The sequence below is a fragment of the Crotalus tigris genome, unplaced genomic scaffold (genome assembly GCF_016545835.1).
Source record: "Crotalus tigris isolate CLP2741 ecotype Arizona unplaced genomic scaffold, ASM1654583v1 scf7180000024432.2438137, whole genome shotgun sequence".
In the NCBI taxonomy this organism is placed as follows: Eukaryota; Metazoa; Chordata; class Lepidosauria; order Squamata; family Viperidae; genus Crotalus; species Crotalus tigris.
In genome coordinates, this window is record NW_024100599.1 from 19,565 (window position 1) to 255,348 (window position 235,784).

The following is a 235,784-nucleotide window of genomic DNA, read 5'->3' on the forward strand; positions in this document are numbered from 1 at the left end:
TGGATGACGGAGGAAATTCTTCATCTCATGGCTGAAAGAAGATCTTATAAAAATAAAAACAAAGAAAAATACAATGAATTGCAGAAAACAATTAGAAGAGAAATTCGACTGGCAAAAGAAAAGTGGTTTGCAAAGAGATGCAAGGAAATAGAAGAGACAGAACATATACATGATAATTTCAATTTACACAAAAAAGTAAAAGAAGCAGCAGGCCTCTACAAAAAGAAAACCAACAACTTAGTTGACAAAGAGGGGAAAATTATCTTAGATGGGGATGAAAAACTAAAAAGATGGAAGGAGTATATTGAAGAACTTTTTGAGGACACTAGGGATGATATAGATATGGGAAGTATAACAACTAGACCAAATATCACTAGGGAAGAGGTTGAACATGCAATAAAGATAGCAAAAACAAGAAAAGCCACAGGACCTGATAATATCCCAGTAGAAATTTTAAAATTGCTGGAAGACAATGGGAAGAATTTTTTACTGCAGCTCTTCAATCAGATTTATGAAACAGGAAAGATACCAAATGATTGGCTAAAATCAACCTTTGTGACAATCCCCCCAAAAATAAATGCAAAGAAGTGTACTGAATACAGAACAATAAGCTTAATGAGTCATGCCCTGAAAATATTCCTGAGAATAATTCACACAAGAATATACAACAACACTGAAGAGCGTCTAGGTAACACACAATTTGGTTTCAGAAACAATCTTGGTACACGAGATGTGCTGTTCAGCATTCAGGTTCTTGTACAGCATTGTAGAGATGTCAATCACAGTGTTTACATGTGCTTCATTGATTTCAAAAAAGCTTTTGATAAAATAAGACATAGCAAACTATTAGAAATCCTGAAACAAGAGGAACTAGATGACAAAGACATCCAAATAATAAAGAATCTGTATTGGCATCAGATAGCAAATGTGAGACTAGGCCAAAAATACTCAGCTGATGCAGAAATAAGAAGAGGGGTCGGACAGGGATGTATTCTGTCTCCACTGTTGTTCAATATCTACTCTGAGTCAATCTTCAATGAGACACTGGAGAACATCGATGCTGGCATCAAAGTAAATGGAGTTTGGATCAACAACTTAAGATATGCTGATGATACAATTCTGCTTGCCAGTAAGCATGAAGATCTTCAGCTCCTCATCAACAGAGTCACAGAAATATCTGAAAAATACGACTTGAAGCTTAACACCTCAAAAACCAAGATCATGGTCATCAGCAAACAACCTGTTAACTTACCACCAATAAATTCAGAAGGAATACCACTAGAAAAAGTTGAAAGGATCACACACCTCAGTTCTAATTTACATGAAAGCTGGGACATGACCACTGAAGTAAAGACAAGGATAGAGAAAGCTCGAACAGCATTCTTCAAAATGAAAAAGGTCTTCTGCAGTCACGACATAAGCCTAACACTGAAAATCAGGCTTGTCAGATGCTATATTTTTTCTATCCTGCTCAATGGAGTAGAGAGTTGGTCTCGACAGAAGGCCACCTGAAGAGAGTAGAAGCATTTGAAATATGGATTTACAGGCGGCTGTTACGTATAAGATAGGTTGACAAGATCAGAAATGAGGTGATAAGCCACCTGGAAAAGCCAAGGGAAATAATCAAAATAATTAAAAAATGAAAATTAGAATATTTCAGACATGTGATGCGACACCCAGAAAAATACGGCATATTCCATTTAATCCTCCAGGGAAAGATTGAAGGCAAAAGAGGTCCAGGCAGAAGAAGAACATCATGGCTTCAAAATCTAAGAGACTGGTTTGGACAAAACTCAGCAGCACTTTTTCGTGTGGCTGCTGATAAAAACAGGATCGCCAACATGATTGCCAACGTCCGATAACGAATATGGCACAAGAAGAAGAAGAATTATATTGAAAGCTCTACAGTATGATAATCGTCCTGCTGCTTTATACCTACCAATAATTAACTAACACTTTTACTATTGTAATTTCATTCCCCAAAGTAATTTTCTTATTTCTTCCATAGAGTGAGAATATGTACTTACCAGTATTCATATAACCAAAAGTTGGCCAGATGCCTTAGATACCATGTCTTTGGCTATCATTGAAAGGCAAGATTATTTAGTTGCTTTTAAAAATATTTTTAGAAATGTTGAACACCAGCCTGAAGATGATGAATGAGACTTCGTCGAAACGCCGCCAAGACACTTCCAATTTGACGCGAGAGAAAACCTGAACAACCAAAGACCTACATACAAACAACCGCGAAAACCTCAGAAAATATATATGCACCCTGTCGGCCCAAATATGGGAGAAAGAAATCTTCTTTCTTTTTCTTTTGCCTGTATCAGCTCAATCTAGAGCCATCCACAGGCAGCAGTCGCCAACTGCGACATCATTTACATATATATTTTTTTAGATTGCTAACAAAGAATAAAAGGACAACTGGAATAACTATTTCGAGCTTCTTAACTCTCTTCAGCCAGATATACCCTTCTGACAAAGAGAAAGAGAAGAGAAAGATTTCTCCCATATTTGGGCCGACAGGGTGCATTAATCGAATCTCAAAAGGGTATGCCTGGCTGAAGAGAGTTAAGAAGTTCGAAATAGCTATTCCAGTTCTCTTTTATTCTTTGTTAGCAATCTAAAAAAAATGTTTGTGTGTATGTATATATGTATGTGTATGTGTATGTGTGTATATATATATATATGTATATATGTGTGTGTGTATATATATATATATATATATATATATATATATATATATATATATATATATCAGATGAGCAACATGGTGACTGGCATATCTGCTAACACAAAACTACCATGCCTTTGCCAATTGCTGTCAGAATATTTATGAAATGGCATAAAGCATCTGGAATGTGGGAAGAGGTTTAATAGATAAATATTTTTGCCAAATTGGGTCCATACTTTATGCTTCTCGTCAATTCTGCATTTGTGAGATGCTTATTTATTTTATTATATCAATTTATATCACCACCCATTTAGCAGATGAGACTGTGGGTGGTTCACAGCACATTAAAAACAATTTTTAAAAAATCAACAAAAATCTACAATAGATGCCAAAAGTAAACCACATCCAGGTCTTCAATGCTTTGTGAAAGACTGGCAGGCTTGGGGATAATCTAATCTCAGGGAGCATGGTACTTCAGAGTTCAAGTGCTTTGTAGGTTTCAAAAGATGGCATTCTTTAACTAAGGGATGTGGAGAGAGGCTTTCCTGTTGGCTGAAACAACCTGGGAGCATGGGTTCCACAAATAATCTAGGGCCATGCCATGTAGAGCGCACTGCAGTAAGCCACACAGGTGCTCACTAAAGTGTGAATGATTTGCTGAAGAATTGCTTGAAGGTTTAGGATGAGTGAGAATGTAAAAGGAGAGAAAAGAATTTGGGTATGGTATCACCTGCTTATCCTTTCCCTGTTGCGTTTGTTGTCACAGACCCAAAAAATGATTCCTACTCATGACAAATATTGAAAATAACCATCTTTAACAAATTTCATTCAGTTCTTTTTAGAAGCAAAGCAAAATTACCACTGTTTTATTTATGCATTTATTATGTTTACTTTGTACTTGTTTACACTTAATCTTTAGAACTTTTTCTTTTATGAAATTCACTTAGGATCTACCTCCCCATAATTTAAACCCATTGTTTCATTTATTCTGGAACAAGAGAACAAGAGAAACAGATTTTGATTATCTTTTATACTGTCAGTGATTTAGAGAGTCTTCTATAATATCATCTGTTAGTAGATTTTTCTCAAGCTTTTAATTCTTTCAATCTATGTTCATAGGCTTTTGTGTCTAGTTTCATGATCATCCTTGTAGGCCTCCTCTGAATCTGATTTCTCTGAAAATGTGAATCCAGACTGGACCTAATGATCTGCAAGAACTGCAAAAAGTGAAATAAAATGGAAACGTTACTACCTGTGATTTCCAAATTATACTTGTGAAACATCCTAACTGCACTTGCTTTTCCAGCTACATTAGATTGTTGGGTAATATTCAAGTTATGAACAGCTACTGTTGTAAGTTCTTTTTTTATAATACCAAACCAGATATCCTTGATCCCATAGTTGTGCATTCAGTTTGTTTATTTTATGGGTGATGTTCTTGTCTTTGTTAAATTTATTAAATTTCATGCTGTTACTTTCAGCCTCCTTCTTTAAGCTTTAAGCATATAACAAATGTGGAAATGTGGACACCTTTCCAGTTCATTCAGTCCTTTTTAATATTCTAAAGCTATTAATACGGTCCCAAAAGATTATAGACTAGTTAAGCTAATTAGCCAGGTAAAGACAATTCTACATGTGAATAAACACCCTGACTCTTCTAATCTTTCAGGCTGTGATTGTTGTTCTGTCTACTTTTAACATCAGTAAGCTCCTCTAAGCAGCTGAACATTTTAAAATGAAGATAATTCATTCTTACAAAGCAGAGAAAGGCTATAAAAATATCAAAATGTTTACAACTAGCAAAAACTAGTTCAGGTTGAGAAACTTTGTTAAAAAATAGAAGTTACATGAAACTGTTGAAATCAATCAAAAACCTAGAAGTCAAAGTAACATTTTCTACTAGACTTAACTGAAAACTGAGTAAATCTGCAAAAGAGAACCCACAATCATTACGTATGACCTGCTGAAAAGTTTAGTTAATATTGATGTTATGTGCCCGGTATATTGTTGCTTATATAATAACAATCTATATGGGATAATTGTCAGATGAAAATATTTTCTCTGAACCCATCACAAAACTCTACAAAATTTGCAGAAATAAATCTTGATAAACCTTGAAATGTTTTGTAACAAAGTGCTCTGGGCTGATAGAACATTTTAATTTTTCATCTTAACAACACAACATATATTTATTAGAAAATGAGTGAAACATTTGAAGAAAAGAACATCTTGTCAACTACTTGGGCTGGGCAGAGACTGTATGTGTTTGCTTTGGAGTTTTAGGGCAGCCTGTTGCACAGAAAATACTGTGCAGTCTTTTGTGAAAAAGAATGGATTCAATTCATATCTAAGAAGCTAATTAATATACCTCGGTCAGTGAAACATTTGAACCTAAAAAGAGACCTTACATTTCAGAAGGAAAAGATCCTTATAAGATTCTATGTATCTTGTAAGTAACTATGAAGTACTTATAAGAAAGAAAGATGGGGATTATCTTTGCACTCTCCAAACTCAAATATTATTACAATTCTGTCAGGAGACCACAAAAGATACAAGGAGTGCTAAGAATATTTCTGGGTTAGAAGAGTTCTGCAAATAGTGAGAGTGAAAAAAAATCTTAACGCTAATTCTATGTCATATATCAATTTTTGTTACTTAGGGATTTATTAAATCATGCAACTAGACCAAGGGTGCCTAAACTTTTGCATGATTGACATTCAGAAGAAATGTGCAACATACCATGTTCAGTGCAAAACAGCTTGCAAATTATTTGAAGTGTCCAGTTTTGTTGCCCCAGGAAGCATAATTTCTTAGCTAACTGATTTTGTATTATGTTCACATATGCATTTTCATGCTTATAGTAGGTCTGTTAGCCTCTGTCTATTTCAAGTTAATTTTTAAAATGCCTCCCCCCCAAAAAAAAACAGGAGGAAAAAATTGGCCCCTCGCCTTTGGCAATATCATTGCGTCACTAAGTTGACTCTTGCAGGCTTTTTTAAAAAGATGCTTTTTAAAAAAGCAAACAAATCCACAACCCTAAACATAGTCTCTGGCATAATATCAGATTCCTTGACTGACATTCTTGAAATCAAATATTTACATTTTTCATTAACCTGATTCCTGATGGCCAGAAAATACTTTTCTGCAATTTTATACCAAAACTGATTCCCATAATAGAGGTCAGTGGATGAGTTCAGGGTCCAGCTGTTTTTGGAACTTTTACAAATCAGTAAAATGCCCTTTGAAAAGACTTTGGATTCAGTGCAGAGAAAAACTACACATTCTCTCTATGTAGTATAGGACAGAGTTTAGCTGTACTTATGAAATGCTATAGGGCTAAATTATTAAATTATACATTTGTAAATGCTGCATTTATGGACAGTTGACTAACATGTATTGTTAGCTCACCTTTAAAAAGCATTTTTTCCTTGTTATGTGTGTATTTATTGTAAGACATTATATAAACAAAATACAAGACAGAAAGTCCTGAAGACTTAGATCTTGGAAGTTACCCATAGTGCAACATCTTGATAAGTAGAGGATGACAGGTTGTTCCAGAATAGCTTTAAAATCAATGGAAAGGAGGTACAGTATCCATCCATCACTACAAAAAAAGAAGAATTAACTGAGTTAATTAAGAAATAATTAGTTCAGTATTAATTGAGGTAAATATGCTTGTAGAAAATGGAAGTTAGTTCCATATCTGACACTACAGAGACTGTTAATAATGCTAATTAAACAGAAATGATACCTCTGCTGACTGCTGCTTTTTTATGTGAGAGAAAATGAGTTGTTGAAATCTGTATAGTGTTAATGTTTTATTCTGACCTTAAATATCCGTAGTACCTCTTCAGATGGTTATATCTAATACCTGACTTATTTCAGATTGTTGTTCACCAGCATGGTCTGCTGGTTTTTAGACTTTTAATCTATGTTTACTGTTGGGCTTGTACAAAAATTATGAATCTGCTATTAGAATATATAAAAATACAGAAATCGCTTACATCTTGATTATTAATCAACCTTTTCTCAATCTATAAGTGATTTAGCCATTATCTTCTTATATTTATTTTTAATTGTAGGTATTACCAATTCATTTCATAATAGCTCATTTGAATGCCCACTCCTTGTCTTAGGTGAAGTGGAGACAAGGTGCTTTCCAATTAGCCATTATCTAGAAAATATTAAAGAATACAGAGTTTGCATTGTCTAAAACAGACCAAATCTGACTTTTGCTATTACTATGAAAATTATTGTTATATCATAAATGGATATGCCTATTGCAATTTTAAAGTATTTAAAGTATGATTTAGAAATTTTGATGTTTTGTGTTGGTAGTAAAGATTCAAGGAGAAATACAATATTTAGAACATTGAATATATACTGCTACACAAGAACACAATGGGTTAAAAAATGCAGTAATCCTCATTATTGAGCCAATAGGTATAAGATAGAAACTAGTGGTATGCTGATTTCTTTTCCTGCATCTTTCAAACTGGCTTCTAATCAACTCACATTTTATAACTAAATTTTCAACATACTGTTTCAGTTTGTGTTCTTTAAAAGTAGAAATGCATCAGAATTTGTTGTGTGAACAGGTAAGTCTCCTGTTATTTTGTATCAGTTGATGGCATGAAAACTATTTTAAAGCTTAATATAAGAACAATCAAATTGAAGTGGTATTCTATGCTAAATTAGAATCAGGAAGGAATGTTATTGAGAAAGTAGCTTTCCATTAAGAGTCTGAGATTCAAAATGACAAAAGTACAGGGACAGAGAACAAAATACCAATGTTTGGAATTGCTTTTTCAAAGAACACAAATGCCACAATGCCACTAGCTTAAAAACCATGAGTGAAGTCAAAGTTATTAATATACAGTAGTTTGATGAAGACCTTTTTGGAAAGATCAGGAATAGTTGCACTTCAAAAAATCAAAGGAACAATGACCTCTTAATGAAAAGAATGTTAGAGATAAGCTGATCAGCTCCTTATCAAGTTGACAATTATAGTCATGTTGTCAACTGGATGTTAACATTATCCAAGTATGATGTTCACTGGTATTTATACTTTAACTAGAATGACTGAAGTCATTTACTGCCTATTTTTGAAACTGATTATATATTGTAATGCCACAATGAAAAACCTTTAATATCAAGATTAGAATGAAGCTTCTTGAATCATAATCAGCCTTTATGAAGAGTTTTAATGAATAAGCTGTGAATATTTTTAAAATGTTTATTTCCTTTTACCCACCATCTCCTCATTCCTGTGAAGTCTGAGTAAGCTACTTATTAATCATGTGATACTTCCAAACTGACTCCATTTCTATTAAGCCTTTGTACTTTGATTTAAAATGTTGGTTAATATTTTCCAGAAAAATACTTCCTAGGGGTCTTACAAATCTGAAGTGAATCAATTCTTGGGTGCTTAAATGTAATTAAACTACCTTATAATTAATTTGCAAATAAGTGAAAAGGCCCAACAATGTTAATCCAAAGCAGCTTTTAATTTTCTGTTACCCAACTTCTAAATCAATGGAAGCAGTCAGCTATAAAGCTAAACCATGATTTAGTAATACATGTGTTAACCTCCACAACATAGTTGCATTTAAGGGCACTCTCATATATACATACCGTATACATAATGCCACATGACATAAAAACATGCAAGGCACATCTCCATATCTACATACATTTTATGAATGAAAGAAAACCTTGCAAGTCAAGCATACCACTGCTCCATTTGCCATAATTAGTCAAACATATTCCCATGCTTGTATTCTATTAAATACAGAAGCCAAATCAATTTTTTTCCAACCATTTAACTTTTGGTAATAACTACATCTAGTAAAGTACAAGATTATAATTCAGACTTTTCTTCAGGAACTTCAATTTATGCCATCTTTCCCCAAAAGATATCCTCCAAACATACTTTTCTTTACTTAAGGAATTTATAAGCCACTTCACTCACTGAAGAAACACTAGATAATGTGTCATACATGATAACATTAAAACAAAGCAAACAAAAATAAACAAGAGAAAAATAAGAATATTAAACTACTATGTACAGAGAAAAAAGCACTGTAAAGTGCCAAAGAATTAAACATCTACTCTGCCATGTGAACCTCAGCGGGAATAGTGTTTTAAAGGGGGGAGGTGGCCGAATAAAAGACATGTCTCCAAGATTCTATAAGATTACATTATTTTATCAATGGGAGTTGGTGCAGGTCAACTTTACTAGATCTGAGAAGACAAGAGACACAATTGGAGAAAAATGGTCCTGCAGATATCCAGGCTCTGAACCATGAAGGTAGAGTAAATTGCCCTGCTGATTGGATGATAGCAGATGTCACTCAACATGTTAAGGAGACAGAAACCTAAGGGAAATTGGTGTATATCACAGCATGATTGAAGCAAAGGATTAGGATTTTTCCCCCTTACTGAATGTGAATAAAATCCATTTACTATATCTATTTTTCTAAAATTTATTGGTGAAAATATATGAGGATTCTGCAGCAAATCTCTTACCTACATGATCTCTCCCAATATGTTGGAGAGGCTATTTTTGCATTCTTGAGTGTTATTTGGCAAATGCTCTGGCCATTGCAAAGACTGTGCACCAATATCTCAGATGTGGTACCCAAGGTCCCATTTTTGTTTGCAACTATTGTGTATGACTATATAAATGAAGTTGCCTGTAGCATCTTTTCAGCCCTTTTAGATAAGAAAAGAATTCCTTTCGGTTGACAGCTCTTCCATAAATGGATTAGCTATTCCTACTAAACGGCACATGTAATGAACCAACTGGATCAGTGCTGTTTCCAACACTTTGGATATTTGGTTCCTCTCAAGAATAATTATAGCAACCCTATATCTAGAAAGGGTAGTTTTATTTCTTGTAATTATTATACTTCACTAAGATTTAATCTTCTGGCATTTGCAGCTAACTTTCTCTCTCTCTCTCTCTCTCTCTCTCTCTCTCTCTCTCTCTCACACACACACACACACACACATGCCCTTTGTTTTTTCTTCTTTAAAAATATGAAGCTAAAATTATTTTTATGTTAATCTCAAAAAACCCAAGTGGATGAAAACATAGGGTTTCATGCCCCTCCTGTTGATGCTGAAAAATACTGCAGATTTCATTTGAGTAGAATTGAATGGTTCTGCTGACATAAGAATGTAGCAACTGGAAGCCATCATCTGGAATAGCACATAATGAGTGGGAAAATGTAACTGTCTGGAGACAAGCTGTGAAGAATGTCTGCCCTTCTTGTCCTCAAAGAAAGAGTAATATCATTGCTGACAACATTAGACCAAGAAATCAGCTTGCATCTACGCTTGTGCAATCATTAAAAAGTAGCCTATGGGTCCCAGCAAACAAATTTGAACTGAGCTGAACAGTACTGGATTGTGAAGTTCTGCCAGATGCAGGAGGCTGGTTTGGCTATTTGTGGACTAACCAAGAGCAATTAGCAGGTAGCTCAAGCTTCACTAAAAATAAACACTGCAAGTCTTAAATGGCCCTTAGAGTTTTTCCTCTAAGCCCCATGACTTCCAGCAATCATCTCGATTAGCTAATTTGGGATATCAAGAAAAAGTACAAAAATTATTGTGTCTGGGATTTTTGCCTGAGATACCCTTGTTGGCTGTCCTTGGATAATATTTTTTAATTTGATTTGGGGAGGTGGGAGTCTCCATTAGGAGTTCTGCCTTAGAAAACATAGAACATAAATTCTCAGGGAATAAGAAGAGACTGGACAGCCATTTGTCTGAAATGGTATAGGGTTTCCTGTCTGAGCAGGGGGTTGGACTAGAAGACTTCCAAGGTCCCAACTCTATTATTGGGACACAGAGAGAAAAGCGGTTGAGATAATCAGATGGAGCAGAACGATTACAAGGAATCCAAGTTTTCTATTTCCCATAACCCCCAAAAGACTGTAGGTTCACCTATCATATAAGTCATAGTGTATTTTCTTTGGTTTGGGGTTAGAGCATTTTATAGCCTCTGTATTTTGTAGATCACGATCTATAGCTTAATGCAATATTTGAACCCTGAATGTAGTTTATCCAATAACCTATGGTTAAGCAACCGTGGTTTAGTATATTGTTGTTTATGATACTATTAGTTTTCATGTTAATATTCTATGAAAAAAATAAATGTATGATTGTTTCATCTATATTGGGAAGTGATGGAAGTCTATGAAATTATTTTGGTTTGTTTATCTTCTGGTTGATTTTAGAATTAAAGTATGTAAATATATGAGAGTCAAAGAGAAACAGAAATGTCAAATACAGTAGCTCAAGCTCCTACAGACATCAGGCATTTGAGATGGCCTGGCTGGGATCCTTATACAGTGCAGATTTCTTTCCTTCTGTTCTACGAAATGGGGGAACAAAGTTTTATTGTGATTGGAAATCCCTTATAGACTTTTTAAATGAAATGGAAAAAAATGAATTTATGATTTATGGTTTTCATGATTAGACAGGATAAATTGCACAAGAGTAATGTAGAGTAAGGATAAATTTATAATTGTGCCTATAACTGATGTAAAAAAGATATAGCAGGAAGATGCTTTTTTATATCCTTTTTCCTTTTTTTCTTTTTTGCACTTTTAGCTTTCTCTGATTTCTTTCTTTTTTTTCTTTTTCTTACTTAATAATATTTTTTATTTTTATTTTAAAAATATTTAATAAAAACATTATTTAAAAAACAGGTGGGGAGCAAAATAAAACTGACAGCTGATAAGGTTTGCAGTATATCAAGAATTGTAACTACTGCTTATGGTAAATTAATGCCAAAAAGTGATTTATCAAAAAAAAATTTTTAAATACGACAGAGTAAAAAAATCTAGTATGATAAATCATTTTAAGAATTGTTGGAATTCTATATATACTTATCTGATGCAAATATTAAAGTATAATCTATTTCTAATACACTTATATAACTATTACATTTTTTTAACGTACTGTACTTTGTATACTTGTCCATACAAAGTGTATTTCTAAAGGCAATCCACTCATAGGTGACAAGTATACTCAAGTCTTCAATTAAATTGGGTCATACATTTGCTTGGTGGGTCCTCAGAAGCATGCTTTGTATGGCATGGCCTCTGTCTTCTGGAACAGCCTCCCACTGAGATATGAGTGGTCCCATTACTCCTGGCCTTCTACAAGACTGTCACTTTTATTTGTTTACTGCCCAGATTGATTCAGTAAATACTCAATAAATACATTAAAAATGTTTAAAAATATAATACTTCTAAGAAATTTATGGAACAAAGTTTTTCCTACCATCAAAAGAAATCTCTAATTTCCCATTATTCAAGTATTTTGCTCCCACATACAAGTCTCTAAAAAGACTCTGCAAGATGTCAGCATTAGACTTTTTCCTTCCATAAACTTCTTGGAAACAATAATCCTTTGCATGTTGTCTCTGGAGTAAAATCTGTTGAACATAATTTAACTTGCTTCTGAGTAAAAGTCAATATAATTGCTATGCATTTTAATCTAGCCTTTGTGTTTTGGATGGTACACCAACCATTGAAATGAGGAATAGTTTCATTTTCTAAAACTGGATATTAACATTCTGTTTGGAAACAGTCAAAATATTCTTTAAAAATGAGGAAGAAAATGAAAAGATTCCAGCTTTAAACAGAAAACATGTCAAAAAATATGAATGAATTTCTCTTTGGAATCATGGCATACAGGCTCTAACCAGTTTGAATCCTTTCTTAGAACAACGTGGTGATTTTGCAGCTGACTCAAAAGTTGCCTGCAATATATTCAAGTAGCAATTTCTACAATTTATTACTGACATGTAATTACTTAGCATTGCTTACAAATACCACTCACTGCAATTAATTTAGAAACTACAGTATGCAGAAAATGTCTATGGAGTCATCCAGTCATCCAGGTGATGCTTGTCTCAAAGGTGCTTTTTCAAAAGACAATTGGACTCTCTTTTTTCTTGAAGATATTTCATATCTCACCCAAGAAGCTTCATCAATTCTGATTGGATGGTGGGGGGGATGGAAGGATTAGTTCTGATTAATCCTATGCAGAAAGAGTGCATCAGATCCTTGTTTCCATCTCAGTATTTTCTACCACTGTTAATTAGAATGATTGTATAAAATTATGGCGCCATTGGACAACACTCTTCCCTCCATATTGGGATGCATGTATCATAAAAGACAAATTACTATTTATTATTGAAGGAGTGCATAAAAGAGCAGCAAAGATGATAAGGGGTCTAGAGGCTAAATCATGATGAACAATTAAGGGAACGGGGTATGTTTAGACCAGGGGTCTTCAAACTTGGCTTTTTTATGACTTGGACTTCAACTCCCAGAATTCCTCAGCTGGCTGAAGAATTCTGGGAGTTAAAATCCACAAGTCAAAAGGGCCAAGTTTGACGACCCCTGGTTTAGACTAACAAAGAGAAGGACTAAGGGTGATATGATAGCAGTCTTCCAGCTATCATAAGAGAAAAAGGGTCAACTATTCTCCAAAGCACCTGAGGATAGGACAAGAAATAACAGGTGGAAGATCATTAAAGAGAGATTCAACCTAGAATTAAGGAGAAATTTCCCGACAGTGACAATGATTAATCAGTAGAACACCTTGCCTCCATTAAGTTATGGGTGCTCCATTACTGGAGGTTTTTAAAAAGAGATTGGATAGCTATTTGTCTGAAATAGTACTGGATCTCCTGCCATGGGTCAGGGGTTGAACTAGAAGACCCCCAAGGTCCTATTATTCTACGTTACTATGTATACTAAGCAATATGTATACGAATTAAGGGCTTCAACTTGGACTGGTAATGCAAACTCAAAATCCCATTGGGTCAATTTTGGTCTGGGCCTTATCTCTCAGTTCAATCTATCTCTCACAGAGTTGTTGTGAAAATTAAACTAGGGGAGCTTCTATGCACACTATCTTAACAACCCAGAGAAAACATGGGGTATAAATGCATATAAATAAATATTTATTTCATGAAATTGAGAGGTATTCGCAATTAGATTTGTTCTCCATTTTATCTTTACTAATGTTATGTGAAGTAGATTACACTTGCCCATAAATTACAGGACAGCACACTATATTTTCATGGCTAAAGTTCCAGTCCAAAATTGTCTCTTAAACAATGCAAAGTCTCTATTTTTCTATATGGTTTCTGAACATAATGATATCACATCATCATGTTCTTGTTATCTACCATAGCTTCTAACCATGTGATACATTTGTTCACTTATGACATCATAAAAGATGAAGAGTCAACGAAGTCTTCAAGTCTTGCTTGTCTTTTGCTCTTTAAACAAAATACAATGGAAAATATATATCTCTTTTGTTTGAGAAGACTATAATATTTATTTTATTTAAAAGCATCTATTTCCTAAAGATGGAAGGCTACAGAAACATTAGTGATGGAGGAACAGAACATAGCACAGAAGTGTTGTTTGAGCAGGGTCTGTAAGATTATCTGGGACACTACACATCCTCTTCACAACCTGTTTTCCTTGTTACCTTCTGGGAGGAGGCTTCGTGGTATCCATAGCAGGACATCCAGATTCAGCCATAGTTTCATCCCATACAGCATTAACCTTGTGAACTCTCAAGCTTCCTCCTTCCGTTATATATTCAAGATGGACAGTATTTAATATTTATTTGCTATGTATATGTAGGGATGTGGGTCTATACATATGTTGTTCATAGTATGTTTAGGTGTGTGTCATGTATGTGTTTCACTTTGAGAGCGGGCAACTAAATTTCATTTTTGAAGTGTGCTGTTGTGCCCACAGTAAAAAAATGACAATAAAGGTTATCATCTTATCTTATCTTATCTCTTATCAACAGATTGTGAAGATGGCTGAGTTTGCAGAAATGGCTAAACTGACGTTTGATTAAGAAGGGAATTACAACTACTTTTACAAAAGACTGGAAACCCTTAATGAACTTTCTGCTAAAAATAGATAAAATGAACTGATAATTTCTGGATTTAAAAGATTTGTCTATGGGAAGAAAGGAACCATGATATATGCCAGGGTTTTTCAACCTTTTCACCCATTGTACCACTTTTAGGATATGGCAAAATCTGAGTACCACCAGTCGCCCAGCAAGGTGTCAAAAACTTGATGACACCCCCCCCCAAAAAGAAAAAAGTGATGAAGTACAGGTAGTCCTCGACTTACAACAGTTTGCTTAATGACTGTTCGAAGTTACAATGGCACTGAAAAATGTGCCCCCCAAGCCACAGCCAAGCAAGACACCTGCCTGCCCACCCGGCAGCGCTCTTCCTCCTGTCCGAGGTTTTCATTGTTGTGAGCATTTCTGTTGAGGATTGGCAGCAGGGGTGGGGTGGAGAGTGTTTGGTTTTTATTCCCCCCCGTCTGCTGGGTGGTTGCAGCAGGTTTTGGTCACTTCACATGACCCTGGGACACTGTGACCGTCATAAATATGAATCAGTTGCCAAGCTTCTTAATGTAAATCACAAGACCCTGGAGATGCTGCAACATTCCAGCTGATCAACGCTTCTTCTGGGCTCAGAAGCGCCAGGATCAGCACCAAGCTCCAGCTGGAGCTTGGCACTGATCCTGGCGCATCCATTGAGCCCTGACAGTCCCGAAGAAGCGCTGATCCCAGCACTTCCACTGAGCCCTGACAGCCCTGCAGCTCCAGCCATCTCTCGCTCAAGCTTGGGCGGTGCTGCCACCAGTTCAACTCATTCCCCTCCCCCACTACTTTTCTAGGATGTTCGCATACCACCTGCCATGTGCCAATGTATCACAGGTGGTACCCATACCACTGGTTGAAAAGCCTTGATATATGCAATATAGGAGGGAGCAGATAGTAATTGCTGTGTGTAATTAATGCACAGAAGATTGAAAGTCAGTTCTTTAGATATTATTTTCCTTTTTATCCTTCCTTTTTTATTTTATTCTTTTACAATTTCTTTTTATATTTCTTCCTTTATAATTCTGTGGTTCTTTTAAACTTTATAAAATATTTTTAATAAAAAATAAAAGCATTTATTTCCAGCTGTTCATTTATAGCTCACAATAGCTTATTTTTACCCAGAAACTTAAAAAGATGAATTCATCTGCAGTCAACCTCAATTTTGACCCTGCTTGTTTTTATTTAGCACAATGGGATTGTGCTATTTGCAGTCAGTATCTACATTATAAAAATGTTTGACATCACAACAGAGAACATTTGCATTTTTGTCTAATCAGCAACAAATCTAACTTAAAACTTGCAAAACACCAAGACCTTCTCCATTTCACTTTTCAAATTACATAAGATAATAGAACCACTACTATCGATATTAAAGGGTTAGCTACAAGGGCTGCACAATTTTGCTCTGCATAGCTGAATGCAGACTTTCGGTACTCTAATACAGTGCTTCTCAACCTCAGCAACTTTCAGAGGCTGGCTAGAGAATCTTGGGAGTTGAAGTTCATACATCTTTAAGTTGAGTCAAGTCAGAAACACTGCTCCACTATGCTCTATAAATGTCCACATTTCTCAGATTTCCTACAAATATCTCCACTTTGCCTCAACATTTTGGCAGTGTTAGAGGTTGCTATAAATTTTAGTGGAAGAACCTGGATTCCTACATTATACAGAAGTATTTGTTCCAACCAAGGTTTCTTGAATTGTATGCAGTGGTTGTGTTCTCATATACCACTAAACCATGAACTATGTTTTATGAATTACAGTGTATGTAAGTGTAAGTCCTCAACTTACAACAGTTTATTTAGTGACCATTCAAAGTTACAGTATCATTGAGAAAAGTGATTTATAACCATTTTTCAGTTACAACTGTTGCAGCATCCCCATAGTCATGTGATCACAATTCAGATGCTTGACAACAGACTTATACTTATGATGGTTGCAGTATCCCAGAGTCATGTATTCACCTTTTCTGACAAGCAAAGTCAATGGCGAAGCCACATTCACTTAACAAACATGTTACTAACTTAACTGTAGTGATTCACTTAACTGTGGCAAAAAAGTCGTAAAATGGAGCAAAACGCACGTTAACAAATGTCTCTTAGCAACAAAAATTCTGGGCTCAATTGAGGCAATGTACAATGATGTATTCTATACTAACTATGATGTCATTTGATATTGGCTTTGTCTAATGTGTGTTGCTGTGCCAGTCTCATTTGGAAATTAGTGCCATTTTGGACTATGTCTATTATCTGTGATGACCTATTAAAACCTTGCTAGGAAACACTGGTGGCATTTAAAAGTATAATTTATTCTGATATATAGAACTAGTTATTGCAGAAAGAAAAAAAGTTTTCTTGCTCTATTCTCTTTAGGCTAGAAAAGTTAGTATTAATCTCCTGAATTAACAAAGCCTTGTTATTAGTGATACTAATATTTCAGTTATAGCAAGTACCCTTTTATCTTCCCCTGCCAGCATGATTAGAATCAGGGATGGGAGTTGTAGTACTGCACCTACAGGGCCCCATTCAGATTCCCTATTAATGCATACAGGTGCACTTCGTTATAAATAATCAGAATGGCTTTCTAAACATTTTTCAAGCCACAGACCAGTTTTAGAGGAGAAAGGAAAGAAGAAAGGTAAAAGGAAAAGAGATAATTCTATTGGTTTACACTGACTTTCTCTAACGGTGTGTCGTGCAGGCGAGACTATTGCCCGACTGCCCTGCTTTAGAGCAAGCGAGACCAACCGCGCGCCGCAGAAAGGTCTGTGCGCGTCCTCCCCGCGTAACAATGAAGTCCAGCCGCATTTTACCTTCGACGTTGACTGGAGCGGAGGGAGACAAGCTGCACATGATCAACCATGCTTGGGAGAGCTGTCCGTTGGTTGTTGCCATGACTACAGAAAACTCACGGAACCCAATGAGCTGTCTACAGGAGAGCTGAAAGGACCAGCCATTTTGCTGGGGGTTGGGGGGCGGGGGGTGTAAGGAGACAGTAGCATGTTATGCTGGGTTTACCGCGGAGTAAACAACCACAAAAAGGGGGTGTATGTGACTTATTGTGAGGAAGCCGAAGAAACAAGTTATCCGCGCCTCCTTAGTAGAGCACGGAATGTCTCCAAGCTGCCATTTTGACAAGCGGGCTCCCGCTCACCGGGAGACAGGGTGGAATGCAGCGTGATCCGCTCTACGTCTCTCGGGCACTTCGCGTTTTGCAGGCTGGGGCGCGCGCTTGGAGGCGCATCTTGGAGGCAAACGGGGAGGGGGAGACGGCGAGGCTCTTCCCCGCAATGTTATCTCGAGCGGTCTCCCGCTGCCCTGCAAGCGTAAAGTGGTGACCCCAAAGAAGGGTGTTGCCCTCCCTTCCTGCCTAGGGCGACTGCTCGTCGAGGAGCAGCCGCACCAGCGGCAGAGAGCGAGCGAGCAGGTGTGCGATTCGCGGCGGGCTCTGCCTTGCAGGCTTGGGGGGCGGGGAGCCACTCAGGTTGGTGTGCACTTCCTATTAACAGATTGCTGGGTTGGGAGCATCTGGCTGAGGATTTAGTCAAAGAAAGCCTGCTGCTGTTCAAGCGCGTCTGAACCGCTCTGGGAGCAAGGTAAGCTTTTGTTTGGGTGCACGGACTGCTTGCCGCGGAAGAGCTCCTAGGTGGTGCTCGGGAGAAGTTTTTTTTTTTTTTTTTTTTTTTAACCCTTTCATATCGATTTTCCATTCAGTTGCAGGGCAATTTTCTTCCCAGACGCTCAGCATGGGAATGCCCGTTTTCCATCTATTGTAAGCTAGGAAATGCTTTCTCAATCGGCTGTCGCCCGTTACATGTATCCTTCGTGTAGTCGGCGGCTTCTTCTTACAAATGTTCTCTCTACTTCGGGGGGGGGGGAAAGGGAGTCAATATTTCGAGGTTTAGAGAGAACGTTCGACTATCAAAATCTGTCACCGAATCTCTGCCTCCTTCCTTACTGACATTTTGCGCAGCTTTGAGGTTGTTATAAGTGGATTGAAGGCACACACAACCCTCCTTTACTATTGCTCCGGTGTTGTATTGTTATCATAAGTAGGTCATAAGGGAAAGCAGTGTTTGCACTAGTTTTCTGGACGAAGTGGCCCACTGCTTTGTTTGATTAGTTTCTGATGCTTGTGCTGTTAAGAGGTGTGTAAGTGGGAGAAGTCTTCACACCTTTCCAGAGGACACCCACGTACCAAATTCATCTCTAGATGCCTAATGCAGCACTTGTGTGCCTCAGTTTGGAGTTGGATTGAAAGAAAGGAAGCCACAATGCCACATAATAAATTCAGCCAAATAACATACAAACTGCTTTGAAACCTATCTCGGGTGGCAGTGTCTGTCAAGAGCAGGGAGGGACAAAGGAAATGAAACATAAGCATGAAATGCCTACAGAGCAGTCCAAAGGAAATGATTCTGACATATATCTAGTGTTATACCTCTTTAGGCTTCTAGTTCCTGAATGAATTGTTCCGTGAAATCATTCATAAAGCAGACTCCTAATAACAATAAACTCTTAACAGAGCAGAGATCAGTAAAGTGTACTTTAAAGAACAGGATAAAAATGTACCAAATGTATCATTTATTTGGCAAAATGTCATAATTTTGCGCTGCTTGGAAAGAAAATCTGGAATACATCCTCTGTTTTATTCTAGAGTCTCATATCATTTGCCTTAAAAACCATGGGTAATTTTAACCTTTATTAATAGATTAAACATTAAAAGCGGCTAAGCCTATGTCAGTTGGTAAATTAGTAATGAAGGGGCCTGATGTGCTTATGAATGAAGCAAGCTGTAAGGGTGTCAAAGTCCAAATGTTTTTCAAATTTTATAGTGTATTGAACCATTTCTTATGAATGTGTACTGAGGGATCATTGTACACAAAATTGGATATTTTCTTTAGGAATTCTTGCTTTCCAAGTTCTTATCAAATGCATCCTCTGCCTTTAATCCTATTAATTTCTTTCCAATTTCTGAATTAAACCATTCTCTTGTTATTTTTATTTGCTTCAAGGGGTCTGAGACTTGAAGTTTTTGCCTTATGTTCTATGATGTGAAATTCTTTTTTGTAGCACACTCAAGACTACATAATTTAATGTAGTCTTGAGACTTCTGCTAAAACAAGTACTATTTCACACACTGGTATCTATAAATGCAAAACCTCTACAGCAATCAGAATATGTGCTGTTTGTTCACATCAATATTTCTTTGTGTGTAATTGTAAACATGTTAAGAAGTGGTAGATTTATTTTTTAGGAAGAAGTAAAGCATGGAGCACTGTCTCCATTAACAAGTAATGATGAGGACAGTGTTTGCATGGAGATACATTGATGATTTTTTAAGTTATGCAATGGCCTCAAACAGAACTAATGTGTTTGAGTGTTAAGATTTTATCTACACAAAGAATAGGAAGCCTTGGGCTCCCCAGATATCTTTTCCAATCATCTTCACTAGTTACTAGGGACTATGTGCACTATTGTCCTTGACATATGGAGGATAATATCAGGTGTCTTCCTGATGGGTTGGGACTGGAGGCATTTAACAAGGACACAAGAATCTGCAACTTATGAAAAGGATTTTTTTATATAGAAAAATATTCCAATAACAACAATATATTAAAATCAAATCCTGTATAAAAGAAATTCAGGGCTCAATTTTTGAAGCACATTCTCCTACCCAAGCTGTGGAAAAGATTTGATGACACCTTCTTTTGAATGGGGCACCAAGTAATGTCCAGATCTGTTATAAGGATTTCTTCTGTGCAAGAACTAACTCTCAAAGGTATAAGATTGCTTTGTCCTATTATTCTACATTTGTGGATTCTTGGAGGACCATATTTTCTTCAGATATTAATTTATGCATTCATTTACATTCTGTTACTTTCTGGGGTCCACTTACCATCATTGTGACAGACCTCTTTGATATGTCAAATAACTTAGGGGAAGGTACATGATATAATTCTTCTTCATCCAAATTATCATGCAATTGTGACAGAGTTGAAGAGAATCGCTCTGTTCTTACAGCATTTTTAAAAATACAGATACCAATCATTGCTTTTGACATAAGCCTCCTTCAAAACAAAAGGAATGGGAACAAATTGTTCATGCAATCAGATCAGGGATCTGATAATTTGACTAACTGAAAAGCAGTACTGGAGCTTTTTTGCCACTATAGACTAACATATAGCTTTCTTGGATGCAACACAGTGCAGAGAAATGTGCTAGGGATTAAAGAGAGAAGGAATGATTCTGCTACCCTTACTTTATATTTTGTTTTACGCGTTAAGAAAAAAGATGATGATGCAGTCTGGCTTCTTCATGCAATGACCTTCCTAGTGATCAAATTATCTTGTGACCAGATGCTTCTAATTGCATGCAATCTTGCTCTATAGGTAGTCCTCAACTTATAATAGCTCATTTAGTGACCTTTCAACATTATAACCCAACAGAAAAAGTAACATGACTTTTTCACACTTAACAATCATTGCAGCAGCTCCCTGGCCACGTGATCAAAATTCAGACACTTGGCAACTGTCTCATATTTATGATGTTTACAGTGTCCTGGGATTGTGTGATCATCTTTAATGATAAGTAAAGTCAATGGGGAAGGCAGGTTCACTTAACAACCATATTACTAATTTAACAACTGCAATGATTCACTTAACAAATGTGTCAAGAAAAGTCATAAAATGGGGCAAAGGTCACTTAACAACTCTCACTTAGCAACAGAAATTTTGGGCTCAATTGTGGTCATAAGTTGAGGACAACCTGTATATCATTTCCATGGTCAGGCAATTTCCATTTCAAGGCAGTCGTTCTCTGAAATGGACCAACCATAAAGTAAAAACAAAACTAGTAGCTAGCCTTGATATGTGAGTCATTTTCTTTTATTTTTTTTAATCTGTAGCTCACTTGGAAGAAAATAATCCCAATTGGTTTATTGTTCTTTCACTTTGGACAGTTTTGGCCATGTTTGCTTCATCTTGGCTCCAACACAAGGGAAGAGTTACAAGGAGAGGAAAATGGAATTTGTCAGCAAACAAACAAAACAACTCCTGCATTTTAGACTGGAATCAGCAGAGTTAGGAACCAAAAGTATCCTATGTCCCTATTTTATATATTTATGTGTCAGGTTTCTATATAAATACATAAATACAAACTTCCAGATAAATACTGTCCCATCACATTTGTTGTTGTTGTTAATTGCGAAGTCATGTCCGACCCATTGCGATCTCATGGACAACGTTCCTCCAGGTCTTCCTGTCCTCTACCATCTTCTGGAGTCCATTTAAGTTCATACCTACTGCTTCAGTGACTCCATCCAGCCATCTCATTCTCTGTCGTCCCCTTCTTCTATTGCCCTCCATCTTTCCCAGCATTAGGCCCTTCTCCAGTGAGTTCTTCCTTCTCATCAGGTGGCCAAAGTATTTGAGTTTCAACTTCAGGATCTGGCCTTCTAAAGAGCAGTCGGGGTTGATCTCCTCTAGGACTGACCGGTTTGAACGCCTTGCAGTCCAAGGGACTCGCAGGAGTCTTCTCCAGCACCATAGTTCAAAGGCCTCAATTCTTTGGCGCTCAGCCTTTCTTATGGTCCAACTTTCACAGCCATACATTGCAACTGGGAAAACCATGGCCTGGACTATACGCACTTTTGTTGGCAGGGTGATGTCTCTGCTTTTTAATATACTGTCTAGATTTGCCATAGTTTTCCTCCCCAGGAGCAAGCGTCTTTTAATTTCTTGGCTGCAGTCCCCATCTGAGGTGTTCTTGGAGCCCAGAAAAATAAAATCTGTCACTACTTCCATTTCTTCCCCATCTATTTGCCAGGAATTGAGAAGGCCAGATGCCATGATTTTTGTTTTCTTAATGTTGAGTTTCAAGCCTACTTTTGCACTCTCCTTCTTCACCCGCATCAAGAGGCTCTTAGAGTGGTATCATCTGCATATCTTAGGTTGTTGATATTTCTCCCGGCAATCTTAATTCCAACTTTTGATTCATCTAACCCTGCCTTTCTCATGATGTGCTCTGCATATAAGTTAAATAGGTAGGGCGACAGTATACAGCCTTGCCGGACTCCTTTTCCAATTTTGAACCAATCAGTGGTTCCGTGTCCAGTTCTCACTGTTGCTTCTTGACCCGCATATAGGTTTCTCAATAGACAAATGAGATGGTCTGGTACTCCCATCTCTTTAAGAACTTGCCACAATTTGTTGTGATCCACACAATCAAAGGCTTTTGAATAGTCAATGAAGCAGAAGTAGATGTTTTTCTGGAACTCCCTAGCTTTCTCCATGATCCCATCACATTTAATGAGGCCTATCTCAAGAGCACAGTGGTTCTTGTGGTTAGGACCCTGGGTTGACAAACAACAAGCCTGTGTTTGAGACACAAATGTTACCATAGGATGGAGTGAACTCCCATTATTTGCTCCAGCTTCCTCTGGGGACATGAAAGAAGCTCCCATCAGGGCATCCCCAGGGAAAGGGGATGTCACTGGCTAATCCTTTTAGCCCAGAAGTGCCTCAACACTTCCAAAATGAGTACACGTGTGACAGCTATCTTCAGTATATATGTCATTATAGGGCCAAGGACTAGTAGATTGGACTTAAGTCTAGACATGAATAAGAAATGTTGGTCAACAGATTTTAGCACTTAGATTCTACCTTATATCTTAGAACCTCAAGGAATATATGACATTCACCACATCCATAAGTTGCTCAATACTCAGAACTGAGAGTTCTTGACCATTCATGCAGTAGTTAGATGTACTTGTGATAAAATGCACACTCCACCAGGAGTAACTTGTAGGAAACCATTTTTCTATGCCAGGTTTAACAACCATCTTCTACATCACTTGACTATGAGCCAGCAATGTGCAGCAGCAGCCAAAACAGCTAATACAGTCCTGGATTGTATAAACAGAGGCATAGAATCAAGATCACGCAAAGTATTAGTACCGCTTTACAAAACCCTAGTAAGACCACATCTCAAATACTGCAGCCAATTTTGGTCACTATATCACAAAAAAAAGATGTTGAGAGTTTGGAAAAAATTCAGAGAAGACCAACTAGGATGATTAAAGGCCTGGAGACTAAAACATACGAAGAATGGCTGCAGAACTTGAGTTTGGCTAGTCTAAAGAAAAGAAGAAATAGGGGAGACATGATAGCAGTTTTCCAGTATTTGAGAGGCTACCACCAAGAGGGGATCATGTTATTCACCAAAGCACCAGAGGGCAGGACAAGAAACAATCGTTGGAAACTGATCCAAGAGAGAAGCAACCTGGAATTATGGAGAAACTTCCTGACAGTGAGGACAATTAACCAGTGGAACACCTTGCCTCCAGAAATCGTGGGCGCTTCATCACTGGAGATTTTTAAGAAGAGGCTAGACAATCACTTGTCTGAGATGGGGGATGGACTAGAAGACCTCTAAGGTCCCTTCCAGCTCTATTCTATTCTACATGGCTTGGCAGAACCAGAGTAGATTATTAGATTACTTATATGTACACCTTGATAAGTTCCTTTTTAAAAATGATCATTTTTTTTTCATTTTTTCCATTGGAGTATGCATAGCACTAACACAGAATGACATGGCAATGATTACAGATAGTAGCTGGCAAAATTCTATAAAAAGGGAAATTGTGTAGCTTATAGCCATATAAACTGTTTGTCAATATTTTTGGTATTAATTGATACTAATTTATAGAAGGTTGTCTGAAATCTTAATTTGTCTTAGGACTGCATTATACTGGAATTAGTAAATCTCTTATCTGGATTCCCTTCCTTCAAATGATCAAAATGCAGACCCAGGGAGAGCTGGGCTAGATCTTTTCTATGTGGAGGAGTTTCTTTCCATGGAATCACATTGATTCATATAAATTTCCCATATCTCTATAGTCTGAAATCACACAAAGTTTCAACATAAACATCTAGACATTATTATTAATAATAGAATGTCAAAACAATATAAAATTAAAGCATAAGAGCCATAAAGGAAATGGTCAGATAACACATTCATGCATAGGCAAAAGCTCCAATAGATGATGTATCAGTGGAAAAGAGCATCTCATGGTAAGTGTTTGAGAAGATGCAAATCATTTGAGAGCCTAGTCTCCTGTTGACAGACATTTAGTGAAAAGGTTTAATCTAAGTAGGACATTTTCAGTAGTGGCATCAATCTTATTAAATGCCCTTTCCAAAAAGGCCCGTTTAGCCCCAATAATTTAGTTACAGGCAACAGGTTAAAAAACAAAGAAGGACAGAATGGGCAAATAATACATAAAATAATTTAAATAGTTAATAATAGCCAGCTGAAAAAAGCTACCAAAAATAATTATATCAGATTAGAAATTATTGAAACTTTGTTTGAATCAAGATCAATACTTGGTAACTAACTATATGTACATATCTATGTTGTTTTAGTAGCAAAAATACTGAAATGATAAGTCATTGTTTTCTGGGATTTGTCTACACCCCTCTCTCCATGTCTCAGCCTACATCTCTTAATACTCCATCCTAGTATTATAGGAAGACAGCCTATTATCTATGTTAGCCTATAGCAGTCAAAATAAGTCTGGTAGCAACTTTTCAAACTAATTATATTAAAAGACTGGACTGTTATGAGTTACCATTTATGCCTTTAATTTGTGAAAGTACTACCAGATTGCTTCTGATTTTTTGTATTTGATATTAATGCTATAAACTGTTGCGATAGCTAATATTAAGGGAAAAAGTAGCTTTTCCATTATTTCCCATTTTATAGCAATTAAGATTTTAATATATGTACCTAATCAAAAGCCTTAATAATTGTATGTGTGGCATCTAGGGGTAATGCTGTACATATTTGAGGTGAATACTTCCATTATTATTCAGAATCATTGTTTTCTTAGAATTATGAAAGGTATACAATTTGCTGTGCCGAAAACAAAAGAATTTTTTTTGATACATTCACATTCTGAAAAGATCCCAATGAAATTTGATTATAAAGCTTAAGTTAGTGGCTATATTTGGAGAATTCTGCACACACTGATTTTGTGAGTTTATCTTGGCGTCCATACTGATTATACATAATATATATATGCATTTAATATGTTTGAGTTAATAATATGCATGAGTTAGCCACACTAACTTACCTTGGCTGATTTGGAAAAAAAAGGCAGGGACGGTAAACTGGAAAGGTAAAAAAACATGCTAGAGAAGATTCATGGCAAAGCAAATCCATACTGTTGCCAAGAAAACTATGTGGATATTTCCAAGAAGATGAGCAGACTTCAAGGTCAAATCAAAGCAGACTTTACTTTTTTTTCTTCCTGTCAGTCATGTCCAATTCTTGGAGACTGCCTGGACAAGATTCTATCTTACCTTTATATAATTAACAAATGAAAGGGAAGATTTAAGAGTAAGATTGGAAACTCATATTTTGCTGAAACATGTACTCATGAAGAGAACCACATACTGGCACCTCAAACATTTGCTTCTCCATAAATAGAAAGGTTTTAAATATATTCTTCTAACTGCTATCACATCATGGGTCAAATACAAATGGCAAAGTTGTTTCACGCACCCTGTCCTTGCTTATCATTCATCGTTAACAATTTCTGTATAATGCTTATTGCTCAATAGATTATGGAAGCATATGTGATATGTGTGTGCAATCCACGTAGAACACCATTTGCTTTAACCAATATATTTTAATATTTTTGATCAAACAGAAGTCAACCTTAACTAGAAAAAAATATACAGCAGATAAATTATCTCTATATCTGCCTATATCTTTACAGATACAGGCAAACATACAAAGCAGAATTAAATGAATAGCATTTGTAAATATCTCCTTAAAGGATGTTGCATAATTATCTTGTATAATTTATGCTGGGAATTATCACATTATTCATACACTAATGTGATTTGTGGAATTAATAATCAAAACGTAGGCAGTTTCTGAGTTTCCATATGTAACTAGGTATCCATGCTACTTGTGTTAGATTAATACAGTCAAGTGGGGAGTGTCCTTAGTCACTGGAGAAATTTTGTCATGTTTAAAGAGTTACAGCTGCTGAACATGGACAATAGAAAATTGAAGACTGTTTTTAGGTGCATTTGGTAAGATGCTAAAGCTGTTAGTATATTTCATGTGCATAGTTCTATTGTTGCTGCTATAAATAAATTAAGCTCCTGTTGTTTTTTTTGTACAACTTAAGTCATCTTTGTTTCTATTTTATCTTCAATGTGAGAATAACTCTGTGACCCGAGATGCACATGCAACTTGTGTTCCAGTATGTACAACTTGTAAAAATACAAAAAAAAAAAATAAAATTGCTCCCTTGTTCTCACTAGCTTTTCATATGCATCTTTGTTGTCCAATAGGCTCAAGGATGTTATGTACAAATTAGAATTAATACTTTTTTTCTCATTGGTGTGATCACTTGTATACATCACTTGCATACCCGAAAGAGGTAAAACACAAACTGTAGCAGTATAATCATTCCAAAATTAAGTTCATACATAATTTAGAAAGTTAAAGTGGGTAACCCATAGAAAATATTCTTGAAATGTTAACAAAATAGAATAGGTATACCCTTACCTCTGCCCATTTTTCCATTACTGATGCCCTTACTGGGCATTTATTTTGTTCAAGTAGATATTGTAGAATGACTGTAGGAATCCTGTACACTTTTCAAAAAGAACAGTTAAGTGTGATGAACACTTCATCTGTAGCCAGATTCTGATCCTTACTACAAAGATAAAGATGGATGCCCATAAGTCATTTTTTTTAATTCCTGATGATGTAACCTTATTGTGGAGTGCTTTAGAAGATTTTTTTTAATCTTAGGAATCATTTTATAAATAAAGTATCCTGCAACTGGATTTGCCATGGTAATTTCTGCCCAATCTTTAAGCAAGCTAAGAAAAAGGCTTTAATGCCAATTACAGTTGCACAGACTAGCCTCTGATTCATAAAGAAGGCTGTTAGCTGATTTATGATTGGGCTTAAATACAATTCCCTGACTCAGAGACAGATAAGGTATTCTCAGTGCTATTAGCCCGAAAAGAACTTTCTATCAAAGCCTGCGCCTGCTTGAACAACACATGGTAGCATAAAATATGGTGTATATGTATACCATATCATGGGAGGAAGCCTAGAAAGTTAACTACTGTAAAATAAAATGGCATTTTTCTGACAGTAAAACTCAAATGTCTGGAAAGGTTTAGCTTAAAGTTTAACATCTGCTATATACACACTTGACAATGCTCTGAAGTCCGGTTACTGAGTGTTAAGAAATTTTCTGAAAAGTTCAGTGAATCCAATTGAAGAAATGATTGCATGTTAAAATGCTTCACACTTGGTGTCAGTAACTATAGTTATCTGCTATTATGTTTTTATATATTTCAAATCATTCAGCTACTACTGCCTTCCAATATTTAAATAGACATATGGACGACAGGAAAGTTATTTTCTTCATATTTCATCTGATTTTTAAAAATTCTATGAAATCATATTGCAAAGAATCTGAATCACAGATCCTAATAACAGCTGTAATCATCCTACCTTAGAGATTTCCCCAAATTTCAATGTTCATGTGCTGTAGGATATGTATGTGTTTAAATTAAGAATTGCTTGAAAATCCGGGAGTGATTTTTCCTCCCATTTGATTGGATTTTCTAGGTTAATGTACCTGATGCCATTTCCTGTTTGCTAGTGGGTGGAAGAACTTTGTCCTGGTAGAATGTTAACATTTCTGAAAAAAATAACATAAGCTGGAAAACTTCCTTATAGCACTCTAGAGTTGTTGGACTGCAGGTTTTATTGTTTAGGAAGATTGTAGTCTGAGCCCATATTAAAAGAAAAGAGCTAAACTAAACGAAAGACTACCTTTCCTATGTATGTTTATACAACCACTTGCTTATGATAACTGCTTGTGAATTTTCAGTAGGTAATATGCAGTTGTATGGACAGCTGCAGATCTCTTACTTTTAAGTCATTCAGCCAAAAACTTCCTAAAGAGATTTAGGAAGTTTGTATTCAAAACTGTTCATGTCCAGTATTATGTCTTCTTTTTGTTGTACCTGGTCACGCTTGAACCAGATGTCCTAGAGAAAGAGAATTCAAATGGACACCTTCCAATGACTGTAGTCCTCCATGACAATCAAAGCAAAATGGGGAAAATGAAGCTGCTATTCCTACTCCAGGAAGAATAAGAGATTTAATATTGCCCAGTGTCATTTCATGTGTATCCTTCATTTCATATTTCATTTCATATTTAATATTTTATGGCTATTCAAGTAGCAGTCATCTTCCTCCATCCAGTGTTAGTTCCCTAAAATTTAATTTAGTCTTGCTACTCAGTGGGAAGGACATGATTAATTAGTAGTCCCAAGCATCCTCTTGAGGTATGAACATTTTCCCATCTCTTCTCTCTCAAAAGAAGAAAAGGCATATATAATTTCAGTAAGTGTTTCAAGCTAACATACCCTGGATTACAATTATACTCAGAAGAAAACTTCTGGTAAACAAAATCCATCTGGTTTTGTTTTGCTTTTAAGAGCCAAAGTAGCATCTGACACATTAAATATTGTAGGTATTATTACAATATTTAATAATGAAAAGTAACTTCATCATTTAAATTTTTACCTGAAGCCCAAAGATATAATATCTGCAGTGGCCATTCTAGCAGATCAGTAGTTTTGTTAATTTTCCCTCTTGGGCTGAAAAGTGCTATATGTGAGTATTGAAACATACTCTCTAGTGAAGAAGCATTGAGTAAAATTATATTCAGAACAATTTATCATAGCAAGGTTGAAGTGATTCAGTAGCTTACTGAAAAACCTTTTGTGGTATTCCCATCCTTCATTTTATTCCCATCCTTCATTTTATTATATTAAGCTTCTTATTTTGACAATAGCATGGATCTATAGAATATTAGTGATGTTGCTAAAGTTTAGAAATAAATGATTCAGTTAATACCTACTTCAAAAATATGTTCAGATATTTGGCTGAAAGCTTCCGTACTAATTCTATAGGTTGCCACTTTAGCTAGAACAATAAAGCTGTGATTTTTTTTTCTCTTGCGACAAAATTGCATAAAATAATTATTTCTTGTTAAGAGAATGAAACCTGGCACATTTTATTGAGATAATTTCAGAGAAGTTGTGCAGAAAACCTGTTTATTTACATTTAAAAAATACCTTACTTTATGTATCTTGTGTTTTTGTATGTTTCTGTATTTAGTGAGCATTTTCCATGTTTGTGATATTCTAGGTAAAGTTTTGCTGAGAAGAATAAGTTCAGAGGTGAACATAGTGCAAGAACAGCCTTTATATTTTGGATTGGGGGCAATTTGCTGAATTCTGTATATGTGCTACGTGCCTATGCAGCTATTTCACTCACTCATTCACATACAACAAAATGAATGTAGTATATAATATATACTATATAATATATACTACACACGCACGCACACACACACAAACACACATATGCATGTATAATTACTGCAAACTCTAAAGCTTTTCCTGCTTAAAAGATGAAGAGAACATAGAAAAAAAAGAAAACATTTTGCTCTTTTTTGGTGAAAAGAATCTCCTTTTTCTCTGTGTTTCAGAATAGAGAAACTTAACTCAAAACGATGGGTTTACTTTAAGGTGCAAAGACACAAACTATTTTGGATCAAGCCTTATTTTGGCTAAATTATATACAACAAGCACAGATTAGCTATTCTCAGGCAAAGAAATGGACAGAGCTAAGATAACCTTTTTTAAATAAAGAATCAGATGAGTTCATTGTATTTTCTGTGTTTTATGACCAGTTGAATCCAGAACAAGGAAAGAAATAAAATTAAAACATCCAGTTTCCAAGTACAGTCAGCATCTATTTAGTTGTAGTAAACACAGGAAAAAAGAAAGAAGTAATCAAATTCACTGCTAATATACATAATTATATTAGTTGCAAACATTTCAGTTTCATTATCTCTTTTTACTTTATTGCTTGTTTCCTAAATTTCGCTTACTTTAATTGATTATTTAGCCTTATGAACAACTTGTTTATGTATGCTGCTGGCTGCCAGGAAAACCTAGAAATGCTGTGTCAGATATTTGCATCTTGATCCGAGAACAGTCAGGAGCTATAAAACACCATGGACCTATCTATGCAATTCTTTAAAATAGGGGAAACTTCCGATATATATCCTGATAAAAGAAGCAGTAGAGAAGTGCGTGATCAGCTTGTCTCTATCCTCATGTTAGCTTCAAGGACACACTTGTCTGGTGAAAGGAATCTTTTTATAGCAATCCTCGGATACAACTGAGAGGAGTATGTTGAAATGAGACAAAGTAAATGCCTTGCACTGTTCTCCTCTCACTATATTAGTTAAATAATTAGATGGTTTCAGTCTGACTGCTGGATAGCTCAGGTGGATATTTATAAACCAAAGTCTATTCCTGTTGTAAATCTGTCTTGGAAATGTTTGATCAGAGATTTAGCATTTCGGTATCCCATGGATGTCAGCACTTCAGTGGATAAGCTACAGCTCTAATTTCTTGGTAAAAATTTTATTCCACTTGGAATCTGCAGCATCCAAAAAATACTAGAGAAGGAAATCCTGATGAAAAATATAGCATTTTTCATCCTCAAATTAGGGAGATGCAACCAGGCTGGGATTGCTTCCCCCTTCTAACTTAAGATAACATTAGTTGCACTCAGAAAGCCATAAAGATTTGGCTCTTCCCTCAGACATTAAGCCACATACTTAGTTGAGAACAATATGTGATTTTAGTGATATATGTCGGCTATAAAGAACCTTAGTTATAGTATTATTGTTGTTAATAGTGGCTTTTGCCTTGTTTTCTATGGGCTTTATAAGTTTTCTCGTGTATTTTTATGTGAAATAGGTAAACATACACTTTCTAGATAAATAGAAAAGTAAATTAGAATCACATTGGAAAACTGCAAAAATCGATCTCAACAGTTTGGTGTGTATAGTTTTCAGAGGACAATAATATTGATAAACTACATATTGGGAACCACATGACAGTTAAGCAGTCAACTTTGCCACAATGCTTACACTGCTGGTGGAATAGAATATTCTCTTGCTGGATTACAGAATTTAAGAATTGTATTTGCACTTCTTCAAGCTGCTATAAGCTCTCCAGTTTCTAGAGATGTGAAAAATAGTACCAAAAATGTTGCAATTTCAACTTCTAACTTTGATTTGTGTTTATGTTGTCTTTCTGTTATCTGTCAGTCCCCTTTCAATTACTAGCCGATGCATGTAAAGATTTCTTAATTCCTGTTATTTTCATGGAAATTAATTAGCATGTAGCTAGGCCTTAAGGTGTTTATTAATTAATAGTGTGTATATGTCTCTTTGTCTGTCTGTATTAAAATACAATTTACTAAGCTCATTATTGTAGAACTGACATAAACCATCAATAATGGGGCCAGTAGATGGGCCTGTCCAACCCCTTTGTCATTTGATATTACAGTAATCAGATGACCATAAGTTAATACGGTCACTTAAAGAAGAAAAGTTCACATTATAATTTCCTTTTAGGTGACAACACATTTTGGTCCAGGGAATTATCTTCTTCCACTATCAATTGCTCAATATTGAGCAATATTTAAAGGAGCCCTACTCCAGGATAGAATAGCTTGGCCTAAACTCTGCCTGTTCAATGCTGGTGTTCATTCTTTCAACTTCCAATATAGAAAACTTGGATGAATTTTACATAGCCACCTAAAGAGAATCAGGCTATATTTGATATTTTGTAGTAAATAAGTCTTACTAAAGCCATTCAGGAAATGAATACACTTATCTTTTGATGGGCATAATTTATCACCTTTTAAAAAATTGGGATGATTGTTGTTAATCCTTGATCTTTGAGCTATATGCCCACTAATTAATGATAGCTTTTATTAAATTTATAGGAATGTTGTCATCACCAGTGTCAAGTGCCCAGGAAGTCAAGAGATTCAGGCAGTTCAAATGAGTATAAAGATTTATTACAAGAATCTGAACTACTAACAGTCGAGGGAAATTAATGGGAGTTAAGAATAGAAAGGAATTCAAGGTGGGCTGGACTTAGGTTTCTTGTGAGTGTGCAGGGGCTCATGACCGATGATGTGTTTGACCCCTCCCTGGTCATCTCCTACAACTGACAGCTCTTCCTGCCTTCAATTACCACTAAAGTTTTAATATCTAAAGTAGTTATTGAGAACATGATGAGAACTCCTATGTTATTTATTTGGGCAAAGGTTCACCCCCCTGTATATTATAATCTGAATAATTTCCCCATCATTTAGTGTAATATAACAAATTATACAATCTTATCCTTCAAAGATCTCCCACTATAGTTAGCTGGGGGTTTTGTCCTATGATGATGATATTTATAAACTGAAAAGAAGACAAAATTCCACAGGCAATTCTAAATTTAATGTTATAATCTGATTATTTCCCTGACCTTTGTATTTAATGATTTTATTCTACCATATTAAAACTGCCATTTTCTAGCAGATCATATTCATTTTAAAATAGTCTTTCAATTTCAATTCAATCTACTTTGCAATTTTTTAGGTGTTTCCCCCCTTTGAAAAACTGTTCCTTTCTATCTTATATTCAACATATTTGATTTTTTTTTCCTGCAGTATTTTTGAACTCACATTATTATCACATATAATTGAAGGTACTGTTGAGATTGTTTTTGATTGGTCTGAAGTTTTCCTGACTGTATACACTTCCTCATCTGAAAAAGCCCAGTGGGTTGAGTTCCTTCATAATAGCTTCCTAAAGGAAGTATAGGAAGTTGAGGGAGGGGGGAGGAAGGGAGATATGAATGCTCAGTAAAAGACAAAGCATTCATGTTATGCTTATCTTATACAGAATATATGCAAGAACATCCCACTCATTAGAATTCCATTGAAATGCACACTTCCTTTAAAATTAATTTCAGAAGAAAAGTTTCTTCCATCAAGCTGGTTGAACATTGGTAGAAGAAAGATGCAGAAAAATTTCTATCAACATTCCTTTTCAGATTTAGAAAAGAGATGGAAGAAGATTGAGGATCTTCAGTTTATTTCTGCCTATCTTTGGGTTCTCTATCAGAGGGTAAAAACAAAAAAACAAAAATCAAGATGATGATCATGTGATTAATGTCTTGCTCCCTTTTTATGGTCATCACAGATACCTATAAGAAGGGTGTGGGCTTCAATCACATGATTTTATCCATTTTAACTGTTACCCCCCTTCCCCTTATGAGCACCCCTAGTGATAAGATTGTCTTTTTCTTTTCGTTCCTACATCCAGCGGATTGAGTAGGAAAGCAGAGAAGCAGCATCACAGTTGTTTCTCTCAGCCCCCAGCTGTAGGTTGCTTTTAACTTCCAATAGGAATGACATGAGAAGAAAGCAGTATCCTGACTGGTGGAGGAATGACAACTCCGTTGGCTGTTGTGTATATGCCCAGTTGCTAAGGGAGGCTTGCAGCATTCCTGAGGAATGCATTTTGAATCGCCTTTTCAAATTAAGTCTGTCATTTCCCTGAGTGAACTGTGTGGAGATAATTGTCTATCCTCCAAAACATTCTTGTTTGGATTTGCTGTAAGTTCTAATACATAAAATGTCATTCGGAAGAAGTGAACCATTTTATATTTATTCTCTTGATGAGTCAAAGTCTTTCCTAATTTACCTTACATGAGGTTTCCAAATCTGGTCCATAAAATTGCTTCCAATATAGTTTATGTTAGTAAAAGTAGCTTGGTTGGATGATTACCTAAAAATCTATTTAAAATTAAAAATCTATGTAGTGTATTAGAAATTCATGACTACTTTTGAAACAGGATCATTGGATCTATTTGTAGATTTTTTTTTTATTGAAAATTTTTGAGTTTTACAAAACAAATCCCTTCCCCAAACCCCCCCGCCCTCCCATACCCTCCCCCATCTCCCCAAACCTCCCATACCCTCCCTCAACCTTCCCAGAGCTGAGTACAGGCTTAATTAAAATTTTTCGAAAAAAATAAAAAATAATAAAAAAAACTTAAAACACATATAAATCCTAAACAAATCTAAATACATTAAATTAAACAGATTATCTTCTCTAAAAGATAATAATTGCAAACATTAAACACACATTAAAATATACTCTAAACATTTTCTAGTATTATGCTTATATTATTATCCATCATTCTATATAGAATCCCCAAAACACAAATTTAAACATTACTTTCTTTAAATATCTATACCTACAATATAAGATCTAATCTCCCTCTTTCTTTACTCTAAAACACAAAAATAAGCATATAAACATTCATTATACCATTAAAACTGAATACTCTTTTAAATAGTTAAACTAAATGCTTAAATTTAAACTTCTTATCTAAAATTTTCATTCAATCTCCATAATCTTCTCTCCTATCAAATAAAAAAGAACTTAAAAAACATATAAATCCTAAACAAGTCTAAATACGTTTAATTAAACAAATTACCTTCTCTTAAAAATAATAATAATAATAGAAAGAGAAAAAGAAAAGAAGAAAAAAAACCAATCTTTAAACAAATTATAATATACTCTAAACCTTTTCATATCATACTTATATTATTATCCATCATTTTATAATATACTCTAAACCTTTTCATATCATACTTATATTGTTATCCCAAAACACATATTTAAACATTACTTGAAACATTAAAATTCCCTTATACCTATTTAAATCTTTACCAATAACAAATTCCTCCACAGTAAACACATTCCTTCTCTTATCCATAAACCTCTTATAGGTAGCTCCAAAAAATTTATGAATCTTACTTCTCCCGCAATCTCAATAGTCTTCTGAGTACTTAAACTAAGTACTTAAACTTAAACTTCTTATCTAAAATTTTCATTCGATCTCCATAATCTTCTCTCCAATAACCAGTTCCATCCACTATAAACACAATCCTTATCAGTCTCTCTTGTCCATAAACCTCGAAAGAAGTGCTTTAAAATCTGCCCTTTAAAATCTGCTCCAAAAAATTTGTAAATCCTGGTTCTCCCACAAACTCAGGAACCAATACTTGTGAAGCTTCCTTAACCTCCTTCTTCTGTTGGTCTTTTTCTTTACGTTTATATGTTGCACAAGTTTCACATTTTTTATTAATATAGGCTCTTCACACTGCAATTCTGCCCTTAAAGGTTGCTCCAAAAAGTTTATAAATCCTACTTCTCCCGCAGATTCAGAAACCAATACTTGTGAAACTTCCTTGAGCTTCTTCTGTTGATCCTTTTCTTTACAATTGTATGTTACACAGGTTGTCCTCTTCTCCTCCATCTCTACTTGTTGAGGCCCCTCAAACTGAGATTTCCCAATTTTCATAAGTGTAAGCACTTCAGACTGCAATTCTGCCTTTTTTTCTTCCAAAGCTTTAAACGTGGTAGGTGGCGATGAACATACCCCCAGGACCGAAGTATAAAAGTCTTTTGCTTTAGAAACAGTATTAAGACTATAACGTATCCCCAGGTAACCCACCACCATTCCAGTCGGAACATCCCATCTAAACAAAATTTGTCTCTTTTTAAGTTCGTCTGCTAAAAAAGCAAACTCTTTTCTTCTTCTTAAAATTTTAGATGGGATCTCCTTTAAAATTATAACATCTTGTGAAGCAATTTGAAACCTCTTCTTATAAAAAGCTTGTATAATTTCATTGCGTAGGGATCTTTTCCCAAAATAAATTACCACATCTCTTGGCAAATTCTTTTGCTCTGCCACCACAGAGTTAACTCTAAATGTCTGTTCAATTTCACTAAGTATTTCCTCTTTTTCTCTATTCAAAATCACAGCAAAGTCCTTTGCAACCATCTCTCTCAGATCTCCTTGCACAGACTCACCCAAACCTCTGATTCTTAAGGCATATTCCATTTGTTTATATTGAAGCATAAGAATCTCATCTTGAAAATTTTTCATCTCTTTTTCCATGCTTTCAAATTTTCCCTCCATCAATTCCACTTTTTCTACTACTTCTTCTACGCGAGAATTCAGCTTTTCAAGAACAGAGGCAACTCCTTTTAGAGCCAAAACTATCTCTTGCCTCAAAGTCTTATTGTTTTCCTCTAAAATCTCTTTCATTTCTCCCCTAATTTGAAGTATAACATCTCCCATCATATCTTGCAAATCCTTCACCATTGTTGACTGTGCCAAAGAAGAAGGTAAAGCTATTGATTTAGATTGTTGCGCTGATGATGACACCGAAGAAGAAGCCACCTTAGGAGCTGTAGGGATTACTGGACGCTTTGGAGCCATCTTAAAGAAAATCTTTGCTCCTTCTTAGAAATTGCAAAAATTAAGCAAAGGAAAAAAAGAAATTAACTCCATAAAATCAAAAAAAAAAAAATCCTTCAAGAGGAGATCATTATAATAAAAAAGGAGTTCAAAAAAAGAGAAGAGAAAAAGAAAAAAAATAATTAAATAGAAAAAATCCATTCCATTTTTTAAAAGTACAAAAAGTACAAAAAACAAAACAAAAAAGTTAAACAAAAATAATAATACTGACACTCCATTCCAATCATTAAAAAAAAAAAGGAAAAGGGAAAGGGAAAAAAGAAACACCAAAAAGCCTGCCGATCGCCATTCTATCTTCCCCCCCCCAAAAAAACACCGAAAGGCTTGCCGATCGCCATTTTACTTTCCCTTTCAACAAAGGGAAAAAAAATAAAAAGAGGGAATATAAAAGTGAAAATAAATCTTTAAACTTAAAATCCAAATAAAATCAAAGAAAGCAAAAACTAAATCCTCTACTCAGCTCTGTCCGCTTCTAAGAAAAACTCACCAGTTCACTTTAATCGCGGAGGTGGTTGCAGCGGCTTGTTTTGTCCCTAGGGACAAAAGCAGCTGGGAAGCGGAGACAGGGAGCACTCTTTTCACCCCCCAAAAAAAACTTTGGGGGTGCATAAGAGGCTCTACCACTATTCAGATAATCCTCTTCCCCCCCCTTTGCCCGGGAGGGGTTTTTGAACCGCTGAACAGCTGATGTCCGCTGTTCATAGCGATTCAAACACTTACCCAGGAGGACGGCTACAAAGTAGCCGCCATCGCGTGTGCAGATCCACCGGAAGCTTCCTATTTGTAGATGTTGAAACAGTTAATATCTTCCGGAGGTTTTAAGCTACCAGTCCTACAATTCCTAGGCAGCATGGGAATGCAGCCTTAGAATTCCAAATGTTGTAATCTAGGAAAATACCTAGTTGATGAACAGTGAATTATTGTGTTATGAACAATAAAAATAGTAGCACAGTCTAATAAATAGCAAAATTATGTTTGTGATCATTCAAGTAATAGCTTACTGGATGAAGATAGATTCATTAAAGCCAATGTTCTGTTTCCCTCAGCAGCCAGATAGCTTTCTAAGATTATCCTGAAGGAGATCCACCCTCAGTAATGAAAACTATAGGTTAATGAAAGTATTCAATACTAGTGAAGAGACAAATTGAGAGTTCAACTATTAACAATTGATGTATATCACATCAATAAGATCATTCTCTTTAATTCTAGCTAGAATTAAATTGAAAATGCTACAAAATGGAAGTTTTGGCCTCCCAGAATGGGTTTTATATTATCAAGCATCAGTGCTAACATGGGTAAAAGAATGGATAACTCTTAGAAATAAAAGATTGCTGTTCTTGGAGGGACATGACCTACAACTTGGTTGGCATGCTTTTTTATGGTATGGAAAAAATTAAATACATAAATACTGTACTTCCAAACCACTATATTAGAAATGCACTGTTATTAACATGGGGAAAAATAAAATGTAAGATCTATTTGAAAATTCCAGGATGGCTCTCAACAATGGAAGCATTTGTACACCCAAATCTAGTCAGTCTTGATAAAATATGGACATATAAAGATATTCTAAATTCTGAAGAAAACTTAAAATCTAGACAGATGGAAAATCGGCATCAATTTAACATGGTGGTCACATTTACAAATGCAAATGAGATATGAGAAAGATATTAAACAGTATGGATTTTATAAAGAGCAGACTATATTTTACCAGATATTACTAACTTCTGACAAAAAGTTAATTAAAAAATGTACAATTTCTTTTTTTTTATTGAAAATTTTTAAAATTTTACAAAACAAATCCCCTCCCCAACCCCCCCACCCTCCCATACCCTCCCCCAACTCCCCAAACCTCCCTAACCCTACCCTAGACCTCCCAGAGTTGGTTACAGGCTTATCCAAAATGTTTCAAAAAAAAAAAAAAAGGAAAAGAAGAAAAAAAAACTTAAAGCACCTATAAATCCTAAACAAATCTAAATACCTTAAGTTAAATAAATTATCTCTAAAAGATAATAGTAATTAAAATCATTAAACACATTATAATATACTCTAAACATCTTCTAATCATACTTATAATATTATCCATCATTCTATATAAGTTCCTTCCAAAACACAATTTTAAACACAACTTTCTTTGAACATCTATACCTACAATATAAAATCTAATATGAATCATTAGCAAATCTGAATACATTTAATTAAACTAATTATACTCTCTCCAAAACTTCAAGCATTACTTAAAACTTAAAATGTTGAAATAAACAAATTATACTCCCTCCAAAACACAAATTTAAACATTACTTAAAACATAAAATATTAAGAACCCCTTATACACATTTAATCAAATTTCATCTTGAAAATAATAATAATACTGATATTATTATCATTTTTATAAACTCCCTCCAAAACACAAATTTAAACATTAATTAAAACTTAAAAAATCCCTTATACACATTTAAGTCTTTAACAATAACTAAACATTTAAATCTTCACCAATAACAAATTCCATCCACAAGAAACACAATCTTTATCAGTCTCAATTGTCCATTTTCACTCCATCCGTTATCATATTATTATCAGTCTCAATTTTTAACACAATCTTTATCAGTCTCAGTTGTCCATTTTCACTCTCCATCCGTTATCATATTATTATTAGTCTCAGTTATCCATTTTCATTCTCAGTCTCCGTCTTTAAGCTTATCAAGCTCAAAAGGTATGCTCTAAGCTCTGCCTTTAAGGATGCTGAATCTCCCAACGACTCAGAAACCAATACACATGGGGATTCCTTAAACTCCTCATTCTGTTGGTTTTCTTTATATGTTGCGCAAGTTATCCTCCCCTTCCTCTCAGCTTGTTGAAACCCCTCAAGCTGAGATTTCCCATTTTCCATTTCAGACAGCAATTCCACCTTTAAAGATTGCTCCAAAGGCTTTGTAAATCTTGCTTCTCCCGCAGGTTCAAGAGCCACTAAATGTGAGGCTTCCTTAATCTTCTTCTGTTGTTGTTTTTCTTTGCAATTATGTGCTACACAAGTTATCTTTTGCTCCTCAATCTGAACGTGTTGAACCTCTCCAACAAATGTTCCCCAATTTTAGGGTCCAAGGATTCCCCAATTTTCATAAATATAGGCTCTTCAAACTGTAATTCTACATTCTTTTCTTCCAAGGCTTTAAACTTAATAGATGGCGATAAACATACCCCCAGGACCGAAGTATAAAAATCTTTTGCTTGAGCAACAGTGTTAAGTCTGTAACATATCCCCAGGTAGTTGACCACCATTCCAATCGGAACATCCCATCTAAACGAAATTCGTCTCATTTTAAGTTCATCTGCTAAGAAAACAAAGTCCTTTCTTCTTCTTAAGATTTTAGGTGGGATCTCCTTTAAGATTATGACGTCTTGTGAAGCAATTTGAAATCTCTTCTTATAGAAAGCTTGTATGATTTCATTGCGTAAAGATCTTTTTCCAAAATAAATTACCACATCTCTTGGCAAATTCTTTTGCACTGCGACCACGGAGTTGACTCTAAATAATTTTTCAATTTCACTAAATATTTCCTCCTTTCTTTTATTCAAAATCACGGCAAAGTCCTTTGCAACCATCTCTTTCAGATCTCCTTGCAAAGATTCTCCCAAGCCTCTTATTCTTAAGGCATATTCCATTTGACCATATTGAAGCATAAGAATCTCATTTTCCATTTCTTTTTCCATACTTTCAATTTTTCCCTCCATTAATTCCACTTTTTCAGCTACTTCTTCCACACGGGAATTCAACTTTTCAAGAACAGAAGCAACTCCTTTTAAAGCCAAAACTATATCTTGCCTCAAAGTCTTATTATTTTCCTCTAAAATCTTTTTCATTTCTGCCCTAATTTGAATTATAACATTTCCCATCATATCTTGCAAATCTATCACAGTTATTGGCTGGGCTACAGAGGAGGGTGGAACTATTGATTTAGAAGCTGTAGAGGTTCCTGGGCGCTTTGGAGCCATCTTAAAAAGAAACTTACTCCTTCTTAAAAATTACAAAAATTCCTTCAAAAAAAAGAAAAAGAAAAAAAAAGAAAAAATCAAGACTCTCTCAAAAGAAAAATCATTATGATAAAAAGAAAAAAGGGAGTTAAAAAAAAGGGAGTTAAAATATCCATTCCAATCATTAAAAAGAAGAGGAAAGAAAAAGGGGAGGAGAAACATCAAAAAACCTGCCTTTTAAAAGTCTTAAACACCAAAAGACCAGACTATTAAAAATACAAAAAAACAAAACTAAAAAGTTAAATAACAAAAATAATAATGCTTCTAAAATCCATCCAGTCATTAAAAGGGCAAAAAAAAAGAAAGAAACCGATCAGCGTTCTAACTTCCCAACAAAGCAAAAACAAAAAGAAACGGCAGTCTGCCGATCACCATTTTACTTTCCCTTTCAGCACAAAGTAAAAAGTAAAAGGAGAGAATATAAACATGAAAATAAATCTTTAAACTTAAAATGCATATAAAGTCAAAGAAAGCAAAAAAAAAATAAATCCTCTAATCAACTCTGTCCGCTTCTAAAAAAAACTCACCAGATCACTTTAAGCGCGGAGGTGTTTGCAACGGCTTGTTTTGTCCCTAGGGACAAAAGCAGCTGGGAAGCGGAGACAGTCTGAACTCCGTGGGAGCACTCTGTCACCCCCCCCCAAAAAAGGAAAGGGGGGTGCATAAGAGGCTCTACCACTATTCAGACAACCCTCTACCCACCCCCTTTGCCCAGGAGGGGGATTTTGAACCGCTGAACAGCTGATGTCTGCTGTTCATAGCGGTTCATTACACTTACCCAGGAGGACGGCTACAAAGTAGCCGCCATCGCCATGCAGATCCACCGGAAGTTCTATTTCTTATTAAATCTGAAAATGGAAGATGAACAGGTAAAAGAAACAGTGATAGTATTGGCAAAGAATTTTGGAAATAATATAGACTTAGAGAATTGGCAAAGTTTGTGGGAAAGAAACTATAAATTGACAATGTCAGCCTCTTATAAAGAAAATCTATACAAAATGTTCTACAGATGGCACTTGCCATCAACAAGGTTAGCAAAAATGTTTAAAAATATGTCAGAGAAATGTTGGAAATGTAAGCATAAACCAGGTTGTTGTTATTAATTGCGAAGTCGTGTCCGACCCATCGCGACCCCATGGACAACATTCCTCCAGGTCTTCCTGTCCTCTACCATCTTCTGGAGTCCATTTAAGTTCATACCTACTGCTTCAGTGACTCCATCCAGCCATCTCATTCTCTGTCATCCCCTTCTTCTATTGCCCTCAATCTTTCCCAGCATTAGGCCCTTCTCCAGTGAGTCCTTCCTTCTCATTAGGTGGCCAAAGTATTTGAGTATAAACCAGGTACTTATTATCATATGTTTATCATGGACATGTGTTAAAGCAAGGAAATATTGGACAAAAATTCACACTTGGTTAGAAAAAATGTTACAGAAACATATAAATTATAAACCTGATTTTTTTTTACTAGGTATAATGCCAGAAAAACTTGACAAGCAAAGTACATATTTGATTTTACATGTGATAACAGCAGCAAGAATTATATTTGCACAATACTGGAAGAATGAAGAAATACCACCAGAAGAAGAAATAATTAAAAAAATACTAGACTGTGCAGAAATGGATAGACTTACTTTAAGGTTGAAATAAAAAGAAGAAACAGAACATTTTCAAACTAGGGATCTATTTTATCAATGATTAGAGACAAGATTTAGGGATTAGGAATTTAATTTGTATTAGTGAATAAGATACTCAGACAACATGTTTTGTTGAATGATTACTATTGGATTATATTTTGTAATTCAATTTATTCTGGAATTCGTTTGTTTGTTTTTATTTCCCTTTCCTATTTTGTGATAGTGAATTGGTTACTTGACATTCTACTTATATTTACATCCCAGTAAATTTAATAAAAAGAATACGGAAACTAGACAACCAGTTCAAGAGAACTTTCAGTAACCTCATTAAAAAAGACCAAATTACCAAAGAGAACAATGGCAGATGAGAAGCAACGGACCCATCCTCCTATGCTTCTATGGATGTCCCAAAATACACAAGCCTGACATATTATAATGATACATCCATTTGTGTCATTATTGAGGACCCCTACCTACAACATTGCAAAAGAAATGACAAAAAAGTTTGTCACCTCACAAGAGGAAGCAAACACTCCATCAACTCCTTATTACAGCACTTTTAAACAATCAGAGATGTGACTATATATGAGGATGAAATTATCATCTCATTTGATGTCACAGCCCTTTCAATGTCCATAGATCCAGAATTAGCCAAAAAAAATCTATGACCATATTGCTCCATAGCACACCTAACAAAATTGAAATACCCAGGATTATGGATCTCATAAACATGCGCCCCCCTGCATGGCATGCATGCGCAGTGGTGCCCCCTGCGTGGCGCGCATGTGCGGCAGCACCCTCTTGTGCCGCCCCCTGCACGGCGCGCATGCGTGGTGCCGCCCCCTGCGCCGGCTGAGAAAAAAAATGGCGGATCGCGTTGTTTGGCGACCCCCGTGAAATGGTCGTTCGACCCCAAATGGGGTCACAACCCACAGGTTGAGAACCGCTGCTTTAGAAGCTTGTTGGCAGGTTTACCATCCTGCAATCTGGTTATCTTAAAATTTCCACCTGAAGAGGTTAGTATGGGCCCCTTGGTGTTTTGAGGCAGTTGAGAGCATTTCTGAGCCTATTTGGTAATACTGGCCTATATGAGAACCTTAGTTGACTTCCTTCTGGCTTTATGCCATTTACTAAAAATTTTACAACACAAGTTTTACTCTGCAGTGCTGCAATTGTTAACTTTATGGGCAGATTATTTTCTCTTTGATTGATTGACTGACTGATTGATTGACAATATTTATAATCTATCCCAATGTACAAGATATCTGAGTGACTAGCAAAGAAGCATAGTTGAACTATTACCTACTTCCTGACGCCTAGACTCAAGGCAGACATCAAGGGAAGCATTCTGGTTGTGCCCATCTGTCAACTGAAAAATGCAAATAGCCACACAGATACTCACAATATTGTTTCGGGGTTCCAAGCTACCTTTTTGTGTGTGAACTGCCCACTTAGTTTTCTGGTTTATCTCTCTCTGATCCTATAGGTAACCTTCAACTTACGACCATAATGGAGCCTGCCCATTACAGTCATAAGATGTGATAGTTGTAAAGCGGATCACCAAATGACTAGATCTCTTTTATGATCTTTTTTATGATGGTTGTTAATTGAACACTACAGTCATTAAATAAACCCATTGTCAGTATGGGCTGATTTTGCTGAAAAGTGGAAGTAAATGCTGGTTTTCAGCAAAAATGTCATAAAACATGATTGGGGCACACTGCAAACAGTGGTAATCAAGGCCAGTTGCCGAATGCCTGACATATGGTCACATGACCATGGGATGGCAGCCAACAGAACTTCAGAACCAGTCATAAGTACCTTTGTACTTAGGCTAAGTGATTGGTTGTGAGTTGAGGAGTACTTGTATTGCCAGTTCCTGATATTTCACCTCCTGAGGAAAAGTGATTTGAAAGGCAGTGTGCAGTTTCCACATATGTAGCATTTTTAAAAGTCAGGGTGAAAACTATATTGCATTTTAAAAAATGCACTATTATGTACCGCATCTCTTATAATAAGTAAGATTCTCTGTTATAGGTTAAACAAAAAGAAAAATACTGTAAATATTGAATTTTGTGAATATTTAGAGTTGTGTAAATAGTTCTGACTCTGTTTTGGAATTAATCAAAGGTTGCAATGTAATAAGAATCCAAAGATTACTTTCAATATTTCAGCAAAAGGATCTAATGTCCAGTCTCACTACTAAGATTGTAGACAGAATGAATTAGGTAATAGTAGTTATTGGTAACATAACTACTATTATAATAACTACTATTACTAACATAATGAGTGACTGGTGTTAACCAATTTACTTTTGAAATTATTTGCTTGTTTTCAATCCCTGATTTTCATAATATCTGTCCTGATTTAAGAGTTCTAAAGAATCAAACATTTGCACATTTCTTTTTCCTCTCATTGAGCCTAACAATATTACTACCCTGCATGGTTCTCCATGGTTTTCTTTTTCTGTCCATGTAAATAGTAGCATCAGTCTAGGCCACAGGTCAGCAACCTGCGGCTCCGGAGCCACATGTGGCTCTTTGAGCCTTCTCCTGCAACTCCCAGCCTCCTCTGCCATTTGCAGAGAAAGAGACAGAGACACAGAAAGGCACTTGCGCTTCCCTTCTCTCTCTCTCTCTCTCTCTCTCTCTCTCTCTCTCTCTCTCTCTCTCTCTCTCTGTGTGTGTGTGTGTTTGTAGGTATGTGTAAAAGAGAGTGGCCTCACCCTATTCTCCGACGAGTTGACAAGCTTATTGAGTGGGGCTCCTCCCTTTGCTGCATCTCTGCAGGAAGCAGGAAGGGGAGGAGAGAGCCAGCCGAATAAGAATCTGTGTCAGCTTGTTGGAGAATGGCTTGAAGCCAGCTTGCCAGGTGAGCAGAAGATTGCACAGAGGGAGAGGGAGAGGGGGAGAGAGAAAGAGGCAGAAAGAGGGAGAAAGAGAGAGAGGGAGAGAGACAAAGAGTAGGGGAGAGAGGAAAGAGAGAAAAAGAGGGAAAGAAAGAAAGGGAGGGGGGAGAGAAAAGGGAGAGGAGAGAGGGAGAAAGAAAGGGAGAGGGGAGAGAGGGAGAGAAAAGGGGGAGAGAGATGGATAGGAAAGAGAGAAAGAGACGGAAAGAGAAGGAGAGGAAAGAGAAAGGAAAGAGAGGGAGAGGAAAGAGAAAGAGAAAGGGGAAAGAAAGGGAGAGGAAAGAGAGAGAAAGGGAGAAAGAGAGAGGGAGAGAAAGATGGAGAGGGGAGAGAGGAAAGAGGGAAAGAAAGAGGGAGGGAGAAAAAGGGAGGTGAGAGGAAAGAGGGAGAGAAAGGGTGAGAGAGGGAGAGAGAAAAAGGGAGAGAGATGGAGAGGAAAGAGAAAGATGGAAAGAGGGAGAGAGAAAGGGAGAGAGAGGAAAGAGAAAGAGAGGAAAGAAAGAGGGAGAGAGAGGGGAAAGAAAGGGAAAGAGGAAAGAGAGAGAAAGAGATGGAAAGGAGAGAGAGGAAAGAGAGAAAGAGAGGAGAAAGAGGGAGAAGAGAGAGAAAGAGAGAGAACACATTACACAGTAGCCTCTATTTCTTTTTAATTAAACTCTTCAATCACGCTCCCCACCCCTTGCGTGCGCTCGCAAGTTTTGTGGCTCCCAATGTTTTCTCTGGGAAATGGGTCCAAGTGGTTCTTTGGGTGTTTAAGGTTGCAACAAAGGTTATTTAGAAAGGTGTGTATGAAGAATGTTTTAGTTTGATCTTTTACCAATATTTTATTTTTAATTAAAAATAATAAAATGCAACTATCTCCAGTTCCACAGAAGCATTTCCAAAATCTTTACTACAATCTGTATGTCCCTTTTGGATTGACTAAAATGTTACTGTTATATCTTCAGTTCTTTAGGCATTGAATGAGACAGAGTGTTGAAACAGCAAACAAGTTTATTAACTCAGAACAGAAACAGCCCTAAAGGCTGCTGCACAGCTATTTATACAGTTAGCCTCTAGGTGGCAACCAATAGGTTTAAAGTAACAGTTTCCTGCCCCAAACCTCATTATCAGCTTGGAGACAGCCAGTCTGGCTTTCAGTAACAGCAACTGTTAAACAATACAGCAATGTAGGTCAGACATTAAACAAATGATTTAAAACAGTTGTGGCCAATACATTGCAGTTACTTCCTTGATGCTTTGGAAATTTACATGTATGTGCAAAATTTCAGTCTTCCGTATTTAGCTTGTAACTAAAAGAAAAACCCTCTTATTCTAAGCTTATTAAATAAAACACTTTCTAGTAGTACAACAGTTTCATTTTGATTGAGATTGGAGATATAGTTTGACACGAAAGACCAGCAATTATTGTAATTTAGAAATGTAAAACTATGAATGCACAGAGATAAAAAAGATATCAATAATGCATTCAAGCTTTACATTTGCAGTTTTAAAGCTGGAATTCCTAGACAGAGGAAATGGGTTTTTTTTAAGTGAAATTTCAGCTTTATTTTGCATTGAATTGTCAGTACTACCAAATTATAGCCAAGTGTGAAATTGTTCCAAGTGATTATTCAAAGGGCTTTCTTTTCTTTTGTTATTTGAGTTTTTTCCTGTTAAAATTTATGACAAATAACCTATGCCCCACATGCTCTGAAACTAGAAGGCCCATTCTTGGGTTGTCTCATTTCATATCCAATAGAGGAAGAATTTCATTTGTAACTTTGCCATTAAAGAAATTTGTGGCAATTAATTGACTATACTTTGAAGTAACAATTTCTTAATAAAAGCAATCTCTTTATAAATCTTAAAATGTGATTCCTGGTTTCACCAGTGAAACAGTTGCAGACCATGGCCTCAATTATCTCCCACCCCCAAAACAGCTAGATCCACACGTCAGTTTTAAAAGCATGAATTCTATCTTATTTGCCTCTAAATATTGAGAAATAAGTATGCACATCAATATTTTTTTAAAAAATGGCATCTTTGAGGTGCAAAATAATGACAACAATTTAAAACAAAGAAATACCTGAAAATGTAGGACATTTTCTGTAGCTGAGCATTAGAACTGTTTAATTTCTGAAGTTCACAGTAAAGAGATTCTCACAGCTTCGGGAATTTGACACCTCAGGTGATTTCTTTCACAGTGTACTCTGCAGACACAGTACACTTTGTGATTCTAAATGCCTCATATATTCCTTGTCATTCTGCATCCATAATTTCTTCTTTATTTAGCCTACTCGAGTCACAAACAGTAGGAGATACTTATCTTACTATGATCCATCTTGCTGAATTGCCCTTAAGCCAGAATAAGCATTGTAAACCTGACATTTCCTCCAGATTTTTTGTATAACTAAGCCTTTGCCTCATTCATGATTCAGACAAGGTCAATTGTTCTTTGTTTCAAATATGTAAATATAGGCACAACATCGTATTGATGTGACTACTTTCAGTTTTGCTTCCTGTGCTCACCGTATATTTTACCTAGATCCTGAAGACACGGTCTTTTCTTTGTTTAATTGACGACTCTGATTGATTTATTGATACCCTGCTGTTTGTACAGGGGCTCAAGACTGCATATTCAGTGCTCTCTCCTCTTCAAGTAAGTTGGGCTAAAGAAGAATAACTGACCAAAAGCACATAATGAGCTTCTGTAGTTTAGTGGAAGATTAGAACTCCCAGTGTCAGTCCAGTACCTTAATCGCCACACTGGTTCTCCATTGATCTTTCTTTTTCATGGCAAATCAGTACTCCTTTGACTCTGAGAATCGGATACTCCCACATCATAGAAAATGAGATAATGGACCTATTCTTCAGATAGTATTGCAGATGGAGAGAGAGTTTGGTTTCAATGCTTTTCCTTAGCATCCCAGTATCTCCAAAATTGGAATGTCAGAGAACGATGTGGACAACAGTCTTTATGGGTGACATCTGCTTTTCTATGTGCGTGCTTTCTTGGCATAGGCATAGATTAGTTTATAACTCCCTGGAGATTTCGATAAACATGACTAGAATCTAAATCTTTATTGTAATTCTGCAGTGACAGATAGCTGACAGTCCCTGAGAAGATTGGATAGATGGTGCAGAATTTATGACATCCAGTCCTACTTCAAATTCTAGGCACTTTTTTGTGCCTCTCCTTATGAAGAGAAATTTCAGCCTTCCTCTTTTCACACCCAAAGATTCAACTGCTGAAAGAAGTCATATCACATGCTTACATTTTGTACATTCTGTCTCTCTCCTGCCCAGACAATTTCTTCCTGGTCAAATAACATTCATATGCCATTAATAGAGCTCTAACACATGAAATATTTATTTGTGTACGCTATTATCTATTGTCTGGGAAAATGTAGTTGAGAATTGAGTAGACTGCATTTGCAATGCTTGTAAAACTTCTTGTTCCTTCTCCACGAAATGGATCAAGTTACTTACAGTAGAACACCCCAGACCAATCATCTTGTATCTTTGTAAAGTCAAGTGAATGGATTAGAATCTGATCAATACATTATCAATCAGCTTTGTAAAGCTGTATTTAGGATAGTGTTTCTCAGTCTTGGCAACTTTAAGACATGTAGACTTGAACTGCCAGAATTTCCCAGCCAGCCACACATCTCAAAGTTCCCAAGGTTAAGAAACACTGATCTAGGATGAGGGTTGGTACCACAGTATAGAAGAAAATTGAACTTTCAAACCTATAAAAATACTATTCGTTATCTTCAAAGTATTTAAACTATAAATTTATCCTATCAATAACGCCTATCAGCCCCAGTCAAAAATTCTGATTGAAAAAAATTATTCTAGTTTACTCTGAATCATAGAATAGAGTTTGTGAGCTATTCTGTATTTGAATAATTGCTCAAAGCAATAATTAAATTTATAGCCCTACTGGATGTTCATTCATTCTCTGTAATGGGAAAAAATAGTTGCCCATATTCAGATTGTCCACTGTGTGATGTATGTACAGTATGTATCCTTGTCCAACTATATATAATCTGTATGCAATTATGAAATTAATGATTTGATACAATGTTTTCATATTACTTTATTAATATATCATTCCAGGGAGAAATATTATGGAGGTTTTGTTTAAAAATGAATGCTCACTATAGGGAGGGACTTGGGACAGGGATTGGTGACTTGGTACCGTCTAGGTACTTTTCATATGACTCTCATACATCTTGTCATTAGCCAAGTGTAGCCACAGTACATCTAAAATGTGCCAAACTGTCAAATACAAATTTATTCAAATTTGGATATGTCCTGATCCTATCCATTTGTAGTCTCCAAGTAATATTATGCATGCCTGATCCAGAAGGAAATAGAACAAGTATTTACTAGCAAGAATTGATGACTGGCCTGTTAATATAGTAAAGTTTATGGTCTAGCTTTTTGGTAGTTAAGGTTTATGGGTAATGCATTACAAAAGGCAAACCTCTGCACAGAACCAATGCAAAATGGAGAATGTATCAAATATATATGGACTTCTTGGGGCTGGATGATAAGCTAAGTAACATAAAAGTGCATGGCAGCCATGTTACCAGAAAGCTCTATTATCTTAAAGGCACTCCGTAGCTGTTTAATTTTTGGATCAAAAATAATAAGCCACAGATCTGTCAGTGCTGAAACAGTTTGAACTCATTGTTCCTCAGTATATAATAGAATATACACTGAATATCAGGTATAGTTTGCAATCTCTGGTTGCAAACTAGAAATCTGTGCAGCTCCATGTACAAAAGCAATCCATTGGTCATGCCCTTCTTCCTCCCCAAATGATTCAAAGTTAGGTTGGTTGCTACTTAAACAGAAGATATAAATAATAAGGCAGCTCCCTTGCCTATAATTATCCTTTTAATTCTAATTTTCCATGAAGGTGTTGATAAAGCTTTGATTTGTTGCATTTTTGCTCTTCCTTTCTGCTAAAAAAATAGACCTGTTTAGTGTTAAACAAAAGAATCAGTTAATCAGAATATAAACCTAAAACTTACTTGCTAGTTTTACTGGAATAAGCAATTATCTAAATTAGGTAGATATACTGACACTTAGTCATGCAGTATTCTACCAATTAAAACTAATATGATTGGCTTATAATTTTTAAGTTTCAAAACTACTGTAGTTTCCTGGTCAGTTCTGTCTGAAATTACATAAGCAGGCTTATACCAGTTTAGACTATCTGTCCATCTAGGCCATAATTACTGTTTTTTCCTTTCCATGACCTGTTGCCCAATCCTTTTTAACTGGGGACTTAACTAGGAGATAAAGTTAAGTCCTTCTATATACAAAAACTCTTGTGGTTCCTATTGATGCCCAATGTGAATGCAAAAGAAATTAAGCATGCTAATTTCCTTCCTTCCTTCTCATTTTAGTTATTTAGAACTATATTATTAAATTATTAATGGTTCCTCATTCTCCCATTTAGAGAAGAGAAATGCAAGGGGCATCCATAAATGGAATAGCGAGAGTGATGATTGAATGAATCTGAAGGTTGAGCTCTGACGCTTTTGTAATATCACAGTTTAATATGAAAGAGTCCTTCACACCTGCTTAATCACAATTTGCAGCTTGCTAAATGCAGCACTGGCTACGTTCAAAACTTTCCTCCCACAAAGTACATTGGCAAAAGCAAACAAAATTATGGCTCAGCAGTATTTATGAAACCGAGTGTATACCAATTAGTAGAATATTTTATAAATATTGCTTATATTTAATCAGAGACAATTGAAGAAATTGTTCCAGAGAATGTTCATTCTGTCTTACTTGAATAAAATATGAATTCTACGAAATCCATTAGTTGAGTATTTTTCTTAAAAAGAAACACTTTCCTATGTGAGATTTTATTGCTGAATTTTGTATTACTTCTTCCCTCTCATCTTGAAAATATCCTGGGTATCAAGCACCAAGGTATAGGATTAATTTATCCCTTTCAACAGGTTATAAAAAAATTGATAGGCCTGGAACCTGAGTGAAAGATTTAAAAATTGGTTTGTTTTGTGTGTGTATACTAATTTTCCAATCTAATGGGGAAAATCCTTTGAAGAATATTTCAAAATAAATATGAGTAATCTGGTGGTTTCTGGATGATGTAGGATTTCTTCTGAAAAATACAGTTAGGAAATCAAACAATACACAAACTTCTAGACATCCTGCAAAGTTCACTGACATGGGAAAGGGTTAATTCACAAATAATTACTTTTTCCTTCCTGATAGTAATGATCCCCTTAAAATGGAGATATTTTCTTAAATTTGGTCCTGCCAAGATCTCCACCTCTCAGTCATAGTTTTCCATCTGCAAAGATAGATTTTTCTTAAAAGTTTCTAAAATAGTGCTTTATTTATAGTGCTTCAGCAAACTATACAACATCAAAGGTTCAAACCCATAAAAATACAAAAACTCTTAATCTAAAGATTAAAAGTTTAAAACAAAAAAATTACGTGTTGAACATATTTTGAATGTGGTAAGTGCCTAAATATACCAAATATATAATAATTATGCCATTCTAAATTGAAGAGAGCTTGATTGTTTATCTTTTCTGGCAGTGAGTGAAAATGTAATTGGTTTCGGATTCCCTGTTAGTTAAATACTACAATGTCAACAGCCTCTGTCAGTAACATTCAGAAATAGTTGAGTGAATGATTTCAAAAATTTAATTGCAAACTGGAAATAAACTGGTGGCTTCCCTTTTAGGAAGTTAAGTTTGCTCCTGGACACTGATGCCAGAAGGATACAAAATAAATAAAGTAAGGGGAGAATGAACTCCTGTTCAGAGAAATTGGCTTGAGTCTATTAGAAACACAACATTTTCTGTGCTTGCCACATTGGTTACTGGGTCCAAGAAAAATGAAGGTGATTATGGTCTGGTTCTGGTGCAAACAGAAACTTTTTTGAATAGCCTGAAAATTGATTTTTCTCAACATTTCAAAAGTGGATGTGGAATCTGAGCAGCAGACCAAGTTCTCCTAAGTTTCCTGCCCATTTACTTTTCTGGTTTCTCTTACTGCGGACAAACCCGTTGAGTGCTGAAAATAGCTCAAATGCTTCTAGAACAGTAGCAGCAGCCAGCAGCTGAAATTCTTTCCTGCTCTTATCGCCTTCTCTTTTTCTCTTGATTGCAGGTTCTTGTTCTTCAGTTAAACTTAGACCTTTAGAGGAACTAAGCATTAAGAGAAGACTGGGTTAACAAGATCTGGATGTACAAGAACAAAAATATTGATATCTCCGACATTTCAAAAACAAGAAGACTCTTCTGACTGGTAATTCTCTACTTCTTTTGTGTGTATATCTTAAGGATTTGCAGTTCTGTTCTGCATTCTTAGCTGACGTTTCTAGATTATAAATTATCATTCTATAAGAACCTGCCACAAGAGCTATACTTACCTTCTTTCTTTCTTTTTTCTTTCTTTCTTTCTTTTTCATTCAATATCTCATATTCACATATTATATAAAAGTTTTGCAAGGTTGTTCAACTTTTGTTCAACTCTTAATTATTCAGAAAAAAGTTATCAAATGCTAACTATGTTCACAGTTAATTCTAAGAGAATGATATTTTAATCTCTTGAATTTTTATTTTCTGTCTGATTATTGCATTTGAAAAGATTTAAATGAGTCTAAAGTTGGCAGCAAATCATTTGCTCTTCAGAATTGGACATTTATTTGAGAAAATCTTCATTTTTACAGTGTGCTGATCAAATCAGAAAAAACCTACAGAAATAAAAAATAGAGTAGGTTTGTGGGTTTTGTTGTTGTTGTTTATGAGTCCACCATATGCTGATACAATACCTTTTAGGATTCATTTAAGTTTTTCAGTAACACACAGCCTGCCAACAGCCGCCTGTACGTCAGGGTTGTCGTACAAGAAAAGCTGCATCTCTTCCTGAGTACATGAACTAGTTTTGACTTGCTGCCTCCTTTAGCTTCCTTTTGTTTATTAACTCTATCCTTACCTCTATCCTTGGTTAAAATTCCTTTGTGTCATTTTTTCTTTGAATAACAATTTATATCAATATCGTCAGTATCCTTCCTTAAACTTGTTTTAATCACCCCTTTCTCTTCTTTCAGTTCTTTCTTCATTTAGCAGATGAAGGTTAATGATGAAGGTTGGTCTGACAGCTACTTAGGAATTTGGGTTGCTCTCTCAAAACATACAGTTGATGGCAGATTGGGAAAGGGTAGTATTTTATAGTCATCAGCCAAGAATAACAACAGCAATCAGTCACAGAATATCTGCTAGAATTAAGAGGACACAGAATTAGAATAAAAATAGAGAATGACTTGGAAGATTTTTTTAAAGAAGGGTTGCCACTAATACAATGCTCCACCCATATGTTCTGTTCTCTGGAACTCACCAGTTATACGGTTTCTTATATTTCACTGAGGCAGAGCAAATGTAAGGAGTAATTGGGGCAAACACAGAATAAAGCCAAAAGAACTACAACCTGAAATAAGAATTAGTCTGAATGTAGTTCTCCAAATAATTAATCTGAATGCAGTTCTCCAAATAAGAGTTCTCCAATTTGTCCATTGGGGAAGGTGAAGGCTGGCAAACATATCAATATGTAGTTATGGTATTAATGTTTTGTGAAAATAATACTTGAGTTGCAAGAATGATGTGCCAAAGAACATTTTCTGCACAGTAATTTTCCACTAGTTCAATATTTAAATGCCCTCACATAGCTTCCAAGAGCAAATTGCATACAAATAATTGCTTTCGTATTAGGAGCAAGTAAAGCCAAGTTGAAGTCTAGGATTAATTTTTGTAGCAAAGGGCTGCCTAGCAAATAAGGATCTTAACTGACAGGCTAACATAACTTGAATGGAAGGGATGTGAACACAGAGCTGCCGTTCTACTGAATGAAGGGGAAATCTCTGGAGAGGAATGGAATGCCTTTCTTTTAGCAGATATACCTCTGCATTCATAGAGAACAAACAGTAACATTCTGTGCAGATTTCCTCTTGGACAGTGTGTTCTTTGTTCACTCTCCAGTACTGGTGTCAAGTAAGTTATTGGGGGGGGGGGAATACTATTTGGATTTTTAAAAATTTACCTGACTCAGTCTTCAGGAACTGTGTAATGTTAAAGAAATATTAGCATTGCAGATATTAGTTAAATAAATCAGTAATTTTATGCAGACTTAGTAAGAGCAGTTGAACATAAGAGGTTTTTATTTCTTGAGAAAATGTATATAGGATTGATTGGTAAAAGAATATGAACTGGCACCCCGTAAATGGATAGTACCTCTGCCTGATTATTTTCCTGTTCTGCTCAGCATCCTACACCACCTTATAGAATCCCTTCCCAATTCTTTTTCTAACATTTTCAGATTGTACCAGTGTCACAGAGAAGATAACTTAAGCATCTTCATTTCTGTCAATTTGCTATATCTAAATCTGGACTCAACATATTCAGTCTCTTATTTTACAAAATAAGCATTAGACTGACTCTTTATTTGATTTCAATATGTTTAACTTAACATGAGTTAACACTTCAGGGAAGACAACAAAGGAGAGCATTAATTGCTTCCGCTGAGAAAACACTTTTAAGATGTTGTCTTCACTAGAAACAAAGAAATTATATTGAATAATTTTATATCAGAAAATAGGGTATATGTTTTCAAAATAGAGTTATGAAATGAAATGGAAAGTGAAAAGAATTGAGGGGAGGAGAGCAGAGGAATAATTAGGAAAACATTAAGTGTTTCTTTTTTTTATCCTGCTCCATACTAAAATCACCAATTCATCATTCAAAAAGCTGTTTTTCACATCTTTATTTTTAAAATAAAACAAATCTGCACTTTTATAGACATACATACATACATACATACATATATTTCTTAATGTTAAAGAATATGTTCAGCTTGTTTGCCTGACTATTGAAAACACAGACACTTTTATGCTTTCACAATGTACATATTCCTCTTTGATTTTGGGTGGTGGTGGTAGTGATCTGTCTGGCCAAAACATTGAAATATGCGGCAACGCTTTTTTCAAATTTCTCCACTTGACTAAAATAGGAGTCGTGCTATTTTCCTCCCAGTCAGATGATGAAACTTCCTGATACAGGAGCAGCTTGGTTGTATTTTAGGCAGTGGAGATAAAACATCAAATGTCAAATGGTTTTATTGGCAGGACTTGTTTACTCTTGGCTTCTTGTTTCTTTTTCTATATCATGTCATGCCCAAAGCTGTTTGCTTTTTGAGTATCAAAATAATCTTCACATGAAGGCATTCATCAAAGGAACTATAGGCAAGCATTAATTGAACTGAGGCTGAGTTGAGAGATATACATTTGAGAAATTTATCAAATTTGATATTGTTTACTTGTTATTTTTCTGATCATAAAGTCTTTCTGGATTCTTATTTGTGAAGACTATAGTGTGCATCTTTTTTCCTGTTTGTATATGATTTCGATGAAGTATGCATAGAGTGAATTTGTTTAATAATTTAGGCCAAGCATATTTCCCCTTCATCTTTACCAGAGTTACAAGCTATATACTATGGATATAAGGAAGAAAGAAAACTAGTAAATGGTTATTGTGTTAGATATACTACCATAGGCTGTTAATTTTCTCTTGTATTTAGTACTTCTATGAAATTTATTAAATAGGCACTTTCCAATATATTTCTAACCATTACAGTAATATACCATTTCTTAAGCTGTTCTCTCAAGATTTAGTAAAAATGCATTCCTCTCATAGATTAAGGACACAAAGAATTTAGAACAACCAATAATTTTCCGTGTTTCAGTCCAGTAAATAAAATCTGGATTTGCCATTATATTCTACATGTACCTGAACTAAATATTTCTGGAGAAAAATAGGATGTGTTGTAAATTAGCATTTATTATCAATAACCTGTTCGCTGTGATTAACAAATTTATCTGGTGGGGGAATTCACTTTTTTTCTAATCTCATCTAGTCAAGCACTAGTTGAAGTGTCCATAATGCAATTGTCCTTGGACAGGCTGATCCCATGGTGACATTCTGGGCTTGGGCATATGGTTAAGATCAGAGTAGTTCCACTCTTTACAAGTTACTGAAGCTGTGTTGAGCAATCATTACTATGCTGCTGGTTTTTTATATTTGTCTAGCCCTCGGCAGAACTTCTCTTCAGAGGATGTTGGAAAAGTTGTTGGTAGCCTGGTTCTTTCTTTTAAAATTCTGCTTGCCAAATTGTGAAAATAATAATAATGAATTTCAGCTCTAGCAACATGCCAAGATAATACAAATCTGTTTTCTTCTGGATCTCTGTTTAGGTGAACAACTAAATTAGGAGTGCAAAAATGTGGAGGATGAAGGACATCCTTAGATTTTCAGTGCTTTGTCAGAGATGAAGACAAAACAATTTATGGGTCATGGAGCTCTTTCTTATTATTATCTTTACTTTTAGACACCCAATCCACTCTTTCTTATATAAAGATTTAAGATACACCTTATCAAATTCTAGGGTAGCAAAACTGGACTGTATGCTTTTTGAACTGCATAAATGAAAGATCTTTTCAATCATCAGGATGTTTTCGCTTTGATCTCTGTAAGGTTGGCAATCTTTGATCAACTTTCAAGCTACAGTACAGTACAATTCTTTGAATTGCCTGATGTAAGCGCTGGAGTATTATGATACCACCAGAATGTGTAGGATTTAAATCATCACACTATTTGGAGCTGATGGAATTTTGAGAGCTTTTTTCATTTTTCCAGAGGCATTAAAACTCTGTTTCTCAGGTACAGACAGGAAATACTACTTTATTATAAGGCTATCTAAACTGAGTCTTGGAAGTCTGAAAGTACAAATCTCCTGTCAGTCTCTTCTCAGCATCTTGCTTTGCCCACTATCCAGCTTTGGGCTATATTGTCTCCTTTCTGACGGTTTCCTAGACAGCATCTCTTTGTCCCATCTCCTAAGGTCTTTCTCACGTACCATTATACCCCTTTTGCCCTGTAACTCCTTACCCTTGGCAAACCTTTCAGGAGGTTGGAGTTTTTAACAATTACAATTTTCTTCCTTTAAACCTCCACTTCTAAAATGCAAAAATGATTGGCCTCGACACCTTGGGGCTACTTCTTAATCAGCTAAATATATATTTCAAAAAGTACTGCTACATAGTTTGTGGAAATTTGGAATGAAACATTTTCATGTTTCACTACATGAAGTTGTCTCTAATACATATAAACATTATTCATTTGCCTCTTAAAGTCTGTGACTCTGGGTGGCATACAACAATAAAATAAAAATGGAATAAATACCATAGGAAACCAAAAGAAACATACAGAAGCAATGTATAATCAGCACATAATCAAGAATCTTGTGCAATTCAGTGTGATGGTTGTTACCTATAGAGTCCTACATGGCATAGGGCCTAGTTACTTGAGGAACTATCTGCCTCCCATAACATTTTCTTGGCCAATTCAATCCTGTAGTGGTAAAACAGAACATAGAATAATGGAAGGGACCTTAGAGGTCCTCTAGTCCAATCCCCTGCTTAAGAAGGAGACCCTATACCATTTCAGTCTCCTTTAGAAAGCCTCCAGGGATGGAGCATCCACAACTTCGGAAGGCAAGCTCTTCTACTGGTTGATTGCTGTGCTCCGGGTTCCTTTGATTAAACAATGTCCTCTCTCAGAAGCGCACATTCTCTGTAGCGTTGCTTGTCCTTTGGGACGAGATTCCCCCCAAGATCCAGAGAGCCCCCACTTTTCTGTTCTTTAAAAAAGCTTTGAAGACCTGGCTCTTCAACCAGGCCTTTAGCAGGGGACAGTGAGACTTCCATTGTACTTACCATCTTTTATCTTTATTTTTGTTATTTTCTATTGATTTCTTTGATTGTTGTGGCCAGTAAAGTCAGGGCCACCTGAACCCTTGTGGGGGAGAGTTCCCTGCCAAGGGCAGGTATAGCAAAAGAGTATTATTTCCTGAAAGGATAGTGACCATTTTCTCACTATAATAAAAGAACCCAGATAGTTGTAAATTCATGTAAGCATCTTGTTAAATTATTATCCCTAAATGTCTGCATAAAACAATAGAACATTACTTTACATTTCTATTAGAACTATCTATGTTTTTTGTAAAATAACTTAGATTATATCAGTTTCAAACCATTGTTCCTTGCAAAAGTGTCTATTTTGCAGGATATTCCTATCATAATATATATTTGGAAATGATACATTATATTATTTCATCTTTAATAGTGCTGGATCATGAGAACAGGAATGCTCAGTTAGCTGTTCAAAATGAACAAAGTACTTTGGCAAGCTAACTGTGATTTTAAGTATTTTCAACAAATGTATGTATTTTGTTCTAGCTTTGATGCAGATTCAAATCATTATATTTCAAAAAGGGCTACATGCCCTTTTCTATCTCATCATAGCATTACTTCCAAATTGTTTCTCTTGTATATTGATATAATAAATGTGATAATGCAAATCCATAGTTCTCATCATTTTTTTTATTGAAAAGTTTTATACAAGTTTTTAACAATATTCCCCCCTAGAATAACCCCCTCCCTCCCTCCCTCCCCCCCTCACTTCCCAGAGCTGGTTACAGGGTTACAAATAAACAAGCAAATTCTAAATAAACTTATCCAACTATACAAATAACAAAATCAATAATGTGTTTTAACTCGAATACAAAACAAATTTAAGCAAATTAAAAAAACAAACATAACAATATAAGCAATTCCAAATTAAAAACTAAAAATTATTCATAATCTAAATAATACTTTTTAATACCATATCAACTCTAATCATAATTTATCCATTAAATCCCATATTTACTCTACATGTAATTTATCCATCTTCTCCACACTGAGGTGTATATTTCTTTTAAACAACCATTCATCCATAATAAACACAAGATTTTCCCTCCAATATAACCCCACCAACAAACTTACATTCAATAAACTTGGCTCTTTGCTTCCCCCCCCCCATCCTTAAGTAAATTTATTAATACCCTTCTACTTAAAAATTTTTAGCAAATCATTCATTTTAATCACTAAAATTCTCATCAACAGAGATCATTAGAATTTAAATTCTTTTACACCTTTACCCATAATATCTCATAATTATTTTTATATACTTTAAATTAAAAAATTTATAATATATACTCCCAAATATTTAAACTTTTCCACTAAATCAACACCTTCTATTATTCTTTTCTTTACATCTACATACTACACAAGCAATTCACTATTCCTTTAAAACATACTAAATCAAACTACCAGCTAAACTAACATTTATTGTTCTTTTTCTTTACATCTACATATTACACAAATCATTTACTATTCCTTTAAAACATCTTCTATCTCAAAAAAATACTACAAAAGTTCATCATTTCCTTTTCTTTATTCCAACATCCGCCTTCTGCTCTTCTTTTTCTTTACGTCTATAGGGTGCACGAGTCATTCTCGGTTTCTTTAAAAAATCTTCTGTCACAAGAGACTGCTGCAGAGGTTCAGCCTGTATGTCTCCTATATCAACCGGCTGCTCTTCCAACTTTTCTTCTATTATCTCAAGTCGTGAAGATGATGGAGAGCCCACCTTCAAAACAGAGGTGTAAAAATCTTTCACCTTTGAAATTGTATTAAGCCTATAATATATCCCCGCATAATTCACCACTATTCCAGCCGGTATCTCCCATCTGAACCGGACCTGTTGTTTTTTGAGCTCATCAGCCAAAAAAGCAAAATCCTTTCTTTTTCTAAGAATTTTTGAAGGTATTTCTTTTAAAATTATAACATCTTTAGCTGCAATTTAAAATCTCTGCTTATAAAAAGCCTGTAAAATTTCATTACAAAGTGATGTTATTAAATAAATAACCATGTCTCATGGCAAATTCCTCTGCCTCGCAACCCTTGAATTAACCCTAAAAACTTTTTCCGTCTCTCAGTATTTCTTCAGGCTCAGCCCCCAAAATGAAAGCTATATCTTTTACTACCACTTGTCTCAAATCCTCTTGCATGTTTTCCTTCATTCCCCTTATTCTTAAAGCAAATTCCATGTCTTTATATTGTAACATAGTAATTTCATCTTGTATTATTTCCACCTTATTTTCTACTTTGTCAATTCGATCTTCCAGTTTCTTCCAGTTTTCCACAGCATCAACAATACGATCATCCAGATGTTCTATATGATCAACGAACTTTCGAAACGCAAACAGTATGTCCTCTCTCATTTCTCTGATTTTATTTTCAAAAAATTCCTCCATCTCTTCTTTAATCTGTCGTGCCATATTTCCCAAGGCATCCTGTAGATCTTTCAGTATACATACTGATGACAATGGAGAAAGTGGTGGTACCTTAAACTTAGCTTACTGAGCTGTCTGCATTACCGGGAAGATCGAGGCTTTAGAAACAACAGAAGCTCCAAGACGCTTTGAAGCCATTTTAGTTTTAAAAACCACTTATTAAAAAGTCTGCTAAAATCTTATAAAATCAACAAATACCAAAGAAAAAAGAAAAAAAGAAAGGGAGGAAAAAAGACAAAAGCCCCCTTAAAAGAAAAAAAGAAGATTCTTGCATTTTATATAAATACAAAATCTGTTACATTGTTCCAAATAGAAGTTCCGGTCCTTTCACTCAAAGAATCAACATCTCAGCGCCATTTTTCACCACTCTTAATTGAAAAAAAGGAGAAGATAAATTCTTTTCCAGAGTTAAAGTCTCAAAATAATCACCATTTTAATCTCTCCTGGTCAGCTCTGTCTGCTTTAAATTTTACTCACAAATCCATTTTAAGTGCAGATGTGGAAGCAGCGTCTAGCTTTGCCCTGAAGAAAAATCAAGGCAAAGGCATCCTGGAATGTGGAGAACACCTCAGACTCCTTGGGAGCTCTCAACCTCCAACCACCAAAAAAAAAAAAAAAAAAAACCTTTGGCGTCTCGGGGAGCTCTACCACTATCTGAGGAAAGCACACCTCCTCCCCTTCTCCTGGGGAGAGAAGTTCCGAGCCGCGAGACAACTGCATAGTTCTCATCATTGAATCATATACATAGTATGTATTTCATATCCTAGGGAAAAGATAGGATCTTCCAGAATAGACCAGTCTATTAGAAGGTGTTATATATTTAGAGTACATGTGCACACACGCAGGCACACACATACACAAAATTTGTGCTGGGCTTGTAAGTGCTAAATGAAATTACAAAAAGGATGTAGAGATGTAAATCTTTCACAATTTCTACGAATATCAACGATGAATTTAAAATAGCCTTAGTAGCTTCTGATCAAATGTGATTGGGCTTGGAAGCAAAGCTGGATTGGACCTAGTTTGTACATAGATGTGGGAGACCAGCCGTGGATACCAGGACAGTAGGAGAGCCAGAGAAATTGAAAAACATCACAGAAGGGAGCAACTGGCAAACTGTTCTGCTGCTAAGAGAACTGTTGAGTTGTATCTGTTTAGTCACCTGGACTTGACCATAATCTTTTCTTCCATCTTTTATAATACCCCAGATTCAAATAAAAACTGTACAAGTACCTTGACTCCATTATGATTACCTGCTATATGCTGTATCTTCTCTGTGAATTATTATCATTAAAATGTGTTTAATGAAATAGCTGTCTACATGGTCAATTTCTCTTCCAAATATATTATTTATTAAACAATTACAGGTTGTCTGGAAGGCATATAATTACTTATACAATAATAAAGCCTCTGGGAAGAATAACGAATTGGTAAACCTACTTCCCTTCTGGAGCAAAGCAAGAAATATGCTTCTTAAAAGAGAACATCACAATTAGAACGCCATTACCCCATTTACCATCACATTCTGTAGAGACTATTGCTTTAGATAACTTTAGGACAAGCAAAATTACAGGTAGTTCTCGAGTTATAACAGATCATTTAGTGACCGTTCAAAGTTAATGTCACTGAAAAAAGTGATTTATGCCCATTTTCACATTTGCGACCATTGCAGCATCCCCATGGTCACATGATCAACATTCAGATGCTTGACAACTGACTCATATTTATGACCGTTGCAGTGTCCGGGGATCATGTGATCAGCTTTTGCAATTTTCTGACAAAGGCAATGGGGAAACTAGTTTCACTTAACAACCCTGTTACTAATTTACCAACTTCAATGATTCCATTAACAACTGGGGCAAGAAAAGTCATAAAATGGACCAAAACTCACTTAACAAATGTTTCACTTAACAACAGAAATTTTGGGCTCAATTGTGGTCATAAGTTGAGGGCTACCTGTATTCACAATAAGATAGCTATTTTTGTAACACATACATTTTCACACATTTAACTTAATCTGTATTTGACATTTTAGCAGATTGGTAAACGCTCAGTTTAACAGGCCTTACTTTAACAGACTCCAAATTTAATGCACAAAAATCTGCTGAAAATGTTTATGCCAGCTGGGTTATCAGTTGCAGAAGCAGATGTGAAGGCAGGAAAACAAGTGAGGAGAGGAGATTGGGAAATTATCATTGGCTATACTGCCTTGAGACACTGGTGACATTGGCTGAGAAGAGAAAGAGAGGTGGAAGAGCCCTAGACAGAGTTAGAGCAGGCAAGCTGGTGGGATGTGTTGTGCTGCATATGTTGTGCTGCAATGTACACCACCTTCACTCTATATGTTGTTAAGATTCAGGTAAGCCTCAGTTTCATTTTTACAGACATTTCTTTCTCTCTTACTAGTCCATTACATTTACATACTATTTATCTAATAGACAGAAAAAAGTACAGTACTATTAAAAACTTTTCTTAATTCCTGGGAAAGAAACATACATCCAGTACCATTCAGAGCTTTACGTTTCAACAGACTACTCCTACACCCTTCATTTAATGAAAATACATATTCACCCCCTTTAACAAGTGTCACATGGGCAAGATGGAGGGAAAAATTCAAGAAATGCTTATAATATCTTACCTTATTGCTAGTTTTGCATAGTATCATAGAATCTGATCCCACAGATATCCAGCTACTGCATTACCTTTACCCAAGAACAATCACACATTCTGAAAATATGGTGGCAGCTAACTTGCTGCTTATGAACAGACACTACATTATAAATCAGGGCTTTTCAACCAGTGGTACGGGTACCACCTGTGGTACATTGGCACCTGGCGGGTGGTACGTGACCATCCTAGAAAAGTGGTAGCGGGGGAGGGGAATGAGCTGAACCAGTGGCAGCACCGCACAAGCCTGAGTGAGAGATGGCTGGAGCTGCAGGGCTGTCAGGGCTCAGCGGAAGCGCCAGGATCAGCACCAGGCTCCAGCTGGAGCTCTCACTGATCCTGGCACTTCCACTGACCTCAGAAGAAGCGCCGATCAGCTGGAATGTTGCAGCCTCTCCAGGGTCTTGTGATTTACATTCAGATGCTTGGCAACTGATTCATATTTATGACAGTCACAGTGTCCCAGGGTCATGTGAAGTGACCAAAACCTGCTGCAACCACCCAGCAGATGGGGGGGGGGAATAAAAACCAACCCCCTACCCCACCCCCGCTGCCAATCCTCAACAGAAATACTCACAATGAAAACCTCGGACAGGAGGAAGAGCCTGGGCGGACAAGGAGATGTCTTGCTCGGCTGTGACTTGGGGGGGGGGGCACTTTTTTCAGTGCCATTGTAACTTTGAACAGTCACTAAGCGAACTGTTGTAAGTCAAGGACTACCTGTACTTTTATCACTTTTTTTCCTTTTTTGGGGGGGGTCATGTTTTTGATACCTTGCTAGGCGACTGGTGGTACTTGGGTATTGCCATATCCTAAAAGTGGTACAGTGGGTGAAAAGGTTGAAAAGCTTGAGAAATATTTCTCAAGCTTGGCAATTTTAAGATGTATGAACTTCAACTGACAGAATTCCACATCCAGCATTGAGATTGAGAAACACAGCTCTAGAGCAACTGGTGACCATGGATATCTTGATTCAGCAGCAATACTACACTATCAGACTTGTTATTGAAGCTAAAATATTAACACGGATAGCTAAACTTCAAAGAAAAATCAGGTAGTCCTCAACTTATGACCAGAATTGGGACCAGAATTTCCTTTGCTAAGTGATGCAGTTCTTAAGTGAATCCTACCTGGATTGTGGAATAGGCACCATCTGCTATTTGAGATAATCTAATAAGAAACTTTCACGTTAAAAAAAACCTGTGCAGTTTATCATCAAATCATACCCCTGTATTCCGAGTTATCCAACATAAGCCTAAAGTATTATTATTACTATGCTGGATTTATTTTACTTGTAAAATGGAAACTTCCATAAATTCTACATAGAATAGAATAGAATAGAATAGAATAGAATAGAATAGAATAGAATAGAATAGAATAGAATACAATACAATACAATACAATACAATACAATACAATAACAGAGTTGGAAGGGACCTTGGAGGTCTTCTAGTCCAATCCCCTGCTTAGGCAGGAAACCCTATACCATTTCAGACAAATGGTTGTCCAATCTCTTCTTAAAAACTTCCAGTGTTGGAGCAGTCACAACTTCTGGAGGCAGGTTGTTCCACTGATTAATTTTTTTAACTATCAGGAAATTTCTCCTTAGTTCTAAGTTGCTTCTCTCTTTGATTAGTTTCCATCCGTTGCTTCTTGTCCTGCTTTCAGATGCTTTGGAAAATAGCTTGACTCCCTCTTCTTTGTGGCAAACCTTGAGATATTGGAATACTGCTATTATGTCACCCCTAGCCCTTCTTTTCATTAAACTAGATATACCCAATTCCAGCAACTGTTCCTTATATGTTTTAACCTCCAGTCCCCTGATCATTTTTGTTGCTCTTCTCTATACTCTTTCTAGAGTCTCAACATCTTTTTTACATCGTGGTGACCCAAACTCGATGCAGTATTCCAAGTGTTGCCTTACCAAGGCATTATAGTGTGGTATTAACACTTCACGTGATCTTGATTCTATCCCTCTGTTAATGCAGCCTAGCACTGTGTAGGCTTTTTTTGGGCAGCTACAGCACATTGCTGTCTCACATTTAAGTGAATGTCCACTAGGACTCCAGGATCCCTCTCACAGTTACTATTATTGAGTGAGGTACTGCCTATACCCATGGTGGTGAACCTATGGCACATGTGCCACAGGTGGTACGCAGAGCCCCCTCTGTGGGCACGCATGCCGTCGCCCCAATCCTAGGCCTTCAGCTGAGTTTTATAAAACCTTTTCGCTTTAGGCCTCCACCACCAATCAATTTCAACTTTTTCAGGAAAAAAAAAGATCTCGCAAAGTTGGAATTGATTGATTGAACTTTTTAGTCCCACCCAGTCTGCCGTTACCACCGAAGCCATGCCCACCCAATGGGCCATGCCCACCTGGCACCCAACAATACATAAGTGGGTTTTGGGTTGCAGTTTGGGCACTCGGTCTCTAAAAGGTTCGCCATCACTGGCCTATACTGCACCTGTGCACTTGGTTTTTCCTGCCTAAATACAGAAACTTACTTTTTTCAACATTGAATTTCATTTTATTAGATAATGCCCAATGTTCAAGTCAAAATCCTTCTGTATCTTAAGCCTATCTTCTGGAGTGTTGGCTATTCCTGCCAGCTTGGTGTCATCTGCAAATTTCCCATCTATCACCTCATCCAAATCATTGATGATGTTGAAAAGTACTGGGCCTAAAACAGAGCCTTGGAGTATCCCACTGCATACTTCCCTCAATGTATTACAGTTCCATTGAGGACTACATGTTGAGTGTGTTTGGTTAGTCAGTTACGAATCCATCTGGTGGTGATGCTGCCTAAACCACATTTTTCTATCTTATCTACTAGTAGGTTGTGATCTACTTTATCAAATACCTTATTGAAGTCCAAGTAAATGATATCCACAGCATTCCTCTGGTCCACTAATTTTGTCACCTGGTCAAAGAATGCAATAAGATTTGTCTGGCATGATCTGTTTTTGACAAACCCATGTTAGCTTTTGGTAATGACTTTGTTTGCCTCTAGGTGTTCACTGATTCAGTGCTTGATTATCTTTTCCAGAATATTCCCAGGTCTGTACTTTCATGGATGTATTTTTTTTTTCCTTTTTTGAAGATGGGAACTACATCAACTCTTTTCCAGTCCTCTAGTAGTTCCCCGATGCTCCAGGATCTTTGAAAGATATAGTTCAGAGATCATGTCTGCCAATTCCTTCAGAACCTTGGGGTGTAATTCTCTACTCCTGGTGGTTTGAACTCGTTTAGGGTGGACAGGTGCTCACTTATCATTTTCTTGTCTATTTTAACATGTGTTTCTAATCTGTTTTTTACAGTACTGTTTTTGATAGGGTGAACTGCTTTTTCCCTTTGTGTAAAGATGGATGCAAAAAATGAGTTAATTAGTTCTACTTTCTTCCTATTGCCTTTTTGCCACTTTCTCCCACTAATGGACCAATTGTTTCTTTGACTTTTTTCTTGTTTTTTACATGTTGAAAGAAGCTTTTTTTTGTTATTTTTCACTTTTGTTGCAAGCTTTAATTCATTTTGAGACTTCGCTTTCCTCACGTCATCTTTGCAGGTTTGGGATATTTGCTGATATTCTGCCTTAGTTATGTGCCCATCTTTCCACTTTTTATACTTGTCCTTTTTGTCTTTTAATTTATAAGAGAGTTCTTTATGCAACCATGCTGGTTTATTTTGAGAGCTGTTATTTTTCTTCTTCAGTGATATTGTGCTAGACTGGGCTTTTATAATCTCACTTTTCAAAATTTCCCAAGCTTCCTAGTTGTTTTCTCCTTGAGGACTGTCATCCATGGAATCCTTCCCAAGCTCTCTCTAAGTTTATTGAAATTAGCTCTCTTAACATAGTTTAACTATGTTCTGTTGCTTGTGCTTGCATAATGTTGAATTCTAATATTGCATGATCACTTCCCCCCAAAGTTTCTTCTCTGTTAATGAGAATTAAGTCCAATATGGCTGGTCCCCTAGTTCCCTTTTCTACTTTTGGGGAGACAAAGTTGTCTGCTAAATTTATCAGGAATCTGTTTGATCTTTCACTTGGTGCAGAGTTTGTCTCCCTGTTGATGTCAGCGTAGTTAAAGTCCCCCATTACTATTGTGGTGTGCTTCCTACATATCTTAATTAACTGAGTAGCAAAAAGTTCATCTATTTCCTCTGTTTGGTTGGGTTGGTATACACCTATGGCTATGTCATTCCCCCCCCCCGCCTTTTGTATTGACCCAAATGCATTCAAGACAGTTTTCATCATTGTTGTGCTCTATTTCTGTAGAGATGTAGTTAGTTCTTATATATAGTGCAAGTCCACCTCCTCTTTTATTTAGTCTGTTTCTTTTAAATAATTTAAATCCCTCTAGCTAAGCGGTTCTCAACCTGTGGGTCGTGACCCCATTTGGGGTCGAACGACCATTTCACGGGGTTCACCAAACAACACAGTCCGCCATTTTTCCCCCTTTTCCTTAGCTGTGCTACTCCCTTTTATTTTATTGGCTTTTGAAAGCCAATAGAATAGACTCTCTTGAATAGAGTCTAATTCTATTGGCTTTCAAAAGCCAATAGGAATTGTCCAGGCTGTCTCTGCCCTGCTGAGCCCGCCAAAAGTCCCATTCTGCAAACGGTGCTGCACGTTGTCTGCAGTGAAGACGAGCTGTCTGGAAGTTTCCACCCCTCCCTGCTGAGCAACTACTAAAAATGTAAGTAAAAGAGGGCCAGGGGTGGGAGGTGGGAGGCCGGCAGGCCCAGGGAGGGTTGCTGGCACGCGTGGTGGCCCAGCCGGTGGTCGGCCTGATCCGTCTCTGCCGCTTGACAGCTACGCCTCGGCCGGCACAGGGGGCGACACCACACATGCGCAGTGCTCCCGGGCAGGGAAAGTCCTCAACTTACGACCGGTTGAGTAGTCGTCGACTTATGACTGGTTGGGTAGTCCTCGACTTATGACCGGTTGGGGGTCGCAGCATTAAAAAGATTGAGAACCACTGCTCTAGCTGTATGTGCCATTTGTGGGTTTTATCCCACCAAAGTTCTGTAATGACAACAATATCATATCTACCTTCATTTACTTGAATTTCTAATTCACCCTGTTTATTGCTCATACTCTGTGTGTTGGTGTATAGATATTTGAGTCCTTTTTGACTGACCTTGTATTTACTTTCTACATAACCTGTGTGGTGCCTGAGTTCCCTTACTTCCTTACCACCTGTTTGATTAGTCTTGGTATGGTGCTCACTCTTATAAGCTTGATTTTGCTTGAAAGCAAGGTTGATATTCTTACCCGCACAAACATCTATTTACATGCATTGATAACCCTATTAGTTTTAGATTGCTGGGACAGAAATGTTCTATATCAATCAACTTACTGTCCCCATTTTTTAGTTTAAATATTTCTCCAGAAAGTCTGTGAAAGTAATGTTAAGTGTCTTTAATGGATGCAGACCATCTATTTTGTACAGTTTTTTGTTGGATCAGCTGCAGACATTGTGACTAATATAACCAAAGCCTTCTCCTTTATACCACTCCTTTAGCCACACATTGAACTCTGCTATATGCTTGCCTTTTCCATTTTGTTCTTTATATATTGGTAAAACCTCTAAAAAATTAAGCCTAAAGCCTATCCTACGAAGTGCCTGCCCCAAGCTCTGGAAATCATTCTGCACAGAATGTACAGCTTTTTGGGACAGATCATTCATGCCAAGATGTACAACAGCATCAATGTCACAGTCCTTGCTGGCATTATTGACTATCTTAAAAATACGCTTCTTGTCCCTGCTGGCAGTAGCACCTGGAAGACACCTGACCTCTTTCAAAACCTCCATATCCTTTCCTAAATGTACATCCCTTATAATTGACTCACCAACCAGAAAGTGGCCTGTCTTTTGGATGCCTTGTTCTTCTTGCATGACTGGTGTGTAATACCTGATTCATACTTTCCCCTATCCAAAGCAGGTTCTTTGTCTTGGACCACAATCTCCTGCTTATTTGAATTATCATCATCACAACTACCTTGACTTGCCACCTTACTATCCCTATTAAGGTCAGCAAGGGCATTGTATCTGTTATTCAGGGACACAGTGAAAGCTTTGTGTTTATGGTTCACAGCTCTCACCCTGCCAGATCCCATGGTTATCCATACTGCCCTTCTCCTGCAGGATCTTTGTGATAGAGGGGGTTATAGTCTGGCAGTTCAATAGAGAGAATGGCTGAGTTGGACACCCATGCAGCAGATTTTACATGTGACTGCTTTGTAGTGCAATTTAAAAAGAAAAAACCCAGTCCTCTCTGTTAGCTAGTGAAGATACTTGATAGAGGGCTGCTTTCCTTTAAAGCAGTCTTTTTTCCTAGTTTTTGTTGTTATCAGATAAAACATATGCACTTTTGACATTTTTTTTTCAAATTTCAAACAATCATTATATATATATTTCATATTCTATATTATCGTAATATTTAACCACGTTGATTATTTTAGTAAGACTATTTTGGTAGTTCCACTTCCTATCTAATGTATTAATTTATGAATACATTCAGTAGGACTTCTTTCAGTATTAATCTTTATAGAATTTCATGTCCAGCTCCACCAATCTTATGGTGAAATGCAATGTGAAGAATGCCCTTAGGTTGGGGTAACTTTCCTCTTCTATTTAGTAGTCTTTCATGCCTTTGTGGCATATCTCCCTGGCTGGTTTTCTGTTTGTTAACAACAGAGTTTTTAAAGGGATCTTATTGTCTTTTACGTCCCATCCTCTTGTGCTTTAAATTCAGATTTATAGTCTGCATTACTCATTTTCTGAGTTTGGAAGTACAGTAAACTCAAAAATATACATTGATTTCTATTCTATTTAATACTCCATTTTAAGAAGTACTTTTTTTCCTTTCTGAAATTAAATGAGATTATGCTAGGCTTTCCAATCCCATAGATGTTGATATTGCAATATAACCATTGTTTGTGACCTTCTGGAGAATGTGTACATTTCATACCAGTTCTGGGCTCTTATCAAGATTAACTCAAGGGTTAGCTCTACAGAATCATAGACTGAGAGAGAAAAAAGCATGTTCATTAAATCTAATTATCAAATATCTACTAATCTCAAATAGCTAAATCTAGTATGTTTGTAGAGCTGAGAACGTGTGAGGGTAATATGCTGAAGAAGAAACAAATGAAGCATCCTTGATTGAATAAATCTCTAAAGATATTGTTCTATTCTGTTGGAATATCTTTTTAGTTAAGCTGAAATTTTCTATATTTAGCTTGTTATTTCTCCCCCATTCTTTCACTTTAGAGCAGGGGTGTCAAACTCAATTTCATTGAGGGCTGCATTAGCATTGTGGTTGCCCTTGGGGGGCCAAGTGGGTGCAGCCTACTAGGTGGACGTGGCTGGGGTGGGTGTGGCCTACTGGGTGGGCGTGGCCATATTGACGTCGCTCAAGTCAGGGGTGCCTGTGAGGGCCTTGGCAGGACTGGCACAGATATGAGGATCTCCGGCAGAGGGGGATGGGACCAGGGCAAGTGCCAGAAAATGTTCCACTGTTGGAGCCTCACCGTCCCTCTCAGATCATGCAGGGGGACCTGGATGGTGGTGCAGGCTGCCCGGAGCCCTGGACAGCAGATGTCAAATGTCCAGCCCAGCCCTCGAGCTCTCACGGCACCTCACCCATCCCCACTTCCCCAAGGGAGCGCCCAGCTGCACTTACTTCCTTCTTAAGGCTGCTGCTGCTGTGCTCACTGTCCTTAGCCAGGTTGCTCATGGTGGGTGCAGAAGGGCAAAGTGAGTGGATCAGAGGGAGGCCCACTCCCTCTCCCTGTGAGGAAATACAGCTTTGTAAGCAAAGCATCCTTAGCAATAGGATGGGGGACCCCTAGGATAGGCCAGGAGGAGGGGGCAAGGGGATGGCGAAAGGGCAGCAGGGCAGAACTAAGACAGGACTTCTCTCAGACCCTCCCTCCCTCCCTCCCTTCCTCTCATTCCAGATAGATATGCGAAGTAGGCAAGGGCCATTTGATGGCCACTTCTGGGCAATGGTGCATTTCTTCATTCCTCACGAAGGGTGACACCTCACCAGTGCATGCCCAGAGGGCGGGGCTGACATGGTGGGGGCCGGTTCCTCACTGTTTTCAGGATGGCCTTGTGGACCTAAGACTGAATGCGTTCCAGAATGGATGGCCACCACAAAATTGTACATTGGCTCCCAGCCGGCCGGGGCTGGGGCAAGGCAGTGGGGGCCATTCCCTCGTTGTTTCCAGGATGGCTCCGTGGGCTACATGAAACCACTTCATGGGCCGGATTCACCCAGCGGGCCTTGTGTTTGACATTAGAGCAAAGTTTATTTGCAGAGTGATGAATGTTTTGGGTGCATGATTTTTTTCATACAAGATATATGAACATTAAAGAGAAGGAGGTTCTAGACTACAGAATTTCCTTCTTCAACAAGTAATTTTGTTTCACAAAATACTAATTAGCTTGATATCAATGGAAGAGTTAAATTGATTTGGAATCCTTTAAGACAGTGTTCTCCACTGAGGCCCCATTAAATATATAGATCATACCCAGCTTGCACTACAAAGATACTAAACTAGAAATGTTGCTCTAGGATTATTAATTTTCAGAAAAGATGATTTTGTCCAGCAACAGTACTTGAAATTAATTGTCATCAGAAATTAGTTTTGCAGAAAGGTGAGCAAAACATTTGCAATAATGAAAGGAGAAGTAAAGAATCCACGATAAAAAAAATCCTACAAATAATTTATTCTTGATTGGGATTCTCAGATAATATTTTCTACATATGCGCTAAGCTCTTCAAACATTACAGGCCAGTTAAGACTCAAGGACATGTTTAGTTCAAGTCCTTGTTGCATCTTATGAATTTCCCTTCAAATTGAGCAGAATAGTTTATTCCCATGTTGATGCAAGAAATGCATGAAAAATGTGGGTCAAGTTCTAAAATAGTAGTTAAGATAGTCAATTTTAAAAGCATTGGGAAAATTAATAAATGTGATCCCATTCCAGTGTATATATTACATGCATAATTACCCTAGCTCTTAGTCCACTCCAAATATAATGGATGCTTCCCCCAGCTATCAAGAGGTTATTCATCCCTATTTGGTCTCAGTGGGATGCAGTACAAATTAATAATCATCTTGAGTGCCCTTTTTGACCACATTTTTCTGACAACATGGTTACTACATTTTTTTTCTCACAGCATGGTTACTGTCTAATCATATTTTAATGTTATAGTATCTGAATATCTTCACTCTTGATTGTCATCAGTTTTATTGTCATCAATTATATTATCACCATCAATTAGTTGTTATAGATGCTGTCTAGGATTCTGTTCAATTGGAATGTTGTTTTAAAGTGAAAGCAAATATTGGAGGGAAAGGTCGGGATAATCCGTTTTTCCCTACCAATCTGTAGGTGCTGCAATATCCAGCCAGCATAGCTGAACCATTCTGGAAGGGACTCAGTTGGAAAGAGTTGTAGATATCTAAATACAGGAAGAACATATCATATCAACTTAAGGTCTTCCAGATATGAGAAACTAGGGGAGAGAAAAATATTGCTAGACAGCATGGATACTTTTTAAGGTATGTGCTGAATCACAAATTTATCTTTTGCTATACTCTTATGCATGGTGCCAGATCTACAGTATGTGACAATAGCTTTAATTATAAGCAAGCTGGTTTGCTCTTGGTTCAACTAGCATCAGGATCCACAAAAAGGAAGCACAATGTTATCTGAGGTGCCATGAGAAGTAGGATTTGCTTCCTGATCTAACTAGGCTCCAAATAGTGGAGATTTCAAAGGAATGGCAGACATCACATTTCTGATAATAATCCAAGAGTAATTTGATGCATGGAAGATTGTCACTAGTTTCTTTCTTTGGCTGGCTCTCTAGAAATATAAATCAGTTCTGACACCTGATGTAGTTTCTTCTAGGCCTAGCTGTGTGATACTGTGACTCATTTAACGATATTCAATAAAAAGCAGCTGGCAGCCAGAACTGAATGTTAAATATATAATCTGCAATCCAGACAAGATAGTATAGACAGATGAAAAAGAAACAAAATGTGTTTGATGTGCTTCCTGATAAAATAAAGAATATTGATCTCTTAGGCATGGCATTTTAAGATTGCGGTTTCAGATCAATATTATTGAGCATATAAAGCATTACCAGATCTAAAGAGGAGAAAAGAAGAGAATTAAGACTTGGTACTTAGCATCATGAACAAGTTTGCATGTAAAATTAGTCTCAAAGGGAGTTGACTTCCATGAATTATTATTTTCCCAGTAAAGTGGTACCTATTTATCTACTCACACGTGCATGCTTTTGAACTGCTAGATAGGCAAGAATTGGGGCAAGTAATGGGAGCTCACCCCATCACATGCACTCATGTCTCGCACCCACGTTGTCAGCTTTCCAGCTGACAAACTCAGCATCTTTAACTGCTGAGCCATCACACCCCTGCAATGTAGTTTTAATTTAATTTTATTTAATTATAATTTTATGTAATTTTTATTCTCATTTATTTTAATGGGGAAAAAGAAACCTATAATTCACATTCAGAATTTCAGGGTGCATTTGGCACCTTACTCCTGCAGCAGTCTACTTAAAACAGTGGTTCTCAACCTGTGGGTCAGGACCCCATTTGGGGTCGAACGACCATTTCACGGGGGTCGCCAAACAACCCCTTTTCCTTAGCTGTGCTATTCCCTTTTATTCTATTGGCTTTTGAAAGCCAATAGAATAGACTCTCTTGAATAGAGTCTAATTCTATTGACTTTCAAAAGCCAATAGGAATTGTCCAGGCTGTCTCTGCCCTGCTGAGCCCACCAAAAGTCCCATTCTGCAAACGGTGCTGCACCAGTTGAGTAGTCCTCGACTTACGGCCGGTTGAGTAGTCCTCGACTTATGACCAGTTGGGGGTCACGGCATTAAAAAGGTTGAGAACCACTGACTTAAAAGTTGATTATACCTCTCTGATTAATTTATTGGGATCATATGCTTCAAACCATTTGTCTATTGCGTTCATATCCAACAGTTCTCCTTATTTTAAAAAAAATAGTATAAAGGCTTTTTATCAATTATGAGGAAAGTGTGTTTTATGCTAATTTCTAGATTTTTTTTTTCTTGCATTCAGTCATGTCTAATTCTCAGCGATTGCCTGTAATTTTCTTGGCAAGGTTTTTCAGAAGTGAATTATTGTTGCCTCCTTCCTAGGGCTGAGTGAAAGTGGCTGACCCAGGGTAATCCAGTTTACCGAAAGCAAGACTAGAACTCACAGTCTCTCAGTTTCTAGCCTGATGACCTAACCACTATACCAAACTGGTTTTAATTTCTAGATAAAAATATTTAATCCTTACATTATCTTTTTAAAGGGAAGCTAGGGAAGAACCAGGATTTTCACAGGGAGATAAAAAAGTAGAGATGGCGGCCAATATTAACATGTTTTTAAAAAAGTTGAGGAATTGATTGCGGCTTCATTTTTTTAACACACACACACACACACACACACACACAGCCTCCACCAACACACGAACATACACACACTGTACAATACCCCACTGGGCTCAGCTGAAGTCAGCCATTTTTTGTTCTTCCTGTATTTGAACTGTGGCATTCTAGCTGGTTATTCTTATTAGGTGACTAACAGTGTCAGCCAATGTCATGTTTTTATGTCTAGTAATTTCAAATAATTATGAGGTGCAATTAAAAAGATATTGAGTTTCTTTTTTCCCACTTCATCACATTTTTTTTTCTTTTATGTTATTTTAGATTGTTAAGTGTGAGGAAAAGCACTCATTTTTATTTCTCATAAGATGTGTTATTCATTTTTAAAGCTGAAGAACAAGCTATAGAAGCTACAAATAAAACTCCTGCAAATATTGCCTACTTTTTCCAACTAGCGCTCTTTTCAGGACAATGAAACTGACTTCAGAACAAATCCATACAATACAGAACAATGGGTTTTTTGAAACTTTAGCAAAAATCTCATCCTGATAAATGCTTTGTACACTTTTACTATATTAAGGTACAACGGTGGGTAATGTACATTTAATCAACGTTATGTAACTTACTTGAGGGACACCATCATAGGACCACCGTACAAGCCATATTTTGGAATTTTATTCTCATGAAAACTGCAGGAGTTGCTGTAAATGATGGAGATAATCATTTTATTTATTGATGTAGCAACACAGAAGGCAATGGCTTTTCAAAAGCTTCTTTTTTGACTGCATTACTTTACAAATGTTTTGTATAATTTATGGAGCACATCATAGCCAGTGAGGTCTAGTTGTAGTTAGAGTTCAAATTCTCTATCAAATTTAAATTCTCATAGAATCAGGAAGTTGACTGTATGGTTAGTTGCTGTCTCTCATCCTAACTTAAAAATATAAAAAATAGGTATAAAACGGGGATGGTATTAATTGAGAAAATTGTGCATGCTGCCATGAGCTTCTGAACATGTAACAGTATGTGGGAACAACTGTTGTGTAAATGGTATCTCAACCCACAGAAAGAAAAGAGAAGCCATTCATCTCAGAAGAGACTCTCCCTAGTTTTCTGAAAAGTAAAGGTAAAGGAGGGGGAAATGCTTTCATATTTGCACAATTGTTACTGTAACATTACAGTTAATTTAGTGTTAGTATTCATGGTTTGTGCTTCTTGTTCAGACTACCTTGAAGAGCTGACAAGAGAGAATTGAGTATATAAGTGAAATGAATAAATTAATATGAAGAGCAAGGACAAATGAACAGCCTTCCCTAATAAAATGCATTGATATCTGGCTCCCAGGACATGTAGTTAGTGCCATAGAATTTGGATTCTGAACAGAGCAAATTCAAAATATCAACGCAGATAGCTGTAGCAACTTCACACAATAAAACTGTTTCCACACTGAGTTGGGGCAGCTGAAACTGAAAATAAATAAGGACTACAGTGTTAAATGATGTGAACAAACCCCATACAATTTCTAGTTGTACATTTTAACTGGATAGCTGTGTCTTTCCCAGGAGCTGCTAGTGAGCATGATTCATATGTTTTTGATACAGTTGGATAAATATATGTTTTCCTATTCCAATTATAGTTAATTTGTGATCTATATTACTATTAATCATAAATCCAAATTCAAAATAAAGCTCTTGTGCTTTGCGGAACAGTATCTTGCTTAATCTTGAAGAAATAATAAGAGATAGGAATCAAATTTCAATTGCTGAAGAAACTTCCCTTTTTTTCAAAGCAATAAAAAATCAAAAGCATTTTAAAATTATAGGGATAAAAATATTAGCCAGGGCAAGAAGTGTTTGTGTTTTTTCTCTGTGTTAGCTGATGAGGAATACAAACTTTTTAGATCACTAATTTCAACATTTATACTGAGAACGACATGCTATAAAATAGTAATAAAAACACATTTTTGAAATATCTAAGTAATGGTGACCGGATTTGAGTTATCTATTTCTTCATTTTGTATGATTTTTCAGAGCAATTTGTTATGCAATTTAGGCATTTCAGAGTATTTGCATCCTGCCCTGTCTCTTCTACAAAATAACTTGTAGAAATACCAATACAGTGGTAGAATGCAATCAATGCAAAGTGCAAATTGTTATTTAAAAGATATATTATTACAACTAAAATGTTAAAACAAATAATACTTGAAAGTTCTGATAAGCAAATATGTTTTGAACCTTCTACATTTGGAAAAGGAAGGTTTTCCATTAATTCAAGCATAACTTGTTCCATAACATGAGCTGAGCCTTGGAGAAAACAAACTAACCTTAGATTCCTGGTTGAGCTTCCAAAAAGCATTTAGTTCCAAGTATGGGGAGTTCTGGATCTTAGTTTTACAATTCTGTAAGGAGTCATGTATACCTTTATTGTGAGCAATCTAATTTATGCTCAGAAAATAGCTAGCAATTTGTGAAATTGTTTCAACATAAGGATTATGTTCCGGAGATACCACTTGTACAGCCATTTTATCAACTGAAACCAATTTCAAGGGCTATCTTATAAAGTGCACATTACAGTAATCTAACTGGAGATTTTCAATTTTGAGTTATTCAAAGCCACACTTCTTTTCTCCACTAGGGACAGAGTTTGAAGATTTAATATCAAAACTGGTAAAGGCCTTCTTGCCACTGATAGTATATGATGGTTCAGCACCAAAGCTGGATTCAAGAGGTCTGCAACACCAAGTTTCTTTATTCTTAAGGTTTCTTTCTGATTCTGAAGTAAGAAATAACTTAATATTGTCCACATTATTTCATGCTAAATAAATGTTCTCAGGGATCCAAAATATCAGAAAATGAGAAATATAATAATATCATCACCCTATTGACGACAATTACTGCCAAACCTATAAATGATCTTTCTTAGAATCATTTGACCATGATTGCTAAAAACAGATGGCACAATTTCCATTAAACAGAGAAATGAATGTGTATGTAAACCTCCACAATTTTATTACAGCTCATCTTGCCAGCTGACTATTTTGTCCTTGCTTGCATTAATATTTAACTCATTCGTCCTTGAATTAGTTTAGCAGCATTGATTCATAACAAATACATTACTACAAAACTAAAAATGCCTTGAAATGACTCCTTACTGAAAAATAATTATTTAAAAAGATTAGTTTGGTTGACATATTATAATAAACCATTTTAGTTTAATCCCATGGTTTGTTGAATAAACATTGTTGGCTAAGTTCATGGAATGTGCATCAACATAAACCACGGCTTGGCAGATTGCAATAGTCATGCAGCCCCCATGATCCAGTTGAGTGGTTCTTAGAAACTCTTTTGATCATGACTGCTAAAAACAGATGGCACAATTTTACATCATTTTATCTATTTATCTAATAGAGGAAAAAAACTATTTGTAAATTTTAATAGAGCCAGTTGAATGTAGTGATTACGGTACCAGGCTAGAGATTAGAGACTATGAGTTCTGTCTTAGTCCTGAAGCAAGGTGGGTGATCTTGAGCCAGTCACTCTCTCTCAGCCCTAGGAAGCAGGCACTGGTGCACCACTTCCAAAAAACCTTGACAAGAGAATTGTAGGAATTTGTTCAGGGAGCCAACAGGGTAAAAAACTGACTTGAAGGCACCCAAAATAAAACCAAACCCTTTAATCAGGATATATCATAGTTTTCAAAATTTATGAAAGAATCTTACCTGCTGTGAATTCATCCAATGTATAAACTCTGTTTTATAAATCACAGTTTTTATTCATACAATTACGTCAAAGCAAAACCTACAAATCATATTAGAACTGATTGTGAGATCTATATGCTGTAATATATAATAAAAACATTTTTAAAAATAACTACACTCTAGATTTTAGAAAAGCATACTTGGACCATTAAGCACCTTTAAGCCTAATATAACCATTAAGTTTTGGTGATATTAAAATCAGAGAATTCAATGTATATTTAGCAAGTCTGTTCAGATTATTCTGGATCCATTTCTCAAGCAGATGCTTGAAGCCTGAGCATAGATAGGCCACTTTCTGTTGCCAGTTGTCCAGGCAAACATTCTTCTGGATGAGCATCAGAGGCTGAAAAAAACCTTTGTATGAACTAAAGTTACTGCATCAAGTGGTAAAGTCATTTTAAGGAGCTAAGAAAAACTTAGCTTCCAAGTAAACTGCCTTGTGAATTATTTCCATATATTTCTTTGCAAAGTTGGGAAATGATAGTAAATAAACTGGACAGATAGGATCAAAGCAAAAAGCAGAATGTCCTCAAAGGAGCTATAAGTTGTTACTATGCACAGTCCAAATGGCATAGTTGTCAAGAATTTATATCAAGTTGTTGTTAGTTGCGAAGTCGTGTCCGACCCATCGCGACCCCCATGGACAACATTCCTCCAGGTCTTCCTGTCCTCTACTATCTTCTAGAGTCTATTTAAGTTCATACCTACTTCTTCAGTGACTCCATCCAGCCACCTCATTCTCTGTCGTCCCATTCTTCTATTGCCCTCAATCTTTCCCAGCATTAGGCTCTTCTCCAGTGAGTCCTTCCTTCTCATTAGGTGGCCAAAGTATTTGAGTTTCAACTTCAGGATCTGGCCTTCTAAAGAGCAGTCGGGGTTGATCTCTTCTAGGACTGACTGGTTTGAATGCCTTGCAGTCCAAGGGACTCACAGGAGTCTTCTTCAGCACCATAGTTTAAAGGCCTCAATTCTTTGACACTCAGCCTTTCTTATGGTCCAGATTTTACAGCCATACACTGCAACTGGGAAAACCATGGCCTAGCCACCTATTTCTTAACCTTTCCCTTTGAGACCAACAGCAATTCTTAGTGCTTTATTTGATTGGCCACACCTCAGATTTCTTTCTCTCTCTCATAGGGGATTTAACAAACAATAATGGTGTGGTGGATGACGGATAAATCTTAGCAGTGTATTGATTTATGCAACTCTGATGCTATCATACGAAATTGTTACAAATTGGAGAAATTTGGAATCATATCCAAATCCAAAGTAAACTGATGTAGCAATACTAAAGTATAGGAAGATGCTTCTGCTTTTCATGCTTTCTAAATTATTCTACCTTGTGAAATATTTTCCTACTTTGTAAATGAAAGAATGCATAATAATGACAACATAATGCTGAGATGTTCTTAGATAATACAGCAGTGCTCCGCAGAAACATACAGGTCTCTGTGTGACTAAAAGGGAAATAGAATCTTTAGCTGGGCTAAATATGGCTGTAATAAGAGACTCTTGAAGCTGTACAGTTTGAAAGAGAAAAAGTGTTCATTACTCACAGACTTAATCCATAAGAACAAACTACTACCATCTAACTCACATTTTATAAAAAAAAATGTGCAACTTAAAAGGAATGTTTAATAATAGGCATTTAACAAGTTTGATAGTATCTGTTTTCTCACTAGACCAACTGCCTGTGGAGCAATTGGAATTTATACTAATACCTCTAATTTAGATCCAAGTCTTCTGCCTGGCTCAGGACAATCTGGGACCATACAAGATTTAACTATAATTTGCTGACAAAGCCACAATGAGGTCGATTCATATTATATTTTACCAAAATCAAACACACTCTCTTCTGACTTAGCCCAATACATGATTCCACTGTTTTTTTATTTATGTCCTCGGTGCTAAATAAAAAAAAATGAAAGGATTATTTTGGGAGTTTTGTGCAAATAAATCTAAAATATATTTATAGCACCTAGACATGAAATATTTGTTCTAAATTCCAGGGAAGAGTATGGGAAATATTTCTTGTATGTATGAGATTTTATAAACCCTGCAAGTAGGATATCTTGTTAATTTAGCTTACTTGCCTTCATGATAAATCTAAGCCACAGGAGAAAAATATCATGAGAAACCACAAGGTTTATCTGACTCACAGGTATTTTTACTGATGATGAGGCCAAAAAGCAAATCTTTATTTCATCCATTTATCAAAGTGTTGCTATTTTTCCAAACGAAGTGCTAATGCAGACAGTCTATGATACTCAAGGATGTGCAAAGACAAAGTGGAAAATTGTGTAAAAATAAAGGGTTTGCAAAACAGTAATGTGGAAAACTAGTTTGTTCCAGTCTGATGTGAAATAGTTTAATAGTGTGTGCTAGATGTATGCTAAATTATTCATAGTCTTTGGCATATAATTTGGCTCGGCATCTATGAATGATTGAAAGATTGAATTAATTATTTGCGTGTACATAATCAGACAGTAGAGAAATAATCTAGGTGATGATGGTGGTGATGATGATGATGACGACAACAACACTAGTGATGTTCCCTAGTTTGGCAATGAAACATCTGCAAGAAAACCACCAAGATCATAGAAAATGAAGGACCCCCACAGTCTAGTTTTTTCTCTGTCTGCCATGATTTCCAACTTATTTTCTTTCTATGTACCCTGAGCTTTCTCAGTGAACATTAAAAATGTTTATGTTAATAAGATCTTCAATAATACTTCCTTAAGAATTGTACCTAGATGCCACCCTTTACAATAGTATCAAACCCAGCATGCATTTAATCTTGTCAAATGATGAAGGATTCTGAAGAATAAATTAAAGAGCAGTAGTGTGACTTCTTTTAATAATCTTGTTTTAATGCAAAGCCCAGGATAAAAAAATAATTATAATTATTCTTGAGAAGCTCTGGATAGAACCCAAAGAACATTTAGAACAAAATCATTTCAAAAAGTTACACAAAAGACATTATTTTGTTACTCAATAATATATCATGTATCAGAAGATCATCTATTTTTTACCATATGTAGTGACCAAATTAAAATATATTCCTTGGCATATTCAGCATGTTCATGATTACTCTTTTATGCAAGTAGCCTAAAATCAAAGCAGTACAATAGCAGTAGAATAATGTCTGATTGTTTTATCTAAAGGATTGAATCAAAAAATGACTAGTCACATAGTCTGTTGTTCTTGTTCTTATTGTGTCAGTATGATCAGAAGGTTCTCCGTGAGTGTTTACCATTTAGATTTATCAACACAGAAGATTTTGGCCATGATTTTTTTTTTCATTAGGACTGCTTTTGTGAAAAGTAGCTGTTGTTCTCTGAGAATTTAATATTAAACTTCTAATATGTTAGAAGTTTTTTAAAGGCTAAAATCTGGTGCTATTGGGACTAGAATTTTCTTTTTCTAGCAATGAAGAAACCGCTTGCAGCCATAGGAAAGACCTTCAGTGCTGCTGTTTTTCTAAAGCATAGCTTATTTAGGTTTACCATCTTAAGAGAATAAGTTATTGTTTCTATGAGTGTATGTGTGAACCTGTGCACACTCTTGTGTTCTTTTTATAACCTGTATTTAAAGAAACACCATATTGCCCAGTGTGAAATTCTACTTTAACTTGGCACAGTGAGAAATACTGAGTGAGATTAAAACAGCAAGGAAAAGAAAAGAATGTTCTTATGAAGAGAAATAAAGAATTCTTACTGAATGGCCTTTTGTTGTATTAATACAACTGTGCTTTTTAGGTCATACAGGGCTATTACTGTGTTTTTCCCACTGTGCCCTTACCCAGGTCCTGACAGAAGGAAAATAGAATATAGAGCATAGCATTTGATAATCTAGGTTATTTCCAACCTCATCCTGTCTAAGTAATTTAGAGATGGGCTGTAACATTTGAATGACCACTAGTTAGTAGCAAGGCGATATAGAAAATGCATAACTCTTTCTTGCCATTTAGTGGTCTTCTGGATTGTTGTAATACAGATGTGCTAATGTTTCTGCTGTATAATCATTATATACAGCAGAAAGATTAGCACATCTGTATTACAAAAATCCAGAAGACCACTAATGTTCATCTTTAGGTCAATTTCATCTTTATCCAGAAGACCACTGATGTTCATCTTTAGGTCAATTTCTCTATTTTCACAAAAGGCTACAAAAGATCTACCCTATCTTTTCCCACCTGATTGCCCTCCAATTTTCTTGGACTATCACTCTTGTCATTTCTGCTGGCTGTACTAGTGGCAGAATGGCTTAGCCTTATACACCAAGCCTACTGGTAGCATATGCAATGTTGAAACAATTATCCAGTACTTACTTGGGCAACATTCTTAAACTAACATGGAATTAATAATAAGGCTATCATTTAGCTCTACGGGTATATTTGAAATGATTTGCTCTGACTTTATTATGTCTCTTTCCTTTCATTAGGACTACCATATCTGAACTTGGAAAATACAGATGGCTACCTAAATGATAAGAAAATAACCCTAATGTTATAACTCTAGTTTGCTGCATGTTGCAACATAACTCTCACTTTTTAAAAGAGTGTTTACTTGGAGAAGCTTCATTTCATTTTTGACCATGTAAACAATTTTCTCCCAAGGCTTTTTATGATCAAGTGTAGTAGTAAGATTTTTCCTGAGGCAATATGCATAAATAAACTTTCTTACCAAATGATTTAAAATTTGCTTCTTAAAATGCCCATAGCGTTTACTTTTTAAATCTGAATTAAATGAAAGTTGGAGCTAAAATGAAACCTATAAGAATCTCTGTAGCAAATTTCAAGTAGCAAAAAGGAAAAGATGGCAAAGAATAATAGAATTCCTTAATGAATATATTAGAATTGTTTGTCAGGAATAGAGACAGAATGAAGGATAAAGCTCATTCATCTTTCCTACAAAATAAATATGGTGCTTAAGTCAGGTATTGTATCTGTAAAAGACATGGGCAGTTTCTAAATAAAAATAAATAAATAAACCACAAAACATCTTGCAACTCCTATGCATAGCTCATTTAGAGAAGTTGAAATGTAGGGGAAGTTGGAAACAGTGATGTAAATAAGTAGTATAATTCTTTTCATAAGACTCCTAAGGAGCTGAGATAGACAAAAGGTATATTCTGTTCACAAGATTCATTCTGACTTCAGGACGGTCACTAAAGGCAATACACTCTTCATTTTGAATAGCAAAAAATGCCAAAAGATAATGTTTTTAAATAATATTTTTAGCCGTTTTGATGGAGGTGAGTTTCTTTCTTTTTTTTTGTAGACACTGATATCTCAAACTACTTATCAGAGATAAAGCTCTGGATCCAGGGAAGTTCTACCAGGAGTGAGTTATAACATTCAAATTTGTTCTGGTTTTGGATGCTAGGAGGAAGAATTTTCTTTATTCGTATTTAAGTTTCAATAAAGACAGATTCCTGCTCACTTGTTATAGGATACGATCGTCCATCCTAGCACAGGCTACCATTGTATTCTTTTAAAAGTGAACATGATTAAGTACAAAGACAACTCCTTTTGTGGTCAGGATTTTGGGTTTCCACATTCCAGAGCATGGTCAAAAATGCAACTGATTTTCTATTTGCAGGATAAAAAGCTCTCTAGCAGAAAATAGGTAAGAGTTTTCATAATAGCCCTGCCTGAAAGTGTGGGGAGATAACACCAACTCTATTGAGCTATTTGAAATATTTGTGCACTTATCACATAGATAATTAATAGAGTTTTTATTCAAAGGCAATTCACACAAATTATCTCATTAAATTAAATCTACCTATCAAGACATTATACATTTAATCCATTCCACAAGGTATTATTGCATCCTGAGAGCAGGAGCAAATGGTTTGGTATGGAGATTAAGGTTCTGAACTAGAAAATGGGAGAGTGTGGACCCTTAGGCACAAAAGCCTTTTGGATGACTTTCAGCCAGTCACTTTCTGTAAGTTCTACCATCTCACAGGGTGAGGAAAGTAGGAAGGAGCATAATATATGCCCCCTTGAATTGTACAAAATAAAGGCAAGATATAAATCTAATGAATAAGCAGCCAGTTCTTTATTTCCATTTAGTAGACTGGATATGCAAGGCTAATCTGTTCCATTGAAGGAGGACATCATTAAGAAGGCTCACCCCCAGGATTCCTAAAGATGTCTTAGCTAGTTCTCTCTTCCTGATTGTACTGAGCAGGCAGATTCAATCCAGAGAAGGATCTTGAATTGCACTCTGAAACTAACTGGCAGCAGTGCGATTCCCAAAATAACAGTGTTACAGGGCAGGTTTCAAAATGCCCATAATTATAAAGTCTGCATTCTATACCAGCTGAAACTTCCAAATAGTTTTCAAGGATAACCCTACAAAGGGCAAATTGCAGTGATATAGTTTGGGGTGGTGATGGCATACGTGGCAAAATTTCCAGTCCTGAAATGGCTGAGTAATATACAAGATGTAACTGTGTGAAGGCTGTCCTGACCTGTCCTGGCAGTCTCTTCCAGCAAAAGAATAGTCAGAAGAACCTTCCAATTGTGATCCAACTGAGTCTGAAAAAAATATGTGTGCCAGTTATTAAATTATAATGAAAATGCAAGCCAATAGCCTGAAATTTGACACTTCACTTTTTATCATTTTATATAAGTCTCCCTTATATAAAGTCAGCATGTCAGTTTATCTATTTTCTTTTAAATATTAAATGCATACAAATAAGAAATTTTTTAATTTTTAAAACTTACTTTAAATGCTTTCCATTTATCTAAACTGTGGGTGATATTAATTTTGTGAATGATACAAGGTCTGCAGTATGCCACACTGGCTGAGATTCCAGTAATTGTCTTCTAGCACACGGATCCCCAACCCCCGGTCCATGGATCAGCAACAGCCGCGGCATACCAGCAACTGGGCCACGCAAACAAGTGAAGCCCCATCCGCTGGATGCAGGCAGTACATGAAACCATGCCCCCTCTGGTCTGCGGAAAAATCTTTCTCCACAGAACCAGTCCCTGGTGCCCAAAAGGTGGGGACCTCTGTTCTAGCAGATCTAGAGGTAAGGTTACCCAATCTGGAGTGAAGGAATCTGGGAAACTACTAGATGGCAAGAATGTAGAATTTGTTATACCTCTTTAATGCCATTTATTGGTTTGTTTATTTATTTATTTATTTAGCATATGGCATATCATACATGGATTTGCAATATATATGACCTCATCTAGTTTAATAAAACACAGTAAAATATAAATGTTAAAAAGATCTATATTCAAATACCGATGTAACCAGTGGTGGGATTCAAATATGTGAACAACTGGTTCTCTGGGGGGATACCATTCCCAGAAGTCCATTCAGGGCCTGGGCAACAAAAAATTAGCTACCGGTTCTGCGAAAGTGGTGCGAACTGGCTGAATCCTGTGCTGCCGATTTAAACTTGACCTTGTGTTTAGTATTGAAAATCAATTGGATTTTATTAGTTGCTGTTGTCATCAGTGGAATGGTATTTCTAATTAATGTGAGGGCTATTGAAGTTGCCTGCATAGATTGTTGGGTTTGGCTTGATTTTCAGCACATGTTGTTAGAGATGGTTTATACAGTAGATGTTCACTATTTTCACCTGGTTTGGAAACTACTTCATATATAGTGATCATTTAGTGATCGTCCATCTTGAATGCCAGAACTAGTAGCCCTAACTTGTCAGGATCAACATATGAAGCTTTTCAAGGCCTGCAACTAAACATGATCAATCATTCAAAGCTTGGCCCTCAGGCTGGTCTTAAATATCTAAGAACAGACATTAGTAATAAAACACCCATGCATTGTCAAAAAGTATATATTCTAAAACTGCTATAAACAGGATTAGTGAATATAATAAAACTGACAATGTACCAGCAGGATGTGTTTTGACTTATGATCTTTATAAAGTCATGAAACACTTGCATACGTTGATACTGAATTATGTATTCTTAAATAGTTATCTTTGAGAGCATCAGTGCTCTAATAATATGCAGCATTGTCCAGATGAGACTACATGCTTCAAGTGGAAATGAGTCCAGGAAACAGGCTGGATTGTAAATTTACGAGCTGCTTTGATACTGTCACATTTTAAACTGAGGACGAGTTTAAATTTTAGTCTTTTAAACCTCATACACATCTATAATATTTATATAACAAGATATATATAAATGAGACCTACTTTAGCTTGGCTAATGTTTATGGGAATGTATTAGGTTGAATTTCTTAGCTACACCTTTTAGACTTCTATATCTGTCTCTTATGGAAAAGTTAGTGTCTCAAGATTAGCAAAGTCTACTTGCTAACAAATTTTGATCTTCTCACATCTTTCCACGTTTTTATCGTGGTTCTTTTACAGTTTTGCAAAATATGTGATGTACTGAATATAGATTATACTATGGCCTACCAAAAGCTTGATAATCTGTTTTTGTTTTAGTCTCATTGAGCACAAAAATCTATGTGGATTTTTGAGCCCTTGCAGACAACAATAAATATTTAGCTTTTTTACTTTGTTGAGTCACGCATTGCATGTCTTGGAGCATAATCCCTAAATATATCCTCCATCATATTTTTGACAGATAGAGTACATTGTGGACTGAATAGCAAATGTAATTATGCACAGAACATGGTACCATACATGTATATATAAATTATACACATATTGTCTGCTTGATTATTCACTGGTTTAGAAAATTGACAAAACCAATTCTCATTGTTCCTTCTGTGTTCTCCTCTATTTTACTATAATAGTAGTCTTGTCAACATTTGTCTCCATGACCAAAAGATGACAAAATAGTGTTCATCTGAACCAAGCCAAATTCAACTGGAGTTTTATAAAACTGACTCACTATTAATTTTTCAAACAGCTAAATACATAGAGATAATGTATCAAATATTATTTGTTAGCTATTGTCAGATGAAACTTCATCTCAAATGAAAAATATATTTTGATTATCCTTCCTCTTTTTTTCTTCAGATATGACATGTTTTAAACCAAACAAACAACTTGTAAATAAACTAGATAAGTATCTTTATACTAGCCCTCTCTAATATCCAAGACACAATACTTAGTGGCTTCACACTGAGGGCCCAGTTACCCTTTGAGATTCTTTTTAAAAGTTGTTTGCTGAGAAATTGGGTGGATGATATCTCCAAATTTCTCCAGAGAAAAGGAAAAAAATCAGTTTCTCAGGGACAAAACTTAACTACTTAGTAATGATTAATACTCTGTTCCAAAGCCAATAGGGCAGATTCTCTTCTGTGTCTTTGCTTGTCATTTAATTGTAGCATGTAAACCATAAAAGGGGCAAACTCTTCAAAGGATTATTATAGAGTGAAAGAGGGGACATTCTCAGATGTACCTTGGTTTTGAAACTGAATTATTTTATTTATACATTCATTGAATGTTGATCTTGACCAACTCAAACTGAATGCCATTACCACCTTTGAAAGAATTCCTGAAACAGTTTCTGTTTTATAAAATTAAACAAGAATTGGTAAAGAAATTTCTCTGTTAATCACTACCTGAAGAAGCACAGTAACTTTTACATTACCTTTTACTCCAATTAGTCAGTATGTGTGAAGCCAAGTAGAAATAAGTCCAACTTAGAATGGAGAGTTGAAAAAGCCTATTAAGTATTGAGAGAAGAAAAACAAAAACAAAAGAAAAAATGCCAAAGGATCAAGAGAGAATAAAAATGAAAGACTAAAGACATATGAGGGGGTTAATATATACTTGACAATAAAAGAAAGATTAGGGAAGTCTTGAAGGCTGTAGCCAAACATTGGAACAGGTAGCGATACAGCATTGATTCAACTTCAAGCAGCAATAGTTACATAACCTTTATAGCTCATTGACTGGAATTTAACCCAAGAATTTTGCTAGCTATTAGTCCTTAATATATGTAGCTCATCATATATCCATCTGTGAACATAAGCAGATATTTTTAATCTAGTGCTGCAAAATCTACATAAAGCACTAGATTGGGGAAAATGCATTTAGAACAATACGATCTATTGTATTTTCTGTATTAAAATAAGACCCTTCCATAAACATTGCTAAGAGAGAGGAGGATAGTCAAAACTATGCCTTAAAATAATCAAGATATTCCTTATGAGTTAAAAACTTACCTTGACCTATTAGAGTCTTTTGGGAAAGTTAGCTAAATATATGGATTTTTAAAAAATATTTCAGGAACTACTTGGACATTTGATGTTTGGAACATATTCGCCTTTTTCTTGTAGTAAGTGAAATCACTCTAAAATATATTTATTTTTGTTATCCTTTTTTAGCCTCTTGTTTAATACTGTTAGGATTGCAATTCTCCACACATTATAAAAAAGATGGTTCCTTATTTTGAGAAATTCAAAACCTAGGATAGTTACAGTAGTGTGTTTCTCTTCTGAAACACAGACACTATACTGAATTTTGACAAGATTATTTTTAGCTAGATTTATCCCAGAAATTTCTGGCAAGCATAACTATTTAAATACTAAATATTTGGGCTGTATTTTTGTACTTTGAAGATATTGAGACTATGACTTTGATTTCAATAACACGTGTCTTATTTTAATAAGTAACCCAATACATACTGAGGCAAGATGCATCAGGAAGAACAGATTTTTCATAAGTTTTTAAAGAGGTAAAATGAACATACTTTTAATGCATATATTTATTTATGTATTTATTGAAAGTCATCAGTCACTGCTTTTATTTAAAAATTGTGAAGGACTTTATAGGTTAAAACAGCACCTTGGATTAAGGCCAGGAATGAACAGGGAGTTAGCAAATTGGCAAGATGTGTTCATATTGGCCAGTTCCATTTAGACTAAACACTACAGAATGAGAACACTATCTGAAGTTGATGAAACAAAACTCTGTAATCTGTAAGGAGAAAATAGCAGAAAAATGACAAAGGAGGCTGGCCAAGGATAAGAGAGGAAATGCTATATCCCACAGCTTGAAGTTTGAAACCTCCAAGAGACACGTCTCTGATCACATCCACTACTCATCATCTGACTTTGTTTCCAAGGTAATGGGTGGTGAGGATGTATCTATCTTAGGGCTGTTAGATGCTGCCAGAGTAGGAGAGCAACATGATACTGATACACTTAAGGATATCTCAAGACAACTTGACTCAGGGAATCAGATGAAGGCAATATCTTGGAGTCAAGGAAGAAAATTGGCATTGATAGATCATGACTGAATCATGGTTAACTGCACATAGGGATGTGGCCTTTGTCAATTTCCAGTAACCACACCTGAGGCACAGTGAAAAATATAAGATCATCTCTTACAAACTTATTAGTAGCAGACTTCTGAAAACATCACAAGACTGTTTTCAAAAGAGATGTGTCTTTTGCATGAGTCATCCAAATAAACACTATGAAACCAAATAGTTACTAAACATACTGCGCTAAGAGACGACTGACTGCTGTGGATGACTGTAAAGCATTTCAGGTTTCTCCTGCTGCTCTGCTTATCAAAGTGAAAACAAAAGATTCCCTCAGCTTCCTCCCTGCTTTTATTTTAGAAACACTACAGGAAAAAGTTTCTGAAATTTGAAATATTTTGCGAGAGAGACAGTAATAATGTAAATAAATGTGATAGTTTTCTTCTGATACCTAGATTTTGATGGGTGAGTAGTTAGGTGCTATATAGGTGTTGATGAGTGAGCTTAGTTAGGTGCTATATAAGGCATGGAGATATTTCTAATTTCACTATTTTCTTCTGTCTGTTTAGAAAAAGGCTTTTATAGATTCTTAGTTGACTTTTTTGCTTCATAAAAACACCAGTTATTTGATAGTTCATATTTCTAAGTCCTCATTTATAGCTACCTCCATGAATCGAATGTTTATTTGTCTGAATACAGCAAAATCGACTATACAAATTTATTTTAGTATAAGCAACACCTTAGGGTTTGTTTCAATCACAAGTCCAAAAGGTTGATGATGGAATTATCAAAATATAATGGTCAGTCTGCTTTTCCAGGTGGCTCTATTTATGTCTGCGCTGAATGCCTGTAATATAATAAAACATCACTTGTCCTGAAGTAGAGTAGTTTTTCCTCTCAGAGTAAGATTTATTACACCTTTATGAATGCAGTCTTTGGTTCAGAATCCTATGCTGAATTTATGAGAACAGACCACATTAAATATGCAATTTAGAACATACTGTATATTTACATGTTTTCACCATTGAAATATACGATACAGGTAGTTCTCTACTTATGAGGACAATTGCCCCAAATTTCCATTCTAAGCAAGACAGTTGTTAAGTGAATTTTATCTTATTTTACGATCTTTCTTGTCATAATTGTTAAGTTAGCAGCACAGTTGTTAAGTAAATCTGGCTTCCACGTTGACTTATTTGTCAAACAGGCCATTCTGAAGGTTCCAAATATTATTAAAACTGAACTCCTGAAAATAAGAGAAAGACAAATGTAGGCATTTCCCTCTCTCTCCCTACCACATATAAATTGAGAAGATTAAAGAATCACTTTTGAATCAATGAACGGAGCTCTTCCATGTCGCAATGTTTGACTGACTAAAGTTTTCATCTTCCAGGAGCCTTTGGACTATGATACAAATGTCCTGGCTCAGCCTTCTCTGGATACAAGATATAATCCTGACACAATCACAGCTGTTCTGTCGCCTCCCGTCTGCCTCCCTGTAATGTAATAGTATAATCTCTCCCCCGCTTTTTTATTTTAATGCTGACAGACTGCTATAAATCATAATTTACTCAAGCATATTAGCTGTAACTGTGGTGTGCTATCAATGCTTTATATGATTTATTTACAGATAGCAGTCATTTCCATTTACATATAACTTAACTTTTTTGAATTACTATCCCTATAAAGCTAGATTCACTTCTATTATTGCTGTCCTATTGTGCCATAAGGGGGAAAACATATAGTGTAGATGAAAAAAATGCTGATATCACAGAAAGGGGAATTGTACAAAAATGTCTTGGTGAGCTCCAGATCCAGATTCAAGACAGAGCAGGGGATCTATCAGCTACTTTTACTACATTTTAGTCATATATTTAGATAAGCTTAACATATTGATTTCAGTGGATTTTAAAAAGTATTATTATCCTCTGCCTGAAACCATTGAATGAAATCAAACATTGAATAAGGATTAATTGCACTTCCAGAGTTCCCAGATTGTATCCTTCTGATGTTTCGTCTCCCTTCTGCCCAAATGCAGATACAGATCCGTATTTTTTTTTAGATCATCTTTGCAATATATTACAATATGTTTAATATGAGAAAAATCCTGTATAACATGCCAACATGCAAAAGGATTCATCTTTTGGACTTAGTTTAGTGTAAACTTTCCCAGAGCTTTAACAGTAATACAATTCAGTTTTAAGGAAAAACAAATTTATCAAGAAACTTATGAACACTTCAAACAGAAAACATTTCAATCTAACCCCCCAAATCCCCTCACCCTCAAATTGAAGATCCAATTGTTATATGTGCATAAACATATATCTCACTTGAAAATAGTTCCACAGCAAAAGTATATTGAATACAACAAATCCAATATTTGACAGCTTATGGTAAAAATTTTGTTTCAATTATCATAAATCATTTTCAGTTTTGAATGCCAATTACACATAATAGTTTTTTCAAGAAAATCTACAGTCATCATTTTTATTTTCATGCTGCTATAGATCTGTTGAAATTAAGTGACATAATAGGATAGAATCCAATGTCAATTCAAGCCTTAAATTTTGGTTCAAATGAGTGAAATCTGGTTGTGCAAAATAATGCCCTTCTCCATTTTTTTTTTTTTTTTGTTAATTGCTTCTTCCATTGGCAGGAAGATGCCATTGGATTCAGCAGGCACACTAAAAACTAGGTGAAAGTTCTGGAAAACCTTATTTGCTAGAATAATTAGTAATAGCAAACAAAACATTTATTAAAATAATACTTTCATCTTGTAGATTTGATACAGTGCATCAGAAAGACTGTGTGTCTGATTTGCAGCTCTTCATATTTCATTTTAAAATGTTTTAGAGAAGGCAGAATTGCAAATATATAGCCTGTTTGCAACCCTTGAAAGCAGCAAGTGCCCTCCCAGGAATTTAAAATGGCAATTGCCATTCAAGGAAAAGATGTGGCTAATTTAAAGACAGGATAAATTCATGCTCTCATATTCCAAAACATCTTTTCTAAATTATTTCCAAAATGCTGTAGAATGATAAGTTACTATTTATTGGTTGCAGACTAGTTTTGTTAAGACATTGGCTGTGTTGTCTTTTTCCCTATCTTGCATTGAATTGTGAGCTGCCACTTGAATGATGTATTTAATTTCTTAGTTCCCTGCTTTTATTTTATTTTATTTTCACCATAGACTCCCAGTGTGTTAATTTGCTGTTTCTACTAGTGTGCAAAATTCTGGAGAGTTTACTGTCACAGTTCATGGTAGATCAGTTTATTCATCAAGACTATATCCCAGAATATTCTCCATTAAGAAGCCAAAGCAGATAATTTAGTAAATATTCATCCTGGCATTATTACTTTTTAGAAAAGAAGGCATTCTAATTATGCTGCAAAATATAAATGCTGTGGTAGCTGAAATCAAATGTTTCCATGTTGGTGATCGTAATCTGCCTTTAATAGATGAGTTCAGCTAAATGTGTAGAGTTGAGGAGTGAGCTAGCTTCAGATTGATTCTCTTTTGGCTAAGCATAGAACCTTTCAGGATAACTGCATTTAGAAACCACCATATTTCCTGATCCAGCACTTTTCATCTATTGTATAGAGGTTATTGACTGACTCGTGATACTTCACAAACTTCTAGAAAGTGTTTTTGCCTTTTCTTGTTTTTAAGTATTGAAGAACTTTTTAACTAGATAAACATACAAAGTATTTAAAATCAAAATCCAACATGACATTTGGCAAGGAAGTGCAAAGAGAAGAAAATGGCATTAATTTTGGAGCTGCACATAAAATGGAGGACAATAGAGCATATTTCTTACCAGGAAAAGAATCCATTCATAGGTAGATCTGTTCAGATTTTAAGCCTGGGACAGGCATTTCCTTGAAAGCATATAAGTTGGGTACCATTAGAGTAGGTTGAAGCAAGCAGACAACTGTGCTATAAGTAGGCTCTTTTTTCTTCTTGATCTTTCTTCTTGGGATCTTCTTTCTTCTGCTCCATTTTTTTGAAACATAAATCCTTTGCATTCTCCATTCTTTCCATGCATTGTTGTTGTTATTGTTGTTAATTGCGAAGTCGTGTCCGACCCATCGCGACCCCATGGACAACATTCCTCCAGGTCTTCCTGTCCTCTACCATCTTCTGGAGTCCATTTAAATTCACACCTACTGCTTCAGTGACTCCATCCAGCCATCTCATTCTCTGTCGTCCCCTTCTTCTATTGCCCTCAATCTTTCCCAGCATTAGGCTCTTCTCCAGTGAATCCTTCCTTCTCATTAGGTGGCCAAAGTACTTGAGTTTCAACTTCAGGATCTGGCCTTCTAAAGAGCAGTCGGGGTTGATCTCTTCTAGGACTGACCGGTTTGAACGCCTTGCAGTCCAAGGGACTCGCAGGAGTCTTCTCCAGCACCATAGTTCAAAGGCCTCAATTCTTTTGCGCTCAGCCTTTCTTATGGTCCAACTTTCACAGCCATACATTGCAACTGGGAAAACCATGGCCTGGACTATACGCACTTTTGTTGGCAGGGTGATGTCTCTGCTTTTTAGAATGCTGTCTAGATTTGCCATAGCTTTCCTCCCCAGGAGCAAGCGTCTTTTAATTTCTTGGCTGCAGTCCCCATCTGAGGTGATCTTGGAGCCCAGAAAAATAAAATCTGTCACTACCTCCATTTCTTCCCATCTATTTGCCAGGAATTGAGAGGGCCGGATGCCATGATTTTGGTTTTCTTAATGTTGAGTTTCAAGCCAACCTTTGCACTCTCCTTCTTCACCCGCATCAAGAGGCTCTTTAGTTCCTCTTCACTTTCTGCCATTAGAGTGGTATCATCTGCATATCTTAGGTTGTTGATATTTCTCCCGGCAATCTTAATTCCAACTTTTGATTCATCTAGCCCTGCCTTTCTCATGATGTGCTCTGCATATAAGTTAATTAGGCAGGGTGACAGTATACAGCCTTGCCGGACTCCTTTTCCAATTTTGAACCAATCAGTGGTTCCGTGTTCGGTTCTCACTGTTGCTTCTTGACCCGCATATAGGTTTCTCAAGAGACAAATTAGATGGTCTGGTACTCCCATCTCTTTAAGAACTTGCCACAATTTGTTGTGATCCACACAATCAAAGGCTTTTGCATAGTCAATGAAGCAGAAGTAGATGTTTTTCTGGAACTCCCTAGCTTTCTCCATGATCCAGCGTATGTTGGCAATTTGATCTCTAGTTCCTCTGCCTCTTCGAAATCCTGCCTGTACTTCTGGTAGTTCTCGATCCACCTACTGCTGGAGTCTAGCTTGTAGGATTTTAAGCATAACTTTACTAGCATGTGAAATGAGTGCAATGGTGCGATAGTTTGAACATTCTTTGGCATTGCCTTTCTTTGGAATTGGAATGTAAACTGATCTTTTCCAATCCTGTGGCCACTGTTGAGTTTTCCAAATTTGCTGGCAAATTGAGTGTAGCACTTTTACTGCATCTTCTTTTAAGATTTTGAATAGCTCAGCTGGAATACTGTCACCTCCACTAGATTTGTTGTTGCTCAGATTTTCTAAGGCCCATTTCACTTCACATTCTAGGATGTCTGGTTCGAGGTCAATGACCATCTCATTGTGGTTATCTGGGATGTTAAGCTCATTCTTGTATAGTTCTTCCATGCATTACACTTCCACAAAAGAATCAAGACAGCTGTTGCCAGTTACCTAAATGTATATTGTCCATTATAGGTACTAAGAACTTATTCCAGAACATGACTAGAAATAGCAGAGGTAGTGCCACAAAACTAGAGAAATAACCATAGAGAATGTCTAGGAAGTAGGACCATATATGAAAGTACTGTAGGTACCCAAATCAAAGGAAAAGCTGTACTTAATGTTGTGTCCATTATTCTACTCAAGAGGTTGGCAGCAAGATTTTTCTTCTGAGGCTGTCAGACTTCTTACCTACCAATCTGGAAACAGTCTAAAAAACAAGTCTCTCAAGTTCTGATTTGTGATATTAATTAGAAGGAAGATTTACCTTTAATGCAAGAATTCAGATATACTCTGCTTTCAAATAAGAATCTTACTGTATTTGTGGGCTATCAAGGCAGCAAAGTTCTGAGCCATTTTCTTTCACAAAGGAAACAAGGAAGACTGACTTTATCTGTATTGTTTTGGAAATTGTTACTAAGAGTTCTGATCAGCATGAGGAAAGTACTTTGACATAATTCTTAGGAAGTCAGATCTACTCAGAACAACTTGCTGACACTTAAGAAAACATTTACTGACAAGGGGTTTGTCCGATACACTTTCAGAAGGAACATCATTTTTGTGGGTTTGTGAGTTGTGGGGTATCTTAAGGATGGATTCTAGAAATACAGATTTCAAGCAGCTGGAAAAATTTTGTCCCTGTGTCCTTGACAGACACTAAGATATCAGAAAAAAGGTCTGCTGTATCCTAGAGTAGCTTGCTTCCTTGCAGGGATTTTGAAATTAATCCAAAAATGGCATGAAATTAGCCTGACAGCCATGTGTAAATTGGATAGTAACTATGTTAACTATAAAAGGAATCAAAGGATAAAATTATAATTTCCCAGGTAAAATGTAAGATTTGTCAGTGCTTCTAAGGGTAAGAAAACTCTACTCAGAACTTCTTCAAAAACATTGACATATTACTTGAATGTTTGCTTCCTTAAAAAAAATAATTCAGATGTTGTGAAATAACATATTAATCCATTGTTGCAGAAGAGGTCTAAATTTTTTATTTTATAGCCTCTTTCAGTGTTTTATGATAATTCTTGGAGTCAGTTCCTTTGTTTAAAACCTAATGTCTTGATAGATTTCAAATATTAAAGGTAAATAGTTGCCAAGAAGAACATATCCATCCTGAATCCATTCAGTACAAAGTAATATTAAAAATCCTGTTGATTACAATTCCACATTTTATGATTTAATTATAAAATATTAATTCTACCTCCTTTGTAATCCCATCAAATGCAAATACCATTTCTATCACTATTATGCTTATTTACTAGAAGAAGAATGAACTAGCTCTTGAGTATGTACAAGGAGACAAAACAGGAACTCTAAGAATTCTCAGAAAGGATAATGTTTATTATGTCCAAACTCCCATGTTACTTCCAGTTGAATTAGAACAATGTGTTCTATATGGAGCCAACTTAATAAGCATCCAAGTTTTTACATGTAACTATCTCCACTTTCATTCTTTGCTTTCTCATGATATATCTTAATGTCTCTCAGATCAGTACATAGAAGATTAGTCAATATATTATCTTCCAAAATTATATTTTTAAAAACATAAAACTGATGTCATATACCTTCTTTTGAAATTGTTTCCAACTTTTTTTTAATGTTAAGGATTTTTTTCTAACAGATTTAATTTTCTTTTAAAATAGAAGTTTAGGGAAAAAATATGTTTTTGCAACAAATTTAAGATGTTTCTGGATAACATTACCTGCATACTGAAAAAAACTTAGTTCTATAATTGAGGGGATTTATGTAGAACTTTTAGTGGAACAGTTGTTACTTAGTTGTTGAGCAAGATATTTCCTGATTCTGGGTTTTGTCTCGAGTTTTATCTTTCAGCTCTTTACACGTATAGAACTAAATTCAAATACTTTGAATAGTTCCATCAGAATAATTAGAACTTAATTTATTCCATCTTAGTTAATCATGACTGACTTAAATCCCATTGAATTAGTGGGACTTTTCTAAATCTGAGTTTGGATCCAATCCAATACTTTCTCATTATGAACATGTAATGTTTTCCCAGAATGATTAACTATTGTATAAAACCCAGTTCCAGTACATCTTCATTTACAATTCTTTGTAACTATTTTAAGAATTCCCTTTAGACTTAATATGCAGTATATTTCACAGAATACTTGAAACCATGTATTCCTGCAGCTGATTAAGGAAAACATTGGAAATACCTAAATAGCTGCACCATAACCTACAGCTTGGATAGGAAATTGTGGGCAGTATGTAGTGCCCAGCATCCAATTTGTGCCCCATTCTCCACACAGTGAAATTATACTGGTGAAAATGAATGGAAAAGAAACTATTTTCAACAACCCGGTTTTTATATTTTTGGTAAAATTAATAGCACAGGGGAGTTTCTAAAAAGCAAATTTCTTCCATTTTCCATATCCCCAATCATGAATGGAGAGTAGTAGTTCTTTGGGTGCTGAAAAAAGGATTAATTTGGGGCTGTTTTTGCATTTTGAGAGACAGTTAAAGGTAGGAATGAAGAGTGTTGCCTTCCCATTCTTAAACTTTTTTAGCACATGAACAAATGTCTTGCCATTGGCCTGTGATATCATTGTGGTGTCCTGTGATTGGCCAGGTCAGGTTTCTGCTCAAACACAGCCAACTTATAGCCACATCTTTCTCTGCATTTTTAGTTTGAAAAATATGAAGTATATGATCCATCTCTCCAACATAGGAAGTGATACTTGTATTTTGTTTTTTGTTTAAAATCTGTTCTGTCATGTAGACTCCATCCATTATAGAATGATCTATACGTTTGCTCGCTTCCATTCCCTGAGAAATCGGGAAAATCCACAGTAATTGACAATGGTGTTAACAAAAGGAGAAAGAAGAAAAAAGAAAGAATATAATTCATTTTATAGACTAGAACAGGGGTCTTCAAACTTGGCCCTTTTATGACTTGTGGACTTCAACTCCCAGAATTCCTCAGTCAGGCACGCTGGCTGAGGAATTCTGAGAGTTGAAGTCCACAAGTCATAAAAGGGCCAAGTTTGAAGACCCCTGGACTAGAAGCTAAGCTCTTTCATTGTTGGGCAGTTTTTTTAAAAACTGGCAATAGATACATGTATACTAGACACTTTACACTAATAAGCTATGAATAATCATTCCAAAATCACATCAGAAAAGAATATTGCATGTTATTGTTTATTATTTACAATATTATCTGGCAAGAAATAGTTGTTCCCAAACCAAAAAAGGAAATTTGAAAACATAGTAAACATATGGTAAATAAATAGTCAATGCCACAGAACAGTATTTCTAATTATGTTGTTAATTTGGGGATTGTTTTATTATTTATTTTTTATTATTTTATGTATTTATTTATTAAAATTATATGCTGTTCATCCCTGTATTCAAAGAGACTCTGGGCAGCTTATTCCGTTGGCTTGAATAATAGACTGAATAAAATCATTTCTACTTTAACTACTTTATCTTTAAAATCTTCAATAAAAACATTCTGTATATGTATGTAGTTGCATATTTTTTTCTAGTTCAATATTAACAATTCAATATATATATATTTCCATTTCTTATCTATGCAAGATATTGAATGGAACAAATGAGAAAAGTGCTCCGTTTTTTTTTTTTTTTTAGCTATTCAGCCAACCAGATTATCACTAATGTTTTGTTTCCCTGTTTCTCTAAGCTTTAAATACAGAATCTTGACTTAAAAACTCGAACTCAAAATGTGTATAAAATCCATATTTAATATTAATATGAATTAATAGCTCCATATTTCCAGATGGAATTTATAAAAACATGTGCATTTAAAATTTAAATGTAATTTTAAAATTATAAGACCAATTTTCATTTTTTTGAAAAACAAAATTACATGTTGATACAGAAACAAAATAAAATAGCTTTATGGATAAATTCATATGAAACCAATCCGAGCTAGAAATTAGTGGCTCAATTCGCAGTGGAATCTCTTTTTTCAACCACATTGGAAAGTCTGTCATTCTCAGAAAGCAGTGCAATTTGTTCTGTCAAGTAAGGGTTATTTCCGCCTTTGCTGTGGGTTGTTTTTTTTGTTTTTTTGGCAAACCAGTCCAACTTGTTTTTAAAAAAACAAAAACTCTTCTCAATGGAAGCAGTGCCTAAATGATTTGCCTATACTTGTGCAGTCCTGTTGAGCCTTCTTGTTGAATTCATTAAGAATTATGCATTCCCAGTGGGGTTTTTTTAGAATAGGCTTATAATTGATAAATATCAAGGTCCTGAAGTGGATGTCACCACCTCTTTCTACCTACAAGAGTTTGACTTTCATCATAATAGATTTAATTTAATTTTTTATTCAGTGTTCAAATCTGTAAAAATACAAAAATATTCAGCATCCAAAACGACACTTTTCTGTAACTTAAGAAAGCCAACTTCACTCAACCATGCACTAGTGCAGTCCACAATAGATTACTGCAATACTCTCTGTTTGCAGCTGCTTTAGAAGATAATCGGAAACTTCAGATAGTGCAGAATACGGCTGTCGATATCATGCTGGGAGTAAAGCAGCTGGGTTTTATGAGACTGTACTACATCAACTCGATTGATTATTGATGTATTTCTCAATTCACTAAATGTTCTTAGCACATAAAACCAGAGGTGGGATTCAGCCAGTTCGCACCACTTTGGCAGAACCGGTAGCTAATTTTTTGTTGCCCAGGGCCAGAATGGACTTCCGGAAGCATCCACACAGAGAACCAGTTGTTCACATACTTGAATCCCACCAATGCAAAACCTTAATCATTTTTGGATCATGGACTGCCCCAATGAAGGTGAGGAGAACCTTTGGATTTCTTTTGTTTGAGAACTTTGAAACTGGCTAGCAGCACAGCATGCTTGTACAATAACCTGCCATCCTGAATCTGCATTGTTTTATCTGATGAAGCTGTTAAGAAAACACTAAAATCTTTCCCTTAATTGTTTTTATGACTGTTTTATAACATTTAGCTATAAATGAAAGTCAGTCTAATGATGTTATATTTTAGATGCTGATATTTGTTGGGTTTATTAAAATTTCATCAAAATACATTTTATAGTATGTGATTTTATTGCTACTGTATAAGCCTTCCTAGGAGACTTTCTACCCTTTTGTTGTTGTTAATTGCGAAGTCGTGTCCGACCCATCGCGACCCCATGGACAACATTCCTCCAGCCTATTATATTTTAAATACAAGAAACAGTTTTTTTCAAAATCTTTGAAAATACTTATGAAACTACTCATTTCAAGTATACTCACACCTAATATTCATTTTCTATGGTTTGCATAATTTCACTGCAGATACTTCAAGGACATAAGTAACAGATGTGCAAGTATTTGAAAGTTTTGTGATAATCTGTAACTACACACCATATAATTCATGATTACCATTAAGATATTATAAGAAGGTTGAAGATTTTATGAACATCTGGTTTGGGAAGCCGTGATCAGTTCAAAATTACTATGAAAATCACTGCATCTACATGGAGGGAAGTGTGTAATGGGGTGCCCAGGGCTCTGTTCTGGGCCCAGTGCTCTTCAACATCTTCATCAACAATTTGGACGAGGGGATAGATGGGGAAATCATCAAATTTGCAGATGACACCAAGCTGGCAGAAATAGCCAACACTCCAGAAGATAGGCTTAAGATACAGAAGGATCTTAATAGACTTGAACATTGGATGCTATCTAACAAAATGAAATTCAGTGGTGAAAAAAAGTAAGGTTCTACATTTAGGCAAGAAAAACCAAATGCACAGGTATAATATAGATGGTACCTTGCTCAATAGTAGCAAATGTGAGAGGGATCTCGGAATCCTAGTGGACAATCACTTAAATATGAGCCAGCAGCGTGCTGCAGCTGCCAAAAAAGCCAACACAGTGCTAGGCCGCATTAACAGAGGATAGAATCAAGATCACATGAAGTGTTAATACCACTTTACAATGCCTTGGTAAGGCCACACTTGGAATACTGCATCCAGTGTTGGTCACCACGATGTAAAAAAGATATTGAGACTCTAGAAAGAGTGCAGAGAAGAGCAACAAAGATGATCAGGGTACTGGAGGCTAAAAATATAAGGAACGGTTGCTAGAATTGGATATGTCTAGTTTAATGAAGAGAAGGATGAGGGGTGACATGATAGCAGTCTTCCAATATCTCAGGGGCTGCCACAAAGAAGAGGGAGTCAAGCTCTTCTGCAAAGCACCTGAAGGCAGGACAAGAAACAACAGATGGAACCTTACCAAAGAGAAAAGCAACCTAAAACTAAGGAGAAATTTTCTGACAGTTAGAACAATTAATCAGTAGAACAACCTGCCTCCAGAAGCTTTGAATGTTCCAACACTGGAAGTTTTTAAGAAGAGACTGGACAGCCATTTGTCTGAAATGGTATAAGGTTTCCTGCCTGACCAAGAGGTTGGACTAGATGACCTCCAAGATCCCTTCCAACTTTATTATTATTATTAAATTCAAATACAATATTAAATACACAGATTTATTAATGAACAAATATGATTTCTACAAAAGATATTCATGGGGATAATCGGTAAATAAAAATATTTGTACCATTCATTTACCATACGTCAATCATCTCATTTCTATTTATACCATTTCCCCTGATGATGATATACATCTCATTTGAAATGGGGAGTCAGACTTGTTGCAGTTTCATGCAAAAGATGTCAGCTAATGCTACTATACACTAAGAAAAGATGAGTTCTTGAAAACAGCAAGAATCTGTATAACACTTGGGGCCTTGCTGTGCTGTAATCATATTTCAAAAGAATTTATGTGCAGCACACATATCTCTAAGTTAAAACTGTGAAGTGAAGTTGATTTGTACCAGTCTGTACCAAAAAAGGATCCACTTTGTAAACTTTAGCAACAATTAATAATTATAATGAAAATATTATATAAGCAATGGTACATTATGTGTGCTATTTGATTCAATAAACTCAGATAATGTCATCATATGGACCACAACATAAGGCAGGCATGTCAAACTTGTGACGTCACTTCACGTGGCGGGCCGGCAGTTTGACACCCCTGACATAAGGCATCTTCCACATTGTTAGTAATGTTCCAAATTAAGGTACAATTTTGAGTATGTAGCTACCATTTTCAAGGAGAACATAAGGAATCACTTTGAAGTACTTTATGTCACTGGAAATCAAAGGAATTATGCAATAAGGGTAAATAAATGATCAAGGATGAATATGAAAAGAGATTATCAGAGATCAAGAAACAGAAGAATATCTTGTCAGAACAACTGTGAAAATTAATAAGAGAAACTACAGGCAAGATTGATAAAGATCTTAAGAAGAAACTTAACAAAAAAAGTTCAGAGAGCTGTTAAAAGAGATAAGTAGTATTATAATAACATTTTTAAAGACATTTAAGAAAGAAAGTTTTTTAAAAGATCTGAATTCAGGATGTTCTAACCTCAAATTGGTATACAAAAGTAGTAATGCATAAATAGTAAATTATTCAAAGAAGGTCAAGCAAAGATTGAATCTATATGCAGAAACTGTTTACAATAGATATGTCAACATCCACAATATCCTTTAAGATATTGTTTGCTTATAAGAAGCTCTAATACTGAAAGATGAAGCTGGATCAGCACTCCAGTCATTTTCAAGTTAGAAGGGTGCAGAAATAGATAGGATGTCTCTATATAATAAGGCAAGCAACAAAAGAAGAATCAGTAATGGTTTTTATCAAGCCATCACAGCAAATCTAGAGAACAACACAATGGCCAATAAAGTGGAAAAGGTCAATCTATATTCTAATACCAAAGAAAAGAGATGTAACAGACTGTGCAAACAATTGTATAATATTCTTAATTTCCTAGGTTAACAAAGTAATATTTGAGATCAGCAGACTGATCAAACTTAAAACTATACTGTTTTTAGTTACCAAATGCTTGTTCAGTTTCATCTAAATTGCTAATTAATACGTTAACTACAAGAAAATGTTTGCAACATTGTCCATTATATATTTTTGTGAAGAAAATTACAGATTGTCCTTGTAAGATGTTTTGGATTGGCACTGGGAAGTCCCAAGTTCTACTTCCATCTCAGCCATGGATGTTTGGCATTAGTCCTGCATTCTCCAAACAATTTACCACAGAAGACTGTTTTTGTGAGACAAAAACCTAAGAATGAAAGTTCTCTTAAGTTTCTATATGACAGGCAGGGTATAAAGCAAACAGATATATACATATTTATAATCCTTCTGAGGTGGCAAAACTGCTAACAGTTCATCTAGCATTTTGGAGGAGTGTTGGAAGTTATCATTTAGCAACATCAGCAGTTCCCCAAGTTTCCTAATGCTATTTTAAGTATCTATCAATTTAAATTTAACAATTGCCAGCCATGTAAAGGAAAGCATTTATTCTAACTGCTTCTAATCATGTGAGATTTCACTGTCTGCCAAGTTTATTTTTTTTTTGTCATGTTTACTTTGGCTATTTATAGAGGGAGGAATAGCAGCTATTTTGCTTTATATAGTGACCAAGCTTGTAGGACTATATTAGGTATAAACTAGAAGCAATGTAAAAGATGAGTAAACACGGAGGAGAAACAAAGTCTCTAACAACTCAATAGTGGTCTTTTTTCCTTTGATAGAATAAACTTGCCAGCTTTGTCAAACCACCTGTTGGACTGATATAAAAATTGTTCATCAGGTAGCACTTACAAACATTTCAGGGCCCAGTTCACACAAATATCCAAGGACAAATTGCCCTGACATGTTATGCCATTCTAATAATAATGCATGAAACAGCTTGTCACTTTTACTTGCACATGGGGAAGGTTAATTCCATCTCTAGGGCAAAAATATATATGTAAACATTGCAGGCACACCATTGAGACCATAGTGTTACTGCTTTTAAATTATTTTGTGCGTTCTCACATAGCACATAAGGCTGCTTCACACTGATGTAAACTCCTCCTACAGAAGTTACTAAATGGGTGAATTGAAAGTAGATTCTGAGACTCTGAGAACAACACACAGCACAATATATACATAGTTTATTTGCTTACAGATTAGAGACAGGGGTTGACATGCTTGAATTTCATTTAAAACAGTATATTAGCTAGCCTGATTCTTATATCAGAGATGTGGTACTTCTATATACTGTGAGAGATGATTCTAAAGTGAAATTTGACTTGGGATCTGGGAATCTTTACAAGGAAGGAGATATAATAGTAAATTTTAACTTTTCAGAACTGTAATATTCCACCACTAAGCTGTCTAGAATGAAGTAGAATTCTGAGAATGTTGTGGTGGATAGTGACACACCCATGCAACGGTTTATATGTCTATAAAGTCAGAATTGGATCCTATCCCAGTGTCACTTTGCCAGCTAAGTGCTTCCTGTTTCTGTTGCTTGACAGTATTTGGAATAAACAACCCATCTTTTATTCTCATGAGCTTTCTCTTGGTAACCACTTGGCACATGTTAGCTTTGCAGGTTGAGTAGGGCATCAATATTTAATCACCAAGGTACCTAGTCCAAGCACTGTGGCATCTACCAGTTTGTCAGGTAACAAAACCAAAACATAGTACTGAGAATGACTTTTATGTTTAACACTGGAGCTATACAAAATTTGTATACAGTACACCATAGCAGCACTAGGGCTTTACAACATCCCCTGGAAGGGGGTATTAGACAATTAAAAGTCACTACAAAGCATTTTAATACATTGTAGGCTCAAAAGACTCCTTGCATGAATTTAATGCGGTAAATCAGAAGTGAATTACCTGCCAATTATTGGCCCCCAGAAGTCCTCCTGTTGTACCACTGAATATCAGTTCACTACCATTTTCAGATGAAAAATATTTAACAACTGTACTGTATCTCTAAAATAAAACCATAAACCAGCTTCTAGAAATATGACTTTTGATTTCCTTTATTTTAGAGTGTGTGCATACTGTAACTCATAATGAGTTCTGGGGTTACTTAATTGATGGCTTTGGGGTATGCCAGCCTCTTTTAAAAGATGCCCTGCTTTATTGTGCAGGAGAAGGAGCGGAAGAGGGCTGTCTGTTTTGGGCAATGAACACAAACATGGCAGTATGAACAAGTACTTTATATGAAGCAAACTTCATAAGAAAAGTTCTTATTCAACATTCACTTTCTTTTTATTTAATTTTGAAGCCATAAAAATTGCAGAGCTGTATAAACCTTAATTTATTGAGCAAACTGAGGGTATCAAAGTATCCTATTTATTATTACTTACTATCCTGCAAAAGGCTGCCTTTGTAACTATAAAAACATCCCGTAAAATGTACACATTAAACTGTCAGCTTGCATGCCTTCTTTGATGTCTTTGATTTGATACTTGAACCTGCTTTCATTTTCAGAAAAAAAATGTTTTTAATCTTAAATGGTATGTTTGAGGCACACCTTGAGCAAGGAGCAACAGTAGGGGAGATGGGAGAGAAATTAAGAGACAGGATTTGCCACTTTAGTACAGAAGGTCAGGGATCAAATTGTTATAGCAACTTTTGCTGGTCAGATGTTTTTACAACCAATTACAGTGTGCCTTTTATTGAAAAGAAAATAACAGTACCAAACCTTTTAAGGATGACTTTGTCATGCAGTGACTTGGGACATACTTGGTGACATAAACAGACTTTGGTGGTTTAGAACAAAATGGAAAGGAAATATTCTTTGCAGTGATCACTTGTACTTGCACTTCCATAAAATGTAAACCATGGTTCATTCTAGTGGAGCAGCACATTAACTTTAAGTCCAGAATAAGCATCTCCTTTGGTAGGGCTAGGATGGGGTGGCAGGCTTATTTCCAGCCTACCTTGGAATTATTGGTATATGGTATGCAATTGAATGAACTTTCATGTTTGATAACATTCAATGTCTCCCAGAATCTGCATTGAGTTTGAGGGAATTAAATCATGATGGGCTTTATAAAGTAATGGGGTAAATTAGAACATACATACATCCTACATTATTTTTGACCCTTCAAGATTTTATGTAGACTAAAATATCCGCAGTCCAATCTAATTATTTTAATTTGCCTTAGGAAATCATTTGCAAGCCATTATAAAATGGTTTGCTCCCAGATTCTTAGCTTAGCCTGATTTTTTGATGTTACATTCTAATATAAGCAAGTCATTTTCCCCAACTTTCTAGTTTATTTATTTATTTCTATTCGGTATATTTATTATACTGGGGTGTGAATATGACAACAAATTGAAGCTCTGAGGAAAAATCCTACTAATCTATTTCTGTGCAGAGTTTTGGCCTCAGAATATCTTTTTAAAGCTCAGTGTGTAGTCTAGCATAGTTGACTTTGCTTTCAAGTGCTACTGTTCCCAACTATAAGAACATTTGAAGATGCTGTCTTCTCTAGCAGCAAGCAAAGCTTTCTGGAATCTGCTGTTTTCAGGAATAATTTGTGGGCTATTTTGAGAACCAAAGCCAGTTTATTAAAACTGAACAAAACAACCTGGAGTCACTATAATCTGTGAATATCTACATAGAATTCTGAGGCACTAATTGCAAGATGGTTTTATTCAGAATGCCAAGAAGATAAGTCAACCCCTTTATCCCTGCAATTGTCCTTTAATTTATTATTCATCTTGTTGTGTTCAGTGCTTTCTGAAAAGGACCTTTTTCTCAGTGCGATTAGAGTGATTTGAATTTTTTTTAGGTTCATTTGTTTTATTTGGGTTGTCAGGATTTTAAAAAAAATAGATGATGTGATTTCCTTCCCCATCCCCCCCCAAATGGGTAACATAATGGAACATCAAGTGGTTGAAAGAATATTTAGGTGGTACATAAAACAGTATTTACCAAGTTACCATCACCATACAACTTGAATAGTGGCTGTAATCTTTATTAGAACATCCTTTCATAACTGCTTTTAGATATTTGATGGACAGTACTGCTATATTTGGAGAGCATCAACTTAGAACTGAACTAATTCTTTCAGCCATCTACCTTCTCTTCATCAGGCTTTATATAATTCCCTGTTTGGAATATATTTGGCAGAAAAAGATGTTACCACAGTAACATCTTTTTTTAAATAGAGAAGATTAAAGAATTTTAAGCCAACAAGGTGATATATTATTTTAATTGATATTACATAGTCTCTGGATTTTGTTTTTGTAATCTGATGCTTAATTGTATAACTTTTCATACAATAATGTATCTTGAAGTACCCAAGTAACCATAGCTTGAGATGAACTAGGGCATGCCTTACTTTTTTCTGAACTTAATTCCTACTCAAGGAAAGAGAACAAATCTTCACTAGCTATTTAACTGTCAGTAGCACTAGCTCATTTTTTCTTGCTTCTTTTCTGAATACAAAAACATGACCACAATAATATCAGCAATCAAAGGCAATCTTATCATAGTATGACTTTCTTTTTTAGTTGCTATTTCATGCTGTGTTTCCTGTTTATATATTTGTATGTGTTTTGAATGCCACAGAGCATCAAGTCCCTCAAATAAATACCACAGAACCTGAAACCTTTCCAGCTTCTTGGATTAATGTATTTATAATTTGCTTTCAGTGCATGTTAAATATCTGGCAGACTCCATCTGGGGTCTGATTCAGCATTCCTTGTTCTCAGAGATTTTAACTACATTGAAGTCATTGCTTCAGGAGCAGTTAATTCTCACAGTGTCAATAGGAAAACAGCTTTGTATTAACTAAATTCAGAATGGTGCATGAGTGCATGCAACAAAATACAGTATGCTTGTTATCTTGTAAAACTACCTACTGGCCCTATTTGCAAAAGAAAACCTCTGTGTTTCTACCTTCTGCACATTTACACACAATATTCTAAACTCATTACCACATTTAAAGAATCACTAATTTATAAAACCAAATGGGGTTCTAGCAACAAAAAACCAAGATCCAAATAATGGTTGGATGAGAAATGTGCAAAAATCAATTAAAAACCTCTGGAATGTATAAAAATAATTATGCCTATTATTCTTAAATTTCTTCATGAAAACCAAAAAAGGAAGTATAAAGCTTTACTGAAAAAGAAGAAAAGGAAAGTTCAACAGACATTCTGAAATCAGTTGATCCAGAAATCAAAATATCTACCAGAATCCAGAAGAGCCCTGTAGGCATTCATTAACTCAAAATAGTTCTTGAGTCTGATTCTAGAGAACCATTATGGGACAAATTGGAGACCCCATCCATTGATTGGCATCTGCTTGCACATATTATATTGTTGAGCAATAATATCCATACCCAAATAAAGTCAGCTTTCTGCTAGTTCTCAGAAAGTTTCACAGCTGTGCATTTTAGCTCCTAAAAACTCATAAATCCAGAACATTATTTGGGCCGGCAGACCTATTGTTTTAGTTTTATAGTCCGATGATATAGTAGTGATTATCATATCTTCACCTACACTGAGGAGGGCATTAAGATCAACTATCTCCTATTGCCCTGATAATGACATATTTATTAATTTCAAAAAATAAAAAATATGGTTTTCTCAAAATGATAAAAACATTAGCAGAAATGTTATTTAATAGGTTCAGTCCTTTAAATATCCTGGAGGCTACAGGCACTCAAAGGGTCCAAATTGAATCTTTGAAAGAAAATGTAAAAAAGACCGTAGCTGTCATCTTAAGATGGATGCACAGACAGAAAAACACTATGTCTATCACCCCAGCAATGCTTACTTTAAAAAGAATTTAAGTTTACTTAGGTTTGGGGATATGAATTTGGACATAGGCAATCCTAAACAGATTTCTGAGTGCTCTTTCCCCTCTCTAAGAAATGTATCCAGATAACAGTGCAGAACAAATGAAAAAAAAAATGGTATGGAATTAATCATCTGAAATTGTCCCCCAACTCCCATCACTGTGCCCTAAGTCTTTTTTTTTTCTTCTTTGTTTAGAGTGTTTGTTTCTATCAAATTCTTTTTTGTAATTTGGATGGCTTAATTTCTGTTAGAAAATAGGGAACAATATTGGTGTTGAGGTTTTTATGTAGCCAACAACCCCATCTCTCTGCAGCCTCCCTGCTGCTCATGCTTCTCTTTGAAAAAACCCAATGGGAGCAGTTCTCTTTATGTTAAATTGAAATGTGAGAAGTTAGGAAGGCTGGAGACCACAAAGAGATTGTATAAGAAAAGAACAGACACCTTCTAGCAGTCCTCAGCTACTCACTGCATCTAAAATAATTTCTTTTTTCCTCCTTAAAAAGTGAAAGAAATAATTTTTGAAGCATATATAATCTGGATGTCACTATTATTTTTTCCTGTCTGCCTACTTAAAATACTTTAGTGTATCTCATGTTCTATTCTATTGCATTGAGATAATGAACAGAGTGCCTTTATTTTCTCTAGGCAAACTGAAGATTTTGGTAGCAAATCTTCCAGAATCAAAATGAACACAGGTATGCATTTTCATGGTACAAAAAATAAGCATATTGTTTAATATAAGTTACGGCTGTTTTGAAGAACTTTACATACGGTTTTTGCTTTCTTATATTTGTGCATATGAAATTCTGATGTATATTTCTCAAGATATACTTATGTATAAATATATGCATTTATACATGCATATGTAAATAAGAATCTGCATTTCATTTCAATATATTTTCAGATATTTAGTAAAATATATTGGGGCAAAGAACATATCCATAACACATATCCATAACAAGATAGTTTTTTTTAATGGTGAGCCATTTACTTTTACAATAATTTAATTATTACTTACTTATTTTGTTTAAATTTATCTACTTGAGTATTTTACATTTATAGTGTGTGAAATAAATTATATACCGTATTTTCCAGCGTATAAGACAACTTTCTAAACCATGCAAATCTTCTCCGAAGTCAGGGGTCATTTTATACGCCGAGTTGTCTTATACGCCGGAAAATACGGTACGCCTTACATTATGGCATTTTGGAAAATTATATTTAAAACCTCTTGAGCAGCATGATGGCCTAGTGATGAAGACGTTCACCTCCCATTCAGAAGGTTGAGAGCTCAATCCTAGGCAGCAACAGATATTTCTTTCTCAGAATGTGATCTCCATGTAGGCATCAGGAAGGGCATCTGGCCAGTAAATGTTCAGCTCCATTCAGTCACCCAGACTCTGAATAAATATCTTGGCCATAACCCCCTCCCACAAAACATAGCCCCTTTTGCATTCCTCTGTATCACAGTCAGCAAGGAGAAGTAGAAAGAAAATCATAAATATGTAACCAAGAATATGAAAAGAAACATATGGGAGGAAGCAGTCCTTAAGAGTTAATGTTCTTTCTGCTGTTTTTGAGGCAGCCAAATGGGCACATCATTCTCTATTTTAAGAGTAGAAAGAGTTTGGAGTACTATAAAGGTGAAACCCAGAGATAGCTGATTACCCTAAAATGAATCTAAAGTTCTACTTTAGACCATAACTACACCATTTAGTTTTCTAAAAACATTAATTAGAGGTTCAGCTCCATTGAAATAAAATATAATCTGAATTTGAGAGGAAATTTAATAAATATTTTACTAGCAGGCCTTTAAGCAGCCACCTTAAAAAAACAGAGATCAAGTATTATCTATTTTAAAATCCTGTATCCACACATTACTCCAAAACCAATTAAGGATTAATCTGTATTATTGAAGGAACACAGCCATTCTGTTTGTAATAAAAATTAGTGGAAATCCTTTTGAATTCTATGACTAGTATTAAGTATATCCACGAAAGTCTCCTATCACAATTAAAGGGATACACCAATACTTAAGTTCGGCTGCATGCTGTCCATCTCTTAAACTGTCTTTAAACAAAATAAATGTTCCATTTCTCTCAGATTTCCACATTATATAGACGTACAAGCAATCCAATAATATTCAGATGATTTGGTTTCAGTGCAATTATTGATAAACATTGACCCAGCAGATGGAAATTGAAATCTAAAGCATCTAGATTTCAATATATGCCAACCTTTATTTGAGATATTGCTCCCGACTGGGGACTGCTGATTATGAGGCACCTGAGCAAGCCTATTACTATTCATTTAAAGCAGAATGAAACACTCACTTTTCCTATTGCCTGGGACAAAACGTATATAGTGTGTAAAATACAATGGTATGATCAAAGCAAGATTCATGCACCGTTTTCATATTCAGATTTCTCAAGTAAGTGAATCATTTTTCATGGATGGATTTTTTTTAATCATTGTGTTTTACGAACACTATTGGCATCAATAATTTGATTCTAAAATTATTTTTTATAAAAAAATAATTATCAACTATTAATGCATACTTGAGAAATACCGTATTTTCTGGTGTATAAGATGACTTTCTGAACCATGAAAATCTTCTCAAAAGTCGGGGGTCATCTTATACGCTCAGTCGTCTTATACGCCAGAAAATACGGTGATTCAAAAAGGTTTAATATAAATTATTCAGTTGCAGATCTAAACTCCTCAACCAATTTGCAAAAACTTGAGAATTTAACCTCCTTTTTCTGGATTCCAGAACAAAAATATTTTATTCATAAAGAACTGTCTGTAGCTGCAGCATTGCTTCTTCCATTCCATAGTAGAGCAAACCACTTGTAGGGATTTTAAAAGCTGATTTTAAAAATCCCTAAAATGCTACTTGCACATTGTTCAGCAGAGATAACACATATCCACAATCTATAAATAAACATTCTCTCACCAGAAGTAGAAAGAATTCTTGTCTTTAATTTTAATGAGTTTAAACACTTTAAATCCAAGTGCATTAATTTAAAATGGATTTAAGTGGCTGGGTAGACCAAGCTTTCCACTTATCCGGATTCCTTCTAAGAACATAACATTTCAAATAATTTATAAAGTGGGCAGACTGTTTATATGCAACCCTTTTTCTCACATAGATAATGAATGGTCCAAAGTTAATTTGCTTAAGTGGATCTTTAGTGTTCCTCCATAAATTGTTAGGCATGAATGTACAAGGATAATATTGTGATAAATGCATCTCAGTTTAAAATGATTTAATAATCCAACTGCTTTATAATAAATGAAAGACATAAATACAAACCCGGTTAAAAGCAACTACGGCCCTTGGAGAGTGCAAAAATATATGAGGTTTAACTTTGTTAATGTTAAATCATCATCATGCAGAGTTGTTACCATTCATCTTCTATGCTCTCAAAACACATCAAAATAAGTTAGCAGATTATATGCAACACTGAATAAACAGTTTGTTTTGAGAACAGTTCCTAAGCTTAGAATAGCATGTCCTAGACACTCGGCATTATTATCCCAAAGACCAGCTATTTTAGATAGGATCTTTATTCTTTCTTGGTTAATCAAAATCTTCTAGGCTTTCTTTGATTTTGAATGTTTGCCTGCCATCATATAAACATGTAATCAACCAAGCTGGATTTCCTTTAGATGCTGTAAGCATTCCCCTTGCAGTTGGCTTCTCCTTATTCACTATTAATGGCTGAGTAATGGCTGTTGTTTTGCCATGAAGTTGGTCTTGCCATTGAAGCACAAGCCCCAAATCTCCGGGTATTTGTAATATATTTCTTAATCATTGCAAATTAAATTCAGAATTTGTCCTCGCAATAAAACCACCAAGCATACAAAACATACAATCCACCTGTGTTAGATATCTTGGTTCACTTATTATGTTTCCACAAAAAAAAAAATGGACTATGCATGCAAAAGACCCTAGATCAAAATGTCAAATGGGTTTTTGAATGCCTATAATGCATATTGGTATGATGAAAGTTTTCTAACTGTACCATTTCTAGAATTATATTCTTCCCTAGTGGGCTAAGCCAACATGAAGGGAACACTGCCAATCCTGATTTTACAACTCACAAAGTTCCTTGTGATGAATGATACATTATTGCATTTCAGGCACATGGAATGAGTTTCCTGTTTATTTTTGTTCACCTAAAGCAGGGTAAATATACACAAGAATTGTTAGGCTTTTAAAAAATGTAATTAACTTGAAAATAAAAGAATCTTAATATACAGTATTATAGCAGTGATCTAGATTTGTTGGGCTACTCTGGCAGTTGAATTGTAGTTGTACAATTACAGCTTTCTTGTACAACTGCAGTCTTCAGGTACATCCTGAAGGACACCAGAATAAATCATACAATATCATATTGTGCAGTATGCCCTAAGATCCAAGTTGGCTGAGGATAATAATATTGCTAGGATTGGTCTGTTGCTTTGATTTACTTTCCTCCCTGGACTCTTCCTTGGCTCTTTTCTGTTATATTAAGTCATACAATTTGATTCAAGATGTGTTTAAGTGATCTTTGTTATGTTATCCTTCACTAATCATTCTTATTTGAAGGTTTCTATTATTTGCAACTTACCTTATACCAGCATCTGAATAAACAGCAGGCAGATTGACAACTATGCCTTTGTATGCCTGTTTAAACATAACATAATATCAAAACTGATCAACTGCTTCTTTAATTTTATTTTGGGAATAATAGTTCCCAAAAGGAGGAAGGGAAGGGAAGTTAAATTCAAGATTTAAAATAAGTTTGTAAATGCAAAATCTCCAAGATTCAAAAATCTTTCCATGCATAAATCCTCCAGTAAATTTTGACTGGGAAAATTTTTTCCCACAGTTTCTCCAATTACAGCCAGCACTTTCTGCCACATTTGTTTCTGTTAAGTAGTTCATAATCCTGGTGAGAAATTTCATTGCACTTTCTGAAGAAGAACTAAAGGGGCATTCTAGCACTATCACATACCCCACAAAGTACTGTAAATCAGGAATAGTTACAACCCTAGACACTTCAGAAGAACTTGCAGCAACCCAGAGTTGTGACTATTTCTCTCCATTTAGGCAAAGGCTGTAGTGTTTCTAAAATAAGCTGTGTTTTTGTTAAAATGAGAAAACCTAAACTTCTTTCCAAAAATCCAGGAAAAGAACCTTAAAAAGCTGCTGTACCCATTTTCATCTTTTCCCTTGTAATTCTTCTATGTACAAACACCAAGGCTGGCCCCCAACCACCAAAAGGCTACTCACTTTGAGATAAATAAATGTTAAATGGTTTCTTTTATCTTTTGCGTGGAGCAGAAAGATGGTTAGATAAAGGCAAAATGTTACCGTACTTGTCCATGCATTTCTGCCTTCAGTAAATATTTCAGGTTATCATTTTAATAATCTGAATCAATATTATATTTGTTTGGTTTTTTATATATTTATTTGTAATTTTTATTTTTTATGCCCATTTGTCACACAGTAATTCTGGGCAGCTAATAAGATATTCAGTGACGGCCACATACTGCTTTCTAGTTCTGCATTATGATTACTTCCTTATTTTGATGTGTCATTTTTAATCCTGCCTTTTAGTCTTTTTATTTTTGTGGTGAGTTAGGTACACCCAAGTGATTTTTCAAATACTGGAAAGCACATGCTAAATCTCTTTGGCTGGTGTATTCTTTGGAATGGCATTATTAATTAACAACAGCTTCCTCAACCTTTTGGTACGTATGTACAAGTATCTAGGGATGAACCACAAATTCTAACTGCATGGATTTATGTACACATTTACATATCCCAATAATCCTCACTTTGTACATTGCATGTGCTTGCGTTCTATGTCGTGGGCTTGTGCCTGTGTCCTTTTCTGCTTTCAGATAGTGGTGGGTGTGCTCGCAAACGTGCTGCCATGTCTGTCAAATTAACAGCGGTGAAGAGAGTTCAAAGTTCTCCAAACCTTTTGACCGCAGGTATTGCTGTTAACCATGGAATGCCGCACTTCAGTATCATTGTCTTTATACAATTGTGCATTAGAACTGAATATTAGAAATGGTAACCAAGATCCTCATAATAGTTACTGTGATGACCCTGTCATTTCATCACTGTTCAGTGTTTTTGTTCTAATTATTAGTACTAAGCAGCCTGCTATATATAATGGATATTCCAGTTGTTTAGATCAGGGATAGATTAGACTGATATTTTAGACTTAGCACCTACTAGCATATACAATGACAAAGAATTGTGACACTTGTATTGCAAATTTATGGAACATCAGACTATCACTGATCTAGAAAATGCAGAATAGAAATGAACCAGAAGCACAGATGTTTTAATGTAGTCCTAAACATAGTACTAGAGCTTGCATACATTCCAACCATTTATATGAAATATTAGCCTTTGAGCACATGAGAACAAGCATTATCCACACATCTAAACAATGAAAACAAATTCTGGGTTAACTTACTTTATTCAAAGATAGACTGTTATTTCAGAAAATAAATGCTAGCCAGAAATAAAAGCACAAATGTTCAGAATAAATGTGACATTTGATTATATTTAAATGAAAATTACATGTAATTAATACAGGTAATCCTTGTTCGGCAACCACAATTAGACTGGCAACTCAGTTGTTAAGCAAAGCAGTCACTAAGTGAAACCGCTACTGTGCTCACTCTTTTACTTTAGCTTCTTTACAGACCTTTGAAAATCGGAAATGCAAGAATTGATTGCAAAATTAATTTCTTTTATCACTGTCATAGCTGCAAATGGTCACTAATCAAGGCAGTCATTAAATAAGACTACCTATATTAAACAAAATGAACTGAATTCAGTTAATATCAATTATTCCATTGTAGAAAATGTTTCTTTATATTATTAAACATTCAATTCTACTACAACTTTGGGAAGGGCTGTAAGCTGCACACAGGCTATTTTGAGGGATCACCTGAGATGCTAAGGCCACAGGTTGCACATCTCTAATGTAGAGGCTTCCTTGAATGTTCAACAGAAGCCATTCCAGCAATGACACTTACTAATCATGCTGAACCATTGATTGAACTGTAATTCTGCTTAGCCCCAGGCACTTTAAGGAATTATGTGAGCAGAGCCTATAACTTCAGTGAGAGTCTTCCATTCAGGAAAAAAGAGAAATACTTACCCATGCCAGGATACAATATTGCCCATGACAATAGAAGAACAAGGGCATTGTAATTTTTAATAAATAAACTGGTTTAAGGACAACTGTACCCAATTAGTAACATGCCCCTCTCCCCAAATTTGTGTGCTGAAGCAAAATTCTGTCTTTATTTTTTTCTATTTTGTTCAGACAAAATGCACACTGTTTGTGATTCCTTATTGAAAAAGAGTAGAAGACAATAGGGCAAAACTAGGAAGTAGCTTTCAGGCTTCAACAATTTCACCTAGCTGAAAACAACGTAACATTTGTCATTTTCTCAGTGCCCTTTAGAACATTGGATTGAAACGTTTTCCCTCTGGCTGATAGAAATCATAAACTCGATTTCAGATATTAACAGCTTTTAGCAATTAAATTCAACCCTTAGCTAAATGTTTGTCACAAAACTGTCAACATAGAAAAATGAAATGTGAAAAATGAAAAAAAAATGTGATAACAAAATTGCAAAAGCCATATGTGAAGTCATTTTTTACAAACATTCAAAAACAATCCTAAATGCTTTTTAAAAAACAAATACATTTGATAGTAGCCCAGAGAATTTAATCAGATAAATTATATCAGATAAATTATATTAGAAGATTAATTGTAATTCTGAGTATAATTGAATAGAGCTATAGTTATTGAATTACTATTCTTGTAGTGCAGGGGTCCCCAAGCCCTGGTCCATGGAATGGTACCGGGCCCCGGCATGCCAGTAGCCGGGCCACCCAAACAAGCAAAGCCCTATCTTCAGGATGCAGTCAGCACACAAAACCATGCCCCCTCTGGTCTGTGGAAACACCTCTCTCCGTGGAACCGGTCCCTGCTGCCCAAAAGGTTGGGGACCTCTGTTGTAGTGTCTTAAACTTTGCATAGGCACCAGAAGGGAAGAGTAATTCCAATAAATCAGTGAGTGCTTTGTGGTTATTTTTTAACAGGACATTTGCAAAGACATTATAGCATTGAGAAAACACAGTGTTTTTAGTACATAAACATTATTGTTCAGCTACTTTAGAGGAGTTAATTTCCACTGCTATTTTGGCTTCTTTTAAATTGATTACTAAATAATCTGTAAAATGTTTTAATATGTCTTTTACATAATTATGGTGTTAATTTTAAAATTAATTAAACATACAGTTTTAAATGAAACATACAGTTTAAACAGAGAAAGATATTACAGATTAATGTGTTCTTGCCAAAATATTGTCAATGAAAATGGAAAGAGTTTCTAGATCAGCATTTATCAACTTCAGCAACTTTTTCGGTGTTTCTCAATCTCAGCAACTTTAAGATGTATGGACTTCAACTCCCAGAATTCTCTGACTGATAAGTTGCTGAGGTTTGATAAATATTGTTCTGGATCATTTATTCTTTGTTTTTCGTGAGTGTCCCCCAAAACATTGCTGAGTCTCATGTATTTAATTTTTTTAGTAATTTGTAATCTACCCAGAGAGTTTGGATCTTGAAATAGAAGTATAATAAATATTAGTGTAATTAGTGGTAATTTTTCAGATGTACATTAATATTACTATTCTGCCACCATGGAGGTAGTTAAACCTCAGTTGATGACCTAGTTTTGTATACGAACTGACAAGTGGATTAGGATATATATGAACCAAGTTGTTGAACTCATAAATGAAAGGAAGTTTGGGCTAAGCAAAAATCAAAATCATCAAAAGAAGTTATTCTGTACTGGTTATTTTCATGTACAACTCACTGAGTTCAGTGAAGATTGTTCCCAAAATAGACATTTAAAATTATAATATTTTAAAAAGTGTATGTTTGGTAAGTAAATTTCCCTGAATTTCAGAGACTAAAACAAGTTGTAAGAATCCTAATCTAACTCCCCATATATTAACTTCAGTATTTACTCTTTCTAGGACTTGATTCCCATTCACCAGACTCAGGTAATTTTTAAAAAATAAATTAACTATAATATTGCATGTATTTGTATAGGCATCCATAACAAAATGTCTGTCATGGCATTTCATTGACATGTCATGACTAACATACTTCTGCCAGGATATAAGTACAGAAGGCCAGGATTTGTGTTGTCACAATGCACAAGTTTCATTTTTGCCTCATTATAGAATTTGTACTGTTTGCTGTATGTATGTATGTGTGTGTGTGTGTGTGTGTGTGTGTGTGTATTATATATATATATATATATATATATATATATATATATATATATATATATATATATATATATATGAAATGAATAAAGCGCGTTCACCAGGAGAGTTTAAAGTTAAAATACTTTAATTAAAGTATTTTACTATATTAAAAGGTTGCCAAGCTTTCGTTGGGAAAACTCCCCAACATCTTCAGGGCTGAGAGACCGTTTCTAACAAGGTGATTCAAACGGGTTCCATAGACGTTTGTGCGTGGTTCCTAGACTGTGCTAGCATTCCCTGCTGAACAGCTGATAGGTGGGAGGGGGAATCGGAGTAAAGATTTCTTCCGTCGTTCTCTTGAGCACTTTTGTTCACATTTCCGTCGACCTCAGGGGGTATTGTTAAAGTTATGTTCCGCCCTCTCCCGGCAGTATTGGCTCTCGTTGCAGTGGGGGGGGTTTAGTTTGATGTCATTGTGTATCCTACCATGGAGGCGGGGCTTCATCGGCTGCAATTTAACATCTTTCCTCTGCTGCGTTTGAATCACCTTGTTAGAAACGGTCTCTCAGCCCTGAAGATGTTGGGGAGTTTTCCCAATGAAAGCTTGGCAACCTTTTAATATAGTAAAATACTTTAATTAAAGTATTTTAACTTTAAACTCTCCTGGTGAACGCGCTTTATTCATTCCATTTATAATTATGCCCGGGAGTCGCATTTTCACCATCATTATTGAATATATATATATATATATATATATATATATATATATATATATATATATATATATATATATATCCATCCAAATTTCTTTTTCTGACAAAGAATTAAAGAATTAAATTGGGAGACTAAGATGGCCATTTCGAGTTCATTCTGCTCTCTTCAGTTAGCCACACCCTTTATATATGGAATAAGCAAGACATACTTTTCATCTAATGTTGTTTTCTTATAAATCTTACTAAAGTTGGGAATGATCTTACTATGGACAAGAAACCTTTGAATGTGTGACCTAAAAGTACTCCATTTTATATTACTGAAACCTTTTCTTCTAATTCTAAGTGGCTTGCTTAGATCTAGTCGACTCATCAAGGAAGACTCCATATTTACACAACACATTGATCCACAACATTTGTGACCACATTTTAGCTAATGTATCAGGCCATAAAATTGGGTTCATTGAGTAAATGATTAGGTAAATTAATCCTGGCTCAAGATGTTATATGAATGCAGCCAGTAATTTCAACATGAAGTATAGAATAGTACAGAGTAACAGAGTTGGAAGGGTCCTTGTAGATCATCTAGTCCAGGGGGAGGCAACCTTGGCTGGCTCAGGAATTCTGGGAGTTGAAGTCCACGAGTCATAAAAGAGCCAAGTTTGCCTACCCCTGATCTAGTCCAACCCCCTGCCCAAGCAGGAATCCCTACACCATTCTGACACCATTTTGTTATTAGAAAATAGTATAAAGCAAAAAAAAGAATTGCATTGGTTTAGAACGTAACTGTTTTATTTTTAGCAAAAACTTTTGAAAAAATCCTTATAATTGAAGATACAGACTTTTAAATAAGCAACTGCAGGAGTTTTTAAAAAAAAACCATTGTCATAGACTTATTTAGATATTATATATATATATATATATATATATATATATATATATATATATATATATATATATATATATATATAGGGGGTTAGTGAGTTTTTTTAATGTATTACGGTTCTTGCCCTCTAGACTCTAGAGGAAGTTGTGCATTTACATTTGGGTCATCTCTGCTGTTATCTTCTCCAAGTCAGGACTGTGGCATTTTTAGAGGCATACTTTATTCTTATAACCCCACCCACCACAAAGGTAGATTTAAACGTAGCAATAGCACTTAGACTTATATATGGCTTCATAGTGCTTTACAGCCCTCTCTAAGCAGTTTACAAAGTCAGCATATTTCCCCCAAGAATTTGGGTCCTTGTTTTACCAACCTCGGGAGGATGGAAGGCTGGGTCAACCTTGAGCTGTTCAGAGTCAAATCTCTGGAGTGAGCAGTGAGTTAGCATGCAGTTACTGCATTCTAACCACTATGCCATTGCTGCTTTTAAATGTAGTGATGAAAGCTATCAAATAACTATTGCAAAAGATCCATTTATCTTGTTCCTCCTTCAGACAGTTACCAATAGAAAAATAGACCCTTTAGTCTTTGGGACTCCCATGATACCAAACTAACTAGTGCACACATTCTCCTATCTTCTTCTTAGGGATGCTGCTATAACTAGGTAATGTTTAAGACTATCCCCTCCTGATGAAGTCTTCCTCTGATCCCTAGTCCATAGTAGACACCATCAGACTTCAGAGATTTCTGATCCAGTGTGAAATTGGTGTTTTCCATCTTCTGTCCCAAGCCTGAGATGCATACAAACAGTATGTGGCAGTTTGATGTCAACTATGATGACAAGAAGAGCTGGGGAACTTGTTTTTACAAGCCATGATTTTTTTTTCTGGTGGGGAAGGTATGTCTGCATTACCCCAACCCCCTTGCTTTTTTGGCAGGGCATTTTTTTCAACAGGGCAAGGTCAGTGAGTTAACATTGAGCTACCATCACTAGAACCAGTCTTCAAAGCATCTTGCTCATCAACTTCACCCCACCCTGTGGATGATTTGAACCATCTGATTTATGGCAATGTAGAGCAGTGTTTCTCAACCTTGGCAACTTTAAGAAGGGTGGATTTCTCCTCCCAAAATTTCCCAGCCAGGCTCCAAGCCATCTGCCTGAAAGTTGCCAAGAAATACTGAAGCAGACTGATAGAGTCTCCAAGTTTCTATCAACCATCTCTCTGAATCAGATACTACAGGTACTCCATGTCAGGAGGGAGGCTGGTAATTTCCAGTAAAACAAGAAAATATAACCTCTCCTATTTTACTGGACTGCTCTCCCCTTAGCCCATTAGAGCTTTCATTGTATCACCATTGTAGATCAGCCATTGCAGGTGATTCACAGGAAGGGTACATTAGTTGAAATTGAAAGCTCCAACCGACCTTAGATCAGGTTCTCCTAGCTCAGGGGTCTTCAAACCTGGCTCTTTTATGACTTGTGGATATCAACTCCCAGAATTCCTCAGCCAGGCATGGTGGCTAAGGAATTCTGGGAGTTGAAGTCCACAAGTCATAAAAGGGCCAGGTTTGAAGACCCCTGTCCTACATGATTAAATCCACTGATCTAACTATCTGTCTTATTCCCATTCTCCATTAGAAAAAGTGATTAATTTTTCTGTTGGCAAGGATATTCAGCACCTTATCTTTTTTCCATAGTACATTCTTAAGAGAAAGTCCATTCACTGGCATTGTTAATGAGGTTGAACAGAGATGAGCTATGAATTTAGGCTGGCATACTTTGAAATGACTCATAGACTGGAGAACAACCCATTAAGCCAACTGTCTGAATATGCCCAAAGTGTAGAAACATTCCATTTCCCAGCTGCGAGCATTTGATTAGCAGTTATATTTAAGCACAAAAAGACTTTAGAAATGTCTCCATAAGGGAAAAAAAATCAAAAGGTTGTCATTTTTCCTGAACACCTATAATTTCTTTATTTTAGTGCATAGGATAGGTCTCTTGACATCTCTTTAATTGAGTCTTAATGATTTCCTCAATACCAGGTGATGGAACTTCAGGATTATAAATGGAACATGGATTTCCCACTTCTAAATAAAGGATTAGTTCTTTGTCAAATTATAAAATGAACTGGTGGAGATGCCACTGAGAAGGACTATTATGAAAAATCAGAGTTGGGCCATTCATAAGGAAGAGGGGGGTAAGGAAGGGCAAATAATGATACCTGTGTGATGACTTTATATTCATACTGTCATCTATGTCATTTTGTTTTATGGATGCTGCTTGACAAAACAGTCATTTGTCTCAGCTGAACTGTGGTGCCCAACATCACCTCCTCATTGTTCTTTATAATAAAATTTTGTCCTACGATGCTGATTCATATGTATTTATATCCTTTCATTTTTTACATTGGTGCCACTGCTTTTACCCAAAAAGATCTTTTTTTTCTTTAAAAAAATAGAACTGATTTCACCTGTTACATTATCAAAGGATTTCTGTATCAGAAATAAATTTACTTGGATTTCTTTCCACATAAAAGCTTGGAGATCATTTAACATTGGAAATAGAGAGACACTGAATGGAGACACTAGCAGCTCCTCTCTTGCAGCAAAGGGCTTTCGAAGTGTCCGGCCAAACCTACAAGAAAAGAAATCACCAACTCAGGTAAACAGGACGCTGTATACAGTCACACTTCCACTTTCAATGCTGTGTTTTCAAAAACGGGTTATTTCCTTTGGATGAATGTTTCCTGGATGCTATCCTAACCTTACTTATATTAGTCAGGCACACATACATCTGACATACATCTACATCTTGGCTATATGGACAAAAAGTATACTACTTATACACCGTTTGTTATTATCTCCTACTCTAAATTTGTTTCCTGGAGTAAAGCATCCAGCTATGAAATGTCCTTTGACTTAAAAATACTGGCATAGACCTCTTTTTCTAAATAAAATAAAATAAAATCCTGCTCCATCTTATCTGATCTGATGTTTTCAACATGCATTAAACTGCAAGCTCACCGTTCTTAGTCTTGAAAATGTGACACTTGTGCAACACCAGGTTAGGAGCAGTTGTTTTACTGAAATAATGTATGCTTCAAAAAAAGGAGCAGTTTGGAGTTTCTGGGCTCAACAATTCCAGGGAAATTCTGTCTCTGTACTCTCCTGCTCAGAAGTGGGCCACAGTTTGGACGTTCTCCTAGATATTAGAGGCATAATTGTTTAAGGAGGAAGTGGCAATTATAGCTAAGAAGACTTTTACACAAGTACAACTTGTTTGCCAATTGTGGTCTTTCCTATAAGACCCTACTTACAGTTAGTCATGTCCTAGTCATATCCCATTTAGATATTTGTTCTAACCCAAATCACTCTGGCAAGACAGATGTTAAGTAGAGTCCATTTATTGCACACTTAACATGGCGCCAAATGACCCACCAGTGGTGTCAGTGAAGCTCAGCCCCAGCCCTCAATTTTGACTCAGTCTAAATTCCCCGGTTCCAGGAACTAAGTCCTAGCTGATCCACGAGGCAAAGAGGGAAGTAATAATACCCACAAATACCAAGTCTGCAACACAAGTCCAGAGTTCCAGAAACCAAAGCAGAATCCAAGAGTTCGAAGTCAGAGAGCCAAGTCCAAAGTTCACAAGTGAAGTCCAAAGTTTGGCTAAGAAACACGATCCAAGATTCATAAAACAGTATTTACAAAAGCTGGGAAGGCGCACATTCAAAGCAAACGGGTTCCAGACAAACACATCTTACCCTAGCGTCTGGTTAAATTGGCCTTTGCCAATTTGTTGTTGTTCCTTGTGAGGAAGAATGGGCTGCTTCTTCATAAGCAGCCTTGCTGACCTCCTCACCTGCAGGTCAGGCAGGGGAGGCAGCTGTTCCTTGTCAGAGGTGGTCTGGAGTCTGTCATCTCTGCTGCCCTCTGCAGCTAATCCACTGCTGCAGGCGGCTCTCCGTCCAATCGGCTGCACCACCACCCCATTGCCAGACAGCCCGGGGATTGCCCCTGGACTCTCCACTTGTTCAGAAGGGATGATGCCATTCCTGACAGATGGTCCCAGTTCCAACTCCTCCTCCAAACCGGGATCCTGCATAGCCATGACACCATTCTAACACACTATTCATTGGGCTGCCCTTGAAAAACAACTAAAAACTTTAGCTGCTGCAGAATGCAGTGGCCTGAGTAGAAATAAATGTATCTCAATACATTCAAGTTACCCAGGTGCTTTACAAGCTACACTGATTACCAGCTGGCTTTCACCTATAATTCAAGGTGTAGTTATTATTCTTAAGGTCCTACATAATCTTCAGATCTGATATCTAAGGGACCATATTCTCCTATATTCCTCTGCTAAACCAGTCAGATCAAATAGGGACAATTCACGGCAGGTCCCGGGTTTGCAGAATTGTCACCTGAGAGGCCTCAAAGGTGGGCATTCTCACTGGCTCAATTCTTTCAGCTCTATCAAACTTTGCTTAGTAGAAATTCTACCTACTTTATTTTTCCAAAGTTTCAGGGAAAAAATGGCATACTTACCTCTTTCATCATGTACAGGAGATGGATGCTCTTTGACAGGAAGGAGGCTTGGAGGCTTATGGTATTTTTATTTGTTGGAAGTTATTTTTTATCTGTATTTGTATGTACTTGAAGTTTGGGAGATAGTTTATCTATTTGCATTGTTAGCTGCCTAAAGTGTGCAGGATGGGCAGCATACAAGAATTGTTAAGTAAATAAATTAATAATTTTGGGAGTTATGTGCATGCACACACATATGGATTTGCACCAGAATAGTTTATTTGCATGATCTATCCCATGCACGTGCATTTTTTCCTCTCTGCCTTAACAGTTCTGATAGCCAGTAGATTTGTTCTAAAAGTAAAATATTTTATACTCATGTTGTTACACAGAAAGAGTGTGTATTTGCAGTAAATTAAGTAAAAGCTACATTCAACTCAATGTTACATTTTTAAAGGTAGAGATGTAAAATGTCAATAAATATGTGCTAATTTTCCATCTAGCAAAATAAAATATTTTCTGGAAAGTTGTAGTTTGCAGCTTGATTCAAGAGCGCTGATTACTATGCCAGAGTTTATATTAGTGCCTAGATTTTGAAAGACAACTCTGTTTACTTTCCTGCTAATGTTTTGCTTTGTCTCTTTTTCCTGTAATATTCTTTTGTTGTGTGGATGCTTTTGGCAAATAAGGCACCCTCCCTACTCCCTAAGAAAAAAAGTTTTGGTAGATTTGGAATATCTAATCTAAAGAAGAGTGGAAGTAACTCCTGTTCTGTAACAACCAAACAAACTAAGCCATATCCTGATGGGAACTACTCTACTAACAAGGAGTTTCTTCAGAGGACAATTTATTCTAAAAAGTCTAACACAAAAATGTCTTGCACGCAAAAAAGCATGAAACCACTGGCCTCAGTTTCTAGCACAAAAACAATAGCTGGCATTAGAACTATTGTTCATCAAGGCCACAAACAGCCTCAGAAACGTAGAGTTTCTACCCTGAAATTAACTCAGGCACAAAATGCATCTAGTAGTGTTCCTTCTCATACACAGCAAATGCCTGAGTCTGGTGGTGCCTCAGCAGCTCCATGGAGGTCTGCCTCACCTGTCTGTAACCCCGTGCCTGAGATACACAAAGCATCTCTCTCCATTCAGATAGCTCCCATCCCTGAATGCCAACATCATCCATCTAGATTTTCTCCAGACCCTTCAAAGATGCCAGCAGAAAATATGCAACAAATGTCTGATGCTCCGGCTGCGCAATGCCATGTGGTATATTATCTTTATCTCTTTCTCTCTCTTTTTAATTTTAGCTCTTTCTTGTATCACCTAACTCCTTTCTCTTTAGCGTACTCACGTGATTCTGACAATGACCACAAATCCTGGGTAAAACTACCTGTCACAATAATGAAAGATCTGTATTATTATTATTATTATTATTATTATTATTATTATTATTATTATTATTATTATTATTATTTCCAAATACATTTCCAGCCCATCTTAGTCCAAAGAAAGAAGAGAGACAAAGAACATAAAATGTTTCAGTCCTAGAAAGAAAACATTTTCCTGCGTTTTAAATAGGCAAAGTTGTGATCAATAGAAAGGAGGCTGCATCAAAAAAACACATCATAAACTTTCTGATTATCACTAATTAACAGCAGTGCCCATGTTGAAAGGCAGTGCACAGAATCAAAAGAGACGTCTCTGGTATCCTAAGGCTACATGGAAAGTTCACCTATCCATTTCCCACACAGTTATTTGCATTTAAAAGTTGGGAGACACACCAATATGGCATTTTATTAAGAAGAAGGATTTTGTGCTGAATTAGAAAATCAATGACATTTTACAGAAATATTTGGTATAGGAGTATTTTGAACAGCACTTGTCCAAAATACTCCTATACCAAATATTTCTGTAAAATATTTGGTATAGGAGTATTTTGGACAAGTGCTGTTCAACAGCACTTGTCCTGTCTATGTCCTGGGTCTGTACTATTAAAAGGGACACTCTCACCTTTCCCCTTTTATTGCACTGAAGTGATAAAAGAGAGAAAGGGCAGGTACACATACATTTTTGACATTTCTCCATAAAGCTCTCAATTCTCTGAGAAAGGTTGCAAACTGAATAGTATTTTATGCATTGATTTTGAATGAATAGAAATTAACTGTTAATAGCACACAAGTGGGTTGGCTTACCAACTCAGAAAGCAACAGAGACAGAGAATTATAGATAAAATAAATCATAATGGTAAATTGGTATATCAGAAGGAGTTGATTAAGAAATCTTTTCTAGATTATTATCAAAAATTATATAAGAGTACTAAAATACAGGTCTCAGATATAGATAATTACTTAAATGAAACCAACTTCCCCAAATTAACAGAAGATCAGAAACAAGAAATTAATAGTCCAATTACTAGTGAGGAAATTGAGACAGTGATTAAAGAACTAAAATTAGGTAAAGCACCGGGTACGGATGGTTTGACATCTATTTATTATAAAACTTTGGTACAAGAGATGATTCAACCTTTAAGACAGCTTTTTAATAATATATTACAGGGTTTAGAGATCCCCCCGTCATGGGGCAGAGCCTTTATATCTTTAATTCCAAAAGAAGATCAAGATCTTACTCTACCAAAGAATTATAGACCTATATCTCTTTTAAATGTAGATTATAAGATTTTTGCAAAAATATTAGATTATACATAAGGATCAAACGGGTTTTATAACTGGAAGGTATATGAAGAATAATGTCAGACAAATTATTAACTTATTAGAATATCTAGATAAAAATAATCAAGTCTCTGCAGGATTGATATTTCTAGATGCTGAGAAAGCTTTTGACCAATTGAATTGGCAATTTATGTTAAGACTAATCGATAAATTGAACTTTGGAGAAAAAATTTCACAAGCTTGGTGCTATTTATCAAAAACAAACAGCACAACTTATAGTTAATGGGGGCTTGTCAGAGGTTTTTATAATAGAAAAGAGGACTAGACAGGGATGTCCATTGTCACCTTTGCTGTTTGTTTTAACTTTGGAAATATTGTTGATTAAAATTCGAGAATCACAGCAAATAAAAGGAATAGAAGTTAACAAAAAAGAATACAAACTAAGAGCTTTTGCAGATGATTTGGTGGTTACCCTGTCCCAACCTACTCACTCCGTAATAGAGTTATTACAATTGATATATCAATATGGACGGGTTTCAGGTTTTAAAATTAATAACAATAAGACTAAAATATTACCCAAAAATATGACTAATATGGATAAGCAGACTTTGGTTAATCTGACAGATTTTGAGGTTGTTGATAAGGTAAAATATCTGGGGGTTACTTTATCTGTCTCTAATGTAAAATTGTATAAAAATAATTATGAAAGGTTGTGGGTCAGGATACAAAGAGACTTGAAAAGTTGGGAGAAGTTGCAATTATCTCTTTTGGGAAGAATTGCGGCGATTAAAATGAATGTTTTGCCAAAGTTTCTTTTCTTATTTCAAATGATACCTATCTTAAAGAATGAGGTGAATTTAAATGAATGGCAGAAAGGTATCAATAAATTTATCTGTGCGGGGAAAAAACCAAGAGTAAAGCTTAAAATTATACAAGATATTCGTGAGAGAGGTGGACTCAAGGTACCGAATTTGAAATTGTATTATGATGCTGTGGCCTTAACATTAATTAGTGATTGGATTAATTTAACAAATGTAGAAATACTCCTCTTGGAGGGTTGGGATTTACTTTTTGGATGGCATGCCTATTTAATTTTTAATAAAAAAGTTGACCGGGTTTTTAAATCCCATATTATAAGGATTTCTCTACTTCGGGTTTGGAGGAAATATTACAGAAGTGATTCTAAAATACCATTATGGGCTATACCTTGGCATGCGATAGAGGGGATAAGGAGAGGAGTTAAGATGGATAGTGTTTCTTATGCACAATTGCTTAGATGGGATGGTAAAATTTGGAGTTAAAATCTTTGGAAGATTTAGCACAAGAAAATATTATATATTCATGGTTTCAGTACAGACAAATAGCGGACAGATGGAAGATAGATCGTAATGTGGGCTTGCTTAGAGAAGATGAAAATTTTGTTAAACAAGTAAAAGATCAAAGACGAACTCATATTAAGAGAATTTATGGGTTGCTAGTAGAATTGGACTCAGAACCAGAATTAATTAAAGAATGTATGATTAAATGGGCACAAAATTTTGGTGAACCAGTTCTACTAGATACCTGGGAAATCATCTGGGTGAGAAATGTTAAATTTACACAAGCCCAGAACTTAAGGGAGAATTTTTATAAAATGTTTTATAGATGGCACCTTGATCCACAAAAAATGTCTCGTATGTATCCTGACTTACAGCCCAAATGTTGGAGATGTGGTTGTTTGGATGCTACTTATTACCATATTTGGTGGTCGTGTAAAAATATAAAAGCCTTTTGGATTAAGATATGGTGGAATATTCAAAGAATTTTTAGAAAGAGGGTAAAATTTACCCCACAATTGTTTTTGCTAGGTATTGTTACCGATTGTGATACTAAGGAGGTTATATTGATGTTAAATTTAATTACAGCCGCAAGGTTGTTAGTAGGGCAATACTGGAAGAAGGAATCTTTGCCTACTTTGCAAGAGTGGTTTTTTAAAGTATCCTATCTGGCGGAAATGGCAAAGATTTCGGCTTTTTTAAAGGATCAATCGCAAGAGAAGTTTTTTGTGGTATGGGAAAAATGGATAGATTTTATACAACATAAGTTGGATATAAAAAATATTACTTAGTTTATCAATAATTTATACACAAATTTTAATATTTTATAGATTGTATTATTTTTTTTCTTTATATGTTTTATTATTATTTTACTTTCTTATATTTCTTTTCTTCTTTCTTTCTCTTTATTCTTTTTTTAGATATTTTTTTCTTTAATATTTATCTCTTTTTAATATATATATATTATTGTTAATTATTCTATTAGTAGTTTAAGTAATGTATTTAGACTTATCTATGGTTTATATATATATATATATATATATATTTAAGAATTCAAGAAAATTTAATTAAGCCTATATTCAGCTCTGGGAAAGTTGAGGGAGGGAGTGGGAGGGTTGGGGTGGGTTGGGAGGGTTGGGGTGGGTTGGGGAGGGTTGTTTTTTCTTATTTTGTAAAATTTTATAAATTTTCAATAAAAAAAAATAGCACACAAGTGGATGTGGGCGTATTTCGCTTAAGGCTGCTGCAGTAGTTAGGTCTTTGGCAGAGAAGCACAAGTTTTAAATAGTTCCTATTTATGCATCAAGAGGAAATACCAGTTATACCAATACAGTATAACTGACTAAAACCAGAATCATTTTATAGGTCCAATAACCAGAATCATTTTATAGTTGGCACCCTTCTTATTTTAAAATTGTTTTAACACTTTATGTTTAAAGTGTACTTAATCATGTCTGACTCTGAGATTTAGTATTTCTCAGAAGAATAATTCATGGCAAGATGGAAATAATACATAAAGCATTTTGATGAATGAAGGAGTTTAAGATTAACAGTTAATTAGTTATATGCCATTAAGTCAGATTCAGTGCCTGGTGACTACATGGACAAATGCTCACCATATTGACCTTCTTTCAAATTAACTTATAGCTGTTCCAAGAACATTCTGCTAATCTCTTTGATCCTGTTAATTTATGTCATCTGTTGACTTCTGTTATTCTTCTCTCAATCTTCCAGTCATAATATTTTTGAAATTTCTGCTTTCTAATTATCATATCAAGTGAGCAGTCAGTTTTTATTGGTTCAAGGCTGGTTGACTTAGTCTTCCTGAGGATCATGCTGCTCTTAGCAACTTACTTCAGAGTCATAATTCATTGGTTTCCATTTTCTTTCACCCATTCTTTCTTAAGTGTCCAGATTTCATATCTTTCAACTGGAAAGACCATTGCTGTAACTATTTTTTTATTGCAATTTAACTGTATTCCTCTTTCATGTCCTTGTCTAAGTTCCTTATTGCATTATTCCAGAAAATTAATCTCTACACTCTTAGCATGCTTTCTATTTTTATTCTTGAGCCCCCCCCCAATAAAACTATCTATTATGTTTTTCTTTAAGATTAAATTTACTGTTGTCTTCTTCATGTTTAGTATTAACCCAGATTTTTTACTTTCCATTTTCACCTTCAGAATTAAATCTCCTAAGTCTCCTTTATGTTCAGCTGACAAGGGTTCCCATCTCCCTAGGAGAGTCCATTTAGATCTCAGTCAAGCTGTTCAGGAAAGTGAAGGCAACAAAATTGATGTACCAACCCACAGAGAAATGTTTAAATGAGCAAGAAGGGATTAATCTAAGCAGAAAGTTAAATTGAACATTTTTCATTATGTTGCTCTATCTCTGGGAAATTGCTATGAATAAAATGCCATATTCAGTGGCTCACACAGTTAACCAAAAAAGCAAGTGAGTATATTTTTACTTATATTCCCTAGAGAATGTCATTCCACTGAAGAGCTACTTTTAGTGCTTTTCAAATGTTGCCCAGGTTTGCAAAGCTTTTCCTTTTTCTGAAAGTCCTTAGTAAGACACACACAAGACAACTTCCAGCGCCACTGGTAGCATGAAAAAAAAATCACTTTTGGGTCAGGCTTCTTTTTCTTGCATCACTTTTTCATTTCCATTCTACTGCATGAAGTGAAATAGGTTTTAAGTTTTATTATCCATAATGGACTAATGGGTACCAGAAAACCTAAGGAATTTGTAGGATTTATCAGAGTTTCATTTTATGCCAATTGCTGGAATCACTGGTGTGTATTTCTCCTCTTCAGTATACTATGAATCACCACTTTCCAATTTCCAAGGCATAAGATCAGCAGTTGTGTCACCAAATCAAGTATAATATTCATTAAGAACATCTCAATTTCTGTTCATTTTGTTGGGATGGGCACATGGCAATGTCTGATAAATTCAACACTATTTCAGTAAAATTAAATAAGTGCCCAAGATCATTCATCCATATGAGGGTTTGTCATTATTAAATTTTAAGTTTTTTGTGTGTGATATAATATATGTAATATTTGTACATCCTGCTTTGGTTCAAAGATCCCGAAGTAAAAATTATTGATAGATGTTGGCAGATAACTTCTTCATGGCAGGAATTAAAAAAAGACAGAACAGCAGAAAAAACTGTTTAATTGTACTTATATTCTTCATGTAAGGAGAAAATATAGGGCATGATGTATATCATATATGTAACATGGGAAACAAAGTTGGAAGTCCTATAAATTAAGGACAAAATAAATATGGAATGGTTTTAAATTTTTAATGGTTTTTAAAAACTGCATATTGTTTTATGAAAAGGACTGTCAATGCTGTAAACATTGGATGTTCCTGCTCTGACAACTGATGAAAATTGCAGCCATTTTCTCTTTTCTTTTAACATGCTTTTTCTGGTATTTAGAAACCAGGTACAGAAGGGGGCGGTTGGGATGAAAGCTCAAGTTCAGCTAGCCATAATAATAACACTGCTTTGTGGGAACCCAAGGACAAGCTGATAACGTTTTGGCGGGCTGAGGAGCTGGGGAGAAAGCCCACATTTTAGGCTAATTGGAGAATGTGATTTATGAGAGCTTATTGTGGGTGGGAATTGCACTTTGTTACTTTGTATCCGGGGGAAGGGAATTTAGTTCTTGGGTTCAGCTATGTAGTGCCAGTACTTTATTTCCTAAATAGAATGTTCTTTAAGGAAGAATTTTTGCCTTGAAGTTCTTTTGATGGGTTTCATCTATCGGAACCATGACATTAACCCAAAAACTGACCTTTCTACCTTAACCACTTGGGGTCCTGAGCTCCAGTCACCTTCCCTAAGTCGGGGGATAGACTGACAAAAACTCGGGGAAGATCTCAGCATAGAGAAGGAAGAAGCACCTGTAATCAGCACCCCGGCCATGGCTGCTGCCTAGCAGAGGGAGTGCAAACCAGCACACTGGCAGAGAAAGAAATGTTAGATGCCTTAAAGCAGGGGACAAGACTAAAGATGTGAGACCTGATCTGGTCAGGATCCTGCCCAGTTGAGACTCCAGCACCTCGAGGTAACCCTGCCGAAGGCAAGTTCTTCGAAAGCATCCAAAGCTGACTTGCAGGCAGGAGCCTCTCGAGGATCACGCTCCCCGGACTGTAGGGTAGCCCAAAAATTGGCTACCACTGAGGAGTCTGGAGAATGGAAGTACCTGTCTGCAGTCCATAGCCAATCGGTGGAGAAGTTGATGGAGAGATTCGAAGAGCTGGAGGTGAGGAGCGGGGAACAATTTTCTCACTCTTCACATGCCAGTGAACATGATGATAGTGGGGCTGACACCACTCTGAGCCTAAGAGAAGGCCCAACCCTGCCGATAGAGCACAGGCGGTTTCTCTGGCCTCAAAGCCACTAGCATTGACCTCCAGTCCTGCGAGAAAGGAGAGTCCTAGCCACCACTCTAAACATGGCAGTCTGAGTCGTCACTGCTCCTCTAAGACTCCAGAGCGCTGATCATGACACAAGAGCCCCAGCTACCGGAGAAGCCCAGGTCGGCATCGTTTGTCATGATCCCTCGACAGGCACTGCCACTGTGATAGTTCTAGGAGACAAGATTACGATGACAGCCCTGACAGACGGTCCCACTACCAAAGCCTGAGCCAACGCCAGGGCAGCTGAAGTCCAGATCATCACCGGTACCATGAGAGCCCCGACTCTCGCTACTATCAGTCACACAGCCCTGTACATCACCATCAGTGCCATCCAAGCCCGAGGTCTAAACAGGTAGGAGACCCAGATGTGAGCATTCAACAAGTTTTAGTACAACAGCTATGCAACCTGTCGTCCGGGCAGCAACAGGTCGGGGCGCCACAACTATTGGGAGCCCTGCGGCAATTGGGGATGCTTCCCGCCACCGGGAAGTCAGCAGCCGGTGGGAGCGCAGCAGCAGTGGGGGTGGCAAAGCCCCTGAATGTACAACAACCACTAGGGATCTGCAGCAATTGGGGATGCCACCACCACCATTGAGAGGTCAGCAGCTGTTGGAAGGTCAACAACCACTGGATATGCAGTCACAATGGAGGGCAGCAGCCCATGATGGCACCACCCCTTAGAGCAACTTTTGATGGCAATCCGAAGAAGCTGATCTTCTTCCTTAATCAAGTACATTCCCACATGATAGCAGGTCAGATAGAAAGGTGGCCTGAGCAGTCCCTAGTGCATCACTTCAAGGAGGGGCTAGATGATCACCTTTCCCAGGCCAGTGTCTATCAGGCTGTCCCTAATCAATTGCAGAAGTGGTATCAGGTGGCAATAAGGTTGGACATCGAGCTTACTCACTACAAGAAGCCACCACCTCCAGAAGCCGGGCCAAAACCAGAGCAAGCCAGGCAGCCTCCTCCCCGAAAATCCCCAGGCATCACGGCCACGGAATCCTCCAAGCCACCTGCCAGTCCACCAATGAAATGCTTCAGGTGTGGACAACAGAGACATAAAGCAGTGAGTTGCCCGATCCTGTACCCCCAATAAGGAAGCAGATTGGAGCCACCAGTGAGAAAGAAACCAACCCTGCAGCCGACGAAAGAAAAATTGAACTGGATCACACAAGAACCCATTGCCCAGGTCACGTCATCCACACAGGAGAGTGCCGAAGCCCAAGCTGGACCTGCCACCACTCTGCCCTCCTACGACAACAATGAAGAAGGAGCAAATGACCCGATGGTGAGTTGACACGTTCCACCTTTTTCTCTCGCTGCCAAACTCATAGTCCCTAAGATGGGTGAACAAGTGGATGTGAGAGTACTAGTGGACTTGGGATGCTCCCAGTGCATTATTAGCTTGCCACTTGTCCTAAAAATGGCCAAGGTTGCTCTCCAAGCCCATGAGATTTGAACAAGCTGATGGCTCTGCTATTTAATGGGAGGAACTTTAGTCACAAATTGACAGAACCGATACGCTTAGAAATAGGTGAACACTGGGAGTTCATTTGCTTCATGGTGGCTCCGAAGATGACTGAGGCTGTGATTCTAGGTCTAGCCTGGTTAGACAAATGGAAGCCTTTTATTTGGTGGGAAAAGGGGATGACAACTGTGAGATTACCTATAGGACCCAAATCCCCTCTTAATTCAGCCACATTACTGGAGAATCTAGGCCATCTACCAAGTTAGCAAAGATAGCTACCTTGCCACAACCAGGCGAGCCACTCATCACCAGCGAATACCGGGATCTAGTGGAGGTATTTAGTGAGAAAGAATGTAACATCCTGCTACCCCATCAGCCCAATGACTGCACCATTGAACTGTTACTGGGAGCTAAACTCCCACAGCCAAGGATATACACCATGACCCCCTTGAAATGGATGAATTGCAGCAATATGTGAACAAGAACCTAGCAAGAGGATTCAGGTGGGGGCTCCGGTGTTACTTAAAGAGAAAAAAGACAGGTCGCTTCAACTCTGCATAAACTATAAGGGGTTAAATGCTGTGAGCATAGAAAATAAGTACCTCCTCCCCCTCCTGAAGGACCTACTAACCCATCTAGCAAAGGGGAGCATCTTCACTAAATTGGATCTAAGAGAGGTATACTACCGAGTGAGAATAAGAAAAGGAGACAAATGGAAGATCGCTTTTAACTGTCCCATGGGTAGCTATCAGTTCAAAGTTATGCCATTTGGACTACAGGGGGCTCCAGCTGTCTTCATGCAGCTGATTAACCAGGTGCTACATGATCATTTGTACAAGGAGGTTTTGGTGTATCTTGATGATATCCTAATATACAGCATGAATATGGCTGACCACATGAAGCTAGTGCAAGAAGTGCTAAAGAAATTGTTGAATGCTAAACTATATGTTAAACTATCAAAGTGTGAATTCCATCAGACCTAACTGGATTATCTAGGCTACAGAATTTCCAGTGAGGGCATTGAAATGGATCCTGGTAAAATAAGAGCTGTAATCGAATGGCAACCCCCAAAGACTCGCAAACAGTTTCAAAGCTTTCTGGGGTTCACCAATTTTTACCGACAATTCATCCCCTTGTTTGCTGAAATTGTTTTACCCCTCATGGACTTGTTTAAAACCAGCAAAGATGGGGGAAAGCTACGACTGGGCTAGCTGCTGACATGGACTATGAATTGTCAAACTGCTTTCGAAAACCTGAAAAAAGACTATTTGCGGTCGAGCTGGTCCTAAAGCATCCCTACCCTGGGAAGCCCTTTGTGATTCAAGGTGATGCCAGTGACGTGGCCGTCGGAGATGTACTATTGCAAAAGAACCATGAGGGGGTCCTGCAGCCCTGTGCCTATACCTCGAAAAAGTTCACCAACTGCAAGAGAAGGTGGGCAGTGTGAGAGAAGGAAGCTTTTGTAATTCGTTGGGCTCTACTAAACTGGCAGCACTACCTAGAAGGAAGCAAGGTGCCTTTCGAAGTATGGACTGATCACAAAAACCTAGAGATACTGAAAACTCCCCGCAAGCTGTCCCCGAAGCAAGTACAGTGGGCACAATATTTTAACTGATTTAACTTCACCCCCGGGGGGGGGACTTTTTAGCTGACACTTTATCCAGATTGCCTCAATACAAGAGCCAGCATGAAGAGGTTAATGAAGCAATCATATCTACACTGCAAGCTTCTTCTCAATTAACGCCATAAAGAGCCCCATCTTCAAGAACCACAAACCCCGATGATCCTGGGGCAAGAAAATTAAAACAGGAATTCCTCAACGATCGATGGTTCAAGGACAATCAAACTTCTTTGACATGCAAGGATGGACTGGCTTACAAAGGGGGGAAGTTGTGTTTGCCCGAAACCCTCCGCCTCAATGCTCTCCAGCATGGTCATGATGTGAAACAAGCTGAACACTTTGGCTATTTAAAAACACTGCATCTGGTTCGTCGACAATTCTGGTGGCCGGGTTTGAAATGGGACATAGAGAAAAGAATTCCGGGAAAAACCCCTGGACTATTGCAACCGGTTGTAGACCCTTCCCAGCCATGGGAAGAAATTGCTATGGATTTTATAGTAGAGTTACCTGAAAGTAGAGGGAATACGGTGATTTGGACTGTGATAGATCTTTTTTCGAAGCAGGCTCATTACATCACCTGCAAAAGACTCCCGTCAGCCCAGAAATTAACCAAGATATTTCTTAAGCACATTTACAGGCTGCACGGCATGCCAAAGGGGATAATCTCAGACCGAGGGGTACAATTTATGGCCAAGTTCTGGAGGGGTTTCCTCGAGTTAATTGGCTCATCACAAGGACTGTCATCAGCTTTTCACCTGTCTATGAATGAGGTGGCTGAAAAAGTGAATTCAGTGGTAGAGCAGTACCTCAGATGCTATGTGGTTTATCAGCAAACGAACAGGACTGACTTCCTCCCTTTCACAGAGGTGGCTTACAATAACTCTGTTCACAGCAGCACCAGTTTTATGCCTTTTAGAGTTGCCACAGGAAAAAAATTCAACCCAATATCTGAATATCCTCAGGGATCTTCTGCTTCCCAAGTGGGTAAGGGGGTGGGAGGAGGTTTGGGACAAAATGAAAATTGCTCTGAAAAAGGCTTCTGAGACATATAAAAAACAGCAGATAAAAAGAGGGCTCTCCAAAGATCATTCCAGGTTGGGGGAAAAGTTTACTTATCCACAAAATATTTATGATTTAAGTTGCCTAATAAGAAGTTGGGACCGAAGTACCTAGATCCCTTCCCCATCATAAGAATCATTAACCCAGTCACGGTGGAGTTAAAAGCTTCCTAGACTCTTAGGGAAAGTCCACCCTGTATTCCATTGTAGTCTACTGAAATCTTTTCAGGGTTATACCTTACGACCGCCCCCTAAGAAGGCACCTGACCCTCTAGTGGTAGCTGGACAGACCCATTATGAAGTGAAGCATATTCTTGATTCTAGACTTTTAAAGGGATAGTTACAGTACTTAGTGCAGTGGAAAGGATATCCATTGTCTGAAGCCACATGGGTAAAATATAGTGATGTAAAAGCTGACAGGCTCATTAGTAAATTCTATGAAAAGCACCCTAATAAACCAAGGGGCAACCCCTAACCTATGATTTTGTTTGAATTGCGGGATTTATCCTTTTTGTAAAGGGGGCCGGATGTCAACACTGTAAACATTGGATGTTCCCGTCTGACAGCTAATGAAAATTTCAGCCATTTTCTCTTTTCTTTTAACATGCTTTTTCTGGTATTTAGAAATCAGGTGCAGAAGGGGGGGTGAAAGCTTGAGCTCAGTTGGCCATAATAATAACACTGCTTTGTGGGAACTCAAGGATGAGCTGATAACGTTTCAGCGGGCTGAAGAGCTGGGGAGAAAGCCCGGGTTTTAGGCTAATTGGAGAATGTGATTTATGACATCTTATTGTGGGTGGGAATTGCACTTTTTACTTTGTATCCAGGGGAAGGGAATTTATTTTTTGGGTTCAACGATACTTTGTTTCTTGAATAAAATGTTCTTTAAGGAAGAATTTTTGCCTTGAAGTTCTTTTGATGGGTTTCATCTATCGGAACCATGACAAGGACATTCTGTACAATTCATCATAAGAATATAATAATTATATATGTGTACAATATGAACATTGCTGGTTGAATACTGTGCTTATGTTAGTTTGGGTAACTATTGTAATGCTACAAACACAAGTTCCTAAAAAATCGCTATTACAAGGTTTTTACAATCAACTGAAGTAGTATTTAGCATACTAGACAGCATTGATGGGGTCCTGTGTGTCATCTTAGTGACAATGCAAAGTTCAAAAATATTTCCAAATGGCATTTCCCCTATGCTGCGTTCATGTGTGTGAGAGGGATGAGAGGGGAGGAAGAAGTAGAGAGGAAGTAGGATGGTTAGAGGAGAAGGGGAGGGGAAGAGAGTAGGAGGGGAGGAGAGAAAGAGGAGGGAAGTAGGGAAGGATTAGAGAGGGTGGACGCGGCCTGGGGCGAATGGGCAGGCGGTACCAATGGTTAGGAATTTATTTTAATTGTATTTTGTATGAATAAATGAAAAATAAAAAACTTTTTATTTAAAAAAAAATATTTCCAAACAATGTATCTCATCATATAGAAGGGCATTGCATTAACAAAAAGGAAATCCACTCTTAAGTAGCAGTGCATTATTTAATCAGCAGCTAAACGACTCATGAATTCTCTGACTAGTTGAAAAGGAGACAGATCACCCATAGCAAAACATATAGACAGCCATTAAAGATCACAAAGAGCTTTAGAAAGATACTTATCTGGTTAGCTACATGTAGGAAAGGGAATGTCATAATATAAAATGTCTTTGTGTCACAAAATTGCTATATTGTTTAAAGAAAGTCATTTAAGTATTGTCTATTACTAATAATAGCTTGGGATATTTCTGAGGATATGGAGGTTTCTTCTACAAAGATACTACATATGGAGCTATGACAAGCAATAGAGTTTTTATAATAACCATTTGTACGTTTATTTTCTGAATTCCTGAGTTGTATTGTTCATTGGCCCCTATGCAATTTTTAAATCCCATAATTAGTATGGAAGTCTGTGAGTTAGTTTTAAGGCTTATCATTGGTATTATTATTTAGATTTATGTGTGTAACATAGAGAGGATACCTCTTCGATCTTGGATGTACAATAAAGGAAGTATCATTCAGCTGATAAAATATTTCAGCTTCTGGGAAAAAAACATAATTAAGAATGCAAGATATCCAACAGTCACCACCCAAATTATTTATATAGGCAATTTTTCCATAACATCTCCGAACCATTATTGAAGTGATATAATGCCTGTCCTCGTTACTTTCATGAATTCTAATAAACCACATTTTTAGAAAATTGAGTTTAACCATTTACAAGGTATTTTTACCCATGTCTGTGTGTGTGTTAAAAGATGAATTTTGTGTGCTGTTTTATTCTATATATTAATTAACAAAAATCAGTTCACTTTTTTCATCTTAAATTCTTATTTGTGTCTTGTTCTTTTGAAGCAAGGCCAGCAATGTGGTGTCATTATTTACCTTGCACTCTGTTGAGTGTGAACTTTATATTAAAATTGGAGATTCATTGTCCACACCATCTGTAAACCATTTATATTGATATATTTAATTTCATTACTTATGAAAACAATCTGATAAATGTATTTCAGCATAGATATTTAGAGAAACAGCATTCTATGAACTGCCCAAATAGATTTTGCATGCTCTGAATTAGGTTTTGGATTTTGGTGTCTATAATTTCCCAAGCAGTAATTACAAAGTGCTATTTTTTTGATAGATAAGACTTATGAATTAAAATGACTGTTATCTTACCTTTTCATGCAAAGATAATTTTCTATGAATCGGACCCATATTGTAAGCTTCCAGGAGTCACTGAGAGTGAGTTGGGTGGCCATATAAATGTAAATAAATAAATAAACAAAAACAAACAAACAAAAACCTAACCAACCAACCAAACAAACAAACAAACAAATAAATAAATAAAAGATGCATTGCTAGGAAACAATTACAGGTTACATTTGCTATGTGTTACTATGGTCCAGCCAGACCATTTTTGCTGATCTCTTTCTAGCAGATATTGTATACTTTAAGAAGTAATAAACTTCATTAGGTTTGAACATTTTATTGGAGAAAGTTATTTGTATTTCCAGAGAGTAGGAATCTAAACTGAGCAAAGAAAGTTGAAGCCTCTCTTTATGACACTAATCAAAAGAAGCTTTTTTTGTAAGAATTAGAAACAGAGATCAACTAAAAGCCTACTAGCTACCTATATTCTTTTCAGGAGAAAATGTATACATTTGGGAAGTTAACAGGAAATTCCATGAAATTTACAGTCCCCCTATTCACAGAGAAGGTAGGAGATAAATTAGAAACACAAAAGGAATTCCTAACTCTTACAAATTATGTGAGACTTATTACTCCTTTGAAATCTTCTGAGAAGTCAATGGATAGTTTTATTCAAAACAATATAGCAGAGAGCTGTTACTGCTTAATTTCAATATATTTGATCAGCTTCACAGATGATGTAGTCCACAGCTCCAGTATAATATTTCTTGAAGGTCTTACAACCAAACATAAATCAGATCCTTCTATTCATAATTAAACTTATATTTGTTTCCCTCCATGAATTCATCAACATTCCACAAGATCAGATTACCATTCAAATCTGTTACCTGATTCCCCTTAATTTTCTTTACTTTCTTCCATTGATTCATGGTTTTTACCATTTATTCCTCTTGCATTCAAGTCTCCCTCGTCCATACGTTATGTTCATCCCCATACAGACCAATAGATGTTGACCTCTACTATTCATTTTGGTTTTCATCAGTCAAGATTTTTTTTCCAAATAACGTTTTAGTAAGATAGAGTTGATATAATTTAAGTTAATAGTCTTTGTTAAACCCATGCTTTGTGTAGCACTCTTCTAATAGTAAGGACAAGTCCTACCAAATGCTAGCTTTAATCTTAGCATGTACATGTCATCTTATACAAGCTGGGGCCTCTAATCTAGAGATCATCATGCAAACCAGCATTCTGTTACTTGCATCCCATGAACTAGCAGGTAAATGCAATGAACAAATCTAAATTCAGAATGTGTTCATAATTCCAAATTTTGCTTTCCTGCTATAATGCTTTAAGCCAGCTATGGCATCTGTATTCATCTAGAAGTTGCTGAGCTACAATTCCTATCCAGCCTAGCAATCATAGGTAGTGTAAGGGTTTTAGAATATGGGGAATTGTAATTAGTAATATTATAAGGTCATAGCTTTCCCATCTCTGGAATATGATATTAGTCTTCTTCTTTATTTCCTCTTTTACCATTTCAGGTATTGATAGAAGCTACATTTGTGCTAACACTAAATGATATATTTGCTGTACATTTACCAATACTCATATAAGAATATGTATTTGTTTATTTTATAAAATATTAAATATAAAAGCTTGTATTTCTTGAAACAATCTAACAGTTCCTAAATTTGGGGAATGTGTTATAACAGAAAATCAAGAGTACTTTCCTATTTATGTATGATTCATAGTATGTAAATAATAACTGAACATATTCTTGCTACTGGCATCTACCAAAGAATCTTCACCAACCACTTTATCTATTACTTTAGTACTGAATCTGAGAATAAAAAATTAATATCAAGGTGCCAGTTTGTTTATTCATTCCCAGTATATCTATTATTTGATTACATCATGTAAATTATAGGCCTTTATTATAATCATGGCTCAGATCATTAGGATTCTTCATCGCACCCTTCCAGTTTAATATTGGCTTCTAAAATTCTCTACACTTTTCTTAAACAAGATAGAGCACATATAAATAGCAGATACATAGTGCAGTACAATTATTTTGATGAGGCAAATATATGTATAGTAAGCCCTGTGATCATATATTAATTAAATATGGATAGATCCTCCCCAGCAATTTCTTCAGAGAAGAAGACAAAGTAAAAGATCTCTCATCCCTATTTTCCATCTCCTTCCCAAAGAATCATTTCCTTTAGAAAGATGGAATTTCTTCATGTAGAAAATAGATCCCTTTTCTAATAATTGTTTATTAGAGCAATTACTAATGACCATATTACTTTTACACAAATATTTTTCTCTTATGTACTTATATAGCTTTTTCTTTCATGTGTACTGTATTAATATTACATGCACATCTATCCAATATAAGTTGATTTTGAGTCAAGCCATGTAGACTTCAGCAGTCTTAGGCTCTTTCAAAAATTTGAGTTTAGCATGAAATTTAGGATTGGAGCTTTTGCTCTTGGAAATTTGTGTACTTCCAAGTGATTTATATTTTAATAATGGTGAAGATGTCTATGTGAAAACTTTCAGCTAGTAGAAACAGCTTGTTCCATGTTGTGTCCTTCCACATAGTCTAAATAAGCAGTAAACCCATTCCTCTTTGCTGATTACTTAATGGAAATATTACACGAGATGAAGGAGGAATGAAATCAGGGGATTTCATTTTGCCCCTGGTATTACAAGCAGCCTTTTTTTCTTGCTTCCACTGCCCTCATCCAGTTACTAAGATGGAATCTGAAGAGGAGAAACCTACATATGTACACATGCTTTTCTTTTTCTCTCTCTCATTTATCCAGATTCAAATGTCAGGAGAGCACAATCAATGGCACAATCTCATTTCTTCTTCATGGCATAAACTTCTATACATGAAAGGGATGAGTATCATGGTCCTTTTTGCCATTGAGTCTATAAAAATGGCATGTAATTTGTACACTCTTAATGTATAATCCAGTGCTTTCATACACTGAAACCATTGTACAGGAGTCCTTTAGGAACTGGGGCCTGTTTTGTTTATTTCTATTAAAAAGGAGGTGCAATTATGTGTTTTTTAAAAAGTCCTTCTAATTTTAGTGATAAATTAAGCTTAATCAAACTTAATTTAAATAAAACCTCAAACAATTTAAGCCTAGGAAATGAATATAAATGTTTATTCAGTACACTGTAGTTTCTGGCGTTGCTTCTGTTACTGCTTGACAAATTCACTTAGTATGATTTCCTTCTAAAATAAACTTTATTTTCTTTTCTACCTGATTTTTATTTTCAAAGCTTAGAAAAAGCCACACACAGAGTGTGTGTCTTTTTTTTTCTTTTTGTATACCCTTGAGCACAACTAAAGGAAAGCACTTTTTAAAATCAATTTTAGTAATATGTTTTCTTATGTTTTGATTGTTTGTTTTTTTCTCAAAATTCAGCTTGGAAACCAGAAAGTGACTGCCAATGTGATGGAGGTAAATGCTTCCCAGACACACAGACAAACATCAGCTGAAGCTGCACCGTTGCCTCCCTCACCACCACCACCACCTCCTCCTCCTCCTCCTCTTCCCAGGGTTCCGGTTCACCAACCCTCTCTCTCACCTGACAGTGGCACCCATGCAACGTCATTTCCTTTACCACCATCTGATGATTTCTGGCCGTCACCCATTTATAGAACCCCAGCCCTTTCACCGTTCTCCTATCCATACCCCTTCCTTGTACCTGACACTCTGCTCCACAAGACTGAAACTGACTCTATTGTGTCAGCCATGAGTGAGTTCTCCTCTCAGCCAATGAGTGAGTTCTCCGCTGCCATGCTAGATGAGCTACAAAGCTGTAACTATGATACTACTGACTGTTCTGAAACACCTTCCCCAACCTTGAGCCAGACGTCTGCTGCGTCTGATGGCACCACCTTAACCTCCACTGCTGCCAGCTCTCATGTAATTATCCTTCCTCTTTTCTCTTCCATTCTGTTCAACCATGCTGTCAAGGTGGAAAAGAAGCTAATTTTGGTCTGTCACCTCATTTAATTAATTGGTATGCAGGGGGTATCTTGAGCTGTAAAGATTTTGAGCTTTTTCCATGCAATAAGGAATACAGTGGGAGGAACATAATTCCAATATTTGAAAATGGTAATTTTTACAATATCAGTGAAATAAAAAACAGTTGTTTCTTTACCTCATCAATGAGAACTAGGAAGTTGCACTTTGTGTCTTGATTGAGGGCCTGCAAGGGGAAGGCCAGTGATGCAGTCCAAACTGGATGATGCTGAAGTGTTCAACAGGATTTTTTGTGTGTTGAGATTGAGGGAGGTGTGAAAGAGCAATAAGGCATTGTTTTGCCTTTAATGGAGAAAACCATTCTATTTGGAGGTAAGACTAAATGATTAAAGTTTAAGGCATCAATTTGGCCCCTCAAACTTCCAAATATCTCAGGGCAAAGAAAGACAAAAACAACAGTTTTGCCACTTTGTGGGCTCTGGGGAGTGCTAACTGTTGCAAAAGCTATTCAAATGCCTTTTTCTACCTGGTAAATGCATAAACTTACCTTGTGTCACTGGTGTGTTATCTAACTCCAATTTAAAGTTTGCAAAGATTAAATTTTGATTGTAACAGAAATGTGATGGAAGTTTAAAGCACAAACATTTTCAGTTTGTAATTTTATTGTCTTATAAATCTGAACTGATTAGGTTCCAAAATTAATCTGCTTGGAACCTGATTCAGAAAAATACTGCAATTACAGTTTTGAGTTGTGGGGATTAGTTTTCTATTGGTGGGAACTTCTGCCACATCCCACTCCTTCTGGATTCCTCATCCCAATCCAAAAACCTTGGTACCTTAGCTCCTCACTCTCTCCCACATCCAACTTTCTTCCTTACCAGATTAAGGTACAAAAATGACCAATTTGGCTTGCCTCCTCCTTCAGGGCATTAATGTTTGGAAGATTGGCTTTGGCTAGAAGGAGCAATAGGTGATGCAAGAAAGGGGAGGTGGGAATATCAATTGGGCCTCTTGCCAAGTGGGGTCTGCGTGGAATGAGCATGAGACGTTTGTCATTGCTGTCAACATTTGGGTGTCAGTTTTTTCACTGCAACACATCCTTGTTCCAATTGCTTCAACTATACTGAATAAATCTACTGGTTATAATTCTTCAGTCCCTCATATTAAAGAGGAATAGTGTTTAGAATATAAGCAAGACTACAGTATGATGCCAGTGTATATGCACAGAATCTTTAGGCAAGTTGCAAACCAATGAGAAAAAAGTAAGAAATCTGAATATGCCCCTACAATGTAATTTAAAATATTTGAAGAGCACACATGTAACACAACTTTGATAGTGATTATTTATAAACATTGACTGCATAAAATTGATTCTAAGTCAAATTTCGCCCCTAAACTAACATTGCCCTTTGTAAATGTGTGCTTGTGTGTGTGCATATATGTGTGTCAGAGAGAGAGAAAGAGACAGAGAGAAATAAAGTATAATTTTACATTTCAGTTTCTGCAGTGCATGTGAGTTTTTTATTATATATTTAAAAATAAAGGAAAACAACAGACTAAAACCCCAAATTTTACATAAAAGCAGAAAACCCTAAATGGGTGATAAACACATTTATCCTATCATCAAATTGAGAGAAAGAGGAGACATATATCCACTAAATGAGTAAATAAAATTTGTGCCCATGTTAAAACAATAATTTGAGCATAGGATTCATTTATTCCTATAACTTGCAGGCATTCTCTGTATTTTATAGATGACAGCTGTGTGGTTGGCATAAATTAGTGTCTACAAAGGAGTGTGTGCAGGGTAAAGTGAAAAAGTCAATATGCTGGTTTGATCAAAGCTGTGCCTGTTTTTTATATTGCAATGTGGCAAATAAATTTATAATAATAATACACAAAACAGAAAGATATTATGGCCAACATCCTATTTTTGATAATGACTTTTTTTATTCTACATAATAAAACAAATTATTACAAAATGACAGCAGTTTAAATTTTAAATGACCGGTCAAAAATTAAAGCAATATCAGCCAAAGACTATAACCTGATATGGATCCCTGAAAATGTTTAGATTAGCCCATGTTTGTAGAATAACATCCATCATTTACAAGAATAGTTGAGAGTAGAGGCAATTGCTTCCAGTGCAGTATATTTACATTGGAAAATGTAAATACTGTGTACATATTGTAATTTCTCCTTATCATGTGCCATAGTACTGTACAAGTTCAGTTCCATCCACATAGTTACAAGTATAGAGAAGAGCAAAATGTCACATCACTCAAAATACTCTTTCAGTTCTTCCTGTTTTTGAAAAGGATTTGTAGGCCCCAAGTTTACAATTTTTAAAAAACAAAATAGCAACCCATTAATGTTGAAAAAGTTGCAGCAGTGTAATCATAATAAATGGAAGCATATCCAACATGGTATTCTTTCAAAAGAAAATAGAAATATTGACAGAATTCAACAGGCAGTGTATAAATTCTTATAAAAATCTACATATTGCTCACTGATATCAATAATCACTGATTTTTGTTACTTGAAGGAAATTTGGTTATTTTTCTTGGGTATTTTGGGTTGGAGAATTTCAAGTGAATAATAGTAAGAGTCAGGTATAAGGGAAACAAAAATTAGATCTTCAGGAGAATGGAGAGAGCAATTTTGACTATCCTCTTCATTTTGTAAGCAGTTGTTCAAATGCTACTTTAACCGAGGCCTTTGTGAAACTTAATATAATACAGTAATTAAGATGTTGTATTAAAACTGAGAAGATCTAGGTTCAAGTCTGCTCTCAGCCACAGAAACTTACTAAGAAACCATGGGCTAGTTGGTCTCTCTCAGACCAGACTCTTGCACAATTCTTGCTCTAGGATAAAACAAAGAGAAATCTAATTCCTACGTAAGGTATCATGAGCTTTTGATAAAAAGTAAGTCTCCAAATATAACAAACTAATATCCTCATAATTCTAGGAATGATTATGGATTGTAGCTAAACACTGGAAAGCTGGCTACTGTTATGAATTTTACCATTCTTTCCTTCATCTTTTATATTGATGGTGAATTTCAGTCTTCCGTGGTTTACTGCATATGATTGGATATGATTTAGGGATTTTGTTTTTGTTTTTGTTTTGTTTCTTTCCTCTCAGGCTCAGATAACAGTGAATGGGAATTCTAACTTGGCAACCAGCCCAATGAGTTACTTTCAAAGACCTTTCTCCCCTTCTTTGGCGTACTCTCCACCAGTCTCATTCAGTTCAAGCTCCTCTCTCCTGCAACAGAGCAGGACAATGGGTGAGTTTGGCATGCAAATGACACCTTTCTTTAAATCCATAAGCATTGTTCACTGATTAATAGGAATATGTTGAATTATATCTGAAATCAACCACACAGAGTGCTTCCTAGTTCACTTTTCTCAAAATAGGTTCCAGCTCTTGCTGTTATTTTGCCATCACATATACTGATAATGGTAGCAGAAAAACCCCACACATTGCCACTTTTTTCTTAGCTTCCAAATGACTTGAGAATACTAGCCTTCTCAACATAACATTTGACAGCAGGTTTTTGTGGCAGCAAGCATATTTTGCTACAAAAATCGCTAGAAAGAAAATCTATCTAGATCAGTGATGGCGAACCTTTTAGAGATTGAGTGCCCAAACTGCAACCCAAAACCCACTTACACATTGTCGGTGCCAGGTGAGTGTGGCCCATTGGGCGGGTGTGGCCCATTGGGTGGGCGTGGCCCATTGGGTGGGAGTGGCTGCGGTGGGACTAAAAAGTTCAATCAATTCTAACTTTGTAAGACCTTTTTTTCCCCGCGAGAAGTTGACTGAACTTTTTTTTTTTTTGCACACGGCGGTGGAGGCCTAAAGCGAAAATGTTTTATAAAACCCAGCTGAAGGCCTAGGACTGGGGCGACGGCGCACGTGCCCACAGAGAGGGCTCTGAGTGCCGTCTCTAGCACCTATGCCATAGGTTTGCCACTACTGATCTAGATCATTTGGAACTAAGAATATGTAAGTTTGGTCAGTGAGAGTGGAAATATACTACTTGTGTGAAACTTTTAAATATATCATACTGTATTCATGCTATCACAGTGTAAATTAAGTTTGTATAAGTCCATATGAATTTATGACAACTGTTGTCCCAATAGTTGTTTTTTAATTGTTGAAATTAAATGTTTCAATGGGATTAAATATTTCTTCATAAAGCTGAACTTAAATCAAGTGCAGCTTATTGTAGATTGTTTAAGTAAAGCTACTGAGTCCATGCCACAAAATATTGTAATGTGAACTATGCATGTTTGCATTTCTAGCTATTTCATTATATTGAATCCTGTTCCATAAAGTTTTCTTTTAATATTCCCTGCATTAATTGCTATACCCCATCCCCAGACTCTGCCATGGCCTTTTTCCTCTTTTTAAAATCCTTTTTAAAAAATATTATTATTTGGACAATCTGTAAACTATTAGGTATTATCCAGTCCAACTTTCACCAAAAAATCGGGTTTATTCATAAACTTTTACGTTCCTTCATTTCTGGGAACATTTAAAAACAGCACAATTTACTCATATTTGGGGTCATTTATTTCTGCTAAATTAAAATGTTCTCTCCCCATCCCTAAGTCAGCAGAAAACCAAACAAGCATAAAATCTGGCAATTCCAATCTTGCTTACTGCCATTGCTCTCAGTCATTGTCACTTACCTCTCTTTTTTCCAAAGCAATTGGTGACAAAATTTACCTGATTTATATACCTTGATTCTCCCCTTCAATTTGAGTCAGAGAAGGGAGAAGTAAGGAACGCTTGCTTGTACTGTGGCTGCACAAACGAGAACAGGGCCAAAGAGAAATTCCCCCCCACCACCACCACCTCTTTTATGTCTCTCGGTCTCTTTCTGCTCCACCTGCTGCAGTTCATGCTGTCTTCCACTCAATTGTCAATTTTTATCTTCTAAATCAATATTCTACTGTACCTTGCTAAATCTTCGTGAAGTTTGATTTGAGAGCCTCATGCCTTTTGAATTTTTTTTGTATTTTTAATCTGCTCCTCCCTTTTATGCATTATAATTTAGAGCTTTAATATGGCAACTTTTGAATATACATAGTTAGAGATATATGTCAAAATATGGAACAGATTTAATGGAAGTTTTCTAAATAACCTTCCTATTATGGACAGGTTTTCTGAGGGTTTGTTTGTTTATGGGGGGTTTTCTACAGTTACGGTAAAACAAAGGATAAAATTCTCCCCTCAGCTTCCGAAAATGTCTTTTCTATCTTTCTGCAGATTATATTTACATTTTAAAAAGCCTATACTGTAGATTAATTGAACTTATACACTTGATGTTATGTCTGGTTATGCCTTAAGCTCTTATGATGAAGACAGACAATTTTTGCCATTCTTGGACTATAGAAACACACTCCTTTTTTTTCCTCTCTAAATTTAGTATTATGCATATTTGGAGAAAAGCCCAGATATCTAGATATTTATGCATGCTTAATCTAAATCGCCTTACCATATATGCTCCTAGCTATCTTATTTATAGATGGCAAATTTTAATAAAAGATCTGATGTCAGATATTAATAGCCTTTCTATTAATTTAATAGTTCGACTATAAACATTAATTAAAAATTACATACATAGGTTGGGTTTTCTTTAGAACTATGATCGAGGTTGCCATACATCAATAAGACACTCAGATTTCAAAAATTGTATAAGAGTAGTACAATTAAATCTGAACATTAACAATATACTACCATGGCTGTTTCTGTGCTGATTGGTCTTAATCATTCTCATCTGTAAAATGAGAATGTTGACATATTGCCTTTGATTAAATCTCTTCTGCAATTTTGAAAATTTTCTGTGAAAATATCTGACTTAACTCAGATTTAATTTTGTATTTTAAAAAATTAGCAAAAGGGAAAGAGAAGGGGGAATTATTTTTTCTTACTTTACTCCCTCCCTCTGTGAGGGAGATGTGTAATTTCAATAATGTAATAAGTAATTAAATAAATAAATTTAAACTATTTGCAACAACCCTTACAGCAACTGCTCTGCCTGTTGAAGTTTCTGTTGAAAGTAATGTGTCTTTATTAGGACTTTATAATTATAAAATGTCTTCTCCTTCCTATTTTTCAAACTTCCACTTGTCCAGAATTTATGCTAGTTTAATCATTATGGTTTGTAAACAATGATTTATGTATTATAACTCAGCCTCGTTCAGAGTTTTATGATAAAATAAACCAGTGGTATTATGAACGTAAGGTTACCAGTTTTAGGCTGCAACAATCTGTTTGGCCACAAGGTAGTCTCACAAATTATCTCTTTGTTGCTACCTGACATTTGCAGCCCAAATCATCTGCTCTGATTTACAGAAGCCTTCCAGCATCTGAAGCGAAAGACTGGAGAGCTAAGATTTGCTGTGTTCTACTTCTGTTTTCCATCTAGTAGTACAAAGAAGATCATCTATGTGTATCTGTTGCCATGTGCCATGAATATGCAGGCAAAGCAGGGTAGTGCTACAGTTGTACAACCATATGTTATCTTTGTAGAATCTGCAGAGACATATCTACAGCATGTACACTCTACTGGTGGCGGTGACAGCAGCAGCAGCACAACCACCACCACCATACCGATCTGTAGGACTTCAGAGGAAGAAAAGAAAGTCACAGTCATTAAAGCACCACATTATGCAGGAATTGGGCCAGTTGATGAATCAGGAATTCCAACGGCAATTAGAACGGTAGGAAATGTGTGTGTGTGTTTTTGTGTGTGTGCACTTCATACAATGAATGTCTTGTTGATGATGGCTTTTTCACATTCTTCCTGGCTTTATATAACATGAAATAAAATATGCACAAACAGAGTCACTGTGGGGAAAGAGACAGGTACCTGAAAAGCTCTGCTTTAATTTATTTGTCATCTCCACTACACCATTGTTAGAAAAAAATTGTTTGCTCCATCTTTTCAATCTTCTTTAAAATTTGTTCAAAGTTTGGCATTTGCTGCCACTTTTATCAAGATGCCCTTGCATATCCTATCATTCCTTGCATTTATGAGTGAACAGAAATAAAATGGATGAAAGAATGTAAACACCCTCCTATTAAACAGTCTCTGACTTAGCTGTAGTACTGGGAAGCACTGAACGGAACTGGGCTCTTTCCTTTGCTGACACAGAACGAAGCGGAGAGGAAAGTACATTTTCAGGTCAATGTTGAATGCTTGCCACTAGTTAGTGCTTGAGTGCTTTTAGGATGCCACAGTGAAGTGTTTTGTTTTCAGTTAGGCTGAAGCATTTTTTCCACACTGCTGCTCCAGCAACCCTTTCCGTCTGGGACAGGCGGCAGCAGTAGCTTCTGCAACTGGTAGAAAGAACAGTTTGCCAATCTCCTCAACGAAAGGGATAAAAGAACAAGGAGGAGCAGAAATGAAAGCAGCAAAGCCTTTCAGATTTCAGGTGACTCTTTGAGCAACGCAGTGCTACGGAAGCAGTGGGAGTAGCTTGCCTGCCAATGGCTCCAGTGGAGATTAAGTTGGGGGCGGGCAAAAGGGGAGGGGGGAATTGATGGAGAAGTTTTGATCAGGTAAGATAAAATACCTTTTAAAAACTAAAAATGGTGGCAATTAAATGGATCTTTGCTTCCCTTAAGTATGTCTTCTTTAAGGATATATAGGAGATTATTATGATTTTTTGAAGCCACAGCTTGGTTACATAGAATGGCTATTTATATTGGCAAATTAATTAAATTCCTCCAATTTGCATCTAATGGACTTGGCACATAGCTAGCTATATATTAAAATCTTTCAAATCAAATTCTATTGGTTGTGTAACATTTGTAATAATATCCCATTTTGGTTAGCATTTTGAAAAAAATATGCCCATTGAATAGATATTTTATGATACCCTCTTCAATTCTATATAAGTTTGTTCAGAAGTCTAAATTTATAAGAGCTTATTCTTGGGAAAGTGTGCTTGGAAGTAGATTTTTTTTATATCTCAGTACAGCTGCAGATGAGAACTATAAAGCATTATATTTCATGCACAATTTTGATCTATTTACAAAGTTGTTTTAAAAATGTAATACACACAAATTCACCTTAAGATGCAGATAAAGTGAATGTACAATACCACTAGTGTTTCAGTTGCAGTGGATATTTACATATATTTGCAAATATGTCACCTAACTTAAACAAAGTTTAATGTATTTATTATTTTAAAATTTATTTTAGAGAAATATATACATCTCCAAATCTAGCTTATAGAAGAAAGATGGATTGATAAAATGTATAAGTAAATAACTAAGGTAATAGATAACTGCTGCAATCTAAATAATCCTGACAGTTCCATTGCACTTAAAAATAGAATAAAATAGAAGTGTATCATTTTAAAATCAAATGTGTTTTCTGTTCTATGTGGCCTTTCATTAAATATGTATGAAGTGCTCTGTTCAAGCTCAGTTATGATAAATAGTCTCCTATGCTGGGAAATTAATATACTTTTTAACAATTCTTATAGTGTGCCTGGATGACTCATAGGATGACAAAGTGCTCATTTCTATTTTAAAAGTAACTTTGAAAGTGGCCCTAATTGACATGTAAATTGATTTTGCTAGTTGCCACAATGACTATGTCTTCTAGTTAACCAGGATTTACCTGTAGCCTTTCTTCATTCATTCCACGATTGTCAGATTCCAGGCTTGGTATAAAAGAAAATTATATCTGAGGATACTTAGCATATTGGTGTCTGACACTGAAATAGCCTCATGATTCCTCCCAACTGCATGTGACTCACTATCACTAGAAGTACCAGTGATAAGAAAACCTATAAGCACCGAGTACTAAATAGTTAATTAAGAATTAAACCTATTACATTTGAAATAATGGCATTTGTTTCAACTTCTTATTAATCTGCTGTTTTTAACAATTAGAGGTGTACCCGTGCTTTTTTTGAAGTAGAACTAGTGGATAAAGCAAAGCTCAGAGGATCTCAACAGTCTTGGCCTAGACTTTCCAATAATTTGAATGCCTAAAATATTTTATCTGTTCATTTCATGTGGACAAACATAATACGGTGCACTTCTGTATATTTATTCTTTGGTATCTTTGCCCAAAGACAGAACGCTGAATGAAAAGAAGCCAACATTTTAAGCCTGTTGGCTTTTGCAATAAAGTATGACATTAAAAGTTTTGGCTTCATCAAGTAAAAGCCAGCTGCAAGAAAGGGAAGTTTTAGTACTGTAGCAAAGTTGACTACTGTATCTTGTGCCGTTTGCTGAACAAAAGTATCTTTCAGCCAAGGGTTTGGAAATACAATTTTGTAAGATATAATGTCTACCCATTTATGATTTCTAATCACTTTCTAAGAGCTTACAGCAACTCAACACCCTATTAGCCTCTGGAGGATGGAAATAAAATATTATAGATTGGATAATTTTAGCAGTTATATTAAGTCCTACTTAAAATAATCCAATGTAAGATTTGTCTTATTGACTTGTTAATAATTGCCCACTGAAAATACTACAAAGTATTAAAATATCTATTATATTATTTATTAATAATAATAATAAAGTTGGAAAGGACCTTGGAGGTCATCTAGTCCAACCCCCTGCTCAGGCAGGAAATCCTATACCATTTCAGACAAATGGCTGTCCAGTCTCTTCTTAAAAACTTCCAGTGTTGGAGCATTCACCGCTTCTGGAGGCAAGTTGTTTCACTGGTTAATTGTTCTGTCAAGAAGTTTCTCCTTAGTTCTAGGTTGCTTCTCTCCTTGATTAGTTTCCATCCGTTGCTTCTTGTCCTGCCTTCAGGCGCCTTGGAAGCTGTTTTGAAAAATATAGATTCCAACAAGCTAGCTATAGAAAAGATTGGCCTTTTGAATTTTTCATATAAAGATTAGCTAGTGATGTCACCTTTGCCTGGGGGGCACCTAATGGAGACTCACCTCTTCTGTTCCCTGTGGGTTCCCATCAAAGTGGTACCTATTTATCTACTTGCACTTTTTACATGCTTTCAAATTTCTAGGTGGGCAGGAGCTGGAGCAAATGGTGGGAGCTCATCCCTCCATATAATACCTGGATCTCAAACTCAGTCTTGCTGATTCTTAAGCCTCCATTCTAATTACAGAGCCACCACATCCCTTGCAGATGAGAAGATGTCTTTCTGGGAATATAGAGGAATGTCTTTCCCTAGCATTATGATATGCCTTGCCGCTTCCAAAATCCTGCCTGGGAATTTTCTCACTGAGGAAGCACAGTAGAGAGAAGCTGGATAAGAAATGTTAGGTCAATCCTTTGGATTACTTTTATATCCATAATTTTAATGAACTGACTCACAATTTAATCACCTGTGTAGAAAATAATGTCCATTTAGAAAATATGAAAAACCCACCATATTTTTACTTTGTGTATAATCAGTATATTGTATCATTTTAACTCTAAGCCAAGCAAAACATGCCAACTATTACGGGGACTCATCAAGAGGTTAAATGTTTTATTAATCACCCACTCATGTCATATCTGGACTTTTGTAATATGCTCTATATGGGGCTGACCTTGAAGAGTATTTCAATTAATTCAGAATGAAGTAGCCCAAGCCTATTTATTTATTTATTTTTAAAATTTATAAGCCGCCCCACTCCCAGAGGACTCTGTGCCGCTAACAATAAAACACATAAAACATAACAAAACGAACAGCACAACAACAGTCATCCAGGGGTCAGATTTTATAAACCCCAGGCCTGCCGGAAAAGCCAGGTCTTAAGCAGCTTACGGAAAACCAACCGGGTGGGAGCGGTCCTAATCTCCGAGGGGAGCTGGTTCCAAGAGGTGGGTGCCATCACAGAGAAAGCCCTCCTCCGCGGCCCCGCCAAATGGCACTGCTTGGCCGACGGGACCTGAAGGAGGCCCAGCCTGTGGGATCTAACCGGACGAAGGGAACTATGAGGTAGTAGGCGGTCTCGCAAATAGCCTGGCCCTGAGCCATATAGGGCTTTAACCAACACCTTGAATTGGACCCGGAAACCAATAGGCAACCAATGCAGCTCACAGAGGATAGGTATAATGTGGGTGTATCAAGGAGCACCCACTATCACTCGCGCGGCTGCATTCTGGACCAACTGTAGTCTCCGAATACTTTTCAAGGGTAGCCCCATGTAGAGCGCATTGCAGTAGTCCAAGCCTAGACTTGCATGTGTGTCACCTCTTCTGTGGGAGCTGCACTGGCTGCCAATCTGCTTCTGGCTACAATTCAGGGTGCTGATTATCACTTTTAAAGCCCTACATGGCTTGGGGCCAGGCTATTTGAAGGACCACATCTCCCCGATAACATCCGCCTGGCCCACCAGTTAGGATGTATGTCTGGTGGGACCAAAAAAAAGGCCTTCTCAGTGGTGGCCTCTTCTTTATGGAACATCATTTCTCATAAGATATAGTTGGCCCCTACTGTGTTTCTTACATGCCCCCAAAATGTGGTTTTGTCAGCCTGAGAACAAAAAATGAAGATGAAGTCAATAAAGTGGCTGATTTGACTATGTTGTTGCTGCCATGGTGGGTGAGATATTTTATGGGAGTTTATTATATGGTGGTTTTTTAAAATTTTGTAAGCTGCCAAGAGTCACCTACAGTATGTGTGAGTTGGAAGGCTATATAAATCTGTGTAATAATTAAATAAATAAATGGTTTCCTACTTTGTTACTAGTCTGGCTTTTGTACTGATTATCTGCTAATTGTTTAAAATTTAATTTCTTTTTAGACTGTTGACAGACCAAAGGATTGGTATAAGACAATGTTTAAGCAAATCCATATGGTTCATAAGCCTGGTATGTATAATTTCTACTTTTTGCTTCCTTATTTGTAGACTTGCTAACAGATTAGATTTTTTTATAGATGCTTTTATTGTTTATTTATTGATGCGATTCATCCCACCTCAGTCCAGAGGAATGTTAGGCTGATTATTATAGGTAATAAAAACATAAAAAAGAAACACTAATACCCAGTAATAATAATTGGTAATAATAACTACAATCACAAAGGGCACTTTCCATTTTTATTTATGTGATTGCTCCTTTAATTTTATTATTAGTCTTATTATTTCCATTTCCATGGCTGCCTGCTCCTGCACAACTCTGGATGTCTTACAACATTGAAAAGAGTGTAGAACTTCATCCTGACTGCAGCTAGGCTTGCTTTAGGGCAAAAATGGAAGAGCAAGGAAATTTCCCACAGAGGAAGAGTTAATACATAAAATATTAGCATGTGTAATAATGGACAGGCTCACAATGATATTAAAAGATAAATGTGGATCAGTTTGTTATGAAACCTGGGATAAATTTTACCGCTGGAGGAATTTGAAGAGGACAGTCGGGATTAAAGATGAATGTTACGAAAGAAATATATGTTATTTTAGAACAAGTATTGTATATAAAACTTAGATGTATATGTACAGATGAAGAATTGATTGTAAAAAGTGGAATAATCTGATAAGAATGTGTATACTGGAATGTCACGTCAAATCCAATGTTTGTTTTTAATTGTATTATAAATAAAATTTGTTTAAAAAAAAAGAAAAGAGTGTAGAACTAATTGTTCTATAGCTGGATTAATATAGGCACCAATGAACAATAAACAATTCTCAAAGGTCTCTGGAAGAGCCAGTTTCTGGAAAACCACAAGAGTTAAGACTATTCTTGTCTTAGGAACAGGCTGTTCCATAACAGAGAGTTCTCATACCTTCAACTAGGTCCTCTCCTATTGCACAACCAAATAGATGGGAACTCTTACTAACACTCTTTTGGTGCCTGGATTGGACAGCAGAAATTATTTGAAAGTCTCTTAGAGACCTAAACCTCATGACATGTAATGTTTATATACTGCATTTTCAGTTCAATGAGTCTCTTAAACACAGTTCATTATTTTTTTTTTTCCAGTTAAAGAAAAACCGCTACTTAGTGGTCTTTTCAAGAAGAAGAGAGTGAAGGGCTTAATATGAGTGTATTGAAGAGACCCAACAAAGCAAATTTTAATTTGCATTCCTTCGAATTAGCATGCTAGCATGATTCCCATTGCTATTGTTTACCTAGGGAACAAATCACTTTAGCTGCTTCAATAATGGAAAGAAATTAAAGCTTCTTTCTGCATATTCGTTAGAGTTCATTTGTGGCATCTTAATTTGAATTCTGAGCGAGTACAAGTCTAGTGCTATATCACACTGAATAAATTGGAAAATAAACACCACAAATAGTAAAAAATTATCAAGGGAGAGAGTTTAAAACTGCCTTGCTGTGAATAAATGGACAGGTATTTCACTGCTATAACATTTGTCTTTCTTTTTGTAGATGATGACACTGACATGTATAATACTTCATATGCATATAATACTGGTAGGAATTATTCCTTCTTTTCACATGGGTCTTTTCTTTTTAGTGCCAGCAACTTCTAACAATATCTAACCCCATATGTATTATTATCCAACATGTATTATTAATTTTGTTTTTTATTTGTATTGGTTGGACAACTTTTACTTTAGAATGGAGAACACTTGAATACACAGTAACATCTTAAGATAACTCATTAGAGCAGAGTGTGAAAGCATAGCATCTGCAACAAGTTTTCTGTACTATCTTGAGTTGAAGGTAGCAGCACTGTAGGGAACTGCTTTGTTTCTATGCACAACATAAAGGATATTCACAACCCAAAAAGGCATATATTCTGCCCCATTTTGAGGAAAGAGTATGAGCATCGAAAGCAGTTGTTTAACCACTCTAATTTTCATTAGATTTCAAAACAAAATCTGTATCGTAAAAAAATGGATCTAAATAAATAGATCCATCCATTTCACTGACATGAAAAATTTGGTAAGAATACATTTTTACACGACCACCAGATATGATAGTAAGTAGCATCCAAACATCCGCATCTCCAACATTTAGGCTGTAAGTCAGGATACATGCGAGACATTTTTGTGGATCAAGGTGCCATCTATAAAACATTTTGTAAAAATTCTCCCTTAAGTTTTGGGCTTGTGTAAATTTGACATTCCTCACCCAAATAATTTCCCAGGTGTCTAGTAGAACTAATTCACCAAAATTTTGTGCCCATTTAATCATACATTCTTTGACTAATTCTGCTTCTGAATCCAATTCTACTAGCACCCCATAAATTCTCTTAATGTGAGTTCGTCTTTGATCTTTTATTTGTTTTAACAAGTTTTCATCTTCTCTAAGCAAACCCACGTTACAATCTATCTTCCACCTATCCACTATTTGTCTATACTGAAACCATGAGTAAATAATATTTTCTTGTGTTAAATCTTCCAAAGATTTTAACTGCCAATTTTTACCATCCCATCTAAGTAATTGTACGTAAGAAACACTATTCATCTTAACTCCTCTCCTTATCCCTTCTATCGCATGCCATGGTATAGCCCATAATGGAATTTTAAAATCACTTCTATAATATTTCCTCCAAACCCGAAGTAAAGAAATCCTTATAATATGAGATTTAAAGACCCTATCGACCTTTTTATTAAAAATTAAATAGGCATGCCATCCAAAAAGTAAATCCCAACCCTCCAAGAGGAGTATTTCTACATTTGTTAAATTAACCCAATCACTTATTAATGTTAAAACCACAGCCTCATAATACAATTTCAAATTCGGTACTTTGAGTCCACCTCTCTCGCGAATATCTTGTATAATTTTAAGTTTTACTCTTGGTTTTTTCCCTGCCCAGATAAATTTATTAATACCTTTCTGCCATTCATCTAAATTAACCTCATTCTTTAAAATAGGTATCATTTGAAATAAAAAAAGAAACTTTGGCAAAACATTCATTTTAATCGCCGCAATTCTTCCCAAAAGAGATAATTGCAACTTCTCCCAATTTTTCAAATCTCTTTGTATATTGACCCACAACCTTTCATAATTATTTTTATACAATTTTGCATTAGAAACAGATAAAATAACCCCCAAGTATTTCACCTTATTAACAACCTCAAAATCTGTCAGGTTAACCAAAATCTGCTTATCCAGATTAGTCATATTTTTGGGCAATATTTTAGTCTTATTATTATTAATTTTAAAACCCGAAACCCGTCCATATTGATGTATCAATTGTAGTAACTCTATTACAGAATAAGTAGGTTGGGATAAGGTAACCACCAAGTCATCCGCAAAGGCTCTTAATTTATATTCTTTTTTATTAACTTCTATCCCTTTTATTTGCTGTGATTCTCGAATTTTAATCAGCAATATTTCCAAAGTTAAAACAAACAGCAACGGTGACAGTGGACAACCCTGTCTAGTCCCCTTCTCTATTGTAAACACCTCTGACAAACCCCCATTAACTATAACTTGTGCCGTTTGTTTTTGGTAAATAACACCAAGAGCTTGTAAAATTTTTTCTCCAAAATTCATTTTCTCAATTAGTCTTAACATAAATTGCCAATTCAATTGGTCAAAAGCTTTTTCAGCATCTATAAATATCAATCCTGCAGAGACTTGATTATTTTTATCTAAATATTCTAATAAAATAATAATTTGTCTGACATTATTCTTCATATACCTTCCAGTTATAAAACCCGTTTGGTCTGTATGTATAACATGATGCAAAACCCTCATAAGCCTATTAGCTAAAATTTTTGCAAAAATCTTATAATCTACATTTAGGAGAGATATAGGTCTGTAATTCTTTGGTAAAGTAAGGTCTTGATCTTCTTTTGGAATTAGAGATATAAAGGCTCTACCCCATGACAGAGGGATCTCTAAACCCTGTAATATGTTATTAAAGAGCTCACTTAAAGGTTGAATCATCTCTTGTACCAAAGTTTTATAATAAATAGATGTCACGCCATCCGTACCCGGTGCTTTACCTAATTTTAATTCTTTGATCACCGTCTCAATTTCCTCACTAGTAATCAAACCATTAATTTCTTGTTTCTGATCTTCTGTTAATTTAGGGAAGTTGGCTTCATTTAAATAATTACCTATATCTAAAACCTGTACTTTAGTACTCTTATATAATTTTTGATAATAATCTAAAAAAGATTTCTTAATCAACTCCTTCTGGTATACCAGTTTACCATTATAATTTATTTTATCTATAACTCTCTGTCTCTGTTTCTTTCTCAGTTGGTAAGCCAACCATCTCCATGGTTTATTAGCATTACAAAATGTATTTGGTTTCATATACAATAAATTAGTTGCAGTTTGATCAGCCATCAACATATTAAATTGTGATTTAAGCAGTTTTATAGATTCTTTAACCTTCTCATCTGTAGGATTTAAAATCAAAATTTTTTCTTTTAATTTAATCTCATCTTCCAATTCCTTGCATTTCTGAATCTGCTTCTGTCTATGAACATTATTCATTTGTATCAAAATCCCTCGCATGAAGGCTTTGCCTGCATCCCAGACCATTGACATTGAAGTTCCCTTATGCATATTTAAAACAAAATAATCCTTTAAATGCTCCTTTAATTTTTGAACATTCTTTTCTTGTCTAAATAAATTTTCATTCATCCTCCACGATCTCCTCTCCTCTTTTTCATTGACCAATTCCATCCAAACTGGACTATGATCCGTCAGTGTCCTAGGAAAAATTTTAACATTCTTTACCCTAAAATATAAGTCAGTTGTAATCAAGAAAAAGTCAATTCTTGAAAAAGATTGATGTCTATCTGAAAAGAAAGTAAAATCTCTCTCCTCCTGATTGTGTTCACGCCAATAATCTCGCAGCTCCCAGTCCTCTTTCAGATCAAAAAAAGCTTTAGGTAATTTGGCCTGTTTAAAAGAAATAGAAGATCCTTTTTTGTCTCTTTGTGTATCTAAAACACCATTCCAGTCTCCCATTAGTATAACAGATCTGTAATCCAACAAGGTTAATTTTTGGTGTGACAATCTATAAAATTGTTCCTGTTGTTGATTTGGTGCGTACAGTCCCACTATAAGTACTTTCTTACCATACAAACCAACTTCAATCATAACATATCTCCCTTGAAGATCAGATTCTACCAAACAGGCTGATAGATTTTGCTTAACATAAATAACTACTCCCCCTTTTTTCCCAGGAGCAGAAGATACAAAATGAGATACCAAACGAGCATTAACTAGATATTTTTGATCTTTAGATATAATATGTGTTTCCTGCAAGCAAATAATATCATTATTATGTTGCTTTAAATAATGAAAGATTTTCTTTCTCTTTTGGGGGGAATTAAGGCCATTAGCATTCCAAGTCAGGAGCTTTACCATCTCCCTTAACCAGAAGCCTGGAGAAGACTGCTTGAAGATCTGCCATTGAAGAATGTACTGCAGAACTCTTGGGTCTTGCTCCTTCCACCGGCAGCGAAACAATTTCTTGAAGAGATTCTTTAACTTCCTTCTTCTGTTGTTCCTTTTCCTTGCACGAGTCATTCTTTGCTCTTTGATCTCTGTTTGTTGCGACCACTCCGCCTGTAACTTTCCAGCAACCATCACTCCTACTCCTTCAGATTGCTGTTCCACCTCTTTACCATCCCAAACTTTCTGCATCATAGGTAGTGGTGAGCCTGCTCCCAGGACCGAGTTGTAAAACTCCTTTGCTTTAGAAACTGTATTAAGTCTATAACGTGTCCCCGCATGGCTCACAACCATGCCCATCAGAATCTCCCATCTGAATGGCATCAATCTTTTTTTAAGTTTGTTAGCTAAGAAAGCAAACTCTTTTCTCTTTCTTAGAATTTTAGATGGGATCTCCTTTAAGATAATGACATCTTGAGCAGCAATCTCTTAAAGCATGTTCCATCTCTCTGTACTGAGACATAACAATATCATCTTGTGAAATTTCCATCTTTTTTTCCATACCTTCAAATTTGTCTTCCAAAATTTCCACCTTGTCTACCACCTCTTCCACTCTGGAATCTAACTTCTCAACCACAGAAGCAAGTCCTGTTAAAGCCATAACTATATCTTGCCTCAGAATAGTGTTATTCTGCTCTAAAAGGTTCTTCATTTCCCCTCTAATTTGAGTTTTATTCTGCTCTAAAAGCTCCTTCATTTCCCCTCTGATTTGAGACACAGCACTTCCCATTATGTCTTTCATATCTTGTACCGTTATTGCTGGCAAAGGAGGAGAAGGTGGTGGTGTAGCTTTAGGTTGTTGTGCCGGTAGGATCGCAGGAGAAGAAGCCACCTTGGGTACTGTAGAAGCTGCTTGCCTCTTTGAAGCCATTTTAAAAAAAGAAAAAATCTTATTTCTTCTTTCTTCCTTCTTAAAAAAAACAATAAAAAAATCCTCAGAAAGAGAAAAAAAAACAAAGGAGAGTTTAAAAAATCATTCCAAAACACAAATCCACCTTCAGAAAAATTTTTAAAAAAAACCATATAGTCCATAACATTCCGTTTCACTCACTTTTTTCCTGAAAGAAAAAAAAAACTTTCAAATCGCCATTTTACTTTCACTCTCCACACAAAAAAAGACAAAGAAAAAAAAAGAAAAAAAAGAAAGGTCAGCCTTTCAAACTAAAGTCCAAATAACATCCAATAAATCAAATCCTTTATCCAGCTCTGTCCGCTTTTAAAAATAACTCACCCAGTTCCTTTAAGCACGGAGGTGGAAGCAGCGTTTTGCTTTGTTCCCAAAGGAACAAAGACAGCTGGAAGGCGGAGACAACCCGAACTCCGAGGGAGCTCTCTCTTCACCCCCCAAGGAAAAAATTCCTGGGGGGTTTAAGAGGCTCTACCTCTATTCAGGTGATACTCCCCTCCCTCCCTTCGCCCGGGAGGGAGGTTTTGAGCCGCGGAACAGCTGGTGCCTGCTGTTCTCCGCGGTTCTCACGCTTTCCCAGGAGGACGGCTACAAAGTAGCCGCCATCACCGACGCTTAAACCACCGGAAGCTTTTTGGATTAAGATATGGTGGAATATTCAAAGAATTTTTAGAAGGAGGGTAAAATTTACCCCACAATTGTTTTTGTTAGGTATTGTTACTGATTGTGATACTAAAGAGACCACATTGATGTTAAATTTAATTACAGCCGCAAGGTTGTTAGTAGGGCAATGTTGGAAGAAGGAATCTTTGCCTACTTTGCAAGAGTGGTTTTTTAAAGTTTCTTATTTGGCGGAAATGGCAAAGATTTTGGCTTTTTTGAAGGATCAATCGCAAGAGAAGTATTTTGCGGTATGGAAAAAATGGATAGATTTTATACAATATAAGTTGGATATAAAAAAATATTATTTAGTTTTTCAATAACTTATATTTAAAATTTAAAATATTTTATAGACTTTATTCTTTTTTTTATTTTTATCTTTTATTTTTATTATACTTTCTTTTATCTTTTTCTTTTTTCTTTTTCTTTATTCTTTTTCCTTTCAAATATTTTTCTTTTGGTATTTATGTTTTTTTATATATATATTATTGTTAATTATTTTACAATTTGTTCAATTAATGTATTTAGATTTATTCATGGTTTATATCTTTTTTAAGATTTTTTGAAGAAATTTCAATTAAGCCTATATTCAGCTCTGGGAAGGTCGGGGAAGGGAATGGGAGGGTTGGGGAGGTTTGGGGAAGGGTTGTTTTGTTTTTGTAAAATTTAAAAAAAAATTCAATAAAAAAAAAAGACTGCACCTCTGCGGGGGGGGGAAGAATACATTGTGAAAATATTTTAAGTTTTCTATGAATAACAGGAAGCCTACTTCAAATGTGAATGTTATTCTTAGATTCAAAATGATGCAAAATGCATTTTACCACAGGACATAGCATATATTTTAATTGTCATTTCAGCTTTAACTTTATGCTGCACGTTGTATTTGTTTGCACAAAAAAGAAATTTTGAGCTAATGTGATATTCCCAAATAATATTTTAAGTTGTTGTTGTTGTTAATTGTGAAGTCATGTCCACCCCGTCGCGACCCCATGGGCAACGTTCCTCTAGGCCTTCCTGTCCTCTACCATCTTCTGGAGTCCATTTAAGCTCACGCCTACTGTTTCAGTGACTCCATCCAGCCATCTCATTCTCTGTCGTCCCCTTCTTCTGCTGCCCTCAATCTTTCCCAGCATTAGACCCTTCTCCAGTGAGCGCTTCCTTCTCATTAGGTGGCCAAAGTATTTGAGTTTCAACTTCAGGATCTGGCCTTCTAAAGAGCAGTCGGGGTTGATCTCTTCTAGGACTGACCGGTTTGAACGCCTTGCAATCCAAGGGACTCGCAGGAGTCTTCTCCAGCACCATAGTTCAAAGGCCTCAATTCTTTGGCGCTCAGCCTTTCTTATGGTCCAACTTTCACATCCATACATTGCAAATGGAAAAACCATGGCCTTTACGCACTTTTGTTGGCAGGGTGATGTCTCTGCTTTTTAATATGCTGTCTAGATTTGCCATAGCTTTCCTCTCCAGGAACAAGCGTCTTTTAATTTCTTGGCTGCAGTCCCCATCTGAGGTGATCTTGGAGCCCAGGAAAATATTTTAAGTACTAATAAGTATTACTAACAAGCAAGACTTTATCTTTTTAATAAGGTATGGGTATACAAGCATATATATAAATGTACATCAGTTTGTCCTTTTGAGAGTTTTGAGTAATGGTCAGGAGTCAGGCTAACATTAGAGACTGTCAATTATTTTATTTGAATTCATAGCTCAAATAAATTTCTTATTTCATCACTACATTTGTTTTTGTTTTTAAGAAACTATCTTTAAACTATCACAGAAGTATAGGCTACAGAAAGGGGAAATAGTTATAGACACAACAGCATATAGTCTTGCTGGCCTATAGTTTAACTTGCTCTACAAATCTTTTTTCAAACACTAATCTGATTCAATAAGAGAGATCTCTACAGTATGTGGAAAAATATTGGACAAATGGCTCGATCTGCCCGGTTCAATCATAGAGTTTCAGGATGGTACAGAAGAGCAATTTCTGTAATACATGCAGAGTATGCATATATTAATACTCTTGGTTTCATAGTTTGAGATGCTCAAGGGAGGGCACTATGAGTTATAAATCATGTATTTCAAAGATGATGAAAAATATAGGCAACTTTATTTTCCCATTAAATGAATGATCAGCATTATCTGGGAGAGTCACATTTTATAACAAAATGGCAGAAGAGATCTGAATTATCCAAAGCTAGTGTTGAGTAAATAGAAAATACTTTCTTTTATTCTGCTGTGGAAGTTTGGGGGATGGTAGGAAGGCTCCTTTTACTCAGTCCATATTTCAATGAACAATGTGTGCATGTGTCTATGTGTTTATTAGGTTGAATCAATCCACTTCAAGATGAAGGCCTCTTCATTGAAGGTTATGGACGATAATATAACACAGTGGTCCTGTGAGAGTTGTACTCAAACTAAAATTGAGAAAGAGAGTGACTGGCCCAAATTCTCCCACTCAGCTTCGATGCCTAAGAGAGAACTACATCCTGATCTCCCCATTCCTTAACCCTACACCACACTGCTGTATATGTTTGTCTGTGCATGTGTCTGCCTCTATCTGTCTAGTACTAATATTTAGATCCTTTGTGATTTTGATTTGTCTCTGACTAGGTAACCTCAGTCAATCACTTTCTGCTCAAGCACATCCTGTTGCAAAGACTCAGACATACAGGCCACTGACAAAAAGTACTTCTGACAATGGCACTGAAGCCTTTAAGGTCTCTTCACCTCTACCACCTCCAGTACCACCTGTTCGTCCTTGGCAAAGATCTGCCCCAGAAAAGTAAGCTATATGTTACTTTATAGCAATTAATCCAGAAGTGGCAAATTTGATACTAGTGTGAGAGCCATTATTTCAGTGTTTGGTTTTGTATTCAGAGATACAGCATGGCTTTTCATGGAAGCAGCTGATTGACTGGCTGGCCAGCTGGCTGGCTGGCCGGCTGACTTTTTTATGTATTGCTAATTTGTAGTGCAATCATGGTGCTGTATAATTAACAATAATAAAGATAATAGTAATATAGAAATACTATAAAACAGAAATAATTTTATTTAAAACCACATACCTATATTATGAATTGTTATTACAAAATGTATAGATATATTGATTATTTGTCTTAAATGAATGCCCTTCTAAACAACACTGTTTTAAAGAGTTTTCTAAAAATCAGTAGTAGTGAGCCATCAGGATTTCAGATTGGCAGCTTATTCCACTCATGAAATATAACACATGGGGGAAGAACCTTCAGCATCCCTACCCAAGACTAGCAAACAGGAGGATAGAATCCACTTAAATAGGTAAACCTATACATATCCAGTAGCTAAGTCATAGAGGATTTTTAAGGTCAATACCAGTATTTTGAATTGTCCTCAGAAGCCTGTTGATAGTCAATGGAGAGACCTCAGTTCAGTGTAGTGTATATATGTGATGGCTCTTGTATCATTCACCAATATTACAAATACTATTATCACACTATGCCCCAAATCCTCATAATAGCCTATAGACAGGCTTGGTCAATTCTTATCTCAAAGAAGGGAGCAGTTCTTCCTAAACAAGGCATTGTGTGCTAAAGCATGGCAAAAAAAGAGCCCTTTGCCATCTTTATCAATACTAATGCTTTAGTCTAGATATTTCTTCTGCTACTTCATTTCCAAGAGCAACTCGGGATTTATGATAAGAGGTTAATTGGGAATAATTGGCCTAGCATCCCTGTCATCTTTATATTCCAGAGCTAAACTAAGGATTCAAGGAAATCCCCATCACCTGCTGGAATCCATTTGGATCCAGAAGAACCAGAGCACATAAATTTACTGGGCCCTTCCACCTGCAGGATCATAGAATGATCTGACTGCAGCAAAAAAATTATGAACTATGTCTTCCATTCATGATGCAATTAAATCATGATACAACTTGTATAAAGTGAAGGGTAATTGTAATGGGTGACTACCTATGTTCATTGAGCCACAGATCACTCAGGACACCCCCATGATTGGCATGGAGGTTAGGAAGGCCAGGAACTCCTGAACTCTACTCAGAGCCAAATATAATACAAAGAAATTGAAACCCCCTTATTCTATATGTTGGGGAGGTATCAGGGGTATTTTAGGAGCCCGGCAAGGGTTTATGTCAAGCTTTATGTGGATGGTATGCAGACTAAAACCTCAGCTTATCCTTACAGCCCAATTTTACAAACAGATAGTCATTGCCTAATACCACATGTGCAGAATCCCTAGCTACCAGCAAACTTTATTCATCACCATTCCATCTCACTCCTTTATTATCATAAACAGAGAAGGACTCCAACCTAGGTAGACAAATATTACTCATTCAGCTTTCAGTATTTATTTAGTAAAAATAGTTAGTTTTTGCCTTTTGATTTTTAAATATAACATTATTACTTATGTTGATATGGAATATAATTTTCTGTGTGGTAATCTTAGAAATTCCATTCAAAATCAGGAGATTCTCTATTGTGATGGACATTTTTGTTCTAGTTTTATTAAAAATATCCATTAATTTGTTCTTAGAAAACTTTGTGTTGCATGTATTGGATATTAGATCATTTGTCAATTTATTTTTATTTTTAGAAATGAGTGGGAGCCTCCTGATAGAAAAGTAGATACCCGCAAATTCCGTTCAGAACCAAGAAGCATTTTTGAATATGAGCCAGGAAAGTCTTCAATCCTTGAACATGAAAGACCAGTGAGTAAAGTTTATCCATTTTTATATATAATAAATAATTCAGTAAAACATTTATTCTTTAAATCTGACATGCTTTTGTTAAGTATAATAAGATGCTTTTAAGAATTACAAGCTGAGCATTTTGTTCAAGAGATTTCTTCCAGGAGCTTGATAACTATGAGCCTGCAGTGTATGTGATTTAACTCATGGTTGACTAAGGCTTGCCTTGATCTCTTGCAGCTCCATGCAACTGAAAGATCTCATTTGTCTTTAAGGCATTTTCTCATATCCAGGGCAAGAGAATGTCCTAAAGACTTATCCACACAACTTGTTGTTGAGTACCTGTTTTGCTTCTTCTGCCAAGTTGTCCATTAGTTTTCACAGGGGTTTTTTAGCATCCATAATAGCAGAGCCATTAAAGAAGGTCCCAGAAAGATGGTGGGTACCTGGTCTTGACTCAGGGATCACCAATAATAAGTAATAAATTACCTGCATCCCAAAAATAAATTCCTAATACTGGGTTCCTTTCTTAGAGAAAATGTTTAACCTAGAACAAAGAGGCAAAATTATTTTCCTTGGGTTAATACAGTATTTTTATTTTGGGGATTGGGGATTCAATAAAAATAAACATACACATTTATTTTGTTGCATAGATTATAATACTTACAAGCTTCTAGACCCAATGTGGAAATGAGTAGATTTTTTTCACTATCCTTGTAATTTCATCAGCACATAAAGCAGTAACATGAGAGCTGTTACACATGTGAATAAAATCTTTGTTCCAAAATCCACAAATATGATTTTGTTATTACTGGTATTTTATATATAATAGCACAGTGCAAACTAACAGATAACTAAAATTCTTCATTGGGATTTTTGAAAACTAGGCATTAAATTAATGAAAAGCATGTTTAATGTGGCTGCAATCTTATATCTCAACACTTATTGCTAACCATTCCAGTAACCCAAAGGGTATCTTTCACTATGTCTGCTCACAACTATTTAATTCATGGAGTAACTACTGTATGTTTATAGAAATATACATGCAGGCTGTTTGCATTGTGATTGCCACATCTTGATCTAAACAGACTGATTCTAATTCAATCAGTATGGTTTATGCTGCTTAATATGGAAGCAACAAGAATAGAATAGAATAGAATAGAATAGAATAGAATAGAATAGAATAGAATAGAATAGAATAGAATAGAATAGAATAGAATAGAATAGAATAGAGCTGGAAGGGACCTTGGAGGTCTTCTAGTCCAGCCCCCTGCTCAGGCAGGAGAACCTATATCATCTCAGACAAGTGACTATCTGGCCTCTTTTTAAAAATCTCCAGTGATGGAGCGCCCACAATTTCTGGTGGCAAGCTATTCCACTGGTTAATTGTCCTCACTATCAGGAAGTTTCTCCTTAATTCCAGGTTGCTTCTCTCTTTGATCAGTTTCCAACCATTGTTTTTTGTCCTGCCCTCTGGTGCTTTGGTGAATAACGTGACCCCCTCTTCTTTGTGGTAGCTCCTCAAATTGTTCCTAAATATTTTAATTGTAAAGTTAAATATATAGCATTTTGGAACTGCTTACTTTTAAACATGGTAAATATTATTCAGAAACCTTAGGTTTCTGGTTGTCTTGGTTGGTTTATATGCTAAATGTTGAAATGGATTATTAGTGTTATTATTATCTTATGATGTTACATTGTGATAGTAATATTTGAAGTTGTATTTTGTCATATTACATAGGCCATAAATTAGAATAGCCTTCCCTAACTTCGTATTCTTCAGATGCTAGATGACAATTCCTAACACAAATGGAGAGTGCTAGATCAGGAAAGATTATAGTTTATACACTGGCAACCTTCCTTTTTCTTAAGATATATTGTATCTATAATATGGGTTCTCTGAATTAGATTGTTTAAATAATCAGAGAAAGAAAACACTATCATAATCAAAGAACCATCAAGGAATATCACCACTGATTGATGATGCTATAATATATATATATGTAGGTCTTTGGTTGTTCGGGTTTTCTCCCGCGTAAAATTGGAAGTGTCTTGGCGACGTTTTGACGAAGTCCCATTCGTTATCTTCAGGCTGGTGTTTTCAGCTTCGTGCTTCGAGCAGCAATGTGTGGTCTTAGCCACCACACATCCACGCAAAAAACAAACCCAAAGCCACACCGATGATGAGGAACGACCACAAACCAGAAGCCAGACCACAGCTGCATCATTAGCCACTTTAAACCCCTCCAATCCATACATGAAGCAAACTGACACCCTCCATGAAGAGCAGGCATGACCACGAACGCGAAGCCAAAAAATAGCAAGGCAGCCCAAAATCTTAAACCCCTCTGCAACTCAGACTAACCTGAGCACAACCAAACAGAACACTCCCCCGCCAATCAGAGCACAGCCAAGCCCCTAACCATTCAGAACACACCTCCACCCAATCAGAACACAGCCAAGCTCCCACCCAATCAGTTCATACCCCCACTGGCAGTTAAAAGGAAGAAACAGCTAAGACCACACATTGCTGCTCGAAGCACGAAGCTGAAAACACCAGCCTGAAGATGTAGTTTCTCCATTGATTATCACTTTGGCTATCAGTTTGGAATAAATCGCTTTCAACATGTTTAAGAAATTCTCCCCAAAATCCCTGTATTCCAATTGATTAAATATAAAATCCCATTTCACATTATCGAATGCCTTTTGTGCATCAAGAAAGATTAGTCCCATTTGTTTTTCATTGTGAATTTCATAATATTCCAATACATCCAGTATGATCCTAACATTGTTTCTTATATATATATTTTGGGTAGAACACCATTTTGATCCAAATGTATGAATTTTACTAAGAATCTTTCAAGACGTTTAACCATTATGGCCATAAAAATTTTGTAGTCCGAATTTAATAATGAAATGGGTCTATAGTTTTTGATGTACGCCAAATCTGAATTGTCCTTGGGGATCAAAGTAATAATTGCATCTTCCCATGAGGTCGGAATTTTCGCATTCTTCAGAACCTCGTTGAATAGATCTATTAATATTGGACTTAGAGAATCTTGTATAATTTTGTATATTTCTATTGGTAAACCATCCGGACCTGGGGCTTTATTGTTTTTTTTTGTTTCTTAATTGCCTCAGATAGTTCCAAAGGTGTTATCTCTTTGTTTAACATATTTTTAATTTTTTTTGGGACTTTCGGTAGATCAGCTAATTGCAAGAATTTTAGTATATCATCCTTGTTCTTCCATTCTACATCTTTGTATAATTTCTTGTAAAACTTATAGGCCACATTTTCTTCCTTTCATTCTGATATACCATCTCTCCTTTTTCATTGTATAGTTTGCTAATCCTCTTTTTATCGTTGTGTTTCTTTATTCTGTAAGCCAACCATCTACCTGTTTTATTGGCATTTTCAAAAAAAAATTGTTTGGTACGTTTTATTTGTTGCCCCAGTTCTTCCTTTTCAATGATATTTATTTTATATTTGATTAAATCTATTTGCTGTTTCAGATCACGCCTTTGTGGTTCGTTTTGTAGATTTTCCTCAACCCTATTAAGTTCTTCTTCGAGATTTCTTTGATGTTGTATTTTAATTTTATTTTCCCTAGCCATATAAGCAATTGTGACACCTCTCATGTAGGCTTTGGCTGTATCCCATAAGTTTTGGGCATTTGTATCTTCCTTTTTATTCATCTGAAAGAATAGGCCCATTTGGTCTTCCAATTTCATTTTAAATTCTTTGAACCACCTGGAATATTTTCAGGGATAGTGGAAAGGTTTGCTTGGGTTTGATAGATGAGGCTTGGTATTCCCTATCTTTCTTTGTTTAATTCTAGGGAATTATTAGTGTCTTGTTCTTCTGAAAGAGAAGAGGAGACAGAGAGAGGGAAGGAGAGAGAGAGATGCAAATACACAGATATGCACAGATGCAAATCACTCAGGCACACTTATTCAAGACAGATTCTGAATCCAGTACTTCTTTGAGTTTAGCAAATCACAAGTTTTGTGCAAGAATGGGAATATTCCCTCATGCCATCAATCTGCTGAACAGCTAATTACACAGTACTGTCTTACATCTAAGGATATTTACCCATGTAATATGGCTGTATTACTATTAATCTTCTCATCTTTCTACTACCCTCTCCTATTAGTATCTTATGATTATACTATTTTGTTGTTTGAATGTACCCTGAGAGTTTATGCACCAGAGACAAATTCCAATCACACTTGGCCAATAAAGAATTCTATTCTGTTCTGTTCTATATTGACTTTCTGGAACACATGCTACATGAAATCAGGATTCTCATATCTGAACATACATACACACACACACACACACACACACACACACACACATACACACACACACACACCAGAAAGAAAGAAATAGCTATACAAAGAGAGGCCTCCAGCTTTTGCCAGCCACAACACAATATGCATAGAACTTAGTCTTATAGCCAGTGCTTTTTTTGTAAAAAAATAAAATTAAAAAAAAAAATTGCCGGAACTCACACACATCATACAACCCGCCTTGCCTACCCTACAAGGTTTATCTTTGTAGCTGAAAAAAAAAACCCTTCAATTTTTAGTGTATCTAAAAGACTAGGATTTTGTTCAAGGCAACTCTGGAAAATCCATCAAAAAAAGGTGCCGGAACCCTGCTCTGGTGCGTTCTATGACAAAAAAAAAAAAAAAAAAGCCCTGCTTATAGCTGACCTGCTGAGCCACTGAAACTCAGCAAACTGCAAACTTCCAAAGTTTCCTGTGTATTCTAGATTGCCCATGAGGGAGATATGCTGGCATAGGGTGCCAGAAAACCTTGACTCAACACTAGCCTGCTCAGTAATAGCCTAGCCACAAAAATGGAGACTCACTTGGCAAATGGATAGTGGGGTGTCTCAGTTTGTGTAAATGAGGTTTATAAAGACAAAGGGTTACTGTTGACCACCACTTTTCTATATCATGATTTATTGCATTAATTCTCTATTATGTAGTTCATCCTATGTAATGTTTAGAGAATATTAAGCACCTTCACGCCTCTTGTGATATTTAAACTAATGGTGGCAAAAGATCATGTCTAAGATCATAGTTCAAATAATATTTAGTTCCATGCAATTACAATTACATTTTCTACTTTTTAATATTGAATAAGATGTACTCATTCAGTAAAATTACTTAAGTTGATCTCAGCATTAACTTTCTGTGGGTTAGTTCACATGAGCATTTGAGAAACCAAACTTCATATCCAAAGCCAGCTAATCAAATGTTGGATGAGATGAGATTTTGGCATGGGTAATACAACTTTTCTTGGATTTAAATTCACAAACATTTGCATCAATTTACATTTCAGTGACCTCTGCTTGTGCCTCTATTAATCTTTAGAATCTGGGCTCTGTTTCAGTGGTAGAATCCAAACCAACTGAACTAAGCAGTTATTTTAATGATGTACAGGCTTTCCTGGGCTTAGAAATTTGGGGATTTGTTGCCCAGGATTATATTTATTGGAGTACAAAGAAGGTTGTTGTTGGCATTTCTGTGGTAGAATTTGTATAATATGATATAAGCCTTTTAAAAATGTTTTCAACTGCAAATAGTTCCCAGATGGAGAATAAACAGAATCAGATAATCAGTTGGGATTTTGTTCATTTTAAGAAACATTTTATGGTTATTTAAATTCAGGAAATATCACTTCCAGCAAGCAAAGTGAGATATAACCTTATGTCCTATTGGAAGTTAATATTATACTTAGTGCTTATCCTGCTAATATCAGTCCTGGCAATCTGACTCAAAATTATATGGGGAATTGTGCAAACGCTTATTGTTTTTCATGAAAAGCATCAAGAGGTTGTGAACTTAATCAGAAGAATAACAAAACATGCTAGCCAGATGTAAAGCCGTTTTCCCTCTGGCTATCATTCCAGCCAAAATATTCTCCCATCACTTTTCTAAATTAGAGGTAAGATATATATCCTCTAACTAATTTAACCTTCACCCAGAGATTCTTTCCGTTTTACTCAAATTAAGCTTGGGAGTACAGTTGCCACATTTTATTTAAGCTAAGCATTTTCCTATTATGAAAAGAATGGATATTTGTTGTAATAAATTATGATCTTACTACAGTATTTATGCTGTTCCCTGAATTGTTTTCTTTTTGACAATATTTAATCTATTAATAAAAGTAGAGAGTTTATTAGTCTCTGTTGTATAATATTAACTTCCTTTGCATTAAAATTATAGAGAGTATAATTGATTGTGGATTTTTTTGGCAAGTTAGTTGTGACACAGCATGAGTTGAAAAATTACTGGGAAAAATGTACAGCTGTTTTTTCCTGTAATGATCACTTTCTCACAGTTGTTGGAAGCTTCATTTTATATCACTCAATCAGTTCTGTTCTTTTATTATTCTGTTAATGTAGCAAAATAAAACTGTTCCATACTCCACAACTACATAATAGAGAATTAATGCAATAAATCATGATGTTTGAGATAAAAATGCAACTAGCAGCCTCAATCTCTTAATCATGCACTTTGCCATTTATTTGAAACAGAACTATAGGCATTTAGATAAATTATGAATATCAGGAAAAACTAGTATTATCTCCCTTAACTTCTCATTGATTTGCTCCAGAGATATTCTTGATTTTTTTCCATCATTTCAAATTCCCCTAGCATTTCATCACCATCTGCATTTTGTTGGCCTGCTAATTCTTTCACACATGCATATACACAACTACATTCATATACACACTACTTACAGATAGTGTTGCCTTAATGAAGGGAACAAAAATTTTTGATAACTGATCTGGATAAAATCGCTCTTCTTCATCTTTGTCCATTATTTCGGTCTTCATTATGGTTGCATATAAGAATATGTACAGCTATATAATGTACATTTCAACTATAGATAGTCCTCTACATACAACCGCAATTGAGCCCCAAATTTCTGTTGCTAAGCAAGAAAGTTAAATGAATTTTGCCCCATTTTATGAACTTTTTTGCTACAGTCAAGCGAATCTCTGCAGTTGTTAAATGAATCACACAATTATTAAGTGAATCCAGCTTCTCCTTGCTTGACCTTGCTTGTCAGAGGCCAGCTGTGAAGGTTACAAATGGTGATCACATGACCCCGGGATAGTGCAACTGTCCTAAAGTGATTGAATTTTGATCATGTGACCATGGGGGCCATAAGTGTGGAAAACAATCATAAATCATTTTTTCAGTGCTGTTGTAACAGTCACTAAATGAATGATTGTATGACAAGAACTACCTATTGTTAGTTTCTGTTGCTTAAATGTGAACAATGATAATACAGATATTATGTGATTAATTTTTTTCTTGTGAATCTGGAGAGAATGCCTGCCTCAATTTGGGACAGTTTGTGAGAACAACAGCATTTGTGATGTATATAGATTAGTTATGCCAGAAGAATGGATGAATCTTTATTCAATTCTGTGAATAGTAATCCATGTTTGTCACCATCATTATTTCTGGAAAATATAGGCATAGGGTTTTTTCAGGCATAACTCCACAAAAAACTTTGTAGAGTTGCTTTTCCCAAAGTAAAATAGCTTTCTAGAATGACCTTTCAGAAACGTGGATTGTAAATCCAAGAATTAGACCAACTTGGTAATTAATTTTATTTGTTATGAATACCTCCAATATATTTGGAGGTTATGAATATTTATAACAAAAACAGTCTGACTGAGCTTCATCTGGTGGTTTATTGTTATTATATTTGGTTTGCTTTCCTTTTTTCTGTATTGATGCAGACTAGATAGTCTAGCTCCCTTCATTTTTTTTATAAGATCAAAATACTTCTTTCATAAGACATTTGGATATTGTTGACAGATTATTCAAAAGTAGGAGCTTCTCTGACCCTCAACCTACATCTTATTAGTTTTACAACCCAAAGCCTCTTGCCTGTTCAGTTCAGATATCATCCTTGGTAGTCTCTCCTGTCAGTTATAGTAGATATGTAGGCTTTCCATTGTCTACTTCTAAAGGACAACCATTAACAATAAACAGATGAGGATGTCACCATTCCCAACCTGGAAACGTTCAGAAGCCATTAATCAGCAAATATTTGCTATAAAATATATATCTGCTCAAGTCAATGAGACACAGCTCCACCAGATACTGGCAGCTCACCCAGTGTTCTAATGCAGACTCCTTTACTTACAGACATTCCCAGTCTTGCTTTGCATTTGTGATCATTAGCAGGCAGTGCCTTTCCCACAAGCAAAGGTGTTTGGTGCTCCCTTCCTTAAATGGGCAGGACGCTGTTCAGGTTTCTGGTGATGGCCATTAAAGAAACAATGGGAGGAATAAAAATAACAGGCATATAAAATGAAAGTTAGAGACTTTTGACGAGGTTCACTAACTTTTCAGGGATTGAGAATATTAAGTTTTCATACCGGCACCTGGGCATACCAAACCACCTGGTTTGGTCTACCTAGGCTGCTGTTTTTGTCTTTGATCCACTATACCCGCAGCAGTTTTTCTTCTGTTGTATTTTTACTCTTGTAAGGGAAGAGCAGGGCCAAATCATGGCTCTTGCATTGTTTATATTATTCTGATTCTGTGTTTCCATGGCATTGTCTTTCAGACAGAAGAAAATCTGTTTAAAATAACTTCTTCTTCTCTTCCTCCTCCTCGTCCTCCTCCTCCTCCTTCTTCTTCCTCCTCCTCCTCCTCCAAAGGGACAGGAAATACTAGCATTCAGGAAGAATAAAACACTTCTAACACCTGCAGGGATTGTGTCAGCGATTGGCATTCCCATCAGTATTCAGGAAAATTATTAAGAAGACAAGAAAAAGAAAATAGTTATAAAGTCAGTCAGCAGTTGGGACAAAGTGAAATATCAGCTTTCCCTGCACTTTTGCCTGTGCATAAAATATAGGATGGAAGATGATAAGTATTTAGTATTTGTGCTGCTTCTAATATCAATCACATTGTCAGAACTTTCAATGTAAATTTTCTGTCTTGAAAAGTAAAGTTCAGCCTCAGTATTGTAAACTTATTTCTTCATGTAGCTCTCAAACCTACAAAAGGCTCAGAACACAGAACACCTGTTTCGGGCTGCCCTCTGCTGTCTACTTGGAGGAAAAAATAATACATGTCAAATGCTGGATTTTTATTTATTTATTATTTATAAAATTTATAGGTTGCCCATCTTACCTCAGGGTAACTCTGGACAGCTGACAATCATAAAAAATAAAACTGTATAAATTAAAAAACATAAATAAATTGACATAAAATCCAAAATACTACAGCCCAATGAATGATGGAGAGGGCGGGAGCAGGATGGGAAGAAGGTGGGATCTGTTGTTAATCAATCAACCACCTTCCACTGTGATGCTTCCCCATTGGAGCCCCAAAGTAACTGGCAGAGCCAACTCTTTAGGTCAGGAATGTTGGGGCCGGCTTCACACTGGGGGGGTAAGATGTTCCACAGAGCAGGTGCAACGACAGAGAAGGACCTTCACTTGGATCCCATCCACCGGAATAGTTGGACTGACAGGATCCGCAGCATGCCTCCTCTGCCAGCATTTTAATTTATATATTTAAAGATGCTCTTAAAGCACAGATACAGCTCACAATTTTAAATAACACACGTAAAGCCTGGCTGAAGATAAGGAACTGACTTTGCAGAAACTGCCTTTCAACTGCCATTACTTTCTTCACTGCTATGTTTTAATTATCAGCATTAAAACATAAAACATAGAATGATAGAGTTGTAAGAGACTTTGGAGGTCTTCTAGTCCAATCTCCTGCACATGGCGGGAGATCCTATATCATTCCGTATTTTCTTTGGACTTGATGGGATGGATACACATGATCATAGAAAGAATAGCAGAATAACAAAACAGAATAATAGAGCTGGAAGGGACACAAGAGGTCCTCAAGTCCAACCCCACACTCAAACAGGAAGCCCTACACCATTTCAGACAAATAGCTACCTAATCTCTTCTTAAAAACCTCCAATTTCTGGAGGCAAGTTATTCCACTGGTTAATTGTTATCATTGTTAGAAAATTTCTTCTTAATTCTAGGTTGCTTCTTTCCTTGATTAATTTCTATCCATTGCTTCATGTCCTGCCTTCAGGTGCTTTAGAGAATAGGTTGACCCCTTCTTCTCTGTGGCAGCCCCTCAAATATTGGAAGACCGATAACATGTCACCCCTAGTCCCTATTTTCAGTATACAGTATGCAATTCCAGCAAACCTTCTTCATATGTTTTAGTCTCCAGCCCCCTAAACATCTCTGTTGCTCTTCTCTGCACTCTTTCTAGAGTCTCAATATCTTTTTTATATTGTGAGGATTAAAACTGGATGCAATATTCCAAGTGTGGTCTTATCAAGGCATTACAAAGTGGTACTAACACTTCATGTGATCCTGATTCTATCCATCTGTTAATGCAGTCTAAGATTGCTTTATCTTTTTTGATGGCTGCAGCACACTGCTGGCTCACATTTAAGTGGTTGTCCACTAGGACTCCTAGATTTCTCTCGCAGTTACTGCTATTGAGCCAAGTTCCACTTATTTTATACTCATGCATTTGTTTTTTCTTGTTTAAATGTAAAATCTTACTTTTTTCACCACTGAATTTCATTTTTTTGGGATAGGGCCCAGTGTTCAAGTCTATCCAGAGCCTTCTGAATCTTGAATTTATCTTCTGGGGCATTAACTATTCCTGCCAGCTTGGGGCTGTCTACAAATTTGATGAGTTCCTGTTCTCTTCCCTCATCTGAATTTTATGAAGATGTGGAAGAGTACTGGGCCTAAGATAGAACCTTGGAGTGTCCCACTGCTTATTTCCTCCATTTAGATGTAGTTCCATTAAGGACTACATATTGAGTGTGGTTTGGCAGACAGCTACAAATCCATCTGGTAGTGATGCTGTCTATCCCACATTTTTGTAACTTATCAAGAAATAGATTGTGATCTAATTTGTCAAATGCCTTACTGAAATCTAAGCATATTACATTTCATTGGTCACTAATTTAATCACTTTGTCAAAGAATTAAATAAGATTTGTTTGGCATGATCTGTTTTTGACAAGCCCATGTTGGCTTCTGGTTATAACTTTGCTTGCTTCTAGGTGTTCACAGATCTTGATTATCTTTTCCAGGATCTTCCTAGGCATTGATGTCAAGCTGATTGGTCTGCAGTTACTTGAATCCAATTTTTCCTCTTTTGGAAGATGAGAAACACATCAGCTCTTTTCCAGTCCTCTGGTAGTTCCCCAGTGTTCCAGGATCTTTGAAAGATGTAGTTCAGTGGTTCCGAGATCACATATGCCAGTTCCTTCAGAGCTCTGGGATGTAATCCATCCTTAGAGGCCAGTCAAAGAATTGGAGACATGATATTTAATTGGCAATAAGAGTGATAGTGGTACATAGATATTATTTAGCATTACATACTTCCTCCATGAGGGGAATCAATCTGAGTGAGGTTTGAAATATTATCCATTATATTATCCATTCATTCTAATCTCTGATATGTTGGATAGTAAATTAGTTCTGACATACATTTATAAGGGAACTCCTAATGGATATCTAGGTTTATTTTCAATTTTTAAATGGTTTCTAGGCCTTAATGGAATGATTATCAGCTGGTTATCCGTGATCATATATATGGCTCTTCTCTTTCCATCCTGGTTTTTACAAGTACACAGAATAACTTTCTACATGGAGAACCATCAATATTGCATAGATATTCTTTTAAAAAAACTTTGGCTGAAGCTTTAGAGATGTTTGAGCTATGTGCTTGGCTTTAAAATGTAGAATTAACACACTTTTCTTGGGTGGCTCAAGTAGTGCTCCAAATCATGCCCATCTAACTATCACCGGTAGTCTAACACTTGCTAAACAGATACTAAAAAAACCACTTTTTAAAAAAATGAGAATATTTTAATACTCATATATGATAATAAACTTATAAAAGTTACAAGAATTGCAATGTGTGTGTGTGTATACAGTATTGCATTTTTTGTACTATGTGCATGATGCATCACAACTATTTGGAGGCTAGACCAAAAGGAAGAATTCAGTCAGTGTGTGACAACTCTCAGATCTCTTTTCACCATGAACCCTCCTTTCTTCATTTCTGTATTTTTGTTTCTTTCCTTCCTCTTATGTATGTTTAATGTTAGTGCATTGCCAGAGTGACATCCTGACACTTTCATCAGTATGTGCCTTTTCCTTCCCTTTTTCCTTCACAACTGTTCCAGACTGATCGCATAAATCCAGATGACATAGATTTAGAAAATGAACCCTGGTATAAGTTCTTTTCAGAACTGGAGTTTGGACGTCCGGTAAGTGAGGCTAGAATACTAATATATCAGTTTTAGGGATTTTGACCAATTCACACATTTCTAGTTAAAAAAATGCTTAGATTCTGAAAGTGCATCTATTCAAAATAGAATAATTACTGCAATTATATTTGAAGTATATGCTTTTTATGTTGCAGTTATCATATATACAGTAAATTTATGTAAATTCCATTGGTGAGGTGGAAAGAAACCTATAGGAATGCTTAAGAATAGTCAATAAAGTGGATCCCTAATAAACTCTTTTTTACGTGTTTGCTGATAGAGCTTTTTAAGTTGACAAGAAATTGATAATAATTATTTGGATTCAGTGTGTTTAAGCCATTTATAAAAAGCTAGACAAATGTACCCTGTATTATTAGCTTTCATCTAATTTAGATTAAACAGAATAATTATTACTATAAAGCAAAAAGTTATATGGCGCAAAAACATTGAAAGAGAATATTTCCTAACTGAAAAGAAACGTTTTGTTTTTGTTTTCTTTTTGTATTATCAAGCATCAGTCCTCTGCTCTGGCAATTTTTCTAAATATAAATAGAATACACAATGCCATCTGTGGATTTTGCAGCCTCCACAGCCATTTGGAATACTGTACAACTGCCTTCTGCTTCTGTAATGGCATTGCTGTTATGAGGTGTGATGGAAACTATTAGCACCACAAATGTGCAAGTTTTTGATGGAAGTTAATCATAAGCTGCCCAGGTTTGAGGGCAAAACTATGAAACAGCCCTGCTGCTAGAAGGCTAAATTCTGCATATCAGAATTTTTACCATACTGAACTTAGGTGCTCCTCAGGCCTATGGAAGATACCATAAGACCAGCTTTTGGTGACATTTTCAATAATGTCCAAAATAATGCCTACAATAACCAGACTATCTTGGATTTCGAAAGTTGTGGAATTTCTTCTTGTGATTTATAATCATAACACAAGAGAAACCCTCCATCATCCTTCAGTTTTTTTCCATCTATCACCAATGAATAATACAAGAATCTCACACAAATTTAGCTTTCTTGGTTTTAAAGAAAAAGAATTCAATCAGAACAACATGGAAAAATATGAAAGCTCACTTAGGAACCCTACCAAAAGAAATAAATGCCTGTTTCTCACAAATGAAAGATAACTGAAAAGGCATTAATGACTTGTCTTCCAGCAATGTCATTGTTAATTATCCACCAAAGAACCTTATTTCCCAAAAGCTACTGCTTCCTCTGCAACAACCATCTCAGTGGGACCTAGGAAAGCCAAACTAGACATTATGGTAAATTCAGCCTCTCCTGGAAATCATAGCAATGTTCTGCCTTGCACTTTTTTGTGTCCTCACTGATTACAATTACAAATCTATACCTGCCCACTTCATATAAATAGCTTCCATGTGTCAGGAAGATGATATCTGTACATTTACTTTGGCCTCTGGATCTCAGTGTATTTTGGACCCTAAATCCCCATCTCAATTTGCTATATTGAAGGAACTTTATTTTCTAGCAGCCTAATCTAACTATACTAGTGCTTGTTTCTGATCTTAAAGAGAGCTGTTTATTACAGTTCATTCTGTGACTTGAAATACAATCCATCATGAGTGCTTTCATTCCAAAGCCAACTTCTGTTCAGGTCTAACCCAGCGAAGAAGACAATCAGAATAGCAAAACTTGGATTGTATCCATAATTTCACAGAAAACATTAGCCTCATTCAAACCACAGCAGAGCCTCAAACAGGATTAGATCATTTTATTCTCTCTTTTTTTCTCCCATCATTCTTCCATCTTTCCCAATTGGGAAAGAGTTATATTTTCCTTTAGTTTTTTCACCTGCAGCTTTACTAACAACAGTGGAAGATTTATTAAAAACAATTGATTAACTACTATCACATATTCTTTATCCCAGACTGATCCTCTCATTTTGTTGCATTTTTACCACTCTTGTAATCTGTCAACACTCAGTTTCTAACTATGTCACTTCTCCACATGTTTCACTCCTTGCTGCCATTGATTCTCCTCCATTTCATCTCGCAATTCTACTTATATGATGCAGCCTCCTAAAAAGCTTTTGGATTATGTTCAAGACAATCCTCCAGGTTTTTCCAAAGAGGTAAATCAGCATGTTTCTTCAATAGATGGTTAAAATTTGGGGACAACATAAATATTGAATTTAATTACAGGATATTCTGTTCACTTGCATACTATCCTGCAAAACTCATTCAAATAATACAGTTATAACTTCATAATCCCATAAATATGAAATGTCTTTCAATGAAAACATCCTAACAATACTTTCCTTATTTATTTATTTACAGAACTTATATTATCATCTCATATAATAATACTAGATAGCTTGCAACGATCAATAAAAAGAAGAGCAAACTCCAAGCTAATCACAAGGCTTTGCCTAAGGCAGGGTTGTCAAACTGCCGGCCCACAGGCCGGATGCATCATGCACAGGGCATACCCACCCTGGCTATGCAAAGGCAAAAAAGTCACAATACGTCACGTGATGTGAGAGCAAGTTTGACACCCTTGGCCTAGGGAAACACTTTTTAACATAAAGAATATGACAGTTGCCTTGTTGAACAAGACAATTTGGGATCAAAAAAACTCATTCCCGTAACCATTTGACAATAAACATTGCTGCTGCACCAGGAGATGGGAAATGGGAGGAAAATGACAAATGATAGTTATTATTCTGCTATTTGAACAGTAAACTGATGGGAATTAGGAGAGTGAATTACTAATTCCAAAAAGGCTTAATATTGATTTAGGATCCAAAATCGATATTTAATGTGGGTTGCTCCTCGCCCTTCCCCCTGGCAATCTTGTTTTAGTTTATTTATATTGTTATTTTTGACCTTTTAAGCCTCCCAGAGTTATCCTGGATAGTCATAGAAATTTTAAAAAATTGAATAAATAGTTCAAGACCATTACATCTACAAAAAATAAAAACTTACTTAAATCCTGAACATCAGAACAAAGAAGTCAGCATTTCTCAAATCTTTATGGGTTTTTTTAAGTTTGGATGCTTTGATTATTATGTCATCAGTTTAACTTGTTCTGCTTAAAAACTCAACATTCTTAAAGCAGCAGAAACCAAATCAATTTTCTTTAATAATGCTACACAATTTCCTTTTGCTTACCAAGAAGTGAAAATAATAGATGTGTTAAGTCTCCAACTGGTTTCATATACCTGTAGAATAATAAAACCTTCAGCATAGATTTAGATAGTGAACAAACTCTTAAGCCATATTGGCCTTCTTTCAATGAGTTACTTCCTTATAGACTATGTTCTTTAGGCTCTCCAGCTGCGTGTCTGTAATTAACTAACAGAGCAAAACATGCACCTTTATTGAGTGGTTGAAGGAATTAAAAGCAATCTTCAGAATATATCTTTCTGCCATTTCCTATCCATGAAAATTTGCAACCTGATGATGCCCATTCTCTCTGCCTAAAACCAATCTTTTCTACTGGGCATCCCTCAAGCATTTCACAAAGATTTCCAAGAGGCTGGTGCTTATATAATAGGGCAATAGGGAAAAAATAATGACTTTCCATTTCAGTTTCTATCCCATTTAATACAAGCTTTTATCATATGGACTCTTTAGGTAAATTGCAGTCTTCAAAGAATGAAGATTCTCTATGTTAACAGGCCTAATAATATGCATAATAGTCTTTTTAATAAAGTACTAAGTTGAAATTATTTTCGTGAGTTCAGTCTTCTTAAAGGTTTGTGCCCAAATTCTTTAATAGTTGATTTTGCCTTGTTAAAGGTTTATTATATATATTATATATTTCTGAAATCCCAGTCTGGCCAATATTTATCTGAATGCTACAATTTGAATACAGAATCACATTTTCATACAGGTGTCCCTCAGCTTACAATCACAATTGGGACCAGAACTACTGCTGTTGCTAACTGATGCAGTTGTTAAGTAAGTCAACCTGTGACTGCACCCAATTTTAAAACCATTTTTGTTGTAATTGTGAAGCACATCACCATAGTTCTTAAGCAAATCATGCAGTCATTAAATGAATCTGGTTTTCCCCATTGGCTTTGCTTTTTTGTAACCCCAGGATGCTGCAACTGTTATAAGCCGCCCGGGGTCACTGTATGACTGGGAGGGGCAGCACAAAAAATTAATAAATAAATAAATCTGGTTACCCAAATTGTGCCCAAATTGTGGTTATGTGACTGGGAATGCTGTGATGGTCATGTGTGTGAGGACTGGTTGCAAGTTGTTTTTTTCAGAGTCATAAGAACTTTGATAATTAAACAAATGATCATAGGTTGAGGACTATCTGTGCATCTTCTACAAATACCATTTGCAGAGTAATGCTGAGTAAAGTCCAAACTAGAGCCAACCTGATAGGCAAAGGATACTGCCAGTTCAAGTGGCAGAGGTTAATTTGCAGGCTCCTAAACGTTCCTTTTCAATAGAAAGAGGGATTCTTACATCCTTAAACTTGCCTGCCTTAGATGCAATAATGGACATTCTGCTAACCCAAGCATTTGTCTGTCTGTACTACTTCTAAAGGTAATATATTAAAATCACCTTTGCCTCACACAAAGTGACCTAAACTACCCCAAGAAGAAATAATATTTGATGGGAAATTAAATTTGTATGTCAAGAAATAACGAGGTTAAGGGTTTGTTTTTGAATATCAACATGGGTTCTGTACCTAGGAAAGAACTGTAGCTCAGTTCTAGAGTGCAAGTTTTGTACTAAGAAGTTTAATTCTTGGCTCCTCCAATTAATAGGAGCAGGTAACACGTGATGGGAGGGGAAGCAGCCTGGAGAATTATTGTTAGCCCCAGAGGACAAGATCAGAATACAGTTCATCAACTTTCAAAGTAAAATTCCAGTGGTTTTCTGCACAAATGCAATGTAATACTGGTAGGAGGTTGTAATGCAATTCAAAACAATGTTTTTTTATATTCTTTTTCCCACAATGCTTTTGCTTTTCCAAAAAGATCAGTAATTCAGAGTATGTAATTGCAACTGCAGTTTCTCAAGTCATCTCTGAAATTTCATGACCTGAATATAAAATAAATGTACTATTAATTGGACAGGTGATTTATGTATTTGATAAGCTGTACCTGGGATGAGGTTCTTCTTTTTCCAACTCCTGCTGGTTATACAGGTAGTCCTCATTTAATAGTGTCAATTAGGATCAGGAGCTCCATCGCTATGCAATATGGTTGTAAAGTGTGACATCACATGACTGCAGCAACTTACAATGGCATTTGGGGTAATTCCAGTTGTGGTTGTTAAACAAATCCCACATGGTCATTAGGTGTGACATCTTGAGATTCCCAATTGCAGCCTCCTGTTAGCTTCCCTGTTGACTTTGTTTATAAAGATGCTGGCAGTGAAGATCACAAATGACGATCATGTGACCATGGGATGTTGTAATTACGAGTCAAGTGCCAAGAGCCAGTTGCCAAATCACGATTGCCTGAATGAAGGGATGCTGCAGCAGCCGCAACCACAAGGACCAGTCATAAGTCTCTTCATCTCATCATAACTGCAACAAGTTGCTGAATTAAACTACCTCTAGTAATATATATGTCTATTTCCAGCTCAAGCCTTAAGATCTGCTAAGATACTAAATTAAAAATAGTTGTTGTTAAACTTTGAATTTATATTGACAAGTTTAAAGTATTTGTATTCTCAAATAATCACTTTAATATTACTCCTGTGCCAAAACAAAATCTTTATGTTGGGATGACCAAACTGTGTGCTTAACATGAAGTTTAAAAAGTCAGCAAATGGCAGTGTATGCTATACAGTAGGTGTTTAAGCTATGCTTACAGAGAATTTCCACCTTGATTTGATTTTAATATTGTGGCAAGTAATACCTCTTGATTTTTAATTACTTTTTTTCATTGTTGCAGTTTGCAATATTCAGTCAATATAAGGATATAAGATTTAATTTGAGAAACTAATGGAAAAAAATACTGAAGAAATTATCTCCAATACTAAAAACAGCATTTGAAATTAGTTCAAAAGCTACACAACTTTTAATTATATTGTTAATAATACTAATGATTGTGAGAGTCTTCAATCAATCAATATAATGTTTTGTTGTGAATATTTTTGAAATTCAATTTAAGATGCTTGCTTATTTCTGCAGACATCTTTATACTACAGTCCAACAGACAGACACGTGGATAGACCTTCTAGGTAAGAAAAATCAAATCTATAAATACAAGTAGAAAGGAGGAAGCTCCTTCAAATTATGAAAAAAACTCTTGCTTATCCTTAGTACAGTTCTTGATTATATGCTTGGATTTCTTTTCCTACATAAAGATAATTAAATATCCCTTTTTAGATTTAAGCACAGTATCGATTGAAGTTTTCCTGCAAATATTTTCTCCTTTACAGCTCCTGTAATTTCCTTGTGCCATTTTCTCCTTGAATTAAGCATAATTTGTCCGTATGTGCTACATACAGCAGTATTTTTCAACCTTATCAACTTCTAGACATGTAGACTTCAACTCCCCAAATTCCCCAACCAGTCTTAAAGTAGCAATATGAATCTTAATTTGCTTCTTTATGTAAATGTGTCATCATATATCTTCCACACATACCACCTAGCCGTACAAAATTAAAACAAAAAAGCAAATTTTCTCAACCAGCCAGAGATGGTAGTATAGTAGTTAAGTCCAATGGATCTCCCAGAATTAATGGGATTTTGCTTTAATTTTTAATAACAAAAAGTTAACAAGAAAAGGTATTCAAAGTAAAGACTTTGTGCAGGAATTTATGGTCAGTGTAACATTCCAGGTTTTAGAAATGTCAAACTAGAAATAAAAAGCTACAATTAAATACACCTATAAATTATGATGGTAATGTATTTGTATGAACTTGAATGCAACTAAATGTCATTAATCAAGATATATATTTTGATGCAGCCTTTTTCAACCTGTTATCTTGCAAATATGTTAGGATTATAACTCACAGTTCCAGGAATCTTGGTCTTTTCATTTGTGCGTGTATGGAGGTGTAAAGCAGAATAAAGTAAAATATGATAACATTCAGAAATCCTAATTTATAATCCAGGTAAATTGGTAGAAAGGGTTCAAATGTATAAAAGAGATTTATGAATCCATATTAACTTTGATTTTCTCAGTTCAAGGGAGGGAGGGAGGGAAGGAAAAGGAAGGAAGGAAGGAAGGAAGGAAGGAAGGAAGGAAGGAAGGAAGGAAGGAAGGAAGGAAGGAAGGAAGGAAGGAAGGAAGGAAGGAAGGAGTATATGTAGCTGTAGAAAAAATATTCATGTCACACTTTGGATGTATTATTTTTCTACAAACACATACCCATGTTGACCTAAAGCAGGCAAAATCCATAATTATGGTTTAAGAAGGTACTATTCTTCCATCTTTCTCAAATGCCATATTTTTTTTAATTGTCTGACAGAGGAAAGTATAGAACTTCTACATATAAAATGCCATTTATCTCTGCTGTCAATGACCATATGTTTTTATATTGGTCTGGCTGAAATGATTTTCTAGTGTTGCTTTGAAATAAAGTATTATATATACATATATATACTGATTTTAAATGTTTTATATGTTCCATTTTTATTTTAAACAGTGGCATAAACATTTTTATATAACCAAATAGGATAGTTAAACTGTGGAGTAATAGCTAAATTTTCTGTCTCAACATAGCTTTGTCTTAGGATTTTGTTACCCTTCTACCCTTACTGTTTATTATTTTAAAATAATATTGCAACAGAACAAATGTTGCATTTTTGTATTCTTGAATGGGTGTTGTAGTTTTGGAAATTGTAGAGAAGATTTCCAAGTGGACATGAATAAGACATCAAGATACACTACTTGGCCACCTCATAAGGAAAGCAAATAATAGAACCTTTCCCTTCGTCCCAAACAATCTGACAAACATGTTATTTCCATTAGGGGGGAAAATTAAAACAAGGTAGAAGAAAAAAGAAGGGAAAACATTTTAATGCAGCATTGGTTCTTGGCATCTAGTATATGTGAAATTTTTGACATAGCTAAATGTCTTATTTAATTTGACTTTAAGTATTGGTACTGTGAGGGTGCGATGGCTCAGCAGTTAAAGACACTGAGCTTGTCAACTGGAAAACTGACAGCCCAGGTTTGAGACCACCATGGTAGCGCAGTGGTTAGAATGCAGCATAATTCTGCCAACTGCTAGGAATTTGATCCTGACTAACACAAAGTTGACTCAGCCTTCCACCCTTCCAAGGTCAGTAAATTGAGAACCCAGATTGTGGGGGGCAATATGCTGACTTTGTAAACCACTTAGGAAGGGCTGTAAAGCACTATGAAGCAGTATATAAGTCTGAGTGCTATTATTATTGTCACGCAACGGGGTGAGCTCCCATTCCTTGCCCCAGTCCCTGCCTACCTAGCAGTTTGAAAGCATGCAAATGTGAGTAGAGTAATAGGTACCACTTTGGTGGAAAGGTAAGAGCGTTCGATGCACCTTTAGCATATAGCCATGCTGGCCACATGACCACGGAAAATGTCTTTGGACAACACTGGCTCCCTTGGCCAAGAAATGGAGATAAGCGCCTCACCCTAGAATCAGACACAACTGGATAGGGAAGCCTTTGCCTTTTTATTGGTACTGTATCCAGTTATGCTAGCAGTGGTTAATGAGCTTAACTATTTGCTGACTTCTAAGGAGACATTTTAGACATGTCTTACTACATTATTATTTTCTTTCCCAGTTCTGCAAGTACTTCAAGTGATTACAGAAAACGAAGGAAGTCAGAGCCTACAGTAACTCAGCAGAAAGTCCACCCTGATCAGAATGTAAATCGATACACTCTTGGTCGTACAGATACGCAGAGCACCTATTCAACCCTTAGGAAGCCTGTTACAACCTCTTCTCCATCTTCTCCATCAAGAGCAAAAGGTAATAAATGAGCACAAACATAAATAAACAGGAATAATTGTTCATGAATTCCAAAACAATGTGGATGGATTTCAAATGCTGCTAGACAATCAAAATTCACCAATCCAATTTGCATAGAAGGAATAGAAATCCAGTATTTGCATTCATATTAATCTCCTAATGTGATATGTCAGAAAGTCATCATATGAAGACTTTTGTAGCCTTTTCTTTTTTAAAAAAAACTGATTAAAATCTTTATAAAAAAAAACTTTGAAGTTGATTCATCAGACAAGGAAAAGACAGGGATTGGTAGCATTTTCTTCCCAGATATAATATTATCTTTTAAAATGTGGTTGTCATACATCACTAATCAAGACATAAATCATAAGCATAAATCTGTCCAAATGAAATGCAATCTGCATATCTCTTAATGTTCGATAAATGAATTGTCCCTTTTTAATAACTGAATAGGAAACTGAATTATTGTTTTAGCAAACATTTATGGGGAGTGAAGTTTTAATGCAGGTTTTCTATCTCTGCATTCAATAAGAGCTTTTTTTCTGCCATATTCCATTTCTGCAATTCTTCCCTGTTTCATACAGGTGCTAATATTTCCTGTTTATTATTACTGTATAGCAGCTGAAGTATTTCGTATGATGGCTCCCAGCTCTGCAATGCCACCATAATGATTCAAAATTTTACATTGAAAAGGCAGCCATGTACCATTTACCCAATTGGAATATGACTTTTTTTCCCCACAAATAATAACTCAGGGATGTCTGCAGGATATGATTTTTTAAAAAACCAAGATAACTGTAACAGTACAATTGAAGCTCCATCTGGATTTTTAGGCGTGTCACTTAATTTTGCCTCACCACAAGTTGCCTTCTTGACTTTTTGGACCAGGCACTGTGGACATTCCAATAATTAACTATGAGTTGGGGAAGGGAGAATAAAGATTATCTTAGAGTTGCTAAGAAGAACAGACAAGAGTATTGAATATAACAAATGGGTGAAGAATAGTCACTGTGTGGAGAGGCTGTTTGCCTGTGAAGTTAGTCTTTCTTGTAATACCTAAAATAAACTCCTTTATTTTTTTCTTACTGTCCTTATTATGTACTTTTACTTGTCCCAATTTCATTCAGCTATCCTTCCCTTTAATTCATTTATATTCTATTTTTTGCCTTTCCTTCCTATTTCCTCTTTTTTTTCTTTTTTGCTATTTATGTTGGAAAGAGGAGAAGGTTGTAGATATACACTCATGTACACTTTATGGTAAAAGAAGAAACAGAAGAAACAGTTGCAATATGTATATGAAGGGTCCGTTAATTTTATAAATCGGGTCTTTGGATATAATATTCAGTCAAATATAAATTTAGCTTTATTGCTCTGGATCAGCCTTTTTTGGAGTGTAGCTTCTGGCAGATATCTGTATACATATGCCTAAGGGTGTATGCATGTGTGTGCACGCATGTGTGCATGTTCAGGAATTTGTATACAGGTGTGTCATTTGCATTCATTATTGGAGCAATCTCCAATATAGGTTTCAACCAAAGTTGACAACCCTTGATTGAAAAAGTGGAAAAGCTGGGCATTGCACATGATTTTTGTATGTATTTATGATTCTTTTTTAAGAAAACTTCTCTACCCTTGAATTATCTTCCTTTTGGGTTAAAGTGGTAGATGGTTCTTCTCTGAATTAAAAAAAAAAAATTCCTTTTCACCCCTAGAGGTAAAATTTCAGGTTCTTTACCGCGGGCTTGGGAGTTTGATCCTTCTGCCCAGTATCTTAGCTCTTACTAGCACTGCACTCTTCTGGACAGAGAGCTCTAACGTCATTCCTGGGATCTGTTGGAGTCACCCTCCCAGCTTAGGAGTCATAGCCCCAAGTCCTTCCTTCCTCCTATTCCTACCTATTGGTGGTACTGTAGGAATATATGCAAGTAGACCTTGAATTATAACCATTCATTTAGTGACCATTTGAAGTTAATGGTACTGGTAATGGTACTGAATGATACTGAAAAAAGTGACTTACTGTATGACCAGTTTTCATTATGACCATTGCAGCATCCCCATGGTCACATGATAAAAAATTTGGGCACTTGGCAGCCAGCATGTATTTATGACAGTGGACTGTCCTGGGGTCATGTGATCACCATTTGTTACCTTCCCAGTTGGTTTCTGACAAGCAAAGCTAATGGGAGAATCTGGATTCACTTACAACTGCAGTTATTCTCTTAACAATTATGGCAAAAAAGGTGGCGGTTCACTTAACAACTGCCTTGCTTAGAAATGGAAATTTTGGCCTGAGTTGTAATCGTAAGTCGAGGAATATGTATGTGTGTGTGTGTGTATACACACACATACACGCACACGCACACACACACACACACATAAATATCATATAGTTAATATCTCAATGTCCCAATATCTTCCACTGAAAATCAGGAGCCTCTGCATTTTCTGCTTTAATGTTTATCATTGTTAACAGGGTTTATTTGTGTAAGTGTTACTACTTATTTATATAAAAAGCAGTCTAAAATCCGAGGCATTTAAAATACTTTCTTCTAATGATTATTTAACTGCAGGTCAATTTAACGTTTAATATACAGTATTTCTAGTTTTAATACTTTGGGGTACAGAATTAGTAATCAGTATTAGTACTTGGCTAATTGTTTGTATATATTTGTAACATTTTCTATACCGTATTGTAGAATCTCAGTGTTAATGCTTGGGCAAATAGCAATTCTGTTTCGTTCCGTTCTGCTGGAAACAATCTAATCCAGGCAATGGGTTCTAGAAAATTATGGATAAAGTGACTTAGTTTTGCTTTTTCCCAAATTGATGACCTTCAGATCTGTTGAACTACAACACCCATCATTCCCATTGTTACCAAAATTGTATTCCAGCATATTGCTTCTCATTTAACTGTTTTCCCTCTAAATCCATTGATTAAAGTTTTTGGCTTAAAAACTTCCCCATTGTTCACTCTGTTAAATTATAAATATCACCAATACAAGAGAATAACCAGAGGAAGAACAGAGAAACAAAAACTTGGGGGGGGGACAGAGAGAGAGGTGGAGAAAAAAGGAAAAACTTGTTTTTAAATTGGAAAAACTCTAAAGGGATCTAAGGTTACTATAGGCTATCGGTTTTCTAAATTGTTCCGAGTCTTTCCAAGTAGGCAATACAGCTATACCCAGGTTTCTATTGGGCTATTTTTTAATGTATAATTTTACACAATCAAAAGATAAACAAGAAAATATATAAAAGGAAAGTAGAAAAATGAAGAAGATAAAAGAAAAGGTACTGGAAATAATAAAAAGAAGAAAGAAAGAAAGAAAGAAAGAAAGAAAGAAAGAAAGAAAGAAAGAAAGAAAGAAAGAAAGAAAGAAGGAGGGAGGGAGGGAGGGAGGGAGGGAGGGAGGGAGGGAGGGAGGGAAGGAAGGAAGGAAGGAAGGAAGGAAGGAAGGAAGGAAGGGAGGAGAAAATTTTAAATGTGGTTTCCAATCTTCTATACAGTAGTTACAAACAAACTTCTACTAATTCTTCCCCCATTAGAGTTACATTATATAGTTCCATTTTCCTCACATTTGACCCTTTTTAATCAGCCAATCCAGAAATTAATTTTTATTTTCATTTTATCCATTTTCAGCAATTATTGGGTTGTTTTTTAATTTTCATTTTATTGCCTGGACTAGATTTTTGAACAGGAGATACAGGGTGTTTTTTTTTTATTTAACTTACAAAGATGGTAATGTATGTGCACAGTTTTACAGTACGACAGAGAGTCTAGGTGAGAAAAGGTACCCAGTTTGCCATTTAAAAACTTTAAAGATATATATAGAAGCCTTCAATTATTAAATAACTTTCTATATTAATAGTGTAATTCAAAGTTAGCTTAATGGTTATTGTATATTTTAGATATGCATATTATGTTAGGAAAATCAAAGTGATTCCCCACACCTGGTTTCTTTCTGACATATAATAATTGTTATTTTCTTGTCTACATTTGAATCTGTTAATTTCTGGCAATGTCTCTTTTTCACCATGCTGCTCTGTGGATTATAAAGGTGGGGATATTAGCAAAACATATTCATCCCTTTCCAGTTATTCAGTCCCCAACCAGAACACCTCAAATGATTTAGATTATAGTAAAAATTATGGGCAGAGACTAGCAGTTCCAGGTGATTCAAGAAGAGCCATCAGTTACAAGAATGGCTGGCAAATGGCCCGTCAGAATGCAGAAGTATGGAGCAGCACTGAAGAGACTTCCTCTCCCAAACGCAAATCTCGCAGCTACAATGACCTACTAGCTGATGATCATTGTTGCTTCTCTGATACACAGAATAAATCTGAAAGTATGGTGTCTCTGTTGTGTGCAGACAATTCCAAAGGTGATTCTTCCCTAACCTGGGCTTCCCCATATTCCTCTGAAACTCGTGGTTCCAATCGGTCAAGGGCACATCTTAGATCTGCCCATGATGCTCCTGGATTTCTAAAAATGTACAAAAGAATGCATCGCATCAACCGCAAAGACTTACTTAATTCCGAGGTTATCTGTTCTGTAAAATCCAGAGTACTGCAGTATGAAAAGGAACAGCATAAGAGCTTACTACATGGTTGGAAAGAATCCTCCACAGAGGAGGTACCAAGGGACATGGTGCCCAATAGAATATCTGAATTTGAAAAACTAATTCAGAAATCTAAATCAATGCCAAATTTAAGGGAAGAAGCATTATCAACTGTAAGCCTGCTGGAACCCCCTAAAAATGGCTTTTGTACAATGAGACGGTTTTCTATTGAATCCTTGCTGGATGAAGAAAATCAGAATAGGCACAGTACTCAAATCCAAAGGAATTACAAGTCCAAAACTCTGGTGCCAATTCACATTGAAGTAACTAGCGAGGAACCACAAAGATTTCAGACGGACTATTCAGACAGTGACCAAGATGGAGTGGTCTCTGACATGAGTGACTTCATACAGATAGAAGGCTCATCTTTTTGCAGTGAAAGTGATTTTGATCACTTCTCCTTCACATCCTCAGAAAGCTTTTATGGATCAGGCCATCACCATCATCACAAGCATCTTATCAGCTCCTGCAAAGGAAGATGTCCAGCCTCATACACACGCTTCACCACCATGCTGAAGCATGCAAGGGCTAAACAGGAAACTACCCCAGAAGATCCTAAGCGACAAGATTCCGATGCTGGCCTCTCTAAAATAGCCTTCCTAGTCAGCCCAGTGCCTTTCCGGAGGAAAAAAAATACACTCCCCCAAAAGCAGGCTGAAAAGACTAAATGCAAATCATCTGTCTTTGACGCCCTGGACTCCGCTCTTAAAGATATCTGTGACCAAATCAAAGCAGAAAAAAGAAGGGGAAGCTTGCCTGACAATAGTATATTGCACAGACTTATTTCTGAATTGCTTCCAGACATTCCTGAAAGGAATTCTTCCCTTAAAGTTTTTAGAAAAAGTCCCATACTCCAGCCTTTGCATCCACTGCCTCACGATGGTGCTATTCACTGTCCGTTGTACCAGAATGAATGCAGAAGTTTGCCTCTCAGTGCCTCTTATCAAGAGATGGATGCTACCAACAGCAACAACCAGGAATATGATAATGCACTGTGTTTCCAAGGTGGATTACTTCCTTTTCTTTATGCTTGTGTTTGAGTCATTCACCCTTATCCTTTCTAGTTTGTTCCCATTACATTTGTGTTGTGCACCTTATACAGCTTAAAAATTGTCTGTTGTTCAGTAAGTCATAGGACTGGGGGGGAAAAGGTGAGGACAATAACAGTGTACAAAGTTGTGTTTTTCAGACCAGCCAACAAAAGGGAAAAGTAGCCTTTTGTTGTTAGCATTTGAATAGTTACTGAAATAAGAGAGCAGTGATTCATAATGAAACTTAGTATCACACAGTGAAAAAAGTCTCAGTTGGTGTAATTTTCATATCAATAATTTTTGGGAAAAAGTACAAAGATTTCCTAATAAAATATATGGTCACCTGATTATAAGAAAGTACAAGATGAAATAATAAGGAAAGAAGCACTTGTTCTAAAATTATTTCCATCTAAGTTCACAAAATAGTTCAGCTATGTAGAAACATAATTATGGCTGTGTGAACTGAATGTTTGGCTCACTAATGATGGAAGGAACATTAAAATCTACTAATTTTAAAATGGCTACATTTAATATTGAGAAGGACAAGTCCCACAGGATAAAACCAAGGAAAGAAGTATTACAGTTCCAATTTCATCTACTTAACTAAAGTTTATGTTTCAATAAAAATAATAATAACTAGCAAATGATCTCCAGTAATAGTATAGAATATTTAAACATTCAACTCGGTCGTGGTCTCCTCTGCCTATAGCTTTATAGCTCAGCTATCAGCAGCAAGAGAAAGCCATGGCTCCTCTGCTACCCCTCACATCTTCTCCAGTGATGCTGAGATCAGAAGTATTCCTCTTCTAAATGAAATTTCCTGTGACACTAAGTTTGGGGGTAAATCTGCTTATTTTAAACCAGTTATGAGCAACATAAAAACAGTGGTTGCTGAACCATAGCTCTGAGCTGATTCCACTGGCATTATAGTTTCACAACATCAGTAAAGTCACATATTACCTCTCATTTAAAATAAACCAGGATCCAAGTATAGTTTATACTCTTAGCTGATTGGTAAACCAATACTGCTTTACCCTAGCTAGAGTTCACGTAGTTATCTACTACTTGATTGGCTTAAAATGAGTGTGCCAGTCTCCTTTGTCCAGAGGGAGGATAAAGAAAGGAGAAAATCTGAGTCCAAATCTCAGGGTGCTTTTGCACCTACCATTATTGTACACCATCCAGCATCACTTCTTGCGATATGGACAGCCATATAAATTTGGTAAATAAACCAACAACTGGAATTGTTGTGCAAAAATGGGTCCAAGAAGCTTATGGTTCTTCTTGCTCCACGTAAATATAATAAATTGGTCATATTATTTAGATATCAAGGTTTAGATGTATGCAGTTTCTACAATTTCTTACATGCAGTAGTAATTTCTGACATGAGAGGTATCGCTAACAGAAATTGCACTTGAAGCTATTTGTTAAAGTCCACACATCTTAAAGTTACCAAGTTTGATAAATTCTGGCTTAGGGTACCATAAATATAAAGTTATTTGAAACTAATAAATAGAATAATTATTTCTTATCGAGGATTTCTATAAAAATGAAGTGCAGACCTTACAAAGCTGCTTAAAAAGTGTTAATGAACTACATTATTTTTTTCTTCGTGTTAATATACTTACATAGGTATTTTCAACTTGTCATATACTAATATTAAATATGTTTACTCAGTAATCAATCTACTGAATTTAATAGGCCTTTTCTCTAATAAACTTTGGGATCGTGCTGAAAGGGTGCAATCCTATTTCATGGACATTTCTATATAAACAATTGGGTTTTATGAGCTAGAAATATGGAATTCTAGATGTCACTTAATCTGGAAAGCAGATATTTGTTTCATCTGTGATTATTTTACAAAAAATAGCAGGAGCAGTTCTTCAGACTAACAGCATGGTATGCTAGAGGTTTTTGTCCTTCCCTCTTTTCAGGGAAAATAGCCTCCAAGGCCTTTTTTCCCAAAGTTTCCTTACATCTTTGGCAAAAATGGCAGCAAAGATAACAGAAAAATAACAGCACTGTACTCCTAATCTTGAGACCACCTTTTCATATCTACTTGTTCTAAAATAAGCTCAGAATACACAGTAATATGGCAAATGCATAATCTAATCTGGTCTAACATAAAACAGTCATACATTTCTTTTCTACTGGATCACCTCAGAATTTCATTATTCCATCATTGTGGCATGCTTTTGACGCATCCCCTTGCATGTGGGTACATGTTTATTAGCTTTATGAGTCAATGCTATGTGTTACCTTTTGCATCTTCAGTAACCTATTCTTCTGTTCCTCTAAAAGCAAGAGTTGTAATAATCAGAGAAGATGCTATATTGCTGGTCTTGGTTTTTCTTTTTAATGCTTCAGGCACAGTTCAAAATTGTATAAGTAGTATATGAAATAATTCCCATAGCTTCCTTTCTAGACTTCTGTTTATCAGGGTTTTTTTAATTTGTTGTTACATTAGTTTAATTAACATAAATTTAGATGTAGTTTCCTTTGAAATAAATTTCCACAATTATTTTTCATGAATTTTCAACCAATGGCATTTTACTTTCAATAGACCAGGAATCTCCTGGAAACTATTCTTCTGCTTTCACTGATGTGAGTCGATGTATTCCAAAGGAAAGAAGAGGAACTCCAGACAGAGAGGTAATGCAGGAAAATGTACTTAAACAAACATGTTTGAAGCCAGCAATATATTTCTAAAAACACCTGGAGACCTTTAAAAGCATTTATTGCACAGCTTCTTGGCAATGCTGTCTTTCATCACCAGGGGTTATAAAACAATGCAGTTGGAATAGAAAGAGAAGCAGAGCATGGACTACAATTAGGGCATTTCTGCACAAGTACTTTGTACCAGTGCAGGACTGGTTCCAATCCTGATTGATCTCATCTATCTTGAGCCATTGAATCAATGAATTTCTAAATTTAAAGTTGCAGCAAAACTGGTATTTTCTTTTTTTGTTCCTGGTGGTTCTGCAGCCTTTATGAGCTTTTCACTTCCTCATTGTTGGCAATGAGGAACTTCTCTAATGTGTTCCCTAGAGGTTTGGCATCTTGCTCTTGGAGGTTTCTTTGTCATATGTACTGATTAGAACTCTTTCCCTTTTCCCTTCCTCCAGTCCAGCCATTATAGTATCATGCAGTTGTTGGGATTGATGATCTAAATTGCCAAGCTGCTTGTATTTTCATCTCACGGGGCTTTAAGGAGGAACAAATGAATGGTGGCAAGTTAGCCAGGAAGTCTTTGGTGGGTTTCAGTTCCTTTGCTTTTTTTTACAGTTGATTAGACTGGCTTATGATGAGTTGTATATGTCTTCTGCATTCTGAAGTCAGGAAAAGTAAAGATAATTGCAGATTGCTTTCAAATTCCTTTGTGAGGGATTGGAGGGCAGAAAAAGTATGCAGTGGAACTACAGATGAAAGAAGCAACAACTAAAATTGCAACATCTGTTTAACAAGCAATAAATGTCAGCATATTTGTGGGCCTGCCAAGAAGTACACAATGCTCAGAAAAGAGATTAAATCGCAATGAAAGCAGTTTGCCTAAATAAATGTCTCCTTTCTAGGATGCTAATCCCATCTCCCTTTGTTGATGCTGCTCCCTGGGCCTTTACTATCTAGAAATAGGGAAAGGTGGAGTCAGTGAATCTCAGGCCTTCTCTCTGAATTTCTGATCCTTCTGCTGGGAAAGCAGAAATACTGAATACCTCCGTTTACAAAATAAACTCAATATTTTAACAATATTTGAAATTCAAATGTAGGCCTGTAAACCCCCCTGCAGAGAATCATTAATATTTTTGAGCAATGTGTTTAATTTTATTATAGTTATATTAAAACTATACTCCTGTAAAGGATATCCTAAAACAATTTCATTTTATATATTGTGTAACATACCAATAAATTGGGACCAAATATTAATTAGTAAATATTGCTGCTAGCTGAGGTAGTACTTCCTCTTCCCTGCTACCATAAAAGCAGGTTATCTAAGATTACACAGAGGCATCATGAAGTAGAGCCACCCCGCAACAGGTACCTAAAATGCAAACATGGGCATCACATGAAGCATATATCCCAGTTTTTGGCTACACCAGAGGGACATTATTTTAGATACATGTTATTTAGATTAATTTCTTTGCCTCTGTTTCAGAGACTGCCAGCTAGAGCAGTATATGACTTTAAGGCTCAAACTTCTAAGTAAGTATTAGTCCCTTTTTTAACCCAAAAAATCATAATGAATCTTTAAAAAATGTTTATAGGTAGAAAAGAATATGTACAATAACATTACAATCAATACAAATGACTCTCTATTTCATACATACTTAAACTAATGTTTTACTATTTAAGCATTCTGCAACATTCAGATATTCAATAATTTAAGAAGTAGTGTCCACTGTATTTAACTAAAGTATAACATTTAGTTAAATGTACAGCAACATTTAATGCATAAGAGCATAGCGCATACTTAAAATAATAGTTTTTAAAATTGTAGTTGTTTTGTTTTATTTACCATAGAGGGAATAAATTTGAGTGAAATAAAATTGTACATGTTGTTAATGTATGATTTGAATATGCAATGTTGATTTACTTTCACTTTTGAACATTCTCACCAATATCGTTTTTATTATGCTATTTATGCCATTTTATCAGCATTAAAATAGACAAAATTGCTTTTAGAGTGGATGTCTATAGTGTTATAAAAAAAAAACCAATCTCTTTAAGACTGCCAAAGTCCAGCCTTTCTTAAAGCTGGCAAAGTCAGGACAATTTAAATTTTAGAGTGGAATGGAAAGGTGGGATTTCATATGCCACTTGTGCTAATACATTCTGAACCAGTAGCTTCCAAGTGGTTTTCAAGGATAGCCTCCTAATGTTGCAAAAATCCTGATAAGAGTGGTTAAGGCATGAATGAGCATGAGCAATCAAGCAGAAATGGTTACAATTAGCAAGATGAATTTGTACAACAAGCCTCCTAAGTGGGCCAGTCCTAATTCCCTCCCCTATTTTACAGGTAGTCCTTGAGTTACAATAGTTCATTTAGTGACTGTTGAAAGTTACAATAGCACTGAAAAAGTGACCATTTTTCACACTTACAACTGTTATAACAGCCCCATGGTCATATCATCAAATTTCAGACACTTGGCAACTGACTCATATTTATGACCGCTACAATGTCCTGGGGTCATGTGATCACCTTTTGTGACCTTCTGACAAGCAAAATCAATGGGAAAACAGGATTCAATTAACAATCATGTTTCTAACTTAACAACTGTGACAAGAAGGGTTATAAAATGGGCAAAATTCACTTAATAACTGTCTCACTTAGCAACAGAAATTTTGGGATCAATTGTGGTCAAGGACTGCTTGGATTTTGATGAATCTTCTGCCATTTGTTTTCCTTCTCCCTTATCTTTTTATGGTTCTTCCCAAAAAATATACAAAAAGTACCCAATCATTGTAAAGAACTTTGCAAGATAATGAGGTTATATCTAAAAGTGTAACAATAAATGTGTGTATTGAAATGTACATTTGTGTTCTTTGTTAACATCCTTGAACATATTTGAGAAATACATAAATATTTTTTAATGTGTGGCAGAAGCAGTACAGGGTTGCCATTAACCAAAAGTTTCAATTCATACACAATTGAGGAAACAAGGAGTGTAACATAGAAAAATTGAAGAATAAATGGCTTTATTCAAGTGGACAATCATTTTAATTTCTTGGTAAAACACATCCTCAAATCTAATTATTATTGTCATAGTCCAGCATAAAATGTGTCCTTTCCATCCACTTTGTGATTTCATAGTGCTTTCATCTGAAATCTGTATCCCATCCTATTCACAGAATGCTTCAGTAGGTCACATTAGGTTGAGTTTTCCTTCTAAAAAATTAGCTGTTCTACTTCTTATGCCAATTTATTTGCACCTCTGATTGTCTTGTAACAGTGGTAGCGGTGACAAAAAAGAATTAGGGAACTGACACAGAGAGAACTAAAGGAAAAAGTCTTTGGTCCTAGATAGAAACACCTATGTTTATCTGTTCATTCTTAACCATTGTCAAGCATTATCTGAATTAACATGGTGATCACAAGATAGAATGTAAAACCATGCTTAAGAAAAACAAAGATAGCTAGATGTTATTTCTTCAGAGGACCAAAGCAGTTCAATATTTCATTTACTACACTACAAGTCTGTCACTTGCAAATTACAGTCTAAAGCAGTAAATGTCTTGTTTACAAAAAGACAAAGCTACTTTTCTATAATAAACCAAAGTTTCTTTTGTATTTGAGATATTAATCAACATTAAATCAGTAAAGTATTCAAGAAAAAGATAGTAAGCTTTTGTGTTTATGGCTGACCTCATTACCAAATATAGTTTCCAACTGCTAGATAGACTTGGTTCTTTTGTTGTTGTTGTTGTTATTTAAAATGATAAACAATTAATATTCAATTCAAAATAGTTACTAGGATGTCAAATCTGTATCATTGTTTATAAATGTTTGTTACAGAGAGCTGCCTTTTAAGAAAGGAGACACTGTCTATATCCTCAGGAAAGTGGATCAAAACTGGTATGAGGGCGAACACTATGGAAGAGTTGGGATTTTTCCTATTTCTTATGTTGAGGTTTGTCTTTACACCAGCAATCTGATGCACTGAGTTTTACAAATAGATACACAGATTGGAAAGGTTGATTAAAATAACCACCATTCTCTCTTCAGAAACTTATTCCCCCAGAAAAAGCACAGCCAGCAAGACCGCCACCTCCAGCACATGTGGCCGAGATTGGAGAAGCTATTGCAAAATATAATTTCAATGCAGATACAAATGTGGAACTTTCATTGAGAAAGGTATTTGCTAAAATTGGGTGTTACACCAAGTTTGACAAAGATTCTTTGTTAAGAGGCTTATTCACTCAAGTATATATTACCCAGAGCTATATTGTGATTATAAGTTAGGCTGCTACATCTGTCTGCTGCCCATTTTTTTCTGTTTGCTAACCTTTTTTCCTATGTTTGTACTAACCTTCTTTCTCTCTCTCTCTTCCAACTCCTGGCTCTCCCTTCAGCAATGCAAATAAAAAAATGCTGTACAATATAGATAGTCCTTGTTTACCGACCACAATTGAGATGTTGAGATGGCAACTTGGATGTTACGCAAAGTAATTGCTAAGTGAAACAGTGTCTACGCTTATGATATTTAAGTTTCTTTTGCTTTACAGACCTATGAAGATCGCAAATGCAAGGATTGGTTACGAAGTTATTTTTTTCATTACCATCATGACTTTGAACAGTCATTGTTTGAAGTATTTGCTAAACAAAGACTACCTATATACTATTTGAAGATGTTTGGGACTGAATCAGAGTCTCATTTCAGTGCAAATACCAGATGCTATTGTGTTAATCTGACTCAAAACTGAATCTGGAAAAAAAGAATTAAAACTTATTTCTTTCCATACACAATATACGCACTATCAAATTTTGCTGTATCCTATAGTCCACTTTGAGAAGGCCATTTTCTGATCCAGGTTTTTTAAGGGGCTTCTTACAGACAGGTGGTTCTTTGCTTGACAACCATTTGTTTAGCACCTGTTCAAAGTGATTACAGTGCTGAAAAAAGTGATTTATAATCAATCTTCACAACTATGATCATTACAGCATCCCTGCAGTCATAGGATTGCCATTTGGCTTCTGACAAGCAAAGTCAATGGGAAAGCTGGCAGGAGATGACAAGTTGCAGTCACATGATGTATTGCTTAATTACCTTGGGTGATTCACTTAACGATTGGAACTGCCATTGCTAAATGAGTTGGTCATGTGATGTTTCACTTACTTACTGCCTCATTTAGCAATGGAGTTGCTGGATCCAATTAGGGTCATTAAACAAGCAGTATCTGTATTTTATTTTTAAAATTCACAAAACAAATAGCCAGTTCTTATTTTTTTAAAATGAGATCAAGAAAGTTCTTCCTATTTTCCTTTTAAAAACAGTTCTTTTTAAAGGGCCCCCTACATTGTCAGCAGAATTAGGTCTTTATAAAGACATTTTTCCCCTCTAGAGCTAACAGAAATCTCTTTATTTTTAATATTCTCTGTGCCTTCCCTAGTGGGTCTTCAAAAAAGGCTTCTCTCTCATAACCATGTTATCATGAAAAAATCTCTCTTGTAGAGGTCTGTGCTAAGGGATGTTTCAAAGATCAATAAAGAGATTTCTTGGACAATGTGGTACAAAGGAAAAAAAACTCTTGGTAAATCAGCATAAACATTTTGAAAAGCAAATGCAAACTGTGGACCCTCCCTTTCCTGTATATCTTCCCTAGGTAGGACTAGCCTTAGACAATTCTTGTAGCTTTCTGTGTTTGTCTCACTACAGTTTCACTAGAAGAGGAATTTCCATTCTTAATTGGCAGATTAGGATCATGGCATGTACTAAGAGTTACACAAAATTCGTCTTTCCATTGAAAAACTCATTTAGACAGCCACTGATTCTATGAATGGTGCCTCAATTTACTTTAAAGCCTGAACCAGTATTGGAAGCATTTTGACCTTCGGACGGCTTGACTTTTCTTAACTATTCACTTTCATTAATATTCCACCATAGTTAAGGAATTTGTATTCCATTGCTATATATCAGTGATGGCAAACCATTTAGAGACCGAGTGCCCAAAAACTGGTCCCGCCCCCATTCTACCCCCTGCTCCACCCCTGCTCTGCCCCCACCCCATACCCCGCCTGCCCGCAGTGCCACTCATCACCTCCAGGTTCTGCCGCAGATCACTCAGGCAGCCCAGCAGCGCCATGGCGGCCACGCCTTCTGCCCTCCCCCCACAGCATCAATTGTGTGCAATGGGGCTTGAGAGCAGAATCTTGTCTATGCTGCCTGGCTGCCATGTCCTTGGCTGCGCTGCTTCACGTGGGTCACGCTCGGGGGCGACTCTCCTCCAGGGGGGCTGCTGGTGGGGTCGTGGGGGAGGCAAGGCTGGGTCAACGGCACGTGTGCCCACAGAGAGGGTTCCGAGTGCCACCTCCGGCACATATGCCATAGGTTCACCACCACTGCTATATATTGTATACATTCATGATGGGACAACAATTTTTCATCTGTAATTGAGTGTTGCCTTTCAGGGAGACAAAGTTATTCTTCTTAGACGGGTTGATCAAAACTGGTATGAAGGCAAGCTACCGGGAACAAATAAGCAAGGAATCTTCCCAGTGTCCTATGTAGAAGTCAAAAAGAGCATGGCCAGAGGAGAAAATGAATATCCTGTTCCTCCCATTCCCCAGAGTTACTCAAGTGACAGAATCCACCATTCAGCTAAGGTAAGAAATTATTTGTTCTCTGTACCACTTATTGATTTCAAATATAAAGTTTGTCATAAGAATAAATTATACCATTCTTATTTTGTAGTGAAGATTGCACCATTTTTCCTCTGTTATGTTACCTTGATTTTTATGGTGTTCTTGTATTTTTGTACTTTATATTAAAAATAATGTATTTGCACAGTTTAAGCCTCATGAAAAGTATATGGAAGCCCAGTTTGATGCTATTTCATGCAGACTTATTTGATTCAATGACCTTCTGTGGATCACTTTCCCTACACATCAAGATCCTGAGAAATGCCATCCAACTACGAAAGATAATGTTTTTGCCATCCCCTGCCCATATGTAAACTCTAATTGAAAAAGTTTCTGATAATCCACTCTCTGGCTGCATCCCAATGTGCTCTTTACATAATTACCAGAAGGGAAAGCTGAAGATTAGACAATATTTATCAAACACTTCTGGATCCAGGGAGGATCTATTAAAGAGAAAGGTAGACAATCTCCCAGAACCAGGTCATCATATACTCACCCAGTCCTATATTGAGCCAGGAAGGGCATAGACTAAACCTCAAGCGTCTGAGGTCATACCAAAGAACATTTTTCCACTTCCTGGAAAGAAAGGTGGGAAGCCAAGAGAAAATCCACATAAGGGAACTAAATAGTGCTCCAGGTAATTATATCAGGCTGTTCACCAGAGTCAAAACCATGGTGAATCTGAGTGTTGGGAATAAGCTATGTAAAATGGCTACAGTGCCCAGACAGGATATCTTCCTGTTTATTTTCCTCTAAAAGAGGATTTACCAGCTTAAATAAGGCCACCAGCCAACAACCTGCAGCATCCCATTATAAATTACTGCATAAATATGTTTTGCCTGCAAGATTTCACATACCTAGGCACCTGTATCTTTTATCATTGTTCAACTTGGATAAAAAGAGAATAGTTTTCAGTGACAAAGAAAGGAAATAAAAATAATGAATATGAATTATAATTGTTTTAGGATTCTCCAAAGAAAAAACATTAAGATAATATTGGATCTTCAGAAGATGTTTTCATGCTTGGGTTGTGAAAGGAGTGGAGACTTGAGAAATTCCTGGTCCAATTGTGTAATTTTCCAGCATTAGGTCACATTTCCATAAAATTTCTCAGTAAAAAGTGTAACTCAAACTAGAATTGGCGTTTTAACGGTTACTAATGCAAGTTACTTTCGTTCTTGCACTAACATGTGGTTATTAAAATGATGCAAATACAACATATACTTTTGCTCGTCGGTTTTTCTAGTATTGGGGATCAACAGCAACCCATCATATTTTAATTAGCACTTTACCAAGGAAGTTGGTGTATATCTGCCTACTGATACCCAATAATGAATGTTGTACCGTTTGATTTCAAATCTTCGTGGAAACATAATGTAGCTCTTCCGTTTTTCCTGTCCCTGAGCTCCACTTCTTGCTAAATAAGCATTATGCATAATGCCAGAGATGGACACAACATACAAAACAGATAATAACTTTATAGTAAAATATTTAAATGTGATAAAACTGTATTCATAGCATATGTAATTTAATATTTTTATATCTACAAGTGGTTATGGGTGAAGATTTCTATTTAAAATTGTTCTTGCTAGTTAAAATATAGCTATTCTTTCTATTTAAAATAACTATTTAAAAAAAATACAAAAGAAGATAATTTTTATATTTTTCAAAGTTTGCTCAGCATTTGTCTGTCATTGTCCATATTAAATCTATGTGACTTAAAAGTTGATGCTAATTATCACCACATCCATAAGACTATTTTTAAAGTTTATAAAAATATTTCTTCTTCTGTTTGTGTTTCTCAGTGACAGCTGAGATCCATTCTATATTATTTACATTATGTTTTAAGGACTAAGAATCATAACTTTGGATTTCCTGTGCAAATTAATTCATTCAAAGTTTCCATTTATCCCTGGGTACCTAAATTCTACATATAATACAAATGTTAATATCAGACAATTTTCAAACTTTATTTTCAAATGAGGATTTAACTTGGAAAATTAATAACAAAAACTACATTTTCAGTATTTACTGAAGCAGTGGATATCTACTGATGCAATATACGTATGAATCCCAGCTCTTCCATGCTTACAAAAGGACCTTTATTTTACCAGAAGAAATCTTCAATCAATATTTCAGCTTAACCATATTATTTAGCCAATAATGATATTTTTCAACACATTTTGAGTTGAAAATAATTTTCTATTATATGCACTAACTAGCATTTGGATCCTGTGTACCTTTAAGAGAAATGTAATGATGTTGTGAAGTGCTATTATTTTTAAATTAAAAAAAAAAATGATTGTGTAACTGCAGAGAATATAAATATAATGTACAGCTTTATTGAATCTGTTATTGCAGGGTTCTTGCATCGGTGAAAAACTTAAAAACTTGCACCATCTGAGATTAATTTTGATTAATCTCAAACTGTCTCAGCCTGAACTGCATTTTTCTGTGTTATGCAGAACCACTCTCCTCTCAAAAGAATAAGGCTGCAGAAAGGAGAGTTCTGGTAATCACATCTGGGCCATTAGTCACTGGCTGGCATGAGAGCAACATCGTGAATCAAATCTGTCTTGATGTCTGACATTTAGTCTTGGGCAAGAATCTGACAGAGTTTCACTTTCCAGATATGCTGTCTGATTGATATGCTAATGAATTCAGAAGTGTATGCTCAGTGAAGTAATATTCTATAAAGAGGAGTTAACAGGATATTTTTTAAAAAAAACACACATTCTTCTTGAGCCCAGTCCTTCACCTTGTTTTAATTCCTGTGCTTTCCCTTTATTTCTCAAGTGGGATTCCAAAACACCACCCCCTCCTCCCAGATACAGATCCTCTTCTTATCCAGATTCCAATAAAAGACATCTTCAGGCCATCACTGATGAATGGTTGTCACTGACTCTTGGCTTTCCATCTTCAAGCACACCTTCCCCTCCTCCTCCTCCTCCTCCTCCTCCTTTTCCTAAAAGCTTTCTTTCTGGTTTAGAGGAATTTGGCTCTCTGCCTTTAACAGGTTCAGAGAGGACAGGCCACCTCTCAGATAATGTCACTCCTCAAATAAAGCATGGCCGTACTGTTCCAGTTCCCTCATCAAAGGTCTCCCATTCGTTCCCCGACTCTTCACCCAAGCCATTTTCTTCATCTACATGTACATCACGTCCTCCAGCAACTCATTTTCATGACCAAGCACATAAGCTTGAGTGGAACCATTTCAAAGGGATGAAAGAAAACCCCACTGTCAAGGAAGAGAAAAGCCCCTCAAACCCTGTGCCAGAAATGCAAAAGATAGCAGGCCATACCCTTGCCCTCGCCAAAGAAGACCTGTTATCCAAAACACTGAAGGAAGTTGGCAAACAGGAGGAACTCTGTGAGGAGCTGCTGTCAATAATTCAAGGGGAGCAATCAAAAAGTAAAGATTTAAGTTTCTACAGGCATGCCCCTGAGGTGCCTGAAGAATTGGCAAGACTTCATATAGAGGAAGAGCCAGACCTTGACCATTTAGAGTCAACAGTGGCAAATAAGAGAGAATCTATGATAACTTTTGAAGGCAACAGTTCAGCAGATACTAAAAAAGAGGTATTTAAACATTGTACAATTTCTGTACTTACATCATTAGTCCATTTTTTTTCAATGTATGTGTTTTTGCATGAGGCTTTCTACTACACATTGCAATCCTCAAGAACAATTTAAGCACACTAATACACAACATTCCTTCTTCAATTCTTTTTGGAGATGAGCTGAAAACTACCCTAATTGCTTCTTAACTTTTTGAAAACAGCTACTGTACCTACTATTAACTCTGGCTTTTACCAGCAGTGCAGAATCCTTGACTCTTTCCAAGGATGACAAGCAGTACCTAGGTAGATGGATTTTTGCATCAAAACAGAAGATGCATTTAATGTCTTATTATGGTGGCATGTATTAATTTCATTTTAAATAAAGAGCCCTATTTGAATAGGAATCATGGCATATCGAAAAAGTATGTTCGCCACCTTGAATTATTTATAAGAATAATAAAGATGGGATATATATAAATAAATACAGAAAAAATATAGAAAAAATGCTGCACTAAGATCCAATTACTTGTTGCATAAATTATGTAACATATTAGTTCCTTTTATTATTATTATTCTAAAATAAGCCCTCTGCCCAGCCAAAAACAGTTCAGTAACTCCATTAAATGCCTTCATTAGGTTGCTGAGTAATGTATCATTCATATTGCTTATTCCAGATCTATTAAGGATAATTAAGGAAAATCCCCAATTGGCTGTCTAGTTCCCAAGCCATTTTCATAATCCTGGTGTTTCCAGGCAAATTTAATCAGGACATAGCAAAATGTTTGCCAACAAACTCATTAAAAAGGCAAGAACATTTTAAATGATAAGAAATAGGAATTATCCATGATTTAATTAAGACCAAGATTTCTCTGGACACATCTCTTTTCCTAGCTATGCTCTGTCCAGCTGGGAAAAAAATTGATCCTTAAATGTTGGAGATGAAACAGTCATATCTTTTGTTGCTCAACAATATCAAGCACCCTCTTGAACAGTCAGGAGAAAATGAGGATGATGCTCTCCAGTTTAGTCTCTGGGAAAGTATGTCACTCAGCTTGCCTCCTGATTGGAGCATAATAGAGAGGGTGTGGCTGAAAGGAATATAAATCTAAGGGTTTATGTAGATGGGTGATGTTTTTCTTCTTTAAATAGTGTTTTGATTTCATACAGTAGATATTGTGACTTGTGATTTTATACCACAAATACTGGTATAATTTGCAGTGTTTGAATGAGGCTTTCTACGGAGGCCTGCAGTAGCTCCTGTTTCATTTAGGAAGTTATAAATTCTGCAGATCTTTTTATCAGCCTATCTTTATGACTGAATATACTCCAGACCCTTAGTTGGAAAACAGAAACAAGAATAACACAGCTGTTCTTGATTCAAATTATACTGATCTTTCAAACTGTTTTTTCATAAGCCACGATCATGCTTTTGTGGGCATGAGGTGGTTGTATTGCAAACCAGGGTATCCTTTTTCAACATCATTGCAAATATAGACCTCCACTTACAGGATACAGGTTAGGATGTTTTATACAATAAATGTACTTTAATCTTTTCTTAAACTTTATATATGATCTAAGAAAGATTATATTTAAATACATTCACAGAGCAGTCTACTCATACTGGTCTATGACTGCAAAAATTGAACTGAATAACCTCACTGCAGGTTGTATTTAGGTATGAATTATTTCCAAAGAAGTAACTTGCAGCACTGTATTCTCAAGAAAAGGGAGTGGGACCTGCTGTTCAAGAAAGTTTAGCCTGAGGAGCCTATCTTTGTTCCAGTAAGAATCTGATTCATACATTCATATACAAGTAAATCTTTTCAACATAGCATATAAGCCAGGTAGGGCCATCTTTCCTTTCACTGATGGGGGTGTATATTCTTCTTTGTTGCTGTTTTTTTAATCTCTCCCTTTGTAATTGCTGTTCCACAGAATTACAGTTGTCTCTCTTTAAATGTTTAAGCCAGCATCACTTTCCCATGAGATGAAAGCACGTTCTACCTCTCCTTCCTGCCTTGCTTCTAGTTCTCCATTTCATTCAGCCACAGCATCTTTTCCTGAATCTATTTCTGCATTTTCCAAGGCCACTGTTACCCATTCACCCCCTCTCCTTTCAAAACTCTCATACAGACAAGAGAAAAAATCATCCAAGTTAAAGGTAATAGTGCCTGCAAACTATGGAAATAGTGCACGTCTTCTCAACTGCTTGACCAATGGAAAGCTTGGAGGTTAACCTATTATTAAAATTTGGATTTGCAACTAATATTTAACACTGCAAGCATGCTATCGTTAAATGTTTTTAGATGACTGATTTAAATATGTTAAAATTACCTTGCAGCAATCCAAGACACACACACATACATACATAATACATACACACATACATGCACACACATATGCACATTTGCTGATGCTTTATTTAAACAAAATTTGTATATCAGTGATTACACAACCTGTTTAAATACCATGTGCTAAATAAAAAAATATTTTAAAAAACCTAAAAAAATTATCATCAACTTTCCTGGCCAAGACTTCTACCTAATAAGTCCCATTAATACTAGTGCTTCCAGTAATGCCAGTATAGACTCTGAAGGTACTGAAATTCTGAAGGTATTATTAAGCACATATTCTAAAATCCATTTCTTTAATACTATAGCAAGTGCATTTCTTACAATTATTGGGATTTATCCCTCTCATTGGTCTTGCCATCAGAAATCAAGAATAAGTTAATTCAGTGTGCTAGCCTAGAAGCCACATCACAATATGCAATAAAGCATTCTAGAAAGCCCTCTAGGCACAAGCACACAAACAAGTGGAAGAGACAATAAACTTTGTTCTGGTTCATTTATCTTAGGAAAGAATATCACATGGTCTCTTCTTGAATTAATGTTACTGTATTTCAGAGGGGGGGAGGGAGGGAGGGAGGGAGGGAGAGAGATGGTAAAGAGATAGATAGATAGATAGATAGATAGATAGATAGATAGATAGATAGATAGATAGATAGATAGATAGATAGATAGATAAATGTATAGATGAAATGGTCAAAAATTTTGAGAAGTAGAAGGTGACAATAATAATCCTCCATTTAAAACTGCCCATTATAAAGTTAGACCCCAACTCTTAATGCCGCAAAAATCCTGTTAATAATAATACATGCATGAACTGTGGCAGTACAGTTAAGAAATTTCCAAATATATGCTTTTTTAATTCAAAGACAACTCATATTTTGACTTTTCTTTCAGTGGTCACAAAAATATGAAATCTGTAACACTCTTGACTTTAACATTTCATAAGCTTGAAGGATATATATGAATATATGTAAAGCACATACTTAGATTTTTACTGATATCTTTCTTGTACATTATTTTTTTTTCTGGCTGTGAAGTGTTAACAGTAGATTGTCCTCCAGTGTTATCTGCGCACTTGATCGAATCTGCTACCCCTGGAAGATTTGTATAAGCTTTATGAATTTGGGATACTAAGGATTCTCTTTTTAAAAGAAGATATCAGCAGTCATGTTCAGGCATAGTGGGTTAACAGATCTGCATGCCCTTTGTGTGCTTTGGAAATGAAAAAATTGATTTCCCAGCTTGCAGGAATGAAACTGCAGGAGATTGCCCATCTAGATGTTTAGATGAATTGATTAGTGTTTATGGTTTTTCTAGGCTGATATAAAAAGAGAAATCTCTGTCATCGGCAAACCTCCTCGTAGTCCTGCTTTGATTAGGAGATCTTGTGGCTCACCTGTCAGAGGGCACAGCTATTCACATAGGGTATGATACTACATGGCCTGTTAGGTATTATCAGGTTTCCCCCTAGCATAAAGTCTTTGGAACTGGTTAGAGGATCTTGAATTCACACGTTCAAATAATTCTAATGGTTTTTCTTTCTGTTGTTCTGCTGTAGAAAATATTTTGAGTGGTAACAGTGTGAAATACATGGTACCCTATGCTTGACCTCCAAGTTCACTGATAAAATGTAAAGCAAAGCTATTACATGTGTCCATTAAATCATCCTTTTAAAAAGCACATTTTTAGCCACTCAAATTTGTATTTAACTTCCCCCCTTGTAAATAACTCCTCTTGTTTCAAAGTGTTTTACTTATGAGACTGTTAACAGTGACTACATAATGAAGCCTCTTTGTACCTTTCATGGGTTCCATAAAGTTTAAGTTATTGTTCTTTGTTTTGAATTGCATGATCCTGTTTTCAAAATATTTTGCTGCTATAGCAATATATATTGTGTTGATTTGTTAACACGCTTTCTCATAGCATTGCTTTTTCTAGAGTTGTCATTTGCATTAGCTTTTCCATACATATATGCTTAAAAACATATATCTTTCTCAAATTGCAGTTTTGGCTTAGCAACGTGACTATCAGTTTCCTCTGGTGAAAGATAAAAGTGTGATTTACACATTTTGTGTTAAAGCCAAATCTTAAATCTATCCAATTGTTTTCCCTTTTGTTTGTCTGGATTTCATGGAAAAGTTTAGGAAGAAGAAAACAATGTTATTTAGATAAAACAACCTAACACTTTCAGTTATGTTGGTGTCAACTCTGGCAATGAACAACTTGAATGGGTCACTGTCTATGAAGATTTTCAATCATCCAGGTCATGGTTGTCCCAAAGGTGCTTTTCAAAAGACAACTGGACTTTCTTGTTTTTTTTCCTTGAAGATGTTTCACTTCTCATTCAAGATGCTTCTTCAGAAGAAGTTTCTTGGATGAGAAGAAACTTTGGGACTTCAGTGGGTCATAATGGCTCTAATTTATAAATGAATTCCAGATTGAGGCTGATTGAAGTGAATGGATTTTAAAAAATTGCTGAGTTTTGTAACAATATCTAACTAAATGGATATACAACTACGTACACATCTGTAAAGCTAATATTAAGTAGAGTTTCCTCACCAACTTTATCTAGTGTGAAGTCTTAAATCTTTTAAATTATACTCATAGCTATTGATCATTGTTGATTACTCATTGCTCTCTGCTTTTGACTACTGCATTGCATTTTTGATAGAACAATTCTTGAACGTTGATTAAATTCTGTAACTGATGTAAATGTATATCCATTATATACCTGTGTTCCAATGGTTGCGCAACCATCTTTGTAGCTCTCTGGGAAACAAATCATCAGAATAAACATGAAAACATTCTGAAGAGCTCAGATCAGATATAATAAAATATCATTTATTCTCCTAGGCATATCCTCATAGAACTAGGCACCACACGATTCAACTGGGGACAGTCAGTAGCACTGATGAAGAAGTGTCAGGACCTTTCTTATTAAAACATTTTAAGGGCTTTAAATAATACTTAGTAGTCACAGAAGCATTCTCATGTACCCTATAATGATTAAATATAATTCATCTGAGCACCTTCTAAAATAAATATATATGTTAACATGTAACTATATGGTTTAGATATCCATGAAACATAAATAAATTTAATCTGTTTTAACTTACAAGAGTTTACTTTTAGTTCTGTCATGCATGCAGTCACAAGAAAAGACACAGCTGCTTTAAGATGTTGCATGTAAGTCTATATTCACACTCCTGTGCATTCCAAAGCTCATTTTGGAATGCAAATCTACAGTGCTATATAGTCAAAAGAGTCAACATTTTAGGCATGAAATGTAGGCACAAGACAGTTCCATGCATGTACTAAAAAAATTTAAAAATGTATTTTTTTTTATAAACAGCCTCTAGTCATTAACTTATTTTGAAACTTGTTTGACTCTCTCACTTGTTTGCATTATTATTTGCATATGGAGAATGTTTTAATGTATGTGTTAAACTCTTAGGCTCTAGCATGCACCTAGTGGCAAATGCATAAGACTTAGATTCAGGAATCCTTAAAGGAATCCTTCCAAAATCAATGGAGTTTGAGTGATTTCTGATGTCTGCAAGGTCCTATTCAAAGTCTGAATCTCATGCAATAACATTGTATGCATTTCCCATTCAGGAAATGTTGAAGCAACATTTAAGCTGCTTTCTAATTTCTGCAGACAGTTGCTAACAGAAAAATATTTTAGAATAACTGCTGCATTCTGTTTCTCTCTAGCAACATATTTTCTAATCATATTTAAAAAAATAAAATTAAAGAATGTCTCTCATGCATTTTCAATGTAATACATTATAGTTTATATAATGTAACAAATCAAAACCATTGTCTTTTATATAACAAGTTTCAGTTAATGTATGAACATATTGTTGTGTGGAAATCAGAGATTGCAATGTTCTCTGATATATATTTGGGTAGAATCTAATTTTTCTCTAAGCATTCATTTTTTCCAAATGAAAGCAATAAGGTTGAAAAAGTAGCTAAAGTGTGTCCTAAAGCAGTAAGCAGAAATTTGAAGTAATTTTAGAAATTGCACAATCCATGTCTGCATAGTTGTCTAGATACAGAAAATGGTAATTCACAACTTGACTCAATAATTTATTAAGATGTATTCATCTTTTAAATAGCTACCAAAAGTGTATGGTTTAGTTTGGTATTTGTCAACCTTGAGAGCTTGAAGATATGTGGACCAGCTCCCATGCTGGCTGTTGAACTCTGGGAGTTGAAAGCCACATATCTTCAAGTTTGAGAAACACTGATTTAGTTCATAATTCTGATTGTGCCAAAATATTTTTGGAAATAATTTGTAGGATTGACACTTAATTCATAATAAAATTTCAGAAAGGATTTATAAATATATCTCAAGGGCTATTCTCTTAAATAATAGATCAGGCAAGAGAATCAAATGGTTCTCTTAAAATATAAATTCATATTTGAATTTGTCAAATTCCTACCTTTATCTTAAATTTTATTTATAACCTCAATTGAACTTTTGAGAGATCAAGTCCATTTTCTATAACTTTTCAAGAAGTGTGTTGTCCTGGATTAATGACTAAATGGGTGGAACCTTCTCACACATATTTTTGATAAACAGCTGGTAATCTTTTGCTCTCTTCTTCTTTTAAGGAGTCCTTAAGCAAATACATAAACCTCTCAAGGCCAGGAAGCATAGTAAAATCTCTCTGAGAGGGCACTTCTCTAAGAATGTTATCCTCCTGACCAGTCATCAGGAATGGCTGCTCTTTGTTGATGAAAAGCACTTGAATTGTAGTGAGGCTGTTTTTCCTGCTATTTGCTTATTGAATGGTGTGGTAAACTCTGTGACACTAATGGTGTTTGAAAACACTGAAGCTAAAACTTATCTGCTTTCTTTGGCATAGCAAGTTTTAGGCTGAGAAGGATAAAGAGGCTTGCACAATAGAAAAGTCTTTGAAGAAATTGTTTCTTCTTTATCCCCATCTTTTTACCAGATTTTTTTTCTTAATGAGACCTAATAAAATATGGGTCTATGCGAAAATACATCTGTACAATGCATGTCCACCCATAGGTGTGTATGTATAGTTCCAAATTGTATCTTACCTACTGCTGAGAAAACCTGTTTTTAATGCAGCCCCTAAATCAGGGAATGTATTGAAGCACTTAGTGAGTTGACTATTATGGAAGACTGTGCTAAATTAATTGATTATAGTGCATACTCTTACTACATTTCAACTCATTTCATTTCAGCCACAGCGCCCTGTGTTTGCTCATGACAGTGGGGGGGAACCGTAAGTATTTTCATCTACTCAAATTATTCTTTAAATAACAGTGTTAAATTTCTAACTGGGCAAAGGGGAGAAATAGTCATGCTAGAAATCGTATATCATCCCAAGGCTCACTATGGGCACAATAGAAAAGGATAAGGAAATGGGGTTGAACTAAACTAAAGTCTTGTGTGCTTTTCTCTCTTACCATGATGCATACATGCACCCATAAACCATATCTCCATCCATTCATAATGTTTTGAACTCTTTGAGCTCTTATAAAATCCAAACATAGGAATGTTCAACCTTCATAATTGGGCACAGAAATTCCAGAGCTGTTGAGAATGTTGTATTTCATCCTCAACGCAACCATATAAAAACTTTCCAAAAAGTTTTTGGGAAATTTTGTCCAGTTGGAAGTAATCTCTGCAAGTAATTCATGGTATCCTGGGCATGGCATTCTGGACACAACCAAACTGCTTCGGACAAGATTATTTTCACCATATCTAAAATTGCTTCCATTCCAAATTATTTCCAGAAACTATTGAGCCACCTTATAATCTGAAGAGGGATTAAAAGTTCCACAGATCTCCAGGACAGTTGTTCTTCTCAAACTGGAGAATTTTGCACAATCCTATCCAAAAGAAAGAGAGAAAGTGACCATAAGTCAAACCACAAAAGTTTTAAAATTCCAGTAGATGCCATAGATAGTGGCTGTGTTGAACTCAAGAGGAAGCAAGCTGTTTAGAGAAAATGAAGCTATCATGCTATGCTAATGAATCAAATATAAGACATTCACAGAACTTTGTCAAACTGCCTTGCAATATGATTACCTGAAAATTGAATATGTATCCCATAAATACATACCAAAGAGAAACCAAAGTTGAACTAAGTAAATAATTATAGTCATCAGAAAGCCATAACTCAGTTCAAGAATTTTCAACAAGCTCCTTTAAAAAAAAAACTTGAACAAATATCCAGATTGGGGATTAGGGAATTGGGGAGCTAAAAGGAAAAAAATTAGCCCTTTAAAATCCTGACCTCAGTCAGTTGTGAAACCCATGTAATGTCTGATGTCAAGCTAAAAGAATTTGTACACCACTTTTCCTAGAACAGATAGGAAACTTCCAGCTTCTCATCTGCTTACCTTGACATAATAGTTCTGTATTTGGACCCCCTTACAGCTATAACATGTCTCCACTATAGTGGGATACAAGTAATAGGATCTGGGAAGTATACAAATTAATCATCTCATTTAATGACTGTGTAGATTTTTTCACACAAGACAAACTTATCAACAGTTCCCAGAATTGAAATGAGACTCACTGCAAAACCGACAACTGTAGGAAGATTCCAGCATATATTGTAATAAAGTGTCCTCTGTGATTGCATCAGTTGCTCAGTAAGGTCTGAGTAGATGTGAATGTTGCAACTGTATTCTTGTCTGGAAGAGCCTTGGGTTGAAGGTAGTTTATAAATCTATCAGAATCTTGCAATATGTTATTTTTTGTTCTGGAGTGAGACTTGGCATACACACATATTATTTAAATAATTATTAGCAAAGGCCAAATTTGCAATGTATTGCAGAGAAGCAATATTTAATAATCTCAGTTGATAAACTACACAGAATGTTTAGAATAAGAGAAATATAGGTATTAAATTTTTAGAATATAATATCTGTATTTAGACATTACCAAGACAGATTATGTTATTCTATTTAAAATGAAAGCATCTTTTACCCTGAACTCAACTGCTGGTGACTCATTCAGAACAAGTTCCAAATTTTCCAACTCATGAACAAACAGAAAGAGTATTTGGCTGCTACAACAAACAAAGTATATCTATTTGTAACTAAGTAGATTCCTTATTGACACAAGGTCATAACCCTCCACAACATCCTGTCACAGAGCCCTTAGGACTTTATACAATATGATTTATTAGGAAGTATGGGAATGGTTCTCTTCACAATTCTATTCATTTTTCGCTTCTCAGTGGTTTATGTATGTGGCCAAAACTGAAAAATGAAAGATTTTAATTAGTATTCTTTGTTGCTTTTATTTCATTTATATCCTGTCCATCTCCAGGATCTCAATTTGAAGAATATTATTTCCTCTCTCCATTTTATCCTCTGGTTAGGCTAAGAGGTTGTATAATGACATTAAGCAAGAACATTTATTTAGGAACTAGCAATGCAATCCTTTGTTTCCACTCATAAACACCATCTATTGTGTTCTAAGAGGGTTATTTTCAAGTGAGCAGATATACAATTGCGCTGTGAACTGGGAAATTTTTCCAAGGGTAGTGAATTAGCAGTGAATGGCAGTGAATAGGTAGATGTTTCTTTATAATGTATAAAATTAGGTATTGGATACTATAATATAATTTTTAAATATGCATAATTGGAACATAATGCATGGAATATAGAACTGATAAAACCATATTTTTGTAACACTGTATGATTGATAATGTATTTCAGACTTTATTGTCAGTATATCTCTTAAGAAAGCCACCAATCCAAGTTTTAACAATTGTCAATTGTCTTTATTTTGAATATATTTTGAATTTTTTAATCCACATATTTGTATGGAATTTCATATAATTAGATTTTTTAAAAATCTAAATAATTACAGAAAACCCTAGCATGATAATTTTTTTAATTTGATTTTTATCCAGCAAATATTGTTACCTAATAGGAAACAAATAAAATTTACTTCTAGGGTACAAGCCACCATTAAATAAAGAAGACCTTTTAAATAGAAAGATAACAATGCAATGGTATATCATTCCCAAGAGTAACATGCCTATTGACTGCTGACAAATTTATTGTGAAAGGATTCTTGAGGAAAACCTAGCATATTCAAAAATGCAAAGGAAAAATAACATAAGTGAACCACATAAAAGTACATATATAAATTAGTGGCAATGATATTCAAAACTACAGAAGATATATTAAACTCCAACTTCCATAACGCTGGGCTACTTGGCCATGTTAGTTGGTGTTTATGAGAGCAAGAATTCAAAACCTCCTGGGGGAGAGCTTAGCTTGCTTGCTCTTGAGGCTCAGAGAAATGGTATAGTGTTTCCTGCTTAAGCAAGAGTTTGGACTAGAAGACCTCCAAGGTCACTTCCAACTCTGTTATTCTGTAACCCTGAAGATGTATGACACAAATAGTTTGAATGAGCTAAATAGATAGGAATAAAGTTGAGACATTTTCCCATTACCAAATAATATGCTTTAAATTCTATCAGGAAATACAGCATCTTCATGGAATGGTGTTACTTTTGGGCAGATAGGTCTGTTATTATTGTATTTTTAAAAAGCAGTAAAATAATCATTTGCAAAGAAAGTAATTAGAAGATAAATTAATGTAATTAAATCATCAACATTGAGGTCTTTTTAATATTTTTTCCAAGTGCTTAGGATTATGTCATAATTCTCCTAACAAAGCTGTAAGGGAGGAGAGGGATGCCATGGCCCTTCAGATGTTGTGAAATGCAGCTCCCAGCATCCCTCACCATTAGAAGTGTTGGCTGGAGCTGCTGGAAATTGTAAGGAAAGTCAGCATTGCAATGCACCATACTGGGAAGGATGGTGGCAGTGCAAAGCTGAAAGTCTGTAAGATTACACAAGGGACTACAAAGATCTGCACTAAATGGAACAACTATATAGTGCATACTATGTTCCACATTTAGGGAAGCATTTTGAAGTTTCCTAGGCTATCTTCCCTTATAGTTCATAGGACTGGAATGTATCTTCCCACTCTTCCATAGTGAGATGTGAAGCACTCCAAATTCAATTCTCCAAAGGTCCTTTGTAGCACAGAGCTGCAATGTGATCCAAGGAAGATGTGGCTGCTTTAATAAGTTGCAGACAAGTGCTATGATCATGCTCCTGCATGCTCCAAACCACCTTTTGGGATCTGAATCCAAAGAACTGCCCAAACATACATTTTTTAAAATGGTTTTAAATGTGCGTTTTGTACACTTAAGTGTGTTCTTTGCTAGTGTGCCTAATAATTAAGACTGATTGTAACTACACATATTTGGATTTACAGCATTTTAGCCCATTTATTTGAATTGAAATAATCATATTGTGCTTCAATAGTTCATGCATTACTCCATACAGGCCTTTCTATATATCACTGATTTGAGTTTTAGCCTGGCTTGTTTTTATCTTCAAAGAATTGTTTAGCAACCTGCTTTACCATAGTGAAAATGCAAGATGTTTTTTTTTTCTTTAAATGCATCCATTTGTCCTGTTTAAGGTTTCAGGTTCTGTATAACTATACTCCTAGGAACGAAGATGAATTGGAGCTGAGAGAGGGAGATGTCATTGATGTGATGGAAAAGTGTGATGATGGATGGTTTGTGGGTATGTTTTCCATAACTTCAGTAGTGCCTTTTTAGTAGGATATATAAGTTCCACTTGGTTTTCCTAGCCTGGTGCCCTCAATCTGAATTTCACCTGCAGTCTCAGAATTTCTACCCAGCAGGGTATTTAGAGGGTAGCATATTAAGGAAAGCTGAACCCTCTAATGTATTACAACTGGCAACTTTTTATACAGAGTTATTGCATGTATTATTCTAGTTTGCCAGCCATAAAAAACATTCTTGAGATGTTCCCCCAAATCTTATGCCATGTGCCATTTATTCTTTCACATGTAATATAATCACCCCTTTCCAGATCTTGTTGCAAATATTATAGTTTTTACATCACAGCAGATCTTTTTCTTATGGTGCACTCCGCAAATCAAACATTGTTGTGCCGTCTTTCATACCAATTTGGATCTAAACTCTAAGACTAGAGGAATGTATCCAGCAATAAATGATGTTTGTGGTGCACAGTTCTAAGCATGAGGAACTGATTAGCAAAGAATCCATACTGCATGAGATCTGCCTGTATCGTGGTATCTTCCTTTTTATGTGTGGGCAATCTCCTACACTATAAAGATTACCATATTAGGAGACTTGGCAAAAGTTTGCCACCATCATGTCCTAAACCTTGACATAGTGAATTTCTCCATTAAAATTGATGGAGAAAGTATCATTCTCACATGATGTCCTCATAAGCTGCGAGAACTTTCTCATTCTTATGGGTGACTATGGATTCCCTTCTTCTTATTGAATCTGATGCGCAAAATGCCTGCATTAAAAAAAGCCCTGCTAAGTTGGAATGAAAATACTTAATAGAGCATTCATTTGATTAGTTGTTTTATTTACAAATGAATGATTGTTTCAATATTTATATATTTATTGAAACCTAATATTTGACTGCTGCTTCCTTACAAGCCCCTATTAAAAAAACAGTAGACAATTAAGACGTTTTCTTTGATGTTATAACTGCTAAACAGACAACATGTTTAAAATATATGGTTTGTCTTTTTAGCAGTGGGAGTTACTCAGCAAAATCTATTATGATAGTATTACATTATTTACTATGATTGCATTTTTCATGGCTACAGTATTATAACATAACTTAAATTCTATGGCTATATAATGCAATATCCCATATTTTCCTATTGTGGTAGCATTAAATATGTTTATAAACAATCCTAAAATGAAATGTAAAGGCTGTCTTTAAAGCATGAATATGTTACTCTTGCTGCCATGTTTCATGTATTGCTTCTACTTTCAGGAACCTCCAGAAGAACAAAATGTTTTGGTACTTTCCCTGGAAACTATGTCAAGAGGCTGTGAAATGAATATTTGTTTTTGTTCCTTTCTTATTTATGCTGCATCTCTGCCACACATCTGCATAAAAACTGCTAGAAAGCATCCTCCACCAGCATCCTTCAGTTTTCCTGCTTTGCAAATCCAGGTAGAAATCATGCTGCTCATCTTCACCATCTTCATGCCATCTGCCAGCCAGCAGTATTATTCAACAGCTAAAATGGAATCCCTGAGCTTTTGTGAAACAAGAGGAATTAGTTCTATGTGAAATACATCTTTTTACACCTTTGATTTTTCTCTGGCAATGCCAATTTGGAAAGCACGTATAAAAAAAAGCTTAATGGAACAAATAGCATGGCACTTCAAAATGTTACCAGTTATTTGGGGGAAATTGCAATAGTATCCTTATGAAAAAAAACTACTATCTATTATCACCTAATATATAGAACAGATTGCCATTTACTACATTTTAATGGGTTTCCTTTTTTTTTGAGTTTTCACGTTTGTAGCTCAGCAAATATATGTTGCTGTCAGTTTGCTGTGTCACAAGTTTGCCTCTTCTTTTACCCATTTGCAAGATACAATTAGTACTAAAAATATATTTTTTTCCAAATGTATATTGCAATATCTGCAAAATGCCTGTAAAAATTTAAGCAGAAATAATCAAAAGTAATATTGATGCTAGAATACTTCATAAGCCATGATTTCCAGCTGCATCTCATAAAACATTTTATTAGAATTAGACCAATGAGGATCATAAATTGGTTAAAATCATTTTTTTTTCAAAATAATAAGAGCTTTAGACATGAATTTAGTAAGTATGGAAGCATGAGTTAGATTTCCTGCACCTTCATGTATTAATATATAAAGTACAAAAACTTTCATCTGTTTGTAGGAAGAATCAGAAGCTCCCAACACAGTGATGTCTCAATAGGGAAAATGTGTCATATTCTATTGATATGTGCTAATACAGGAAACATGAGTTGGATGTACTTTCTATGTTCATGTAATTAATGTCTTAAATTAAGTGGAGAGATGTGTATGCATGACTCTACAGGATGAAATTGATGATTCTAGTGTAGTGTACATGTCTCTCTGGAAGAAAAGAGGGAGCACTATCATATGTGTAAGTACAGTAAGTCTGTATCCTGTACATACACCTATTTTTAACTCCAGGAACTCATAGAAAGGAAATTGTGTCTGTTATTTGACATTAGGAAAGCTCAGAAATACTGGAAAATCATGAATCATTATGAAGCAAACTAACAATGAATAAGTATCTGCTTTATAAAAACTTGCTGGAATTGCAATAGAGTATGTGAAGTCTAATTCATTTATTTATGGAAATTCAGTAATGGAAGAGCAATGTTAATATTCTGTTTGATTGTAGCACAGTCACATAGAGTTGGGGAAATCTACCCAAAGTATTATATGATGCTATTTTTTGGCTAGGTAACCGGAACTGTATTTTCTTTCTAGCAACATAGCATTAAAACAAGGACGCAAACAGGAAAATTAGTACCTGTGAATGGAGTTTCATTTTTGGAACAGTATAAAATATTGAAGGCAATATTTGTGTGTGTGTGTGTGTGTGCAAGTTTTTATCACAGCAGTAGCAGGTGATAAAAACACAGGACTTTATATGATGTTATGTAAAGCCGTGCAGGTTTGGTTTTGTTGGCACCTTACAAAAGACAAAACAGAAAATCTTTTACTGCATTTCTATTGTGGTAAAGGACAGATCTCATAAATTTGTAGGCTTGTAGCATTTTGTACATATATTTCCTTTTTTTTTGTACAGAGCCATTTTATTGTTGATTTTTTAAGGAAAAAAATCATGTTAATCATCCCTTTTCCACCAATAAAAATCACATCTTTATTTTGTTAGTTTCTCCTCCAATGTATAAGCACATTTGGATAGTGCATTTCTGCTAAATTAGCAATTGAAGCAAAAGTTTTATGAATAATATTATTGTTTACCAATCAAATTTTTAAAGTGTATATATGTCTTTAATATGAAGAAATATCAATAGGATAGCAAAAGAAACATCTTTGTGCTGCATACCTTTATTACTGCAAATTTCATGGCAAAAGCTTGAAACTTCCAAGGCTTTTTACTATAAACTAAATGTGCATGCAGCTTTGCTGTGAAATCTGTAATAATTTTGATGCCATTTATGAATGAAAACTTGTCTATCTCTGATGGTATTTTAAAAAATGCACTGTTTCTATCCTGTATCTGATTTTAATAGAAGATGTTTTTCATACCTGTTTTCAGGTAATTGACTCTGAATTCTTATTTGCAAAGGATTTCTGTGTTTCTTTTTCCTTGAAGAGACTTCTAATAAAAATGGCTTGAAATACATGAGTGCATCTTGTTGGTTATCATATGGCAGAGCATTGCCCATTAAAATTCAATCAAGTGTTGTTTGAAATGTTGAATGTAATCATTATTCCAAAAATTAGCAAGGGAAAATTGGAAAGTAGAGACTGTTTTTATGAAGTCAGTGGAATTTCTAAGTATTTTGTAACTCAGATACATATGCAGACCTGGTAAGAGGTGGGCCAATTCTGTGATAATAGCTGTAACACAAGAGTTTTTGGATTGCTGGAGAATAACATAAATTCCAGAAAGTTCTTCTGCATATGCTATCTATGAAAATGTATTAACAGTAGATCATAGTAACATTCCAATATAATCAAGAAAAATGATGGCTACTGTTACATATTTATTGATGTAATTTCATTCTAATGTATACATTTTAAAAAAGCATTAGGCTGGGCTACATATTTAGCAAGACAGTTCCATCTGCAGGAAACCAGCTTCTTACAATGCCCAGCCCTTGCCCTAGTTTTATACAACCAGTTCTAAGCAAAATGTTTATAGCAAATTATAGCAAATCCCACATAGAAAAGGACATGGATGATGTGCTCCTACATTATAATGCATATGCAGGTCTGATTTTAATGTCGTGGTTCCGACAGATGAAACTCTTCACAAGAACTTTGAGGCATTGTTTACCTTAAAGAATCTTTTATTGGAGAAACATAGTCGAAACCAAAAACTAAATTCCCCTCCCCTGGATATAAAGTAACAAAGCACAATTCCCTCTTCCAATAAACAGTCATAAATCACATTCCCCAATTAGCTTGAAGCGCGGGCTTTCTCCCCAGCTCTCCAGCCCACCAAAACTCTATCAACTCTGGGCCCAATGACCTTGGGTCCCCACAGCTGAGTTATTATTGTTATGACTAGCTGGACTCTCATCCACTTTCCCTCTCCAGCATCAACTAACTCTAAAAGCAATAGAGAAAAATAGCTGCATTTCCATCTGTTGTCAAAGCAAGAACATCCGATGTTAGCAGTGTTGACATTTAATAGTGAAACAATGTGAAAATTTTGGGGTATTTTTTCTGGTATTATTCAAACACCCCTCTATGAACTTTGTTGAGAGTTTTATTCTTAAGAGAAACCATTGTTTGATCTGTGTTCCAACCTAGGAAAAAGAAACAGGCCTTAACATGGCTTCACACCAACTACCTCACTGAACATGTAAGCCATGTTTTAAGCAAAAGTACTGAAGAACTAATTAGGACAAAATATAAGTGAGTGCTGTTTTCAAAAGATCCCTTCATTATTTAAGCTACTATAGAATCAAAGCTAAGCGCTATTGATGTCATACTAGAAATTGTACAAGCCGGATCTAGTATGCACAGAATAGCCCTTCTCAAATTAGGAATATAGTCAGGACCTAATTTCATAATTTTCTGTTGGAGCTAAGTGCTATTCATTTTTTTAAGAAAATACATCTGGAATTCCACAGTGTGGGAAATGAAATAAATTCGGACTGTCGCTATCAACTTTAAGATCTACCATAGAATTTTAAATATTCAGTGCTTTACAGTGGTTATTCATCAAATAAGACAAAGCCCTCCAGTGGAGTATCACAAGGACCAACCCCGGGTCCTCTACAATATTTCTATCAAAGGCTTGGATGAAGAGATGGGACTAATGTTTATCAAGCTTGCATGTGAGATAAAGTTGGGTGGGATAGCAATATCTTGGAAGACACGGAAAAACAAAAAAATCAGATTTTGAGAGGTTAGAGAAATTAATCTGAGGTAAATTAACAGAGGTAAATTTTAGTAGATGAGGAGAACCAAGAAGATACGCAGCTATAAAATTCTTCATCTGGAAAACAAAAAATACACAGATATAAGATGCAGGATATTTGGCTTGGCAATAATATTTGTGGAGAAAGGACTTGAATAATCTTGAGTTGCAAATTGACTGTGAGGTAGCAGTGTGCAAAAAAGATAACTGCACTTTTAGATTGCTTCAACAGGCATATAATTTCCCATTGATCAAACATAATATTGAGCAGTGTGTCCACGGCAGTTGGGAAGGGATATGTGAACTTGTCACAGTTCCAGTACCACAGTTTTAAAAGGGATTCAGAAGAAAACAGAACATGTTCAGAGTATGGCAACAAGGATAATAAAGGAGGTAGAAATGAACTCCTATGAAGAGAGATTGAAGAAATTGAGCGTTTTTGGTCTTGAGAAAATTGGGAGAGATATGAAAGTCCTGAAAGGATACCTCACAAAAGGTCATGACTTGCAGTCTCTCATTCCAGAACATAGGACACAGAATCATGGCTTTCAATTGTAGAAATGAAGATTCCTCGGGAAACCTTCAACCACATTTTGACAGTAGCACCTCCAAGGAGAGGTGATAGGTTTCTGTTCATGAAATACTTGGAGTTGATAGTCATCTGCACAGAATGCTTCAGTTTGATTTCTTGTAGTCCTTGGGAGCTTAGATTTATGGAGCCTCTCAAACTCGTATGATTCTCTGTAGAAGTCCAGATGTTAAGCAATCAACATTGTGCCTACCTCCTGTCAATAGAAATGCACTCCTTCCCTGCTGAACTTAATCCTTTGCCAAAGGAATTAAGATTATACCTTTTCAAGTAGGTGTTTTAAATTATTTTTCCAGAATTCTTTTACAATTTGGGATCTATTAGGTTATGAATTAGATTTCAAGCATGTGGTTTTCTTGCATTTGTATGTCACGTATTCCTGAAGAATATAAAGCAAGTAAGTAAAATAAAATTATTTTCCTTCTGGTGGTTGATACACTTGAAGAGTTGCTTTGTTCTGGCACTTTTGGCCTGGAAGTAGAACATAAGTCTCTATGTTGCCAGCACAAGGGAAATAAACAGCAGTTTTCAAAGTTTAGGATGTAATCATTTGGAAAATATGTGCTCATGGTTCAAAGCCACAATCAAGTAATAGTTTGCCATCCATGTTGATAACAAAGGGCTTCAGCCATTACAGCTGCCCAAGTGTCCTTCAGTGCTAGCCAATGAAGAAATTAACAATGGGAAATTAGTAATCAGGATGGCTTTATGCATAATTCAGCACAAACTGGCCTATTTCATATTACCTGAAATGAAATAGTTGAAGACAGAAAACCCATTACACAAGTTGCTTTCTGTCAGGCTATTTTTAACTCCTTTCGAGGTGCTGCAGATATGTAGTGGGACAACCTTGGAATTAAATAACATACAAAAGCATGAAATAAAAAGAGAAAAATGTATAGCTACTGAAATGTATTTTGGATAATTTTTATCTCGTGAATAGTGTATAAAGTCTGCATAATAATGTGCTTTGTATCTCTAAGTGACACCTATTTTCCTCTTTTTCACTGTACTTCATAAAACAAAAATTATTTCTAGGACCTGAAAACTGGCGATCAATTGCATGCCTCAAATACGTGGGAAGCAACACTATTGAAATGATTTCAGAGCCTCTCCATTTAGGAACTATTTCAAGTTTAGACAGAGAGAGAAAAAAGTACCAATCATTCTTTAGATAAAAAACATTTTTGGCTTATATGTTAAAAACAGAACTATACTTCAGACTAGTCGGTAACCTGAGCCAGTTGCATTTTTAAAAAGCACAAACGAAGGCCACAACATTATGCTTGAAGTTCCACGTGTTTTTTATGTGCATTGCAACTGCCATTTTGACTTTTTAAACCATATCCTATGGATACCCCTGAATATAATTCATATTTGTATACACACACACACACACACACACACACACAACATATCAATTTAGTATCAGTCATGTTTGCAACAGAATAACAGAGCTGGAAGGGAAATTGGAGGTCTTGTAGTCCAACTCTCTGCTCAAGCAGGAAACTTTATACCATTTCACACAAATCTCTTTTTAAAAAACTCCAGTGTTGGAGTGTTGGAGCAAGTTGTTCCACTGATTAATTGTTCTAACTGTCAGGAAATTTTTCCTTAGTTCTAGGTTGGTCCTCTCCAATGAGAGAGATCTTGTTCTGTTTCTTAAATAAATCCTAATTTTCTTTTCAGCAACTAATTAGCACTTGCTGGCATAATATGTGACCAGATACTCAGTAACCTTTTTAAAAAGTTTTATATAAAACCATATCAGATGTAGTTGAATGTAGTGGATTCCCAGGAGGGAAGGAGTGCACTGAAGAGGAGTAAGAGACAACTCAATCCAGATATCAGGTGTGAGAGAAAGAGGGTGAAGGCAGCCCCTTCCTAATAATTCACAGTCCCTATGTAAATGCAGATAGTAGAGTGCTCAGTCTGGCAAGATTTTGTCTATAGGTGTGAAACAATAAAGAACTCCACTTGGAAGAATCACCACATGTCTTTCTTGGTTTAGGGCAGTGGTTCTCAGCCTGTGGGTCGGGACCCCATTTGGGGTCGAACGACCATTTCATGGGGGTCGCCAAGCAACGCAGTCCGCCATTTTTTCCCCTTTTCCTTAGCTATGCTACTCCCTTTTATTCTATTGGCTTTTGAAAGCCAATAGAATAGACTCTCTTGAATACAGTCTAATTCTATTGGCTTTCAAAAGCCAATAGGAATTGTCCAGGCTGTCTCTGCCCTGCTGAGCCCGCCAAAAGTCCCATTCTGCAAACGGTACTGAACCAGTTGAGTAGTCCTCGACTTACGACGGTTGAGTAGTCCTCAACTTACGACCGGTTGGGGGTTGCGGCATTAAAAAGGTTGAGAACCACTGGTTTAGGGTCTGACATCAGATGAAATGTGAGCTGCAATTATTAGTCTAGAGCAGTTTTAAAACATTAAAAGGATATATTTTCTGTGTGAGATACTAAAAGTCACCATGGGAAAGCGAAACCTTTTACAATGAGATACCGTAACTCCAGAGTCTTTCTTCTTGTTGCCTCTTTTTTGTCCTCATGAGCTCCCAGTGGAGAACCAATGAAAATTAGGAAGCTGCCTCCATGTACAGTCATCTTCATGTACAGTTGGAGCAGCTTCTCACAAATGACCGTCCTCGGGTATGCTGGTCTATGCTACAGATTGAATTATTGAATATCCTCTAACTTCTTGAGAATAGAAACAGAGTGAGAAGTAGAACAATCCAAAGAGCACTTGAGAAATAATTATACAATAACATAAACCAATCACTAATGCTGTTGTTGAAATGAACATCTATTGAAGGTCCCTTAAGCATTCTTGGCATATTTCTGAGTCATCTAATTATTACTGAAAGTTTTTTATAGTTGTGCATAACAGAATAGAAACATGGATAGGGAAAAAAGGTCTTTCCAGATAATCTTCAACTTACAACCATTTGTTTAATGACTAAAGTTATAACAGCACTGAAAAAATGACTTATGACCATTTTTCACAATTATGACCCTTCACATCCCCATGGTCATGTGATCAAAATTTGGACACTTGGCAATTGGCTCATATTTATGAGGATTGCAGTGCCCTGGAATGGGGTCGTGTGATCACCTTTTGCAACCTTCTGCCAAGCAAAGTCATTGGGGAGGCCAGATTCAGTTTAAAACTCTTACTAATTTAACAACTGCAATGATTCACTTAATTGTGGCAAGAAAAGTCATAAAATGGGGCAAAATTCACTTAGCAACCAAAATTTTGGGCTCAATTATGGTCATAAGTTGAGGACTACCTGTAATTGTAAATACTAGATTTTCTTTAATACTAGATTTTCTTTAAATCTTACACACACACACACACACACACACGCGCGGCTTTCATATGTACACATGAAACAGTTGAATTCAAAATGCAACTTCTGTTCCAAAAGAATAAAATTGAAGTCACATACTGTAGTAGTGATAAGAAATACTCTGCACTTTCTCCAAGTCCTGGGCAAAGGCAGGTCTCACACAGCGATGTTCAATGTGGAATGCTAGGAATGCTATTTGCAATAATCCATGATACAGTGAGGCCCTACCTAATCTAAGTCCTGCTATTCAGAGGTTTCCTGTAGCACAAAATAGCCTTCAGATTGCAGTCCAGTCACTGAGAACCAGCACAGCTTGTGTTAAATTTCCTTTTTATGCTGCACACTTCAACAGTAGGTGGTACATTTTGTTCCAGAATAGTTATGGGATGACCAGGAGGGCAGCTACATGGTTCCTTTTCTGGATACAAAAATGTGTTGGAGCCCCAAACCTTCTGTTTGGAAAGTGAATCCTGGTTAAAGGGCTGTTGCAAGAGAATGGCTAAACAGTGGAGCTATGCAATGGAGTGTGTCTGTTTTTAATCCTACCAAATGGAACCCAGTTTCTCAATCTCTGCAGTTGGGAAGGATCTGATGGACCAATATGTCCATGAGCTTGAATATTCCAACAGCTCCATAAATGCTACATATTCCCATTGTGATCATTATTGAAGGATCCAGCCCCAATATAAACAAAAGTGAATTAATAGATCTGTCCTAATTACTCACTGGTTGCTTTTCAACATAAGAGATAGATATATTTGTTTCTTTAATGATCCTCCTTTTCATTCAGAAGCTTGAGATTGTGTACATAGTATGATGGGTTGGGCTGATAAAGATCAACTCCCGCAAAGCCAGCCAATGAGCTGAGAGAGACTGGAACCTGGTCCTCTATTGAAGTCAACCAAAAGGCCACAGAAGAACTTATCCTGTCCTATTAAAAGTTTGTGATAAATATCTTATTTACAAACTGTCTTCTTTAGCCAAGAAGAAGAAGAATCTCCACTGGATCTTTCTTCCTCTGTATGAAAGTACAATATACTAGAAGAAACAATAAAAGATGGAAACAAGAAACTGAGCGCTTTAAAATTTATATTAAAATGGATCTATGCAGTATTTCATGCCATAGAAGGCTGTGACATTCAGGACACTATGGGAGATTAAAATATTAACCCTTAAACCAGCAGTGCCTCCCCATGGCTTCCTCATACTGTTCAAAAGTGTAAAAGTGTTTAAGGGTAATGGTAGTCAAGCTTCTGACCATACTAGACCTTCTGAAAATGAACCAGAATCTGAGGATTCTTTCATCACAACTGATTACCAGTCATGACACATGAAGAATGGAGGTTGAACTCAAATTCTTCACCATTAGCCAAGCTGATGGATCTGCTGGAAATTGTACTTCAGCCTCATCTAGTGCCTTATCCAGTTTTATTGCCTGCCTAAAGTCCTGTAAATATCTTCCTCTTTTCAGTGACTGTGACTCACAGAGAGAAATAGCTAACTTTCCCAGTGCAGTCATTTCACTATTCAGCCTTGCATTGGCTTCCAGGGAAGGCTGTGTCCCAGCACAAGGGACTGTAATGAGAAACAGCGATGAATACAGGCAAGGACTCAAGAGACTCCATCTGTTAAAAGACTTACTGAAGGTTTTTCCTTATACTGTATTGACCTTGATTCATCCCTGTTTTTTTTTTAACTCACTTGGAAGCAAAAAAATAATTCCTTTCCCATCTTTTTATATGTCTTTTAGAGGTCATTTAGTTCACATTCACATCTTTTCTGAAGATCCTGAGACTCTGAGGAGCAAGCCTGATTCTCACCTATGCATGTAGAAGTCTTCAAGGATGTAGATGTTACTTCTTGAATCAGGACATACCTCTATTAGATACAGAGAGGAATCGTTATTTGCTCCTCTGAGATGTCACGAGATCTTCCATGATTACATTTTGCAGTTAGCATGACACCTAAACTAGGATAAGTTCTGAAGAAGCAAACAAGATTAGAATGACACTTTCAGAACATAAACAAAACAGCAAATTCTGCAACTGGATAACTTATTTTACTCCAAATGTATACTGAGTACTACTATGGGTATTCAAATGGTCCAGTGCCTTAAATCTTAGCAGCTCCAGACAGCATGCTCTGGAGGATGGGGTTCAAAATATCTGGAGAGCAATAGACATCCTCTTTTTCTGTATTAGATCTGTAAGAACATTTTACATCTCTTTTGAGATTGACATTTTCATCACCTTTAAAACAACAAATGAGTCTAATTTCAGAATTCACATTTCCTTATGGTAGAAACATATTAGTAGAATCTCTAAGTAAGACTTATACCTCACAAAAGAATTCTGAAGTTGAAGCAGAATGTTATGAACATGGATTGAAGTATATGGAAACTACTTTGGCCTCTACAGATAATTAAATTTGTTACAATACATTCTCTCCATGAAAACAGTGACTGTACATTTAATTCAAGGACATTAAGTAGGAAAATGATACTTTAATTCTCTGGGAAAGACATATTTAAGCTAATCATTCTTAGAATAGCTATATAGAATTCATCTCACAAATTGGGCTAATAAGAAACAAAGAGAAGCAGACCCTGATCTGAGAGAAAAATGAAGCATAAACATCCATTCAAAGATTGAACAAATGGTTAAATGAACATTTGTTTGCCATAAACATCCATTCAAAGATTGAACAAATGGTTAAATGAAGATATAATTTTGCAAAGGGCTTAATTTTGGCAGCGCTGTGACTGAAATGCATACAGTACCAATGCAATAGCAAAAAGACAAGTTCAAACATAGTGTGCATTCTTCCTCATATTTTTTGCATTTTTGGGATATTTCACAATAGCCTTCTTAGCCAACACCCTTTTCAATGGCTAAAAGTGAACCATTTTCACATTTTAAGGACACAATCAGAAAAGACCCAACAGCATTTTGACCTGTTATTTCCCACTTTTTGAGCCAGCCTCATATCTAGGTGTTTACTTCCCTAAAGTAATTTACATATACAGCCTATTCCTATATATACACTTTACTATTCCTAGAAGAGTGACAGACATTTTTATGTGGCATCTTTATTTAACTAAAAATTTCTTTATAGAAATTTCAGGTTGCGGTATTATTTCATAAGCATATATATTATATGGCATTTCAAGTGGCAAGCTCTGGTATCTTCCCAATGTACTGAAGGTGGACACGCATTAACTTGCTTTTTCAAGTGATGCATTTGTCTTTTTTAATAGAATACCATGACATCAACTTTTATTTATTTCACACAATCTCACTGCAGACAGAAGAGAACAAAGAAGCAATAAAAGCCAGAAAGGAAAGGCCAGCAGGAGAGGCAGGGTCAATGTCCATCACTTAAATTATGTAGTAATACTCATGATGAAAGGAGAACTATTATCAGTCAGCTCAGAGTTTACTATTCTGATTAAAAACGTCAAGCAATTTTTTTTCCGGTGCCTCCTGGCTCCTCAAGCAATCTTCAGAACTGCCTTCCCCTCTCCTTTCCTCCACCCTTTAAATGGGTAAAATGGTTTTTATAAGAAATTACTCCATTAATCGGATGAAGCAAATGAGATTCCCTAATAGCTGATATGACAATACAATTACTCTTTAAGGTGATAACTGTTTAAAATTAATAATGGCTAATCTATTGTACATGTTCAGCTGCAACCCTACCCAGACATTTAATTCCCTTGCTAAGACATTGGACATTGATCTTATTCTTGATTCACATTATGCTTTTTCAATCTGCTATTCTGGTTCGAATGATAACAGTGTCAGGCAGGGGTGGGAGGAGGCCAAAATGGCGGCAAAGGAGGCTGAGTCACTGGTATACATGCAAAAGAGATGGTGCTTCAGTCACCCTGCAGCAGCCGTCATCCTGCTTTTTTTAAACACCACAGCTCCATACAATATTATCTTAAAATTTATTTTCAGTGTAAACATAGCCAGCAAACTTACAATACTTTGAATCATTTAACAAATTCTTTATCAATAATCACCCTGTTGAAATATACTAGTAAGAATTCAGGAAGGCATGCCCAAAAAAAAAGAATGCATACCAAGAAATGAAAGGAATGAAGACCATCAAAAAAACACCATTATGTTTTATACATGTCACATTTCTATAAAATTATGATAAATTCCAGAATATACAAAAAATACTATTTCGTACCTACTGGATGATTCTATATCTTTTCAGGAACAAATTGATGGGTTTAGCTAGTACTTAAAGATATGATGCTTAAAAGGGAATTTTGATTCATTGGCCCTGTGATTCAGTGGCTCTTTTTTCTGCTTCTCTCTCTCTCTCTCTCTCTCTCTCTCTCTCTCTCTCTCTCTCTCTCTCTCTCTCTCTCTTTCACTCTTTCTTTCTCTTTCTCTTTCTCTTTCTTTCTTTCCCTTCTTTCTTTCTTTCTTTCTTTCTTTCAAAAAAATTATTTTACATATTTGTTTTATTTTAGTAGACTATGTTTTTAAATGTCCATTTTCTATTCATTTTAATAAGAAAAGAAATAGTGGTTTGAACTCTTTCTGAACAATTTTTTTAGTGTTAGGAATCACAATTAGAGACTACTTAGAAATCTGTATTACATATATCACTTCACTTTTCCATATTATATATAGAAAAATTCAATATACAAAAGAAACAGCAGCATGATTCTTGCCTTAAAAACTTCTAATTGCTGATTTGTTTTTAAGGACACTTCAAATTGAAAAACAAATGTTTAAATATGCACAAGCATACAAACATCATTTAAACTTCCCTAGTGTGCATGATAAATATCACATTCAACAAACAAATAATATAACAGCAATTGGAACCCACAACTGAGATAATCAAAATATGTGGTCTTTCATTTACTTCTCAATTTCTTCCCAGTTATGATAAATTGTTAAAATACATGTTTCATGCACATACATCAAGGACAGATAAAACTGTGTTTATTCTGTTTCAAGGACCTTTGAAGTAAAATTGCATTTTAGAAAATTACTGTCATTCACTACTTCTTTTATCAAAGAGACTGCAGGGAGATCCTATACCAGTGATGGTAAACCTATGACACTCGTGCCAGAGGCGGCACTCGGAGCCCTCTCTGTGGGCATATGCACTGTCGCCCCAGCCTTGTCTCTTCCCATGGCCCCCTCCTCACCAGCAGCCCCCCCAGAGGAGAATCACCCCCGGGCACGGCCCACGCAAAGCAGCGCAGCCAAGGACATGGTAGCCAGGCAGCGGGGACAAGACTCTGCCCTTGTGCCCCGTCACGTGCAGATGATGCTGCGGAGGGTGTGGCCGCCATGGTGCTGCTGGGCCGCTTGGGTGATCTGTGGCGGGCCGTGTAGGTGGTAGGTGGCCCAGCGGGCAGGGCGGAGCGGGAATGGAGGTGAGGGTGGTTTTGGGGCACTCAGTCTCTAAAAGATTCACCATCACTGTCCTATACAGATTAAACAGGAGGGGAGAACTATTTGCTTTTAAATCACTACTGCAATTTAAATCACTGCATCTGCCAACTCAGGCAAAACTTTCAGTATGACTAACTGGATTCTGTAGCTGCTCAAGTGTTGGCTTATATCCCATATGTAGACAGAAGACATGCCACCATATATGTCCTGCAGCTGCTACTGTTTGTTAAGAACTAAGAAATATGGTCCACCTTAGTCTAGTAACAGTGGTGAAGGATTAAAACTCTCCAGGGAAATAAGTGAAAATGTTATTCAGACTTGAATAACATCAGCTGGTCAGAATCTTTTAAAAGTCTGTGCCAACCAGTGACAAATCCTATCTCATTTTTGAAGACAGTTTACTTCAATCAAAATAGCTATTTTCGCTCTTCATAAATTAACCAGGGTTGTCATAGAAGACTTCAGAAAGCAACTGTTTGGTTATGACATAAAGGCCACAGATATTATCATGACATCATTGTACATACAAATCATTGTGGTTTGTACCAGTTAACTATCAACAGCTGTGACTTTTGGAGTTATTTAACTTAGAGGACTTAAAGGCCACTCCAATCAGAACTGCCTAGAGTACAATTCTTTCTCTTTAAGTTGAGATAAACATACAAAGGAAAATATACAAAAAGGCCAGGCAGAAAGTTGTACAATATTAGCTGCTGACAATCACAAGGAGACTGCTATGTGCTTGCATCCAGCAGCAGAGCATCTTCCTTGCTTCTGTTCAATCAGAATATAAATCTTCAATACAAATCTTATCAGGCAGTTTTATGATCATAATAAACCTTATCTTTGGAAACATTTCTGGTATGAACTGCATGATCCAAACCAAGTTCATCCAGAAAAGTCAATGTGGTCTTAATTTGCTGGGATCACCTACCCTAAGTATCCCAATTTAATAATAATAATAAAGTTTGAAGGTACCTTGGAGGTCATCTAGTCCAACCCCCTGCTCAGGCAGGAAACCCTATACCATTTCAGACAAATGGCTGTCCAGTCTCTTCTTAAAAAATTCCAGTGTTGGAGCATTCACAGCTTCTGGAGGCAGGTTGTTCCACTGGTTAATGGTTCTAACTGTCATAAAATTTGTCCTTAGTTCTAGATTGCTTCTCTCTTTGGTTAGTTTCCATCTGTTGCTTCTTGTCCTGCCTTCAGGTGCTTTGGAGAATAGCTTTACTCCTTCTTCTTTGTGGCAGCCCCTGAGATATTGGAACACTGCTATCATGTCACCCACCATTTAGGGTGGGATACTTGAGGGTGGCCAGCTGCTACTTCCCAGGACCACCCCAGGAAAGTTCAAAAAAGACAAGATGACAGTTGCACATATGGCTAGTATTGTCCTTCAATCATGCATTTATAACTGCCATTATGGCTTTTTGCCCATCCCTGGGGTTATCCCTGTGAAGTTTTTTTTAAATGGCTAGATCAAACACATTTTCCTTGGGGACCTGTTTCCAAAGGCTTGAAGAAAAAATAATTTTACAAAAAGTTACTTTCTAGGTATGGATAACACAAAGAAGCAAACATAAGTTAACCACAAATAAACCTTGTTTGGAACCTTGCCTTTGATGATTGGACATAATGTGGTTGAATAAACCTGTCTTCATTCAAATGGAAAATTAGATCTTTAAGCACTTTTGTTTAGCATCTCAGTATGAATGTAACCAAAACTA

General features: G+C 35.9%; 1 protein-coding gene across 42 annotated transcripts; it reads left to right on the top strand.

Annotated features, from left to right (window-relative positions):
• Positions 1 to 17,666: 17,666 nt before the first annotated feature.
• SORBS2 (sorbin and SH3 domain containing 2) lies at positions 17,667 to 222,939 on the top strand. Of its 42 annotated transcripts, none has more exons than XM_039330687.1 (30): positions 17,722 to 18,224; positions 52,667 to 52,804; positions 72,860 to 73,029; positions 109,897 to 109,946; positions 115,147 to 115,239; positions 118,322 to 118,348; positions 122,695 to 122,819; positions 125,371 to 125,949; positions 143,383 to 143,418; positions 147,093 to 147,237; positions 150,495 to 150,685; positions 155,692 to 155,758; positions 157,274 to 157,318; positions 165,456 to 165,627; positions 167,433 to 167,547; positions 179,761 to 179,844; positions 181,889 to 181,945; positions 185,980 to 186,029; positions 188,569 to 188,756; positions 196,964 to 197,052; positions 198,554 to 198,600; positions 200,912 to 201,026; positions 201,122 to 201,250; positions 203,525 to 203,719; positions 206,552 to 207,334; positions 209,282 to 209,476; positions 210,984 to 211,091; positions 214,887 to 214,927; positions 219,169 to 219,275; positions 220,539 to 222,938. In XM_039330687.1, exons 4-30 carry the CDS (start codon positions 109,937 to 109,939, stop codon positions 220,598 to 220,600), a joined length of 3,855 nt encoding a protein of 1,284 aa, XP_039186621.1. In that variant the 5' UTR covers positions 17,722 to 18,224; positions 52,667 to 52,804; positions 72,860 to 73,029; positions 109,897 to 109,936; the 3' UTR covers positions 220,601 to 222,938. The 42 variants fall into 42 exon arrangements, with proteins under 42 accessions (XP_039186635.1, XP_039186640.1, XP_039186624.1 ...); XM_039330688.1 differs by lacking the exon at positions 72,860 to 73,029 and adding an exon at positions 83,934 to 83,996; XM_039330690.1 differs by lacking the exon at positions 72,860 to 73,029 and having other exon boundaries at positions 17,691 to 18,224; positions 219,199 to 219,275.
• The last annotated feature ends 12,845 nt before the right edge of the window (positions 222,940 to 235,784 follow it).

Excerpts from the sequence above, each read along its gene's own strand:
- SORBS2 (XM_039330687.1), top strand. Across the intron at positions 198,601-200,911 it reads TTTAAGGCTCAAACTTCTAA|AGAGCTGCCTTTTAAGAAAG; the intron begins GTAAGTATTAGT and ends TGTTTGTTACAG. Across the intron at positions 209,477-210,983 it reads AAAAATCATCCAAGTTAAAG|GCTGATATAAAAAGAGAAAT; the intron begins GTAATAGTGCCT and ends TGGTTTTTCTAG.